This window comes from Oncorhynchus clarkii, chromosome 13 (assembly GCF_045791955.1).
Source record: "Oncorhynchus clarkii lewisi isolate Uvic-CL-2024 chromosome 13, UVic_Ocla_1.0, whole genome shotgun sequence".
In the NCBI taxonomy this organism is placed as follows: Eukaryota; Metazoa; Chordata; class Actinopteri; order Salmoniformes; family Salmonidae; genus Oncorhynchus; species Oncorhynchus clarkii.
In genome coordinates, this window is record NC_092159.1 from 42,864,158 (window position 1) to 43,152,515 (window position 288,358).

The 288,358-nt window shown below is 44.8% G+C and overlaps 9 protein-coding genes across 22 annotated transcripts in view; 5 read left to right on the forward strand and 4 right to left on the reverse strand.

The window, feature by feature from the left end:
- Window positions 1–19,813, forward strand: part of LOC139364775 (sphingosine 1-phosphate receptor 2-like) — a 41,096-nt gene extending 21,283 nt beyond the window's left edge. Inside the window, exons 1-3 of one of the 3 annotated variants that reach the window (XM_071101832.1) lie at window positions 3,462–3,566; window positions 16,227–18,879; window positions 18,943–19,813. In XM_071101832.1, coding sequence (XP_070957933.1) covers window positions 16,394–17,515 — 1,122 coding nt within the window. In that variant the 5' untranslated portion in view covers window positions 3,462–3,566; window positions 16,227–16,393 and the 3' untranslated portion in view covers window positions 17,516–18,879; window positions 18,943–19,813. Of the gene's footprint in view, window positions 1–3,461; window positions 3,567–15,074; window positions 15,264–16,226; window positions 18,880–18,942 lie in introns of those variants that run through there. The other 2 variants (XM_071101831.1, XM_071101830.1) reach the window with 2 other exon arrangements.
- An 8,146-nt stretch (window positions 19,814–27,959) lies between these two features.
- Window positions 27,960–41,671, forward strand: LOC139364773 (DNA (cytosine-5)-methyltransferase 1-like). Of its 2 annotated transcripts, XM_071101828.1 has the most exons (35): window positions 27,960–28,119; window positions 28,856–28,898; window positions 29,488–29,595; window positions 29,745–29,994; window positions 30,245–30,320; window positions 30,402–30,492; window positions 30,584–30,624; window positions 30,713–30,767; window positions 30,856–30,939; window positions 31,147–31,256; window positions 31,364–31,482; window positions 31,632–31,724; window positions 31,859–32,010; window positions 32,223–32,410; window positions 32,773–32,787; window positions 33,050–33,233; window positions 34,150–34,247; window positions 34,610–34,763; window positions 34,904–35,019; window positions 35,113–35,314; window positions 35,482–35,618; window positions 36,552–36,731; window positions 37,440–37,664; window positions 37,870–38,062; window positions 38,196–38,286; window positions 38,430–38,564; window positions 38,727–39,009; window positions 39,123–39,264; window positions 39,404–39,570; window positions 39,671–39,848; window positions 40,125–40,320; window positions 40,615–40,778; window positions 40,954–41,070; window positions 41,157–41,268; window positions 41,404–41,671. In XM_071101828.1, the coding sequence occupies exons 1-35, from the start codon at window positions 28,073–28,075 to the stop codon at window positions 41,439–41,441; spliced, it is 4,584 nt and encodes a 1,527-aa protein (XP_070957929.1). In that variant the 5' UTR covers window positions 27,960–28,072; the 3' UTR covers window positions 41,442–41,671. The 2 variants fall into 2 exon arrangements, with proteins under 2 accessions (XP_070957929.1, XP_070957930.1); XM_071101829.1 differs by lacking the exon at window positions 32,773–32,787.
- Window positions 41,672–41,936: 265 nt separating this feature from the next.
- On the reverse strand, window positions 41,937–45,802 carry LOC139364776 (eukaryotic translation initiation factor 3 subunit G). Its single transcript, XM_071101835.1, has 10 exons — window positions 45,733–45,802; window positions 45,600–45,646; window positions 45,149–45,237; window positions 44,956–45,015; window positions 43,420–43,524; window positions 43,046–43,238; window positions 42,836–42,955; window positions 42,378–42,514; window positions 42,140–42,246; window positions 41,937–42,028 (listed from the first exon to the last, which is right to left on the reverse strand). Exons 1-10 carry the CDS (start codon window positions 45,753–45,755, stop codon window positions 42,013–42,015), a joined length of 897 nt encoding a protein of 298 aa, XP_070957936.1. The 5' UTR covers window positions 45,756–45,802; the 3' UTR covers window positions 41,937–42,012.
- Window positions 45,803–51,552: 5,750 nt separating this feature from the next.
- Window positions 51,553–58,273, reverse strand: LOC139423563 (suppressor of SWI4 1 homolog). The gene is made up of 14 exons (XM_071175155.1): window positions 58,115–58,273; window positions 57,678–57,848; window positions 57,370–57,471; window positions 56,809–56,859; window positions 56,453–56,623; window positions 56,178–56,254; window positions 55,848–55,955; window positions 55,496–55,619; window positions 55,099–55,177; window positions 54,775–54,904; window positions 54,532–54,692; window positions 53,964–54,413; window positions 53,619–53,634; window positions 51,553–52,748 (listed from the first exon to the last, which is right to left on the reverse strand). The coding sequence occupies exons 1-14, from the start codon at window positions 58,127–58,129 to the stop codon at window positions 51,716–51,718; spliced, it is 2,688 nt and encodes an 895-aa protein (XP_071031256.1). The 5' UTR covers window positions 58,130–58,273; the 3' UTR covers window positions 51,553–51,715.
- A 9,355-nt stretch (window positions 58,274–67,628) lies between these two features.
- On the forward strand, window positions 67,629–73,168 carry LOC139423959 (angiopoietin-related protein 2-like). Its single transcript, XM_071175618.1, has 7 exons — window positions 67,629–67,898; window positions 68,664–69,145; window positions 69,345–69,485; window positions 69,633–69,852; window positions 71,195–71,388; window positions 71,760–72,030; window positions 72,153–73,168. The coding sequence occupies exons 2-7, from the start codon at window positions 68,684–68,686 to the stop codon at window positions 72,335–72,337; spliced, it is 1,473 nt and encodes a 490-aa protein (XP_071031719.1). The 5' UTR covers window positions 67,629–67,898; window positions 68,664–68,683; the 3' UTR covers window positions 72,338–73,168.
- A 393-nt stretch (window positions 73,169–73,561) lies between these two features.
- LOC139364777 (vascular cell adhesion protein 1-like) lies at window positions 73,562–79,660 on the forward strand. The gene is made up of 9 exons (XM_071101836.1): window positions 73,562–73,776; window positions 75,602–75,655; window positions 75,780–76,043; window positions 76,138–76,458; window positions 76,825–77,175; window positions 77,300–77,563; window positions 77,659–77,988; window positions 78,355–78,618; window positions 78,864–79,660. Exons 1-9 carry the CDS (start codon window positions 73,716–73,718, stop codon window positions 79,076–79,078), a joined length of 2,124 nt encoding a protein of 707 aa, XP_070957937.1. The 5' UTR covers window positions 73,562–73,715; the 3' UTR covers window positions 79,079–79,660.
- A 688-nt stretch (window positions 79,661–80,348) lies between these two features.
- LOC139364810 (cdc42-interacting protein 4 homolog) lies at window positions 80,349–102,985 on the forward strand. Of its 10 annotated transcripts, none has more exons than XM_071101917.1 (17): window positions 80,636–80,654; window positions 90,564–90,679; window positions 91,908–91,964; window positions 92,189–92,277; window positions 92,417–92,564; window positions 93,046–93,108; window positions 93,735–93,839; window positions 94,036–94,164; window positions 94,368–94,514; window positions 94,701–94,898; window positions 96,805–96,975; window positions 99,310–99,339; window positions 100,176–100,285; window positions 100,474–100,606; window positions 100,845–100,966; window positions 101,069–101,208; window positions 101,312–101,922. In XM_071101917.1, exons 3-17 carry the CDS (start codon window positions 91,959–91,961, stop codon window positions 101,461–101,463), a joined length of 1,743 nt encoding a protein of 580 aa, XP_070958018.1. In that variant the 5' UTR covers window positions 80,636–80,654; window positions 90,564–90,679; window positions 91,908–91,958; the 3' UTR covers window positions 101,464–101,922. The 10 variants fall into 10 exon arrangements, with proteins under 10 accessions (XP_070958022.1, XP_070958017.1, XP_070958023.1 ...); XM_071101918.1 differs by lacking the exon at window positions 80,636–80,654 and adding an exon at window positions 90,335–90,355; XM_071101914.1 differs by lacking the exon at window positions 92,189–92,277 and having other exon boundaries at window positions 80,410–80,654.
- A 37,225-nt stretch (window positions 102,986–140,210) lies between these two features.
- On the reverse strand, window positions 140,211–241,817 carry LOC139423960 (noelin-2-like). 2 transcript variants are annotated; one of them, XM_071175620.1, is made up of 6 exons: window positions 241,716–241,817; window positions 161,046–161,195; window positions 147,079–147,234; window positions 145,334–145,553; window positions 144,484–144,590; window positions 140,211–141,342 (listed from the first exon to the last, which is right to left on the reverse strand). In XM_071175620.1, exons 1-6 carry the CDS (start codon window positions 241,770–241,772, stop codon window positions 140,668–140,670), a joined length of 1,365 nt encoding a protein of 454 aa, XP_071031721.1. In that variant the 5' UTR covers window positions 241,773–241,817; the 3' UTR covers window positions 140,211–140,667. The 2 variants fall into 2 exon arrangements, with proteins under 2 accessions (XP_071031721.1, XP_071031720.1); XM_071175619.1 differs by lacking the exon at window positions 241,716–241,817 and adding an exon at window positions 179,878–180,021.
- Window positions 241,818–263,731: 21,914 nt separating this feature from the next.
- Window positions 263,732–288,358, reverse strand: part of LOC139364778 (collagen alpha-1(XI) chain-like) — a 78,193-nt gene continuing 53,566 nt past the window's right edge. Inside the window, exons 35-64 of the mRNA XM_071101837.1 lie at window positions 288,038–288,082; window positions 287,754–287,807; window positions 287,328–287,381; window positions 286,927–286,980; window positions 286,690–286,797; window positions 283,701–283,790; window positions 283,291–283,344; window positions 282,951–283,058; window positions 282,547–282,654; window positions 282,127–282,180; window positions 279,879–279,932; window positions 279,684–279,791; window positions 279,470–279,523; window positions 277,650–277,703; window positions 276,155–276,262; window positions 275,905–276,012; window positions 275,679–275,732; window positions 275,530–275,583; window positions 275,160–275,213; window positions 274,715–274,768; window positions 274,440–274,547; window positions 274,133–274,186; window positions 273,742–273,957; window positions 273,593–273,628; window positions 273,088–273,141; window positions 272,545–272,863; window positions 271,711–271,823; window positions 271,201–271,269; window positions 266,281–266,514; window positions 263,732–265,961 (exon numbers count right to left, since the gene is read on the reverse strand). Of these exons, the coding sequence (XP_070957938.1) occupies window positions 265,815–265,961; window positions 266,281–266,514; window positions 271,201–271,269; window positions 271,711–271,823; window positions 272,545–272,863; window positions 273,088–273,141; window positions 273,593–273,628; window positions 273,742–273,957; window positions 274,133–274,186; window positions 274,440–274,547; window positions 274,715–274,768; window positions 275,160–275,213; window positions 275,530–275,583; window positions 275,679–275,732; window positions 275,905–276,012; window positions 276,155–276,262; window positions 277,650–277,703; window positions 279,470–279,523; window positions 279,684–279,791; window positions 279,879–279,932; window positions 282,127–282,180; window positions 282,547–282,654; window positions 282,951–283,058; window positions 283,291–283,344; window positions 283,701–283,790; window positions 286,690–286,797; window positions 286,927–286,980; window positions 287,328–287,381; window positions 287,754–287,807; window positions 288,038–288,082 (2,781 nt within the window). The 3' untranslated portion in view covers window positions 263,732–265,814. The remainder of the gene's footprint in view (window positions 265,962–266,280; window positions 266,515–271,200; window positions 271,270–271,710; window positions 271,824–272,544; window positions 272,864–273,087; window positions 273,142–273,592; window positions 273,629–273,741; window positions 273,958–274,132; window positions 274,187–274,439; window positions 274,548–274,714; window positions 274,769–275,159; window positions 275,214–275,529; window positions 275,584–275,678; window positions 275,733–275,904; window positions 276,013–276,154; window positions 276,263–277,649; window positions 277,704–279,469; window positions 279,524–279,683; window positions 279,792–279,878; window positions 279,933–282,126; window positions 282,181–282,546; window positions 282,655–282,950; window positions 283,059–283,290; window positions 283,345–283,700; window positions 283,791–286,689; window positions 286,798–286,926; window positions 286,981–287,327; window positions 287,382–287,753; window positions 287,808–288,037; window positions 288,083–288,358) is intronic.

Here is a 288,358-nt window from a genome sequence, read left to right on the forward strand (position 1 = left end):
TGAACATTGCTTCTTGACCGAACTGTGCAGACAGAAATTAGACCCCCAAAAGAGGCTGTGCTCAAACTGTCATCTGCTGATGAGGGGAAGGTTAATCCCTAATTACAAGATTACCCGTCATTCAGTGTTTAAAAAAAAAATAATACAAAAATTACACTTCCTAAATAATCTGCCAGCTTCAGCAAGATTTTAACAAGCCTCCCAGAATGATGAAATCCCCACACCATACGACAAAGGGGGAGAGGAAGACACGTTCTGTCTTTTGAAGCTAAAAAAACATGTGTGCCTTTCCAGGGAAGTAGTCAGCATCTCTGCAAATGTAGAGTTCTGTAACAAAAAACAGAAGGGGGTGTCTAGTCACAGTATGTAACAAAATGTATTTCTGCATCAGTAGAAGTTATGCCTGTCTGACTCTGTACTACTATAGCTACACAGTGATAACGCATTCATGTAAATATTGATTCAATGATCATTACTGGACTAATATTTCACTACAACTAATCTAAACAATATGTCCCAGTGAAGAGCCAGAGGAATGTGAATATGTATGTCTGGGTCCTGGTTTGGCAAGTTTACACAAAGCAAGCAACAAAGAAATTTTTTCAGCATGTTTTTTTTTTCCATCTGTCTCCGAATGTGCATTAAGTTCCCCTGTGGAATTCCTCTTAAAGCTTAAAACTGAGATATTGCAGGCTTCCATCTCATATCTCTGGTCCGTCCGGCCTATCTACAATACAACTCAGAGTGACACAGAAACAGCCTCTCTTCCTCTCACCCCCCCCCCCCCCCCCCCTTCTCCCCTTTCTGTTTTTTCTTAATTTAGCTGCCTGCCGGTCATATGAACAGTGCAAGTCTCTCAACGACAGAGCCTCTTCTCTCTTGAGCCTGAGTTTCACTCCCCCACAATCAGTCAGCCCACGTTGTAGCCAGCTCCACAAGGCCCAGTGCTACTGAACTGTATGTCAAAGGTCAAATCACAGACAGACCAAGTGATTCACTCTCACTCTACTGTCCAAAGTCCAGAGACTGCTCGTGGAGATTTCACCATAGCCATTTCCTTTGTTTAGGAAATTGAACTCTAAACATTTGGGAATATCAGTGTCAAAGTGGTATGCATATAGATAAGATTATGCTGGTGTGTCTTTGCGAGTGGTGGTATTGTTCTTTTGGCGTTTTGTAGGTGTCTGTGTGTATCTCTGTCTGGTCCGCTAGCACACGTGTGTTGTTGTGTCGTTTCAGTTTTGCGTCTGTGTTTTTTTCTCTTGGTGTGGCTTTCAGCCCTGTCTGCATGGCTGAGGGGTTGTGGGTGTTATCAGCCTGCCTGTCAACACTGAGCCTATCTAGAGGAGAGAACACCAGACAGGAAGAAGGCCAGGGGAGGTTCACTGAAATCTCTCTCTCACTCACTCACTCACTCACAGATCATCACTGATACCAACAACCGACCTCATGACTGTTGCCCTGAAGACTTACCCTGGGTTAATGCAGCAGTTAGTGTTATTTCATTTACGCCTCACAATTGGGTTGTTAATGTTGTATGTATTTTCCATATAGAACCCCCCCCCCCCCCCCCCCCCCCCCCGAGATAAAAACCCTTCTGTTTGTGACTGCAGATGGAACTCAAAGACCGATCTATCTATACAGTGACCGCGGTTAGGGTTTAGGATGAGTCCTGCTCGTGTCTCTTCTGCTCTGTGTTATTTGGATACTCCATCTGTACATGCTCTACGGAGGATCATACTATCTGTTGATAAGCGACTGCTTGCTAGGGTTAGGTTTAGAATAAGGGCTAGCGTTAAAGCTAGGGTTAGGTTTAGAATAAGGGCTAGGGTTAAAGCTAGGGTTAGGTTTAGAATAAGGGCTAGGGTTAAAGCTAGGGTTAGGTTTAGAATAAGGGCTAGGGTTAAAGCTAGGGTTAGGTTTAGAATAAGGGCTAGCGTTAAAGCTAGGGTTAGGTTTAGAATAAGGGCTAGCGTTAAAGCTAGGGTTAGGTTTAGAATAAGGGCTAGGGTTAGGGTTAGAATAAGGGCTAGGGTTAGGTTTAGAATAAGGACTAGCGTTAAAGCTAGGGTTAGGGTTAGAATAAGGGCTCGGGTTAGGGTTAGAATAAGGGCTAGGGTTAGGGTTAGAATAAGGGCTAGGGTTAGGGTTAGAATAAGGGCTAGGGTTAGGGTTAGAATAAGGGCTAGGGTTAGGGTTAGAATAAGGGCTAGGGTTAGGGTTAGAATAAGGGCTAGGGTTAGGGTTAGAATAAGGGCTAGGGTTAGGGTTAGAATAAGGGCTAGGGTTAGGGTTAGTAGATAGTTGAAATGTTGCTGATTTGTCTGTAGAGCATCTAAAGATAGACTATCCAAATAGTGTTTCTGCCCCCTTTGCCACTGGTCCTGCTGGTTCTGTGAACTTGAATGCTCTGCCTCTGCTTCTGCCTTGCTCTGGGAACTGACTAAGGGTGATCAATGCTGCAGTGATGGCTGTGAAATCACTTCATGTCATGGATGGAGCCCTGGGGCTCAGGGATGTGGATAGAGAACAGAGACACACTGCTGCCACCTGCTATCAACAGCAAATTCAGTCCCACTAAATCCTGACTGTGAACCATCGGGTTCTTGATCACCTCCTTAACCAAGGCCCTTCTCTGCCCGGTTGCTCAGAAAGGTTCCAAACTTCTTCCTTTTAAGAATGATGGTGGCCACTGTGTTCTTGGGGACCTTCAATGCTGCATAAATGTTTTGGTACCCTTCCCCAGATCTGTGCCTCGACACAATCCTGTCTCGTAGCTCTACGGACAATTCCTTCGATCTCATGGCTTCTTGTTTTTTTCTCTGACATGCCTTTCCAAATCATGTCCAATCAATTGAATTTACCACAGGTGGACTCCAATCAAGTTGTAGAAACATCTCAAGGATGATCAATGGAAACAGGAAACACCTGAGCTCAATTTCGAGTCTCATAGCAAAGGGTCTGAATACTTATGCAAATCAGGTATTTCTGTTTTTGCTGAGAAATTGTGTTTATTTTGTCCATTTTAGAATAAAGCTGTAACGTGACAAAATGTGGAAAAAGTCAAGGAGTCTGAATACTTTCCAAAGGCACTGAATGTTGTACATCTGTTATCATGTATGTTTCAATACCCATTGCTTCTTGACTTTATACACTGCATTGTGTGTCACAGTCCTGCTGATGATTTAAATCTCTCTTCCTTCCTGCACTGACATCTTCAATGCTCCATCTCACTGCATTTGTGTTGATCCCTTCGAGACACTATGGCACTTGGCGTCAAGAGTGAGAACCTGTGGTCAGGGACCGGGGTGGGGGAGGAGGCGTTAAGGGGAGGGAGTGCAGAATGGAACAATCCTCCTGACAGCTAGCAGAGCTCTCAACGAGTATGCTCACAACACCATTAGACGGGCCAAAAATGGAACCCGACAAGGCATCCAATCACAGCAGAGAGCGGTCCTACTCAGCGTGGGACTATGATGGATAATGATAACCCATAACCCTCTGGCTGCTCGAAAAGTCTGAGAGAGATTAGCTAGGAGGAGGAGAGAGATTACTCTACCACAGAGGTAAGATTGCATCTGTCTGGTGCTTTGATGATAACACAACAGCTTTAATGTGATAGAGAGGTAGTGTGAAGTAGAGGTCATCTCAGATCTGGAAATGTAGATCCAAATCGAATTGGATTTGTGATATTCCCATCTGACATTTTTTGCAAAATCAATACCCCATCCGATTCGGATCCGAGGTGGACCAGGTATGACACAAAATATGTCAGAGAATCGGATCCAAATTGGGTCAGGTCTGTATCGGATGCAAATGGAGCCAAAAGATTAAAAGAATGCAGCTTTATTACTGCGCATGCCAGCAGAATGTCTTTGACTTCACAGGCAGGCAGTGAACATTAACACTCAGCGTCATTCTGACCATTTGATATTTCAATTGTTTAAATATTCCAGAATAAATAATGAATTTCTAAATGAATGCATTTATTATGTTAAAATATCTCATAAGAAACATCAGGACACCAAATGCAAATTATAATCAGTATAAAAAAGGAATTCCTTGATCCAGAAGCACGTAGACTGTAAATCCCCCAAAAATATGATAGTGTATTTTCTGACTGTAAGACAAGTTGCCTGCCCACCAGGCCCATCCAAACTAGACCTAAACTATATTAAAACTACGCCTATAATAATAATAATAATAATAATAATAATTATGAACGCAACACAGCAAGATGCATTTCGCAGCATGGGGATGGGTGTTTTCATTAACAAAGAAACAAGGAGTTTACCAAACAGCGCTTCTTCCATGTCATCCTCCAGAGGTCCATTCTGTGTTTTTAGTGTTTATTTTACATCTAGCCTACAGGAACATACACTCATGAAAATGTTATGTTCTTTCAAATATTTACATTTTGTATTCTGTTACGGAACACCTTCATAAACACAACCATATTACATTGGCACGAAGGGGGGTTCTATGGCTTTTCTAGTTAAATGTATTTATTAGACTGGTGGCTATTGGTACTCCTAGAGGCCCCGCTATTCTACTGTTAAATATGATATGGTCATTTTGACCATCATGGCGCTTTTAGGATGAGATGCTCAAAAGTTTTAGTCTTTTATGACATTTGTCTGCGAGTACTGCTAGAGTGTAAAATACACGTTTTGGAAGAGTCAGGTTTAAGGTTCATATTGAAATTATAAAACTGAAATGTTAATGTTTCACATGCATTTTCTGTTGTAGGCCTACATCTAAAATAATAGAGTTGTGGTCTACACTCTACAGCCTTGTATTTTCATAATTGACATCCCTAATTTAAAAATGTCGACACAAGAAGGGAATGGGTTTGTGGCAAAAACGCACTATAGGCGCATCCCCCTCTCCAGAATAAGTCCCCCTCTCCAGAATAAGTCCCCCTCTCCAGAATAAGTCCCCTTCTCCAGAATAAGCGCTCTGTTTCCCGTTAATTTGTGCGCATTCTTTGTTTCATTATGTGACTTGTTTTTTATGTTTTATATATTTAGCTTGAACATGCGTAGAAGTACCTGGCCTGTGCGCAAATGTAGGCCTATAAAAGTTACCATTTGGGAATGTCTGATAGTAGGCCATTTCTGATTGTCTTAACTCGCCACAACTTATGAGCTACGGAGCTTCTCAAAGTAGTTTTGTTCATCACCTCACACAGAAAGCCAACAGAGTGTTGTACATTCATTGGGAATGACCATAGTTCCTCACTATATTTGAATAATCTTTCCAACACTCTCCTTCTTGAGCTTAAGTAACCTCGGTGTGAAATAGCAACATATTGCTGATCCCAGTGGCGGATTTAGGTATAGGCAACATGGGCAGCCGCCGGGGCGGCACTTGGGTGGCCGCGCATAAAAATTAGGAATGGGGACATTTGCGTGATTGGTTTTCTTTTGCTCATTTGCAAGTCACGTCAAAGATATCATGTCACCGTGTGGGACTGTGGGTCAATTAACCTTGTTGGAGTGGGCGCCCTGATTCTAGTTTGTGAGCTAGGCAGGCTACTGCCTGGGTAGGTCTCCCACTCAGAAGTACGAGATTGGGAGGGAGGCAGGGGTAGGTTGACCTCAGGTCTCCCCACTGGAAGCCTGAGGTAGGGGGAGCAGGGGAATCTATCAAATAGCACACCTCTAACTTTGTACACTACTAATGAAATTAGTCAAATCAGTCACACTATGAAATGCTACCAAATAAACCACAATTCATTCATAGTACTGTGAATATATAGTTTCACAGACATATTGTTGCATTTTTTGTCTGGTTTGTGTGAAATGGTTCAGAATAATATAAAACCAGTCTGCACACCACCAAGGTGAACTGGTTTAGTCTTGAGTCGTGGTTGACAGTGTTGGGGGATGGGTGATGTATTGATGCTCGAGTGCCAAATCAACACACATGTTTCTATTTGTCTTTATTACTTATTTTTTATATTTGAGTCATATTTTTATATTTATATAGTTTTAAATGTTATTATTATTTATTTGGGTTGTTCCAAATGTTTTGCTGGGGGGGGGGGGCATAAAAGCTAGAACCGCCACTGGCTGATCCCATGAAATAGGCTACCTCCGTTGTGCAAATACAGCTGTGTCTATTCCAAGCTCATTGGTGAGGCCCAGTTGAAACAAGTTAGTCAACATGTGTCAGCATCCCTGTGGAACGCTTTCGACACCTTGTAGTCCATGACCCGACGAACTGAGGAAGTTCTGGGGACAAATGGGGGTGCAACTCAATATTGGTGTTCCTAATGTTTTGAACCCTCAGGGTACTGTATATGTATGTACGTCTCCGTGTGTCCATGTGACTGAGTACAGTTATACAAGACAATGTTGTGTCTGAGGAATCTCAAACACTGATGTCTAGGTTCACTGGTTTCCCCTGCAGCAGGAGAAAGTGGAGCTGGGTAGCTGTGAGTGCTGCAGTGACAGCAGGTGGGTAATGGAACAGCTATCTGGGAGGGGAGCAGCAGGCACACACAGACACACTGCTAATTGGGGCTTATCAGGTGTTGCTGGGAAAGGGAAAACCACCTGGGGCTTTTGTGAGAGCAGAGCAGGGAGCTATCAGTTGGTCACATGACCACAGTGCGAGGAGGGGGGTTTGTCTCAGTGTGGGGTTAGGAACCACATAATTTTGTCTATCAGCCGGCTCTCTGTCGAACCGTCTGGTTTTACAGCGCCTCAGAACGGGTCTCGAAACAACCACTGGTTTTATTTGGCTGATCTCTCAGTAATAATTGGCGGATCTCTCTGTCCATCATCATCATTTGGATAACCCTTAGAACCTCCCCTCTACATTGTGGACTTCAAAGTGTGAGCAACGCAGGTGAGTTTGGAAAATCTAAAAGTGCGCATCTTAGAAATAGTTTTCACATTTAAAATGTATGTGCCTGAACTCAGAATCACTTGGGCTGGTTAATGAGAGAGAACATTTATTTTTCTAAGTCCCATCTACTACAACCCCCTTTCAAGTCCCACGTTGTTGCACAGTGTTACCAGGCTCTATGTACCAGTCGAACCCAAGGTCCCAGAGGATAAGGTTTCAGAAGATCTTTACTATTCGGACTCGTGAATATTCAGCATGGTTCATTTGAATATCGTACTAAATACACATTGCGTGATAAACTTTGAGCAGCTTTGATTATTATCTGGTTGTTTTAGTTCTGATCATTTGTGGATGTAAAACAACTTTGGTGTTGGAGACAAACAAGATGGGCTACATGGTGACAATATAAACTCAGCAAAAAAAGAAATGTCCTCTCACTAGCAACTGCGTTTATTTTCAGCAAACAACGTGTAAATATTTGTATGTACATAAGATTCAACAACTGAGACATAAACTGAACAAGTTCCACAGACATGTGACTAACAGAAATGGAATAATGTGTCCCTGAACAAAGGGGGGGTCAAAATCAAAAGTAACAGTCAGTATCTGGTGTGGCCACCAGCTGCATTAAGTACTGCAGTGCATCTCCTCCTCATGGACTGCACCAGATTTGCCAGTTCTTGCTGTGAGATGTTACCCCACTCTTCCACCAAGGCACCTGAAAGTTCCCGGACATTTCAAGTGGGAATGGCCCTAGCCCTCACCCTCCAATCCAACAGGTCCCAGACGTGCTCAATGGGATTGAGATCCAGGCTCTTCGCTGGCCATGGCTGAACACATTCCTGTCTTGCAGGAAATCATGCACAGAACGAGCAGTATGGCTGATGGCATTGTCATGCTAGAGGGTCATGTCAGGTTGAGCCTGCAGGAAGGGTACCACATGAGGGAGGAGGATGACTTCCCTGTAACGCACAACGTTGAGATTGCCTGCAATGACAACAAGCTCAGTCCGATGATGCTGTGACACACCGCCCCAGACCATGACGGACCCTCCACCTCCAAATTGATCCCGCTCCAGAGTATAGGCCTCGGTGTAACGCTCATTCCTTCAACGATAAACGCGAATCCCACCATCACCCCTGGTTGGCAACTGACAAAAGTCAGTGAAGAGCACTTTTTTCCAGTCCTGTCTGGTCCAGTGACGGTGGGTTTGTGCCCATAGGCGACGTTGTTGCCGGTGATGTCTGGTGAGGACCTGCCTTACAACAGGCCTACAAGCCCTCAGTTCAGCCTCTCAGCCTATTGCGGACAGTCTGAGCACTGATGGAGGGATTGTGCGTTCCTAGTGTAACTCGGGCAGTTGTTGTTGCCATCCTGTACCTGTCCCGCAGGTGTGATGTTTGGATGTACCGATCCTGTGCAGTTGTTGTTACACTTGGTCTGCCACTGCGAGGACGATCAGCTGTCCATCTTGTCTCCCTGTAGCGCTGTCTTAGGCGTCTCACAGTACGGACATTGCAATTTATTGCCCTGGCCACATCTGCAGTCCTCATGCCTCCTTGCAGCATGCCTAAGGCACGTTCACACAGATGAGCAGGGACCCTGGGCATCTTTCTTTTGGTGTTTTTCAGAGTCAGTAGAAAGGCCTCTTTTAGTGTCAAGTTTTTGTAATTGTGGCCTTAATTGCCTAGCATCTGTAAGCTGTTAGTGTCTTAACGACCATTCAACAGGTGCATGTTCATTAATTGTTTATGGTTCATTGAATAATTCTCAAAATGGTGCCGTAATAATTTTTTGCGTTATTTGTAACTTATTTTGTAGATAATGTTTCTGCAACCGTATTTTACGGCAAAAAAAGAGCTTCTGGATACCAGGACAGCGACCACTCACCTCGGATTAGACTAAGAGCTTCTGGATATCAGGACAGCGACCACTCACCTCGGATTAGACTAAGAGCTTCTGGATATCAGGACAGCGACCACTCACCTCGGATTAGACTAAGAGCTTCTGGATATCAGGACAGCGACCACTCACCTCGGATTAGACTAAGAGCTTCTGGATATCAGGACAGCGACCACTCACCTCGGATTAGACTAAGAGCTTCTGGATATCAGGACAGCGACCACTCACCTCGGATTAGACTAAGAGCTTCTGGATATCAGGACAGCGACCACTCACCTCGGATTAGACTAAGAGCTTCTGGATATCAGGACAGCGACCACTCAACTCGGATAAGATAAAGAGCTTTGGGATATCAGGACAGCGACCATTCACCTCGGATTAGACAAAGAGCTTTGGGATATCAGGACAGCGATCACTCGCCTCGGATTAGACACATATTTTTTTCTACAACAAGCAGGACACACAGGACATTCTCCAAGCACCCGACGGGGCCGACATCCCCGTTATTTGTAAGAGAAAGCGATGCAGGTACAGAGGACAAAGAGCCGGATGCCTCATGAGGACCCGCAGAAGGTGAGTGGGAAAGCTGCCGTTACCGTCAATACTACTCGCCAACGTGCAATCATTGGACAATAAATTAGACGAGGTACGATCACGAATATCCTACCAACTGGACATCAAAAACTGTAATATCCTTTTTCACGGAATCGTGGCTGAAGGACGACATGGATATTCAGTTAGCAGGATATATACTGTACTGGCAAGATGGAACAGTACACTCCGGTAAGACGAGGCGGGGCAGTCTATGCATATTTGTAAACAGCTGGTGCACGAAATCTAAGGAAGTCTCTAGATTTTGCTCGCCTGAAGTAGAGTATATTGTGATAAATTGCAGGCCAGATTACTTGCCTAGAGAGTTTTCAGCTATACTTTTCGTGGCTGTTTATTTACCTCCACCGACAGATGATGGCACTAAGACCGCACTACAGTCAGCTGTATAAGGAAATAAGCAAACAGGAAACCACTCACCCAGATGCAGGGAAACTTAAATCAGTTCTACCAAATGTTAAATGTGTTAAATGTGCAACCAGAGGGTGAACACTTCTAGATCACCTGTACTCCACACATACAAAAATTCTAGATCACCTATACTTCACACACAAAGATGTGTACAAAGCTCACTCCCACCTTCCATTTGGTAAATCTGACAAACTCTATCCTCCTGATTCCTGCTTACAAGCAAAAAATTAAAGCAGGAAGCACCAGTGACTCAGTCTATAAAAAAGTGGTCAGATGAAGCAGATGCTAAACTACAGGGCTGTTTTGCTAGCACAGACTGGAACATGTTCCGGGACTCTTCCAATGGCATTGAGGAGTACACCACATCAGTCACTGGGTTTATCAATAAGTGCACCGAGGACGTCGTCCCCACAGTGACTGTATGTACATACCCCAACCAGAAGCCATGGATTACAGGCAACAGTCGCACTGAGCTAAAGGGTAGAGCTGCCGCTTTCAAGGTGCAGGACTCTAACCCGCAATCTTAGAAGTACTCCCGCTATGCCCTGCGACAAACCATCAAACAGGCAAAGTGTCAATACAGGGCTAAGATTGAATCATACTACACCTGTTCCGACGCTCGTCTTATGTGTCAGGGCTTACAAACTATTACAAACTACAAAGGGATGCACAGCCGCGAGCTGCCCAGTGACACGAGCCTACAAGACAAGCTAAGTCACATGCTCGCCTCGAGGCAAACAACACTGAGGCAGGCATGAGAGCATCAGCTGTTCCTGACGACTGTGTGATCACGCTCTCCGTAGCTGACGTAAGTAAGACCTTTAAACAGGTCAACACACACAAGGCTGCGCGGCCAGACGGATTACCAGGATGTGTACTCTGGGCATGTGCTGACCAACTGGCAGGTGTCTTCACTAACATTTTCAACATGTCCCTGATTGAGTCTGTAATACCAACATGTTTCAAGCAGACCACCATAGTCCCTGAGCCCAAGAACACAAAGGCAACCTGCCTAAATTACTACAGACCCTTAGCACTCACGTCCGTAGCCATGAAGTGCTTTGAAAGGCTGGTAATGGCTCACATTAACACCATTATCCTAGAAACCCTAGACCCACTCCAATTTGCAAACCGCCCAAACAGATCCACAGATGATGCAATCTCAATTGCACTCCACACTGCCCTTTCCCACCTGGACAAAAGGAACACATGTGAGAATGCTATTCATTGACTACAGCTCAGCGTTCAACACCATAGTGCCCTCAAAGCTCATCACTAAGCTAAGCATCCTGGGACTAAACACCTCCCTCTGCACCTGGATCCTGGACTTCCTGATGGGCCGTACCCAGGCGGTGAGGGTAGGTAGCAACACATCTGCCACGCTGATCCTCAACACTGGAGCTCCCCAGGTGTGCATGCTCAGTCCCCTCCTGTACTCCCTGTTCACCCATGACTGCATGGCCAGGCACGACTCCAACACCATCATTAAGTTTGCAGACGACACAACACAACAGCCTGATCACCAACAACGATGAGACAGCCTATAGGGAGGAGGTCAGAGACCTGGCCGGGTGGTGCCAAAATAACAACCTATCCCTCAACGTAACCAAGACTAAGGAGATGATTGTGGACTACAGGAAAATGAGGACCGACCATGCCCCCATTCTCATTGACGGGGCTGTAGTGGAGAAGGTGGAGAGCTTCAAGTTCCTTGGTGTCCACATCAACAACAAACTAGAATGGTCCAAACACACCAAGACAGTGGTGAAGAGGGCACGACAAAGCCTATTCCCTCTCAGGAAACTAAAAAGATTTGGTATGGGTCCTGAGATCCTCAAAAGGTCCTACAGCTGCACCGCATGGCAAGCGGTACCAGAATGCCAAGTCTAGGACAAAAAGGCTTCTCAACAGTTTTTACCCCCAAGCCATAAGACTCCTGAACAGGTAATCAAAGTAGCTACCCGGACTATTTGCATTTTGTGCCCCCCACCCCTCTTTTTAAGCTGCTGCTACTCTCTGTTTATCATATATGCAGAGTCACTTTAACTATACATTCATGTGCATACTACCTCAACTGGGCTGACCAACCAGTGCTCCTGCACATTGCCTATCTGCATTGTGTCCCATCCACCACCCGCCAACCCCTCTTTTACGCTACTGCTACTCTCTGTTCATCATATATGCATAGTCACTTAAACCATATCTATATGTACATACTACCTCAATCAGCCTGACTAACCGGTGTCTGTATGTAGCCTCGCTACTGTTATAGCTTCGCTACTGTTATAGGCTCACTAGTGTTATAGCTTCGCTACTGTATATAGCCTCACTGTCATTTTTCACTTTCTTTTTACTGTTGTTTTATTTCTTTACTTACCTATTGTTCACCTTCTTTGCACTATTGGTTAGAGCCTGTAAGTAAGCATTTCACTGTAAGGTCTACACCTGTTTTATTCGGCTCACGTGACAAATACACTTGGATTTGAAGCATGGGAAACAGTGTTTAAACCCTTTACAATGAAGACCTTTGAAGTTATTTGGATTTTTACGAATTATCTTTGAAAGACAGGGTCCTGAAAAAGGGCTGTTTCTTTTTTTGCTGAGTTTACATAGCTTTGATAATGACCCTATATCTAGGCTATGCAGCATGAGCATACACGTTTGGTGATTCGTCTTCGGCTCCTATCTTGATGTAAATGTGCTCCCTGAAGCGTTTTTGGATTTCCTGTCTCTCTGAATGACACCTGAGAAATGTATGTCTGGTGCTTGTCTTCCTGTCTCTCACTGCTGCCTTTTATCTCTTATTTCCTCTCACTCTTTCCATCCATCCATCCTTCCATCTCTCTCTCTCGCGCTCTCTCTCTCGTGCTCTCTCTCTCGTGCTCTCTCTCTCGTGCTCTCTCTCTCGCGCTCTCTCTCTCTCGCTCTCTCTCTTGCTCTCTCTCTCTCGCTCTCTCTCTTTCTCTCTCTTTCGCTCTCTCTCTCTCGCTCTTTCTCTCTCTCTTCTCTCGCTCTCTCTCTCGCTCTCTCTTTTTACACACTCACAATGGAGACACGATTATCCAGCCTGTACTGTTTGACCAAGGTTCCTGGTCCTGCAGTAGACCATTGAACACTAATGTGGGTTAGAGTAGGGCCTTCAGCCATGGAAATACAGAAGCCTCAGGCTTTAGCTTCTTGCACCAGAGTAAAACCTGGTAGTGGAGCCACATGAATCTCACATAGCACACAGACTTGTTCTCTCATTGGATCTAGGCCTACCTCTGTGTAATCTTTCATCTTAGTCACTCTCATCACACCCTGTTGTTGAGAGGGAGGGAAGGAAGGAATCGTGGCAGGTGTGTCTTGGTGCTGAGCATGTGTTTAACTGTTAGGGCTACAGCAGCAGGGATATGACAGTGATGTGTGATGTATGGGGGGTCAACACAGTGCACAGCTTTGTCTCGTGCCATATGATGTTCGGGACTACAGAGCAGTGGAGCAGGAAGTCTGCTGCTCGCTTGTCCTGTCTGTCAGCTAGTTGCCGTGGAGACGTCTGGGCCTGTGTGGCACAGGGCAGATCAAGGGATGAGACAACAGCACTGCAGGTAAACCAGCCCATCAGGTTTCACACGCTGTCAAATCCCCTGATCACGGAGATGTCACATGGCACGCCAAGGTCTCCACGGCGATGCACAGTCTGACGGGGACTTGAGCTGCTGTCTACGAGCCAAGTCGGAAAACAGTCTGGGAAACTCTCCTTAGAAATCTGAAGAGAACTAAGTGAAAGATGAGCTGAAAGGAAAGAAGAAGCTGCTTCCAAAACACCACATGTCCTCTTTGCTCTGTTCAATCTCAGCCGTTTTTATAGAGCTGGTTTATATTGACTCGTCCAATAACAACATCATTACCGTCTGCAGTAGTAATGTAACCTGATGTAATTACACTGGTGCGGCTGGCAGAGCCACTCAGCCTCAAGCCCTGATTTCTCTCTACTTATGGACACAGGAAACCGGGGGTACGGGCGGAGACCTGATGCTATGATTCCGATAAGGAAATAGGAATATATTAATTGAATTGAATCAACTGTATTGTTCCACAGAGGGGACATTGGATTTGACCCCAGCATAAAATGGGCATACATCAGCACACGTCCAGCGGCTAATACAGTTGCAGCAGCCCTATTGGGAGTAGTCTGACCGGGGTGGGAGTGACTCCAGCAGGGCTTGGTGTGGCTGTGTTATTCAGGCTGGAAGGCAGAAACAGCAGAGCATGCTGGTTATTATTGGTAGCCAAGAGCAGCTGTGTGTGTGTTCAACCTATGTGTGTGCGCGCAGCTGGACTCGTGTGCTGCTCTACTCCGCTCTCTGTGTCGAGTGTATGTACTCTTAGGTGTGTGTGCGTATGTGAAAGAGTGTATAGGGCTATGTTCAGTACATTTCATTCCTGTGAACGGTGCATGGACTGGCACATGACATTGAAAGCCTTCCATGACGGCTTATATGTGGGGGTCTGTGTGTGCTGGTATCAGTGTGTGTGTGTGTGTGTGTGTGCACGAGTGCATGAGGGTTTTGTGTGCGTCACAGCGACGTCTCAGATCCCTGCCTTTGTGTCCAGATGCCATTCCACATGGGCACGCAGCTCATTCCACTCTCCCCAGCCCCGCCCCTCTCTCCACCCTCACCGAGGTTTGTCACAGCCCAGTAAACAGGACGGCAGTTAGACTACCTAGCTAGCTACCTAAACAGCAGTAAAAGTGTTTAGATTAGGGAAATGAAGCAGGCAGCAGCAGCTCAGGCTGTAGAGAGGAGGCGTGCAGTGAACGCATCAGGATCCGGTTACTATGAGCTGTTCTCCAGAGGCATCTCGTTACCGTCGACGTATTTAAGAGCTCAGACTCTAATCAGCTTTCCAGAACCTCTTTACTCCTGGACAGCTTTTATTTTTGTTTTAACAGAGCCTCCTTTTGCTTTCAACACTGTTTTGACTTTTGACTACTGATTCCAAGCTTTCTTTGTGGACCAGTGTGTTATTTGCATGCATTTGTTTGAAAGTAATTTTTTAAACTGTACCATTCAAATGAACAAACGGCTTAATTTTAATTCATTATTGAATGTAAATGTTTAAGGGTAGAGTGGATCTGAAAACCAGTGACACACATCTGCTAATTAAAATGTTATGACCCAACTGTGGCTTTTTACAACTATCTTAACCAATGATCATGAGAATAGATTTTTTCTTTCACTTTAGATTGGTTAATAATATACTTCCCACAAGTCTGGAAAGTCCCCATCTTTCTGTTGTTTACTTACTGGTAGGGTTGTGAGATGCCCTCCAGTGTTTTGGGGGACATCACGTTGCGGCCTGCACCTGGCCCTAGTCTGGCTGATCCACGATCTATGCTGCTATGCTGGTGTTAGAGGGACTTCAATGGAGTTAAATGTTGCTCAGTCCGGACAACGATGGTGTGACGGAGCAGAGTGTTGACAGCAAGGTGCTTAGAAATGGTGAGCGGAATATCCTCGGTAGACGGACAGACCTAGCTGCTGTGTGTTCTAGCCTGACGGACCATTAGGTTCTGAGGCTACAGCCTACAGGTGATCTCTGTCTAGGCTACTGTTCTGGAAGAAAAATCTCTGTTTCCTATGTTTCCTCGTACTGATTTTCCTAGGAATTACAGTTCCAGATTGGTCAAAGAGTCTAACTCTTCATGATAGGTTATTATGATGACGTAAACCTTGCCCTTGAGTCTCTCAATGCTCAACACTAATACACTATCTCTCTACTGCCATTCCAATCCTGTTGCACAGACAAAAGCAGCAACTGTCTGCCTGTGTGGGTGCTTAGCTAGAGATGTAGCAAATGGACAAAGTACACAGTGTATTTGCAGCAGTTGCACATGTGGTCACACACAGTCCTTTCTGTGTAATGCTCAGGGGAGAGTTGTGCCTGAAGGCAGATGCCAGATCTGTCCAGATTGGATCTATTTTTGAACCCTAAGAAATGTCTGATCACCCCAGGTGCACATGCCAAAGCAGGCCCTATGGCAGTAAGAATCAGTCACACACACACACACACACACACAACTGCTGTGATTTGTGTCTTAAGCAAGTCTGGCCTTAATAAACTATTTCACTGTAACACAGACCAACTCATTACTTTGTCTCCCCTAGATGAGTCGACACTTGAATCAACCTTTTTCCCTCTTTTTAAAATATCTATTTAAAGGGACATTTCATTTTTTGTTTAATAAAATTAAAATTCTGCTTCATAGTCATCATCTCCAGCACAACCCCAACATCAACATATGTGGAAATTGTGCTTTTCTATGTTTTGTAGTAAAAAAAGTGTTTCCAATGATATCATCAACCAATTAGTAGGCAATGCCTACTCCTAATTGATTAAAATCACACAATGCACACTATATGCCCTGTTGGTAATCCTGACCATGTCTCTCTGATTCTCTGCAGGTGACCCAACCAAGCTTCCTGGGCCACTGAGACGTGATTCTGGGACGGGCACAGTCCCTCCCCTCAGCCTGCCTGCCCTGCGTCCTCCCCCTGTCTCCCAGACGTCTCCTCTTGAGAGAATGACCATCGGCCCAGACCAGCTCTACCGTCACCATACCACTGTGTGAATGACTCTTTGCCGAAAAGCCACCGTGCTCTGCCACCCCGTTGTTGCCATGAAGAGCAAGTATTCCCAGTACTACAACCGGACCCTGATCCATGCCTACTATGTGTTTGCCAAGGACATGACCTGGGAGGAGTTAGAGGAGCGCACCAACGGGAAGGCCCAGCTCAGCTCCCTCAACATCGTCTTCGTCATCATCTGCAGCATCATCATTCTGGAGAACTTGCTGCTGCTCATTGCCGTGTTCCGCAACAAGAAGTTCCACACCGCCATGTTCTTCTTCATCGGGAACCTAGCCTTCTCCGACCTGCTGGCCGGCTCTGCCTACATCGCCAACATCTTCCTATCAGGGCCAAGGACCTTTGAGTTGGTGCCGGTGCAGTGGTTCATCCGGGAGGGCACAGCCTTTATAGCGCTGGCCGCCTCCGTCTTCAGCCTGCTGGCCATCGCCATCGAGCGCTACATCGCCATCACCAAGGTCAGGGTTTACGGCTCTAACAGGACGTGTCGTATGTTCCTGCTGATCGGGACGTGCTGGGTCACCTCCATCCTCCTGGGGGGCCTGCCCATCATCGGCTGGAACTGCATCAACAACTTGCCTGAGTGCTCGGCCTTGCTGCCCCTCTATTCCAAGAAGTACATCCTGTTCGTGGTCACCATCTTCAGCATCATCCTGCTCTCTATCGGCATCCTTTACGTGCGCATCTACCTGATTGTGCGCTCCAGCCACCAGGAGGCCACCAACTCTCCGGCCTACGCCCTGCTGAAGACGGTCACCATCGTGCTGGGCGTCTTCATCGTGTGCTGGCTGCCCGCCTTCACCGTCCTTCTCCTGGACACCTCCTGCCGCAGGCTGGACTGCCCAGTCCTCTCCAAGGCAGACATCTTCTTCGGCATCGCCACGCTCAACTCGGCACTCAACCCGCTGATCTACACGCTACGCAGTAAGGACATGAGAAAAGAGTTCCTGCGTGTGCTGTGCTGCTGGGGGCTGCTGACCAGCGGGCGCCCCACTGACCGATGCCTGGTGCCCCTCAAGAGCTCCAGCTCTATGGAGCACTGTACCAACAAACACGAACACCAGACCACGCCCATCATGCAGGCAGAGTGCACCACCTGTGTCTGACTCGATGCTATAATCGCACAGTGTGTGTTTCTGAATGTGAAGGTGTGTGCGTGCATGTCTGTTAGACTGGGTGTGTGAGAGGGATAGTGTGTGTGATGGGGCTGTGTGCAGGTGAAGAGACTTAAAGAGGAAAGCACACCTGTGAACCCCCCCCCCCCCCCATCCCCACTCCAGACCTGCCACATAGAAGACCGTCTGTCTGTTTGTCTGGAGAGATGTCACAACATCGTTGACTCTCATTACAATCATACCTGTGTGAATTCACAATCAGCATTCAACCGATTCACCACAGGAGCGTGATTACACAATCATCCTCGAGTGAATTCACTATTATTCAATGAATTCACAATCATAGCTGAGCCTTTTTTTTTCTCTTCTTTTAACAATGTTTTTAAACATTTTCTTAGGGACTTTCACAGAGTGGAGTCACAATCTTTGTTGAGGGAGTCTTGATTATAACGATACCTGAATTCATGTTCTGCATGTCCGCTTGTTTTACATGTATGCGGACTCTCTTATGGAACGCCAAATCCACAGACACCATATGCATAATACATAATCGTGATGCTGAGTTGTTGGAGTGTTTTACTGCTCCCTGATAATGGTAAAGCTTTCACATATTGCACTTTGTAGACATGTAAGCGTTGTGTGATTGTTTATGGCTGTCGCCCTCTTGAAAGGTTAAACCACAGACGTTTCCCTGAGTGAATTATATATGTATCCATACATACAGTACTCATAGGCCATTGCTCATATAGAGAGACGTGAGGCACCCAGGCAGTGACTAGTCCTCACTCAGTACTGCACTCCATGCCGGCCAAAACCCTTACAAGTACCCCTCTAAACCAGGGCTATATATCCTCATATATTAACCTGCATAGATCCCTTTGATTAACTGCAAAAAACAAAAGTACTCTGCTTACGTATATTGCATGACATTCTAACTCCTTTGTAAGAACTAATGTGTATTGGTGTACTCCAGTAAGTTCAGCTTGTTCATTAACATTCTCTCTCTTTCTCTCTCTCTCAAATCTATCCCTCTCGCTTCTACTGTTGTCTTTTGTAACTAACGTTTCCTAAGAGGAAGGCCCAATCAGAAAACACATTTCCTGAAGTGAGTTGGCCCTGATAAATTTCACTCAATGACAGCTACCCAGCAGCCCATAACCAACAGGACTGTTGTCTTAACGATGTTATAGCAACGCAGTGGCAGAGTGTGCTTTCTGTTATTATTGGGCGTTGCTGCAGGGGAATGGGCCTGAATGTAAGTATGAAGTGTTTGGAGCGAGACCGCTCTATTTTTGACAGTATTATTGATCATTGACTTGTCATTGATGTGCAGAGAGTGGGATTAAACAGGGTAGGTCAATCTCACTGCGAAACAGGTCAATCTCACTGCGAAACAGGTCAATCTCACTGCGAAACAGGTCAATCTCACTGCGAAGTCTTAAAAGCAGACCACAACAAAATAACAGGAATATCACCCCCAAGCCAGTCCAGGTAGAATGGTTGAAAAATAGTACAGTGTCCTGTTCAACACAGGAAGACATGGGATTAGTCCAGAGTAGACACGTCTCATCTTCCCCAATCTCAATAATCCCTCTCCCCCTCCATAAACAAGAGAAGATCCCGTTTAAAGGGGAGCACGGGTCTCCATTCCCTTCACACGAGAGGTCGTCCTCTACTCTCTTAGATGCCTAAATAAACTCTACTTCCTCTAACGGCAGGAAGTCCTGTGTTTCATAAAGCGGTTCCTGTTGTTCATGAAGAATCTCATCTGCCTTTGTACAGACACACACTCACTCTCACTTGGCCACGCTTCTGGTCCTCATCATATTTCCATGCAGGTTTTTACAGCCTGCTAGTTAGACAGCGAGCCTGGAATCCAAACTAATATGCTCTGTTACACAATTGTTTCACTTCAAAATAAACTGAGCATATAAATTTAGATTCCAGGCTAGGTCAGACCAGTAGGAATAGTGAAAGCACTTTGGCAGATTCCATATTGCCTGCTCTCTCCTGGGTTTCTTCAAAGACAGCGCAAACATACCCATCACTTCATTCATGTGTTGCCTAACCCTGTATTATTTGTATAAATATATGAATGACTATGTATGTAAGTATGTACAGTATGTATGTATGTAAGAACCGTGTTCATGTATGGAATGTCTTGTGTGTCCAGTAGCACGATGCCTGTGTCAAAACGGTACAGCTTAAACACTAATAGTGGTACATATTATTATTATTTTTTAAATGCATTCCTTTTTATAAAATAAATGAAATATCTGAAGAATCCAATGCGTTTTGTGTGTGTGTTTTTAAACGAGTGAATGTGTGCACACAAAAGTTCATATTTGTGCATGTATTGTATGTAGAAAAACATGTCCTGATACGTTTCACTTTCCAGGCCTATTGCCATCTTTCAAAATCCCACATGGCTGCATGAGGGGTGTAATCGAAAACTGATATTTAATCCAAACATGCTCTAACAAAGTCTAAAAAAAATACTTGTTTCAACATGAAAAAGCTCTATTCAAATGTTGCCATTAAACTTTCTCCATTTAACCTTGGCCTTCACATCTAACAGCACGGTTTTAACTGCTTCCAGACTAACATGAGAAAGAGTTCTGTTGTGTGAAATGTTAGGGGTGACCATGTGGGGCGGGTGAGGTCAGGGAGGGAGAGAAAGAAATGGGGTGTGGCAGGCTTAGTTTTGAGTAATTGTCATTTAATAGAGAGTGGCTGTTTCTCTGGGAGCTCCAGGAAGATGGTAGACAGCCTTTTGAGGGAGAGGTTCCTGGCTGGCCTCGGGGGCAGACTCTGGGCCACAGCCCGGGAGAGGCTGACGGAGTGTGGCCTTGAAAGAGAGTCTGGTCTAGTTGCTGTCAGAAGTCCTGGATTCCTGGATGGGAACATTGGCTAAATCAACCCCAGGAGGCTGCGGTGCGGTCATGGCTAGAAGGGATCCAGCTTTTGTCAAATTAAAGTCTGACTTTTCGTAGCAGGTTAGAACTTACGCAGCAGGTTAGTATAATTAACGTAGCAGGTTATGATACTTTTAGGTTAAGGTTAGGAAAAGGGTTTGGTAAAATGCGAAAATTTACTTTTGAAGTTAATTTGACAAAAGCTGGATCCCTTTTAGACATGACCTTGCGCTGCTGGGAACGTGACCAAGAATTTCCAGCGCGCTCAGCAGGAAGATATGACAGAGTCCAGAAACCTGTAGGTGAAGAACACAAAAAGCATAAAGGGTTACGCTGTGCATTAAGCTCAACTGAAACAGCTGCATATGCTTAAAAAGACATGAACACACGGATGCCAGCCACACCCACAAACAGGCATCCACATTGGAAAAAACAAGACTGCACACTTGCGAGTTTAAAACATACAGGCACTTGGAGTCAGCTGCACATTCCTGTATAGATATATCACAAAAACACACACGCACACACACAAAGGAGCTCATATGCGCTCAGCCTCAAGAAATTCACTGCACATCAACCGTAATGAACTAGTGCCACCTTGTGGTGAAAGACTAATTTTACTTGTACATTTCACTTTAATTCACAGCACTAATTTGTCATATGTTGAGTATGTATTAATATAATTATTTTTTATTTTATTAATGGATAATTTATTTATACACATTCATTATTAACTTTAGTTTTCAGTTGCATAATGCAAATAATATAGATCTATATCTATCTATTCGTTCCATTTGTCCTACCCAAAATAAATATGAAGAGATGCTGACTTATGTTATGTGCTCAATGGCTCTGTGATGATTTTAATGATATTTTACTGCACACACCTGCAATTATTTAGGTTTGTTGCTATTGTGTACTGGTCGTTCCACTAAATGAGTCCCTTTTGCGTCCCTTTGATATTTTAAGTAGAAATTGTGCACCAATATTATATTTTAAAAGCCTGTTATATTAAACGAAGTATCATTTAATATAGAATACGTTTTTAATATCAACAAATACACTATGTACCAGAGGTGTGGACTCGAGTCACATGACTTGGACTCGAGTCAGACTCAAGTCACAAATATGATGACTTGCAACTCGACTTTGACACCAATGACTCGTGACTTAACTTGGACTTGAGCCTTATGACTCGACCTGACTTGATACCCTCCCCAAGCCCAAATATAAAAAATGATACTATTAAAAAAAGTGCGCAGCGCATCAACTCTTCATTTAACGGATTCCAGTGTGAATCGGACAGCAGCCAATCAAATTGTGTGTGGCAGTGCAGAGGAACGCCAGCGGGTGAATTCAGATGGAGCCCTTGGAATGATGATACCCAAAAGTATTATTTTCGGGTATAAAGACGACGCTGTATCAACAAAATACGGATTGCAATTTGCAAAACATGCGGGAAGAAAATTACAGACGGAGGTGCAACAATTTCCAACTTTGTTCGACATTTGTAGCTGCACAAAGAACGGTAAATCGTGGCTAATATATCCGACAGCTATCCATCACACGAGGTTGTGTGTTTATGAGTGTGTTTTTTGCCTGGAGCCTGTATTGTTATGTGCGCTCCTCACTACTTGCCTAGATTAGACTTGTTTATTGACTCGCCACCACGCTGTTTGGAGCTGGAAAAGTTCAAATGAGCACATTTGTGGCAGAGTGCTTCCTAGAATGGTTGTGTACTCTTCCTAACCTGCTGATTACGGCGAGTGCTTAAACTTGTGATTGTGTTAATGCTTCACACAAATCCCACCATCCCCCTCTCTGCTGTACTCCTCAGTTTTGAGCTTTCTCCATTGATAATGAAGAACGGCGGCTTATTTCATCTGCGGCACCGCATTCAGATATGAATTTCTATCTGGAATAGTGTATTCTAAAATAGTTGAAATTGTTTTTCCCCCACATCAATCTACACACAATACCCCATTATGACAAAGCAAAAACAGGTTAAGATTTTTTTGCTCATGAAAAAAAAAATACAAAACTGAAATATGACTTTTACATAAGTTTTCAGATCCTTTACTCGGTACTTTGTTGAAGCACCTTTGGCAGCGATTACAGAGTCTTCTTGGCACACCTGTATTTGGGAAGTTTCTCCCATTCTTCTCTGCAGATCCTCTCAAGCTCTGTCAGGTTGGATGGGGAGTGTCGCTCCAGGTCTCTTCAGAGATGTTCGATCGGGTTCAAGTCCGGGCTCTGGCTGGGTCACTCAAGGACATTCAGAGACTTGTCCCGAAGCCACTCTGCGTTGTCTTGGCTGTGTGCTTAGGGTGGTTGTCCTGTTGGGTTATCCTTCACCCCAGTCTGTAGTCCTGAGCTCTATGGAGCAGGTTTTCATCAAGGATTTCTCTGTACTTTGCGCTGTTCATCTTTCCCTCAATCCTGACTAGTCTCCCAGTCCCTAGTGCTGAACAAAATCCCTACAGCATAATGCTACCACCACCATGCTTCACCGTAGGGAGGGTGCCAGGGTTCCTCCAAATGTGACACTTGGTGTTCAGGCCCAATAGTTATATCTTGGTTTCATCAGACCAGAGGATCTGGTTTCTCATCGTCTGAGTCTTTAGATGCCTTTTGGCAAACTCCAAGCAGGATCTAATGTGCCTTTTACTGAGGAGTGGCTTCCATCTGGCCACTCTACCACAAAGGCCTGATTGGTGGAATGCTGCAGAGATGGTTGTCCTTCTGGAATTTTCTCCCATCTCCACAGAGGAACTCTAGAGCTCTGTCAGAGTGACCATCGGGTTCTTGGTCACCTCCCTGACCAAGGCCCTTCCCCCAATTGCTCAGTTTCCAGGCACCCAGCTCTAGGAAGAGTCTTGGTGGTTCCAAACTTCCATTTAAGAACAATGAAGGCCACTGTGTTCTTGGAGACCTTCAATGCTGCAGAAATGTTTTGGTACCATTCCCCAGAATGTGCTTCGACACAATCCTGTCTTGGAGTTCTACGGACAATTCCTTTGACTTCATGGCTTGGTTTTTGCTCTGAGATGCACTGTCAACTGTGGGACCTTATATAGAGAGGTGTGTTCCTTTCCAAATCATGTCCAATCAATTGAATTTACCACAGGTGGACTCCAATCAAGTTGTAGAAACATCTCAATGATGACCAATGGATCAGCATGCACCTAAACTCAATTTCGAGTCTCGTAGCAAATGGTCTGAATACTTATGTAAATCATGTTTTTTTATTTTATTTTTTAAAATAAATTTGCAAAAATGTCTAAACCTGTTTTCGCTTTGTCATTGTGGGGTAGTGTGTGTAGATTGATTTAGATTTTTTTTTTTTAATAATATATATATATATATATGTTATATACATTTTAGAATAAGGCTGTCTAAGGGTCTGAATACTTTCCGAATGCACTGTATTCAACTTCTCAGATGCATTCAGATTCAGTTTTCTAAATTCAGATTCAAAACCGGAGACATCATCCTAGGCCCTCAAACCAACAAGAGGCAAGGTACAACCAAGCCCACACACACACACCAGAACAACAGTGGAGCGCACCATAGGCCTGCTGAAAGGACGTTAGCTGTGCTTGTCTGGGACAAGAGGCACACTGCAATACAAATACCAATTTCATATGCCTATGAAATGACATATCTTCAAATGACATTACATGAATGTAATACAATGTGCAAATTCCTTTTTAGGTTTTCTACATTGTCAAGGCTTGCAGTGTGCTCCACAACATTGCAATCAAAAATGTAATTCCACTGAATGACCAACTGAGACCTGTTGAGCCCATGCCTGACAGGGAGTGTTTCCCACCACCCATAGCCCTAGCACTGAGGACCAGAGTCAATATCATACACCGGGTTTAGGTATCTGTTCTTCCAAATATTGTAATCAAATCGACAAGGAAAACACATTTACATTGCGCCAGAATTTGTCTCACATGCTTGACACAATCAACAAGTTCTTTCAATGATTGATTTCTATATCAGGCCGTTGCATACATCCTCCAGCTGCTGTTTGAGTCCAATAATTGATGTGTTGATCTCTTCTTGTTTCAGGACTGCATCACAGGCTGACTACATTGCTCGTGTAGCAAAATAAATTTAGAAATCTATATTATTCAATTATTGCACCCACACTGCTCGCGCGTGCCAATGAGTGTCTGCGTTGCCAAGGGCTAAAATAGAAGTCAGTTCTATTTGTGACGCAGATTGCGCTGCAAATCCTGCCTCTCCCATCTCCTCATTGGTTTATGGAAGCAGGTACCCCTGTGCCAACTCCTTATTGGTTATACCCACGTGGGGGACAGAAAGACGAACGAGGTCAGTGGCGATAATGCACCTAATTTATGAAAGTTGCCAATCACAATATAAAGTCAAGAGAAGAAAAAGGTTGGAAGGAGGAGATGACTAGAAACGATTCGATGGCCGTTTTATGTGTGGATTAATTGTCGGAGTAGAGGACCTTGTGCATTTCAGGTAAAATAACAACTCAATGTTTATATCCCAGGACAAATTAGCTAGCAATAGCAAGCTAGCTAAATAGGACAAATTAGCTAGCAACAGCAAGCTAGCTAAATAGCCATAAAGGTTTAAGGCTTTTTGTAATGTAATTGGTTGTTTGTTTTGATATTTTAACATGCGTTCGGCGTGGGGTGACAAAATACATTTATGCATGATGGCAACCGGTTTGGGTTCCATGTGAGACCTCTCCAATTATGCTGCCAATGTGCTGGTCCATAGCAGACATTGAAGAGTCACTCTGCCCTCCTGTTTTCCTTCTTCTTTGATTTCTCCATGTTGGCGAACAGAAATTAGTGACATTTCTTGCAGCTTTAAAGGGAAGGTTTGTGACCATAAATGGTCATTTAGGGTGTTTCTTTATGTAAATGAGACTTTACGTGCACTAGCTCAGTGTTTTAGAACGTGTCTGATTTATCAAGGCAAAATACTTACAGGTGTGTGTAAATCAAGCATACGAGCAATTGCTAAATACCAACCTTTTTGTACTTGCGAACTTTAAAAAAAATTGAAGCTTTTCTTCGCAACATCGATAAATGAGGGCCCTGGTACTTTAAGCGGTACTTGTTAACCAAGCAGGGTGCAGTCCTTTTGAACTTCCTGAATTTATCCATATAGAGTACCACAGTGTGAATCATAATACCCATTAAAAACCTAGTGGTCAAAATGGGAAAATGGTTCTTATCGTTTTCCACTGTTCATTTTCCCCATAGGGGATTTTAGAAACACTTAATAAAATATGGGCTACGTTTTGTGTAGGCTTACCCTGTTGTGACGTTCTGATTACTGTAAATCACCATAGGACAAGGTGACTTTTATCAATACATTTGCCTGTATTTAATCCCCCAAAATGAAATACTAATGAACTACAAATGCCATGATGATCTGGATGAGACTGCATAATCGAGGCAAAGCTAAGAATCTCTAGATTAACTACCATGTAGTAATGAATAAATTGGCAAAATGTCTTTAAATGGACAATTCTGCAAACTGTCTTGTGCAAGTTTTAAATTGATGTAATACCTGTTAGCAAAGGTGTCAGATAGAGATGATGTGCAGGAGCTTGCAGGGAATTGTAGTCTTTCATGATGTCTACTTTGATGCAAATTTTTGTAATCTGAGAGTAAATGGAGACTAATATGTTGATAAAAGTCACTTCTCCGAGAGAGATTTAAATGGCTTATCAAAACGTCACGCCAGGGTAAGCCTACACAAAACGTCACGCCAGGGTAAGCCTACACAAAACGTCACGCCAGGGTAAGCCTACACAAAACGTCACGCCAGGGTAAGCCTACACAAAACGTCACGCCAGGGTAAGCCTACACAAGACGTCACGCCAGGGTAAGCCTACACAAAACGTCACGCCAGGGTAAGCCTACACAAAACGTCACGCCAGGGTAAGCCTACACAAAACGTCACGCCAGGGTAAGCCTACACAAAACGTCACGCCAGGGTAAGCTTACACAAAACGTCACGCCAGGGTAAGCCTACACAAAACGTCACGCCAGGGTAAGCTTACACAAAACGTCACGCCAGGGTAAGCCTACACAAAACGTCACGCCAGAGTAAGCCTACACAAAACACAGTCCTTATTTTGAAGTGTTTCTAAAATCCCCTATGAAAAAAATGAATGGTGGAAAAACGATTGGAACCGTTTCCCTGTTTGACTGCTAGGTTTTATGGGTATTATGACACTTCCAAATGTGGGTCTCTATAGGCTTTAGCTAAGTGTGCTAACACAGTCTTTAATCTGTCCTCTACCTTTCCTGGCTGGCAAAGTAGCAGCGCTTGACTTGGGCAGGAGCGCACCAGAGCTGAGTACCAGCATTTCAAATGTTCTACTGCTTGAGCTCCTGTTACTTTAGAAAATATTAGCTCAAAAGTATTGTGAAGCTTCTGGACCTAAATATAAACCGAACCTGCACCCAAATTGAGTACTGGCACCTATTTCAGACCAAGTCGAGCACTGTAAAACACCAGGATGTTGTCTCCGGTTTTCAATCTGAATTTGAAATCTGAATGCATCTGAGAAGTTTAATATATGAATTTATATCAACTTTAAATTATAGTTTGCAAACCAGGTACACAGACAGTGAATGCAATATCTACAACATTGAAACTAAATATAAATATTTAATTGTAATATTCAATTGAATTTTAAAACTGAATGCAATATTAATTAAATTCAGTTTGAAATCATTAAATAAGTTAAATTTATGAATAAAATTTGTGCGTTACAAAATAAAATTATATTCAATTTCAAGATACAAATTAAAAAATATGGAATTCAAATACAATTTCTGTTGCCACTGAAATGACCCATAAATAAACAAACCACTCCCCCGCGTGCGTTTGCCAAGTTGCCCCATGTCCACCAGATGCATATGCGTTTTGAAAATATTGAACAGAACACACCACCACCTAGTGCGGCATCCCTAACGTAGCGTGCGTACTGCTCCTTTGACATTGAATGACTTCAATGTCAAAGAGTTTGCGGCATCTCGTGGACATGAGGCGTTAGTTGTACAGCAGGTCACCATAAGAAATACATTTATAAAGCCAGCTATGTCTCTGATAAGTAAAAAAATATATATATATCAACCATTATCACTATCAATCCGATTGCATTTGTGTCGTTCCTTGATTTCCCTCGAAAAATCATGTACTTTGTGGTGAACGAAGTTTTGTAGTATGCAAATCAATGGGGGTGTCAACAATTTAAAATATTCCATAGAGAGGTGAAAACATACTATGAAACAAACAGCCAATGCTAATGTATAATTTAATTAAACTATCAATGTAAAAGTTGTTCAAAACCTTAATCGATACATGTATTGATGAAATTTGATCCCATATTCTCCATGCGTTTCACCTATACATCAACGTAATGGTAAAGCCCAAAATGCCCGGGTTTCCGCGCGAAAAGACGGCCCCGCGCGCCTGAACTGCATATAGCTAGCCTATATCAGATGCCACACACATTGTTTTTCAGAGAGCTCTGATTTTACCACATAGTTTTAACGATTCTTTGTTGTCTTTTCTTGTTTTTATCTAAACGAGTTTTATATTTTAGTCTATCACGCTCACACTTGAAATGCCAGCCAATACCTCCTTGTTTCTGCCAGTGGATGTCAGGAAAAGGTAACGTTACAAGCTAGCTAGCGCAAATGTAATGTTGCAGTGCTGTCATGTTCGGCTAGCTAACTTGCAGCACACTGCGTTCAGTTCACCCTTTGTCCTGTCAAATAAGCACACATGCATGGCATGGGGTATTCTAATTCTCACCGCATCACACGATCCACCATTCCATGCACAATACTGCGAATTAATGTTGCCACGCTGAAACGGCTCTACTAACTGGATGGATGGATAGCTAGCTAGCTAGCATCTTCCACGGTTGTCCTATGCCATGTCTATTTAACTGTACCAAAGATGCGTTGTGCTTGGGAATAGATTTGGCGCCAAATAATACATTTTGGATCATGTCAGCTGTTGCCTCTCACTTCAATATTGAATACATGCATGTTTTTATTTCCTAGTTGGCTAACTAATGTTAACGTTCGCGTTAATTGTTAGCTTGCTAGCGATCATCGACTATTTGTGACATGTTAGCTAGCCGTTTTGAGTTGCTATCTACATTGTTATCATGCTGTAAACAGACATTAACTAGCTGGCTTCTTGTTCGATGCTTGGTACAGTAGCTAGGATAGGAATTCAAAATCATGTCAGGTTCACAATCAAGTGTCCAGCAAGATGTCGTTAACATTTAGCGTTGGCGACCTGTCAACAAGTTGTGCCATGCTAATATACTGGATTTGACTATGTTCATGTTTAGATCATTGTAGCGAGTGGGTAACACTCTGTTTTTTGTTTACAGGCTGGAGGTGTTGGAAAAAGATGAAGATGGGATCTCCGATGAGGTGAGTGACCTGGACTACCAAGTTGGACATTTTGGTTTCGAATGCTAAAGACTTATTGAAATAACAGAACGTAAAACGTTGACTAATGTCCAGAAAGCCGATCATTACTATCCCTTTGTGAAGTTGTATTAGTCGTATGTACAAGATACACATGGTATACATCGTCCAACGAAATGCTTACGGTACTTGCAGGTTCCTTCTCGACAATAAGAAATAATATAAGCAAAAGTAAATGGCTCAGACTAGAATTAACTTTTTAACATAAGTATAATACAAGAATGCACAATCTGCAGTCTAATATTTACACCTGTTTTTGGGGATTGGGGGGCAAGTGTTTACGTTGTGCATTATTTAATGTGTGGCATAAAATCGTGTGGATGAGTGCATATGTGTGTGGAGGGCTGCTTAGTGTTCAGCATTCTGATGGCTTGTAGCTACAAACTGTCTCTGAGCTTGTTGGTATAAGACCTCATGCTCGATTGTCTTCCTCACCGTAGGTGAGTGAACAGCTTGTGGCTAAGCACTTAAACTAACTTTGATGGGTAGCACCTTCCAAAGCATGTCTTAAACCAGTTTATTTAACTCATAGGACCGTGTCAAAGAAAAGGTCAAGTTGGTGCAGGACTTCCTGCATCCGGATGCCCAGGACCAGCTCAGCAGCCTGAAAGCCAAGATGAAGAGTTCAGAGATCTCAATGGTGAGTTGTGGCTGCATCCTGTCAATCTAATGAATCCACTCACTCTGGCCCATCTCTCACTCCATAGAAATAGTATCTTTGGGTTTGTCCAAAATGGCACCTTATTTCCTATATAGTGCTTTTGACCAGGGCCTACATGTTCCCCTCAGGATGGCTACCTCTCTAAGGTGAAGGCCCTTTTGGGACGTGAGCTGTGTGTGGAGAATGGCTCACACGGTGATGTTGTGGCGCAGAACTGCAAGAATGGCAAAACAAATGGCTCTGCAGCAAATGGTGACTCTCACAAGGAAGAGGATGAAGAAGTAATCATGGACACCAAAGAGGCTGATGCCATGAAGTCTCCTTCTGCCCCCAAAGGCAAGGGAGGACGGAAGAGCAAGTCAGACTCTGAGCCCAAGAGTGAGTAGGAGTGGCTGGGAACATCAATTTCTCCCTGGATTAATCTATACAGTATCCATTTTCTGTGATGTCTCATGCTCTGAAAGATTGGTTCTGATGTTCCATCTAATTGTTTTACCAAACAACTTGTAAAACCCAACACATCTTAGAGAACTTTACATTTTGGGAAATGACCAAGTGTTGAGGCACATGGATGCAATCGATTCCAAATCCTTAAATAATAAAACATTGTTTCTTTACTTTTGTCCAGAATCTCCTGGTTCCAGAGTCACAAGAAACTCTGTCTCCGGAAAACAACCCACCATCTTATCAATGTTCTCCAAAGTGTGAGTAGGAACTCGTCTATGTTTCCCTTAACTTTTCAAGGTCTTATGCATTATGCTCATGAATAAACTTTTCCCTTGCAGTCAGAAGCGCAAGTCTGACGAGGTGAACGGAGAGGTTACAAATAGAGAAGTGGAAGAGAAGGAGAAAGTAGACTGGGAAACAGAGGAAGAGGTGAGGATCTTATTGTGTGGCACCTGTCACTCAGACATGTGATTTACTCTTATTAATCAATGCACCTCCTAATCAGTTCTTTATGTTGTAGACACAAGAAGAGAAGCGTTTTAAAGTGGAGCCAGACAATAAGTAAGACCATTCACCTTTTAACCTCCCCCTTCAATTGGCCACACCCTTCCTCCAATTTGCATTGACTGTCTCCATCCTCTCTTCTCAGGCCAGTTGCAGAGGACGCCACTAGTGAGAAAATGAAGGCAGTGGCTGCAGCTAAGGTGAGGCTCATTCCTGTGCTCAAGCTGTTATATAATTTCGGAGGAGAGTTGCCATGTCAGTGTCACTGATGCTCATCTCCTGTTTCAGACTCCACCCCCTAAATGTCCAGACTGCAGGCAGTATCTGGATGACTCGGACCTCAAGTTATTTCAGGGAGATCCTGATAATGCGGTGAGAAACTCGAGGCTGTAATACTAAAGAAAATGGGATAAGGTGCCATTTTAACATGTCATTAGGGCCAACTGGATATTTGTTGAATGATGACTTGCACTAAATAGGATTTCATAGAGTAAAACAATATGGATTTATTCTAGTTATGGTTTCATTGATTGACTGGTTAAACAGTGACTTTTCTTGATTATGTTTGTATACTTACAGCTGGATGAGCCAGAAATGTTAACAGACGAGCGCCTCTCTCTGTTTGACTCCAACGAAGACGGCTTTGAGAACTACGAGGAACTACCCCAGCACAAGATTACCAACTTCTGGTGAGTGGTCCCTTCATGCTGTCCCTTTGCAAATGTATACCGCATCAGCCTTTTAGTGCATGTTTTTTGCTGTCACCTTGGTGAAGGTGAACTGTTCTTTGTTGCAGTGTTTATGACAAGCGTGGCCACCTGTGTCCATTTGACTCTGGGCTCATTGAGAAGAATGTTGAGCTGTACTTCAGCTGTGCAGTCAAGCCTATCTATGATGACAACCCCTGCATGGATGGTATGGCCCTGACCTTTTTCACACTAACAATGTTTATATATTTGTTTTCCTCCAACCATAGTTGATTTACAATCTTTACTAAACAATTGTATGTAAGATATACTTGAGTGGTGTACCTATGGCTAACTACAGTACTGCTATTTTTCTAGGTGGGGTTCCTGCCAAAAAGCTTGGTCCCATCAATGCCTGGTGGATCACTGGTTTTGATGGAGGAGAGAAAGCCTTAATTGGATTCACTACAGGTAATCTAATCAAGAGCTTCCTTTAGGTTTATTTAAGTGAATTGAACGTTAAAACATTAGCCTAATGCCTATACTCATGGTGTGTGTATATAGTGACTCAGACCTCTAACCCATGACATCTTCTCTATCTCCAGCCTTTGCTGACTACATCCTGATGGATCCCAGGGAGGAGTACGCCCCCATCTTCGCTGTGATGCAGGAGAAGATCTACATGAGCAAGATGGTGGTGGAGTTCCTGCAGAAGAACCCTGACGTCAGCTATGAGGACCTCCTCAACAAGATTGAGGTGAAATACTAAGATCGTTTGGTGTAGATGCTTGACTAGGATCGTGTTTATTAGTGCAAAATGTTCAGTGTTGCCACTACAGTTTATTATTGGATTTGTGCAGGTAGTTATTTTTCTGTTTGGTGTCTCATGAAAATGGCCCAAATCTTCACACATGGCAACATCAGCTTCAGCACTGACTTGACTCGCCAGCTCTCCTCTTTGCCCCGAAGACCACAGTGCCTCCTGCTGGGCTGAACTTCAACCGTTTCACAGAGGACACGCTGCTGCGCCACGCCCAGTTCGTGGTGGAGCAGGTGGAGAGCTACGACGAGGCCGGGGACTCTGACGAGCAGCCCATCATCGTCACCCCCTGCATGAGGGACCTGATCAAGCTGGCTGGGGTCACCCTGGGAAAGAGGTAATGATAGGACCTGGTATTGTCTGATGTTGCAACAGACTTGCCGTTTATAAGCACAACCCCCCTGTAGTGCTGTCTGCTTCTCACTAGGTTGTGTGGCTGGAAGAGAATCCTAACTCTCTTAGCATGAAGTTAAAATGGCAGACTGTCGGTCAATAGCTGGATTGAAGATGCACTTCAGTCTAATTGGCTGTGGTTTATTTTATGTTCAAACCGTAAAGTTAAAGGTCCAGCCACCAGAGCTGTGTATGTTCACATGCGGATTTGTGTTGGGGACAATAAGGAGGTTATGTTTGTCTCCCTGCTGTTTGTTCCCTCTGATCCCTGGTGTTTAACACTCCTCTTGACATTCCCTAATGCAGCATGCTGTTGTACTGGTAGGTATTCTACAGCCCTTCGGTCTGAAAATATCCTTGGCTTGTTTGGTGTGCATTGCAACAAATGTGTTGTCATAGAGCAATTTGGTGAACTGTATAGCTCATCTCAATTTGTGCTGTTTGCCATTAAAAAAAAACTGCATGCCTCTAAAAGCATGGCTGCTTTGGCTGTCGAGAGCTTGAACACAGCATTACTACATTTTATACTAATATTATAATAATTGATTGCATTGGGCCAACACCTGCTTCTTTGCCTTCATAGGAGAGCTGCTAGAAGACAGGCCATCCGCCATCCCACCAAGATTGAGAGGGACAGCAAAGGAGGGCCCACTAGAGCGACTACCACCAAGCTGGTCTACAAGATCTTTGACACTTTCTTCTCTGACCAGATTGATCAGAATGAGAAGGATGGCGGAATCAAACGCCAGCGCTGCGGTGTCTGTGAGGTAACTTACTAAGTGCTGATCTGAATGAGGTTGAGCCAAGACTTGGGGGAGCCTTATTTAATTGCACTTTGAATAAGTGCAAACCTTCTGCCAAGCAAACTAGTTAAACTCTTATGCAACTAATTGGTCTCCTGTTCATAATTGAAGCATTTATTTAACTAGGCAAGTCGGTTAAGAACAAATTATTATTTACAATGATGGCTTACCAAAAGGCCTCCTACGGGGGCTGGGATTAAAAATGAACAAAACACACATCACGACAAGACAACACAACATGGCAGCAACATATGGTAGCAGCACAAAACATGGTACAAACATTGGGCACAAAGGGCAAGAGGGTAGAGACAACAATACATCATACAAAGCAGCCACAACTGTCAGTAAGTGTCCATATTGTCATTGAATGAAGAGATTGAGATAAATGTCCAGTTTGAGTGTTTGTTGCAGCTCGTTCCAGTCACTAGCTGCAGCGAACTGAAAAGAGGAGCGACCCAGGGATATGTGTGCTTTGGGGACCTTTAACAGAATGTGACTGGCAGAACGGGTGTTGTATGTGGAGGATGAGGGCTGCAGTAGATATCTCTGATAGGGCGGAGTGAGGCTTTAGAGGGTTTTATAAATAAATATCGACCAGTGGGTCTTGCAACAGGTATACAGAGATGAGGAGTATAGAGTGCAGTGATGTGTCCTGTAAGGAGCATTGGCGGCAAATCTGATGGCCGAATGGTAACATCTAGCCGCTCAAGAGCACCCGTACCTGCCGAGCTGTAAGTTAAAACTCTGTATTCTAGCATGGGTAGGATGGTCATCTGAATCAGGGTTAGTTTGGAAGCTGGGGGTGAAAGAGGAGTGGCTATGATGTAGCTTTGGTATGCCCTAGTTTAAAACACTCATGTTCTCATTCCTCTGTCTACAGGTTTGCCTCGTTCCAGACTGTGGCAAGTGTTCAGCCTGCAAGGACATGATCAAGTTTGGGGGTAGTGGTCGCAGCAAGCAGGCTTGCCAGAAGAGGAGGTAAGTTGGCTGATCTTTAGTGCCCCTTAGTTGCCTAGATAAATGGTTCCTGCCATGGCGGTTTCTGAACATTCATAACATTTTGTTCCAGAACACTGTTCCTTCCCATGAACTCATTCTGGAAAAACACTAAACAGTTCTGATACTGTTAAAACAAACTCCTCTCTTAATTAAAAAAAAAAAAACTGCCACTAAGTGTGAACTGAGCCATGGGGTGGAACTGGGGATGGGGCTACACTAGCCAGCTAATTAACCTCTTCAGAGCCCTTTATTTCAAATTGGGAGCTTATGTTGTAGGTATGGTGGCTTGAACTCATTGGCTAATGTGATCTGCTCTCTTATCAATGTAATTGCCCCACCAGATGCCCCAACCTGGCAGTAAAGGAAGCTGAGGATGATGAGAACATAGAGGAGGAAGAGTTATTGCCTGTAAAGGCCCCTTCAAAGAAGGTGTCCAAGGCCAAGACTAAGAAGCAGAGCAATGGCAAGCTGACCTGGGTTGGAGACTCTATCAAAGTATGTACTCCTTCGTGTTGTAGGAAGTTCTTAACCTCAAACTGGTCAAAATATCCCTTAGTACACTAGACTTGTAATATCAAAAATGTGTATGTAATTTGACTGACTTGGGATAAAGGTTCTTTCCCTCCTATGTTCAGACTGAGGGGAAGAAGCAGTACTACATGAAGGCGCGTATGGACAATGAGGTGCTAGAGGTGGGAGACTGTGTTTCTGTCAGCTCTGATGACCCATCAATCCTGCTCTACCTGGCCAGGTAGGTTCTATAGCAGTTTAAGAATCTTGACTTGGCCTTTTCTATTGGTTTCTGAATGGCTCAGGGGTTGACTGTCTTGTCTTGGGTCTCCAGAATCACATCTCTGTGGGAGGATAACAATGGGAAGTGGTTCCATGCCCACTGGTTTTGCCGTGGTACAGATACTGTACTGGGGGAGTCCTCTGACCCTCTGGAGCTGTTCCTGGTTGAGGACTGTGAAGACATGCAGCTGAGCTACGTAGAGGGCAAGGTCAACGTCATGTACAAGGCCCCCTCAGACAACTGGTTCATGGAGGTAAGAATTCATTGGCTTTATTGCTCTTTAAGCGGGGTTGCCAGCCTGGTCCCAGATCTGTGCACGCTGTCTTTCCAACTCCTACGGTCCTTGTCATGCCAATTGTCTATACAGCTACTACTCCATGCACCTCATCACTGATGTATTTCGTACCACTGTGTTTCCAGGGTGGCATGGTAGAGGACATCAAGGTGATTGACGATGACAATGGGAAGAATTTCTTCTACCAGCTGTGGTATGAAGGAGACTGTGCCCGCTTTGAGACCCCGCCCACCTTCACACCCCAAGAGGACTGCAAGTTCAAGTGAGTCATAATTGACATTTAAAGTGCTGATAGGGCTGTCAAGTACTTACATTTGGAGCTCTGAAAATCTAGTACTGGAATACCTTAAAGCTGACATTTCCTCCGTGTGGTTCTTGAAAAGTAATTTTGAAATTAGGTTTTTAAATAAGCTCTTCTGCTCCAATGATTTAATTTCTGAGTAGTTTGATGTGGACTTTCATTTCTTTCCTGCAGTTTCAATTAACTGGTGTTTTAAAACCATATATGGTTATTATGACATCAAACGTTGTCTTGAACTTGGCTTGTCATACAAAGGGAAATGTTGTCTTGAACTTGGCTTGCCATACAAAGGAAAATGTTGTCTTGAACTTGGCTTGCCATACAAAGGGAAATGTTGTCTTGAACTTGGCTTGCCATACAAACAAAGGGACATGTTGTCTTGAACTTGGCTTGCCATACAAACAAAGGGACATGTTGTCTCGAACTTGGCTTGCCATACAAACAAAGGGACATGTTGTCTTGAACTTGGCTTGCCATACATACAAAGGGACATGTTGTCTCGAACTTGGCTTGCCATACAAACAAAGGGACATGTTGTCTCGAACTTGGCTTGCCATACAAACAAAGGGACATGTTGTCTTGAACTTGGCTTGCCATACAAACAAAGGGACATGTTGGGTGGTTTGTTTGTTTGAGAAACATGATACAAAACCCTACATCTCAAATGGCAAAATGTTGAATTCCAATGCATAGTGCCTTTGGAAAGGCTTGTCAAGTGGTAATGCTGTTTTTCTTCTATACTGCAATTCATTACAAATTGAGGTCTTCAAATTACAATTCAGTGCTTGAAAGTCCTTGAATTTGACTTTGCAATGTCTGAACCTTTTAAGTGTTTGACATTTGATAGGAGGATTAATAAGTTTGTCTTGGGTTACCGTGTCTCCTGTATTTCAGCTTCTGTGCCAGCTGTAGTAGGGCTGAGGAGAGGGAAGAACAGGAGACTCCTCGGGTGTTTGAACCCATAAAGGATGAGGACCATGACTCCAAGGCCTTATATGCTCTGGCCTGCCTGAAGGGAGAGCAGTTCAGAGTGGGAGACAGCTGCTACCTGCCCTCTGATGCATACAACTTCAGGTGAGTGGAACATCCAGGAATACTGATGCTTATACATGGCATTGTTGAATACTTGTTTCTGATTGGTATATTTGGTTTGCTAAACCAGCAAGTCTGTTTGTTTAGTCACCAAGGGAACTAATGTAGTGATCTCGTAAACTTGCTATCTACTTCAGTGGATGTTGAAAACATTTCTAGTGGCAAATTTATAGCATTGGTATAACAGGCATACATAACTCTGGACTCTGCATTCTCTGGACAATAATGCAACTTTGTGGCACTTTAGTTTGGCTCCGCTAGCACATCGTAGAACACCTTCCACGTTCATGATTTGCATAGGATGCAAAGCCCCTTGTTGATTCTCTTACATCAGTGATATTCAAAGTCGGAGTCACGGGGTAATTGTGGTGGGGTCGCGACAACACAAATTATTGTAACAAATTAAGAGTACAGGTTATTGTATGGGACAGTAGGCAAATGTTTTTGGGAAAGATCTGTTAAGGGATAAATCTTATGAATTGAAGATCATTTGATGTAAATCTAAATGTATTGAGTTTGTCGTTTAGATTTGGAGGGGTGGGTCCCTAGAGATTCTGGTGCAAAATTGGGGTCCCTGCTGAAAGATTCAATACCACAGGCAAATCCTAGTGTTGGCAAATTCAACATCAGCTTTTGAAAAACTTTTTTATATACACATCTCCCCTTACCATAAAATGTTCTTGTGCTCAGTGTGAAGGCAGCCAGTCCAGTGAAGCGTCCTCACAGGAAGGAGGATGTGGATGAGGAGTTGTACCCAGAGTACTACAGGAAGCATTCAGACTACATCAAGGGCTCCAACCTGGATGCCCCTGAGCCCTTCAGAGTGGGACGCATCAAGGAGATCTTCTGCCACAGACGCAGCAACGGGAAGGCTGACGTGTCTGAAGTCAAACTGCGCTTGTACAAATTCTACAGGTGAGCGCCCAAGTCAAATGTCATGGTAGAACTGCAAAGAAGGACCCCTTGGATCCATGTCAAATTTAGTGACTTTTGTACAATAAGAATTTTGGCCTAAAATGCATCTCTTCACTGTAAGGAGGTGAACTGGTGCCAATATATGCATGTCTATATAATTTTGTATTCTGTGGTTTTACTTTACTCTTAATGTTCACCCTCTCAGGCCTGAGAACACTCACAAGGGGGCGAAGGCAGGTTACCACACAGACATCAACCAGTTGTACTGGAGTGATGAGGAAGTGACAGTCAACATGTCGGAGGTGCTGGGCCGGTGTCGTGTGGAGTACGGGGAGGACCTGAATGAGACCGTTCAGGACTTCTCCTCAGGCGGACCTGACCGATTCTACTTCCTTGAGGTGAGGCTGGACTAGATGAGAAGCAATTGAGCAACTTTAACTTCCCATATTAATCTTGCATGCTAAGTAGCTGAGATGCTCATTTGCGGAAGTTTGCTCAAGATGGTAATATCGGTCTCCTTCTCACCCAAAGGCTTATAATGCCAAGTCGAAGAGCTTTGAGGACCCACCCAACCATGCCCGCTCTGCTGTGAACAAGGGCAAGGGGAAAGGGAAGGGCAAAGGTAACTACTCTCCTCTGGTACTTATTGCCAGTCAAATAGTTCTCTCCTTTTGAAATGTCCTCTTGCCTATTAGCGGTTTAGGCTTGTCATGAGGCTTCTCTGACTACTGTTGTAACTGTGGCTCCAAACCCCCTGCCCTCCAGGTAAAGGCAAAGGGAAGTCGTCTTCTGTTCAGGAGCCTCCAGACCAGGAGCCTCAAGACCCCAAGGTGCCCAAGCTTCGTACCCTGGACGTGTTCTCTGGCTGTGGTGGGCTCTCTGAAGGCTTCCACCAAGCTGGTTAGTAGTTTCTTTACTTCAACAGCTTGGGAAATGTCTAAGTTGTGTTTGTGACCACGAGGGAACTTTTTTAATATACAGGTAGAATTTGTTACAAGAGTAATGTTAAGTGTTTGTCAGGCCACATAGTGACTGCAATTTGTTGTTGCTCCTACCTGTCAGGTATTGCCGAGACTCTGTGGGCCATCGAGATGTGGGACCCAGCAGCCCAGGCCTTCAGACTGAACAACCCGGGCACCACAGTGTTTACAGAGGACTGCAATGTGCTGCTAAAGCTGGTGATGTCTGGAGAGAAGACCAACTCCCTGGGCCAGCGGCTGCCCCAGAAGGGAGATGTGGAGATGCTGTGTGGAGGCCCTCCCTGTCAAGGCTTCAGTGGCATGAACCGCTTCAACTCCAGAACCTACTCCAAATTCAAAAACTCTCTGGTGGTGTCTTATCTCAGGTCAGTTAAACATATGTAGGAGTATATTATTGATCTGGCCAAGTACAGAAGCTCCAGTCTAAGTGGTTGCTGTGTAGTTGTATAATTTTCCCCTAACGTGTATTCTCCTATAGTTACTGCGACTACTACAGACCCAAGTTCTTCCTGCTTGAGAACGTGAGGAACTTTGTCTCCTTCAAAAGCTCCATGGTCCTGAAACTGACTCTCCGCTGTCTTGTTCGCATGGGCTATCAGTGCACGTTCGGAGTCCTTCAGGTGAGTTAACTTAAGCTGACGTGTTTCTTTCTGATTGATGAATCCAATAGTCTGCAGTATTACGCAATGTTTTTAGTTATTGTTAAAGTCATTCATGGGATATGCTTAAGCTTGACCTCTGCTGTCCACTCCTCCCAAGGCTGGGCAGTACGGTGTAGCTCAGACGCGGCGCAGGGCCATCATCCTGGCGGCTGCGCCTGGGGAGAAGCTTCCTCGCTACCCAGAGCCCCTACATGTGTTCGCTCCCCGGGCATGCTCTCTCAACGTGGTGGTGGACGACAAGAAATATTTCAGCAACGTCACACGGTAACCAGCCACCAGTCAATGTAAAAGCGTGTGGTTGTATAGCTTGTGATGTGAAGGATGAGGGTTGTCTAGTTTTCTGATTTGTTCCTTCCTGTTTCAGAGGTAATGGCGGTGTGTACAGGACCATCACAGTCAGGGACACCATGTCTGACCTGCCAGAGATCCGCAACGGAGCGTCTGCTCTGGAGATCTCCTACAACGGAGAGCCCCAGTCCTGGTTCCAGAGGCAGATCAGAGGCACGCAGTACCAGCCCATCCTCAAAGACCACATCTGCAAGGTACAGCTGCTGCCTCATAGTTACAATCACCTGGTGGCTCAGCAGTAACTTGTTAGAACAGCCATAGGTGTGGCTCGGTCTTTTGAGTCTCTTGGATGCCTCAGTGCAGCTTAGTGAAAAGCTGTTTGGTTTTTACAGGAGCAAAGAGCACCACACCTGGGGAGCAGATTTTTTTGTGCCTGTTATGCTTGCGACATTGGTTAAATGAGAACTGTCACGAGGATGGGTGGACGATAGCTTTCCCTGAAACCAACTAAGTCCCTCTTTGGTTCCCAGGACTTGAGTGCCCTTGTAGCGGCCCGTATGAGGCACATCCCCCTAGCACCTGGCTCTGACTGGAGGGACCTGCCCAACATGGAGGTCCGGCTGAGGGACGGGACCTCATCCAAGAAGCTCCGCTACACCCACCCTGACAAGAAGAATGGCCGCAGCAGCTCTGGAGCACTGAGGGGCGTTTGTACTTGTTCAGGAGGTACACACTTTTGGATATTTAGGCCATACAAATGTTATTAAATGCTTAATGATTTCATCCGTTTCCATTTTAAATACAATAGCAACCTTCAACACCTAGCAACCTAATCAGTTTAGCCTCTTTGCTAAAATAGTGGGTGCTTGGGAGTGTTCATAACTCTGACAAATAGTCTTAACCTGTTCATTTTTATAGCACTTTTTCAGGTCAGATGGCCAATGTAATTTGGATGGCAAATCCAAGGGGTTGTTGTAATGCTGTCTGTAGACATGTTCTGATTGTCGTCCTGTCCTCTAGGGGTGCCCTGTGACCCTGCTGACAGGCAGTTCAACACTCTGATCCCCTGGTGTTTGCCCCACACGGGGAACCGCCACAACCATTGGGCTGGCCTCTACGGCAGGCTGGAGTGGGACGGCTTCTTCAGCACCACCGTTACCAACCCTGAGCCCATGGGCAAGCAGGTACAATCTAATACTGTACCAGCTCTAGCAAAATTGATGAATGGCTAGGACCATTTCACAGCCATGTACAGTGGTTGTAGTTTATAAATACTAGTCTACAGAAATGTATTGGTCTCCCTCCTGCAGAGCTGTAATGTTGGGTGCTTTGGGTACTAAATGTCCTGTCATGTTTTAGGGTCGTGTCCTGCATCCAGAGCAGCACAGAGTGGTCAGTGTGAGGGAGTGTGCGCGCTCTCAGGGCTTCCCTGATACCTACCGCTTCTTTGGAAATGTTCTAGACAAACACAGACAGGTACTGGACTTGGGTCTCTGTTCTCCATCAAGAATTCAATCCCCTCCTAGAAAATGCCTTGAGTGACTTTTTGTCCCCCCCCTCAGGTTGGCAATGCTGTTCCTCCACCACTCTCCAGAGCCATTGGACTAGAGATCAAGAAGTGTGTCTTAGAGCGGATCAAGGAAGAGAATGACAATACAAAAGAGAATGAGAAAGGTTAGGCCTGCTCAAAGTGCATCCTGTGGTGTTACTGCTATTTGGGCATTTTGATTAATTACTGATAGTGGCTTTAATGTGGATGGGAAGTGTGTCATCAGTATCCATACTATGAATGTAATTTTCCTCCCTCAGAGAATGGGAAGCAGGAGAAGATGGAGGTGTCGGACTAGTGCCCGGCCCTATTCCAATCCCCTTTCCACTGAGAATCAAATTCCCGGAGACTCTGAAGCCCACCAAGCCACAGGAGCTCCTCATATTTTTTAAATGAGCTGGCCAGTCTGCAGTACCATTCCATGTTTATGATTTTTAAATGTGATTTTAACCGTGTTTGGAAAGTGAATAAATTGTATGTAGTTTTTATATGTTGTAATATTTCAAATAAAGCTCTTATTAAATGGCAGTTCCTTGTAACATTGTCAAAGTTTTAAAACAGCAGAAAATCTGAATACATGCGACTTAAAATAATTAACTAGACTTACAGTATCTGATCAATTTAAGCATGTTGTGCCCCATTTACGCTGTGTTCATGACTAGGGAAACTTTAGTGGTTCCCCCCAGTCATGCTCATTTACAATATTATGATGGCAGTAATTACATCGAGCCTGACCTGCCCCCCAATTGAATTAATAGGTTACATGACGATTTACCTACAAAGTGATACACAGTCAGAATGATAAGTCTTTATTCAGAGCCACATCTTACTACATGAACAAAATCTGGCATTCCTCCTGAAATGTCATCTCAGTTGTTTGATGGTCTGCGAGGGGAGAAAATATGCAATTTAGTGAAGCATCTAGATTTTAAACAGCCACTGATTAGGCTTTCAATGCATACGAGTGCTCCATCTCCCATAAGTCTAAATACTCACTTGGCCCATTCCACATTGAGGATAAGATGATCGTATCCAAATCCTGACACTCCTGCGATGGCTCTGGCTGCATCCTCCCTGCGGTGGAAACTGATGAAGGCAAAGCCCTGAAGGACAATCAGAGGCCGTTAGAAGGCAAACAATTCCAACACGACGACCAGTAAATGCTCCCACAACTTTCAATTAATCTTTTTACCCTGCACAAGCAAGTTAATGGTTATCGTGAACTTCTACTCACCTTGGACTGGCCTGTGTTTTTGTCCTTTGCCAGGTAGATCCTGGAGATGGAGCCGAAAGGCCTGAAGAGCTCCTGCAGATCCGTCTCGCGTGTGTCTTCAGACAGGTTGGTCACACGGATGGTGGCGTTGTCATCAGCTGTGGAAGGATAGACACACTTGGTTACAGTTTAGGTTTGTGTTATCCCAGCCGTTTACCAAAATGCCTGGCTTTGTTGGAATTCCCCCAATGAAATGTTTTAAATCTCTGATTGGACTGCTCCATGCTGAACCTGGACCACGAGTGTAGTCCAGACATCAAGATACTTCTCAAACAACACTACGGTGTTGAGGTCTATAGACTCGTATGCCCCTTATTATCCGGGCTGCGTCGCTGTAAATAAGAATTTGTTCTTAACTGACTTACCTAAAACAGATATTTTTTTTATAGAAAACAGAGAAAGAGTCAAATCATACGTACATGCACCACGGCGATTGGGTTGCATGGACTCTCCTCGACGTGTGCTGCCGTCCCTCAGGCTGGGGGGCACATACTTCCCAGTTTTGCTCCCTGCAGCTGGTGCGGCAGGCTCAGGCTCGTCTGAAACAAAGTTTAAAATAAATATCCATCTGATGTCCATTTAACAAAAACGTTAACCACAATCATGACTGTGTACATTTACGACAATACCTCCTGCAGTCTTCGTCGGGTCTCCAGTGGACAGGCCCAGCTGCTCGGCCAGCTCCTTCTGCATGGGACCCAGAGTGTCCTTGTAGGGGCAGCGGGTGGTCCAATGGTCTCCTTTACAGATTCGACAGGACACTATCTTCTGTCCCTTCAGCTTGTTCATGGGGTCCTCTTCCACATCTTGGGCATTCAGGTCCTGAGAGAAGGATTCAGGTTATTACATATCACTGATTTATACCAGAACTAAAAAGGTGACAATGAACTAGGATCATATAAAAACAAATGAACTGGTGGATTGTTGCGACTGAAGAGGCAATTCCTTCCCAGGAGATCTCTGATGGCTCAAAGAGAACAATAGTAGGTCAGCTTCTCCTCACCTCTTTGCTAGAGATGAACACCATGAAGACATCATCACTGACTGTGGTATCAGCAACATTGGGACCTGGTGGGTCATACTCGGAGTTGCCAAACTTCTTCCAGTTCTGATTGGCGGGGATAGAAAAGCAATGTTAAATCAAAATACCTTCACATTTTAACCCCTTACACTCGTGGGAATTGGCCTATATGGATAGGGGTAAATTGAAATGTGAATAAGGATATGCATGATGACCATGGCAGCAACTGAAAGAACACTTTGGAGATGATGGGGAAATTATCAGACTAAAGGTGATGACAACAGTTCACCTGACACACGACTGAATCCAAACATTACACAGTTGATTTTATGTGCATTTTACATTTACTGTACTTTTTGACGCATTTGTTGATAACGAAATCTGAACATTTTCTGGATACATTCAGTAACAAAGAATGTGTGTGGAAAACTTGGGGTACGTGCAACAAAAGAACAAAAAAAATGACGAGGGTTTGAGTGAGGACTAACTGGTGTTTTCAAGTGGCCACACCTCTCTAAAGTGTGAACAGCCTTCCTCTGACAAGCCCAAAAAATTGCCAAGGGTTCCAGCCACCCTAGTCATAGCCTGTTCTCTCTGCTACCGCACGGCAAGCGTTACCGGAGCACCAAGTCTAGGTCAAAAAGTCTTCTTAACAGCTTCTACCCCCAAGCCATAAGACTCTTGAACAGTTAATCAAATGGCTACCTGGACTGTTTGCATTATCCCTACCCCACCCCAATGTTTAAGCTGCTGCTCTGTTTATTATACATGCATAGTCACTTTACCTACATGTACATATTACCTCGACTAACTGGTGCCCCCGTACAGTACCAGAACCCCCTGTATATAGCATCGCTACTGTTATTTTATTGTTGCTCCTTAATTATTTATTTTTTCCCCTTAAAACTGCACTGTTGGTTAAGGTCTTGTAAGTAAGCATTTCACTGTAAGGTCTACAGCTGTTGTATTTGGCACATGTGACAAATAAACTTTGATTTCTGTTCAGTATGGGGGGGTATAACCCCATGTCATCTTGTAACTGTACATCAAACATAGTGATCATAGATGTTGACAGTGTATATTACATGAGTCTTAGGATATGTGAAGTCCCCATTTGGACTAATGTGTGTTTGGCTTGCTTGTATGACATCAGTGGTATTTGTTATAATCCTTAACGTCTCATCTTTCAAAACACAGAGCCTCGTAATTTACAGCGTTTTCCTCACTCAGACAAAACAATTCTAAAGTGACCCAATTAGCAGGATTGATGGGAGCAACTTCTTGTCACATGCAGTGCTCAAGTTCAGAACAGCTGTCAGTCAAAACCATCAGGTGACCCTGAGCTCTGACGTCGTGCATAGCATGTTATTGTACAGCCACTGCCTCCAAATCTGCCATTTCTCACCCATATACAGGTACGAGTGTAAAAGGTTAATGTACAATCCTATCAAACTCAATACTGGGATGTTGTGCAACCAAAGGTTAAGATTGCGCTAAATTCCAAAAGAAAACACTGACCTTTCTCCTGGCAACAGCTTTGGAGGCCTTCCTAGTCTCAATCTTGAAGGTGCGAATAATCTATAACACAAATGACAAATGTTCATTTCTTGGTTAGTTACATCTGATTCAGACAATCAGGGGCAGTAGACTTTCTGGGAAGGAATCAAGAAACCCACTCTCCTATTTGGATGAGCATTATAACAAAAAGTACCTTGAACTTCTTTCCATCCTCATCGATCTTGTATTCCGTGATGGTTTTGATATTTCCTTTGACGGTTTCTTTTGGAGGGGGTAGGGTACCTGGTGGTGGGGATGACAACACACAAATGAGGCCCTGATAATTAACAATAATACCGATGCTGTCTGTTAGTGGATTGTTCGCTGCCTACCGCCAACTACAGCATGACGAGTAGACTTTGTTTTCCTGACAGACAAATGTTATTTAGCTACCAAGGTTACTTACTAGCTAGCCAACTAACTTTACAGGGGGGGGGGGGGGGTAGTCTTCTCCCTGACAAATTGCAAAAATTGTCTTACTGACTACGAAGTGTGACAGAGAAACTAACGACTATAATGGAAGTCAAAAATACACGTGGAAATCGCCCGGTTTAGCTAGCAAGTTAACGTCAATGCTAGCAAGCTAATGCTAGCCCGCTTCTTACCTTCGTCTCCCTCCTCTTCAACCTGATCGGCCCAACTGGGCTTGGAACTATAAAGAAAGATTAACACACAGTTTTTGAGAATTGAAACACATGTTATATACGATAATCATTATATATGTATTGAAGAACTCACTCGTCGTATTCAATCGACGGCATTCTGTCTATGCGCGCAGTGGCCAGAGAACAAGGAAAAATACACGAACGACACAAACTGAAAAACTTACCAAATAGGATAGCTAGAGCGCCACCAATGGGTATGGAGGCTACTTAATGCAACTTAAACGATAGGGCACAAAATCTTATTCGATGAGGTTTAAAGGCGGTTGGCAACCAATTAATGTTGAATTACCGCCACCTAGTAGACTGGAGTATAACTACCTTATTTGTTTGAATTTGTTTAGGCCTATCCCTCTTATAACTTCCGGCGCGGACAGAGATGGCCGCCTCGCTTCGCGTTCCATGTTTACATACCCTACATTACTCATCTCATATGTATATACTGTACTCTATACCATCTACTGCATGTTGCCTTTGCCGTTCGGCCATCGCTCATTCATATATTTTGATGTACATATTCTTATTAATTCCTTTACACTTGTGTGTATAAGGTAGTTGTTGTGAAATTGTTAGGTTAGATTACTTGTTAGATATTACTACATGGTCGGAACTAGAAGCACAAGCATTTCGCTACTCTCGCATTAACATCTGCTAACCATGTGTATGTGACCAATACAATTTGATTTTGATTTGAATTTGAAATCAACAAATACCCTACCATCTAAACCTACACTTCACAAAAAAAAAGTATATAATAATAATAAACAATATAAAAATAAACCACCACCCTGCTCCACTTTTTAAATATATTTAGTCCTACCAACAGCCTGAAAGGATGAGAAACAACCACTTAACATACTGTAACTCTTCTGACGTCAAGTCTCACACAACAAAATAAACCTCTCTGCAGTTGCCACCACAACCTCAGTTTTTTGCGATTTACATTACATCCCTGCAGTTCAGTTGATAACCATTGCTTTAATTGCTATAAATACAATCTTACTGAAACATATATCACTTGTTGGCCTATCCCTCTGTACTGGTACAGATCTACTACTTACGCCACTCCTCTCAGGATCCCCCCCCCTTGACCCATATTCCTTCACTGCCTCAGCACATAACTACTGTAACCCTGGAAACATCAACCTGCCTCTCTTGCACCAGACATTTCTGATCCCCAGCCCCATCGGCACCCCTACAATTAACACGACTTTCCCCAATGCTATACATTTCTTTGTCTAATGCCCCATTCTGCACACGTCTCACACCTAAGAACCTCCCTCCTACACACACTGGGGTCACATGCCCGTAAGCAGGGTTCATCAACTAGATCACGGGCCAATTTTTTTCTGGAGAGGAAGGTCGGGGGCCAGAACATAATTACAAATAATTTGTATATATATTTTTTTAATCCGTTATTTTACCAGGTAAGTTGACTGAGAACACGTTCTCATTTGCAGCAACGACCTGGGGAATAGTTACAGGAGGGGGATGAATGAGCCAATTGTAAACTGGGGATTATTAGGTGACAGTGATGGTTTGAGGGCCAGATTGGGAATTTAGCCAGGACACCGGGATTAACACCCCTACTCTTACGATAAGTGCCATGGGATCTTTTAATGACCTCAGAGAGTCAGGACACCCGTTTAACATCCCATCCGAAAGATGGCACTCTACACAGGGCAATCACTGCCCTGGCGCATTGGGATATTGAAAGAGTGCTTCCTACTGGCCCTCCAACACCACATCCAGCAGCATCTGGTCTTCCATCCAGGAACTGACTAGGACCAACCCTGCTTAGCTTCAGATGTAAGCCAGCAGTGGTATGCAGGGTACCATGCTGCTGGCAAAATCAACCGCAAGATAGGGGTGGTATACAGAAGATAGCCCTATTTGGTAAAAGACCAAGTCCATATTATGGCAAGAACAGCTAAAATAAGCAAAGAGAAACGACAGTCTGTCATTACTTTAATACATGAAGGTCAGTCAATCCGGGAAATGTCAAGAACCTTTAAACTGTCTTCAAGTGCATTTGCAAAAACCAGGCCATGGTGAAACTGGCTCTCATGATGACCACCACAGGAAAGGAAGACCCAGAGTTACATATGCTGCAGAGGATAAGTTCATTGGAGTTACCAGCCTCAGAAATTGCAGCCCAAATAAATGCTTCACAAAGTAACAGACATATCTCAACATCAACTGTTCAGAGGAGACTGCATGAATCAGGTCTCTATGGTCGAATTACTGCCAAGAAACCACTACTAAAGTACACCAATAAGAAGAAGAGACTTTCTTGGGCCAAGAAACACGAGCAGTGAACAAGACCGGTGGAAATCTGTCCTTTGGTCTGATGAGTCCAAATTGTAGATTTTTGGTTCCAACCGCTGTGTCTTTGAGAGACGCAGAGTAGGTGAACGGATGATCTCTGCATGTGTGGTTCCCACCGTGAAGCCTGGAGGAGGAGGTGTGATGGTGTGGGGTGTTTTGCTGGTGACACTGCCAGTGATTTATTTAGAATTCAAGGCACACTTAACCAGCATGGCTACCACAGCATTCTGCAGCGATACGCCAACCCATCTGGTATGCGCTTAGTGGGGACTATCATTTGTTTTTCAACAGGACAATGACCCCATAAAAAGCTATTTGTTTTCGTAGAAAAAAGGTTTGTAGAAAGCGATTTCCATAAATCGCTGGCAGCCTCTCATTCGGCCATGTTGATGCCTGCCTTACAAGGCTGCAGAAATTATAGTACGTAACCACCATCGCTTTCTAGGGGTACTACAAATCGCTTTCTACACGTGAGAACTTTTAGTCTTTTTCTTGTTGTCAAAACCCTGCCAAAAGTCAGGTAACCTTAGCGCTTCCAAATATGGAGTTGCAGGTTTGCCATATCTGTCAACGTTCTAATGCAATATATTGATTTACAAATACAAATCAAAAGGTGTTTGTTTGTGGATAATGAATTGCATTTGTGGAAAGGGATTTACATTTGTGGAAAGTGATTTACATTTGTGGAAAGGGATTTACATTTGTGAAAAGTGATTTACATTTGTGGATTGGTACTTATTTGTACAGATCATGATACACGAATACAAAATGCATGCTGTGTGTTCACAATACATTTGGCATGATATTGATCCCGTGCTGCTGAGTCAAGGAGACAGTGCAGCAAGCGTGCACATTGTGACAACTTTTTACCAGTTGTAGGTAGGCTATTTAATATGTTTTCCATAAAACATATTAATGCACTAGAACTGATATAATGGCGACAAAGCATCGGAAAATAACTTTATGTGCTCTAGAGCTCTTTAGATAAATTCGCCCAGAGCTGGATTAAAGTAAACTGCATTCAAATGTCAACTTTTCCTATGGATAACCGTATCAAGCGAAGGGTTTTACTCATGCTCAGTTCTAGAGCAGCCTAGAATGGTATAGAAATTAATAGCCTACTTGATGGCCAACATATGCAAATGTAACCTATCATTCTCCACATTTAATGTCAGTTTCATAGAAGACAGTTTCACCATAAATTCAATTTCAAATTTCCACTCGGGCAGCACTCTAGAGTCCAGACTCTATACCCTAGAGTCTCATAGAGTCCAGACTCTATACCCTAGAGTATCATAGAGTCCAGACTCTATACCTGCGCGGGTGGACATTTGAAATGGAAGTTATGAGGAAAAAGTCCACTATGAAACTGACATTAAATGTGGAGAATGATAGGTTACATTTGCATATGTTGGCCCTCAAGTAGGCTGTTCATTTCTATGCCATTCTAGGCTGCTGTGACCTACCATTTGACACAGTACAATAAATATTTTGAAATGCCGATATCACTGGACATCAGTGCAAATCAATTTGTGCCACATGTGTAGCCTACCTGGAGCTGGCAAATGTATTTAAGAAATATAACTGCGTTTTTTGTTGAAGCCTTGTGTTATTATGCAATTCTTAATGGCCATGTTTAGTTAATTAAATTGGAAGTTATCAATTGTGATCATGGTCACAGCTCTATCGCGTAGGTATCATTCTCCACATTTAATGTCAGTTTCATTGTGGACTTTTCCCTGAAATTAGATGTTGGCCTTTCAGGGGCCGTGGGCTACCTGCATCTAGCTCAGCAAACAATGGCAAAGTTGAATTGCAACTTTAAACCCAGATTTTAGTCAGTAGCCTATGTCTATTGAAATAACAAGTCAATCTTGCAAGTAGGCCATTTATAATAGTTTGTAGTCTTAACATCTGGCACATAAAGAAGGCACAATTCTCAGAAAATAGCCTAACATTAGTTTTTTGAAGTTCGTCCAAGTGTTTCTTGCACATATTGAGATCATCTGTCCAACTTTCATCACTCAAACTCTCCTGTCGGATATATCTATAGTTATGCACAAATGGGATTTTTTAAAGAAAATAAAGCCAGAGGGTGGTGTGGTATATGGCCAACATACCATGGCTAAGGGCTGTTCTATTGCACCACGCAATCCAGAGTGCTAGAAAACAGTCCCCGTGGTAATTAGAGCAGTACAAATAAATGTTTTGTCATACCCATGGTAAACGGTCTGATATATACAGTTGAAGTCGGAAGTTTACATACGCCTTAGCCAAATACATTTAAACTCAGTTTTTCACAATTCCTGACATTTAATCGTAGTAAAAATTCCCTGTTTTAGGTCAGTTAGGATCACCACTTTATTTTAAGAATGTGAAATGTCAGAATAATAGTAGAGAGAATGATTTGATTCAGCTTTTATTTCTTTCATCACATTCCCAGTGGGTCAGAAGTTCACATACACTCAATTAGTATTTGGTAGCATTGCCTTTAAATTGTTTAACTTGGGTCAAACGTTTCGGGTAGCCTTCCACAAGCTTCCCACAATAAGTTGGGTGAATTTTGGCCCATTCCTCCTGACAGAGCTGGTGTAACTGAGTCAGGTTTGTAGGCCTCCTTGCTCGCACACACTTTTTCAGTTCTGCCCACAACTTTTCTATAGGATTGAGGTCAGGGCTTTGTGATGGCCACTCCAATACCTTGACTTGTTGTCCTTAAGCCATTTTGCAACAACTTTGGAAGTATGCTTGGGGTCATTGTCCATAGACTGCTGCGCCAGTAGGAGCCAATCAGCATTCAGGGCTCGACCCACCCAGTTTACAATTATTAACTTTACTAACAAAATGTTTGATTGAAATGTAAACTGATATGACACATAAATGTCAAAATAACATGCAAAACGTATATATATATATATTTTTTTTTTACTAAACAGGTGGGGCTACTTGTCTGAATGACAGGTCGCTACTGCACCTACGATACTTCGCTCTGATTCACGTATATTTCTCCTCCTGTCTTTGATCCTGCATACAGCTCACTCTACCATTCTTATTTAACAAACCGTCTCCCTTTCCCCCGCCATTTTTAACCGATTCAAGCTCACTCTATTTATTCCTCTCTCTTAAGACCTCCTCTGTCTCACTTGTTCCCTCCTTATGATAATACTGCACTTCTCCTCACATACATCTTGTTCTTGCCCTCTCGAGGGATGACATTTATCCAGCTGTCACAATCTCCATACAACCAGCACGAACCCCTCGGGATGTAACGCTCAACAGTGCATCCCACTTCTAAAGCAGCTGCATCGTCTTGATGTTCCTCTTTATCAATAGCTACAGCGGCTCTTTTTCATTTCTAACTAGCGCGCTTTTCCATCCACCATCTCCTAGGGCACAACATGGCGGTTATATTAACTTTTTCTCCTGTGCTTTTGGTGTTCACGTTTTTATCCTGTTCTGTAAGCTCATCAGGTGAAAACTGTAAGCAATGTAGCTACATTTGAAATATATATTTTTTATGTTTTCAATTTCTATTATCCAATACTGTAATAATGAATATAGAAGAGGGCATAGTTTAGACTTTATGAAAGGAAACATGACCATCAGAACATTGGAAGGAAGTGCATATAGCTGCAGTTATTTACAGATAAGTCATCAACTGTGTGTAACACTTGCTTATCAGAAACACCATAAGTGCAAGCTTCCAAAGAGCAGAGAGAGCATCGTTTAATTCATGTATTATTCATTGCCATATCTGCTGAGCTCCTTCCACAGCAGGCCACTCTGATGTTATCAAACACAGCCATGTAGAGCAGTGGATGGATGCACATGTTCAGTGTAGCCAGTCCCTTGGACACTTGGTAGGCCTTGTACTCCCAGTTGCAGACCGAGCCAAGTTTGCGAACCTTCTGGTAGAAATAGTAGCACTGGAGGAGGTGATAAGGCACAAAGGAAATGGCATACAGCACAACCACTGCAAACACCATCAGGGCCACCTTCCGTTTCTCCAGGGAGGTTATATTCACATTCCTCCACACCACCCTCAACACTGCGCAGTATGATGCAAATGTGACCAGGAAGGGAATAAAACACCCAACCACAGACAGAAAGACTTTGTAAAACAAGTGAGAGTATGCAACTGCATCACTGTTGGGGCAATAGGAGTAGGATACACAACAGGTTTTGTTGCTTCCCTCTGGACATGTGGAGGCAAACTTCAACACAGGAGAGGAGATGGCTGTCACAAAGATCCAGATGGCGACACTAGCAGCCTTGGCTTTGGCGGGGTTCACATGGTTCCGGCTGAAGAAGGGATACACAATGGCCACATAGCGGTTCACACTGATACACATGATGAAGTAGATGCTAACATACAGGTTGCAGGTGAAGAGGAAGCGTTCTATCTTACAGACCGCCACCCCAAACAGCCAGTTCTTGTCCTGCATGTAGTAGACTATGAGCAGGGGCAGGGTGAGGACATAGAGCAGGTCACTGATGGCCAGGTTACAGGACAGCACCACACCAGTGTGCCAGCTGTTCCTCTCCCTGGTCGCCAAGAGTCTCAGGGCAAACAGGTTACCAACCAACGCCACGCAGAACTCAACACCGTACACTGAAGGCAATAAATGCACTTGGAACTTGTCACCATGACAAGAAGAGTTGTGATCCATCATGTTTGTTGTGTATTGATTTCTGTGGGAGATTAGAAAATAGGAGGGGAAAAGGCTGTGCAAACTGGCTCCCAAAAGTGGTATTTGTTCATCTCTGTGGAAGAAAAAGGATCAAGATATTCATTATATTCTGTTCTGAAGTGGAGAACCATTCTTTTACGCAGTTCATCCTGATCCCCTAAGAGGAACTTTGCATTGTGCCAGCCAATACATCAGTCACAACAGTTCATAACATCAATCAGTATCATTCTGTCGCAATACATGTAATAAATTGATAGTATTAGTAGTGGTTTAAGATACCTTCAGAGCTGTTGTCTTATCAGAAATATACATCTGTGGTCAACAATAAATAAAAACACACTGCAGTTCTCCATACTAATGTTGTGCAATGGATAGCAAATAATAATCTAAAGTACCATGGACCAAGGTGGTGTGAATCTTAAACCAACAGAATGTCTGTCCAAAACACCCCACGGAGCCATAAACATGTTAAATATATATTTTGTATCTTTAAGAAAATCCACAAGACCGTTTGATGTCTGTCTACTCAACAGACACAAAAACCCGAAGTATGCACCAGTACTCAAAAACAGGCAGGTCAATTATAAAAAGTCCACATTCACAAAATGTACACTTTACAGATATTTAAATGTATAACGGCAATGACCTCAGAATAAAGCCAGATTAGTACTTACTCATTGACAGATAAGGCTACAGTTCCTGGGGTAGATGTTCACAGAGACCAGTAGAACTTCCCATGATTGGTTCGTTACATGTAAAGATTTAAAGCAGTCACTTCCCTTTTTGACCTTCCGCCACCCTCACAAATCAACCCCTTCGTAGGCATTTTCAAGAAGTGTGACTAACACTGCATGCCCCTTGTTCTATTTGTAGCACAGTACCAAATGAAAATGTCACAACTCAAGTCGCATGCTCACCAGCCTCGGCTCCAGTTAACGCTCACACTTTGAGGTGAAAGCCTGTGGCAGAGACGACACGAGCCAGCCCCAAGAAAAAAAGGCTACACACAATTGAGCTGTACTTTGCATCCAGCAATTTATTTGCCAACGCTTATAACATTTATATAAACATGTTCACAAGGTACAAAATTACATCATTGCATTTTCATCCAGTCCTCCAGCTGACTTGTAGCAATAATGAAGTCCTATCATGAAGGAATACATTCCTGTTCATGTTGATCAGAAACTGCAGACCACAATAGTGAGTCAATACTGCCATCTGGTGTTCTACCAGGGTAGAGCGCTCAGCATGCATCAGTCCAGGCTTTCGAAGGGTTATGAAGCTCAGCTCTTCCCCTTTCTCTGTTTGAAGCCCCCCTTCGCCCCTCCCGGACCCTTCTTGAAACCACCAGGACGAGGTTTGCCCTTAAACTTAGAACCCCCATCACCCCCAAATTTCTTTCCCCGCTCAGACTTTCCTCCAAATCTTTTATCCCTATCACCAAATTTCTTCCCTCCAAACTGTTTGCCCCCATCCCCAAATTTCTTTCCTGCAAACCTCTTGCCCCCAGGTGACATCTTTCCAAAAGATTTGCCCCCATCCCCAAATTTCTTTCCCTCTTTCCTGTCCCTGTCACCCTCCATTCGGTCTCTGGGTTTCCCTCCTGGACCAGACCTATGAGGTGACTTGGAACCATATTTGTTTTTTCTGTCGTCACCAGAGAACGGTTTCCTCTTCTTGAAGGGTCCTCCTGAGGGCCTTTCAGGTCTTTGCCTCCTCTTGGCTGCAGGGAACATATCTAGATGGGGGAGGGAGAACAATATAGAATGTGCTTTTGTCGGTCAAAGTAGCACAAAAATATAGTACAACAAAACACAAACTATAGAGACTTGGTTCAGTACTGAAGGAGTACTTACCTTCATCTGGCTCCTCCCCTACAGCCTGTCTGTAGTACTCTGCCTCGTCGTCAGATTCAACAACCGGAGGCCTGTTATCCTGGTTACCAGGATCCTCCACTTCAGGGTCATGCTCTTCCTCCTCCTGGCGCTTCCTCTTGATGCCTGCCATGCTTCTTTTCCTGACATTACAGAAAAAAACATCACTGTTCCACTCCAACTCAGGTGGAATGAATAGCAGTTACAATGTGCTATAACGCTCACTTGTTCTCCTCCCGTAACGCTTTCTTTTGGGCAACATCCTGCTCTTGTTTTTTCTTCCGTTCCTGCTTTTCTTTCATCTGCGCCTCTTTTCGGACCAGGATCTCCTGAAGCTCTTCCTCAGTCTTGGCGACTATCAGAAAATACAGTGAGGGCCTGTATCAACATTTCACCATGACCAATCAACAGAAACAACCATTCTCGGTGGATGTGTCAGTAAGCGTTTACTTTTATGTTGTTGAAATATCACAGGTAATCATTGTTATCTTTTCATCATGTACATCCCATAGACATCTAAATCAACAGGAAACTGACAGGTGTACTTACTGACTGCATGGTAGAGTATGTTCCCCTCTCCCATTCCCTCCTCGATCTTCACCAGCTGCATGGTGATGCGTGGGCCAATCTGAAGAGAAAACAAACTGACGCTGTAGAAACCTACTAGAACTGTTTACAATGTCACATCAGTAGGATCGACTGCTGAAGGCACCATGGTGATAAATGTCAGGATGTGTCAGTAAGCGTTTACTTTTGTGAAATATCACAGGTAATCATAGATATCTTTTCATCATGTACATCCCACAAACAGAAAATGACAAGACAAGCTGATGCTATAAACCTAGTATTTATAGTCACTGCCAACACAGGAGTAGACAATTCTATTGAAATGCTGGTTACAATGTAATATTATTAAGATCAGCCACTAAGTCACCATGGTAATCACCTCAGTCAGTCTCACAGCGCTCTGTTGAGACGCCATGTTACCACGCCCGGAGTAGATCTGTGGCAGTTCCGTTATGTTGTGATCTCCATCTTGCTCTGCTTCACTTTCTGAAAGATTAGCACCCCTGAAAGAAAGTTAGCAGGGTAAGAGAACACATAACAGCTGGCCAAATCAGAATTACTTTGTAGGTCGCTCACGTCACAGCCAACAAAGACAAGGAAGTATCACCCAAATAACTTTATGATACAGCTCAAATTCATCAAAGCAATACCGAGAACCCAAACACATGCAGATCAAGTACAGCAGGAGATACTCTGCAGTCTGCTAGGACTACAACAACCAGGGCTCTTACTTCATCAGCAGCTCACTGATGTCCTCAAACTTGCTCATGTTGGGGAACTTTTCCTGCATCAGCTTCTTCACTCCTCTACTCATGCCCACAGGGACTACTTTCAGGCTGCTGCAGAGGGGGACAGGGAGAAGGACATGGTTGAGTGTGATCTAAACCATTTAGTCAGCTACAGGATCCTGCATGATGGGCGCATCAGTGCGTTTACTTTGAATATACATCACTAAACAGTCAATTCACAACGTGTCATCCTCTGAGCCCAAGCAGTCTTCCTATAGAGTAACCAAGCCACCTTGAATTAAAACGAGTGCACAAAACATATTGTATACGTACTAATGGCGAAATTCAATTTCTTGAGACACTGGATCGTAGTTCACCAAAACACATCTCTTTATGGCGTTGAGGGCTACCTACAAGAAGCAAACCTGTTAAAATGCATACTAACCCAATTCTCATCAATATAATAATAAAGGATAAAAGGATTGTGGTATATCAGAAAGCGTTTACTTTTGAGTGATCGTCACAGATAATCAGAAGACTATACTATCATCATATTTCACAAATCCTCAATCCAGCAAAAAATCCAGGTATTGCTGCCTTTGACATACCTTGTGCACATTGATGGAAGGGAACATGTTTTGGAACATGGTGGCCATAAGTTTGACATGCATGCCCTCCGAGCCAAAGTTATTGAGGACCAGCAGTGCATGATGTGTGAACTGCTGTTCATGCATTCTGTGCCTCTTCAGTGACGAGACCACATCTTTAATAAGGGAGTACTGAAAATGAGAAAGACCATATTCAGGAAAAGCAATTGAAGCCCAAAACCCTATATTTGCTTGTTTCTAGTATTGGGGCTCATCAGTGCGTTTACTTTGAACATATATCACCAAACAGTCACGTCAAAATCTGTCATCCTTTGAGCCCATTTCTCCCAGTAAGTCATTTGGGTTTGTGTACTCACTTTGGTCACCCGGAAATGGAGCATAGGGCCTTTGGGCAGCCGAGCAAGCCTCTGGAAGAAAGAAAAAAATCTCAAACAGTCACTCATTTACCATTAGGACCTGGTAAACAGCACAACTGTAGATATGGATGCATCAGTGATAAAACATCTTAATCATGAATTCAGATATTCTCATAACTCAATCATCTGCATCATCAATTGGATAACCAAGGAGGTGGCTGACGCAGCATATACTCCATTGATCAATAGTGATAAATCATAAAGATATTCCCTTTGAAAGGCCAAGGGTTTACAGAGCAGCTGTAAAAATAGGGACTGTGTCTACTGTTAAAGCCCCTCATAGTACAGTAAAGCAACATGAGTGTGTATTCATTACGCCGATTCTGTTGCAAAATAAATAGTTTACTCCAAACATTAAAAAATAAAAAGTACCTCTCAGACAAAAAAACAAGAGTTTCTACTGGACAAATTCAAGTATGTCCCTCCCAGTTTAGTTTGGTTCTTAAACAGTCAAACGGTTTCAGAGATTAATACACCCTTGGAGTTGGCAGACTTATTTACCATGTTGACACTACTGGGCGTCTTGGTGAAGATCATGAAGTGTGTCACTCCCAGTGGTCCAGCTACAGCCACAAAGTCCTTCAGCACATTCTTCTTCCTCACCTGTCAATCACACGCAGGCAAGCCATCAAATCCATTATGAGCACATGTATGTACAGGCTCAGAGCAGTGCAAGATCACAGAATTATGATTCGTTTCATAAATTCACAAAATATATTAAGTAACAACATCTGGATTGCAGTAACTTCACTCTGATTCAAGTCCGTTATAAATACTAGTTTAGCGTTTCATGACATGAACAAACGGACCTTAAGGGATTCTGCAGTGAAGGGCTCCATGACCCGCCGCATGTCCTCAACTAGCTGACCGACATTCTTGCCGACTTGGCCACGGTGAAACACGAAGGAGTGAGGGACCGCACCGAACACCTCTTCCGCCACATGGTTCGCACTCAAACGTGACTTCTTCTGGTTTTTGGTCTGAAATTGAATTAACACGTTAGTTTTGCTGGCCAAGATACTTTTCTACGTTACGAGCTAACGCCGGTACTGTAGCCGTTGTGGATGTAATCAGTTAAAAATATTTTAATCATTGTTCAGATATTCTCATAAAAACATCATTTTATCCACCTAGCTACACGTCCACATGCCGATGAGACGACCTCCAATATAATTACAATAATCTGAATCGTGTCAATAACTAGATACTATAGCTAACGTTAGCCAACAACTACTTAACCGCTTACCTTGGACTTCCCCATACTGGCAGTTTAAGTTTGACAAAATACTATTATAAAACGTCGTTGATGAACCTAGCTATGTAAAAATCGAGCATATTCTGCTATGCCTCTCCGTGTCCTCCATTTCAATCAGATACTGCTTTTCAACCACGTGGATCTCACTGCGCCGGCGCGGTGTCACATTGAAAAACGTTCGTCTTATTCAAATGCCCAACCAAACTTTTGTTCTCACCTTCCAGCATGTGTATTTGGCAACCAACCTGGTGTTGCTAGAGGAATTTAAAGAACATTTGCAATATGAAGTATAAAAGGTCAAACTTAATTTTAAGGGGTCCTTATTACAGTGTAATTACATGTAACAGGTGTCGTAGTTAATTGTAATAACTCAGTTACATTGTAATAACATGTAACTGGTGGTAATTGCAGTCTGTAATTACAGAGGTGTAACAACAAATGCTTGTACCATGTTTGTTACAAAAGGACAAGTTTCCACTAAATTGACCAATTTAGTGTTTAAATTCACCAATTTAGTGTTTAGTTTCTTCTCAGCTGCATCTGATTCAGTAATAACTGTCACAAGATTGTAATCTCTTGTGGACAGATACACTGGGTTTCCGAGATTACAACGGTTGGAGGCTCAATAGGCTCTAACTACCAACCTTTCAATCTGGATCAGGACGGTCAGAACTGGGAAGACTAGCAAAAACTAGAGCACGGGAATATGCTGGTAGGACTTGATGGGACAATACGAACTGGCAACAGACAAACAGAAAACACAGGTATAAATACACAGAAGATAATAAGGGACAAATGGGAGACACCTGGTAGGGGGTGGAAACAAGCACAAGATAGGTGAAACAGATCAGGGTGTGACAGCTATATATAAATCAACCTCACTGACTGGGGTCTACCATACGGGTGTCGTCCCAGATTATAATACAAAAATAATATATAATTAATGTTTACGCTACCCATTATGAAAACCCGAATCTCCTTGCCATTCAAGTAAGAAGATAAACCCACAAGTACACCACAGAATAACACAATCCAATTACTAGGTGTTAGACAGTATTTAGCTAGTTGAAATTAAGTGTATCTTTAGCAGGGGTGTAAAGTACTTATGTAAAAATACTTTCAAGTGCTACTACTGGAGGTATCTGTACTTTACTTTACTATTTATATTTTTATTACTTTTACTTTACTACATTCTTAAAGAAAATAATGTACTTTTTACTCCATACATTTTCCCTGACACCCAAAAGTACTCATTACATTTTGAATGCTTAGCAGGACAGGAAAATAGTCCAATTCACACACTTGTAAAGAGAACATCCCTGGCTATCCCTACTGCCTCTGATCAGGCGGACTTACTAAACACAAATGCTTCATTTGTAAAAAAAAGTCTGAGTGTTGGAATGTGTCCCTGGCTATCCGTACATAAAAAAAAACAAGACAATGGTGCCGTGTGGTTTGCTTAATATAAGGAATTTGAAATGATTTATACTTTTACTTTTACTTTTGATACTTAAGTATATTTAAAACCAAATACTTCTAGACTTTTACTCAAGTAGTATTTTACTGGCTGACTTTCACTTTTACTTGAGTCATTTCTATTAAGATATCTTTACTTTTACTCAAGTATAACAATTGGCTACTTTTTCCACCACTGATCTTGAGGGTTACTTACTTGTAATTAATGTGTACTTATATAGTACGTTACCCATCCTGACAACCTGGCCAAATTTTAAAGCTTCTGGAAGCACCATCCAAGTGAAAAAATGAACACACTAGTACTCCACAGAGTACATGTAATATCTGTATAAGTACAATGTAATTACTATGCGTTACACAGGATTTAGCCAGTTCAAATTAAGTGTATCTTAAGGTGTACTTACTTTTAATTATGGTGTACCTACAAAGTACGTTACCCATTCTGACAATCTAATCGTTACCCAAGTGGGACAATATACACACTAATACACAACAAAGTATAACTATATCTGTAATATCTGCATAAGTACAAGGTTGTTGCTATTTGTTACACAGGATTGAGCTTTTTAAAGTGATGTGTAACTTTATAGTTACCTATGAGCAATTTCGATATTACGTATTACTCATTACCAAGTGAAAATACCTACAAACAAAAGATGAGCTTCTACTTTGGTCAACTTTATTGCAACATGTAAAATAAACTTACATTTCTTACAAAATAATAAGGATTTCTATTGTTAGATTCATAATTTGATTAATTATATTAAACAAAGATATAGGCCTACTCAATAACGTAAAAATAACTATTCTAGTGGTGACTCAAATCACATTTTATTGGACGCATACACATACACTATACACTACCATTCAAAGTTTGGGGTCACTTAAAAATGTCCTTGATTTTGAAAGAAAAGCATTGTCCATTACAATAACATCAAATTTATCAGAAATACAGTGTAGACATTGTTAATGTTGTAAATGACTACTGTAGCTGGAAATTGAAGATTTTTTAATGGAATATCTACATAGGTGTACAGAGGCCCATTATCAGTAACCATCACTCCTGTGTTCCAATGGTACGTTGTGTTAGCTTCATTAAATAGTACCCGCAAAACACCAGTCTCAACGTCAACAGTGAAGAGGCAACTCCAGGATACTGGCCTTCTAGGCAGAGTTGCAAAGAAAAAGCCATATCTCAGACTGGCCAATAAAAATAAAAGATTGAGATGGGTAAAAGAACACAGACACTGGACAGAGGAACTCTGCCTAGAAGGCCAGCATCCTGGAGTCGCCTCTTCACTGTTGACGTTGAGACTGGTGTTTTGCGGGTACTATTTAATGAAGTTGCCAGTTGAGGACTTGTGAGGCGTCTGTTTCTCAAACTAGACACTCTAATGTACTTGTCCTCTTGCTCAGTTGTGCACTGGGGTCTCACACTCCTCTTTCTATTCTGGTTAAGGCCAGTTTGCCCTGTTCTGTAAAGGGAGTGATACACAGCGTTGTACGAGATTTTCTGTTTCTTGACAATTTCATGCATGGAATAGCCTTCATTTCTCAGAACAATAATAGACTGACGAGTTTCAGAAGAAAGTTCTTTGTTTCTGGCCATTTTTAGCCTGTAATCGAACCCACGAATGCTGATGCACCAGATACTCAACAAGTCTAACATGTGGAGACCATTCGTTCACCTACTCTGCGTCTCACAAAGACACGGCGGTTGAAACCAAACATTTCCAATTTGGACTCATCAGACCAAAGGACAGATTTCCCCCGGTCTAATGTCCATTGTTCGTGTTTCTTGGCCAAAGCAAGTCTCTTCTTATTATTGGTGTTTTTTAGTAGTGGTTTCTTTGCAGCAATTCGACCATGAAGACCTAATTCACACAGTCTCCTCTGAACAGTTGATGTTGAGATGTGTCTGTTACTTGAAATCTGTGAAGCATTTATTTGGGCTGCAATTTCTGAGGCTGGTAACTCTAATGAACTTATCCTCTGCAGCAGAGGTAACTCTGGGTCTTCCTTTCCTATGGCGGTCTTCATGAGAGCCATTTTCTTGATGATCTTCTTGGCCTTCCTGTGACACCGGGTACTGTAGATATCCTGGAGGGCAGGCAGTGTGCCCCCGGTGATGCGTTGGGCATACTGCACCACCTTCTGGTGACTGGAGAGCCCTGTGGTTGCGGACGGTGGAGTTGCCATACCAGGCGGTGATATAGCCCGACAGGATGCTCTCAATGGTTCATCTGTAAAAGTTTGTGAGGGTCTTAGGGGCCAAGACACATATATTCAGCCTCCTGAGGTTGAAGATGTGCTGTTGCACCTTCTTCGCCACACTGTCTGTGTGGGTGGACCATTTCAGATTGTCAGTGATGTGTACACCGAGGAACTTGAAGCTTTTCACCTTCTCCACTGCGTCCCCGTCGATGTGGATGGGGGTGTGCTCACTCTGCTGTCTCCTGAAGTCCACGATCAGCTCCTTCATTTTGTTGACATTGTGGGAGAGGTCATTTTCCTGGCACCAATCTTCCAGGGCCCTAACCTCCTCCATGTAGGCTGTCTCGTCGTTGTTGGTAATCAGGCCTACTACTGTTGTGTAGTCTGCAAACTTGATGATTGAGTTGGAGACGTGCAGGAAGGAGCTGACTCAGATTTTTCACTAGAAAATGTATGCCAAACAGAAAACATTGATTACAAGTTTAACAAACCATACAACTCTGACAACTTTGAACAATTTCTTTGAACAAATATCTGCTCTGAATGAAGATTCAAAGATGTCTGCAGAAAGAATGGGAGGTCAGGAAAAACAAACAGCACATCCTCATTTAAGTAGTCTTTACCAAGTCATGTATGTTTCTTGGGGCAGGAGGTAGAGTGTGGCTTCAGCGATGGCATTCAATAGTGAGTCCGATAGTGAAAGTGATGTAGATACTAATGGGTATGCCTATCCAAGATTGAGGATGATGGATGAAGATGTCGCGTTTGTAATTTTCATCATAGGTACACTTCAACTATGACAGACAAAATGAGAAAAAAAATCCAGATAATCACATTGTAGGATTTTTAATTAATTTATTTGCAAGTTATGGTGGAAAATAAGTATTTGGTCACCTACAAACAAGCAACATTTCTGGCTCTCACAGACCTGTAACTTCTTCTTTAAGAGGCTCCTCTGTCCTCCACTCGTTACCTGTATTAATGGCACCTGTTTGAACTTGTTATCAGTACAAAAGACACCTGTCCACAACCTCAAACAGTCACACTCCAAACTCCACTATGGCCAAGACCAAAGAGCTGTCAAACAAAATTGTAGACCTGCACCAGGCTGGGAAGACTGAATCTGCAATAGGTAAGCAGCTTGGTTTGAAGAAATCAACTGTGGGAGCAATTATTAGGAAATGGAAGACATACAAGACCACTGATAATCTCCCTCGATCTGGGGCTCCACGCAAGATCTCACCCCGTGGGGTCAAAATGATCACAAGAACGGTGAGCAAAAATCCCAGAACCACACAGGGGGACCTAGTGAATGACCTGCAGAGAGCTGGGACCAAAGTAACAAAGCCTACCATCAGCAAGGGCATTGAAGATGAAACGTGGCTGGGTCTTTCAACATGACAATGATCCCAAACACACCGCCCGGGCAACGAAGGAGTGGCTTCGTAAGAAGCATTTCAAGGTCCTGGAGTGGCCAGTCTCCAGATCTCAATCCCATAGAAAATCTTTGGAGGGAGTTGAAAGTCCGTGTTGCCCAGCAACAGCCCCAAAACATCACGGCTCTAGAGGAGATCTGCATGGAGGAATGGGCCAAAATACCAGCAACAGTGTGTGAAAACCTTGTGAAGACTTACAGAAAATGTTTGACCTCTGTCATTGCCAACAAAGGGTATATAACAAAGTATTGAGATAAACTTTTGTTATTGACCAAATACTTATTTTCCACCATAATTTGCAAATAAATTCATAAAAAATCCTACAATGTGATTTTCTGGATTTTTTTTCTCATTTTGTCTGTCATAGTTGAAGTGTACCTATGATGAAAATTGCAGGCCTCTCATATTTTTAAGTGGGAGAACTTGCACAATTGGTGGCTGACTAAATACTTTTTTGCCCCACTGTAAATGAATAGAGGATATATCACCATAAAGGTAGAAATATTACTTTTCCTTTGTCACGTTCTGACCTTTATTTCCTTTGTTTTGTATTTATTTAGTATGGTCAGGGCGTGAGTTGGGTGGGCAGTCTATGTTTGTTTTTCTAGGTTTTGGGTATTTCTATGTTTCGGCCTAGTATGGTTCTCAATCAGAGGCAGGTGTCAGTAGTTGTCTCTGATTGAGAATCATACTTAGGTAGCCTGGGTTTCACTGTGTGTTTGTGGGTGATTGTTCCTGTCTCTGTGTTTGAACCAGATAGGGCTGTTTAGGTTTTCGCACATTTATTGTTTTATTAGTTATTTCATGTATAGTGTCTTTATGAATTAAAGAACATGAATAACCACCATGCTGCTTTTTGGTCCACCTCTACTTCACCACAAGAAGACCGTTACAGAATCACCCACCACAACAGGACCAAGCGGCGTGGTAACAGGCAACAGCAGCGAAAAGAGGAATGGACATGGGAGAATGAGTTGGATGGTAAAGGACCCTGGGCACAGCCTGGAGAATATCCCCGCCCCAAAGAAGAGCTGGAGGCGGCGAAGGCGGAGAGGCACTGGTATGAGGAGGCAGCACGGCAGCGTGGATGGAAGCCCGAGAGTCAGCCCCAAAAATTTATTGGGGGGAGGCACACAGGAAGTGTGGTGAAGCCAGGTAGGAGACCTGCGCCAACTTCCTGTGCTTACCGGGGGGCTGGAGAGACCGGGCAGGCACCGTGTTATGCTGTGAAGCGCACGGTGTCCCCAGTGCGGGTGCATAGCCCGGTGCGGTATATTCCAGCTCCGCCTATCGGCCGGGCTAGAGTGGGCATCGAGCCAAGTGCCATGAAGCCGGCTCTACGCATCTGGTCTCCAGTGCGTCTCCTTGGGCCGGCTTACATGGCACCAGCCTTGCGCACGGTGTCCCCTGTTCGCCTGCATAGCCCAGTGCGGGCTATTCCACCTCGCCACACTGGCAGGGCGACCGGGACCATTCAACCGGGTAAGGTTGGGCAGGCTCGGTGCTCAAGAGCTCCAGTGCGCCTGCACGGTCCGGTCTATCCGTCACCACCTCCACGCACCAGCCCTCCAGTGGCAGCCCCCCGCACCAGGCTGTCTCTCCGGCTCATCCTTACAGAGGCTCCCGCCTCTCCAGCGCTGCCGGAGCCTTCCTCCTCTCCAGCGCAGCCGGAGTCTCCCGCCTGTTCGGCGCTACCAGAGCTCCCGCCCCTCAGTCCAGAGGCGCCAGAGCTACTCAGTCCAGCGCTGCCAGAGCCTTCCTCTCCAGCGTTGCCGGAGCTTCCCGTCTGCCCAGCGTTGCCGGAGCTTCCCGTCTGCCCAGCGCCATCTGAGCCACCCGTCTGCCCAGTGCCGCCTGAGCCACCCGTCTGCCCAGTGCCGCCTGAGCCACCCGTCTGCCCAGTGCCGCCTGAGCCACCCGTCTGCCCAGTGCCGCCTGAGCCACCCGTCTGCCCAGTGCCGCCTGAGCCACCCGTCTGCCCAGTGCCGCCTGAGCCACCCGTCTGCCCAGCGCCGCCTGAGCCACCCGTCTGCCCAGCGCCGCCTGAGCCACCCGTCTGCCCAGCGCCGCCTGAGCCACCCGTCTGCCCAGTGCCGCCAGTGCCGCCAGTCAGCCAGGGGCCGCCGGTGCCGCCAGTCAGCCAGGGGCCGCCGGTGCCGCCAGTCAGCCAGCGGCCGCCGGTGCCGCCAGTCAGCCAGGGGCCGCCGGTGCCGCCAGTCAGCCAGGGGCCGCCGGTGCCGCCAGTCAGCCAGGGGCCGCCGGTGCCGCCAGTCAGCCAGGGGCCGCTGGTGCCGCCAGTCAGCCCAGAGGCGCCAGAGCCCCTAGTCAGCCCAGAGGCGCCAGAGCCCCTAGTCAGCCCAGAGGCGCCAGAGCCCCTAGTCAGCCCAGAGGCGCCAGAGCCCCTAGTCAGCCCAGAGGCGCCAGAGCCCCTAGTCAGCCCAGAGGCGCCAGAGCCCCTAGTCAGCCCAGAGGCGCCAGAGCCCCTAGTCAGCCCAGAGGCGCCAGAGCCCCTAGTCAGCCCAGAGGCGCCAGAGCCCCTAGTCAGCCCAGAGGCGCCAGAGCCCCTAGTCAGCCCAGAGGCGCCAGAGCCCCTAGTCAGCCCAGAGGCACCAGAGCCCCTCTGTCCCGAGCAGCCGCCCCTCTGTCCCGAGCAGCTGCACCTCTGTCCCGAGCTGCCCCTCTGTCCAGTGGGGTCATTGAGAGTGGTTGCCATGGTTAGAGAGCCACGGAGGCGGACAATGAGGCGGACTAAGACAATAGTGAAGTGGGGTCCGCGTCCCGCGCCAGAGCCGCCACCGCGGACAGACGCCCACCCAGACCCTCCCCTATAGGTCAAGGTTTTGCGGCCGGAGTCCGCACCTTTGGGGGGTGTACTGTCACGTTCTGACCTTTATTTCCCTTGTTTTGTATTTATTTAGTATGGTCAGGGTGTGAGTTGGGTGGGCAGTCTGTTTGTTCTTCTAGGTTTTGGGTATTTCTATGTTTCGGCCTAGTATGGTTCTCAATCAGAGGCAGGTGTCAGTAGTTGTCTCTGATTGAGAATCATACTTAGGTAGCCTGGGTTTCACTGTGTGTTTGTGGGTGATTGTTCCTGTCTCTGTGTTTGCACCAGATAGGGCTGTTTAGGTTTTCGCACATTTATTGTTTTATTAGTTATTTCATGTATAGTGTCTTTATGAATTAAAGAACATGAATAACCACCACGCTGCTTTTTGGTCCGCCTCTACTTCACAACAAGAGAACCGTTACATCCTTATTTTCCAGATTTGGGTATTCTACACACGGGCGTTTGCCGTGCGGTAGCAGAGAGATCAGTCTGTGGCTTGGGTGGCTGATTTTTTTACCATTTCTTGGGCCTTCCTCTGACACCGCCTGGTATAGTTTTAATCACTTAATAATTCATAAACAAACTTGATCTCAGTAAAAACACTGTAACTAATTGGTAGGTCTACCTTTACTTGTTACTTCTGTGACCTTTCATTATCCTCCCTCCTCAGGAGTGAGAGAAATTAGAGGTTTTTGGTAACGGAATTACAAGGCAGAAGGAATGTAATCTAAACGACAAAATATAAGTGTTGATATTCGTTGGCAGAGGTCTTTACATTATTGTTGTTTTGATGTATTTCTAAAACATTTTAATACTTTTTCTTGTAGATGATTTCTAAGACCCATTTTCCATCTGTTTGACCAGAAATGAAAACCTTTGCTTATTCCACATTTTTCGGATGAATATGGTTGGAAAATGCATATATGCCTTCATTTGTAAAACCATAGACTCTTAACTTTCATTTGACACCACGTTTGACATGCTCCTGTAGACTTCACATGTTGCGCTCATGGGTCCTTTTCAGATGAAATGCCGTCTGTACCGTATCTACTAGCACACAGCAGTTGAAAGAGACTATCCAGGATGACTGACAGAATTGTTCCTCGTCATAACGGTGGATATTCACCTTCATCTGCATCTTATCCATATTATTACCCTCAATGTATTGTTTTTATGTTTGGCATGGTTCAATAAATTATATTGATTACTCATAGGCTACCTTTTCAAGCTGAACTACAGTAAACAGATGGACCGCCTGGGAGTAGGCCTCTGTGAGAGAACAGCAGGCTGAAGGGAGGCAACGGGCCGAGACAGAGAGAGGGCTCCTGCCTCCTGCACTGAGGGCCAGAGGCAGCTGAGTTGAGAGGATGGGAGGGGAGAGAGAGGGGGGGGGTGTCATTAGGGTAGTTTGTAATTATGTCTCTCTTTGTTTAGAGGGCCTGTGACAGGGATGAAGTGAGGGGGAGGTCTTGCTGCTGAAAAGATGTTGTGTATCAGTGGTGTGTGTAGTTCTCTTTCTCCCTTGAGTCTTTCTTACTGTAGCTCAGTCTCTCTGGTCTGCCTGAGACACACTAGGAAAAAGGGTCGCCGGGCTGCATGCTACAGCCACAGCAGTGGACTTTCTCATTGGGAGGCAATTCTGAGGCAGTAGACCATTCTGAGGCAATGCTAAGGAAAGGTCCAATAGTCCTGACATCTGGATTCTAGATGCGGATGCTTTAAAGAAGTCCATTCTGAACCCATTGGAGCTCAGGATTCTGGGATACACACAGGAACACAGCTGAGTTTGCCAACTGACTCTATACCTCTGAACAGGACTGAGGTAAGTCATGCTCCCTCACTTTGAAAGTTACAAAGATAGGATCCCCTTTCCGATTTAATAACAACAGTGCTGCTATTATAATGATAGATGATCAATGGTTCATGTTTGGCGATATGGTACAGGGCTTCTGACACTACCATTTGGCAATCATGTGATGTATTATTTTTCTTTGGTATTCCAGTTTACTTACAGACACTTGTTGGTACCAATAATGTGTTTCACTGAGGTTGAGGAGTAGTGACCCCTGCAAATATAGTGTGTTGTGTCAATGTTGAGGTGATAATGGTGTTTACGGTGTTGACAATGGTGGTAGCCAGAGTTGACCCTGGAAGGATTGTGTTGATCAATGGGATGGAAGTGTGAGTTGACTCTGTCTGAGTTTTGTCGACCATTGTCACCCCAGTTCTGACTTGCTAATAAATTCCAGCCAGGCAGACAGTGTTAAGGGTGTTAACTTTCACCTTCCAGGGGAACATCTGGTGGGCTGTCAATGCTTGAGAGACAGTCTGAGCTGCATCTTAGATATTGTGGTAGCACTTTTACATGCTCTGCTTTCCACTGAAAATGCCTGGATGGAATTTTGCATCTGTGTGGCCACTGTCTGACTGTGATGTACTTGTTGGTGTACAATTATAGTTGTTTGAAATGGGGAAAAGCTATTTTTGCTGAATGAATACATCTCTACATGTTCTAGATATAGAGTTTTCATGTTTTATTGGGGAAATCTGCTAATGAATCTCTATCACTGCTTATTTCCATGGACAGAAGAGCAGTTGAACAGGTAGATGGAGAAGCAGCTGACTATTGGCCTGTCTCTGTTGCTGGGGCTCCTCCTAGTCATGCCTGAGGTGGGGGGGCGGAAGGAAGAGTCCCAAAAGCGCCTTTCCCGCTCCTCAGAGCTAAAAGCAGGCCGCTGCTCCTACACATTCATTGTTCCCCAGCAAAAACTGAAGGGGGCGCTGTGCGTGAGCACCGAGTCCACCACCGGCGCCGCCAACCACTCAGAGGTAACGGCTCTGCGGGGGGAGTTGAACCGTCAGCAGGAACAGCTGGAGAAGCTGAGAGGCCAGCTGGAGCAGGAGGGGGCCCTGGTTACGGAGGTACGGGCGCTACGGAAAGAGAGCGGCAGCATGAACTCCCGCATCGCCCAGCTCTATGCCCAGCTGCTGCACGAGGTTATGTACAAGAAGGACCAGGTGGTCAAACAGAGGCGGGTCGAGAACCTACTGCTCAACGCCACCGCACAGGTAATCAGACAGAGAGCATTGTGGGAACAGCCGTGTTCATAAGGAGGGAAGTTAGAATCATATAACTGTATACTTGCTCCTACTACTGCTCTTTACCGTCTTAGTTTCCTTTACCTATTGATGACAGGCATGTAGCACCTTGATACATCCCTGATTGGCCCGTTGTCTGTTGCTCGGTCATGGTGGGCCAACATCCCAGATGCTGCAGATCTCCACTAGTTACAGGGAGCTGGAGAAGAAGTATGGAGCCCTCACCTCCATGATGAGCAACCAGAGTCAGCTCATCGCCCGGCTGGAGAAGCTGTGCCAGGCCACCAAGAACACTACCCCACCTCCACAGGTAGGGGGAGCTCTGTATTTATCAAACCACTGGCATTGTTCTCAAGCACTGACCCTGACCCATGCAGCTAAAGTGGTACCATAACATACTACAGTACCCACAATGCTCTGTACAAAATGCTTTATATATTTATGTTGTATTGGACAGATGACCTCTGAACCCCTGAGTATCCAGTCCAGTGGGCCCCTGAATGACAGCTCAGAGTCCAAGGAGATGGCTAATGATGTTCAGAGAGACCAGGGCGCCCCTCCACTACAGCCACAGGAGGAGAGAGAACCCCTGCAGGGGACAAAGGTGCTCCCCACCACCATGGCCGACACCCCTACCGACGCCCCCTTCATAAGCTTCCCTGTCACTAAGAGCCCAGGTAAATCACTGCACCCTCAGAGCTTACAACTGCCAACGGCGCTTTCAGCTTAACCAACACTGTCTATGTAGGAATGAAAGTCTGTCTTTGTAAGACCGTGTGAAAGAGTAACACTGTGTATCTTCCCCGGGCAGCGTTATCACACATTATAACACCTTGTTTCTATTTCAGTCAATACATCGCATATCTCATTGGTTCCTGCTTTGTTTCGATATTGTTTTTCACTGACACGTCTGACAACAATCAGAACATTAAGCTGTTTTCTTTTGGCCCTTCAAATGCTTCATTGTTTGCTGTTCAGACCTTGAGTTTGTGTTTTGAAACAGTGTCAGTATTTTGCCAGTGTTATTTACACTCCAGAAGACACTGTGCAGAAGCTCGGGGAGTCACTGACCCGCTGATAGGACTTTATCTCTCTGGGAATGCCTAAACAATGTCTAATAACTGCCAGCTGTTCTCATCAGAGTAGAGAAGGGGCTTTGTTAATGAGTAACACACACACAAGGTTTGACTTTGATATAACATTTGCAAATTCATCAATAATATTTGTTATAAATAACAATCAAATGGGCCAAAATATAATCCTCGATTTTAGGAAATAAACCATAAAAAGTAGCTAATCCAGAATTTGGCACCAATAATCAGATTTGTCAGCACCTCCTCTTTAGAAAGAGCGATTAGGATAAATTCCAAATTAAAATATATTTGAATCTAAAAAAAATCTAATTTACCAGCAGTACACACACACACACACACACACACACACACACACACACACACACACACACATCAAGCCACCCTAACAAACACACACCCTAATCACAACCCTCTTTAGGACACTGCTATGTAACCTTGAATTACAAGGCGATACCCCCATACAATGCACGGTGTGCGCACAACTGGAATTTGTAAGATTACAAGGCAGAGCATTCAGATGGGTGACACCACCTTGTATGGACAGGCTTTCCGTGTCCGTTCCTGTGGTGTACGCTTATCTCTCCCAGTGTGACATAAGACATACAACATGTGTGGTGAAAGAATGTCTTCGGGCAGTAAAGAGATAAGCTGAAGCAAAGCGAGAAAACATGTATCTGTGACCCTGTTGGCTCTAAAACAAACACAATTCCAGACCACTCTCCCCATTACATGTCTCACTCACTCCCTCATTTCCAGCAGTTGGTTGAGCCTGCCTAGTGGCAGGTGGGCGGAGTTTGGACTTCCATTAGTTCCATTGCACCAGACAGGCTCAATCGAGCACAATTATGACTATTTGAACCCAGGTATGTTCCGAAATCCTAACTGCCTTTGTGAGCCACATACCTACACCATCTCTGTCCCTCAGGACCCTGGAGGGACTGCCAGCATGTGCTGGACTCGGGCGAGACCACCAATGGGATCTACCTGCTGCGTCCACAGAGCGCCAACCGGCTTCTGCAGGCCTGGTGTGAACAGACCAAGGCCCAGGGAGGCTGGACCGTCATCCAGAGGAGACAGGACGGTTCAGTCAACTTCTTCAGGACCTGGGAGCAGTACAAGGTGCTCTCACCTCCAGTGTGCAGTGAGCCACTAAAAGTGAAGCGCTCAAGAGCTTGTTATGACATCAGCCAGTGTGCTATTACCATTGCAATACAAAACACACAGTGAGTGTGTGCACTGCAGACCCATAATCCTTTCCCCTCCTCCATTTGCCTTTCATTTCAGCTGATTATATGTGATGAAACATGAGCTGTATAGTTACTGTAATTGACAACCATCACAGTGGGCTATAAAACCAGAAAAACAGCTGGTATTAGAGCTCAGAGACTCAAGAGTATCCTTCAGTTGAGGACGGTTAAACACCACAGAAGTCATGAAAACTATTGCTACAGTGAACATAACCCTAAACTATCTGTCGTACTCCACCACAGCAAGGCTTTGGGAACCTGGATGGAGAGTACTGGCTGGGTCTGGAGCACCTCTACTGGCTGACCAAGCAGGCCCACTACAAGCTTCGGGTGGCCATGGAGGACTGGCAGGGCCGCCAGGTGTTTGCAGAGTACGACAGCTTCCGCCTGGAGCCTGAGAGCGACTGGTACCGTCTGAGGCTGGGGGAATACCAAGGCAACGCCGGAGACTCAATGTCCTGGCACAATGACAAAGCCTTTACAACTCTGGACAAGGATAAGGATGCTTATTCAGGTGAATCCTCTCTCACTCTCTACTACCCTCTCTCTTTTAATTTCTGCCTCTTTTCATGGCTGCCTGTTTGAACACCCAGGTTTGGCTTGATGAGTTGGTTTCTCTCTCCATTTCCTCATTAGGGAACTGTGCCCACTTCCAGAAGGGGGGCTGGTGGTACCACATGTGTGCCCACTCCAACTTAAACGGCGTGTGGTATCGAGGGGGTCACTACCGCAGCCGCTACCAGGACGGGGTTTACTGGGCAGAGTTCCACGGGGGCTCCTACTCCCTCAAAACAGTCACCATGATGATCAAACCCACCTAACCCTCTCCCCATTGGTGGCACCTTAATTGGGGAGGACGGGTTCATGGTAATGGCTGGAGTGGAATAGTTTCAAATACATCAAACATGGTTTCCTTGTGTTTGATGCCATTCCATTCACTCTGTTCCAGCCATTATTATGAGCCGTCCTCCCCTCAGCAGCCTCCTGTGTTAAACACACATGTCCATCAGGCATCAGGGTAATGTTATGGTTCCGTCATGGATAAGGAAGGTTGTTAATGAAGTTCTTATATGTTAAACAGGTATGTTAATAAGACAGCGTAAGACTGACATGCCAACACAACATGTGGAATTGTATTCTAACTGCAATGTATTTATTTAATAAAAAATTGCAAAACAATGTTTGAACATTACTTTTTGATATTATCTATCTATCCTCTCACACACATACACACACATGCACACACATACACACACCACAAGGTGAGTTAGGAGTCCGTTTATTTTGCTTATGAGAACTGACTTTGTGGTTTGATGCAGTGGTGTAAAGTACTTAAAGTAAAAATACTTTAAAGTATGACGTAAGTCGATTTATGGGGAATCTGACTTTTACTTTATTACATTCTTGAAGAAAATAATGTACTTTTTACTCCATACGTTTTCCCTGACACCCAAAAGTAATTGTTACATTTTGAATGCTTACCAGGACAGGAAAATGGTCTAATTCACACACATAAAGAGAAAATCCCTGGTCATCTCTACTGCATCTGATCTGGAGGACTCACTAAACACAAATGCTTTGTTTGTAAATGATGTCTGAGTGTTGGAGTGTGACCCTGGCTATCTGTAAATTTAAATAAAAAACAAGACAATGGTGCCGTGTGGTTTGCTTAATATAAGGAATTTGAAATGATTTATACTTTTACTTTTGATACTTAAATATATTTGAGCAATTCCATTTACTTTTGATACTTAAGTTTATTTAAAACCAAATACTTTTTTACTTATACTCAAGTAGGACTTTACTGGGTGACTTTCACTTGAGTCATTTTCTATAAGGGTGCCTTTAAATTTTCTACAAGGGTACCTTTACATTTTCTACAAGGGTACCTTTACTTTTACTCAAGTATGACAGTTGGGTACTTTTTCAACCACGATGTCATGTTTCCGTTTTAGCAGTTTCCTCTTTGCTCAGCATCAGGGCAGGGTTTGAATTTCCTCTTCGAAACACTTGCTTCACACAGTAAGCTCTCTGCCTGAGATACAGTAACTGGCATTATCACAGTGTAAAGACCGAGCCTGGACCAACGGGTGGACCATCAGTCAGGGCATCCTCTCTTAGGGCATCCTCTCTTACGACATCCCCCATCCCCCTCACCTTGCTCAGCATCACCCCCACCTTGCTCAGCAGAGAACTACCATGATCTCACTCCAGAGGATGTTGGGCCTCCTCATGCTCATGCTCATGCTGTTACATGGAGGTGAGTGTTTAATCTGTTCCATACTTATCTATTAATATCTATTGTTGTGATATCTGTGTGGATTATGTTTATGTTGACCGTAGTTATTATCTACTCTGGTGATATAGTAACTGTTTGCTGTCTCCCAGGGTGGTACTTAAACACGTGCTCACCTCCCACTAACCGAACTTGAACGGAAGTTGATTGTTGATAAAGGAAATTAGTTTTAACCCCACAATGGTCAATTTGAAGACTAACATTTGAGAGCAATTAAACTCAAGAAATTAAGTATTTCATGAGCAATAAAAAAATGAATATTGATATGTAGCAATAACGCAATAAGGTAACAGTCATCAGTAGACAGGGCCCTGAGTTTTTCCTGGTCAGGTCACATGGATAGGAACAACTCATGACCCTAATTAAAGAATACAATTATATAATAACATAAAATCACAAGAAATACACTTACACTCACTCAGGTAAAACACAGACACTGTTGACGTCATTGAGTGATATGACATTGTCTAAACGGGTGTGGTGGGTGTGAATGTCCATGCTGTGCAACATTGAGAGCAATGTAAATGACTTCTGAAAACCACTGATGGTGGGTGAGGTTCATTGTTGTTAGTATGGTAGTTTGTCTTGTATGTGCTAACCTATGGATGCTCCATATTTGACAGATCCACCATTGTCAAAAATAAGAATCCTTTGACCTTCATTTTGGAACACATAGGGATGGACTATGTGCTTTTCAGTGCCCTTTTAAGCAATTGTTGTTCCATGATATACTGTGTATCGTGGGTATTTTATTAGGATCCCCATTTAGCTGCTGCTTTTGCAAAAGACATGACATTATACAGAACATTAATAGACAAGAACAGCTCAAGGACAGAACTACATGTCTTCGGGATCAGTGTCCCGTCCACGGGATGGTTGAGCTAACGTAGGCTAATGCCATTAGCATGAGGTTGTAAGAAACAAGAACATTTCCCAGGACATAGACATATCTGATATTGGCAGAAAGCTTTCTTGTTGATCTAACTGCACTGTCCAATTTACAGTAGCTATTACAGTGAAAGAATACCATGCTATTGTTTGAGGAGAGTGCACAATTTTGAACATGAAAAGTTATTAATAAACAAATTAGGCACATTTGGGCATTCTTGAGACAACATTTTGAACAGAAATGCAATGCTTCATTGGTTCAGTCTAAAACTTTGCACATCACTGCTGCCATCTAGTGGCCAATCTAAATTGCACCTGGGCTGGAATAATACATTATGGCCTTTCTCTTGCATTTCAAAGATAATGGTACAAAAACAATACAAAATAACAGTTTTTTTTATTGTATAAGCTTTTACCATCTATTGTGTTATATTCTCCTACATTCCTTTCCCATTAGCACAAACTTCAAAGTGTTTCCTTTCAAATGGTACCAATAATATGCATATCCTTGCTTCAGGGCCTGAGCTACAGGCAGTTAGACTTGGGCATGTCATTTTAGACATTAATTGAAAAAAAGGGCACACACAGCCTACATATCAATACATATACACACAAACTATCTAGGTCAAATAGGGGGGAGGCATTGTGCAGTGAGATGTACTCTGTCTGTTTTTTGAAACCAGGTTTGCTGTTTATTTCAGTAATATGAGAAGGAACGGAGTTCCATGAAATAATGGCTCTATATAATACTGTACGCTTTCTTGAATTTGTTCTGGATTTGGGGACTGTGCTTGCACAATAGGAAATAACATCTGAATATTTTGGGCAAGGCGATTCCCCTTTCAACACATTTTAGAAGAGCTGAGATCATCAACAACATTACGTAATATTTTCCTCACAGCACCCTTAACTCCAGGAACTATGACCACCCTTCCAGGAACAGCCAAGCCAAAAGGTATTTTACAGCTCATCTCTGTGCTCACATTATTTAATTCACCTTCACTTATCTCACAAGGCAGAACAGTTTATATTTGATGTGGATTTCACATTGATGTCTTCATTCTTGTATGTTTTTACAGTAGTTACCTTTCCTCTTGAGCTCAACCCTCCCAGAGTGGTGGTGAGATATGGAGACTCAGTCTCAGTCAACTGCAGCACATCATCCACAGACCATAAGGGAATGGGCTGGGAGGCCACATTCGGAGGTAAAAGTTTAGAAGAACATGTCAACCTTGTCACCTGGACTGTGGATAACCTTAATGATTGGACAATAGAACCCAAATGCCACATCAATCTCATTGACGGCAAACAACTCTCAATAGTACTTCCAGTCATTCTCTACAGTGAGTATTTTCCTCCTTGTGAATGTGAAAGGTATGTTTCTATTTAACTGTATATCAGCATTGAGGGTTTTTACATTGTTGACCTCGTCTACAGAGACTCCAGACAGCGTCTCCATCTCTGTTCTGAGCCACTCTGGTCCCATGGTGGAGTACCAGCTGCAGTGTGACATTCAGAACATCGCTCCTCTACAGAACCTGGTTGTGAAGTGGTACAAAGGGAATGAACTCTTAGATAATGTAACTTACAGTAACGTCAGTAAGAGACCAGAGGATGTGTCAGCTACTCTGATGATCAGCCCCAGTAGAGATGATGATGGAGATCAGTATAGATGTAGAGCAGAACTGGACCTGGGACCAGAGGGACCACAACCCCATCCTACAGTGACATCAGAACCTCTCAACATTACTGTGCACTGTGAGTTGGCTATTAATCTTGATCTTTTTCATGATCATAAATCAAAAACATGGACAAGCCTCTCACAAGCTTGTTATTGACGTCTTGTGTAAGTCATGTTTCTATCCTTCAAGTATGTTATTATTGGACTATTTTACAAACGTTTAACTAATTCTAGCGACACATGCTATCAGCTTTACGCTGTTCTAACCAATCTTAAAGGTAGAATAGGCCTAATAGTGATTGAGACAGGTTTTACATAATTGTTACCAACCTTTTAAGTTACTGTATTTTAATCTCAACTGAATTGCATGGCAACCCATCTGACATCCCATAAGTTGCATCATTTTGAGTGGTCTACTCTAAAAGCACCTCCTTTCTTCTTAGACGCTCCTGAGTTCCTTCCAGAAAATGACATAGTGGAGGTGAGTGCAGGCAGTGACGTGTCTCTGGACTGCAGTGCTGAGGGGAACCCTCCTCCTGAGCTGAGGTGGACCAACAACACTGCAGAGGGAAATGCCATTGAGACCACTGTGGGGCGCCTGCGTACTCTCAATATCTCCAGAGTAACAGCTAATGCAACTTACAACTGCACAGTCACAAATAGCCTGGGCTCCATCACCAAGCAGATACATGTCTTAGTAGATGTACCTCCACAACAACACCCAACGATGTTCTCCACAGCACCCTCAACTCCAGAAACTATGACCACCCTTCCAGGAACAGCCAAGCCAAAATGTATTTTCCAGCTCATCTCTGTGCTCACATTATTTAATTCACCTTCACTTATCTCACAAGGCAGAACAGTTTATATTTGATGTGGATTTCACATTGATGTCTTCATTCTTGTATGTTTTTACAGTAGTTACCTTTCCTCTTGAGCTCAACCCTCCCAGAGTGGTGGTGAGATATGGAGACTCAGTCTCAGTCAACTGCAGCACATCATCCACAGACCATGATGGGATGGGCTGGGAGGCCACATTCGGAGGTAAAAGTTTAGAAGAACATGTCAACCTTGTCACCTGGACTGTGGATAACCTTACTGATTGGACAATAGAACCCAAATGCTACATCAATCTCATTGACGGTGAACAACCCTCAAAAGTACTTCCAGTCATTCTCTACAGTGAGTATTTTCCTCCTTGTGAATGTGAAAGGTATGTTTCTATTTAACTGTATATTAGCATTGAGGGTTTTTTACATTGTTGACCTCGTCTACAGAGACTCCAGACAGCGTCTCCATCTCTGTTCTGAGCCACTCTGGTCCCATGGTGGAGGGGACACAGTACCAGCTGCAGTGTGACATTCAGAACATCGCTCCTCTACAGAACCTGGTTGTGAAGTGGTACAAAGGGAATGAACCCTTAGATAATGTAACTTACAGTAGCGTCAGTAAGAGACCAGAGGATGTGTCAGCTACTCTGATGATCAGCCCCAGTAGAGATGATGATGGAGATCAGTATAGATGTAGAGCAGAACTGGACCTGGGACCAGAGGGACCACAACCCCATCCTACAGTGACATCAGAACCTCTCAACATTACTGTGCACTGTGAGTTGGCTATTAATCTTGATCTTTTTCATGATCATAAATCAAAAACATGGACAAGCCTCTCACAAGCTTGTTATTGACGTCTTGTTTAAGTCATGTTTCTATCCTTCAAGTATGTTATTATTGGACTGTTTTACAAACGTTTAACTAATTCTAGCGACACATGCTATCAGCTTTACGCTGTTCTAACCAATCTTAAAGGTAGAATAGGCCTAATAGTGATTGAGACAGGTTTTACATAATTGTTACCAACCTTTTAAGTTACTGTATTTTAATCTCAACTGAATTGCATGGCAACCCATCTGACATCCCATAAGTTGCATCGTTTTGAGTGGTCTACTCTAAAAGCACCTCCTTTCTTCTTAGACGCTCCTAAGTTCCTTCTAGGGAATGACACAGTGGAGGTGAGTGCAGGCAGTGATGTGTCTCTGAACTGCAGTGCTGAGGGGAACCCTCCTCCTGAGATGAAGTGGAACTACACCGCTGCACGCAATGTGAAGTTGTCCACTGAGGGGCGCCAGAGGACTGTTAGAATCACCACAGCTACGTCTACCAACGCTGGGATCTACATCTGCACTGCCACGAATATAGTTGGGACGGCCACCAGAACAACAACAGTAACTCTGAAAGGTATTATAACTGACCGACTGAGGGTCATGTTATGGTAGAAACGTAGCTAACCCTGATGTAGTGATTCATGTTGTCATAAGACATACTTCATATTCTTTCAGTAAGATGAATCGCATTCAATTCCACAGAGCTGAATTGCGAAACACAAATCCTAGATCACGAGCTAGCCTGAATCAATTTATAAACAGAATTGGTCTGAATCATGTCTAAACTCTCCTGTTCTTCTTCTATTTCCTCCCCTTCAGGTGGCTCCTCGAGTATAATTTATATAATTTGGGTGATTGTATTTGTTTCCCTGGTCATTGTCCTGGTAGTCCTGATAGTCTTCTGTATGATGAAGAAAAGACAAGGACATTATGATTTCATACCAGTCAACCAGCCAAACAACGTTCCAATGATGCCAATGTCTACAACAGGGGAAGGCAACCATGATCCAGAGGGGTATCCTACGAAGGTTTGAGGAGTTACCTCAGTAAATTAGTTAAACTCTGAGTTCAACTCGGGATAGCCAGTCATAGGAAAGTGTCTCACCCTTTAGCCAGGTACATTTCAGAACTAATCTGCTCCTGGGCAGGCTAACTCCAGTCCAGTAGAGGTTACTGAGGGGAGGACGGTCCATAATAATGGCTGGAACGGAGCGTGGATACCATTCCACTGATTGCGCTCCAGCCATTACCACGAGCCCGCCTTCTCACGATTAAGGTGCCAACAATCTCCTGTGAACTCCACTTACTGAAGTGACTGAGCCACGAATTGAAGACCAATTAAATATGAATCCCTCCCGCTTGTAAAGATTGCGTCATCATCTACTGCATTTGAGGAAGACAATCTTTTATTCATGAAATGTTTTTTTTGTGTGTAGATGTTTTTTTTTTTTGGGGGGGGGGGGGGGGGGGGGGGGGGGGGTTCAAATATATCACATTCCAAATTTTGTAATGACAGAATGCATTTTAAACTTCACGCACAGTAACACTTTTGTACAACATTAAAATGATTTGGTCTACATGCAACACTGGGATTTAATAAATAAAATCCTTAAAAATACATTTAATCCACATTATTGAACAATTCATTCTGAATGAAAAACTAAATATAATTTATTTCAAACAACAATGAGACTGCGTGATCTGCAAAAGTATTTAAAATGTAAGATTAGGGTGACGATTCAATCGGAGTAATGTATTTTACTTGACTTTGAATGTGACTTTGAGTAACAAATCTATGTGAGTTTACTGTTAATATACTTGTATAGGATTTGGAGTCAATGTCAACTATGTGTAGTCTAGACTAGGGCCGCAACTTTGGTTCAAGTAGTGGGGGGACATAATATTATTATTTGTTTTAAAATATCCAGTCCGATAAACACTCCAAACAACCTATGCAACCGCTCGGAGACATCCGCGTGGTCTTAACTCTAACTATGAGCTTTTTTAGTGTGACTAGCGTTTTTTAAATGCTTTTGTAGATTTTTGCCTGTTCAAGTGTCTTGCATCTGACAACATACAAAGGAATTGAATAAGAATGTTCATATTTCTATATCAATAGTTAATTGTATTGCTTGCTGAAGTCTAATTACAATAGAATCTGAACATTCATTTTCCTTTATAAAAACTATTTTCAAATATGTTTTTAAAAGTGACTTGTGTATGCCCATAAATAAACAAGATTCACTGATTATGACATGCCACTGCCAGTCTGTCGCCAGTGAACATTTTATTGAAGGAAAATACATTAGGGAACTGTCCCTTTAAGAATTAGGATTTGGGAGTGACGCGGATATGAAAGCTAGTTTATCCCTCTTTCCTTTGCAACGAATATTGTTTAGATGAACTAGATTAGTTAGCTAAATTATAGGGAGAAATGATTCTCACTGTTTAGAAACGGAAAGGATACAGAAGGGGTATTTGAGCGTCCTCGGAATTCATCTCCCAGGTGTGAGGCGTCCTCCAAATTGGGATAACTTTGAGGAAGTTCTTTGTATTCAGGGATCCGCTGATAAGAAGACGTTAAACATGGACTGGGGAACGGATCTCTGGGTGAGTATGCGAGCAGTCTGGGATCTGCCAAGGGCTTTAGCTCTCGTGAAGTTTTGCAAAGTATTGTTTTTGCCACTTTTAATGTGATGTAGCATGTATGTTCTTCTACGACTATGAGCATACCAAGAGACTGGGTTTGATGGAGGTAGTCAAACTATGCTGAGATTTCTTTCTCTCTCAGAACATCTGTCCCAGCCACACTCAACTGGACCCAGAACAGGGTCAAAATTGACCGCGTGTCCCAAGTGTACATTTTTTGGAACTCATTTGGGCCTCGTCCTCTGGTAACATATAAACATACATACGATATTGTACAATTGCAGGAAATACGCTTTAAAATACATCTTGGAGCGGAGATTTGCGTTTGAATTTCATTGCCCCCTGGCACAACCCCTAGATGGGACCCTGGAGGTCTTCACTCAAGAAAATGTTACTGTTTTAAAACAAATTTCCTGCAATTCTATGTATTTTGACATGACGTAGGCCTATGACCGGGGTGGAAAAAAACAACAAATTAAACCACAGGTTAGATGTATTTAGGATGCTTTGAACATGAAATGAACACTCAATTTGACGACTTTGTTACATTATCCCCAAAAAATCTCAAAGTATCTTTGTTGTTGTGGTTTGACACTTTCAGACAGGAATGAAATGGAGATAGGGACACAGGCAAATGTTAGAAACAGTGGGAAGGTTGGAAGCAGGGATTTGATCCCTGTTCTCAGGTGGAAAGTTGTATGCAACACATGCCGTGGAGTGTCACCAGTACACCAAGGCTCTGCACAGGAATATTTAATATTAGTGGGTAACTCTCTTTAAATAGGGCTGGAAGAAAATCCTGCTTGCTCTCCAGGAGAGTTGGCCACACCTGATCTATGTTTCTCAAGTGCCGGGTGTTTTGAAAATGTTCTTGTTATAACAACATTTTATTTAAATCACCCAAACTTGATGAAAAATCGAATACATATCAATATTCAGGTGGTTTGTGCCTACTCAGGAGATAGATTGGAGGTAAGGCCCTGGAATAGACTAGCGTCTTATCCAGGGGGTGTACTTTACATCAAGCTGCCTCACGCTACAGAAACAAGAGTTGGGCTCCTGCCCTGTGAGCCGTTCCGACTCGTGCCAGACTACCTACTTACTTGCTTACTATATAGTTGAAGATCCTTGCTGTCGTGTTACTCTACCATCGCTGCCTAGCTTGTGCACAATACTAAAATATTTGATTCCTGGAGCATTTAATATCAATGCTTATTTGTATAATTTATTCAAAACTGTTCATGAATGGCAGCAAAGACACAAGTAGCCATATCAGACTTCAAATGTGTGATTAACACTGGCAAAATCGGGAAGAAGTGGAATAATAAAATGTGTGGGGAATACCTGTAGTTTTCTTGCCGACAAGCATGTTATTACCCTATATTTTAGCCCATTGTTAAGAATGAGAATTGTTCCACAGATCAGACTAAAGTAAATACATAATAAAATCTCCTGAAGACAAGATGACATAAATCTGCCCCTACACCCTTAACCAAACAATTGTTCTATTCATTGCCCCCCCCCCTCTAGAATCAAACATACAGTTTTCGGGTTCACAATCTGTTTGCCAAAATGATTGATCACCAAACGAGGGGACTAATGCAAGTGTGGATGAAATCGACTTTAGTACATGCTGTCTAAAGGCTGCATTCTATCAAGCTGATTCCTACTCCAATATGTGATAGATGCTGTTTGAACACTAATGCACATGTTTTGGGAATTTCCTGTGGCGTCCCAGTTCTGGTCACATGTTTTAAATTGCCTTACTAAAGTTATGGGTTTCCCTGTGAACAAAGATCCACCTTTTAGTTATTTTTTTATGATGACTCTGCATTTGTACTGCAACTGGTTCAGAAAATGAATCATTTATGTGGGGTTGACATCAGCAAAAAAAGGTTATCCTTAGTGCTTGGATTACCCCTACAATCCTCTCACCTCAAAAATGTTCTATATTTTGTTTGTATAGAGTGATCAGTGGCCGTGATAAATAAAGCTTGGGCAAACCCAGTTGAGGCATGGGATGTATTATGCAAAACTCTATCAGATATCAACAACTCTTGACCGAGCAATGGACCTACATGTTAAGGGCCAATGTGTGAGAGTAGGCAGCTCTGAGTCTGCTTTAAGTTAGCTATAAAACCCCCTAGAGTTGATGTCCGCGCCCTGCGGAACTCCAATTAGCATAATAATACAAATCTGTCAATTCAAGCAAGAGATCAGTTTTTTAAATAATTGGATGCGTCTCAATCCACCGCATCCGTTGATGTTGCAGTTCTGCATCTGCGGTGGAAGGTGGCAGAACTAGAGCAGGGTTTGTCACACCATGAGACATCCCTCGAAAAGCTGTCTTCTTACAAAATCGTATGTAGCATCGGAACGGTTTGGCCTACGAACTATTATGACTCCTCCATGGAAAGATTGCTCTCACGAACACCATGGGATGCGCTTGAAGTTGGTACAGCCGATCTGCCAACTTCTGTCTGTAGCGTCCAAACAGGCTGGGCTACACTAATATGACCCCTCTGTGGAAAGGTTAGACTCACAAGCATGTACATGTCAGGTTGTTTTTGCTCAATGATTCCCACGGGCCTCACAAGACTCATCTGAAGGTCCCCCGGCACCAGTTGAAAAAATGTATGGAAGCAGATACTCAAAGTATTCAGACCCCTTCCCTTTTTTCACATTTTGTTACATTACAGCCTTATTCTAAAATGGATTAAATGCATTTTTTCTCATCAATCTACACACAATACCCCATAATGACAAAGCAAAAACAGTTTTTACTTTTTTTATTTTTTAACTTTTATTTTTTACCTTAAGTATTCAGACCCTTTGCTATGAGACTCGAAATTGAGCTCAGGTGCATCCTGTTTCCATTGATCATCCTTGAGATGTTTCTACAAGTTGGAGTCCACCTGTGGTAAATTAAATTGATTGGACATAATTTGGAAAGGCACACACCTGTCTATTTAAGTTCCCACAGTTGACCTAGAGCTCCGAGACATGATTGTGTCGAGGCACAGATCTGGGGAAGGGTACCAACACATTTCTGCAGCATTGAAGGTCCCCAAGAACACGGTGGCCTCCATCATTCTTAAATGGAAGAAGTTTAGAACCAAAAACAAAAATATATAAACACATACGGAACAAAAATATATAAACGCATACGGAACAAAAATATATAAACGCATACGGAACAAAAATATATAAACGCATACGGAACAAAAATATATAAACGCATACGGAACAAAAATATATAAACGCATACGGAACAAAAATATATAAACGCATACGGAACAAAAATATATAAACGCATACGGAACAAAAATATATAAACCCATACGGAACAAAAATATATAAACGCATACGGAACAAAAATATATAAACGCATACGGAACAAAAATATATAAACACAACGTGCGTGCACCTTAACTAAGGTAGGGGCATGGATCAGAAAACCAGGCAGTATCTAGTGTGACCATTTAAAAAAAAAAAAAAAAAAAAGTAAGTAAGCTTTATTTAAATAGGCAATGTGCCTCATGCAGCGTGACATATCTCCGTCGCATAGAGTTGTCAGGCTGCTGATTGTGGCCTGTGGAATGTTGTCCCACTCCTCTTCAATGGTTGTGCGAAGTTGCTTGATACTCCCCTGTAGTAATTTTGTGGCCTTATATTGTCCCCAGCACAAGGTGCACCTGTGTAATGATCATGCTGTTTAATCAGCTTCTTGATATGCCACACCTGTCAGGTGGATGGATTTATTTTGGCAAATGAGAAAAGCTGACTTACAGGGATGTAAACACATTTGTGTACAACAAGAATTAAGCTGTTAAAATATGAATATCATACTGTGCAATTCCCTGGTGCATTTAGTGCTCAAATCTCTGACAGCTGAACCGTGAGGTGGACAATTGTTTTAGGAAAGTAGCCTCAAAATAGTCTAAAGTTTTGCATATGCTACACATCGAAACACAAGGAATAGTGTTTTTGTAATTTGTTTAAGGGTGGTTTTAAGGACTCGTAAATGTGGCTAATTTGGCAAATATCCCTCATTTATTGATGCTGTTGGCTGCGCCAGGTTGGATCTGAATGCATATGGATGTCCATAAAATTTCTCAAATGTCTGGTCAATAAAAATGTTCCCTGTTGTCCGGCGCCAGATTGTCCTAAAGGAAACTCTGAAATGACTATTATTTTTGAATTTTCACATGAAAATCTGTTGCCAATTGGATGGGTCCATATCATTTTTTTGACACCTTGAGTTGGACCAGCATGTCACTCTCTGAACAGATACAAATGTGACGCTGTTTACACAGGCAGTCCAATTCTGATATTTTTCACTAATTTGTCCTTTGCCCAATCAGATCAGTGTGTTTTGCCCATAAATGTAAGTGTGTAATTGCTGCACGCAATTTGTGACGTTCCTGCACGTGGGCATTCCTGAATCTGCATATAAGCCCCCCCTCCATAAATGGACAAAAGAGCAGAATTGTCTGTCTGTGTAAACGCAGCCATTGTAGCAGGTACATAAGTTGTAGCACGATTCGTAACTCAAATCAAAGTGCTCTCATTGGGGACCCTGAAGAACAAAGCAGCTGGTGTCTTGTCTCTCAGATCATTATGCTATTAGCTAGCTAGCCAAGTTGAAGTCAAGCTTTTTCTTGAGAAATTAAACATTATGACCCAGATGGTTGTGCACAAACTGCCAGACATTCAGAATGTCTAGGGCCTAGGCCTTTGATGTTTTGAGCTTGAGTGAATTTAAGTGACATTCCTTGCCCCAAGACTAGTTTTGTCCTAAGGAAGGATCCACTTTTGGGAGGGCCATGCCCGCAACAAGTTGTCACACAGTTGGGCGCTACTTGATTCCCAGAAATAGGACACTATTGCCTCCTGCTGCCCACCGTGCGCATGGATGGAGCACACAGTCTCACACACACAGTTGACATATTGAATGATATCAGTTACATGATGGCACATTTACTCCAGATCCTTCAATGTTTTCAACAGTGCACTGTACTGAGCATGCCAGTGGTCACCAACCCAACTCTAGTCCTGGAGAGAGGGTTTGCCAACCAGGCTAATTACTGACCACCAATACCTTTTATTGAGGAGTTTAAAATAGCCTGGGAAAACACTGTAGTGAACACTTGCTTTCCAGGACCAGGATTGGTGCCCACTAGAGTACCGTGTGACAACAAGCAATAGCTCACTTTTTAACATAGATGGCTGGATGGATCTTTGCTCTCGCTCATCGATCTCACATGGTTTTAATGAGTATAATAAGTAGATTTCAACCTCTGTTCACGGCCACCGGTTGTCATGGATTCCCCAGCCAATGTGCACAAGAGTGAGTTACAGTGGTAGCTGGTAGGCGACACAATGGACAAGACAAACAGAGAAACAAGCAGTCTTTTCACTAGAAAATCAGGCCGAGAACACACTGCCCCTCAATGTTGCTACACGGTTTATCTGAGAGCTAGGCTATGGCTACTCCACCACCCACCCAGTGATCTGACCTCCTACACACACACCCCCCCGTATAGTGAATATGTAAATGGTGTGTTACAGAGAGAAGGGTGGGACGGTAGGTTCTGACCTCATTACCCATGTTCCCCCCCTGGGCCTCTCTATTCCTCATGTCCTCTTTCCATCCTCAGTGCTGTGCTGCATGGAGCACCAGCAACCTAATTAGGTTTGACCTCGTTTAATGAACTCAAAACATCTCATCTATCCATGCTCTTGTATGTATTTATTTATTTATTTGCCACATCTGTTTCCCTTTTTAACCCAAGAGACATTTCTTCAAACCTCTACTTTTCTCTGAAAACATGCAAACTCAAACAGGTGTTATTAGCTGGTAGTTTACTGTACCTTCTCCTATCAGGTGTTATTAGCTGGTAGTTTACTGTACCTTTTCATATCAGGTGTTATTAGCTGGTAGTTTACTGTACCTTCTATCAGGTGTTATTAGCTGGTAGTTTACTGTACCTTCTATCAGGTGTTATTAGCTGGTAGTTTACTGTACCTTCTATCAGGTGTTATTAGCTGGTAATTTAGAGAATGACTTCAATTTGCACACACATCTAACCATTTATGTTTGTATTTATGTGTGAGGGAGACTATTGGAAAACAGTCATTCGACATTCGTTCTTTCTCTCGCCACAATGTCCACACTGCCTAATTGGTTGTGATTGTGTTTGGCCAGTAACGTTCGTGGCCAACTGTGCTGCCTGCTCTGTGGCATCTGTCCCCTGCTTTCCTTGCCGTTAATCCAGCAGTTATTTTAGGCACCTAGTGTTCAGTGTGTAAGATCAGTGTATGGGCATTAGCCCTGGCTGCTAGTGTGACTGAGTGAGGACAGGCTCTGTGTGTGTGTGTGTGTGTTCCACACAGAGCCTGTAAAGAAATGTAGCATGGCAGACGGTCCCTTTATAATGTTCATGAAAGATAGTGACTAAGGTAGGAAACCCTCTCTGTGGTCATGGAGTAGGATCAGTGGTGTGAAGTTCTTAAGTAAAAAGACTTGAAAGTACTACTTAAGTCATTTTTGGAGGTATCTGTACTTTACTATTTCTATTTTTGACCACTTTTACTTCACTCCATTCCTAAAGGAAATATGTACTTTTTACTCCATACATTTTCCCTGACACCCAAAAGTACTAAAAAAATCAATGGTCTAATTCACACATTTATCAAGAGAACATTCCTGGTCATCCCTACTGCCTCTGATCAGGCGGACTCACTAAACACATGCTTGGTTTGTAAATGATGTCTGAGTGTTGGAGTGTGCCCCTGGCTATCCGTATATAATAATTTAAAAAAACGAAAATGGTGCCACCTGGTTTGCTTTATATAAGGGATTTGACATTTAATTTTTTACTTTTACTTTTGATACTTAAGTATATGTTAAACCAATTTACTTTTGGACTTTTACTCAAGTAGTATTTTACTGGGTGACTTTCACTTAAGTCATTTTCTATTAAAGTATCTTTTACTTTTACTCAAGTATGACAATTGGGAACTTTTTCCACCACTGAGCAGGATGACTTCCCATGCCTAGGGTGATGCCTTCCCAAGTTCATCTGTCTGGAGTTGGGGGGTGGAGGTAGAAGACTGCTGGGTTGAGGCAGGGCCAACATGGATGGATGGGCCTACAGTCATTGGAATATTACGGTTCTTTGATGTGTCCGTGTGTCCTAAATTCTATCATGAAGCCAACAGTATGCTCATGAAAAACCCAACTGAATGTCCTAGCTTACTGAAACTTTAAATTGGAACCAATTTCTAAACAAAATTGTCTTATGGAGAGGGCAAACAAGGTTATGTTTGTGTGGTGGAAGACATTCACCCCGGCCAGTAGGCCGAATGGTTGTTTCACAACCATCAGCTTGGTTTATTTACAACTTAACCTCAGACAGGAGGACTCTGTTAAACTGAAATGAAAACCAACCAGTTTGTGTGTTCTCTCCGCGTCTCTTGGTGGTGTTTCGGGTGAACACAAAAAGAGCACACTGTGTGCTGTGGTCCTCATTTTCCTGCCCCCGAAACATTTGATCAGACTTCTCAAAATGTAGTCCTCTGTGTTCTACACATGCACACATACAGCAACTCGCTCGCAATGTCTCATACAAGCCCGCATGTTCACGTGCTCTTCTCAAATCAAAGGCCTTAGGTGTTATTTCTTCACTCTCTTTTTCGTGTGCTCTTTGAAGGGGTAGGATGGGTCAAGAACATGGCCCAACATGACAGGAATCTCTTCCCATTAAATGGCCCTCCTCCATACTGTAACTACAGTTCCTTGATATCATCCTCACTCTCTCTAACAGGCTTGTCTGTGCTTGAAGTGGCCATAAAGCACCCAGCCAAAAAAGGAACTAAAGAGACTAGAAGAGTCCTCACTGCATATCAAAGTGTGGGAATTTCTGTTCATGATACGTGTGGTAGCAAGTCTATTTTGTTTTTCTTGTGTGAGTTGACGATACGTTTGCTTATGAAGTGTAGGGAAATCAAATAACGATTTCCTCTTCGGAGGACAAAAAATAAACGTTGTTTTTACAGCTTTTTATTTTTTTGTACATTTATATACACAGTTTACATGCATGGCACTTCTTTATTTTCTTCACAGTAGTTACACAGCAAGAATATACACCGATGAACACAAAATATTAACTCAACATGCAACAATTTCAAAGATTTGATGGAGTTACAGTTCATGTAAGGAAGTCAGTCAACTGAAATAAATTCATTAGGCTCTAATCTATGGATTTCACATGACTGGGCGGGGCTACAGTCATGGGTGGGCCTGGGAAGGCATCAAATCAAACTTCATTTGTCACATGCGCCGAATACAACAGGTGTAGTAGACATTACCGTGAAATGCTTACTTACAAGCCTGTAACTAACAGTGCAGTTCAAGAAGAGTTAAGAGAATATGTATTTTAAATAGTCAGGTGGCCATTTTGATCACCCACTGGGGAGCCAGGCCCAGCCAATCAGAATGAGTATTTTCAAACAAAAGGGTTTTATTACAGACAGAAATACTCCTCAGCACCCCCTCCTCACCACCCATTGGACGATCCTGCAGGTGAAGAAGCTGGATGTGGAGGTCCTGGGCTGGTGTGGTTACACGTGGTCTGCTGTTGTGAGGCCGGTTGGACGTACTGCTAAATCCTCTAACATGATGTTGTAGGCAGCTAATGGTAGAGAAATGAACATTAAATTATCTGGCAACAGCTCTGGTGGACATTCCTACAGTCAGCACGCTAATTGCACGCTCCCTCAACTTGATTTCAACTGTGTTGTGATATTTCACATAGATTCTGAACCTTCCTAATCCCATAGTATCTACAGATTGTAAGTTAAAGATTAATATTTTTATTGAAACTATTATATTGTTGATTGATTGACTATGGCTTTCCAAATCTCCCAACAGTCCTATTTGTAGGGTTAATTTGAGGTAAATGTTGTGATTTTTCAGCCATTCCTGAACCTGTGACCAGAAACAAGCTACATAGGGGCAATACCAGAATAAATGATCTAATGATACTGTCTCTTCGCAGCAAAATCTGCAGAGCTGAGATGGCTGTATGCCCTATAAACATAACATTCTGTTGGTGGCAAGAATTTTATACAACATTTTTTTTATTGAAAAACTCTTCAAGTTGTTTTGTATCAGTTCATAAACCATGTGCCATAGAATCAGTACATCAAATCTCTTCTATTTTACAATCTGTATGGCAGCGCTGTCAACATTTTGGTCCTCCAATGAAACTGGTATTTTTTTCAATTTATGATGATTTCTTTTAGGCAATTTTGGCCTTTAAAGGGTAGACGAACAAGTTCCCTACCTTCGCTCCCTTCCACTTGCCTCCTCCAATTTGGCAGTTTTGCGGTAATCAGTTGGTTATTTAGTGTTCTATGCAATTCATATGTGGGATGTTTCTACGGAGTCCATGTACCACAGGAAGAGTGGGGCGCTTCCTATTTCCTGTCGGTAGAAGGTCGTCCTCCTCCCTGTGGCCTCTCGCTCTCTCTCTGGCCCTGTTCCAACTTTCTCTCCCCCTCTCTTTAGCAACAGAACGCAGCATGATTTAGCACCTCAAGGCTGGGGGTCAATGGCTGTGTATATGTGGAGAATTCTTGGAAGGCATAACATTTGGGTAGATATGGTGACTTGAGATTCAGTATCAACAGTCTGTAAACTAAATGTTGCCTCGGACTGATTTAATATCCAGCATTTCCTTAGATGACGTCACTCACCCAATGGAACGCGCCCTGTCATTCTTATCGAATGGTGACGAGCTTTTCATGCATCTCGTGTGTATCGTCCGTAATATCTCTTTCTCTTTTCATGTTCCTTCTCCCCAGGACCAATATGACATCATCGACAAGCACACGCAATCCGGGCTGGAACTGGTAGAGAAGTATGTCAAGTTTGTGAAGGAGAGGACGGAGATAGAGCAGAACTATGCCAAGCAGCTGAGGTAGGCCTCCTTCTTCATGGTTCCTCAGGCCTCATTCCTGCCTGTGTGCCCACAGCAGTTGATGTTTGTGCTCAAAAGCTGTTTTATGAAATGTATGTGGTGTCTTATGACTAGTTTGGGGCAGAGTTGAACTTGTCTCCCCCCTGTTGGCATTGCCCCAGCCCAGACAGTCCCAGAAACACTGCCCTCATTCTCAAGCTTGAGCCTGCATTACTGCCTCCCCTTTTCTCTGTTCCTCACTCTCACTCCACATGTGTCTGTCAGTATCTGCTGCTGTGCTCTGGTGGAGAGGAGAGGAAGTGGGAGCAGACTGGCACATGACGGACAGGATGTGGTCAGAGGGAGCTCTAATGAAAGAAGGAAGAATAGGAGAAGTGGCTGTGTTTTAACATGGATGTTATTCTTGACTGTAGTTTTGCATTGGCTTTCCCTTAAAGGGGCAGTGCAGTCAGAAACATGATATCCTTTGTTTTTTTAATATATATCTCCACACGTAGGTTGGAATCATACAGTGAAATTGTGACAATTATGATAATGCACTTTTAGTGTAAGAGCTGCCTGAATTTTCAGCTTGTTTGGCTGGGTGGGTTTTTTAGACCTAGATGATAATAGAAGATCAATAACTGCTAGCTTTCAGGTTACACATCCTTCCCATTAGGCTCCTCTCTGACCACTCCCAGACAGACCACTCCCAGACAGACCACTCCCAGACAGACCACTCCCAGACAGACCACTCCCAGACAGACCACTCCCAGACAGACCACTCCCAGACAGACCACTCCCAGACAGACCACTCCCAGACTGACCACTCCCAGTCTTAGTAGAATTCTTGCTTGAGCTTTTTTTGTTTCTTTTTGACCATTTGAATTCAAAACAATTTACAGTAAGGTAATTAATTGTTACCTAGAAATGATTTTGACATTGAGATAAAAATGGAAAGATCAACTGTGCCAGTGGACCGGGGCAGTCTTGCCTACAAGAAGCAAATATTTGTGTGTGTTGTTTCTTAGAGGTGTGGATTGATTTTAAATTGAAATCATTTCTATTAAATGCAAACTGTAACCAATTTAGGTTAGTAGAACGTCTTCATTGAGATTTGAATAGACACCCTAATTTGATGCCATGTGTTTTCCTATCATTTAGGATAATTAAGTTAGAACATGTCAAAAGCACAGATGCAATCTTCCAGACTACTTACCATATCTTCCCCCTCTCCTAATATTGACAGAAATCTAACAAAGAAATACAATCCTAAACGAGGCTGTAAAGAGGAACAGGAATGCAGGTGGGCTTTTGTGTGTGTGAATGAATGTGTGTGTGAATGAATGTGTGTGTGCATAAAATAAATGTGCTGTATTTGTACCTGCCCAGGCCAGCTGTGATCTTCAACATGACTTTCAGTTCCTAATCAGACATAGAGAAGGAAAACAAAGCTTGACTAAAATAATACACCAACAATACATGACGTAATTTCAATGACGTGTTTTCAAACTGCTTTCCTGTCTATAGTACTGTAGTTGGAGAGGCTATGCCAGCACCTGCAGAGCAATGCAAATGACTGCTACTATACCCCCTGAGAGGGAAACGGGAATAAGGAAGTAATGGACCTATCATTACCTGGCTAACCCAGCTATTTAAGCAACAGTGTATGTAACTTCCTGTCAACGCCCAAATCCATTACAGATCTCATCTCTTCTCTACCCCCCCCCCCCCCCCCCCCCCCCCCCTCTCCCATAGGTTCTCAAACCACCAGTCCTTCCTGGACATCCTGAATGAGATGAACGACTACGCAGGACAGAGGGAGCTGATTGCTGAGAACATGATGATGAACATCTGCATCGAAATCACCAAGTACCTGCAGGAGCTCAAGATGGAGCGCAAGACGGTGAGAGAGAGAGAGATCCACACTGAGAGGGAAGGATGGAAGAGTTAAAAACTCTATTATAGTGAGGGCGAGTGAAGATGGGTGGGATCTAGGGAAAAGGAGGGAGAGTATGAAGGAGACAGGAAGGACCATCAGATATTTGTAGGTTCCTCTGTTATGGCACGACGGTAGCCTTGATTGGGTTGTCTCGTAGGGGATGGTCACTGTCGTGTTGTCATCCGCTGAAAGGAGAGGAATGCCTTGGCCCAACCCCAATGGAATATAGAACACACACAAACATTAAAAGTCTCCCAGTAGACATGACCCACAGACAGACAGACTGCTATTTGTTTACCATCTGTTTTGTTCAGTGGTTTTTGGTGGCTGTTGTTTATTCTGTACCCAATGCCAATGGCCCTGTCTAAGTAGGGAACGTCATGTCATCATCCTAGGGTTCTTGGTGTCTCATGTGACCTCTCTCTCTCTGTTTGTCTGTTTGCAGCATCTGTCGGAGGCCAAGAAAGCCCAGCAGAGTTTGGAGAGCACCTATAAGCAGCTCGACAGTGTACGTTTGTTTACATGTCAGGCCGTCTGCCAATAACTCCTCTCTTCCAAAGGGATAATCTACGTTGTCGGTAGAATACTAATGTATACATCCTCTCTATACAGTAGGCCTGTACTTTGCTTGTCAGTGAACAACTGTTTATTCTTTCTGTTCAGTCAAAGGCCAATGTTTTTGTCCAGTCACTGTCCTCCATTGTCTATAGTGGTGAAAGCTGTCAAATGTTTCTGAATGCTCTCTCATATTGTCTGCTTTTTGTCTGCTGTAAGTGGGGTCATTGTTACATCGGTGAAAGGGACGTTTGTTCACTAGTTGTGAGTGCATGCATGTGTGTGGTGACTCAGGTGACCAGTATTTGTAATATACAGTAAAATGAGACGAGGAGCTCTTTTTAAAAGCAGGGGTAGGGAACCAAAATGAGACCAGAAACCATCAGCACTGCTCATCACTGTATGGGTCAGCACCACTTCAGTAAAGTCAGGTGCAAGTGTTTACTACCCTTGGGTGAAGCGGAGGTCTCGCTTGTACACAATAGTAGTCTATTCTCTTCCATTCAAAAAATGCCCACTGAGCACAGTGTTGGGTTAGCTAAGATCAACATGGTGTGTTTCTGTCTCTCTGTGTTTCAGAGTAAGAAACGTTTTGAGAGGGAGTGGCGGGAAGCAGACAAAGCTGCTCAGTATGCCGAGAAAACGGACCAGGACATCAACGCCACAAAGGCCGACGTCGAGAAGGTAGGAGGACACCAACGCTGAATAAAAAGAACACCGGTTTTCATTTTCCGTTGCAGAACGTTTTCCTACGGTGTGCCCTACTGAACACATTCCAGCTGTCCTACTTGTCCTGTTTCCCCTTAGACAGTGGAATGTGAGCCACCATACCGGCCTGTGTGTGTGAGACCTGTGTGTTTGTTTTGTTACCGGTGTCCAGGCCAAACAGCAGGCCAACATGAGGACACGCATAGCGGAGGAGTGTAAGAACGACTACGCAGCCCAGCTGCAGAAATACAACAAGGAGCAGAGCCAGTTCTACTTCAGCGACATGCCTCTCATCTTCAACGTAAGGCAGAGCCTCTCACTCATCCATCCTGACCTTAACCTAGCTTTCCTTCCTTCTGCTGGAGCTATTTTAAATGCTAACGTTGGGTTCAACAGACACTGAAAACACAGCTGACCTTTTTGAGATGGTTACTCTGTAATCAGGCACCAAGACATGGCAGATCTGATTGAGTGACGTCATGTATGTGCCTCCTTGCCCTATAGAAACTCCAGGATATGGATGAGAGGCGGGTGAGGAAGCTGGCGCAGGGCTACGTCTTGTTCTCAGACACGGAGAGGCACGTGATGCCCATTATCGGGAAGTGTCTGGAGGGCGTCACCAAAGCGGGCACTAATGTCAACGAGAGGAATGTGAGTCGGCCGTACTGTACTGCATGTATACAGAACAAACCCAGACGTAACGTACGTAGATGCATGTGGTCCAATGAAGTTTGACAGAATTTTGAGGGAAATGGGTATGAAACACAAATGCTTTGAAACGTTTCGGTATTGTTGGTCTGTGTTTCACTGTCATAATGTAACCTACTGTCCCTGCAGGACTCCATAGCTCTTATAGAGCAGTACAAGTCAGGCTTTGAGCGTCCTGGGGACCTGGACTTTGAGGACTACAGTCAGGGCATCAACCGTGCCTCCTCAGACAGCAGCCTGGGCACCCTCGGTACACCCAAAGGCCCCCTGGAGCTGCTGGGCAAGAACAGGAGCAAACCGTTCTGGCTGTTCAGCAAGAAGAGTAAGGTAGGCTGCTAGTACCACGCCTCCTCGCAGACACAATGTTTACACTCCCTGGTACAGCCCACTCCCATGACTCAGTTCTGACTAGCTGAGTGACTTTCTGAGTTAGGAAGAGACATTATTATCCTAATCTACAATTCATGCCCAAATCAGGTTATTTCCCTCCTATGAAAGAGTGGATTTCTTAGTGTTTGACATGATCAGTGCTCCAAGGTGCAGGTAGATCAACCGTGAAGCAGTGTGTGTCAGTGTTGAGGCAGAGGGGTTGAATCAGGGAGACAGAGTCTGGGAACGTCCCTCTGGGGACCACCTCTATCACTATGGTCCTGAAGCTGTGGTCTCACACACAATCTTTCCTGTTCCCAGAGCTCTGCATGTACATACTGCATGGCTCCTCTCTCTCTCTCTCTCACACACACACACACACACACACACACACACACACACACACACACACACACACACACACACCTTTCTAGAACTGGTATGTGCATGGCTGTGTCCCTGGCCTGTCTGGGAATAAGCCCCCTCTGACTTTCTGTAGCGTGTGACTGACTGTGGTTTCCAATAGGTCAACTCTACTAGCAGGCAACGTTTTGCAGAGCTTGTTCTTTCATCAGCACAGACGGGCACAAACGCATTGAATTTTCCGCTACAAACACACTGCTATTATACTGTATTATACTGGCCCTGACTATAACATTAGCAGTCAAACCACCACAATGACACCTTTGGGAAATGCCAACCATCAGGGATGATACTGGGACAGGGAGGGATGACTAGTTCCAGGTGAACTCATTTTTTCTGTGTTCTCTCTACACCGTCATTGGAGATCATGGATGGCGTTGGACCCCTAGAGGCCGCCTAGATCTAGAATATATCGGATGTCCCTTAAACAGGCCTCCTGAGCCAGTCTGAAATTACTGAAAATAAACTAGACAGGAATGTTGAGAGTACAGCAACCCAACACCGAGCTAACCTACATCATGGCCGGCCTCTATCCCCTGCTGCATCTCTCTCTCCTCCCTCCAGTCTCTTCCAGCACTTTCCTCCTGCTGCATGTCTGATTGGCTTACCCTGCTGACTGCTGTCCAATCCTGTTCCACTAATGCACCCTACCTCCCGTCCTGTCTGTGTGGTGCACCGCTCTGTTGTCACCGCTCCTGCTCTCCCCAAAGTGGTGGATCAGTAATGATCAGAGTTAACTTTCATATTGGCCTGTAAGAAAGAGCTTTGGATGTCATTTGTAAAAAGTCTCCCAACTGCACACAACACAACAACAACACTGACTCAATCAGCTCCTAGTTAAAGTGTTTTTTAGTCCAGGACTACTGTAGGTCTAGGCTGATCTGTGACTGAGAAACCAGCCTGTAGAGATGACTATATTCTCCCTCTCTGCTCCTCACTTGGTCATGTGGTTACACCATCATGCCAACGTTCAGTAGTTCCCACTAGCTTAGAGACCTGCCATGTCTTATTACAAGCACGTATACCAGGCCCAGACCTATAGGGTGTCCTTTCTACAATGTTCAGTCTACCTGTGTATCTGTGTCCAGATTAAGGTTAACCAATGGAACCTCCCATTGGTCTGCTCCAATCTGTCAACCTTGTTCCTCATGTAGGCTCACTCTACTCTACCCTTCATCGTGGCTTGTGTTTTGTTGGTGTTGGGGCTGTGGTGCTGTACTGGTGTTTCATTGCTGGTGTTGTGGCGCTATGTGAATGATCCGGTGGCTGTGGGCTTCTGCAGGAGTAACTGCTGCAGTGTCGTCTTCCTCTGTGTGGTGTGCTTAAGGTGTTGATGGTGTCTCTCTCTCTTTCCCTTGTCATCTGTTTTTGTCCTCCCCTCCCTCCCTCTCTCCCTCCATGCCACCCCCTCCCTGGGTGTCTGTGCTTCACCCCTCCCCAGCTCTCTCCCTCCCCCTCCTCACTCACCCCCTTGTCCACGCCGCCCGCCCCCTCGCCCGCTAACGGAACCCCCTCCCCCAAGTTCGGCCGGGACCCATTGTCGTACTGTTTGAAGGAGATCAATAAGACAGTCAAACCCAGAATATCCTCCTTCCGGACCCTCGGGCGAATGGTGAGTCATCAGGGTCAGGGGCCACAACGTCTCCTCACAAAGGCCTCCTGTTTGGTGGATCAACCTGTTCTGTCTTATTGTTCCATGAAATGACTGAATACGTTCAATCAAAACGGACTAACTTAATGAGCAAAATGTTTCAGGTTTCAGGTGTTGACCTTTCAGAGTGGAAAGACCGAATCTTTGAAGGTGTCATACACTGAATATACCAAACATTAAAAACACCTTCCTAATGTTGAGTTGCACCCCCCCCCGGGCGTCCCCTTTTTTTAAAGCCCTCAGAATAACCTCAATTTGTCAGGGCATAGACCTTATAAGGTGTTTAAAGCGTTCCACAGGGATGCTGGCCCATGTTGACTTCCCACAGTTGTGTTAAGTTGGCTGGATGTCCCTTGGGTGGTGGACCATTCTTGATACACACAGGAAACTGTTGACTGTGAAAAACCCAGCAGTGTTGTAGTTCTTGACACAAACCAGTGTGCCTGGCACCTACTACCATACCCTGTTCAAAGGCACTTCAATCTGTTGTCTTTCCCAGTCGCCCTCTGAATGGCACACATACACAATCCATGTCACAAAGCTTAATCATCTTTCTTTAACCCTTAGAGCAGGTTTCCTTCATGTGTTTTATACTCTGAATACACATTGCATTCAAACGTATTCAGACCCCTTGACTTTTCCCACATTTTGCTATGTTACAGCCTTTATTCTCAAATTAATTACGTTGTTTTGTTTTTTCCCTCATCAATCTACACCCAAATATGAAATTTACATAAGTATTCAGACCCTTTACTCAGTACTTTGTTGAAGCACCTTTGGCAGCGATTACAGCCTCAGGTCTTCTTGGATATGACGCTGAAAGCTTGGCACACCTGTATTTAGGGAATTTCTCCCATTCTTCTCTGAAGATTCTCTCAAGCTCTTTCAGGTTGGATGGGGAGCGTCACTGCACATCTATTTTCAGGTCTCTCCAGAGATGTTCAAGTCCGGGCTCTGGCTGGGCCACTCAAGGACTTGTCCTGAAGCTACTCCTGCATTGTCTTGGCTGTGTGCTTAGGGTCTTTGTCCTGTTGGAAGGTGAACCTTCACCCCAGTCTGAGGTGCTGAGCGCTCTGGAGCAGGTTTTCATCAAGGATCTCTCTGTAATTTGCTCCATTCATCTTTCCCTCAATCCTGACTAGTCTCCCAGTCCCTGCCACTGAAAAACATCCCCACAGCATGATGCTGCCACCACCAAGCTTCACTGTAGGGATGGTGCCAGATATCCTCCAGACGTGACGCTTTGCATTCAGGCCAAAGAGTTTAAATCTTGTTCTCATCAAACCAGATAATCTGGTTTCTCATGGTCTGAGAGTCCTTTAGGTGCCTTTTGCAAACTGCAAGCGGGCTGTTATGTGCCTTCTACTGAGGAGTGGCTTCCATCAGGCCATTCTACCTTAAAGGCCTGATTGGTGCAGTGCTGCAGAGATGGTTCTCCTTCGGGAAGGTTCTCCCATCTCCACAGAGGAACTCCCGAGCTCTGTCAGTAACAGTCTGGTTCTTGGGCACTGACCAAGGCCCTTCTCCCCCGATTGCTCAGTTTGGCCGGGTGGCCAGCTCTAGGAAGAGTGGTGGTGGTTCTAAACGTCTTCCATTTAAGAACGATGGAGACCACTGTGTTCTTAGGGACCTTCAATGTACACTGTCAACTGTAGGACCTGTATATAGACAGGTGTGTGCCTTTCCAAATCATGTCAAATCAATAGAATTTACCACAGGTGGACTCTAATTAAGTTGTAGAATCATCTCAAGGATGATCAATGGAAACAGGATGCACCTGATCTTAATTTCGAGTCTCGTAGCAAAGGATCTGAATACTTATGTAAACAGATTTAGACATTTGCAAAAATGTCTAAATCTGTTTTTGCTTTGTCATTATGGAGTATTGTGTGTAGATTGATGAGAAATGTTTTATTTAATACATTTTAGAGTGAAGCTGATAACAACAAACAGTTGATGGGTCTGAATACTTTCCGAATGCACTTTGTATATATATTTAAGCAACAAGGCACCTCAGTGTTTGTGGTATATGGCCAATATACCACGGCTAAGGGCGTGACACAACACGGAGTGCCTGGATACAGCCCTTAGCCGTGGTACACGAGGTGCCTTATTGCTATTATAAACTGGTTACCAATGTAATTAGAGCAGTACAAAAACATTTTTTTTCATACCCGTGCTATACAGTCTGATATACCACGGCTTTCAGCCAATCAACCTTCAGGGCTCGAACCACCCAGTTCTCACTCACACACACACACACACGTGTTGTCTGTCTGTTTCTCTCTCCCTCAGAGGCTCACTCCAGAGAGGATCATAGTAATGGTAATACTAGAGTGGTGTGTCTGTGGGGTGTTAAAGGGTGTCTCAGCTTCTCACATTGACGGGGAATCTCACACATGACCACCTCTCCATCCGTACAATTGAACAAGCATCTTGGTCTCAAGCGTCACACTAAAGTCTGCTTGTTTACCTTCTCAAATCAATGCTGGATTGTTCACGCTCTAGTTTAGCTGCTAGCACATGAACTGGAACACAGCCAGATTCAAATTCAACATTGGATGCAAAGCAGAGGGCTGAAAACATGGCCTGTCTGTCTGTCCGTTTGGAGTTAGAGTTGAAGAGGTGGCCACCTGGTGGATTAGGGGTGTAACAACACTTAACTCAAGTCACTACACAATGGGGCAACATGATCTAATTTATATAATTTGACCGATTTTTATATTGGCTTCAGTTTACCTCCATTGTTTTACTGGTCTGTCACTATGATAAACTCCTTCCTTTAAACGTTCACCACAAAACCCAATGGAAGATTTCTTAAAACAGGTTCTTATTTTTGGTTGGTGTGCTGCCAATGGGATGGTATTGGGAATGATTATATGGGTGACAATGGTGGTGGTCTTGGGTTCAGCTCACTGTAAAAAAACGAAGCATATCTGTTTGTTCACTCTAAAGCAAAAACAATGTCATTACTAGAGGTTAAAAATGTTTTCTTGTCGTCAACCGTTTCCCTTGGGCTGAACCCTAACCACAGACCGGCATTTCCTCTAGAGGTGGTTGTGGGTGGCGGGGTGTGTTCCTCTCCTACCACGTGCCATGGTGATGAAGAATGTGTGCGTGTGTGTGCTAAAGTGGCTGTTCCGCCCTGTGCGTTTTCTCAGCCCACGGTGACAGAGGACTTTGGCCATCTCCCCCCCGAGCAGCGCAGGAAGAGGTTACAACAGAAACTAGATGACATTGGCAAGGAGTTGCAGAAAGAAGTGGACCAGAGGTGTGTGGGGGAGTTTTGACTGACTGCTTTGACAACCATCTCTGTGACTACTGACAACTTCTCCCAACATAGTATTCCTGTGTGTGTGTTATTTACCAATTACTGCACTTCACAGGGGATCAATCCACCTCTCATCTCCTCTCTTTCCCTCTCTGTCTGTCTCTGTGTGTGTTGCTCGGTCTCTCCAGTGAGGCCCTGGAGAAGATGAAGGATGTGTATGAGAAGAACGCCCAGATGGGAGACCCTGCCAGTCTGTCTCCCCAGATCAACCAGACAGCCCAGAACATGGAGAGACTGAGAGGAGAGCTCAACAAGTATGAGGTAATGGACTCCCCTCTACTGGCCACAGTCATGTACTGCATGCAATGTTCCCATATGCAAGCTAGAATACATATTGTTTGTTACCTCTTCACATAATTCTTTGTAAACACAGATCTCGTGTTTTTCTTAATTTAATATACTAACCCTTCCCTCTCTTTGACTTGGTCTCACTCACAATCTGTCACGAGCACAATCTATAGGAAACAATGGTATATTTCCTCTGTGCTTTGTTTCGCAGTCATGGTTGACAGAGGCAGGAAAGCGAGGGGACTCGATGCTTAGGAGAGATACGTTACCAGAGGATGCGTTGAGCTACAGGTCTCACTCCAACAACAACGGCAGCACTCACGAACCATACAGGTTAGAAACCAGACGCCGAGGCTTCACTCATGGCTGTCAGTGAATGTACTGTAGTCATATAACAATATTTATTATTTAGCATATGTGTGTTTCTCCCTCCAGCCCTGACGGAACCCACTCTGAAGAAGGCACCCCAGATCCCTCTCAGGCCATCTATGCCGAGTTTGACGACGACTTTGAGGAGGAGGAGGAGGAGCTTGTCGCTCCCATCGGCCAATGCACAGCCATGTACAACTTCCCAGGTAGGTGTGGATGGGTCACAATGACACCAATGTACTCAACACTATTGTGGCATAACACACTTGTACATGGCGATAGTGTAACATGCTGTCATGTCCCTGCTAGGTGCCAGCGAGGGGACCATCACCATGCAGGAGGGGGAGGTGTTGTCTGTAGTGGAGGAGGATAAAGGTGACGGCTGGACCAGGGTCCGCAGGGCCAACGGGAACGAGGGCTACATCCCAACATCCTACGTCAGCATCAGCCTCAGCCAGTGACCCGACACCCATCCCACCCGCACAAGGCCTGAGGGAACGGCCAGTCATCACTGATGATGATTCCAAAATACTGTGGCAGCTCTCTCATGGGACCAATCAGAAAGAGGGAAAAAAGGCACTGTGGGCGGAACCATCTGGGTGTCCATAAGGAGACTACTAGGGCCAATCGAGTCGCTTTGATTTCCTCACTGAGATGCGCACCCATGATTTCTTTCCCCTGCTGGCCAGAGAAGATGCAGTCAATTGTGCTTTTGGTTCCTTCTGGCTTGCACTTCTGTACCAGGTCACTATACTTACCACAAGCCACACATTTTCATCGTAGTTCTCCTTGATATTATCACAGTGCGTTTGTGGTTGTGGTTTAGTAGTGGATATCATAGCAGGACTGATGATATAGATTAGAATGCAGCACTAACCAACATGTCCATATGCCCTCACCTCACTGTGGGAAGGCTTCTCCTTCTCCTTTGACATTAGGGTAAGGATGAATCGTTTTGAAACAGAGGTACTACCTGAACTTGTCCAATGAGAACACAGTGCTACAGTGTGCCCTACTGAACAGGAGCCGGGATTAAGAGGAAGTTTCCCTGACACATTAGTAAGCATAACCTGCTCTGTCTCACTCCCATGCAGCCAGAATGTAAACGGATCACATTCTTGCTCTTCGTATTTGCGCACGGCGTTTTGGACAAAGAACATTTTCTCAGATAAAGGAAGTGTCTCAACACAGATCTCTGGGCACTGCATTTCAGTAGGAAAGCCCTGTTGACACAGCCCCACTATTCAGATCAGATATACTCACCAGTTAGCGTGACTTCATTTTCTTGTGCTCTGCGGTATAAATAGATTAGCCACCCACAAGGCCAAAGACTGCCAGTAAAGGCCCCTTAGAGGGACATGCACATACTGATGGCAATAAAGAAATGTTTCAGACAATCACAGCCGTATCTTCACTACAGCTCAGATTCAAGCCATTGACATAAATGGCCAATACGAGAGCTCTTTTATAGCTCTCGATTCTGAATGGTAAATAATGAATTGTTTGTATTGAGAATATAATTTATTAAGTATGTGTAGGTTGCTACATTTAAAAGAGTTCAAGTTTAAGGCATGTTTTGGTTGATATCATAGGAGTTAACTCTCATTTGTACTTTTCCCTGCAAACACGGTGGACTGTCTGTATCCAGAGGCGAGATGGATACCAATAAATTGTTGCAGACAGAATATGTGCAACGTTAAGACTATCGTATTTATGTTATAAAATCATTTATTTTTAGCTATCACTACACCACTATTGTCTTCTTAGCTTTTTAACCTGATGAATAAAGATGTGTACCTTGGTCAGGTGAATGTGTCCATTTTGTCTGGGGTTTAATAGGCGCTGCTGTTTTGAGCCACGCAGGAATATTCCTAACGTAAAAACTCACTCGCACGTCCAGGTGCCTTTTCTGGTTAAAAGCATTGTACCTAACATCTAAATCTTCTGTTTTTTAAGGCTAATAAATGTAACACACATTTCAAAGTTCAAGTGGTTGTATCATTTATTCATGTTCTTTTTATTGTGAATATTTGTCTTGCATAGAGCCATCCGTTGTATTATTATTATTATTATTATTATTAAGAGAGCAAGTTCTTCCCCAAGAAATAAGATGCATTTGAATGAGATGAGAAAATGCCTAGAAATATCAGGAGCATGAACATACTCTTAAAGGAAAGGCTGTTGGAGTCTCCTTAGGGGTTCTTCAAATTGAAACTGTGGGGGGACCCCGATAAGTTATTCGAAGAACCCCTTTTAATGGATCCTCAAATATACCCCCCCCCCCCCCCCCCTCCTGTTATTGATCATATGCATAACAATATTTTAGTTATCAGTGTCTATAATTATTTTAGTGGCAAAGCAGAATAAAACAATATTTCCAATGACAAACCACTGTTCCCTGGTAGGTTAACTGCCTTGTTCAGGGGCAGAACGACAGATGTTTACCTTGTCAGCTCGGGGATTCAATCTAGCAACCTTTCAGTTACTGGCCCAACGCTCTAACCACTAGGCTACCTGCCGCCCCAAATGGTTAATGTGTTGATGTATCCATAGCCAGAATGATTTTTCAGTGCATGGTGATTTAACAGGTTTCCTGTTATATTCATCAGAGGTGGAGGGACGGTCTGTGAATCCCAAAAATAGTAATTATACAGATGATTAACAAAACATGCACATGACCAGTATTCATACCTTGGTTTTTCTGGTAAATGTGAATTTAAAACAACTTGTGTTAGTGGTTTTCATACACATACCATGTCTATAATGTTGAGGCCTATGGGGTATTCTTTAAAGAAGTAAGGGAGGAGGATGCTAAATGTGATCTGCATACCAATACCAATTGACAACTTTGTATGCCTCATCTGTATTCCCGCAGACACAAAAGTGAGCAGTTCAGTCATCTGCACCCAATACAGCCAGCCTTCAACATATTCTTACAGCCCACATATTCTTACCTCTTTGTTGATTGATTTCCATTGAATTGTCCATCTTCTGTTTTAGAAAGATTTTCACAAATATAAAAAGACAGATGGTATCATCATAAAACAGTATCAATTTCGATCATACAGGGGACAAACCTTACCTTAAACGGAGTAGATCTTTACATTGTTCAGTTAAGTGACTTCCCTTGCTGTCTCAAATTAAAATCCAAATCTTTCTGTTGGGCAGTTAGGTTCCTGCAAGAACCCCCAACAACTAAGGAGGTTCCTCACAGAACCCAACCTCCCACAGGGTTCTTTGAAGAAACTTTTAGGGGCAATTTTCAGAACCCTAAGGGTCTTCAAAGGACTTTGAAGAACCCTTGTTGAACCCCTCGTTTTTAGAGTGTATAGCAGAGTCACAGCAGATGGCACTATTGCTGCAGTGTATAATTTCTTGTGATCTGATATCCAAACAGCCTTGTCCTCTATCCTGCTCTCTCTGAGCAGGGTATTCAAACAATGTATTAAGCCGTCCTAAACCTGTTTATTATTATGTACACCAATAATTTGCATGCATCATTAACACCTATTCACTTGAAAACATACCAACTACACGCATGTCCTACTAATCACGGTGCTCTTGCTCTCATTCCGAACATTGGCCTCTGCTTGATCAAAACGAGGACTTTTTTTTTAGTGATCTAAAAGTCCTTCAACAACTGATTGATCTTTTGAATAATAATGATGCTCTGTATGGGGGGCCCTCACAGAGGAAATTATACCTTTCCTTTCTAGCACCTAATTGGCTTGCTGCTGTGCTCAAGGCCAAGTGACCACAGGGCAGCATTGACCGGTCAGTTGATTGAGCTTGGTCATTTGTATGCACTAGTCTTACTCTCAGGAACGATAAAGGTCAGATGGTCCATAAAACTGCCTGTCTTCACATTGGGGTTGCCCGGGTAACAGGATCAGCCTCTCCTGTAAAGAAGCCATCCTCACCGCGACTGATAAACGGTCCGATGGTTCCTCTGTTGTCATTACTGATGCGTTAACGATGACGTTGTCCTCTCTGTTGAGCTGGGAGGCTGAATCGCTCCACTAGGTTGGAAAGTTTGGGCTATGCTCAGAATTCTTTGGGATGGTTTAAGTTTATTTTCTTTGTTCAAACTAGGCACTGGAAGATGTAGACTGTGGCTTTAAGAAACCAAGCAGATAGGCTTTACGGTGTAGGCTTCCTCCAATCAGAAAGGAACATCCGGTTGTTTGCCCTCTGAATGTCAAGGGATAGCCTAATATTTAAAAACTGCTGTGGTTTAAAATATTTCCCTGCATGCAGCAGTGGTTGACAGAGATCAGGGTGCTCGACATGGGCAGAGTGCCAACCTGTAGTCTGTGTTCTCATGTGGCCTAAGCCTATTGCACCAATGCATCTGGATAAACAGTCAACAAAATACACTGCTCAAAAAAATAAAGGGAACACTTTAACAACACAATGTAACTCCAAGTCAATCACACTTCTGTGAAATCAAACTGTCCACTTAGGAAGCAGCACTGATTGACAATACATTTCACATGCTGTTGTGCAAACGGAATGGACAACAGGTGGAAATTATAGGCAATTAGCAAGACACCCCCAATAAAGGAGTGGTTCTGCAGGTGGTGACCACAGACCACTTCTCAGTTCCTATGCTTCCTGGCTGATGTTTTGGTCACTTTTGAATGCTGGCGGTGCTTTCACTCTAGTGGTAGCATGAGACGGCATTTCTTTGGGGGGTCGCACAGCCCTCCATGTGCTCGCCAGAGGTAGCCTGACTGCCATTAGGTACCGAGATGAGATCCTCAGACCCCTTGTGAGACCATATGCTGGTGCGGTTGGCCCTGGGTTCCTCCTAATGCAGGACAATGCTAGACCTCATGTGGCTGGAGTGTGTCAGCAGTTCCTGCAAGAGGAAGGCATTGATGCTATGGACTGGCCCGCCCGTTCCCCAGACCTGTATCTAATTGAGCACATCTGGGACATCATGTCTCGCTCCATCCACCAACGCCACGTTGCACCACAGACTGTCCAGGAGTTGGCGGATGCTTTAGTCTAGGTCTGGGAGGAGATCCCTCAGGAGACCATCCGCCACCTCATCAGGAGCATGCCCAGGCGTTGTAGGGAGGTCATACAGGCACGTGGAGGCCACACACACTACTGAGCCTCATTTTGACTTGTTTTAAGGACATTAGATCAAAGTTGGATCAGCCTGTAGTGTGGTTTTCCACTTTAATTTTGAGTGTGAATCCAAATCCAGACCTCCATGGGTTGATAAATTTGATTTCCATTGATCATTTTTGTGTGATTTTGTTGTCAGCACATTCAACTATGTAAAGAAAAAAGTATTTAATAAGAATATTTCATTCAGATCTAGGATGTGTTATTTTAGTGTTCCCTTTATTTTTTTGAGCAGTGTACTATCGATCTTATTTCACTGTACTGCTCTTTCTGTGAAAAGGTGCTAACGATACATCTACTCAGGACTTTATTCATCAATCAATAAGGTGGGAGAGCAGGAAAAGCTCCTGCGCTTAAAACAAACTGAACGATCCCTTCTTCCTCTAAAAATAAGATGTTCAAAGACTAAATGACAGGAATAGATGGTGGATTCCTCAACAGGCATGTGAGACGGATGGAACAAGAGATGTGGTGGCAAGGCAGAGGAAAAGTAAACAGGAGAGACACGACCAGAGATAGCTGGAGATCTACTAGGTAATGTATGATAGGCGATCTGCTTGCATAAGGGATTTGTATCGATGTGTGTGCATTTGTTGTACTTGGGCTCAATGTCAACACTGATGTTCATGCTCTCAGATATCCATGTGAGCATTAAGTGTAGATGTTTGCTCTATTTAGTTTCATGTTAGGATGTAGATTGAAAAGTCAGAGAAAATGAACAAAACAGGCTTCACGTACGAGGAAACCCTAGGTACATGTGCTTGGTCACTATGTTTGTCACTCTGAGCCACCGGCCCAAGCTCCCGACCGCCAGGCCACCAGCCCTCCAAGAGCTGCCCCTCAACCCCCCCCCCCCCCCCCCCTCCTCCCAATACAATAATTCCATTCCCCGCCATGTCCCCCAATGCACCAACAAAACAAACAAAAGAGAAAAACAGAGAAACAGAAAACCACAACAAAAAAACTAAAATGCATCCAGGACAACACAAATCATAACAGCAAGGCCAACTGAATATGTTTGAGTGCATGTATGGCACCATTTACATGTGTGTATGTGTGCGTGTCCGTCTATGTGCACGTGTGTGTATATGCATGTCTGCGGACACTTGCGCGGCATCAGCCTCAGGCGAACAGGCATTAGCTGTAACAACACTGCCCTTCAGGGTCATTCCAACATGCTTTATTTTGTCAATATTTTTAGACTTTTTGTTGTTGTTGACTTTTATCTTTGACCGTCATGCTATCCTCTGCCCAGCAACTCCATTCCCACTTGTCTCCAATTCCACATCTAACCCTCAGCTTCGCTCAGCCCATCCCACCTATCTCAGCTAGCCAACCTTCTTTGGGTTTCTACGCACTATATAATCCTTTCAACTATGCTGTGATGTTTAACATACAATTTCAGTCTATCTAATCAAATATGAAGATAAATAATTTTACTAAGAGTATTAGTACATTAGTAATTGACTGACCAGGTCTCTTCAAATCTCCCAACAATACTATTTCTAGGGTACATTTTAGATGAATGTTATGCATTTTCAGCCATTCCTGAACCTGAGACCAGAAACAGGCTACCTGAGGGCAATACCAAAATAAATGGTCTATTGATTCTGTATCCTCACAATAAAATCTGCAGAGCTGCGATGATTGTATGTCACCGATATTCAACATTTTGTTGGTGACAAGAATACAATAATTTTAGCGGAAAAGCACAAAATCTTGAATCTTGCTTCGTTTTATATATCGACTCATACACCCCTGTGCCATGGAATCAGTACAGCAAAAATCTCTTCCCAACTATTTTGCAATCTGTATGGCACAGCTCTCAACATCCTGGTCCTCAGATTAAACTGGTATACTTTCCTATTTCTGCTATTTTATTCCTCTGTCAGCTTTGATCCTTTATATTGGGCAGACAGACCAGTTCCCTACCTCCTCCCACTGCCACCTGCCTCCTCCATTTAGGGGGTAATGCTGTAATCAATTGGTTGTAATCTTGGATTGAGCAACACTTCTCATACTCCATGAAAGACATAACTCTACCATTCCAATTTACAATATCATTGAAAAACAAAATACCCTTTTCCATAAATACAGGTATTTTATCAACCAGCACATTTGAGTTCAGCCATAATATTTGTTCTATCTTTTCAGGGGAATGAAATTGAAATTGTAGCCAGCTCTGCAATGCTTGTTTGAATGAATCGAAAAAGAGACATGGCCATCTGCACAAAGGTAAAAAGGCCATTTTTAAACAACGGATGAGCTTTTCTTAGTAACCTACATGAGAACCATTTCGGGTTCAAGTAAAACATTTGTATAAGTGAAGCTTTTAGAGAGAGGTTTAGTGCTTTTATATTTAATAACCTCAGCCCACCCAGTTCACATTCATTATATAGATAGGGAGTGTTTGTGTCAGGGCGGATCATGGAGCATCACCCGCAGGAGCTTTTGAATTCTGAGGTAAAGAGTACAACCTCAACTCCCAACTGAGATGTCCTGTGGTTTTGTCGGTAGCTGTTAAATATCCGAGTATCCATTGAACAACCGATAACTGATGATTATTGATTATGATTATTGATTATTGATCAGCTACTGGAGATGTAGAGCTACATGGGAGCATACAGATATGTAGATATGAGTAACAAGCTGATCCTCTGTAACTCTCTCCAGTAGAAGTCTGTCTCCGTCAGCCACCATCAGCCTGTTGCTATCACACTCGCTCTTTATTCCTGCATGTTCCAACAAAACAAGATATGATGTCTGTGTCGAGCACAGTACTGGTGGTTAAATATTCAACAACCAGGTCCACCATCAGTTACATTTCCCTGGAGAAAGAGGCACTGGAGGAAATAGGGAAAAGTTTCAGGTTTCTGGTATAGCTGTGTGTGTGGGGTTGGAACTTTAGTCAGTGGATTCTCAATCACAGAAACGATGTACTGTACTGTACTGTACGATTTGATTTCCAGAACACCAGACAATTCTGAGAATGCTATGCTGGAACTGTAAACAAACAAACAAACATCAAACTTTACTCTGCTTATAATAGTTCACATCTTTATGCTCTGGGCCAGCCCTTTCCTCAAACGAATGCATATCCAATCTCTCGTTATGCAATAATTCTGAAAGCAGCTGCTAGGCCTCTGAAAGAAAACCGAGAACAGCAGAACTAAAAAGTGGGGGATGGAGGGAGAGAAGGTAAATTAGAGATAGCATTCAGTTAATCTTTCCCTCTTGCCTGATCTGTGTTGTCTGCTCTGTGTTGTCTGCCCTATTGTCTGCCTGGTTGTCTGTCTGCCAGCCTGGTTGTCTGCCTGCCTGCTCTCTGGTTGTCTGCCTGCTCTCTGGTTGTCTGCCTGCCTGCTCTCTGGTTGTCTGCCTGCTCTCTGGTTGTCTGCCTGCCTGCTCTCTGGTTGTCTGCCTGCTCTCTGGTTGTCTGCCTGCCCTCTGGTTGTCTGCCTGCTCTCTGGTTGTTTGCCTGCTCTCTGGTTGTCTGCCTGCTCTCTGGTTGTCTGCCTGTCCTCTGGTTGTCTGCCTGCCTGCTCTCTGGTTGCCTGCCTGCCTGCTCTCTGGTTGTCTGCCTGCCTGCTCTCTGGTTGCCTGCCTGCTCTCTGGTTGTCTGCCTGCCTGCTCTCTGGTTGTCTGCCTGCCTGCTCTCTGGTTGTCTGCCTGCTCTCTGGTTGTCTGCCTGCCTGCTCTCTGGTTGTCTGCCTGCCTGCTCTCTGGTTGTCTGCCTGCTCTCTGGTTGTCTGCCTGCCCTCTGGTTGTCTGCCTGCTCTCTGGTTGTTTGCCTGCTCTCTGGTTGTCTGCCTGCTCTCTGGTTGTCAAATCAAATCAAATCAAATCAAATTTATTTATATAGCCCTTCGTACATCAGCTGATATCTCAAAGTGCTGATATCTCAAAGTCTGCCTGTCCTCTGGTTGTCTGCCTGCCTGCTCTCTGGTTGCCTGCCTGCCTGCTCTCTGGTTGTCTGCCTGCCTGCTCTCTGGTTGTCTGCCTGCCTGCTCTCTGGTTGTCTGCCTGCCTGCTCTCTGGTTGCCTGCCTGCTCTCTGGTTGTCTGCCTGCCTGCTCTCTGGTTGTCTGCCTGCCTGCTCTCTGGTTGTCTGCCTGCCCTCTGGTTGTCTGCCTGCTCTCTGGTTGTCTGCCTGCCTGCTCTCTGGTTGTCTGCCTGCCCTCTGGTTGTCTGCCTGCCCTCTGGTTGTCTGCCTGCTCTCTGGTTGTCTGCCTGCCTGCTCTCTGGTTGCCTGCCTGCCTGCTCTCTGGTTGTCTGTCTGCCTGCCTGGTTGTCTGCCTTTCCTGGTTGTCTGCCTGCCTGCTTCCTGGTTGTCTGCCTGCCTGCTCTCTGGTTGTCTGTCTGCCTTTCCTGGTTGTCTGCCTGCCTGCTTCCTGGTTGTCTGCCTGCCTGCTCTCTGGTTGTCTGCCTGCCTGCTCTCTGGTTGTCTGCCTGCCTGCTTCCTGGTTGTCTGCCTGCCTGCTCTCTGGTTGTCTGCCTGCCTGCTCTCTGGTTGTCTGCCTGCCTGCTCTCTGGTTGTCTGCCTACCTGCTCTCTGGTTGCCTGCCTGCCTCCTCTCTGGTTGTCTGCCTGCCCTCTGGTTGTCTGCCTGCCTGCCCTCTGGTTGTCTGCCTGCCCTCTGGTTGCCTGCCTGCCTGCTCTCTGGTTGTCTGCCTGCCTGCTCTCTGGTTGCCTGCCTGCCTCCTCTCTGGTTGTCTGCCTGCCCTCTGGTTGTCTGCCTGCCTGCCCTCTGGTTGTCTGCCTGTCCTCTGGTTGTCTGCCTGCCTGCTCTCTGGTTGTCTGCCTGCCTGCTCTCTGGTTGTCTGCCTGCCTGCTCTGCCTGCCGAGGGGGATGAATGGGATTCCTTAAATAGCTCTGATTAATTAGAGGTTTTAATTGCAAGTGTGCCTGTAGCAGCAGCAGTACCAGAAGCAGCTGGACTCATACTCCATACAGTAAGTACTGTTTATATGTTCCCTCTCACTCCACTACCGTTGACGTGCTGAAGTGGTGTAACCCACAATACACACCCACACAGCAGCTTTGTTTTTTTGCCCCCATTCCCCATATCTTGCTCTTTCTATCCTGTTGCGTCAGCGCCCTCCTTTTTGTTCTTATCATCACTGTAGTGTGCACTGTCTCAGGTCTCTCTCTTCTTTGCATCAGTCAGTTGGCTCCACCCGTTTTCACTCACTGCATTGATCACAGAACCCCATTTTATACAGTTTGAGAGAATACCTCCAACCGTGGTGGAGTTTGACAGTGTAAATACTTGGTATTCATTTAATCCAAAAGAAGCAGTGTTCTGTATGTATGTGTTTATCACCTTAGTGGAAGCTGCCTGGCAGGTTGGTACTAGTAGTTGTGACATTACCTGGTCTTTCCCACCCTATCCTCTCTGTGCTGTTTGGGTATGCAGGGGAGCCCGTGGTGATTGATGAGTGGGCCGGGGAAGCGGAAATCTATCCCCTGGCTGCGGGGCGGGACCTGTGATGGATGGCCCCTCAGAGCTATGCTCTGGGTTGGACCGATGGGCCACGGGCCTGAGAGAGAGAGACCACTGTTGCCTGCCTGCCTGAGGGAGGGAGGGAGGGAGGGAGGGAGGGAGGGAGGGAGGGAGGGAGGGAGGGAGGGAGGGAGGGAGGGAGGGATGTGGAGGAAAAGGCCACAAGCAGTCCATAATATCGGCACTTCTCACCAAGCTGAGATTTCATCGGTGCTGTTATGAATGCAGCAGAGCAAACACCAGCTGTAGGGAGTCCTTACTAAGGATCTTTTATCACCATGAATGTACAAAAGTATGACTTTGCTTAGAAGGTATCTCTATACTGCTTATGAATACTTCATAAATCCTTTATACGTTATTGTTTGCAGGGATATCAGGCAGACCATGCTGACTTTTACTTAGCTTCGGTTAATAACGACTTGACTGAACAGAACTGTAGCAGCAGAAACAGGTCAGTTAGTTAGACAGTAGTTCTGCCCAGTCAGCCACACTCTGAAAGGGCAGGTGAATGACTTTCTCACCACCAGTCGCATCCATCATATGCTTCAAATCATTACGGATAAAACTTCAGCACGGTGTCCTTTTGTATATGCTGTATGGCTGACAGGGGTGGTTTGTAAGTGTGGTTCTACAACCAGGGAGGAAGCATGTTCAATGATGTCAGATAGATTGGCTGTCAGAGAATGTGTCCTCATCTTTCCTGACTGTTTGCATTCTCCCTGCAGTATACACATATACTGGGGGGGGGGGGGGATCTATGAGCTTTTCTCAGTGAATGCGTGACACCTTGAATGTCAACATCAGCCGGAACATTGCTTTGTGTGGGAGAGACAGAATCCAGACTGTCACACACACAGACATTAATGTGTTGGTAGAACCACCTCTGATTCCTCCTCTCGGAAGCCCCGGGCTGAACGTCTCACTGTAGCGAATAAGCTGAAAATCAATCACAGTGATGCACAGAGTGTGGGTAGAACCTGACAGAAAATTAATATAATCTGTGTTTTTATTATCTCAAGAGAAACACTCCCTAGGCTCTGAGACGAGTTTGGTGGGAGGTACTGTATTAGTCCTGACAGTTCCAGCTCTGTGTACATAAACACCTCGCTCTTGTTGGAGTCGTACTGTCTGTTAGTGCTGACGTCGCCTCGGATAAACACATTATAGATGCTTCCACAGTGACCTGCTGCACTATTTATGAAGTCCCAGGGGATCTCCTGACTCCCTCCTCAATGCAGCAAAGAATATGCTAACGAATGTCTGATGGGATGAACTTTGCGACATTACATCCTGCTATTCAAATAGATTCATAAATACGTCTTGGTACCGCGGTTAACCACGGCCACGTTGTTTGTTCCTTTTACAGTTACAAGAATCAGCTCTTTATGAAGAGGCTCCTGTAATTTGTATTCGAATACAAAACACCCATGTCCTCACATGAACACACACACACACACACACACACACACACACATTGCTTCTCATCCGCAATATGTCAGTGGTTGTATGTCAGTCGATTTTGACTCGCCTGCCATCCAATATTGTGTGCTGCGGTGGGCCAACGTTGTGATACATTTGGATGCTGACATTTAACCTGGTAGGGAGACGCGGCAGCAACCTTCATCCTGGCTGGGTCTGTTCCTTTTCACCAGCTCTATCCTCAGCAGTCATGGATAGGGCAGAAAGGGAATGAAGGGGCCATTGACCCAGGAGGGAGGAAGAGAGTGGGAGAGGGAGTGGATTTTAAGTGAGAGGTGCCAGGAGGACCACTGCTTTCAGACAGAAAGATCAATCATCAGAAAGTGACTTAATTCTTGGCTGCAGAAGTCCCAGGGAGAGGGAGAGAGCAGAGATAAGTTGGAGAACTCTAATCCAGCAAACCTTATCTGCGGTCAGTGCTCTTCAAGCTTCAGCACAAAACTCTCCCTGCTCCCCCTACTCTCCCTGCTCCCCCTACTCTCCCTGCTCTCCCTACTCTCTCCTGGTTTTTGCCAAGATTTTAGCCATCACATAGAATAGGTGCATCTGGCTGATCTCTCTAAGCTTGAATGAACATATGTTTCAGCTTCTCCAGAACTGTGATAAATGTACATTTTTTTAGCAATGTGTTTGGACTTGCCATCCAGGCACACGGACAAGAAGTTACAGAGAACAGAATCCACATCAGCATATTTACTAAAGTATGTGGACACCTGCTCGCTGAACATCTGAGTTCCAAAATCATGGGCACTAATATGGAGTTGGTCCCCCGTTTGCTGCTATAACAGCCTCCACTCTTCTGGGAAGGCTTTCCACCAGAGGTTGGAACATTGCTGCGGGGACTTGCTTCCATTCAGCAACAAGAGCATTAGTGAGGTCGGGCACTGATGTTTGGTGATTAGGCCTGGCTTGCAGTCGGCCTTCCAATTCATCCCAAAGGTGTTCGATGGGGTTGAGGTCAGGGCTCTGTGCAGGCCAGTCAAGTTCTTCCACACAGGAAATGGCCTTCCCCAAACATTTGCCACAAAGTTGGAAGCACAGTCTAGAATGTCATTGCATGCTGTAGTGTTAAGATGTCCCTTCAATTGAACTAAAGGACCTAGCCTGAACCATGAAAAACATCTCCACACCATTATTCCTCCTCCACCAAACTTTACAGTTGGCACTATGCATTGAGGCTGGTAGCGTTCTCCTGGCATCCATCAAACCCAGATTCGTCCGTCTGACTGCCAGATGATGAAACGTGATTCATCACTCCAGAGAACGCGTTTCCACTGCTCCAGAGTCCAATGGCAGCGAGCATTACACCCCCCCCCCCAGCCGATGCTTGGCTTTGCATATTGTGATTTTAGGCTTGTGTGCGGCTGCTCGGCCATGGAAACTCATTAAATGAAGATCCCGACAAAAAGTTATTGTGCTGACGTTGCTTCTAGAGGCAGTTTAGAACTCGGTAGTGACTGTTGCAACCGAGGAGCTACACGCTTCAGCACTCGGAGATCCCATTCTGTGAGCTTGTGTTGTCTACCATTTTGCGGCTGAGCCGTTGTTTCTCCTCTACCTTTTCCACTTCACAGTAACAGCACTTACAGTTGACCGGGGCAGCTCTAGCAGGGCAGAAATTTGATGGATTGACTTGTTGGAAAGGTGGCATCCCATGACAGTGCCACGTTGAAAGTCACTGAGCTTATCAGTATGGGCCATTCTGCTGCCAATGTTTGTCTATGGAGATTGCATGGCTGTGTGCTAGATTTTATACACTTTTCAGCAACGGTTGTGGCTGAAATAGCCAAATTCACTCATTTGAATGGGTTTCCACATACTTTTGAATGTATAGTGTAAATTGAGGAGCTGATGTTTTTTGAGAAGGTAAATGTGTTATTTTCTGACATCAAGTTCAGTTGAACGAGAAAGCAGAGAGTGAGATTTGGGGGAGAGATGAGAGATGGGGTGACTGAAAAAGAGAACGATAGATCAAGAGGGCCTAAGAGAATGTGTGTTTGGACAGGATATAGGGGAGAGTACTGTTTCTGCTCATTTGCCCCCAGGCAGGATGATTTCCCTCGTGAAAGGCCATCAAAGAAAACTCTATGAAGAAGAAATCACATCAGGAATTCACTTTTGGAGGACCTGAATCTGTGTTTTTCTAACCCCAGGCAGGGTAGCGAAGAGCCTGCACGCCCGCGTCTCTGGAGGATCAGGCTATACGGTCTGTTTTCCCATGCGGCTCTATCTCATCAAATCTCACGTTTGACATCTCTCTGCTCTTTTCCTGGTGCATAATTGTGATTATATGCTGTGTAGAATGTAGATGTCATGTGATTTACCAGTTGGCCTCTTGTTAGAGGAGCTACGTAACTGGTTTAAGCTCTTGATTGTTTGTGTTTAAAACTGACCTCTGTACCGTGACAATTTAACGCGGAGCTGCTGAAAATACTAATTGGCCACGCACTTAGGCAGCGTATACACAGGCAGCCCAATTCTAATCTGTTTTTCACTAATTGGTATTTTGACCAATCCCATCAGATCTTTTCACATCAGATCTTTGTCAGAACTGATCTGACTGATCAAAAGACCAATTAGGGAAAAAAGTATCAGAATTAGGCTGCCTGTGTAAACGCCTCTATTGGCTACTCTACGCTCTCTCCTCTAGTCATACAGTAACCTCTGTTCCAATGGCCCACATACCTGCATGCACGCAAACCACCCAGGGGCTAGAGGACCCATTACTGTTCTGTTGAAGAAAACATGTGAACCAGCTTAGCATAAATTAGTGCACAGACTGCCATCCATCATTGAAGTCCCCAAGCAGCCTGTCATACATACATGGCATCATTTTATTATCACTGGGGCGGGGAAAAGAACTTTTTAGTTATGGTTCCATCAAAGGTTGCAGAAGCGGTGACATACAATATCTTCTGCAGATGTAGATGATGTTGTCTAGCTGCCGGTTGTTCCCTGAGATGGAGCGAGAGGGCAGAGGTTTCTGCTGCTAGCTAGTTTGATGAGACAGGCCAGCTCTCGCCTGGGCAGCGCGTTTGTCTGGCAGCGATGGCGAGGGGAGTAGAGCAGTCTGGGTAGAATGGCGGGTGAGTGGACGTGTGATGTGGCTCTGTGTGTGAGTGTGTGAGTGCATGCATGCGTGTCAGGAGGGATGGAGGGATGGAGGGATGCCCAGACCTAAGTTGTTTCTGGGAAAAGGGACTGCATGGGGGAGTGAGTGCCACAGTTGTTCAAAACGTCTCGGCAATTTTTTTTTTTTTTTAAATGAACATAAAGTGATCATATGAGATAAACTGCTTGGCAAGCTGGACTGTGAAAAGCATCAAACTCACTATTATTTTGAGAGGACAGCAGGTGTGTGCTGTGATCTGCCTTGTAGCACTGCGGACAGACCAACAGTATATCTGGACACTTTCACTGTATGTAGGAAATTAGACCTTGGTCAACTCAGTGTTTATGCTTCTGACTACATGTACTTCTGTACATGCCAGTCAATTCATGTACTTTTTCGGCACCAATTGTTTATCAACCAATCAAATCCCTCATGTTTTCGAGTTAAGCACATTCATATATGTCACCCAATCAGAGAAGGTCTAGTACTTCAGTTAGCGATGCACTGTAATGAAGTGGCTTCTAATTACGCCTCATTTCAGGACAGCTCTCTCCATGTTAGTTCAGAGCAGAGTGAGGTACTTTGTGTCCTGGCTAAGGGTCCTCTCAGTAGGCCCACTAAGCACTTCAATTTCCCTCGAATTCTGCAGCCTCTTTGTCCGAGGATAAACACCAACGCTGTGAAATATCCACTGAATGCACTGGGCTTTATGTAACTCGCACTCGTTGGATGGAAAGACCCATTCTGACTCGACAAAAAATAATGTTTTCAAGGAGGGAGAGCGGATATTAGGACTAGATCAGGGCTGCTGAAAGATGAGTAAAGGACCCATGGCGTTCTACAGTACAACGAGTGGATTGAGCTTTGTGTGTTTGGTGGGGGGGGGTTGAGTGAGAGGATGTTTGTTTGGACTGGAGGAGGGAGATGTGTGAGTCAGTTGCATTTGGGGCTCGGAGCTGCTGAATGAAGTATGTGCCTGGGTATGAATAATTATCCTCACTGTTCTGCGTCAACAAGCTGACACACTTTCATCTCTGCGTTCCCGAGGTTCAGAAAATAGATCTGGGTGTTGTTCTAAACAGCAGACAGGATCCGCAACTGTACAACCATGAGACTTGATAAGGAACGGAGTTGTTGTCAGTGTTACCGGGGTCTTTATTCATGTTACAGGCATTGGCAGTACCTGGTGGTTTATGGGAATACTGGCCCCACATGAAACAGTACATGAGAGGATAAAGCCTTGGTTTGTCAAGATACTGTAACTGCAAAACACAATATCTCCTATGCTGTTTGATCGTTATGAAGGCATAGTCTCTGTCCTCTATAGTTTCCGAACAATTTAATTGATTCAAGACATTTCTATGCTTATTGCAGTTCGCATTGTTGTGTGAGATTCCGTGTAGTGTTTATGGGACGTAGCTGCCAGAGAAAAGGGAATGTGTCTGAGTCTTGCTGTAGTGTATTAGCTCTACTGTGTTTATTTGTCTGGGGCTCTTGATGAAAAGCCATGTCGCTCTCCATTCTCACTGTGTTCAATTTTCAGTTATTACGCAGAAATTAAACATGGCTGTCACTTTACCTTGCCAATGAGCTCCATCATGTTGGTGGGGGGAGAGAGAGGCTGGGGAGGGAGAAGAGATATGTAGACCCACGTGATCAAACACTTTGCATCTGTCTCCTGCTGTGAATGATTCTCCCCTACACAACCCCTTGTTCCCTCAGTTCCTCTGTCTCCAAACTCTCCTATTCGTTATTTTCATGTTCCCCACCATCTAATAAAGTAATCAACCCAGGCCTTCACCAAGACGGAAAAAAACAAAATACCCCAAAGCCTTCCTGCCCGAAAGAGGAAGAGTTTGGAACTCATCAAAGATTTACCGACTGTGACTTTTTATATTTATTTCTGCCCGCCTCTGTTTTGCATATGAGTTTGTTTTCCTCCTCCGCTCCCATGCTGATAGATCCCCTCCCAGCCAATTCTGCTTTCCACAGTGATGTGGCTGCTATTGCCTCTGCTCAGACTACGCACAGCCTAATGCTCAGTTTTGTATGAGGGGTGCTGAGTCCCCTAAGCCTCGGGGCTAGGACTGCAGTCTGGCAGAGAGGGCTACCTGAAATGACATTATTGTTTCATTATTAAGCACATCTGGAAACAGTTCTACATGAATTAAGCAAATACCTGCTGCAGTAAACCTGATGACTACATTAATGACCAAATGCCACAATCCAAATGAAAGTTGAATATTTCCTCGTCATGCTTTGAACTTTTCAGCAATAGTATTAATAATTGGAATGTTTCATCCGAGTCCTTTAAAACATGAATGATTCATCTCATATTCAGCATTCCATTGTTTCTGATCAAATTCCCTAGAACTTATGCCCACCTTCCACTACACTTCCAGGACCCAGGCGCGCGCACATTCTCACACACACACTCTCTCGCACACTCTCACACTCTCACACACACACACACACTCTCACACATTCTCACACACACACTCTCTCGCACACTCTCACACTCTCACACACACACACACTCTCACACATTCTCACACACACACACACACACACACACATATACACACACACACACACACACACACACACACAGGTCTCCTACAGACCCACTGTATATGTTATTTCTGCTGCTGAGAGGTCAGGAAGTTATTAGCAAGTTCATGAATGTGGCCGTCCTTCTCATTTCCTACCTATTATTGTTCCATTACCCTGTATTGTGTGGATACATGTAATTACACATTTATTCTCAATAGTAAAAAGTACAATTATATAATAGCAGTATTTATTTGAAGGCAGCTTACAGCCAAGACTGTGTGAGGCTTTTAGTCCAGTTGTCCTTGATGGTCTGGCTTTAACTGTTATGTTCTGCTTCCATTCTGTCTGTGTTCTCAGTGTTCTGGTCTTGAGTCAGTGAATCATGAAGACTGTGTCTACCCACTGCCTATCTAACTACTCCCTTCTCCCTACCTCCTCCACTGTTCCTGTGTCTCTGAATATACAGCAAGGTCTGTGCCCCTTGTAACCATACTGCCTAGGAACTGCACTGGGTGTCCTAAAGACACTGATATGGAGCAGCAGCTGAAGAGCAATGAATGAGGAGGTAGACCAGAGGTGAGGGACCTCTTGATGTGTGATGGAGAATCCCAAACCACCCCCTCGCCCCTACCAACTCGCTCAGAGGGCTCTCCGCGTTGTCACAGGTTACCGACAAAACTCTGAGGGTGACTTCCAGAGAGTGGCGAGGAGATCAATGAACCCATCAACTTTGGAACACACTCTTGACTTGAATGAAGCAAGCATGAAATTCAAATGAACAAATCCCCCCAATATATAAACCTCAGTTAGAGTTAAACCTTTACTTTGAAGGTATTTGTGTCAAGTCTCAAAATCAGACATAAACTAACGCACGTGGAATATAATCAGGCACGCCTCTCAATTTAAAAAAAATGTACTTGAACATACTCCGAACATATCGCAGTGCATGTCAGGATAGTACTTCGCTCTTGTGTGTGTGTGTGTGTGTGTGTGTGTGTGTGTGTGTGTGTGTGTGTGTGTGTGTGTGTGTTTTGACTGGGCTGGGCCTCTTCACCACTAGCTCTTAGTGTCTGGACACTCACTACAAATCCTCTTTTCTGCAGACAAAGCACAATGCCATGGAGGGAGAAATTAGTTTTAGGTTAAGGGTTTGTCCCATTCAACAGATTACATGACTCTCCATCTTAAATGACTTTAGCCGACGCTCTTATCTGGGCTTACTCACAGCTTTCACACACTAGCAGTTTCTGAATTTCAGGCATGGAGTTATCATTGTAGATGAATACAGAACTAGTATTTTGTTTGTGTCAAAGTGGGACCAATCTGCATACCCAATTCGGCCACTTTATATCCATACAACCTCTCCTCTATCTCTCTTTATTCCTTTTGGCTATGTGGGAACAAACCTCCTTTCCTACGCTTCCACTCCCACTAACCTGTCAGTACATCTCAGCACAGGAGCCTCTCCGTTGAAATCAGCGCTCCCCTTTGTAAAATGGAACATTCAAATCAATTATTCCTCTTTTGCTGCCAATTCTGCTTCACTTTTAGCTGAAGTACTTCCCCACTGTTGAAAAGGCTCCAAAATATATCCAATTTGCATGTTTATCTCAAACAGACATTTCGGTCTTTTCACCCGACACAAACCCTTTCTCCAAGGTCATCAGTCACTCCTACACTTTAAGTCTCCTCCCTGTCCTTCTCCTGCTAGTAGGGCTCTCGATACTGGAGTCCCCATTTTCACAATAAATGGCTTTTGTCGTCTTTCCCCAGCGCTGGCCCTCTAAATTATTACAGTTGTTATACCGTGTGAGTTGGGCGCTTTGGATGGAGACCTATTTACTGCAGAGAGGAATATGTGATAGATAACACAAGGACACAAACACAAAGAAAACGCAGAACTGCCAACCTGAGAGGACTTAATTTGGACTGTAAATGCTGGTTGTCACGGCACTACTTTCTGCATCACAACCGACAATGTTTTGCTTTGGGTTTGTACACATTCAAAATAATCCTTGAAATAACAAATGGCTGTGAGAAGTCCAAGCAGAAATTCAATCACCAGAGGGGTGGAGGGGCGCCAGGCATTTCTAGGGTGTAATTGGGCTCCTGTTCTTTACATGAGTCAGCAATTTACTGTGTACTCAAAGTTAACGATTTACTGCAATCGCTCTCTCTCTCTCTCTCTCTCTCTCTCTCTCTCTCTCTCTCTCTCTCTCTCTCTCTCTCTCTCTCATAAACACACAGCATCGTTATGTACCTCTTGACAATGCACATTTACAATATTGTATGCACTGAATACATTCCTAATATTGTGTTGCACCTCATCTTGATACACACGGGAAACTATTGAGCGTGAAAAACCCAACAGTGTTGCAGTTCTTGACAAACTACCACCAAGTAGATTTAACAAGTAACATCAATAAGGGATCATAGCTTTCACCTGGATTCACCTAGTCAGTCTAAGTCATGGAAAGAGCAGGTGTTCCTAATGTTTTGTACTGTCAGTGTATGACTCATGCACTCAGAGGAAATAGAGACTCTCCCTCTCTCTCTCTTTCTCTCTCTATCCTTCTCTCTTTCTCTATCTCTCTCTCTCACTCTCACTCTCTCTCTCTCTCTCTCTCTCTCTCATTCTTTCTCTCTCCCTCCCTCTCCCTCTCTCTTTCTCTCTCTCTCTCTCCCTCTTTCTCTCTCTGTCTCTCATTTACTTTCAACTTACACCTACTAGCCATATATTAATATATTGTCCACATCTAAGTGCACTCTCCTGTTGCAAACTGTCTTAGGTGTGAACTAAGCTTGGTCCTAGTCTAGCAGCATATAAAAATGGAATTAATCAATAGGTGCCTTACCGGCGCATCTCTGTTTCCACCAAAGTAAACCGTTTGAGAATAATTGAATGAGTGCCTCTCTGACTGAGACAAATTACTCTCTTTTGTGACTGATTGGACTTGTTGCTGCTGCTGCGCTCTTACCCTCCTATCTCTTTCTCTCTCAACTCTCTTTCTCTCTCTCTCTCCTTCTCTCTCTCTCTCTCTCTCTCTCTCTCTCTCTCTCTCTCTCTCTCTCTCTCTCTCGCCTCTCGCTACAGCTACTCGTATTGCCTTCCTTGCTCTCCCTCTGTCCGCCCCAAATGTTAATTCAAATTAGGTGCGTTGGCACTCACAACGAACAGCGTGCTGTTGTCAAATTATTTAAAGAGATTTAGAAACACAAACTTTAGATGAGAAGAGAGGCGAGATGGAAAATTGATGTTTGCTCTTGCTTTGCTGTCCTATTGGCCAAGCACTTACCCCATTCAAACTCCCATAAAGACTCGCTTTGCATTGGCACATTACTATTTCCCTATTCCCTTTCTCCATCCCCACTGCTGACATTAGCACAAGTCACATCAGTTGCAGTGAGCCGGCCCAGCGTCCCGGTACTGACCGAAACATGAATATGGGCCAGTGGATGGTTGTTTCAAAACTGAACAATAAGGTATCATCACCTCTAAGGAGCGATCAGGTAGTCTTTGGCTACTATTCTGCCTCAATATCTCTATCTACCAAAACCAGGTCTGGAGAGGTGTATTCTCTGGTAGGGTCTGTCGGTATCCCTATTCTCCTCGGTGCCTGTGGTGAAGCGCCCCAACTCAATGAAATATCCTGATGAAATATCCCATTTCCATTCAATTCAATTGTGTTCCTATAAAGAATGGAACAAACCGGAATAATTAGAAAGCTCTTATCTATAATTTATAAGCAGATTCAATTAGAATCACCTGCCTGCATACGAGGAGGCATGGGCTGCTAGCTGGCTGGCTGGGGGAAGCTGCTCACAGGAGCACAAATACAAATGGCATCATCCATAACTGGTGCTACTATGATTTATAATCATGTGTGTGGAAGTAGAGAGAAATATGCTCTGTACTGTAGCTGGGGATACGGCTGTAGGTTCTTTTCCATAATGTCTCAGGTAGATACACTTGCTGGCTTCTCTAAGTGAAGAGGTAGGAGAAAGATATATGGCCCAACAACATTTCCTAACATTCCCATCTTCATTTGGTGTTGACCGTTGCTGGTGGACGGTAATGGAATGTGGACTACTATTGTGTGTGTACCAGTCTCCTCATATCAGCTAACCACAAAGGAAATGAAACCAGGATAGGGCCCTTGTGCTGTCCTGCATGTTGTTCTATATTGTCCCCTACAGGAACAGTGAGTTCTATCGTGCCGACATCCAGAAGCCCATATTGTGTCTTTTATTCTCCATGAAGGCAGCCCGTACGCCCGTGTTTTAGATGTATTTCTATATGTTGGTGTGTGGCGGCTGATGTGCGTGGAGGGAACAGGCCTGCTGGGAGGTTAATTAGCTTCCTGCGTCCCGGGAGGCACTCTGCAATCTGGCATACCTGTCATCCATTACTGCATTACTAGAGACCGGCGCCGCTCAGGGCATTTGTGTGTGTGTGTGGATGTATATATTAAATACAAATAAATAATCACTGTGTATCATGTTGCCATAGTTCTGATGATACTACAGTAATGTAGTTGTTCCTTCCATACCAGTGAGTGTGTGTCTGACTAGTAAACCAGCCCGTTGGGGTGCTGTACAGCAGGTACCAACAGGTCTCAGACCTGCTCAGTGCTGGACTCTATGTAAATGACTACAGTAAGCAGATGTAAGTGGCTGCTCATGTTTAAATCACAGCGTTGCCCCTCTGAACTCCCTCAGGGGCAGAAGCTGAGTCTGACACATTATTTAATTCTCCCCTTTGGTCCAGAACGACCCTGTGCTGTGACCCAGACCTGCCTAACCTTTTAGCACCAACTTCACACACAGCAGACTCATTGGTCAGGAGATGATGAAAAAATACTTCCTATTGGGACCGGTACACCTCAGCCAAAGCACCGGGACACCTCAGCCAAAGCACCAGGACACCTCAGCCAAAGCACCGGGACACCTCAGCCAAAGCACCAGGACACCTCAGCCAAAGCACCAGGACACCTCAGCCAAAGCACCAGGACACCTCAGCCAAAGCACCGGGACACCTCAGCCACAGCACCAGGACACCTCAGCCAAAGCACCAGGACACCTCAGCCAAAGCACCAGGACACCTCAGCCAAAGCACCAGGACACCTCAGCCAAAGCACCGGGACACCTCAGCCAAAGCACCAGGACACCTCAGCCAAAGCACCGGGACACCTCAGCCACAGCACCAGGACACCTCAGCCAAGGCACCAGGACACCTTCCCATTGTCATTTCTACTGTTGTCCTACACTTCACACAGCTCACACCTCCATGGCAGTGTTGGAATAATATCACCTTCAGATTCCTACAAATGGGTATAGTTGGAGTCTCGGTATGAGCTGAATCAGGGGGAAGTGGTACTCGCTAAGCAAGCAGTGTGACGTCCTTTACACATGGACAAACACAAACAAAATCATATGGACACACCCTAATTCAAACCATAGCATGATGACCGAAGTAACATGTGAGACATACTTAGCCCAGTAAGGTCTGTAAATCATATTTCATGCACGGTCTGTACACACACTAAACACACACACATGTCTGTAGTTTTTGTCAGTTGTAGTCAGTTCAGTATTTCAGTGAAGCAGAGGGTTGTGACAGAGTAAAAAGCTGCTATTAATGTCTACAGTACTGTAGGAACTCAGACTCTGTCTCTGTGAAGACCCCAGAGTATAAAACCCGCTGTCAGACCCCGTGTTGCCCTCCTCCTCCCTCCTTACTCCCTTCTTCCTCCTCTATCTCTATCTCCTGCTAGGCAAGGAGGATCGCTAATTCGTCCTCTCCCTCTCTCTCTCCTTCTCTCTCTCTTTCTCTCCCCCTCTCTCCCTTCACCTGTCAACCAGGCTGACAGAGGTTTGTGGTTCTTCCTCTGAGCAGTGACCCTTACTGGGTTACAGCAGCACTGACAACACGGGAGAAAACTCTACAGGCTAGGGAGGGGGAGTTTGATGGAGGAAGATGGAGGGCGGGATGGATGGTAGTTGGAGGGAGGAAGATGGTGGGATGCAGTAGGAGGAAGGGATGGAGAGGAAGAGGGGGAAGGAGAGGAGGACGTAGGTTGAAGTGAGGCAAGGGAGAAAAACCTGTGCAGAATGTTTGCTTTCTCATGGCTGAGTTGTTGTTGCTGCCTGGGTAATAAACCTCTAGAGGATCTATCTGAGTGACATTGTTAGAGTCTGGCTGCCTCCCTCTCCCTCTCCCTCTCCCTCTCCCACTCTCTTCCTTCCTTCTCTCTCTCTCTCTCCTTCCTTCCTTCCTTCCTTCCTTCCTTCCTTCCTTCCTTCCTGCTCTCTCCCTATTTCCTTCCCACTATCCCCCCTCTCTCTCTGTCTCTCTCTCTCTCTTCCTTCCTTCCTTCCTTCCTTCCTGCTCTCTCCCTATTTCCTTCCCCCTATCCCCCCTCTCTCTCTGTCTCTCTCTCTCTCTCTCTTCCTTCCTTCCTTCCTGCTCTCTCCCTATTTCCTTCCCCCTATCCCCCCTCTCTCTCCCTCCTTCTCTTTCTCCCTCTCTCAATCCTACACAAGGCACACACTCCATGCAACCAAGTACACACAGTTCTGTATAAATTCCCTCCTGTCTGACCTACGCACACACACATGGACACACACTGAGTGACGTGGTGTGAACTCTGTGAGTAAGAGCGAGGGGATGACAGTTGAGAAATATAATAAAGAATTACCTCTAACCCCTCTGCCGGAGCCTGCCATCCTATCAGTGATCCATGCTACATCTCCATAGTAACCACAGGCCTCATGTGTCCTCCAACTCCCCAGCTGGCTTTTTGTTGGGTCAACTTCACTGATAACAATGTGTGTGTGTGTGTGTCTGTGTGTGTTTGAGAAAGATGTTTATGATAACATATGCTTGCCATTTGCTTGAGTAGTATCGATGTTGTCCTGCCCCAGCGGTCCAACTGTTGAATAGAAGGAAATTAGTGAATGAAAAGAGTGATTTCCTAAAGAGCTGTGGTTCTTTCACTGTGAGTCCATCTCTTCTCTTTCTCTACCTCTATAAACCCTGCAATCATTTCATCAACCTCTCTTCTCTTCCGCAGGGCCGCTCATCATTACCTTTCTTCCCTCTTTTCAACACTCGCTCGTTTCTTTACCCATCCCTCCCAGCCCCTCCTCCACTTTCCCAGTCCTACATTCACTCCATCCAAACACACTTTCATTTGGGCTTCTTCATTGGCTTGCATGGCTCGTCTGCGTGGGCTGCCAAAACTCTCAAAGTATTGATTATGCAACAAGCACACAAACCGCTGTATCCACCTGATTCATTAATCAACCAAATGACTGCACCAATGTTCATGTTGTATTAGCATTCCATTTGCAACATCAATAAAACCTGGCGTGATTATTATGGGCAGTACAGTTTGATAGCAGTTGTAGAAGTAGTTATGTGGATTGTACATTGATTTTCTCCTCTTTGTCGAGTCTGAACCACAGAGGCAGAGAAACAGGCAGAGAAACAGGCAGAGAAACAGGCAGAGGAACAGGTAGAGAAACGGGTAGAGAAACAGGCAGAGAAACAGGCAGAGAAACAGGCAGAGAAACAGACAGAGAAACAGACAGAGAAACAGACAGCGAAACAGGCAGAGAAACAAACAGACAAACAGGCAGAGAAACAGACAGAGAAACAGGCTGCGAAACAGACAGACAAACAGGCAGAGAAACAGACAGAGAAGCAGGCAAGGAAACAGGCAGAGAAACAGGCAGAGAAACAGGCAGAGAAACAGACAGAGAAACAGGCAGAGAAACAGGCAGAGAAACAGACAGAGAAACAGACAGAGAAATACACTTGTTCTGTTCTAAATGGATGTGGTGCTCTCTCCCCTTACTCTCCCACTCTCTCTCTCTCTCTGTCTCTCTCTCTCTCTCTCTCTCGCACTCTCTCTCTCTCTCTCTCTCTCTCTCTCTCTCTCTCTCTCTCTCTCTCTCTCTCTCTCTCTCTCTCTCTCTCTCTCTGTCTCTCTTTCGCTCTCTCTCTGTCTCTCTTTCGCTCTCTCTCTCTCTCTCTCTCTCTCTCTCTCTCTCTCTCCCTCTCCCTCTCTCTCTTTCGCTCTCTCTCTCTCTCTTTCGCTCTCTCTCTCTCTCTCTGTCTCTCTCTCTTTCGCTCTCTCTCGCTGAGTTGCTCAGCCACTAAATGATCAGAAAGCTTTCAACTATGTCATTGTTTTCCTTCCATTTTCTCAAAGGAATTGTGATGTACTGTAATGTCTGCAAAAAAGTTTGTATAAACTGGTTTATATTTAGTTTAAGTTTATTAGAATCTAGAAATCACAGCTTTGCAGGATCCAATGCATCATGTTCCAACTGTCAGGATCTGACCCGTCATCACTGCTCTGTTTTTCATTCCAGGCCTTGATAATGGGCAGGTCACAAGTTGAAAGATCAGCACACTACTGCCACTGCTACAGACGGCCTAATCAAAGTCTAGCTGTAAGAACCGACGCTGGAGATGAGAAGCAGATACGGAGAGTTGAACATTTAATGTAGCACAGACAGGGAACAGGACAGGAACAGCGTCAGAACCGGGGAACACAAACCGGGGACCACATAAGACAATTAATACAGAAGTGGGGAGCAGAGTTATAGGGGAGGTAATAACACAGGGATTGAGTCCAGGTGAGTGCAATGAATCGCTGATGCGCGGAACGAGGGAAGCAGGAGTGCGTAATGATGGTGTCAGGAGTGCGTAATGCAGGGCACCCTGGCAGCATGGCACACTCGAGCGCCCGGGAGGTGAGAGTGGAAGCAGGCGTGACACTAGCAGCAACTCTACATTAACAACTTTTAGAGAGAGCGAGAAAAAAAGAGAAGGACAGAGAGATAGAGGGGGAGGCGGAGAGAGAAATTGTGTGTACAGTAAAAGAGAAAGTGAGCAAGAGGCTTGAATTTCATGTGACCTTATGCCTGCATTAAAAATTTAACCAGAGCCGTTAAAATAACAAGGAAATGCTTGGCTGTGTTTGCTGCAAGTAGGCCAGGACTATAAATCTTTCATTTTGTTCCTGGAGGACCGGTAACCACAGGGGTCCTGCTCTCCTATCATTGCCATCTCTCTCTCTCTCTCTCTCTCTCTCTCTCTCTCTCTCTCTCAGACATGGAGTGCTTCAGACTCGTTCTCCCAGAGTCCTCTCCTCTGACAGTCTGTGGCGTAACATTATTTGAACCTCAGTGTGAGTCTGTGTTTACTGCTGCTATTCCTCTGAAAGTCACATTCAAACCAATCAGACTGAATAATGAATGGGACTGGGAGCCACTGTGTGTATTCCTCTCTTCACAGAGCTCCTGTCCCTGCACTGTTAGTTTGTTAGTCTTAGTGTTCACGATTTGCTGAATCTGTTTGTGAAAGGATTCTCTGATGTTGCCAGACCCACCCCCCCCCCCCCTGCTCTCTCTTGAGGTGAGGCAGCAGTTTAATCAGTGGTTACAATCGCAGAAACAGGAAATTAAGATTTTCCAGCCCATTGCAGATCCTCTCTCTCCCCTTCTCCCCCATGCCCCCTCTCCCATCCCCACTCCCCCTCCTCTCTCCCCCTCCTCTCTCCCACTCCCCCACTCCCCCTCCTCTCTTCTCTTCTCCTCCCCTCCCCCACTCTCCCTCCTCTCCCCTCTTCCCCTGGTGAGATAAAGGGCCTAGAGCAGTTAGCTGATATATGAAATGCTCAGATTGCAGAACTGGGATGTGTCCTTGAGGAAATGGAGTTGATCAGTGGTACGTCTCAATGCATTGACCTCCTCCACCTCCTCCGGCCCTGGCTACTTATCAACCTGCACCCAGGCCGCCAGGCTAACTGCCCCTGTACACGCTGATATGTGGGCTGGAAGAGGAGAAGAGGGGAAAGTTCATGCCTTCGAGAATTGAAATAGAAAGTTTGAATTTAGATGAAGGTTATAACAGTAGGGAGAGAAATGCATGGTGAGGTAGATGACAACCATGGACATTCTTCTTCCTCTCTTCACTGCTCTTAGATTGTATGCTGCACTATGTTCCCCTCTTCTCCACTCTCCTCTCTTTTTGGTATTCCTCCCCAGCCTCCTCCTCTCTCCCACTTACCAACCACTGCATAGAGCCAGTCCCCCTCTCCACCTGCTGTCTCTGCAGATGTTCTATCCCTCTCTCTCTCCCTCCATTTCTCCTTGCTCACCCTCTTTTTGTAGTCTTCCATTTTCTCTCTGTTTTCCCCTTTCCTCCGCATGTCCTCTTAGTGTCTTTGTTTCTCTGCGGTCTCTGGTGGAGGGTTGTAAACACAAAGCACATAATGCTCCATGTGGCCCCATGTTTTCATAGTTATTGCTCTAACGATTGCTAACCGGTTTCCTGATGTCCCACACTCTAGTCTTTTGCCCAAGGTCACCCCAGACACAAATAAAGGACGAGGAGAAACCAACTGCAAAGCCTTTTACACACACAACCCAGGGGGACCCGTCCGTCACCTCATCCCACCTGCACTGACAGACTGAAGGACGGACTGACTGGCCCCTGTTTGTTGGTTCGACCTCAGCCTGTCAGCCATTTGGTTGACAGTGTGTGAGAATGTGTGAGACAGTGTGTGTGTGTGAGAATGTGTGAGAGTGTGTGTGTGTGTGAGAGAGAGAATGTGTGAGAGAGTGTGTGTGAGAATGTGTGAGAGAGTGTGTGTGTGTGTAAGAATGTGTGAGAGTGTGTGAGAGAGAGAGAGTGTGTGTGTGTGTGTGTGTGTGTGTGTGTGTGTGTGTGTGTGTGTGTGTGAGAGTGTGTGTGTGTGAGAGAGTGTGTGTGTGTGTGTGAGAGAATGTGAGAGTGTGTGTGTGAGAATGTGTGAGAGTGTGTGTGTGAGAATGTGTGAGAGAGTGTGCGTGTGTGAGAATGTGCGAGAATGTGTGAGAGAGTGTGTGTGTGTGTGTGTGAGAGAATGTGTGAGAATGTGTGAGAGAGAGTGTGTGTGAGAATGTGCGAGAGTGTGTGTGTGTGAGAATGTGCGAGAGAGTGTGTGTGTGTGTGCGAGAGTGTGTGTGAGAATGTGTGAGAGAGTGTGTGTGTGTGAGAATGTGCGAGAGAGTGTGTGTGAGAGAGAGTGTGTGTGTGTGTGTGTGTGAGAATATGTGAGAGAGTGTGTGTGTGTGTGTGTGTGTGTGTGAGAATGTGCGAGAGTGTGTGTGTGTGTGTGTGAGAATGTGTGAGAGAGTGTGTGTGTGTGTGAGAATGTGCGAGAGTGTGTGTGTGTGTGTGAGAATGTGCGAGAGTGTGTGTGTGTGTGTGAGAATGTGCGAGTGTGTGTGTGTGTGTGTGAGAATGTGTGAGAGAGTGTTTGTGTGTGTGAGAATGTGCGAGAGAGATGCAGAAGGAGAGGGAGAGAATAGAAAGAACCTCAATCTGTCATTTGTAATGACAGTTTATTTGATGTAATTGAGTTAAAGGGCTGCTACTGCTTGGAACCAGCTTTATCCACGTGCACCTGCATGCAGACATTGAGTAGAGGGAGGGGTGTGATTGCTTCTGTGTGTGTGCGACGGCCTGTATTCTGTCGATGGCACTGCAGTTCATTTTGCTAACCTGTGAGTGCAGCGTTTAGTCCCACCTGCTTCTTGGTGATCGCACCGTGATGTCAGCTTCACAACACGTCTCTGTCACTGCAGCCACTTGATCATCCATCCCATCCCTGTGGACACGGGACAGTGGCCAGAGCAAAGTGATGGAAAGTGGGTTGTTGTTAGGGAGGGAACAGGGGAGCGAGGTGGGGAACAGGGGAGCGAGGTGGGGAACAGGGGAGCGAGGTGGGGAACAGGGGAGCGAGGTGGGGAACAGGGGAGCGAGGTGGGGAACAGGGGAGCGTGGTGGGGAACAGGGGAGCGAGGTGGGGAACAGGGGAGCGAGGTGGGAGCGAGGTGGGGAACAGGGGAGCGAGGTGGGGAACAGGGGAGCGAGGTGGGGAACAGGGGAGCGAGGTGGGGAACAGGGGAGCGAGTTGGGAAACAGGGGAGCGAGGTGGGGAACAGGGGAGCGGGGCCAGCATCGACGGAGAGGTGGGGAACAGGGGAGCGGGGCCAGCATCGACAGAGAGGTGGGGAACAGGGGAGCGGGGCCAGCATCGACAGAGAGGTGGGGAACAGGGGAGCGGGGCCAGCATCGACAGAGAGGTGGGGAACAGGGGAGCGGGGCCAGCAGGGCAAGGGAGGTCCTGTGTGGCTGGGAGCATCCTGTCGTGTCCCTGGGTGGTTGGGGTGATGGACGGCCCAGCCCGGTGGTGGCAAGGTGGGACGGGTGGTGGTGCCAGCGCTGTGCAGCAGTTTACGGCCCCCGTCTGTCTCCCTCTGTCTCCTTCGCTGACAGGGACCCTGCCGTGATGAATGTAAAATTGATAAAGGTTCATTGATATGCGTCGACTGGAGGAAAACCTATCGACTACCTCAGCAGACTCTCTCCCTTCCACCCTCCACTTGTTTGGGGGAAATGTATTTAATTACAGGATCAGTAAAGCGGCCCAGCCCCAATTTGCATATTAATGAGGCATTGTGCGTGCCTCCTGCAATGTTTATGGGGAGTAAAGTGGAAGGAGCAGTGTTTTAAATGATCTTTACTTTGTGTATCTGTGGAGGGTGGCAGGGGTGGGGCTCTGTAGTGCCAGGGAGAGGAATCACCATTTTTCAGGAAACACTGTGGACAAATTTAGATAACCTAAGTATATTAATTAGATGGATAAGTCCCTTGCCAACCTGGACAGTTTGTGTGGGAGTTCCTGCTCATTTACACACACTGAATACAAATAATACGCACAGATATCCAAATCCAACATATAGGTTTTCTTTCTCAGAATGAGACATTTCATAAATCAATATCTAAACCGTTATTAGCTGTCAAGGATGAATGTGTTTTTATGTATGGCTGTACGTTAAATTCCTTTTGTGAATGCATGGATATAATGAAGATTTGTGTAGCGTTTAAAATGGAATCCATATTCTATTGTATGGGCATGAATTATACAACAACTCTGTGTGAGGAGGGAATTCACTAACCCAAAGACCGCTGAACATATTACTGTGTGTGTGTGTGTGTGTGTGTGCGTGTGTGTGTGTGTGTGTGTGTGTGTGTGTGAGAGAGAGACGGAGAGAGCCGGAGAGAGCCGGCAGGCAGGCGTGTCCTTGGAAGCTTGGCCCTGTGGACCTTGGCCCTGTTGCTGCAATTAGTTCCATGTTTTAGTCACATACTTTATATATACAAAAGTATGTGGACACCCCTTCAAATTAGTGTATTCGGCTATATCAGCCACACCTGTTGCTGATAGGTGTATAAAATCTAGCACATATACATGCAATCTCCATAGACAAACATTGACAGTAGAATGGCCTTACTGTATAGCTAAGAGACTTTCAACGTGGCAGCGTCATAGGATGCCAACTTTCCATCAAGTCAATTTGTCAAATTTCTGCGCTGCTAGAGTTGCCTACCTGCCCCAATGCATAGTGCCAACTGTAAAGTTTGGTGGAGGAGGAAAATTGGTCTGGGGCTGTTTTTCATGGTTCGGGCTAGGCCCTTTAGCTCCAGTGAATGGAAATCTTAACGCTACAGTACAATGACATTCTAGACGACTCTGTGCTTCCAACTTTTTGGCAACAGTTTGGGGAAGGACCTTTCCTGTTTCAGCATGACAATGCCCCCGTACAAAAGCGAGGTCCATACAGAAATGGTTTGTCGAGATCGGTGTGGAAGAACTTCACTGGCCTGCACAGAGCCATGACCCATTGAACACCTTTGGGATGAATTGGAACACCGACTGCAAGCCAGGCCTAATCGCCCAACATCAGTGCCCATCCTCACTAATGCTCTTGTGGCTGAATGGAAGCAAGTCCTCACAGCAATGTTCCATCATCTAGTGGAAAGGCTTCCCAGAAGAGTGGAAGATGTTTTAGCTGTTTTATCCCATTTTAATGCACATGATTTTGGAATAAGATGTTTGACAAGCAGGTGTCCACATACTTTTGTTAAGGTAGTGTAGCTTTGTGATGTCTAAAGTGGGCCTTGGCCTGCTCCCCTCTGCACCAATACCCCTGTTGTCCTATGACAGGCAGCCTGCTTCTTTCTCATTTTTCAGTCATGGAATGAGGCTAGAGGAGGAGGCGGAAGGGAGAAGCAGAAGGAAATAGATTGTCTCTCTCTCTCTTCTGAGATGCTTCCCCTGCCTCCTCTTCTCTTGTTATAACAGAGTGGGGGAACAGCCCCTCATCTAACTGACAGTAACTACAGCAGAAAAAGGCTTCTGATCCCTCCCGTCTCCTCACCTCAGCCCAGATTTCCCTCCTCTCTCTCTCTCTCTCTCTCCCCTGGAGCACTTCCTCCTCCCTCTCGCACCTCAAGGTTCTGTTAAAGAGCATCTGATGAGAGTTAGAGCTCGTTATTGCTCCGTCAGCGCTGTTGCGCTTCAAGTTCTCTCAGTATGTATTTATTTCAGTATTGTATATGTACATTTCAATCCACACACCAACACCACGCGCCACAAAACGAATAGACAGTTTGTTCTTGAAGAATGAATTCACTCTGTTCCTGCCTGGTGACGCATTATCTGAGAGGAAATGAGAAAGGGGGAGAAAGTGTGGGAGCGAGGACGGAGGAAGAGGGAGAGAGAGAGAAGAGACAGGAGGGAGGGTTTTAACATTGAAGCCCATGTATTCCTTCTGTTCCCAAATGAATGGCTGTTGATGTGAGAAGAGGCTGAGACAGAGACAATAGAACTGAGACTGAACTGCAGGATCGTGAGCGTTCCATTCAGTTGAGATCCTAATGGCACTGTGAATGTTTTAGTAAACACATGTAATGGTCATTGAGCTGACAGATGGAGGTGGTGTATACCTCCGTTAACACTAATGCTGCTGTTCTCCAGGCTACTCAGCGACTTTTATAGACCCACCTCTATATCATGTTCTAGTCTGGAGGACGTGACACGAGACAAGGCCATGATCCCTGTAACAGGAACACACATCAACAAGCACTGACACTAACAGCCTGCTCATCACAATATCAGCCCTGATTTACACCTGTGACACGGGCAGTGACGTAGTGGAGGAGAAACAGTGACGTAGTGGAGGAGAAACAGTGACGTAGTGGAAGAGAAACAGTGACGTAGTGGAGGAGAAACAATGATGTAGTGGAAGAGAAGCAGTGACGTAGTGGAGGAGAAACAGTGACGTAGTGGAGGAGAAACAGTGACGTAGTGGAGGAGAAACAGTGACGTAGTGGAGGAGAAACAGAAACGTAGTGGAGGAGAAACAGTGACGTAGTGGAGGAGAAACAATGACGTAGTGGAAGAGAAACAATGATGTAGTGGAAGAGAAACAGTGACGTAGTGGAGGAGAAACAGTGACGTAGTGGAGGAGAAACAGTGACGTAGTGGAGGAGAAACAGAAACGTAGTGGAGGAGAAACAGTGACGTAGTGGAGGAAAAACAATGACGTAGTGGAGGAGAAACAATGATGTAGTGGAAGAGAAACAGTGACGTAGTGGAGGAGAAGCAGTGACGTAGTGGAGGAGAAACAGTGACGTAGTGGAGGAGAAACAGTGACGTAGTGGAGGAGAAACAGTGACGTAGTGGAGGAGAAACAGTGACGTAGTGGAGGAGAAACAGTAACGTAGTGGAGGAGAAACAGTGACGTAGTGGAGGAGAAACAGTGACGTAGTGGAGGAGAAACAGTGACCTAGTGGAGGAGAAACAGTGACGTAGTGGAGGACAAACAGTGACGTAGTGGAGGAGAAACAGTGACGTAGTGGAGGAGAAACAGTGACGTAGTGGAGGAGAAACAGTGACGTAGTGGAGGAGAAACAGTGACGTAGTGGAGGAGAAACAGTAACGTAGTGGAGGAGAAACAGTGACGTAGTGGAGGAGAAACAGTGACGTAGTGGAGGAGAAACAGTGACGTAGTGGAGGAGAAACAGTGACGTAGTGGAGGAGAAACAGTGACACACGTCACGTAAATGCTGTGTTAATACACAGACTTTTGATATTGTGAATGAAAAGCATTTACACACCTTTCTTTATCAGCACACTGCAGGACACCAAACCTAGAAATAAGTTCTAGTGGGGATTTTATATGGCACTTCCCGAACTGCTGTACCACATTAACCCTATCCCTACCCTAGCTTCATGTCCACACCCCGGTTCAGCCCTAACTCTAACCCTATTCCTACCCTAGCTTCATGTCCACACCCCGGTTCAGCCCTAACTGTAACCCTATCCCTACCCTAGCTTCATGTCCACACCCCGGTTCAGCCCTAACTCTAACCCTATCCCTACCCTAGCTTCATGTCCACACCCCGGTTCATCCCTAACTCTAACCCTATCCCTACCCTAGCTTCATGTCCACACCCCGGTTCAGCCCTAACTCTAACCCTATCCCTACCCTAGCTTCATGTCCACACCCCGGTTCAGCCCTAACTCTAACCTTCACATTTATATTGTGCCATCTGTTATGCTTCCGTGATACAGACTGATAGAGCCCTTCATCCTTTTCGTGTCTTGAGGCAGGTCAGGCCACATCTCCTTTTTCTACCCTAACCCTAACATTACCCCTGACCCCCAGCTGCTTCCTTCCCCGGTGCGGCCACGCTCTCTGCCCTGTCCACTGACCTACAGCAGCGTAAATACAGAGGGAGATTGGGGGAGCAGGAGTCCACGTGGCCCCACCCCCATCAGCTACATTTCATGTCAAATCTTCACTGTCTCAATGAAGTGTGCCATGTCAGAACATCACAGGTGTAAAACCAAACAATCCATGGCTGTGCCCCAGAATACTGCTACAGCTTTACTGTCCTTCACAGATCCTAATTAGACTATAGAGCTGGGAGGATCGATGGCTGCTCCAAAACGCTATTAAACACACCAGTTAAAGGAGAGGGTCTCTCAGGAGACATCTTTCATTTCCATCTCTTCCTCTCTCTCTTCTGTACCTCCACCTCCACATCCCTCACCCCTTCAGGGAGAGAGTGTCCATCCAGAGTGATGAAGATACTGTAGGACAATCTGAAGAGAAGGAATATGGCTGCAGTGCAACTGTGTGTTGTGTTTATGTGTACCTCCCTCCTGCTGCCTGCCGTCAGTTCAGTATAGCAGGGAGGATAGAACTGATGGTTTAATTGGCCGGATATAAAGCAGCTGTCAGAGCTTGCATACCGCACTGTAAGTCTTAGTTTAACAGCAGGGCATCTTTGCTGCTTCAGCCCCGACTGCAGACGAACGACACGGCAGCTTTATATGTATAATATACTTTTTCTTATTCTGCCCCTCCAGGAGACAGATGCATGATTCATTTTACTAGGCAAGTCCCCATGGTGGTGGGATGGGAACGGGCTCTCACAACTCTCAGGGACCCGAGTGGATGGGACTGTTTCTCTCTCTGTCTTCTCCCCATTCAGCTCAGCCCCTCTCCTTTCTATCACACTGTCTCCCACTATTATATGAGTCAATCAGAGCGAGTGCATGCAGAGCAGAGCAGAGTAGACATGCATGCTTATAGGCAGCTAGGCTAAGCTCTGAGTGAATGAACTCTTACTATGCCACTCCATAGTTCAAACTTCTCTTCCTGGATTGCATTAACGCTAGGATCCAATCAATCACAGGTAGTGGATTTTTCAGGATATCACTTTGAGAAGTGTGAAGTGTTTGATTTGCACAGCAGCATGTCCTGGATAGAGGGAGTTGACACTTGTAGAGATTGTCAGTCTGGTTGTGTGCTCTGGATCACTTTAATGAGTTGAACGCTACGGACTGGCGGTCTCTAAATCAAGCCTCCATCTCCCTCCATCCAGGACATGTTGCTATGCAGATCAAACACATTTCTGGAAAGTCACTATCTGCAATTGACTGAATCCTTGCCTGAGGCTTCCAATAGGCAGAGCCATGTTATGGACCAAAATCCTCTAATTGAAGCAGAAGTTTGTTGAAATAAAGCCTGAAAACAGTGAAATTATATATATTAGAATTTTCTTTGGGTGGATATGATTGTTTAGGAGGATGTAAGATAGAAATGATAATTTTAAGGTTTTGGAAATACATGTGTCACAGGACGCTGTTGAGGGGAGGACGGGCTCATAATATCGTCTGGAATGGAGTAAATGGAATGGTATCAAACACATGGAAGGTTTGATTACCATTCCATTACTCCGTTCCAGCCATTACTATGAGCCCGTCCTCCCCAATTAAGGTTCCACCAACCTCCTGTGGTGTGTGTTAATATACAGTTGAAGCCGGAAGTTTACATACACCTTAGCCAAATCAGTTGTTCACAATTCCTGACACTTAATCCTAGTAAAAATTCCCTGTCTTAGGTCAGTTAGGATCACCACTTTATTTTAAGAATGTGACATGTCAGAATAATAGCAGAGAGAATGATTTATTTCAGCTTTTATTTCTTTCATCACATTCCCAGTGGGTCATAAGTTTACATACACTCAATTAGTATTTGGTAGCATTGCCTTTAAATTGTTTAACTTGGGTCAAACATGTTGGGTAGCCTTCCACAAGCTTCCCACAATACGTTGGGTGAATTTTGGTCCATTCCTCCTGACAGAGCTGGTGTAACTGAGTCAGGTTTGTAGGCCTCCATGCTCGCACACGCTTTTCCGTTCTGACCACAAATTTTCTATAGGATTGAGGTCAGGACTTTGTGATGACCACTCCAATACCTTGACTTTGTTGTCCTTAAGCCATTTTGCCACAACTTTGGAAGTATGCTTGGGGTAATTATCCTATTGGTAGACACATTTGCGACCAAGCTTTAACTTCCTGACTGATGTCTTGAGATGTTGCTTCAATATATCCACATAATGTTCCTTCCTCATGATGCCATATATTTTGTGAAGAGCACCAGTCCCCTCCTGCAGCAAAGCATCCCTACAACATGATACTGCCACCTCCATGCTTCACGGTTGGGATGGTGTTCTTCGGCTTGCAAACCTCCCCCTTTTTCCTCCAAACATAACGATGGTCATTATGGCCAAACACTTCTATTTTTGTTTCATCAGACCAGAGGACATTTCTCAAAAAGTACGATCTTTGTCCCCATGTGCAGTTGCAAACCGTAGTCTGGATTTTTTATGGCGGTTTTGGAGCAGTGGCTTCTTCCTAGCTGAGCGGCCTTTCAGGTTATGTCGATACAGGATACAGATACTTTTGTACCTGTTTCCTCCAGCATCTTCACAAGGTCCTTTGCTGTTATTCTGGGATTGATTTGCACTTTTCACAGCAAAGTACGTTAATCTCTAGAGACAGAATGCGTCTCCTTCCTGAGCAGGTATGACGGCTGCGTGGTCCCATGGTGTTTATACTTGCATACTATTGTTTGTACAGATGAACGTGGTACCTTCAGGCATTTGGAAATTGCTCCAAAGGATGAAGCAGACTTGTGGAGGTCTACAATATTTTTCTGAGGTCTTGGCTGATTTCTTTTGATTTTCCCATGATGTCAAGCAAAGAGGCACTGAGTTTGAAGGTAGGTCTTGAAATACATCCACAGGTACACCTCCAATTGACTCAAATGATGTCAATTAGCCTATCAGAAGTTTGTAAAGCCATGACATCATTTTCTGGAATTTTCCAAGCTGTTTTAACCTTTCTAGGGAGTTTTTCCTAGCCACCGTGCTTCTACACCTGCATTGCTTGCTGTTTGGGGTTTTAAGCTGGGTTTCTGTACAGCACTTTGAGATATTAGCTGATGTACAAAGGGCTATATAAATACATTTGATTTGATTTTGATTTGATTTAAAGGCACAGTCAACTTAGTGTATGTAAACGTCTGACCCACTGGAATTGTGATACAGTGAATTATAATTGTTGGAAAAATGACTTGTGTCATGCACAAAGTAGATGTTCTAACCGACTTGCCAAAACTATAGTTTGTTAACAAGAAATTTGTGGAGTGGTTGAAAAACTAGTTTTAATGACTCCAACCTAAGTGTATGTACATTTCACTTCAACTGTAGCTCTACAGTGTGTGTATGCATATTTAAAATGGGCAACTGTTAAGATCCCAAAATCATTTCACGCGCGATTATTTCCTCCGTTTCATCACAGCTGTACGTGTCCTTCCTCTCCGCTCAACTCAAATGGATGAACAATTGGACCTTCATGAAACACAGCCTCTCTTAGTGGACTGTCCGTCAGGGGGTGCATCCAAAATGGCACCCTATTGCCTATAAAGTCTATTACTTTGGACCAGAGCTCTATGGGGTGCACTTTTATAGGGAACAGTGTGCCATTTCAAGCGCAGCTGGGAGTAACCATACCGTAATAAAAGCGTTTTTCTTGTTTTACATGAGACCAATACTCTGTGGGAGATACAGCCTGTGTTATCCTCCATGCTGAATTAGATTGATTTGTGTCTCCGCGAAGTCTCAAAGAAAAGCTATTGAGACAGGTCCTTTGTGTTTTGAGTTCATCGTCTGAGTTTTCGTATTGTCCTGCGTTCCCACACATCCTTCTGCTAGTGAAATGTCAGCCTTGCTCTTGTCTGTGAACTCATCAGGGTCCTGGACTGCATGAAGGCTGACCAATAGAAAGGTCACCTACCAGAGAATCAGATCACCATGGTAACCCAGGGCTTTCCCTCACCACCTCATCCTCCAGTTTTTTTTCTCCTGGGTCTCTTCTAAAAAGAGATCTGATTTCATCTCAACCTGTATAAATGAATAAAATGAAAATAAAATTGTCTCTATCCAAACTCCTCTGCCTTTCAGAGATAAACCTGAAATGCCAAGGGGGATTTTAGAATATTTTGTTGGGAGTTTTGATTTTATGTGTCATTGAATGAACTGGAACACAGTGAAAAGGTCACTGTTTATGCAGGTGGTGTCATACTGAGTGTGTCTGTCTGTCCATTGTAGTGCAGCGGGGGCTGGAGAAGAGCTATGCACTTTTAAAGAGATGGAGAGAGCCAAACGCAAACAGCAACAGTTGGTGTCAGTGTTGCCTGGGACCTCAGTTCTCTGCCTCAATGCTAATGTTGTCACATTTATCTTTACAATTTTCATATCTCTCTCTCGCTCTCACACTCTCCAATCCCTTCACATCTCTTTCCTTTTCATCCACACTGTTTATGACCACTCTTGTTCTTTCACAGAGTGATCACCTTGGAAACAACAACATTGTGGCTGTATTCAAACTTTTAGATCTTCAGGTAGTGAGAGCTCAAGATGGACATGGTATTTTGAGTGTTGTTTCTTCTGTCCCGTTAGGATGATTACTGAAGGAAATGGAGCTTTCATAATGAAAATAAATTTTAAAAATGAGCTATTTCAGCTCTCAAAGAGAGTACTGGTGGACGTACTCTACCCAAGAGGCAGGAGCCACAATAAAGGACAACGTTTTAAATGGTAAAGGTTGATATTTATTTCTCATCACAAATAAAAAGAACCATGCTTACTCATCACAGAAAAGGAAATCAGAAAGTCTGTATATATTTACTGACCTTGCTGTCGGAGTGTATTTTTTCTGAATGAATAACAGCAGTCTATGAAGAAGATTGAAATGCTTTAAAAAAGTCCAAGCCTCCTTCCATCCATCTGCCTGCCCCCCCCCCCCTCCATAACAGCATTATAGTTCTGTTGTGTGTTCGGTCTGACTCTGCCTCTGGGTTAGCCTGGTCCCAGATCTGTGCTATCTTTCCAACACATATGGTCAATGTCACACTAGGAGTTGTCAAGACAGCACAACAGACCCGAGACCAGGCTAGCTCGAGGTGTCTCTGGAGGCTTGTGAACGGAGGACGGCTCATAGCAATGACTGGAATGGAATCAATGGAATGCTTGTTTGATATCGTTCCATTCATTCCATTCCGTCCATTACAATAGGCCCGTCCTCCGATGTAAAGTGACACCAGCCACCCCTGGTGTCTCTAGTCCCCAGCGGTCTTAACGACCTGGAACAGAGTGACGTTGTAGAGCACCTGGTGTCCGTTGTTCCAGGTGTATAGCACCCTCTCCCTGGGGTTATAGTCCATCATGGAGATGTGGGAGTACTGGTTATGGAAGGGGATGTCTGTGTACTCGTAGCTAGAGGAGTTGGTGTAGTAGGCGAAGTAGATCTTAGCCCCGGCCAGGTGGGAGTTGGTGACGTACAGCGTGCTACAGATCATGAAAGACTCTCCAGCGCTGCGCTTGGGGAACCCTGTGTCCCACGTCTGCAGCACCTCCAGGCTCTGCGGCTCCAGGCGGCTGATGACGATGTTGCCGGCGTTGGGGATGGTGGTGTAGACGGCCCACAGGCCGTTCTCGTCTGCCATCAGGTCGATGTCTGAGGAGCCTCCCCAGGAGTAGGGGAAGGTGTTGTTGTAGCCGGCCCCACTGAGACTGCGCTGCACCAGAACACTGCGGGACCTGAAGTGGTACTTGATGATGATGTTGCTCTGGTACTTGTTGTAGTACAGGGAGCCGTTGTAGACCACGTGGCCGGTCCCCGCCCAGGGGTGGGGCAGCAGGTGCTGAACGAAGTTCTGGCCTTTCATGAAGTCGTTTAGGGTGCGGTACTCCAGGACACGACGACCTTTAAAGTAGCCATCCATGGACCACACCTAGAGAGACAGAGAGGGTGAAAACATAGTGATAACATTGTGCTCCATTACATCAGAGGTGTCTGATCTTCAGGCATGGAGTGTCAGTGTGGTCTTTCTTCCTGGATAACCTGCCTACGGCGGTGCCCTGAGCAAAGTGTGTGTGTGTTCATACGAGCGAGCGTAGGAGTGTGCATTTGAGTGTGTTTGTGTGGTGTACGTGCAGTGCGTACAGTGCTATTGATCTCCTGTGTGTGTGTGCGTGCGTGTGTGTGTGTGTGGACATGTTTAACTATTCAGAAGTCCCCACAAACAAAAATTTGACCAACCGGGGACATTTCTTTAGTCCCCACAAGGTCAAATTCTATTTCTAGGGGGTTTAGGGTTAAGATTAGAATTAGTGTTAGGGTTAGAATTACGTTAAGGTTTAGGGTTAGGAGCTAGGGTTAGTTTTAGGGTTAGGGTTAGGAGCTAGGGTTAGGAGCTAGGGTTAGGGTTAGGAGCTAGGGTTAGTTTTAGGGTTAGGGTTAGGAGCTAGGGTTAGTTTTGGGGTTAGGGTTAGGAGCTAGGGTTAGTTTTAGGGTTAGGGTTAGGGTTAGGGTTAGGAACTAGGGTTAGTTTTCTGGTTAGGGTTAGGAGCTAGGGTTAATTTTAGGGTCAGGGTTAGGAGCTAGGGTTAGTTTTAGGGTTAGGGTTAGGGTTAGGAGCTAGGGTTAGTTTTAGGGTTAGGGTTAGGAGCTAGGGTTAGTTTTAGGGTTAGGAGCTAGGGTTAGGTTTAGGGTTAAGGTTAGGTTTTTGGGTTAAAGTTAGGGTTAGGAGATAGGGTTAGTTTTATGGTTAGGGTTAGGAGCTAGGGTTAGTTTTAGGGTTAGGGTTAGGAGGTAGGGTTAGTTTTAGGGTTAGGGTTAGGAGCTAGCTAGGGTTAGGTTTAGGGTTAGGGTTAAGGTTAGTTTTTTGGGTTACGGTAAAGGTTAGGAGATAGGGTTAGGATTAGGGTTAGGGTTAAGGTTAGGTTTTTGGGTTAAGATTAGGGTTAGGAGCTAGGGTTAGGTTTAGGGTTAATGTTAAGGTTAAGTTTTTGGGTTAAGGTTAGGGTTAGAAATAAGGTTAGGGTTAGGGATGGGTAAGAATACAGTTAGGGTTAGGGTTAGTGGTTAGGGAAAAGAGGATTTTGAATGGGACTGAATTGTGTGTTCCCACAAGGTTAGCTGTACACTGTGTGTGTGTGGGAGTGAAGAAGTTGTTTGTATTCTCTGCTCTGCAGTCAGCCCAGCCAACCACACTGCTCTCTGCTCTCTGCCCTTTTCCAGTCCACACTTACAGAAAATCAATCATTTTAGCGTCTCTTTCTGTCTTTTCTCTCTCTACTGAGAATGACTGGATCAGGACATTGACAGATCAGCCCCCTTTATGACCCAATCTCCACTCATCCCCTGGTCTCTCCACTATTAATTGATTCAATTAAACCACAGTCAGCTCACATATGTACTTTTTGCTCTTAATGTATCAGGCAAGGATTTAGGTCCTAACTACTTGCTTTCAGGCTGATCCCCGGAGGGAGGGAGGGAGGGAGGGAGGACAGGAGCCGGGGTGGTTTTGGAATAGCAGCTGAATTATGGAGGAGGGAAGATTATGGAGCATTAAGTATTATTTCCCGTTTTCACTGTTAAACGAGTCCCTAGAGCATGGAGGGGCTTTGCTTGAGCCCTAGTTGGGACACGCACAGGCAGACAGGCATGTCTGAGAGAGAGGTTTTTTGTCATGTAGCATTTGGGAGGCAGTATGAAGCAAATGACATTTCACTCTCAGGAGCCAATGACATTTCCGCTCCCAAATGTGATCACAGTGATGGATATGGGCGTTAATGTGATACTCCTTGGATGTACAGTATATGGGCTATAGGATCAGTGACTGATGTGAATTCTAACGTGATGTCAGTGAGCAACGTGATCATTAAACACAGTAGTCTGCATGGGGGAGACGATGACCTACAACACAACATTCCATCTATTTAGTCTGGGACATGAAGACAGTGTTTAGATGACAAAGGCCATCTTCGTTTTTCCCCCAGGGAACAAAACATCTGTCCTCTCCTCCCCTCATCTCTCTCTTACCTCATTTCTTCTATCCCCCATTCCTCTCCCCCTCCACACATCCCCTCCCCTCTCTTCCTCCTCCCTCCGCTTCCACCTTTTCTTCCTCTCCTCTTCCCTTCTACCACCTCCTCTCCTCTCCTCTCCTCTCCTCTCCTCTCCTCTCCTCTCCCCTTCTACCACTCCCTGTCCTCCCTCTCCTCTTCCCCTGTCCTCCTCTCCTATCCTCTCCTTTCCTCTCCACTCTACACCAGAGGGTCTTGTTAACGTGCGACCACATGTCATCTCCAATTAGGAAAACCCATTACTATATCATCTGTGTCCAGGCTCTCAGCCTTGTCTCAGTCTCTGCTGCTCGGCTGGCAGTCACACTGCTGGTAATTACCCAGGTGATTGGAGAAACTTCTGCTTAAACAACTCGTTCATTTCTTCACCCATGACAGAATGATTAATCAGCAGGCGTACTGTGGCTGTGACGGGGTAGGACGAGAGGGAGGGAGGGAGGGAGGGGGAGAGAGAGAGAGAGGAGGGAGGGCTGCCATCCATCAGTGACTCAGCTCTCAGTGACTCTCAGGAGTCTGACAGACTGTAGGCAAAATAGTCTGTCACCAAAGTAGCATTACAGCATACAAACCCCCTGTGAGGGTCCTGTGGAACTGTAGTCTAAGCCATGTGATACACTCTGTTTTGGGGGTCAGGAGTCAGTGTGTGTGTGTGTGTGTGTGTGTGTGTGGTTTGGTGTTTACTATCCTTCTGGTGACCAGAAGACCTCACAAGGATAGTAAAACAAGGACAATTCTGAGTGGGGACATTTTGCCGGTCCCCACAAGGAAAAGGGCTTTTTTAGGTTTAAGGCTTAGGGTTACAATTAGGGTTATAATTAGGGTTAGGGTTAGGTTTAGTTTTAGGGGTTAATGTAAGGGTTAAGGTTAGGTTAAGGGTTGGGGTTAGGTTTAGGTTTAGGGGTTAGAGTAAATAGGATTTTGAATGGGAATCAATGTTTTGGTCCCCACAAGGGTAGTGAATCCAACGTGTGTGTTTGTGCATGGTGTTCATGAGGAAAACTTACCCGGTTGTCTGAACTAGGGATCATGGTGTCAGTCATCCAGGAGCCGAATCTTGACCCTGACGCACGGATGGTGATGGGGTTACTGACGCCGGTCAACTTCCCACAGCCTGCAACACACACACACGCACACGCGCACACACACACACACACACACACACACACACACACACACAGAGAGAACATCGTGAAATATTAAACAGCTAAAGGCAACATTTCAGCTGCAATCCCCTTTTCTGTTAAATCATCAGTTTATATATGCAGGATTTTGTAAAATCATCAATTTATCTCCACATATTACATGAGAATGATACTTTATCTGGGCATCTCTAGGCCATTACTGGATCATTTATCCAGCTTAATACTAGTACTGAACATGAACATCACTAGAATGTTGACCATTAATCGCCTGCGTCTCAGCTACTGTAGCTACATTTCACATTGCTCTTGGTGATCGTACTCTGGTGGAAAGGTGGCAACCTATGACCTTTATAATAGTGCTTTCAGAGAGCACTGCTTGACTATTCATTGAGAAAAACAGTACGTCCTTTATTCTAAATCCAACAGCATCTCAGGTTGTGAACAAATACGTTTAGCCTGAACATATTCCAAATGATCTGTATTAGGTTTTTCTTACATTGCCTCGTCAATGTGAATAGCCCTCACAGTATTATGTACACGAAGACTACCTCCAACCAGTCATGGTAGAGTAGTCCATGACAAGCCAGGAGACATTCAATGCTGTTGGGATGTCAGCATCTTTCTATCAGTATAATGTCATCCTGGATCTTTACCTTTATGGATATTTATGGATCTCCACAGATACCAAACCCCCCCCTTCCACTCTCCTCACCCAGTTTCTGCATGCAGGAGTGGAGTCTGGTCTCCAGCAGCAGGACCCTGTGTCTGAGCTCCTCGTAGTCGTAGGCTCCCATCTCCTCCTGGATGGCCATGAGCACCAGCGACAGGTTCCTCACCTCCTCCCTCACCCGGCTGATCTGACGGGCGTCAGTCTTGTACTGCTCCAACACCGGCAGTAGGGGGAGCAGCTGGGTCACCTTGTCCTTCAACTCCTGCGGGTTGGATGGAGAGAGGGAGAGAGGGGTGACAAAGAGGAAAATTAGATTAGCAAAACAGTAGGAAGAGGATTGAGAGAGAGGAGCCACACTCATAGCAAACAGAAGGGCAGATTTGTGTGCGTGCTGGTGCTGACTGCATTCCAATGTCAGAACTATTTACCGTTCTCATGACGAATCCCCAAATGTGTTTTCATACACATTGTTGATCCTGGACTCTATTGTTTCATTCTCCAATGCATTCTTCCTCATCCGGGGACCTACGCCATCTATCCTATCCTAGCCTCAGCTCCACATCCATGACTGATCTGCTGTCAGGGAGGTGGTGGGGCTGATTTCTCATAGGCCAGTGGTGTATTGATGAAGGGGGCAGCAGGAGAGGAGAGGTAGCCTGCTATGGTGCGTGGATGCAGTCCTGTGCTGTGAGGCTGTTAGGAGCAGCAGGCACATCAATAAACCTAGTCCACCACAGGGGGGGCTGTTTTCTCCTTGTTAAGGTTTATCGTAAATCTGGTGATGGAGCAGCTCTCAGCCCCACAGCGCCACATTATAAATCTCATTTTCCCCCGTTCGAGGCGCGAAAATTCCCTCTCGTTAATCTCCCGTGCCCTGCCATCGGCGACGTTGAGCCCCACACATTCATCAGGCTGTCTCACAGAAAGTCAAATGCAGCTTTTAGACTTACGCAGTTTGTTCTGGACCCATTGGATTGTGAACGAGTATTTATTCACACTTGGAAAGCTATTGGAATTTGCATGACTTGGCATATGCTAGTGATATTAAGATGTGTTGATGAATGGGGGGGGGGGGGGGATTTTGTAAACATTGCAGTGATGTTAATAGTAAAACGTGTTGAGAGAGAAACACCGACAGGGACCTTCCCCAGGCTCATCCCTGTTGCCGTGCAGAGTCCCAGCAGTAAATCAGACTTTATGCATTAGGCATTTATCAAAGCATCTTTTAATCAAACCATTTTATGGTCCATCTAATATCCGCAGGGTGTAAGAAACGCGTGAGAAGGACCAGCTGACAGCAAGACAGAAACGCTGTCTGATAATGGAGCCTGAGATTCCGCTTGTTGGAAGATAAGGATTAGATAAATGTGAATATATATGGCTGTTAACTAAGAGAGAGAGAGAGAGAGAGAGAGAGAGAGAGAGAGAGAGAGAGAGAGAGAGAGAGAGAGAGAGAGAGAAACACTTGCGCTTGGTAGTGGGGTTTTAATAATGTAGGTACATTTGATTGTGCTCAAATTGCCTCCTGTACATGACTCAATTACACTGAAATAGCAGATGAAGATAAGCTATGTGATTGTTAGTGTGTCATTATGTGTTGTGATGTAGAGGGAGCTGTAGTAAGTATAGGTTACAAAGCCTGTGCTAAGAGTCCAGGATGTTCCTATAGAAAGTTCTTATCAGAAAGTTCACATACACAGTTTAGAAATATGCTTTATGTAGAAACCTGTGTGATTGTTTTTCAGTACAGATGAATAGGACACATGCACGCATGTCATGTGCGTTACCTGTAAGCTCTTGGGGTTGAGGCTTCGGGGGTTGTCTGAGGCAGTCTTCAGCTTGACGTCTACAGCCTTCATCAGGCTCTCTGTGTTCTTCACATACTGAAGGTCCCTGTTGGTCCGCAGGTCCAGCAACTCCATGGACTGGGTGATGTTCTGGACCTGTCAGTCAAACACACACATGCTGTTAGACGCACAGACGCACAGACAGACAGATAGATAGATACAGAAGCCCCGTTTATACCTGGTTCTAACTTGAGTCCTTTGTCCTGATCTTGTCCACATTCCCGATTGTGCCCACATTTTTTGACAGGTGTAGACACTCAAAAGACACAGATCATCCTGCCCAACTCCAGAGGTAGTCAGACACACATTGTGTCTGGATATCTTACTAGCGTAGACCGATCTGTACAAAGAAACCATTTAAATCATAATTATTCCTCCCTCTCAAATCATTGAGAGGTGGCACCATTGACTGACTACATCAATATGTGTCTTACAATAAATAAATATTATTTTGAAGGAATAGCTGTGAAATCATTTGCATAAATGAAGGGACCAGGAACTCTTGTGACAATGCAGACGGATAACAGACACATTATTATACCATGTGTAGACACATTTCTGGACATGTGGGCACAATCAGTATGTAGACAAGATCCGGACGGACCCATGTCAGCACCATATATTAACGGGGCTAGAGTCAGACCTACCCGGAATCAGACACACAGACTCACAGACAGACACACGCAGTCAGACACACACTAAATGACATGTTTATTCAGTGGCTTGTGTTTCCCTTTTTATTACAATGAGTGTGCTGTGCCGTACTCCCAACAGCACTTTGCCTTCACGTCCTCTTATCTGAAGTTAGTTGTGTCTTCCTCCTCCCACCACCAGCTGTCCATCCCACCCACTGAGACATCCTCCCACTGGATCCACCCACTCACTACACACTCTGCTACTGTTCTATTCCACCCACACACTACACCCACTCTCCCACACACATACTGGCCAGGGTTCAACTGGCCAAACCTTATGTACTGTAACTAATTAACAGAATGAAATATTCATTTGTGTATTCATTTATGTACATGCATTATTATGGAGTTTGTAGTTCATTCAATTTGTGTATTAAAGTATGTACTGTACATGAATTACACTATATATACAAAAGTATGATAGGTGGATTTGGTTATTTCAGCCACACCTGAGCACAGAGCCATGCAATCTCCATAGACAAACATTGACAGTGGAATTGCCTTACTGAAGAGCTCAGTGACTTTCAACATGGCACCGTCATAGGATGCCACCTTTCCAACAAGCAAGTTCGTCAAATTTCTGTCCTGCTAGAGCCATTCAACTGTAATTGGGCCAGCAGCACAGCCAATCCCCCATTGCCCTGTGTAGGGTGCCGTCTTTCGGGTGGGACGTTAAATGGGTGTCCTGACTCCTGACTCTCTGAGGTCATTGAAGATCCCATGGCACGTATCATAATAGTAGGGGTGTTAACCCTGGTGTCCTGGCTAAATGCGCAATTTGGCTCTCAAACCAGTCACCTAATAATCCCCAGTTTAGAATTGGTTCATTCATCTCTCTCCCCTGTAACTATTCCCCAGGTCGTTGCTGTAAATGAGAATGTGTTCTCAGGCAACTTACCTGGTAAAATAACAGATAAATGAAAGTGCTGTTATTGTGAAGTGAAATGTCTAGGAGCACAAAATCATCTGTCCTTGTTTGCAACACTCCCTACAGAGTTCCAAACTGCCTCTGGGAGCAACATCAGCACAAGAACTGTTCGTCAGGGGGCTTCATGAAACGGGTTTACATGGCCGAGAAGCCCCACACAAGACTAAGATCACCTGTTCTCTGGAGTGATGCTTCGCCATCTGGTAGTCCGACGGACAGATCTGGGTTTGGCGAATGCTACCTTCCCCAATGCATACCGCCAAATTTAAAGTTTGGTGGAGGAGGAATAGTGATCTGGGGTTTTATTTCATGGTAGCTAGGCCCCTTAGTTCCAGTGAAGGGAAATCTTAATGCTAGAACATACAATGACATTCTAGAATCTAGACGATTTTATGCTTCCAACTTTGTGGCAACAGTTTGGGGAAGACCCTTTCCTGTTTCAGCATGACAATTTCCCCATGCATAAAGCGAGGTCCATAAAGAAATGGTTTGTTGAGATCGGTGTGGAAGAACTTGACTGGCCTGCACAGAGCCCTGACCTCAACCCCCTCGAACACCTTTGGGATGAAATGGTATACCGACTGCGAGCCAGGCCTAATCGCCCAACATCAGTGCCCGACCTCACTAATGCTCTTGTGGTTGAACGGAAGCAAGTCCCTGCAACAATGTCCAACATCCATTGAAAGCCTTCCCAGGATAGTGGAGGCTGTTATAGCAGCAAAGGGGAGACCAAATCCATATTAATGCCCATGATTTTGGAATGAGATATTCAATGAACAGGTGTTCACATAGTTTTGGTCATGTAGTATGTATTATGAAGCCTCCGGTTGTGTGTGACTGTGTAGACACACTGTGTCCTGGCAGGTGTGACAGACAGGTAGCTCCATCCCCAGAGAGGCTGTGGGGTAACACTAACATTAGCTAACGCTAACCACAGACTGCTAGCTAGTTCCATATTCCTTCTCCTGGCTGGTTTAGATACATGTTCTAGTCCAATCTGCTTCTGCTGTCTGGCGGTCCAGCACAATGAGTCATGCTGCTCCATATCTCATCCTTATCACACTGAGGGAGGTGTGCATTTTTATGCTGTTTAAATGTCTGTCTGTTTAAATGTTAGTCTGTTTAAATGTTAGTCTGTTTAAATGTCCGTCTGTTTAAATATTAGTCTGTCTTTCTGTCTGTCTGCCTTTCTGTCTGTCTGTTTAAATGTCTGTTTAAATATCAGTCTGTTTAAATGTTAGTCTGTCTGTCTGTCCATTATTATTTTAGGCAGGGCTAAAGAAACACTATGATATGAAGAAAATGTATTTCAGAAGAACTGAAAATGAGTTGGCCTACTGTATGTTATCTTGCTGTGCGTCCATGACATAGACTGTAGCCATGACATAGACTGTAGCGATGACATAGACTGTAGGCTAGTTCATTTAGCAGACAAGATATGTTAATACAGTTGAAGTCGGAAGTTTACACCTTAGCCAAACACATTTAAACTGAGTTTTTCACAATTCCTGACATTTAAACCTTGTAAAAATTCCCTGTCTTAGGTCAGTTAGGATCTCCACTTTATTTTAAGATTGTGAAATGTCAGAATAATAGTAGAGAGAATTATATATTTCAGCTTTTATTTCTTTCATCACATTCCCAGTGGGTCAGAAGTTTACATACACTCAATTAGTATTTGGTAGCATTGCCTTTAAATTGTTTAACTTCGGTCAAACATTTCGGGTAGCCTTCCACAAGCTTCCCACAATACGTTGGGTGAATTTTGGTCCATTCCTCCTGACAGAGCTGGTGTAACTGAATGGGATTTGTAGGCCTCCTTGCTCGCACACGCTTTTTCAGTTCTGCCCACAAATTTTCTATAGGATTTAGGTCAGGGCTTTGTGATGGACACTCCAATACCTTGACTTTGTTGTCCTTAAGCCATTTTGCCACAACATTGGAAGTATGCTTGGGGTCATTGTCCATTTGGAAGACCCATTTGAGACCAAGCTTTAACTTCCAAGCTTTAACTTGTCTTGAGATGTTGCTTCAATATATCCACATAATGTTCCTTCGTCATGATGCCATCTATTTTGTGAAGTGCACCAGTCCCTCCTGCAGCAAAGCACCCCCACAACATGATACTGCCACCCCCGTGCTTCACGATTGGAATGGCGTTCTTCAGCTTGCAAGCCTCCCCTTTTTTCCTCCAAACATAACAATGGTCATTATGGCCAAACACTTCTATTTTTGTTTCATCAGACCAGAGGACATTTCTCAAAAAGTACGATCTTTGTTCCCATGTGCAGTTGCAAACCGTAGTCTGGCTTTTTTATGGCGGTTTTGGAGCAGTGGCTTCTTCATGGCTGAGTGGCCTTTCAGGTTATGTCAATATAGGACTCGTTATATAGGACTGTGGATATAGAAACGTTTGTACATGTTTCCTCCAGCAACTCCACAAGGTCCTTTGCTGTTGTTCTGGGATTGATTTGCACTTTTCGCACCAAAGTACTATAATCTCTAGGAGACAGGAACGCGCCTAGGAACGAATCTCTACGAACGCGTCTCCTTCCTGAGCGGTATGATGGCTGCGTGGTCCCATGGTGTTTATACTTGCGTACTATTGTTTGTACAGATGAACGTGGTACCTTCAGGCGTTTGGAAATTGCTCCCAAGGATGAACCAGACATTTGTGGAGGTCTACAATGTTTTTTCTGTGGTCGGCTGATTTATTTTGGTTTTCCCATAATGTCAAGCAAAGAGGCACTGAGTTTGAAGGTAGGCCTTTAAATACATCCAGAGGTACACCTCCAATTGACTCAAATGATGTCAATTGGCCTATCAGAAGCTTCTAAAGCCATGACATATTTTCTGGAATTTTCCAAGCTGTTCCAAACTAGTTTTAATGACTCCAACCTAAGTGTATGTAAACTTCCGACTTCAACTGTAAGTCCCATGTCATTATTTTATATTATCTGATATTATAGTATAAATAATATAATTGAACTTAGCTGAATACAATAAAGGATATCCAGTGGGCATATGAAGTGGCTATCTTGAGCGTAAAAATTATAATTTGCTACAGTAGACATATGCTAGATTTAGAGTTATTTGGCAACTTTAGCTGTGAATGATACAAACCTTAGAATGTCTTAAATCAAAACAAATATGGGCTGCATGATGCGACAACAGGCTATTGATGATTTGAGAAGTTGCAAAAAGAACTTGAGCTTTGTTCTTTGCCTCAGGCTGCACGCGCTGTTCTCTCATCTAGTGATCATAATTTCACCCTCCTCTTGTTAGTGGCAACCATCACAACTCTGCTTTCACAAAGGATTGCATATAGAAGGAATGAAGGAGCGAGAGGAGGAGATGGAAATGCACTGTGGTGAGATATTCTCTAGCTAAAGGTAATGTGTCAGCCTATTCATTATGAACATATAAAAAAGGCCCTATTACTATGCTATAACTCTGGAAGCACCCTGCACAATCAATTAACCAATAGCATTGCCTAGGCCTATACGTTCTCTCCTAGATTAATGGATAGACATTTTGGAGCGTAGCATAAGGTAACCAGACCATCCAGTATGCATAATACTACAGTCCAAACTCAAAGACGATTACTAGAATTTGGAGAATTTTGGAGTATTGGCTATGTATTGCACAATCGTTAATTTAATTATGTTCATATGTAGGCCTATGGTATTCACAAGCTCTAATAGTATGGGCGTTTTGAATGAATCAACACCTTAGAAAGTCCATTTTGATGGGTTCGGCTTTGAAACAACATCCATAACGAGCACAACGAGCACTCAGTTTCAACCTGCTGTTGAACTTCTTTCTTCAAATTGATCATGAGTTTTAAAAGCATGGGACTGTTTTGAATATAAGTGTTTGATGTAACTTTTGAATGCATTTGAGAGGGACAACAGAGTCCTGAGTACCAGGCCATTAGGACCTGATGATCAAGTTAGTGAGTTGGGTACATGCATGTCCAGAGTGCATAAGAGGAAATTACTCAACAGTCAGATGGAATTATTATTATAATTATTATTATTGTATTTCAATTAACAAGGCACACCTGTTAATTGGAATGCATTCCAGGTGACTACCTCATAAAGCTGCTTGGGAGAATGCCAAAAGTGTACAAAGCTGTCATCAAGGCAAAGGGAGTCATCACGGCAAAGAATATATACTGTAAATCAAAAATATATTTTGATTGAACACTTTTTTTGGTTACTACATGATTACATATGTGTTATTTCATAGTTTTGATGTCTTATTCTAGACTGTAGAAAATAGTAAAACTATAGAAAAACCCTGGAATGAGAAGGTGTGTCCAAACTTTTGAATGGTACTGTACATACTATATACATTTTATGGACACAGTATATTATACAATAGTTACTTTTGTTTGTTTTTACTCCCATCCTTCAGCTACCCTCAACCCCTCCCATCTATCTCTAAAGACTATCCAGTCCCATCCTTCAGCTCTCCTCAACCCCTCTCATCTATCTCTAAAGACTATCCAGTCCCAGCTTACCCTCAACCCCTCCCATCTATCTCTAAAGACCATCCAGTCCCATCCTTCAGCTCTCCTCAACCACTCCCATCTATCTCTAAAGACTATCCAGTCCCAGCCTACCCTCAACCCCTCCCATCTATCTCTAAAGACTATCCAGTCCCATCCTTCAGCTCTCCTCAACCACTCCCATCTATCTCTAAAGACTATCCAGTCCCATCCTTCAGCTCTCCTCAACCCCTCCCATCTATCTCTAAAGACTATCCAGTCCCAGCCTACCCTCAACCACTCCAATCTATCTCTAAAGACTATCCAGTCCTATCCTTCAGCTCTCCTCAACCCATCCCATCTATCTCTAAAGACTATCCAGTCCCATCCTTCAGCTACCCTCAACCCCTCCCATCTATCTCTAAAGACTATCCAGTCCCATCCTTCAGCTACCCTCAACCCCTCCCATCTATCTCTAAAGACTATCCAGTCCCATCCTTCAGCTCTCCTCAACCCCTCCCATCTATCTCTAAAGACTATCCAGTCCCATCCTTCAGCTCTCCTCAACCCATCCCATATATCTCTAAAGACTATCCAGTTTTGATTTCTATTTGCAATACATTTTTCAACTGTTCTGTCACAAGGATTTTTACTGTGTTTGTGACTCATGACTGCCGGTGTGGCGGAAATATGGCCACCGCAACAGCCCTAACCATGACCATGGGTATGGAATTTGTACAACTTTACAAATGATGCTAGATATTGTGGCATTTTATTGTGGTATTTTACCATCTCTGGATAGAATTGAACTTTGTACGGTACATTGTTAGCATATCCTTGGCTGTCTGAGGTGAAGATCAGGTCTAGTGCGTTTTAAAAGAGGATGTGATATTGGATGACAGAGTGGCTCCATTCAGCCCACCTCCTCCTCCTCTGCTAGGCTCTATGGTATGCTGGGCGGGCGGCTCAGAGACAGAACCCCAGGTGTCCTCAATAGTCTGGCCTTTATTAGATAGGAGCGGTAGTCCTTCACAGCTGCTGTCTTACAAGCGCACACACACCATGCCCCCACACACGTTTGTGCATTCATCAAAAAAGTGTGTGTGTGTGTGGGGGCACAAATGTGTGTGTGTGTGTGTGTGTGTGTGTGTGTCAGTCAAAAACCTGAGCGGAGGAGACACACAGCGTGAGAGGAAGGGGAAAAGATGGCTATCAGTGTGAATGAGATCAGAGAATTCAGGTGTCTCATTGATCCACTGAGGCTTCCACAGCCCATTCAGCATCTCAATTTACCTCAGCTCTCCTCTTCTCTCAGCACCCTATCAATGTCGACCTTCCTATCTCTCTCTCTCTCTCCCTCTATCTTTTTCTCACCAATGGACTTCCCTCACCAGCCCTAACTCAATACTGCCTCCTGCCAGGCTCCAGTGGTCTAGTACGTAGAGCTGGAGATGTGTCTATGAGAAGTCTCACTCAGCAAGCCAAATTATTAGCCACAATACAACCACTGGAGGTGGAGAGATGGAGTCAGACTGACGCGCTCTCAGCATCTATTTGTCGATCGATGCAACTGCAGAACAACAGAGTCAACAACCACCTCTCTCTCTCTCTCTCTCCCTCTCTCTCTCTCTCTCTCTCTCTCTCTCTCTCTCTCTCTCTCTCTCTCTCTCTCTCTCTCTCTCTCTCTCTCTCTCTCTCTCTCTCTCTCTCTCTCTCTCTCTCTCTCTCTCTCTCTCTCTCTCTCTCTCTCTCTCTCTCTCTCTCTCAAAATTCAATTCAATTCAAGGGGCTTTATTGGCATGGGAAACATGTGTTAACATTGCCAAAGCAAGTAAGGTGAAATAACCAATAACAATTAACAGTAAACATTACACATACAAAAGTTTCAAAACAATAAAGACATTACAAATGTCATATTATATATATATACAGTGTTGTAACAATGTACAAATGGTTAAAGTACACAAGGAAAATAAATAAGCAGAAATTAGTGTAGAGAGATGCTGTAGAGAGTGTATGAGTGTAGAAAGATGGTGTAGAGAGTGTATGAGTGTGGAGAGATGGTGTAGAGAGTGTATGAGTGTGGAGAGATGGTGTAGAGAGTGTATGAGTGTGGAGAGATGGTGTAGTGAGTGTATGAGTGTGAAGAGATGGTGTAGAGAGTGTATGAGTGTGGAGAGATGGTGTAGAGAGTGTATGAGTGTGGAGAGATGGTGTAGAGAGTGTATTAGTGTAGAGAGATGCTGTAGAGAGTATATGAGTGTAGAGAGATGCTGTAGAGAGTGTATGAGTGTAGAGAGATGGTTAGAGAGTGTATGAGTGTAGAGAGATGCTGTAGAGAGTATGAGTGTAGAGAATGTGGGGAGATGGTGTAGAGAGTGTAGAGAGATGGTGTAGAGAGTGTATGAGTGTAGAGACTGTAGAGAGAGAGTGTAGAGAGTGTATGAGTGTAGAGACTGTAGAGAGATGGTGTAGAGAGTGTATGAGTGTAGAGAGATGGTGTAGAGAGTGTAGAGAGTGTAGAGAGATGGTGTAGAGAGTGTAGAGAGATGGTGTAGAGAGTGTAGAGAGATGGTGTAGAGAGTGTAGAGAGTGTAGAGAGATGGTGTAGAGAGTGTATGAGTGTGGAGAGATGGTGTAGAGAGTGTATGAGTGTGGAGAGATGGTGTAGAGAGTTCATGAGTGTGGAGAGATGGTCTAGTGAGTGTATGAGTGTGGAGAGATGGTGTAGAGAGTGTATGCGTGTGGAGAGATGGTGTAGAGAGTGTATTAGTGTAGAGAGATGCTTTAGAGAGTATATGAGTGTAGAGAGATGCTGTAGAGAGTGTATGAGTGTATAGAGATGGTTAGAGAGTGTATGAGTGTAGAGAGATGCTGTAGAGAGTATGAGTGTAGAGAATGTGGGGAGATGGTGTAGAGAGTGTAGAGAGATGGTGTAGAGAGTGTATGAGTGTAGAGAGATGGTGTAGAGAGTGTAGAGAGTGTAGAGAGATGGTGTAGAGACTGTAGAGAGTGTAGAGAGATGGTGTAGAGAGTGTAGAGAGATGGTGTAGAGAGTGTAGAGAGTGTAGAGAGATGGTGTAGAGAGTGTATGAGTGTGGAGAGATGGTGTAGAGAGTGTATGAGTGTGGAGAGATGGTGTAGAGCAGGGGTGTCAAAGTCAAATGGACGGAGGGCCAAATAAAAAAATCAGCTACAAGACGAGGGCCGGACTGTTCGAATGTTCATTGAAAAATTTTTAAATGACGCATATAGTCTAGTGAACCTAATTGAACCTACTGAAAACCTAACAAATATATTACAATATGATCAGATAAATAAAGCAATATTTTCTTATGGCTCTGTCAGTAATCTTTAATTTTCAACAGACACAAAAGACAAATTTCCTTTATATAAATATCCCCATAACATGAACATTAAATGAAAGAAACCGGTATTCAAGGCACCATCAGTAGACTATATTTTCTATTTTAGCAAAAGTGGGCTAAATTTACTTCAAAGAAAAAACAATAATAGCAATTTTCTATCATCCACTCAACTGAAATATTTTTAAAATATAATTGGATTGAAATACAAAAAAATAAAGTGCAAAAATCTATTAATCAAAAACAACACTTTGTTTAAGGAGAAGTAACATGCAGTGAAAACAAATATTAAATTTTAACTTTTAAACTTGAACTGAGTAAAAACTCTAAATATGTGATTGCACAGTAATGTTCACTTGTTTGAGGTTGAGGGTGATACTTGGTGGTGTCCCATCTTTTCCACAAGTTCATCAATGTTCGGGGTAAGGCTCTGAGCTGAAGAAATCCTCAGAATTGAGTGGAGGTGTTCAGCAGTAAGTCGACTTCTGTGTGATGTTTTGTTCAGGTTCATCAAAGAAAACAGTTGTTCACACAGGTATGTGCTGCCAAACATAGACAACGTTTGAGCAGCCTGGATGCGCAGCTGGGGCATTGTGCCGGGGAGGAAACGGGCAAACTCCGCAGCACCCACTGCCGCATATTTTTCCCTCAGTGCATCATTGCATTGGAGGTCAATCAACTCCATTTGGAGGTTTGGTGGTGAGCTTTCCACGTCAACAGCAAATGGGTTACCGAGCAGTTCCAACCTGCTTTTTTGTGCTTCAAAGTCAGCAAATCGGCGTCGAAAGTCAGTGGTAAGCATACCTATTTTATCAGCCAACTGTGTGCTCGGGAACGCACTGGTAGAGAGCTTCTCTTTCATGGTCTGGCAGCTGGGAAAGTGGCTCAAATTTTCTTTCCGCATCTGCGTCTCCCACAGAGTCAGTTTGGTTTTAAATGCCTTCACTGTACTGTACATATCAGAGATGACACGATCCCGACCCTGCAGCTGCAAGTTTATTGCATTCAGATGACTCGTAATGTCACACAGAAAAGCCATTTCACACAGAAACATTTCGTCTCGGAGTTGTGTTGTGTCTTTCCCTTTGCTGTCCAAGAATAGACAAATCTCCTCACGAAGCTCGAAACATCTTTGAAGCACCTTTCCCTGGCTTAGCCATCGCACCTCTGTGTGATAAGGCAAATCACCATGCTCCGTTTCTAACTCCGTCAGAAATGCCTTGAACTGGCGGTGATTCAAACCTTTGGCTCTGATAAAGTTAACTGTGCGCGTGATGATGCTCATTACATGCTCCATTTTCAAGGCTTTACCGCACAACGCTTCCTGGTGTATGATACAATGATAAGCTGTCAGCTCACCTGTCGCGTTTTCCTCTTGCATCTTTTCCCGTATCTTCGCCACCAGTCCGCTCCTGTGTCCACACATCGCAGGTGCTCCGTCGGTTGTCAAACCCACGAGTTTTTCCCAAGGCAGCTCCATCTCATTTACACATCTTGACACCTCTTCATACAAATCATGCCCCGTAGTTGTGCCATGCATAGGACGTAAAGCCAAAAACTCCTCTGTCACGCTTAGGCTGGAGTCCACTCCGCGGATGAAAATTGACAACTGGGCAATGTCAGAAATGTCGGTGCTCTCATCCACAGCCAAGGAATATGCAATAAAATCTTTTCCCTTTTTCACAAGCTGCTCTTTTAGATTGATGGACAACTGGTCTACTCTCTCGGCAATGGTGTTTCTGCTCAGACTCACATTTAAAAAGAGTTGCCTTTTTTCTGGGCAAACTTCGTCACAAACTTTAATCATGCAGTTTTTGATGAAATCCCCCTCCGTAAATGGTAAATGATTTAGCGATCTCTTCTGCCAAAATAAAACTGGCCTTGACAGCAGCCTGGCCTTGTGATTTGGCTTTTTTGAACAGAGCCTGTCGAGATTTGAGGCCTCGTTTTAATTCCTCTGCCTTTTGTAGCCTTTGTTCCATGTCCATATTCTTGTTTTTGTCCGCGTGTTTCGTTTCATAATGTCGTCTCAGATTATACTCTTTCAGTACCGCCACACTTTCTCCACACAGAAGACACACAGGTTTTCCAGCTACCTTCGTGAACATATACTCCGACTCCCACCTTGTTTGAAACCCCCGGTTCTCAGTATCCACCTTCCGTTTTGCCATTTTTGATGGGTATCTGAAAGTTAATTTTACTGTGATGCTGACGACTGCTGTGCCAATAAATATTGAAATGAAGCAGCCTACTGCTCGGTGCGTCACCTTTGCATTGTGGGAAATGTAGTATTGGTGCGTGTAAAAGATCTGCGGGCTGCCGGCTTGCTGCGGGCCGGTTCTAATAATAAATCAAGATCATCCCAGGGGCCGTAAAAAACCTTCTTGCGGGCCGGATGTGGCCCGCGGGCCTTGACTCTGACATATGTGGTGTAGAGAGTTCATGAGTGTGGAGAGATGGTCTAGTGAGTGTATGAGTGTGGAGAGATGGTGTAGAGAGTGTATGAGTGTGGAGAGGTTGTGTAGAGAGTGTATGAGTGTGGAGAGATGGTGTAGAGAGTGTATGAGTGTGGAGAGATGGTGTAGAGAGTGTAGAGAGTGTAGCGAGATGGTGTAGAGAGTGTAGAGAGTGTAGAGAGATGGTGTAGAGAGTATATGAGTGTAGAGAGATGCTGTAGAGAGTGTATGAGTGTAGAGAGATGGTTAGAGAGTGTATGAGTGTAGAGAGATGCTGTAGAGAGTGTATGAGTGTGGAGAGATGGTGTAGAGAGTGTATGAGTGTGGAGAGATGGTCTAGTGAGTGTATGAGTGTGGAGAGATGGTGTAGAGAGTGTATGAGTGTGGAGAGGTTGTGTAGAGAGTGTATGAGTGTGGAGAGATGGTGTAGAGAGTGTATGAGTGTGGAGAGATGGTGTAGAGAGTGTATGAGTGTAGAGAGATGGTGTAGTGAGTGTATGAGTGTCGAGAGATTGTGTAGTGAGTGTATGAGTGTGGAGAGCTGGTGTAGTGAGTGTATGAGTGTAGAGAGATGGTGTAGAGAGTGTAGAGAGTGTAGAGAGATGGTGTAAAGAATGTATGAGTGTGGAGAGATGGTGTAGAGAGTGTATGAGTGTGGAGAGATGGTGTAGAGAGTGTATGAGTGTGGAGAGATGGTGTAGAGAGTGTATGAGTGTGGAGAGATGGTCTAGTGAGTGTATGAGTGTGGAGAGATGGTGTAGAGAGTGTATGAGTGTGGAGAGGTTGTGTAGAGAGTGTATGAGTGTGGAGAGATGGTGTAGAGAGTGTATGAGTGTGGAGAGATGGTGTAGAGAGTGTAGAGAGTGTAGCGAGATGGTGTAGAGAGTGTAGAGAGTGTAGAGAGATGGTGTAGAGAGTGTAGAGAGATGGTGTAGAGAGTGTAGAGAGTGTAGAGAGATGGTGTAAAGAGTGTATGAGTGTGGAGAGATGGTGTAGAGAGTGTATGAGTGTGGAGAAATGGTGTAGAGAGTGTATGAGTGTGGAGAGATGGTGTAGTGAGTGTATGAGTGTGGAGAGATGGTGTAGTGAGTGTATGAGTGTCGAGAGATTGTGTAGTGAGTGTATGAGTGTGGAGAGCTGGTGTAGTGAGTGTATGAGTGTAGAGAGATGGTGTAGAGAGTGTATGAGTGTGGAGAGATGGTGTAGAGAGTGTATGAGTGTGGAGAGATGGTGTAGAGAGTGTATGAGTGTGGAGAGATGGTGTAGAGAGTGTATGAGTGTGGAGAGATGTTGTAGTGAGTGTATGAGTGTGGAGAGATGGTGTAGTGAGTGTATGAATGTGGAGAGATGGTGTAGAGAGTGCATGAGTGTGGAGAGATGGTGTAGTGAGTGTATGAGTGTGGAGAGCTGGTGTAGAGAGTGTATGTGTGTGGAGAGATGGTGTAGAGAGTGTATGAGTGTGGAGAGATGGTGTGTTTGACTGCTTATTTAAACTGACATTGTGTGTGAACAGTTTGAGTGCAGCTGCAGCAGTCGGCTGGCTGCTCCATTTACTGATCTGGTTCATATTCTTTTTCTTCACTGCTTTTTTCTTGACTTTGTTTTTCAGCCTAATGGATCCAATTGGAACAACACTACAAGGCGAAGGCTCAATGAATCCAATCTTCATGGGTACCTTTTTCTCTCTCATGCTACTGCAATCGTTTTGACTAACAAACTAAGTATTATGACACACACTGTTTGCATGCATGACTGATCAAACCTCAGCGGGATAGAGTGAGTGTGACTGTCATAGTGGGACTGTCATAGTGACTGTCATAATGTGACTGTTCATCTCTAAGAGTCTAATTGGTTTACAACAGAAAGAGCCAGGGTGTGGATTCGTTTCTATGCCTGCGTCGTGTGTGTGCGTGCGTGTGTGATTGTACCAGACGTGGGTAACAAAATGTGTGAGTTGTTGACGGCTGTTACCTTCTCCATGAGCTGGCGGAGCTGCCGACTGCGTGGGTCTCGGTTACACATGTTCTGGGCCGGGGCCACCACTGTACAGATACACTTCCCATCTGCATCCTGAGCTGAACTGTAGATCTGCCAGCCCTCCTCTGGGCTAGGATAGAGAGCCTGCACGGAGACACAGAGAGAGAGGGGTGAGTTAGTGATAGAAAGAGCGAGGGGGAGAGAGAGAGTGGGGGAGAGAGAGAGGGGGAGAGGGGGAGAGGGGGAGAGAGGGAGGGGTAGATAGAGGGGGTCGGATGAAAGCGACATAGAAAGAGGAGATGGAGTCGGGGAGAGAGGGAGGGGTAGGGAGGGAGAATGGAATAGAGACAGATGCCGTAAAGAAAGGTAAGAAGGAGAAAGAGACGAGAGGATGTAGAGAGAGAACAAGATAATGGGGGGGAAGAGAGAGCGGGGCTTACAAAGTAGAGAAAGGGAGGTAGGGATCAAAGGGCTGTGTGAGAGGAGAGGATCTAATAAGTTTGGACACAGAGAGGAAATGGAACTGTATTGGGATCGATAGCGCTGCTCTTTACCAGAGCACCATTGAGGGGCTGAGAGGATGGATGTCTCTCTTAATAATCCAATCAGGAGAAGTAGTGTACACACACACACACACACACATTGACATACTGTACAGAAACACACACCCATATTGACATACTGTACAGAAACACACACACACACGCCTGTAAAAGACACGTACACACAGGCAAACATGGCTTTAGTACAACACACACACATATGGACACAAACCCCTCACACAGAATACAAAGTCAATTGTAATGAGAGAGAGAAGAGTAATGCAATTAAGGACACAAGCCCATCGAAAGTGGAGAGAAAGACGATCAGATTAGAATGGCTTGGGGGACAGACAGGAGGACTGTGTGTTTGGAGTATAAAGTAGCAGCCACCCTGGGAGCCAATGTTCTCTCTTTCTCTCTCTCTCTCTCTCTCTCTCTCTCTGTCTCTCTCTCTCTCTTTCTCTCTCTCTCTCTGTGAATGTTAATGCATGCTGCCAAAGCTCACATCTAATGCACGTGGTAAACGTTAAACAAGATTCAGTACATTAACTCTAAATGATGACAGAAACATGATTGCAAACAGCAACAAGCAACATGACTTCTGATAAGTATTGTTACACATTCATTTTTCAAGGTGCTTTGGGTGTCAATGTTATTCAAACAGGCAGTCATGTCTTTATGTCACAGTGGCCTGTCTAGCCGGTTACTGTGAGCAATATTCCTGTCTGTGCTCTTTATCATTCCACCTTTACATCGTCAAGTTGCACAGAGTTTCCTCCAGCTCAATCTCTCTATTCTCTAGTCTGAGGCTAATCTCTCTCTCTCTCCGTCTCTCTCGCTCTCTCCCTACCTCTCTCCGTCTCTCTCCCCCCCTCTCTCCTTTCCCGTTCCCTTCTCTCTGTCGGCTGCCTAAATGAGAATTAGGGTGGAGTATGTGTGTGTCTGATCAGTCTGAGACACAGAGAGGAGAAGAGAGGGTTCTGGGGCATGACAGAGCGTGGCAGGTCTTAACTGGCTCCTCAATCTCAGACACATTTACTGGTTCAATCTCAGAACCATTAATCTGATTCTCTTCTTCATGCATGATCCTGTTTTATCTTCAAACACACTACTTACACTAGAAAAACACACTACTTACACTACATGAACAAGAGTATGTGGGCACCTGCTCGCTGAACATCTTGTTCCAAAATCATGGGCATTAATATGGAGTTGGTCCCCTGTTTGCTGCAATAATATCCTGCACACTTCTGGGAAGGCTTTCCACTAGATGTTGTAACATTGCTGCGGGAACTTGCTTCCATTCAGCCACAAAAGCAGTAGTGAGGTCGAGCACGGATGTTGGGCAATTTGGCCTGGTTCGCAGTCGCTGTTTCAGTTCCTCCCAAAGGTGTTTGATGGGGTTGAGGTCAGGGCTCTGTGCAGAGAAGTCAAATTCTTCCACACTGATCTTAACAAAAAATGTCTTTATGGAGCTCACTTTGAGCACAGCGGAATTGTCATGCTGAAACAGGAAAGAGCCTTCCCAAACTGTTGCCACAAAGTTGGAAGCACAGAATCGTCTAGATTATCATTTCCATTCACTGGAACTTAGGGGCCTAGGCCGAACCATGAAAAACAGCCACAGACCATTAAACCTCATCCACCAAACTTTACAGTTGGCACTATGTATTAGGGCAGGTAGCGTTCTCCTGGCATTTGCCAAACCCAGATTAGTCCGATGGACTGCCAGATGGTGAAGTGTTATTCATCACTCCAGAGAACGTGTTTACACTGCTCCAGACTACAATGGCGGCAAGCTTTAAACCACTTCAGCCGACGCTTGGTATTGCACATGGTGATCTTGGGCTTGTGTCCGGCTGCTTGGCCATGGAAATTTCATGAAGCTCCCGAATGTACAGTTATTGTGCTGATGTTGCTTCCAGAGGCAGTTTGGAACTCAGTAGTGAGTGTTGAAACTGAGGACAGACGATTTTTACCCACTTCAGCACTCGGCAGTCCAGTTCTGTGAGCTTGTGTGGCCTGCCACTTCGCAGCTGAGCCGTTGTTGCTCCTAGACTTTTCAACTTCACAATAGCAGCACTTGACCGGGGCAGCGCTAGCAGAGCAGAATCTTGACAAACTGACTTGTTGGAAAGGTGGCATCCTATGAAGGTGCCACATTGAAAGTCACTGAGCTCTTCAGTAAGGCCATTCCCCTGCCAATGTTTGAATATGGAGATTGCATGGCGGTGTGCTTGATTTCAAACACCTGTCAGCAACGGGTGTGGCTGAAATAGCCGAATCCACTAATTTGAAGGGGTGTCCACATACTAACTACACCGGCCACTAGAGTGCATCTTCCATCATGCGCATGTTGATTTTGTCCATCCACACCAGACGCGATCATCACACACAGGTTAAAATGTTGTGGAATAATCAGAATTTGTTGGTGACATATGTAAGATGTTTCATATTCATCATATGTTTATAAGTTACTTCTCATCAGAATGGTATTTTTGTATAATACTGTGGCAGGGTTGCAGTATCTGTTCTATGTCAAGACTAAGTTGCATGGGCCGCAGAGAGGGGAGAGGTCAAAGTATCATCATGTGTAAACATATCTTTTGCTCCACTGTGTGTGTGCCAGTTCACTCCCTAGTTTTCCCATCGGAGATGGCAGTGTCTGGAATCATTCTATCCTCTCCGTGAGCTTGTCCAGGATTGGTTGTATTTAGAGTTGGTTGTATCTAAATTACAATTTGATATATGCCTGTTGATATGGAGGATTGGTTTATGGTTCTGGGGTTTGAGTAAGGAGACAAAGCTGAACGATTTATTATGTCTATGCTGTCTTATCCTGTGTGTGTGTCTTTACTATAAAGGACCTCATTTGAAATGTGGAAGGGGCTCTCAGAGAATTCATGGTTAGACACTGAATTTCCTGGGAGTCACCGGATTGTGATAGAGCTGATATAATTAAAGATGGACTTTGATAACTGGCTCTGACTTGTGTGTGTGGTTCGCTCCCATGATTTGGTGGATAGAGGAAATTTCCACGACAAACAACTATATTCATATGGGGGCGTGTCAAACACACATGAAACATTCATGGACATTTAGATATCTTGCTGTTGCTAACAAATTTGTCCTGGGAGATTGTTATTTCACCTGAATTGCATTTGTTCCTTTTTTTTGCAGGATCTTTGCAGGATCTTTGCAGGATCTTTGCAGGATCTTTGCAGGATTTTGACCCGCAAGTCTTACAAAATCACGTTTCTTTACTCTGACTATTAACACTAGAAAAGCTGGTCATCTAGCAATCCCGTTCTGAGCCAATGCATTCTAACAGTTTAATAAATACATTTCATTTATGCTATTGCAACAAAAATGATCCAAATTATGCTCTTGGAGTTTTTTGTTAGTTATCTATGATTAATATCTCCTCGTTCATCATTCAAATACCCAGGTGTGGGGTTGGATGCTCCTGAACACCAATGAGTAGAATGGAGAGGCTGGACATTAAGTGTCTCAATTAGAACCAACCATCCAGTTTAGCACTTGGCTACACAGACATTACGCACCTTCCCGGCCTGAGTGGTGTGGCTGAAATGACTGAATAACATGCAGGTGGACATTTATTTTGCAAGGCTTGCGCACGCAACGTGGCCGGTGTGGTTTGCATGTATCTGATCCGTTCCTAATTTTCAGTATTCCTCTGCCTAAATGTCAGATCAATTATAGTGCTGGGAATTGCCCGGGAACTCACAAAACGATACTATCACGATACTTAGGCGCCGATACGATATACATGTGTATTGTGATTCTCACAATTCTGTATGTATTGCAATTTGATACTGTGATTTCATTGTGTTTCAATGTTCCAAACATATAGCTCACCATATGTCTTCTGCAGAGGGACAAGAGGGAGCCATGAGAAAACGACTTGTGATCAGTCGTGGAAATAAAAGTGCAGTAAACAAATTGATGATGGAGAAATACTGGAGTTTGGTGCAGGTACAGCCAATAAAAAAATGATATTGTGATATTGTCAAAAGGCCACAATACAATATATTGTCTGAATAAATATCCCGATATGAAACTGTATCTGTTTCCCCCCCCATCACTAGCATTAACACTACAAAGCAATGTTTCCCTCACTAAAAATGTATTTAAAGTAGGCCAATACTAACAAGCAAATATCTCGATATGAAACTGCATCCGTTTTTTCCCCCCCGTCACTAGTTATTAACACTACAAAGCAATATGCAAAACATTATGCGCAGTAATATTACACACAGCACATGATGCAGCCTACCATACATGCTCCAGCTGTATATAATCAGCCTAATGATCATGAAACGAATATGCAAAACATCTGGGGCAGCAACACATGTACAACACATGCTCCACCGTTGCCCTCATATCCTCTTATCTTCACATCTTCACCCATACGGTGACTGTGTTCTCCAGCCAATTCACTGGTGCTGAGAAGGTTCGTGCAGAGAGAGACATCACCTGTTCATTAATGTTTCATAACACTGACTTTTAAATGAAGAGCTTATTAAAATCAGACCCAATTTCATTACCACCCACCTATTACTTCTGGAAGTAATTTCCCTCATCTCCCCGTAATGGCAGAGGAGGGAGTAGGTGATTGCAGGGGGAGCAGAGGAGAGGAGGAGGAAACTGGGGGTAGAGGTGCAGCTGCGCTAATTTGTCTCGCAGCTTCAGGAGCGCAGATACTGTCGATATACGTGTATAAACACACACGTGCGCACACACACACACACACACACACACACACACACACACACACACACACACACACACACACACACACACACACACACACACACACACACACACACACACACACACACACACACACACACACACACACACACACAGGAGCTGCAGATCTATATCCATGTAAACATCAGCCCCCATAAGCAGCAGTAGTGGTGTGTAGGAGTCTGATCTAAGTGAATTGACATTTTGTTACACAACACCCACTCATTTATGTAAATATGATTGTTATTAAATTCCCTCTCCCGGGACGAGAACAGGCACATTTACAATGGTTCATCTAGCATCTGTACACACAGTACACACTCACACCATGCATGCATGCTCCCAGCCTCTCATTAGCATTTTAACAGCAATCTCCTGAGCATCAAGGGAACAGCTATAAGCTTCAAATGCCAAGCTTGAATAGTATCTGACTGACTGAGACAGACAGAGAGTTGAATGGAGAACTGTGTATGTAGTACAACATGTATGTTAACTTAGGCTTTAGGATAAAATACCTCTGAAACTACTGAACGTTCAGCAAGGTTTGTAGAGGCAGCAAAGCAAGTCCTGACTATAATCTTATTCTGCCACAGTCGACACAGTCACAGACAGATCCAGAAGGGTGTTTGAGGAGAGGAGAGAGGTGCTGCTGGTGTCCCAGAAATGGCTCCATTAGGAGCTGCAGATGACATAGAATATGTAAAGCGTCAGATTTGGGGATGTCACAGTCAATGCTTCCATGCGAAAGCCCATTAAGGAGATGACAACGGTAATAAAAACAACGGGGGATTACAAATCAAATGGAGCTTAGTTTGTCAAATGAAAATTACAATGCTCTTAAGACGTCTGACCTGCCCCCTCCACATGAATCATCACTAGGATCTCTCCTCTCTCCCCGGGCGTATCTATCATACCTGGGCTCAAATAGTATTTGTTTTCTATTGAATGCTTGATTGGTGCTTGATTAAGCTCGTCTGGCATAATGGAACCAATGGAGGAAATCCCAAAGTGCAAATCCCACCCATCTGGCACTCCAGACAGGCTCAATTAAATACTCTAAGTTTTTGAAAGGTAACCAATACTATTTGAACCCGGGTCTGCCACACCACCACAGCACACCATCTTCTCCCCACCAGCCATCCTGCCCTGCTAGATTGACAGAGAGATACTTAGACAGAGAGTGAAGGAAGTAGAGAGAGACATGCGGTTAAAGAAAGGCTGACAGAGAAAATAGGAAAGGCTGACAGAGAAAATAGGAAAAGGGTCTCATTTCAGTGAGAGGGAAGCAATTTCCTCTAGCTGCTGAGCCGGTGGCTTGTCTCTGTCTCTATCTCTGTCTCTATCTCTGCACAGTCAGAAGAGTGAGTGACACATTCAGTACCATACCTGCTGGAGGCGGGGAAGAGGAGTGGAGAGATGAGGAAATGAGAGATGAGGAGAGGTGAGGTGAGGAGAGGAGAGATGAGGAGAGGTGAGATTAGGAGAGGAGAGATGAGATTAGGAGAGGACAGATGAGGAGAGGAGAGGTGAGATTAGGAGAGGTGAGGGGAGGTGAAATGAGGAGAGGTGAGGTGAGGAGAGAACTGGTGAGATGAGGAGAGGTGAGATGAGGAGAGATGAGGAGAGGTGAAATGACGAGAGGAGAGATGAGGAGAGGTGAAATTAGGAGAGGAGAGATGAGGAGAGGAGAGTTGAGATGAGGACAGGTGCGATGAGGAGAGATGAGGAGAGGAGAGGTGAGATGAGATGAGGGGAGAAAGCTGAATTCTTTGTGGCCATCACTGAGCTCACTCATCATTGAACTATGGGTGATTGTGTTTCTTTCTAACCTCTAAACATTGTCCTAAAGAGAAACAGTTAGCTGAGTTTAGATTGAGATTGAACGCTAGGAGCTGAGTGGATAAACAGATGAGTGATAAATGCTCAGACAAGTGATCAATGGTCAGGTGAATGACGAATCGGGAGATAGGTAATCAATAGCCAAATAAGTAACCAATGATCAATCTTTGATCACAAACTGACCAATGACCATAAAGACACACACCCACACCTGTGGGTGATATCACAGTGTCTCTATCGTGGTGACCCAATCTCCTGCAGTACCACCACCCTGCCACTGGCATCTCTACCTCCTCTACTATATCTCAACAGCTATCCACCGCCTCACCCATCAGCTCACAGCCAGCCTCATTACAAGTAGAGCCCCAACTAACTAACTACCGTGGGGATTAACCAATTAGGTGTTCGCGGCTGGGCTACGCTGCAGGCTCACGCCTGCAGGATTGACTTCCTCCAGTGTTTCATTAGGCCGACCCTGGAGCAGAGCAGAGCTGAGCGGAGCGCTGTAAAGCTGGGATAAATTAGATTATAAATCTACAGCTCCCCACTTTATGAGCGTGACGGGAAGTCTATTACAACTTTCATAAGCAGAGAGAGAGAGAGGGGGGGGAGAGAGATTGGGTCTGAGAGAGGAAGATGAAGAAGAGAGAACGAGTCAGAGAGGGAGTTGAAGGACAGATGAAAGAGAGAATAGGGGTCTCCAAGCCTGGAGTACAGTATTTGAGGGAAAGTGAGCAGTGAGTGTGTCTCTCTGCAACGTGATGTAGCCTGCTTGGTGTTTCCGTCTTTAGCCGCTGCCTGCCCAGCGATGCCCACAGCCAGGCAGGGAACATCTGTCTCTATCTGCTGGGTTAAAAGATCACCTGAACCTCTCCCTCATTACCGGCCTGCCATGATGAGCTAGTGTGTGTACACACACACACACACACACACACACACACACACACACACACACACACACACACACACACACACACACACACACACACACACACACTCCTACCTCAAATGAGCAGTAGTCCCACAACCTTTGAATGCACGCAGGCCAGCTGCTGGTCTTAAATATAACTCAATGAAGAATCACACAATCACAGCAACACAGCAGCAGCAGGGCCCCTGGTCTCCCCATGCAGTCCAGAGTAAAACGGATTACCACAATCAGCACAGCATGGCTACTGGTCAATAATATGACTCATAAACTCATCACTCTCTTCTCCCCCTCCTCCCCCCGGTCCCTCTTTAAAAGGTCCCTATTGCTTCTACTCTCTATACGTACAGTATGTGCCTCTTGTGCCGATCTCCCTCCCTCCCTCTCTCTCTCTTGCTCTTGCTCTTGCTCCTGTCACATATTGCTCTTCTCAGTGGAAGGGCCTGAAGTGCTATTAAGGCACGTGGCTTTGCTCCTGTCTATAAAATGGTGTCGGAGTGTAACTTGCCCTGCCCTTTCTTACCCTGACCAGCCTGGCACCAGGCCCTGGCACCAGGCCCTGGCACACCCATACAAAATTCCTAGTGAGGAACATGGGCCAACTTTACATCCTGTGTTAGTGAACTAACTCCTTATGAAATGAACATCCGCAACCATTGGTAAAATAAGGACAGGAAGAGAATACAATGAATAAAAACAATGCTCTCTTCACAGAGCAGCTCAAACTGGCTCTAACCAGAATAGAAAGAAGAGTGGGAGGCCCCAGTGCACAACTGAGCAAGAGGACAAGTACATTAGAGTGTCTAGTTTGAAAAATAGACGCCTCACAAGTCCTCAACTGGCAGCTTCAATAAATAGCACCCGCAAAACACCAGTCTCATCGTCAACAGTGAAGAGGCGACTCCGGGATGCTGGCGTTCTAGGCAGAGTTCCTCTGTCCAGTGTCTGTGTTCTTTTGCCCATCTTAATCTTTTATTTTTATTGGCAAGTCTGAGATATGGCTTTTTTTTCCAACTCTGCCTAGAAGGCCAGCATCTCGGAGTCGCCTCTTCACTGTTTACGCTGAGACTTGTGTTTTGCGGGTATTATTTAATGAAGATGACAGTTGAGGACTTGTGAGGTGTTTTTCAGCAAGACAGATCTTCCAAACGTGGGAGAGTGGTAATCTTTACCAAGGATCACCTTCAGTGCTCGGTTGTCTCCACCAAGTCTGTCCCCAAATAATTTGATTTGCTGGTTTTAAGCATTAAACTTTCAAATAGCTCTTTGTTGACTGTTGCTGGGCATTATCGTCCACCATCAGCGCCGGCCTGTACTCTCTCCTGGCCCCTTACACTAAGTCTGAATTTGTCCTGCTAGGTGACCTAAACTGGGACATGCTTAAACCACCTGACCAAGTCCTAAAGCTTTCTCAGATTATTACCAATCCCACAAGGTATGACTCCAAACACACAGAAAAGGCTACTCTCCTTGATGTTATCTGTAATGACCCTAGTTATCACTGTTTTACAGCCTGTGTTCGTAATGGCTGCTCAGTGAAATGACCTGTTCTGATTTGTCATAGATGCTTGCTAAAAAACTTGAATGAGCAAGCTTTCCTTCATGAACTGGCCTCTATAAAATGGTATAGAATCAGCTTGATCAATCTGGTTTCCGAGCCGGTCACGGGTGCACCTCAGCCACTTTTCTCTGTATATATCAATGATGTTGCTCTTGCTGCGGGCGATTCCCTGATCCACCTCTACGCAGACGACACCATTCTATATACTTCCGGCCCGTCCTTGGACACTGTGCTATCTAACCTCCAAACGAGCTTCAATGCCATACAACACTCCTTCCGTGGCCTCTAACTGCTCTTAAACGCTAGTAAAACCAAATGCATGCTTTTCAACCGTTCGCTGCCTGCACCCGCACGCCTGACCAGCATCACCACCCTGGATGGTTTTGACCTTGAATATGTGGACATCTATAAGTACCTAGGTGTCTGGCTAGACTGTAAACTCTCCTTCCAGACTCATATCAAACATCTCCAATCGAAAATCAAATCAAGAATCGGCTTTCTATTCCGCAACAAAGCCTCCTTCACTCACGCCGCCAAACTTACCCTAGTAAAACTGACTATCCTACCGATCCTCGACTTTGGCGATGTCATCTACAAAATTGCTTCCAACACTCTACTCAGCAAACTGGATGCAGTTTATCACAGTGCCATCCGTTTTGTCACTAAAGCACCTTATACCACCCACCACTGCAACTTGTATGCTCTAGTTGGCTGGCCCTCGCTACATATTCGTCGCCAGACCCACTGGCTCCAGGTCATCTACAAGTCCATGCTAGGTAAAGCTCCGCCTTATCTCAGTTCACTGGTCACGATGGCAACACCCATCCGTAGCACGCGCTCCAGCAGGTGTATCTCACTGATCATCCCTAAAGCCAACACTTCATTCGGACGCCTTTCGTTCCAGTTCTCTGCTGCCTGTGACTGGAACGAATTGCAAAAATCGCTGAAGTTGGAGACTTTTATCTCCCTCACCAACTTCAAACATCTGCTATCTGAGCAGTTAACCGATCGCTGCAGCTGTACATAGTCTATCGGTAAATAGCCCACCCATTTTTACCTACCTCATCCCCATACTGTTTTTATTTATTTACTTTTCTGCTCTTTTGCACACCAATATCTCTACCTGTACATGACCATCTGATCATTTATCACTCCAGTGTTATTAATCTGCAAAATTGTAATTATTCGCCTACCTCCTCATGCCTTTTGCACACAATGTGTATAGACTCCCCTTTTTTTCTACTGTGTTATTGACTTGTTAATTGTTTACTTACTCCATGTGTAACTCTGTGTTGTCTGTTCACACTGCTATGCTTTATCTTGGCCAGGTCGCAGTTGCAAATGAGAACTTGTTCTCAACTAGCCTACCTGGTTAAATAAAGGTGAAATTAAAATAAAAAATAAAAAAATCCCCTCTGCCGAAGACTCTTGGACCTTCTTTTTTGATATTTTCAGTGGTATTGTTAACAAACAAGCCCCCCATAAAGAAAATGAGAATTAAAAAGAGCACCTGGTTCAACCGTGATTTTGCAGAGTTACTCCCCCTCAAGTATTGCATTTGGCGAAAGGCTCAGCACACGCATACTCAGGCTGACTGGCTCTCGTTCAGGCATATGAGAAATAAGTGCACACAGGCTATCCGGAAGGCCAAAGTTGGTTACTTTAAAGAGCAATTCCCTCTCTGTGGGTCTAACCCCAAGAAGTTCTGGAAAATGGTTAAAGACCTGGAGAATAAACTCTCCTCCTCACAGCTGCCCATGTCCATTAATGTTGATGATGTGATTGCTGACAAGAAGCAGATGGCTGAGCTCTTTAATCACCACTTCATTAAGTCAGGATTCCTTTTTGACTCAGATATGCCTCCTTGCCCGTCCAACATTTCCTCATCTCCCACCCCTTCTAATGCGACTATCCCCAATGCTTATCCCTATTTTTCCCCAGCCCAGCTACAAAGTTTCTCCCTGCAGGCAGTAACTGACTCCGAGGTGCTAAATGAGCTCCTTAAACTTGACTCTGAAAAAACATCTGGTTCAAATGGTTTAGACCCTTTCTTCTTTAAGGTTGCTGCCCCTATCATCGCCAAGCCGATCTCTCCTTTCTGGGAAGGTTCCCATTGCTTGGATGGTAGCCACGGTTCGTCCTTTATTGAAAAGAGGAGATCAAGCTGATCCTAACTGTTATGGGCATATTTCTATTTTACCCTGTTTATCAAAAGTGTTGGAAAAACTTGTCGATAATCAACTGACTGGCTTTCTTGATCTCTATAGTATTCTCTCGGGTATGCAATGTGGTGCTGCTATTTTTATTGACTTGGCCAAAGCTTTTGATACAGTAGACCATTCCATTCTTGTAGGCCGGCAAAGGAGTATTGAAGTCTCCAAGGGGTCTTTGGCCTGGTTTGTTAATTACCTATCTCAAAGAGTGCAGTGTATAAAGCCAGAAAATCTGCTGTCTCAGCCACTGCCTGTCACCAAGGGAGTACCCCAAGGCTCGATCCTAGGCCCCAAGCTCTTCTCAATTTACATCAACAACATAGCTCAGGCAGTAGGAAGCTCTCTAATCAATTTATATGAAGATGATACAGTCTTATACTTAGCTGGCCCCTCCCTGGATGTTGTGTTAAATGCTCTACAACAAAGCTTTCTTAGTGTCCAACAAGCTTTCTCTACCCTAAACCTTGTTCTGAACACCTCCAAAACAAATGTAATGTGGTTTGGTAAGAAGAATGCACCTCTCCCCACAGGTGTGATTACTACCTCTGAGGGATTAGAGCTTGAGGTAATCACCTCATACAAGTACTTGGGAGTATGGCTAGACAGTGCACTGTCCTTCTCTCAGCTCATATCAAAGCTGCAGGCTAAAGTTAAATCTAGACTTGGTTTCCTCTATCGTAATCGCTCCTCTTTCACCCCAGCTGCCAAACTAACCCTGATTGAGAAGATCATCCTACCTATGCTAGATTATGGAGACATAATTTATAGATCATTTATAGATCGGCAGGTAAGGGCGCTCTCGAGCGGCTAGATGTTCTTTACCATTCGGCCATCAGATTTGCCACCAATGCTCCTCACTGCACTCTATAGTACTCTGTAAACTGGTCCTCTCTGTATACCCGTCTCAAGACCCACTGGTTGATGCTTATTAATAAAACCCTCTCAGGCCTCAATCCCCCCTATTTGAGATATCTACTACACCCCTCATCCTCCACATACAACACCCGTTCTGCCAGTCACACTCTGTTAAAGGTCCCTAAAGCCCACATCCCTGGGTCGCTCCTCTTTTCAGTTCACTGCAGCTAGCGACTGGAACAAGCTGCAACAAACACTCAAACTGGACAGTTTTATCTGTCTCTTCATTCAAAGACTCAATCATGGACACTCTTACTGACAGGTGTGGCTGCTTTGTGTGATGTATTGTTGTCTCTAGCTTCTTGCCTTTTGGGCCGTTGTCTGTGCCAAATAATGTTTGTACCATGTTTTGTGCTGCTACCATGTTGTGTTGCTACCATGTTGTTGTTATATTGTGCTGCTACCATGTTGTGTTGTCATGTGTTGCTGTCTTAGGTCTCTCTTTATGTAGTGTTGTGTTGTCTCTCTTGTCATGATGTGTCTTTTGTCCTATATTTATATTGTATATATATATTTTTTTTAAATCCCAGCCCCTGTCCCCGCAGGAGGCCTTTTGGTAGACCATCATTGTAAATAAGAATTTATTCTTAACTGATTTAAATAAATAAAACAATGAAATAAATAAAAGTAATGATGGACTGTCGTTTCTCTTTACTTATTTGAACTGTTCTTGCCATAATATGGACTTGGTATTTTACCAAATAGGGCTGTCATCTGTACCCCTACCTTGTGACAACACAACTGATTGGCTCAAGCGCATTAAGAAGGAAAGAAATTCCACAATTTAACAAGGCACACCTGTTAATTGAAATGCATTCCAGGTGCCAACCTCATGAAGCTGGTTGAGAATGTAAGGGAAGAATTTCCACAACAAGAGAATGTGCAAAGGTGTCATCAAAGGGTGGCTACTTTGAAGAATCTCTGATTCGTTTAACACTTTTTTGGTTACTACATGATTCCATATGTGTTACTTCATAGTTTTGATGTCTTCACTATGATTCTACAATGTAGAAAATAGTAAAAAATCAAGAAAAAGCCTTGAATGAGTAGGTGTGTCCAAACTTTTCACTAGAACACTGTTTATATATTTACACTGAGTGTACAAAACATTAGGATCAAGCTCTTTCCATGATATACTGGAGACTGACCAGGTGCATCCAGGCAAAAGATATCATCCTATATTGATGTTACTTGTTAAATCCACTTCAATCAGTGTAGACGAAGGGGAGGAGACCGGTTAAAACAAGGATTTTTAACCCTTGAGACAATCGAGACATGGGCTGTGTATGTGTGCCATTCAGAGGGCGAATTGGGCAAGACAAATGTTTTCAGTGCCTTTGAACGGGATATGGTAGTAGCTGCCAGGCACACTGGTTTGAGTGTGGCAAGAACTGCAACGCTGCTGGGTATTTCACGGCCAACAGTTTCCTGTGTGTATCAAGAATGGTCCATCACCCAAAGGACATCCAGCCAACGTAACACAACCGTAGGATGCATTGGAGTCAAAATGGGCCAGCATCCCTGTGGAACGTAGAGTCCATGCCCTGGCAAATTGAGGCTGTTCTGAGGGCAAAAGGGTGTGCAACTAAATATTAGGAAGGTGTTCCTCATGTTTTGTACATTCAGTGTATACAGTTGAAGTTTACGTACACCTTAGCCAAATACATTTAAACTCAGTTTTTCATAATTCCTGACATTTAATCAGTGTAAAATATCAGAATAATTTTTAGAGAGAAAGATTTATTTACACTTTTATTTCTTTCATCACATTCCCAGTGGGTCAGAAGTTTACATACACTCAATTAGTATGTGGTAGAATTGCCTTTAACTTGTTTAACTTGGGTCAAACGTTTCAGGTAGCCTTCCACAAGCTTCACAAGGTCCTTTGCTGTTGTTCTGGGATTGATTTGCACTTTTCGCACCCAAGTACGTTAGTCTCTAGGAGACAGAACGCGTCTCCTTCCTGAGCGGTATGACAGCTGCGTGATCCCATGGTGTTTATACTTGCGTACTATTGTTTGTACAGATGAACGTGGTACCTTCAGGCATTGGGAAATTGCTCCCAAGAATGAACCAGACTTGTGGAGGTCTACAATGTTTTTACAATGAGGTCTTGGCTGATTTATTTTGATTTTCCCATGATGTCAAGCAAAGAGGCACTTAGTTTGAAGGAAGGCCTTTAAATACATCCACAGGTACACCTCCAATTGACTCAAATTATGTCAATTAGCCTATCAGAAGCTTCTAAAGCCATGACATCATTTTCTGGAATTTTCCAAGCTGTTTAAAGGCACAGTCACCTTAGTGTATGTAAACTTCTGACCCACTGGAATTGTGATACAGTGAATTGTAAGTTAAATAATCTGTCTGTAAACAATTGTTGGAAAATTGACTTGTGTCATGAACAAAGTAGATGTCCTAACCAACTTGCCAAAACAATAGTTTATTAACAAGAAATTTGTGGAGTGGTTGAAAAACGAGTTTTAATGACACCAACCTAAGTGTATGTAAACTTCCGACTTCAACTGTATGTGTGTGTGTTTGCAGTCAGGATGATTGGTGAATGTGTCCAGTAGAGCATCTCCACAAGTGATCTATCTATCTGATGTATATCTATAACTTCTAACTCCATGCTATATCATACCTCATAAATATTCATCATAGAGATCTAAATATTCATTCATACAGAGGATCTAAGAGCTTCAAATAACAAGAGAAGAGGTTCTACCATCAAACATAAAATAACTACGTATGAATATGGATAAAAGACCACAGAGCGACTTTAATCTGAGTTGGCCCTTTCATCTGCCGTCATAAATCAATCATGGAGTCAGATGTATTAGATTGGTCTTGGGACGTGCTAAAGTTTACAGTCATGGACACCATGCAGCCAGACTAGCGTAGAGACCCCAATCTGAGTGGCAGGCTTCTCTCTCTTTGTGTGGGACCATTGTTTGTTCCTCTAGCTCTTTTGATATTTCCCTTCTTCAGCCTTCTGCATGGCTTTATTATTAATACAAGAGATCAAAGGGACAACAGCACTGTGTGGAGTGTGTGTCTGACAGACTGCCCACACACACTTGTTTCTTGTTTGATAGTGTAATAGAGTTCTGCCATACCGTCTGGTCTCAAGGTTGTGTCTTGTTTTATTGGATTATTCACGGTTTGGTTTTGCACTACCCAGGCTAACCATACCCAGGCTAACCATACCCAGGCTAACCATACCCAGGCTAACCATACCCATGCTAACCATACCCATGCTAACCATACCCAGGCTAACCATACCCAGGCTAACCATACCCAGGCTAACCATACCCAGGCTAACCATACCCAGGCTAACCATACCCAGGCTAACCATACCCATGCTAACCATACCCAGGCTAACCATACCCATGCTAACCATACCCATGCTAACCATACCCAGGCTAGCCATGTTTGGACACTGATCATGGGGACACTAGGGTGAGGAGCAGTACATGGCCTTCGGGACACTGATCATGGGGACACTAGGGTGAGGAGCAGTTGGGACTTTAATATATGAAAATGTTGTTGATGGAAGCCTTCGATGTTGCTTTGAGAGTGATGAAAAATAAGGAGCAACACAAATTGGCTCTTTGTTGAACCAGAACATGTGAAATGGTAAAAGAGAAATAGTCCTCCTCTCTGATGACTCCATCACCACAACATCAAGTCCAGATTCACCACATCAACCATGGAAGCAGAACTGATGTCAATGCCCCTCCTGAAGTAGCTCTTCCAGACCATGGCTCTGTTTCAATAGCCACACTACTATCAATACTAATATACCATCTACTTCAAATGATGTCATGTACTGGCCATGAATTCTAAGTGGGATGCTGGTATGGACATTGGGACCACAGGAGGTTGGTGGCACCTTAATTGGGTAGGATGGGCTTGAGGTAATGGCTGGAGTGGAATTAGTGGAATGCTATCAAATACATCAAACATGGTTTCCTTGTGTTTGATGCCATTCCTTTTGCTCCGTTCTAGCCATTATTATAAGCCGTCCTCCAATCAGCAGCCAGGTCCTGCAGTCCATGTCCACTGGAGAAGAAGTCCACTTAGACCACACCCACCCAGGCAGGAAGTAGAACCACTCCTGTACTACTCATTCAGGGACACTATGGGAATGTCATCCTTCCTAGTTCCTCAAAAGATAAAGCTCTGAGAAACACACAGATCAGACACAAGCTATTTTGATATTGAACTGGAAGAGAAATACCTGTCTTGAGCTGCGCTTGTAGAATAGATAAATACATCTCAGGGAATGTTTAGCTAGACCTCTCTCTACAAGGTCAACACCTTCATAGAGCTCAGCCTCAACCGTGAAAACATCAACAATGTTTCCTCCAGTGAGCCGTTGAGACAGTTATTACAGCTGGGTGCCTCAGTGCAATAAAGTGGTATTTGTTGGTGCAGCAGGCTTTTATGATATGACTGGACTGATTGAGGATAGGGCTCTGTGATAGAGGAAAGATTGGGAAGATAGAGTCATAATTCTCTGGACAGATGGACCCCAGTTCCTGAGACCATAGGGAGAAATGACCAATAAATACACACCTGTAAGTGCGCGTGCACACACGCACACACACACACACACACACACACACACACACTAAGGAAGGCAGGCAATGAGGCAGGCATGCGCGCACACAAACACACACACACACGGACAGAGCTGGACACACACAGATGGACAGAGCTGGACACACACAGATGGACAGAGCTGGACACACACAGATGGACAGTGCTGGACACACACACACGGATAGAGCTGAACACACACAGATGGACAGTGCTGGACACACACATTTCATCAGGGCTGGGCGTTTAATAAGGGAGCAGATGCCATGAAAATAGACTCAGGAAAGAACCAAAGGCTATCACTCGCTACTAATGATCCTGAACATGACAGATTCATTCCTCTGCTTGACACTTCTCAACACCTCTCATCTCATCCATATGGAGCACCCATATGCACAGTCACACCACACATGCATCACAGTGTACACAGGTGTACATCCACAACAAGCTACACAAACCTTCACATCTCAATCTTTTAACACGCTCCTCACATGAGACCCAACATAATGTACCTTTCAAGGAGATAACAAAATGAAGGTCCCTGGCTTGGATTCTGAACGCATACACCTTTACAGAGTCGGTGGATTTTGACACCGGGGACGAAGGAAAGAGAGATGGGGGAACGAGATACGCATCCAACTGGAATAGGGTGTGTAGGAGCTGGAGCCCAAATCTCCCCCCATCATCATCATCTTCATCATCACCTCAGAGTTGGCATATCATCAGTTACACCATCCAGCTCTCTGACATATCAGTCAACATCCTCATCCCTCACTACAGCAGCAGTATCCCAGCTCTGATCACCCACAGCACACAGAGGATTTACCAGCAGGGCAGTTCTCCCCTGATTCTCCATCTCCTCCCAGCAATCAACACAGCAAAATCATTCTGGATCAGTTCCCTGGGAGCATCACTCACACAAGACCCTGAACATCATTCCCACTTCGTCTGACTCCCAGCAGCATCGCTCTCACATGCACCGCTTTCATCCTCTATCATTTCTCTTAGCGCCGCCCCCGTGAGACTCTCCGGTACCCAACCCCACTTCAACCACCCTACCGCTCTGAGACCCTTCTCCCAGTCTCCAACTTATCCACCCAGCAGACAGACCCTCTCCGATACCCACCCCCCAACCCCACTTCAACCACCCTATCGCTCTGAGACTCCTCTCCCGGTCTCCACCCCCACCAACCCCACTTCAACCACCCTACCGCTTTGAGACCCTTCTCCCGGTCTCCAACTCATCCACCCAGCAGACAGACCCTCTCCGATACCCACCCCCCAACCCCACTTCAACCACCCTATCGCTCTGAGAGCCCTTTCCCGGTCTCCACCCCCACCAACCCTACTTCAACCACCCTACCGCTCTGAGACCCCTCTCCCGGTCTCCAACTCATCCACCCAGCAGACAGGTAGAAAGGATGGGAAAAGAGCCGTCTACTGTACGCACGCTGACGATCCTCTCGGAGGTGCCCCCTCGGGAGACGGTGGTCCCGTTGAGTCCCACCAGAGAGGGCAGTGTCTGGGACATCCAGTTGGTCACCATGGCCATGGTGCTGAGCACCGCCCCGATCTTCAGCAGCGGCACGCTCATTTCGCCTGTCCCCCCACCTCCACACCGCTCCTCGCTCCTCAGCCCCTACCACCCCTCTGCCCTGCACTCTTCCACCCCACTCTGCCTGCACCGGGACCAGTTAGTCAGCCAGGCAGGAGCAGAGAACCAGGAGGACAGGCAGTTAGCCAAAGACACAGCCCCAGCACGGTGGCTCTCTCCTCAGCCCAGGGAAAAAACTAGAGCAGCTCTGAAAACCACAGACCCAGGCTTAGTCAATCAGTCAGCTAGAGCTAGAACCAGAGAGCGGGGCAGAGGAGGACAGGAGCTCACATCCAGCAGCAGCATCACACTGGGTCTATCCGTTTGAGAGCAACTGCCTGCCAGAGCCTCTCTCTCCCTCACTCGCTCTCTCTCAAGATGCAGAGCTGCGCATTGGCTGCCTCCCTCTCTCATCCCCTCCCTGGCTGCCTCCCTCTCTCTCGTCCCCTACCTGGCTGCCTCCTTCTCTCTCTCTCCTCCCTGGCTGCCTCCCTCTCTCTCTCTCCTCCCTGGCTGCCTCCCTCTCTCTCGTTCCCTACCTGGCTGCCTCCCTCTATCTTTCTCCTCCCTGGCTGCCTCCCTCTCTCTCTCTCTCCTCCATGGCTGCCTCCCTCTCTCTCGTCCCCTCCCTGGCTGCCTCCCTCTCTCTCGTTCCCTCCCTGGCTGCCTCCCTCTCTTTCGTCCTCTCCCTGGCTGCCTCCCTCTCTCTCGTCCCCTCCCTGGCTGCCTCCCTCTCTACTCCCTGGCTGTCAGCCTCTCCTCCCTTACTCCAGCCTTTCTTTACATGCTTACATCCCTCCTTTATTTTCAGTCTCTCCCTCTCTTTCACGCCTTCTGTCGCAGTTCTCTCCTGACTCTTTAGTGTGTTCATTGAAAAGCACACAGTCACAGAGAGAGACGATGAGACTGTGAGGGAGGCTGCAAGGGTATGTAGATGAGTTGCAGACAAGACAGGACAGGACATTCAGTGTTCAACACCATGACTGTGTTGGGTTCCACTACTCTGTCCAACTCACAGCTAGCCTGCAGCCTGTTCAGAAAAATCACCTCATACACACATACACACTCTACTCAGATGGACTGGAGGAGGAGGAGGAGGAGGAAGATGCAATCAGGGTGGGTCTTAATGAGGAATATGAGGGAGAGGAAGAAGAGGGAGAGGAGGAGAAGGAGCAGGCTGCATGGTGAGGGTATAATGAGGAAGAGGAGGAGTGAGTAGGCAGGCTGTGTGGGATGGGTATTAATGAGGATGAGGAACGAGGTGTTCCAGCCCACAGCTCCTCCTCTCCTCTCCTCTTCTCCTGAAAGCCCATCAGTTACCCTGCTTCCTGACTCCTCCTTAATCACCCTGTAATATGCACACTCAACCGCTACAGCCCCGCTGGCCACCACACACACACACACACACACACACACACACACACACACACACACACACACACACACACACACACACACACACACACACACACACACACACACACACACACACACACACAGCTATCTTTTAACTCAAGCTGAATGAACCCCCTCTCTCAAAGTACTGGCCATGCGAAGAGCTTTCAGTGTGGACCTAACTAACTAAACGAGTTGATGAAATAGAAAGTTAATCAATAATAGGAAGGTAATTATAGAAGTGGACAAAATTGGAAGCCTAATGGATCTGACTGTGAAATGAAGTGGGAATTAATAGGCTTTTCATGGAGCAAAATGGCTGCCATGTCGTGCATCACCCAGGTGGATGCTACAGAGTGGGGGTGGTGGAGTGAGTATGTGCAAAGCAGTTGATTATCATCGTTGTCATCAGGTGGTGGTTGTTATCATCATTACTTTCTCTTGTTCTTGTGAAAGTGTTTCTTGAACCAGGCAATAGTGTCATGTTTCAGACCTTCTGCTTACTCTGCCCATAGAAGATGGTGTCAGTTTACCCTGTAGGGATAAAATGACCCTCTAAAACAGCAGCCACTCATAATGATGACAGACTGCCTGGGTGTGACAGTATGCCCATGTCATCCCCTCTCCTCTTTGTGTATGGTGACTGATTGATCTTGTCAGACAAGCCTCTCCTACCCAGATACCGACACTGGGCAGGGGCTGGGGAGATGGTGAGTGATATGGGGCTTTCTGTGTAGGGCCATGGGTTGACATGTTATGAGAGGAGACAGCTTGCTGAGCTCTATCCAAGACATGTCAGGCCTCCTCAGCTCACCTGCTGGCTCTCTCTCTCTTCCACTCTGCCTCTCCAGCCTATTGCAGTGACAAGGCTTCCCTCAAGTGGTCAGTAGGAGCATTACAGCTGTTCAGCTCACATCCATTCGCTTGAGGCCAATCAGCCTTTGGCAATTACTGCCTCGCCGGCGTTTACCCGATGGTGGTGACACACGATTGTCACAGTTTAGTATCATGATGGCATGTCAAGGAATAATTTAGTCATACATCCTCTCTTTACAATCATCTGTTGTAATGGTTCTGTTTTTCTATGCTTTCCCTTCTAGGCTGTCGTATGATGCATTTATACATGTAGCTAGACTATTCACAGATCACACACACACACAAACACACACACACACACACACACATCCCTGCAGGATCCTTGCCTTACCCTGGATATGAAAGAGTAAAAGATCACAGCAAAGCAGACAGAAATACCCCTAGTCTAGTTGAACTTGAGTACGAGTGGACTCTGAATTGCCAGGGACCTCACAAAACGATATTGTCCTGATACGGTGGCAGGTAGCCTAGATGTTAGAGTGTTGGGCCAGTAACCCAACGGTCGCTAGTTCAAATCCCTGAGCCGACGAGGTAAAACATCTGTTGATGTGACTAACGTAAGCACCCATTAAATTATTATTACTTAGGTGCCGACACGATATGCATGTGATTCGATATTGTGCTTTGATGTCACAAAAATATTGCTCACCATGTGCAGACAGTGGCGGTAGATGCCATTTATGATGAGGGAGGACTTTATTTCAATGTTTTTATGAGCGTGGCCTTATTTCTATTACAGCATATTGGATAACTGTCATTCATACTTCACCCTGCTCAATGTAACATGGATAGGCTTAGGCTACTACATGTAGGCGCACAGGTCCAGAGAAATCAGAGTAATGAAGGTGACAGACAGTGACACATTCAATACCGCCATGCACACTCTTGCCTGCATCTAGCTGATCTAGGTTGTAAAAATGAGTCCAACAGTTGCAGACGAGAGTTTCTATTGGACATATTCAGGTATGTTTATCCCCGTTTCGTTCCGTTTTGTTTCTGTTTAAGAAAGGCTTTTCAACAGAATCGGCAGAATGAATACACCCCTGATCACATGAAAACACAGAATTAACAGCCACATATAAACCGCATGATCCCTTAGCTCGATGTAGCCTATATATACTCTGAACAAAAATATAAAATGCAACATGCAACAATATCAAAGATTTTACTGAGTTACAGTTCATACATTGAAATCAGTCAATTTAAATAAATTCATTAGGCCCTAATCTATGGATTTCACATGACTGAGAATACAGATATGCATCTGTTGGTCACACATACCTTTAAAAAAAAAGGTAGGGGCGTGGATCAGAAAACCAGTCAGTATCTGGTGTGACCACCTTGTCCCTCATGCCGTTTGGTTACCTGTTCAGGATTCTTATGGCCTGGGGGTAAAATCTGTTGAGAAGCCTTTTTGTCTTAGACTTGGCACTCCGGAACCGCTTGCCATGCGGTAGTAGAGAGAACAGTCTATGACTGGGGTGGCTGGGGTCTTTGACAGTTTTTAGGGCCTTCCTCTGACACCGCCTGGTGTAGAGGTCCTGGATGGCAGGCAGCTTAGCCCCAGTGATGTACTGGGCCGTACGCACTACCCTCTGAAGTGCCTTGCGGTCGGAGGCAGAGCAATTGCCGTACCAGGTAGTGATGCAACCGGTCAGGATGCTCTCGATGTTGCAGCTGTAGAATCTTTTGAGGATCTCAGGACCCATGTCAAATCTTTTTAGTGTCCTGAGGGGGAATAGGCTTTGTCGCGCCCTCTTCACGACTGTCTTGGTGTGTTTGGACCATTCTAGTATGTTGTTGATGGGGACACCAAGGAACTTGAAGCTCTCAACCTGTCCCACTACAGCCCCGTCGATGAGAATGGGAGCGTGCTCGGTCCTACCCTCACCACCTCACCACCACCTACCCTCCCCACCTAGGGGCGGCCCGTCAGGAAGTCCAGGATCCAGTTACAGAGGGAGGTGTTTAGTCCCAGGTTCCTTAGCTTAGTGATGAGCTTTGAGGGTACTATGGTGTTGAACGCTGAGCTGTAGTCAATGAATAGCATTCTCACATAGGTTTTCCTTTTGTCCAAGTGGGAAAGGGCAGTGTGGAGTGCTATAGAGATTGCATCATCTGTGGATCTGTTTGCTGTTTGCTGTTTGCTGTATGCAAATTGGATTGGGTCTAGTGTTTCTGGGATAATGGTGTTGATGTGAGCCATTACCAGCATTTCAAAGCACTTCATGGCTACAGACGTGAGTGCTACGGGTCTGTAGTCATTTAGGCAGGTTTCCTTTATGTTCTTGGGCACAGGGACTATGGTGGTCTGCTTGAAACATGTTGGTATTACAGACTCAATCAGGGACATGTTAAAAATGTCAGTGAAGACATCTGCCAGTTGGTCAGCACATGCCTGGAGCACCCGTCCTGTTAAACCGTCTGGCCCTGCAGCCTTGTGTACGTTGACCTGTTTAAAGGTCTTACTCATGTCGGCTACGGAGAGCGTGATTACACAGTCGTCCGGAAGAGCTGATGCTCTCATGCATGCCTCAGTGTTGCTTTCCTCGAAGCGAGCATAGAAGTGATTTAGCTCGTCTGGTAGGCTCGTGTCACTGGGCAGCTCATGGCTGTGCTTCCCTTTGTAGTCTGTAATAGTTTGCAAGCTCTGCCACATCCGAAGAGCGTCGGAGCCGGTGTAGTATGATTCAATCTTAGCCCTGTATTGACGCTTTGCCTGTTTGATGGTTCGTCGCAGGGCATAGCGGGATTTGTTGTAAGTTTCCGGGTTAGAGTCCCGCACCTTGAAAGCGGCAGCTCTATCCTTTAGCTCAGTGCGAATGTTGCCTGTAATCCATGGCTTCTGGTTGGGGTATGTACGTATAGTCACTGTGAGGGCAACGTCCTCAATGTACTTATTGATAAAGCCAGTGACTCATGTGGTGTATTCCTCAATGTCATCTGAAGAGTCCCGGAACATGTTCCAGTCTGTGATAGCAAAACAGTCCTGTAGTTTAGCATCTGCTTCATCTGACCACTTTTTTTATAGACCGAGTCACTGGTGCTTCCTGATAAAATTTTTGCTTGTAAGCAGGAATCAGGAGGATAGAGTTGTGGTCAGATTTACCAAATGGAGGGGAGGGAGAGCTTTGTACGTGACTGTGTGTGAAGTATAGGTGATCTAGAATTGTTTTCCCTTTGGTTGCACATTTAACATGTTGATAGAGATTTGGTAGAACTGATTTAAGTTTCCCTGCATTAAAGTCTCCGGCCACTAGGAGCGCCGCCACTGGGTGAGTGCGGTCTTCGTGCCAGCATCTGTTTGTGGAGGCGAGTAGTGTGTCCTGCAATTTATCACAATATACTCTACTTCAGGCGAGCAAAATCTAGAAACTTCCTTAGATTTCGTGCACCAGCTGTTGTTTACAAATATGCACAGACCGCCCAACCCTCGTCTTACCGGAGTGTGCTGTTCTATCCTGCAGGTGCAGAGTATATCCCGCTAGCTGAATATCCATGTCGTCATTCAGCCACGATTCCGTGAAACATAGGATATTACAGTTTTTAATGTCCTGTTGGTAGGATATTCGTGATCGTACCTTGTATAATTTATTGTCCAATGATTGTACGTTGGCGAGTAATATTGACGGTAACGGCAGCTTTCCTACTCGTCTTCTGCGGGTCCTGAAGAGGCATCTGGCTCTTCGTCCTCTGTACCTGCATCGCTTCCTCTTGCGAACAACTCTGCCGGGTGTTTGGAGAATATCATGTGAGTCTTGCTTGTTGTTGAAAAAATCTTCTTCTAATCCGAGGTGAGTGATCTCTGTTGTCACGCCCTGGTCATAGAGAGGCTTTTATTCTCTATTTTGGTTAGGCCAGGGTGTGACTAGGGTGGGCATTCTAGGTTCTTTATTTCTTTGTTTTCTATTTCTTTGTTTTTGGCCGAGTGTGGTTCCCAATCAGAGGCAGCTGTCTATCGTTGTCTCTGATTGGGAATCATACTTAGGCAGCATTTTTCCCACCTGTGTTTTGTGTGTAGTTAGTTTCTGTTTAGTGTCAGCACCTGACAGAAGTTTTTTTTCCCCTTTCACTTTGTTATTTTGTTCGAGTGTTTTTTGAGTAATAAAATATCATGAACACTTACCACGCTGCGCTTTGGTCCGATCCTCATTTCAACAAGGGCCGGGACAGCTGTCCTGATATCCAGCAGCTCTTTTCTGCCATAAGATACGGTTGCAGAAACAATATGTACAAAATAAGTTACAAATAACGCGAAAACACCCCACATAATAGCACAATTGGTTAGGCGCCCGTAAAACTGCTGCCATTTCTTCTTCTTGCTGGATATTGGCGGGAAATGGAACAGGCTGCCGTACACGTCATTCCACAGCATTCCCAAACATGCTCAATGGGTGACATGTCTGTTGAGTATGCAGGTCATGGAAAAACTGGCGCATGTTTCATCTTCCAGGAATTGTGTACAGCTCCTTCCAACATGGGGCCGTGCATAATCCTGCTGAAACTTGAGGTGATGGCAGCGAATGAATGGCACGACAATGGGCCTCAGGATCTCGCCAAGGTATATCTGTGCATTCAAATCAATAAAATGCAATTGTGTCCGTTGTCCGTAGCTTATGCCTGCCCACACCGTAACCCCAACACCACCATGGCACTCTGTTCACAACGTTGACATCAGCAAACCACTCGCCCACACGCTGTCTGCCTTCTGGCCGTATAGTTGAAACCCAGGATGAATCTGTGTAGAGCACACTTTTCCAGCATGCCAGCTGCCATTGAAGGTGAGCATTTGCCCACGGAAGTCGGTTACAACGCTGAACTCCAGTCAGGTCAACACCCTGGTGAGGACGACGAGCATACGTTTCTGACAGTTTGTGCAGAAATTCTTTGGTTGTGGAAATGCACAGTTTCATCAGCTGTCCGGGTGACTGATCTCAGACAATCCCACAGGTGAAGAAGCCGGATGTGGAGGTCCTGGGCTGGACTGGTTACATGTGGTCTAAGGTTGTGAGGCCAGTTGGACGTACTGCCAAATTCCATAAAACAATGTTGGAGGCGGCTTGTGGTAGAGAAATGAACCTTCAATTATCTGGCAACAGCTCTGGTGGACATTCCTGCAGTCAGCAGGACAATTATACTCACACTCAAAACTTAAGACATCGATGGTATTGTGTTGTTTGGCAAAACTACACATTTGAGAGTGCATTTGGATTATCTTGGCAAAGGAGAAATTCTCACTAACAGGGATGTAAACAAGTTTGCGCATAACATTTGAGAGAAATAAGCTTTTGGTGCTTGTCTAAAATTTTGGGGATCTTTTATTTCAGCTCATGAAACATGGGACCAACACTTTACATGTTGCATTTATATTTTTGTTCAGTATAATTCCTTCTCTCCTCCTCTCACCTTTTCCCTTCGCTTGTGGACTTCAGTGCACAATACAACAGTTGTCTGTGGACAGGCGAAAAAAACCTTTACAAGCCAAACGTTCCTACCATAACCGCTACACACAGCCTACATCATTGTCACCATATTAATGTCATAGTCAACATAGCTACTGGAACTAACTAGTTAGTAAACCCGCTACAATCATACAGTACAGTGTACAGCAAGCAGTTTAGCAGTTAAACTTGGGGGTCCCGGTGGCAACTCTTAGAAGAGTTCCATTGTTGGAAAGCCATAGCCAGCTAGCTAACATAGCATCCCCTTGTTTGACCCGGGTGTTTGAGTAGGCTAAACTAGTATTCGCTAGCTAAGTCAGTGAAAGTAAAAAACATATACTAAAAAATAAGTCTCTCTCTTTTGCTTCTCCTTAATTTTAGAAGAAATTAATTTGTTAAATTGTTCAACTATTGTCTTTCTCTCTCTTTGGGTGAACTACACACCACATGTTATGGACTGCACTGCTACCTAGCTGTAGCTTATGCTTTCAGTACTAGATGAATTCTCTGATCCTTTGATTGGGTGGACAACATATCAGTTCATGCTGCAAGAGTTCTGATACGTTGAAGGATGTCCTCCGGAAGTTGTCATAATTACTGTGTAAGTCTATGGAAAGGGATGAGAACCATGAGCATCCTAGGTTTCCTATTGAAGTCAATGTACCCAGAGGAGGACAGAAGCTAGCCGTCCTCCGGCTAAACCATGGTGCTACCCTACAAAGCGCTGCTGAGGCTACTGTAGACCTTCATTACTAAACAGTTTGTTTTAATAAATTATTTGGTGAATATATTTAATACATTTTTATCAAAAAAGTTAGAGAGAGAGGAGAGAGGAGAGAGCATGATAAAATTAGTTTTGATCAATAATGGAAATAAAAGTGCTGAAAGCATGTTGGCTCACTATTTTTGGGGTTATGTATTGTGTGTAATACAGCATGTTTAAGCAACACATCATACATGTGTTAGCGTCAATGGCCACCGGGTGGCAGCAGAGGTTTAAAGAGATGATGTAAATAAAGTGACGGATGTATCACCACTGACAACCATACAGTATCTCACCTTGTGATACTAGTACATGTTTCTACAGAACTGATCTATCAAATCTCTACTGATCTCTAGTTTGTAAAACAGATACGCAAGATGAACTAGAGACAGTATTGGAGAAAGCAAGATTTACTGGGAACACAATAACATCTGCCATATCTACTAGAGGAGAATCTATGCATTTCAGTAAACCCACTGTCAGACTAAAGTTGGCACTTTTATGATCCGACAAGCTTTAAGCAAATATTGTCTCCCGTCTGGACTACTGCAACTCGCTGTTGGCTGGGCTGCCCGCTTGTGCCATCAAACCCCTGCGACTTATATAGAACGACACAGCCCACCTGGTGTTCAGCCTTCCCAAGTTCTCCCATGTCATCCCACTCCTCCACACACTCCACTGGATTCCAGTCAAAGCTCGCATCCTCTACAAGACCATGGTGCTTACCTACGGAGCAGCAAGAGGAACCGCCCCTCCCTACCTTCAGGCTATGCTACACCCCAACCCGAGTACCCTGATTCTGCCACCTCTGGTCTCTTGGGCAGTTCCCGCTCCGCCCAGTTCAAGCTCTTCTCTGTCCTGGCACCCTAATGGTGGAACCAGCTTCCTCCTGAGAGTCCCTGCCCACCTCCCAAAAACATAAAACATTTGAAACCCTACCTCTTCAAAGGGCATCTTAAAATAATCCCCCCAGTGCCTTTTGTAAAATAACACTTGCACCCGACAGCCCATCCCACCCATCTCTACTGATAGCTACTTGATTGAGTACAAATGTACTATGATTGTGCTTGGTTGTCCCACCAAGCTATCTTAACATGAATGTATCTTAACATGAATGTATCTTAACATGAATGCACTGTCAGTGGCTCTGGATAAAAAAAGTATTCTAAATGTAACGTAAAGCCAATCTGACATTTTACCTCCTTTTACCTTTCTCTCCAATTCTCTACTCTCCATTTCTCTCCTCTCCTCCCGTTCTCTCCATTTCTCTACTCTCCTCATTTTCTCTCTATTTCTCTACTCTCCTCCATTTCTTTACTCTCCTTCTCTCGATCTCTCTTCTTTCTTTCTCTATATTTTTCCCAGACTTTATCTTTCTCTACTGACCTTTCGCTCTCTCCTTCTCTCTCTCGTTCCCTCCCCCCCTTGCCTGGCTACCCAAACTTCTTGCTAGGCCAAACGCCACCACCACTGACAATTTCTAGAACGCAAACACATTTTAACCGTTCTGATTGGTCCCATAAACCGGTGGATTGGGTCAGAGCCAGAACACACGTGGGTAAAGCGACGTTTGGAAAATGTGTCATTGGCTTTGATACTCTGGTAAGAGATGATCCTGATTTTGACGTCAGCACAAACGGCTTCAACCATGGCAGTCTCAGACTGAATTACAGTATGTAGCAAACACAGAGCAGAGGAATAATTATATTTGAGTCATCAGGCAATCTCCCCTCTCGCTCCCTCCCTCTCTCCCTCCCTGTCTCTCTCTGCCCTGTGGCAATGGTGAAATGGCATCACATCCCTGTATTTGGCTTGTGTCCTGTAGGCCTCTCATTCCTTCTATTTCTGTCCAGAGCTCTTAAACTCTCATTAATGATATTAGCCATATTCTCTCACATCTACATCCTCCAATACATGTCTGCATACATACTTAATGTACATACCACGACAGCCAACTCATGTCTTTTGATGTCTTCCCACATGCAACAAGACTAAATAGGGTGATACACATCTAATGAAAAATTACATTGTAGTCGTTGCCCATGGCGATTTTCTATAAAGGGCATTTTTAATCAGTTCCTACTGTGAGAATGCCCACCAACAACAGAAATGGTGGTCTCTGTGTATCGCCCATGGAGGGCAGCAAAGCACTGCTGAGCCCCGAGCTATAAACTTTCTGAGACAACAACACTCACTACTGCCTCGCTGCGGTTTAGACTGCCGACAACTGCATCAATCACACGTATTGACTAGTTACACATGCACCATAAACACAGCTTCTGTCCAGCTCCACTCTCTGTCAGTCATAGCTTGAATATCACCTCACACTTCTTCTGTTGAAACAAACTCAATCCAAGCAACAGTACTAGAGACCAATGCTTTGTCCAAAATGGTATCCTATTCCCTATGGGCCCTGATCAAAAGTAATGCAAATGTGGCCATTTGGCCACATAACAAGACTCATTACCCCAGCTAGGAGCTACAGTATATCTAGGAGCTAGGCACTACAGTATAGCTAGGCGCTACAGTATATCTAGGAGCTAGGAGCTACAGTATAACTAGGAGCTACAGTATAACTAGGCGCTACAGTATAGCTAGGCGCTACAGCAGGGGTGTCAAACTCAAATACCCAGTGGGCCAAAATGTAAAACCTGAACAAAGTCACGGGCCAACATTGAACAAATTAACCTTTTAATATGGACCCAAACAAGTTTTGCTTTAACATTGAATATGGAACAAGCATCGCTTATTACCATACAATGTATAATTTAATAGTGGAGACATGCAAAATCGAATTTCAAATGAAAAAACACATCAATGGCATTCATTTATTAAATAAATACAATTTAAATAAAAATTGTATGCCTCTTTTCTATTTGCAGCCTTCTGATTTAAATACCAAAATAAACTTTTTCCACTGGCTAATAATTTTACAAATAAAATGATAATAAATCAATCAACCATTCAAGCCCATGCCTTGTAGCAAGAAAAAGTGCATAAAGAAAACGTTAATTATTGCACACTGGTCTAATCTGATGTGCCCAAGCCAGATACCTGGCATCTCTTCTTGGATGCTAGTTCATCAATGTCTGGGCTCAAGCTCTGAGCTGAAGAAATCCTCAGTATCGAGCGAAGATGTTCATCAGTCAGACGTCTCCTGTGAGTTGTTTTGGTCATCTTCATCGAGGAGAAAAGTTGCTCGCATAGATAAGTGCTGCCGAACATGGAGAGCATCTGAGCAGCTTGGGTGCGGAGCTGAGGCATTGTGTCAGGGATGAACCGTGGAAACTGTGCGGCGCCCACAGCATCATACTTTGACTTCAGCGTGTCGTTGCACTGGAGTTCAATCAGCTCCATTTGGATGTTGGTTGGTGCATTTTCCACATCAACTGCGAAGGGATTACTAAGCAGTTCAAACTTGCATTTCTGGGCATCGAAGTCGGCAAATCGCCGGCTAAACTCAGCGGAGTTTTTCAGCAAACTGTGCGCATGGGAACACGGCGGTAGAGATCTGCGCTTTTATGGATTGGCAGCAGGGAAAATGGCAAGGGTTTCCTTGCAGCATCTGATTCTCCCACAGGCACAGTTTATTTATTTATTTATTTATTTATTTTTTAAACTCTGTTTATTAAGTTTTGAACATACACACACACAGACAAGACAAAGCAATATAAATAATACACTCAACTAGAAATAAAAATACAAATAAAAAAAAATTTAAGAAAAAGAAAAAAAAAAAAAAAAGCTTTTAAAAAGCTTTAAAGAAACCATACTTTAGACAAGTTAAACACACCAGGCAGAAGGCTACAGAGGTTAAAGGGCAATCTATAGTACAGGGACAGAGCAAACACCTCACCATTGTTCCTGTAAGCAGTCAAGGGATAAGGGTGGAGAAATGCAACCACTCACAGAGAGTCATGGCCACAGACCGACCATCCACTGGACAAAAAAAAAGTTTACAATGCTTTAAAATAAAAAATTATTATTCATGTAGGCGTGAACAAAATGTAAAAATAACTGGGAAAAACAAGCTCACACTTCAGTCTCTGCCTGGGCAAGATGAACAAGGCATCTGCGGACCACAATCAATAAGCACATGGACCTTAATACCCCCCCAGCAAAAACACAGAGAGAAGCTCCTCCAACCCTTAAGTCACAGACTTATTTTAGTATTAATTGGGATGCCATCAGAGGATGGACTGTTTAAAGTAAGACCAGAATGGAGCCCAAGCCTCATCAAACAGTTTGGGGTTCCCACGTGAATTGAATTTAATTTTTTCTAGTTTCAGAGAGCACAACACATCCCTCACCCAATATTTATACGATGGGGGAGCTGCCATCTTCCAGTTCTGTAGTATTAGCCGTCTAGCTAAAAGAGTTGTATAAGCAACAGTGTCCGACTGGATTCTTGATAGGGGGGTACCCATGGGCAGTACTCCAAAAAGGGCTGTAAGGGGAGACGGATCTATAACAGTGTCATATATATCAGAGAAACATTTAAATATTAATTCCCAGAAACCTGACAGTTTATGACAGCCCCAAAACATATGCAACAGTGTGGCTGGTTCCACCTTACATCTGACACAGGTAGGATCAAAATCAGAGAATATTCTTCCAAGTTTGGCCCCCGACCAGTGGATACGGTGAACCACCTTGAATTGAATGAGGCTGTGTCTAGTGCTAAAAGAGGACGAGTGTACCCTGCGCAGCACAGATTCCCAGGCGTCTTCCCCAAGTTCCTCCCCCAAATACTTTTCCCATCGAGTCTTTAAAGGCACCAGAGAAGGGTTCTGTAGGTCATGAATGATTGCATATACATCTGAAATTGCGCCTCTAGGAAGCTTGTTCAGCTCCAAGATGCTCTCTATAGCAGTATTCGCAGGCCTATTGGGAAATCCAGGTGTGTTAGCCCTGACAAAGTTTCTAGTCTGGAGATAGCGGAAAAAGTGGGATTGGGGGAGATTGAACTTTTCCTGCAGCTGAGAAAAAGAGGCAAATGTATCATCAAAGAATAATTGGGCTAGCGAGGAAAGGCCTAGTGAGTGCCAAATGCCAAAAGCCCCATCATTCAAAGATGGAGGAAATAAAATGTTCTGATTGATTGGGCCTGATAGAGAAAAGCCTCGGAGGCTAAAGGCTAAACGGAACTGATTCCAAATTTTAAGAGACTGCTTTACAATTGGGTTGGCACACCTTTTGCCTAGGGACACTGGGAGAGATGAGCACAGCACAGAGGAAAGTGCTGCAGGTTTACACGATTCAGACTCCATCTGGGCCCAGAGTGGTCTAGGGCCAGTAGGATCAGTCTGCAGCCAGTACAGAACGGCTCTGAAATTTGCAGCCCAGTAGTATGTCTGAAAATTTGGTAAAGCTAAACCCCCCAATGACCTAGGCTTCTGTAAATGTTTTCTACCAATCCGTGGTACCTTGCCATTCCAAATAAAATGCATGAATGTTTGATCCAGTGAAATAAAAAAAGATTTTGGAATAAAAATGGGTAAACATTGAAATAAATATAAAAATTTGGGCAACACATTCATTTTAATGACATTAATCCTTCCGATAAGAGAAAGGGGTAGCGAATTCCAAAAAGTAAAAGATTGTTTCAATCTGTCTGCTAGAGCAACAAAGTTTTCCTGAAACAAATTAGAATATTTCCTTGTCACTTTTACTCCCAAGTAAGTGAATTGATCCCGGACAATCCTAAACTGAGAACTTGTGAAAGAGCACTTTAAAGCAGCCTTGTTTACCGGAAAGAGCTCACTCTTGCCTAGATTCAGCTTGTACCCTGAGATTGATCCAAACTTTTTAAGAACAGATAGGGCACGTGGCAATGAGGTATCGGGGTTGGAGATAAACAAAAGGAGGTCGTCAGCATATAGCGAGACTTTCTGCTCTAAAACCCGCCCTGATTATGCCTTGAATGGCATCATTAGAGCGTAGTGCAATGGCGAGAGGCTCGATTGCCAAAGCAAACAACAAGGGGGAGAGTGGGCAACCCTGTCTGGATCCGCGGTGCAAGGGAAAATAGTCAGAGGACAAGTTATTGGTCCGTACCGAAGCCATGGGGGAAAAATAAAGAATCTTTATCCACGCAATGAATTTGGGGCCAAAGCCAAATCTATAAAGGGCAGCTGTTAGGTAATCCCACTCAACGCGGTCAAACGCTTTTTCGGCATCAAGTGAGACCACCACCTCCGGGTCCTCCGACGCTGGGGAGTACAGTATATTCATAAGGCGCCTAATATTGAAAAATAAATGCCTATTTCTCACAAAGCCAGTCTGGTCAGAGTGTATTACTTGGTGCAGCAAGCCTTCCATACGGATGGCTAAAAGCTTAGCTAGGATTTTGTAATCACAGTTTAAAAGCGAGATTGGGCGATAGGATCCACATTCCAGGGGGTCTTTGTTTTTCTTTAGTAGTAATGAAATTGAAGCCTGATAAAGACTAGGCGGCAGCTTTGAAGTATTGAGGCACTCTGCAAATAGTCGGGACAAGAATGGGCAAAGCAGACCAGAAAACGTCCTGTAAAATTCGGTTGGAAAATTGTCCGGACCCGGTGATTTACCACTTTTCATTGCGGACACTGCTGTTGCAATCTCCTCAAGCGTAAATTCTTCTTCTAGACAGTCATGGGAGTCTGTATCAATTGAAGGCATATTCAAGCCATTAAAGAAGGAGTCAATCAGCGAAGGGTCTTGAGGGGATTCAGAGGTGTATAGCGCAGAGTAAAATTGTTTAAATTGATCATTGATCTCTTTATGTATAACTGTGGTGGCACCAGACGGGGTCCTTATTTGTGGGATTAAACGTGAGGCCTCGGATTTACGGATCTGATGTGCAAGGAGTTTACTGGCCTTGTCGCCTTGTTCATAGACTTTGTATCGAGCTCGCAAGAGTAACTGTTCAGCTTGCCTGGTAGAAAGCTCATCAAATTTAGATTGGAGTAGTTGGCGCTCTTTATGCAGATCAGAGGAAGGATCCGTAGCATACCTCTCATCCAATGTGGCTATGGACTCGCTCAGGTCCCGAAGTCGCTGGGAGCGAACTCTGTTTTGGTTGGCTGTATAAGAAATAATTTGGCCACGTAGGTATGCTTTGAGAGACTCCCATATGGTAGAGCAGGACATACCTGGTGTTGAATTAGTTTCTAGGAATAAGGTAATTTCAGAAGAAATGAAATTAACAAACTCCTTATCTGAGAGTAAAATGGGGTTGAGACGCCATTGATAACACCTAGGAGGTCGCTGGGGAAACTCTAGTTCAAGCACTAATGGTGAATGGTCAGAGATAACAATACTCTCGTAAGTACACTGCCGAAGGTTAGGCAGAAGTTTTTTGTCCAAAAAGAAGTAATCAATCCGGGAGTATGTTTGATGAACATGAGAATAAAAGGAATACTGTCTATCTGTAGGATGTAGGAAACGCCAGGCCTCAAACATAGCATATTTCTGAAGAAAGGATTGAATAAGTAGGGCACATTTAGATGGGCCTGTATTTGTTTGTGAGGACTTGTCAAGAACTGGGGACATTTTACAGTTGAAATCCCCCCCTAAAATCAACAAATGAGAATCTAAATTGGGAATAGCAGACAGAAAGGAAGAAATGAAACTTGTGTCATCCCAATTGGGAGCATAAACACTAGCCAAAACAAGAGGGGTAGAAAACAGTTCACCGGTTACTATGACGTATCGTCCCTTAGGATCAGCAATAACCTCAGAAGCTACAAAGGGAGTAGCCTTATCAACCAGAATAGCAGCACCTCTTGATTTACTATGAAAGTTTGAGTGGAACACTTGACCAACCCAGTCCTTACGCATCCTAAAATGCTCACCAGTCCTCAAGTGAGTCTCTTGTAGAAATGCAATATTTGCATTCAAACCCTTTAAGTGTGTCAACACCCTCTTACGCTTCACCGGGTTGTTAACCCCTTTGGTATTCCAAGAAATGTACTTGATCGTATTATTTCGGCCCCTCTGGGCATTCCCGTTATTCAACCCTGTCATCAGAGCATAGAATGGAAAAGCAATGAGCGCCCAAAACCCCCAGAATAACTTGTCTCAGAGTAATAATGTACGGTGGTAAATGTTTGGAAAAAGTACAGAAAAAAAAACAGAAAAAAAAACTAAAAAGACAGAATGACAACATTAGAACTGAACAATTCAACCTGCCCCCCCACCCCCTCCCCCCATCCCAGACAATACCTCCCCAAACGAGGTACAAGCCTAAATAGAACATGTTCTCTTCGCACAGTATGTCTGTGAGAGTGCGGTCTTAAACCTAAACCCACAGTCCCGCTCTTTAAAGTCGCGTTTTGTTAGTGGATCAAGCAGCAAAAAGAAAGATTTGTATGTATTTTTTTCAAATAAAAAAAAGGCGAATCCCCTGTGCAAACGGAATGACAAAAGCACCACTTGTAGATGTATATAATTGTATTCCCCGTCTTATAACAGGCATTGAGAGAAAATAAATAAAATGTATAAAGGCTCTCAGCCAAAAATCTAATTTGAAGTAAGGAAATCGTAGTAAGACAATCAAAAATAATAGTAATTATAATAGTAGTCTAATTGAAGCTGAGACAGCTTACAACCAATCCCAAAAAACTACGTCTGCGCAACGTTGAACGTTTGCTGGGCTTAAATGACGCTCAAAACTTTTAAAATTAAAGTGAGGCCCCAGAAACCGTGTAGCCTCGGGAGACATTTGCTGTTTACTGGGTCAATGCAAACGGATGCAGTAAACAAATAACCAAAAATATTTTGAGTCACTGAGACAATATGTAAACAAACTAAATAGGTGAGCGAGATAAGGCACGCACCCTAGATGATCAAAACATTAGATCACATCAAATAAGCCTGAATAGTTTCACCAACTATACAAGACTAGCCTGTTATATCTGAACATAATTGTACCACAAGTGGGGTACTTACTATCCACAGTTCGCAAGCAACAGTTGCTAAACTGTGAGCATATTCAAGACTTCTTGATATGACGTTGAATGTGAGCCATAGCCTCCTCCGGAGATTCAAACGTGTGGTCTTTACCCTCCTGATATATCCATAAACGGGCCGGGAACCGCAGTCCATACTTCACACTTGGATGGTCCCGAAGTACTCGTTTGGCCTGTCCGAAAGCTGCGCGCTGCCTGGAAACAGTGGGGGAGTAGTCCTGGTATATGGAAAAGCTCTGTCCTTGAAAGCTCAGAGTGGTATTGCGGGCTCGTCGGAGGATCTCCATCTTCTCATGAAAAAAGTGCACTCGAAGAATTATGTCACGGGGCCTCTCCCCATCCCGGGGCTTTGGGCGCAGCGACCGGTGGGCTCGATCAATCAGGGGCTTTTCATCTAAGGCAAGAACATCCTTCAGCAGCCCTGAAACGAAATCCGTGGCGCGATGCATTTCCACGGACTCTGGGACTGATACAAGCCTCAGATTATTACGGCGAGAGAATCCCTCTAAACTCACACAGCTCTCCCTCACCTTTTTCAAATCCGCAGCTAGGCGTTTAACTTCAGCCTCTAGGGATGTAGTTAAGTCGGAGACATTAGTAGCGGAGGCCTCCAGTGCTGCAATCGTTGTAGTGTGTGACGCAGTTGTTGTTTTGAGTGATGTAATTGCCGGCACAGTCTCGTTCCGCAGGATGGTTAAATCTGCTTTTAAAGTATCAGAAACCTCCTGTATTCTGGCCTCAATCGTAGCAACCACCTGTGTTTTCATTTCAACTATCTCAGAGCGTAGTAGTTTGATGGCCTCGAGAATGTTCATTTCAGCGCCGCCAGTCCAAGCCGTGCCCCCGGGTAAAGTGTGCGTCCCCGGGCCCTCAGACTCAGGAGAGGGCGGTGATGAGAGCGGGTCTTGTAGGCCGGGTTTTCTCAGAGTCATGTTCTTGGCCTTATGTTTGGTCGACAGTGGCGGTGATTTAGACATTTGGCTCTTATAAAGTTAACTACCTGTGTTACTGTGGTCATAACATGTTCCATCTTTAGGGCTTTGGCACACAGTGCTTCCTGATGTATGATGCAGTGGTAAACAGTTAGCTCACCTGCACAGTTCTCTTCCCGCATCTTCTCCCGAACCATGCCCACCAGTCCACTCTTTTTACCGCACATCGCTGGCCTTTCCTGTGGTTGTGCCATGCATTGATTTGAATCCTAATAGCTCCTCCGTAACACACAGATTTGAGTCCACTCCACGGATGAAGACTGACAGCTGAGCAGTATCAGATGCGTCGCAGCTCTCATCCACAGCGAGGGAGAACGCAACAAAATCTTTTCCCTTTTCCATCAGCTGGTCATACAGATTGGTGGCAAGATCACATGTGCGATCAGCTACTGTGTTCCTGCTCAGGCTCACGTTTGAAAATGCTTGTTTTTTCTCTGGGCATACGAGGTCACAAACCTTCATCATGCACTTTTTCATGAACTCTCCCTCATTAAAGGGCCGGGCTGATTTTGCGATCTCTGCTGCCACTATATAACTAGCCTTTACAGCAGCCTCGCTTTGTGATGTGGCTTTTTTAAACATATTCTGTTGTGAAACCAAACTTCTTTTCATCTCCTCTACTTTCTGGCTCCTTTGAGTCATGTCCAGGTCCTTGTATTTGTCATGGTGTTTCGTTTCATAGTGTCGTCTAATGTTATACTCCTTACTTACAGCCACGTTGACTCCACAAACAAGACAAACAGGTTTGTCTTTTACATATGTAAACAGATATTCTGCCTCCCACTTGTCCAGGAAGCTCCTGTTTTCTGCCTTTCTTTTCGCCATTTTTGGGAAGGGTTAGCTCGCTGACAGTTGTAGCGTCTATGTTGCTATGACTACTGTCACAGAGGAGAGAGCGTTTCTGGGTCCTGTCCTGATTGGCGCGCGAAAACAGCAGAGCATTATGGGATTCGTAGTATTAGTGGTGAATGCGCTGTATAATACCGGCGGGCCAGCTCTAGTAGTAATTTGGTATTGTCTCGCGGGCCAAATATAATTACCCCGCGGGCCAAATTTGGCCCACGGGCCAGAGTTTGACACCCATGCGCTACAGTATAGCTAGGAGCTACAGTATAGCTAGGAGCTACAGTATAGCTAGGAGCTACTGAATATCTAGGAGCTACAGTATAGCTAGGAGCTACAATATAGCTAAGAGCTACAGTATAGCTAAGAGCTACAGTATATCTAGAAACTACAGTATATCTAGGCGCTACAGTATATCTAGGAGCTACAGTATAGCTAAGAGCTACAGTATATCTAGGAGCTACAGTATAGCTAAGAGCTACAGTATAGGAAGGAGCTACAGTATCGCTTAGAGCTACAGTATATCTAGGCGCACAGTATAGGAAGGAGCTACAGTATCGCTAGGTGCTACAGTATAGCTAGGAGCTACAGTATATCTAGGAGCTACAGTATAGGTAAGAGCTACAGTATAGCTAAGAGCTACAGTATATCTAGGAGCTACAATATAGCTAAGAGCTACAGTATAGCTAAGAGCTACAGTATATCTAGGCACTACAGTATAGCTAAGAGCTACAGTATAGCTAAGAGCTACAATATCGCTAAGTGCTACAGCATATCTAGGAGCTACAGTAAAGCTAAGAGCTACAGTATATCTAGGAGCTACAGTATAGCTAAGAGCTACAGTAGAGCTAAGAGCTACGTGCTACAGTATATCTAGGAGCCACAGTATAGGAAGGAGTAGCTCCTAGTTATACTGTAGCTCCTAGCTCCTAGGTATAGCAAGGAGCTACAGTACAGTATAGCTAGGAGCTAACAGTATAGCAAGGAGCTACAGTATAGCAAGGAGCCACAGTATAGCAAGGAGCTACAGAGCTACATTATAGCTAGGAGCTACAGTATAGCAAGGAGCTACAGTATAGCAAGGAGCTAGTCCTACTAGTCATTAATTTGATCACAGCCATGGAGGCCTACTTGCCTTCCTAGGAAATCACGATCAACATCAGTCCCAACTAAGCATGATCTCATTTCCATAGCAACGGTTTCAAACGGCATAAATATAGCCAAAGTTCAGAGAGGATGGCATGCTTGGTGAGTTTTTAAGACAGAGTGGATAGTGAACTATCCCTATGGGGTTAATTAACAACCATGGCATTTAAAACCACACAGGGACCACAAGGGGACCATGCTTACATGCATCATGCATTGACCCCTGCAACCACATCATATTGAACTCATTCAATAATGCAAGCAGCAAAATGTCACCACAAAGGAAGTGCAGTCATGTCACACGCAGACCGCAAAGCATCAACTGATATATGACAAGACATTGAATGCATGTATATATGTACAGCCTGCCTCAGCAATTTCTCAGCGGCATCAGAGGCAGGGTAAAAGACGAGGGAGGACTGGAAAGATTCTATGGATATGCCTAGTTTGGAATGACCATGTATGTGTGCGTATGCGTGTGTAAAGGACGTCATGCTTGCTTTGCAAGTACCACTTCCTCCTGATTCAGCCCATACCTGGCGAGAGCTTGGGACCTCTGCCTTGCTAGCACACGTGACCGCCCTCCTGAAAGGTTCTCTTAAAGATTTTATGGATATGCCTAGTTTGGAATGTGAATGTGTCTGCGTTTCCATGTGTGTGTCCGTGTGTGTGTCCGTGTGCGCGTGTGTGTCCATGTGCGCGTGTGTGTGTGTGTGTGTGTGTGTGTGTGTGTGTGTGTGTGTGTGCACACTAGAGGAGGCTGGTTGGAGGAGCTATAGGAGAATGGCTCATTGTAATGTCTGGAATGGATTAAATGGAACAGTCAGATGTGGTTCCCATATATGTTTGATGTGCGTGATACCGTTCCATTTAGTCCATTCCAGCCATTAAAATGAGCCCGTCCTCCTATAGATCATCCCACCAGCCTCCTCTGATGCACATGCATGAGTGTCTGTGCCTCTCCATTGAGCTATGAAGTATGTATCCTGTAGTCATTGTTGCCACAGTGGCGTGTGAAGGAGAGAGCTGGCCAATACAAGCATACATCACCACAATAGTCTCTGTATCTGTATATAGGCCTACTGCAGACAGAGTAGACTGAGGTGGGTTGTGGGAGAGTCATCAGTAAACGTGTCTGAATTGTGTTATTGACTATGACAGATTTGTATTGCTGTCTGTTGATGACTGCTCCTACTGACCCATGTGGGGTAGGATTCACATGATAGGCTCATAACTCCATGGTTACTATTAGTGGGAGTTTTCAGTGGGTTATCAGGGAAATCATGTCACTCACGTGTCATGAACTCATGTGTCAGACCCTGCATCAGCCAGTGAAAAGCTATGACGTAAGCCATGAAAAGAGATGCAATCATGGCAATGCAATCAGCCGCCATGTATCCTGCTACAGTGGCACTGCCCGTCATCCTGTATAAGCTACCTACTTATGCCCCATGCCCGTTGGAGCAGGCTCAATGCAACCACTTACTGTAGCAGCTAATGTCCCTGCCTGCATGTATCCATCCCACACACAATTACCAGGATCACCTCCCTATTCACTGCACCTCCATGACCCAATTACCATCCAGCCATCAGCCTGGGACACGGAACCACAGAACACTCGCTGTGGCGCATCAGAACAGGGAGAAAAGCCAGTGGCACGTGCTGACCTTTCCCTGCATCCAGCTAATCAAACACTTACTCTGTGGCGTTCGGTCGGGGGGGGATATTCTAGTAAATGTAGTAATTACTGGCAGCGAATTGGGAGTCTTAAGCCTGAGTGACTGAAAGGTAGCTGAGTCTGAAAAGAAAAGCTGATAATTGAGGCTGCCCCCCCATGGCCTCTCACTCTGCCTCATCAAAAACGCCCTTCACTCCCGCTCACCGCTTGTGGCGCTGGCGTTGTCACTGCTATCTCTCAAAATAATTGTCTTTCCCATTCAAAGCCCCAACGATAGATCACTCCTTTCCTCTTTCAGGAGAGGCCCAGCTTGCTTCTCTAGTCCAAATGGTGTGACATTTTTAGACAATCCACGATCTGAAGTGCATCGTCTCCCGCCCGGCTAATGTTTATGGGCCTACAGTACTCTCTCGATACTCTCAACCCACCTGTGTTGTTACAGAGAGGACTCTTCAAAGTATCTGTTCATTATTGTTGTGAAATCGTGGATATCGTAGAGTGTCACACCCTGATCTGTTTCACCTATCTAATCTCCACCCCCCTCCAGGTGTCGCCCATCTTCCTCATTATCCCCAGTGTATTAATACCTGTGTTCTCTGTTTGTCTGTTGCCAGTTCGTTTTGTCTGTCAAGCCTACCAGCGGTTTTCCCCTTGCTCCTGTCTTTTTCTATAGTTTCTATAGTTTTCCCGATTTTTACCATTCTGCCTGCCCTGAGTCTGCCTGCCGCTCTGTACCTTGTCACACCGCCCTGGATTATTGACCGCTGCCTGCCCTGTCCCTGAGACTGCCTGCTGTTCTGGACCTTTTGACTCTGATCTGGATTATTGACCGCTGCCTGCCCTGACCCTGAGACTGCCTGCCGTTCGGTACCTTTTGACTTTGATCTGGATTATTGACCGCTGCCTGCCCTGACCCTGAGACTGCCTGCTGTTCTGGACCTTTTGACTCTGATCTGGATTATTGACCGCTGCCTGCCCTGACCCTGAGACTGCCTGCCGTTCTGGACCTTTTGCATCCGATCTGGATTACTGACCTCTGCCTGCCCTTGACCTGTTGTATTGCCTGCCCCTGTTCTAGTAATAAACTCTTGTTACTTCGACACTGTCTGCAACTGGGTCTTCCCTAAAACGTTATAATAGAGGGTGATTGTACTGTAATGACTAGAAGCTTTCTTTCAGCAACCTTTGCATATACAAAATTTAATATAAAAGCCTGGGGATTATTTTAAAAGCCTAACACCGTGCCAGTCTCCATCTCCTCAGACAGCTGATGGGCCAACGGTTTCCTGTCTGTCTGTAGTACCTCATTCCCTCTCCACCTGAGTCAATGTTCACACATGTCAACCAAGAGCAAAGTGAAGGTATTGAAGTGATTAGCTAATCACTATGGGGCATTACACAGAGAAGGCAAATAAAAGAGAAAGACAGGGAAGGAGAGTGCAAGTATGGGTATCTGCAATCCAATATGGCAACCGGAGTATGGGTGTGTCGAAAGGAGTGGGTGTATGGGAAAGCTAATTGGGCAGATTTGTTGCCACTCAAGACCGTTTTGCGTGGCTGATTGGGCTGCACTACAAGTCAATAGTACGCCGGCGGGAGCTACGTGGCAATTGTTTTCTCTCACATGATTTTATTTCAAGTAGGATAGCAACCTACACAAGAAATAACTAATATTGATAACCCTCTAGATGTCACCTATTACTCAATAATCTAGATGTCACCTACTACTCAATAGTTATGTTACTATGGGCTATGTACTGTAGTTCTGTTACTATGGGCTATGTAGTTCTGTTACTATGGGCCATGTACTGTAGTTCTGTGACTATGGGCTATGTAGTTCTGTTACTATGGGCTATGTACTGTAGTTATGTCACTATGGGCTATGTACTGTAGTTATGTCACTATGGGCTATGTTGTTCTGTGACTATGGGCTATGTACTGTAGTTCTGTAATATACTGTATGGGCTTTGTAGTTCTGTGACTATATGCTATGTACTGTAGTTCTGTGACTATGTGCTATATACTGTAGTACTGTGACTATATGCTATGTACTGTAGTTCTGTGACTATGTGCTATATACTGTAGTACTGTGACTATATGCTATGTACTGTAGTTCTGTAATATAGTGTATGGGCTATGTAGTTCAGTGACTATGGGCTATGTACTGTAGTTCTGTGACTATGTGCTATATACTGTAGTTCTGTGACTATGTGCTATATACTGTAGTTCTGTGACTATGTGCTATATACTGTAGTTCTGTGACTATGTGATATATACTGTAGTTCTGTGACTATGGGAAATGTACTGTAGTTCTGTGACTATGTGCTATGTACTGTAGTTCTGTGACTATGTGCTATGTACTGTAGTTCTGTGACTATGTGATATATACTGTAGTTCTGTGACTATGGGCTATGTACTGTAGTTCTGTGACTATGTGCTATGTACTGTAGTTCTGTGACTATATGCTATATACTGTAGTTCTGTGACTATGTGCTATATACTGTAGTTCTGTGACTATGGGCTATATACTGTAGTTCTGTGACTATGTGCTATATACTGTAGTTCTGTGACTTTGTGCTATATACTGTAGTTCTGTGACTATGTGCTATATACTGTAGTTCTGTGACTTTGTGCTATATACTGTAGTTCTGTGACTATGTGCTATATACTGTAGTTCTGTGACTTTGTGCTATATACTGTAGTTCTGTGACTATGTGCTATATACTGTAGTTCTGTGACTATGTGCTATGTACTGTAGTTCTGTGACTATGTGCTATATACTGTAGTTCTGTGACTATGTGCTATATACTGTAGTTCTGTGACTTTGTGCTATATACTGTAGTTCTGTGACTATGTGCTATGTACTGTAGTTCTGTGACTATGTGCTATATACTGTAGTTCTGTGACTTTGTGCTATATACTGTAGTTCTGTGACTATGTGCTATATACTGTAGTTCTGTGACTATGTGCTATGTACTGTAGTTCTGTGACTATGTGCTATATACTGTAGTTCTGTGACTTTGTGCTATATACTGTAGTTCTGTGACTATGTGCTATATACTGTAGTTCTGTGACTTTGTGCTATATACTGTAGTTCTGTGACTATGTGCTATGTACTGTAGTTCTGTGACTATGTGCTATATACTGTAGTTCTGTGACTATGTGCTATGTACTGTAGTTCTGTGACTATGTGCTATATACTGTAGTTCTGTGACTTTGTGCTATATACTGTAGTTCTGTGACTATGTGCTATATACTGTAGTTCTGTGACTATGTGCTATATACTGTAGTTCTGTGACTATGTGCTATGTACTGTAGTTCTGTGACTATGTGCTATGTACTGTAGTTCTGTGACTATGTGCTATATACTGTAGTTCTGTGACTATGTGCTATGTACTGTAGTTCTGTGACTATGTGCTATGTACTGTAGTTCTGTGACTATGTGCTATATACTGTAGTTCTGTGACTATGTGCTATGTACTGTAGTTCTGTGACTATGTGCTATGTACTGTAGTTCTGTGACTATGTGCTATATTGGGGGTAAAAAAAAAAAAAAATCACCAGGAATTCAGCAAAAAATGTGTTTGGTTTAGGAAATCTGTTCCCAAGTATTCCTACAAATAAAAAAAGACTTGATCGTGTCTCAATGTAATCAAGATATGAAATGAATGTTATTTTCAAATACCATCACTCTTTGGGCTTCGTTGTGGTCAATTTGCAGTGTACAAATGATTAAATATGTTCTGGCTCCACGACCATCCATTCGGACAAAAAAATCGGCCTACAGATTATTCTAGTTGCCTGGGCTACTTGGTCCTGGTACTATGGGCTATGTAGTTCTTTGACTATAGGCTATGTACAGTGAGCTCCAAAAGTATTGGGACAGTGTCACATTTTATTGTTGTTTTGGCTCTGTACTCCAGCACTTTGGATTTTAAACGATACAATGACTGAGGTTAAAGTGCAGACTGTCAGCTTTCATTGGAGGGTTTTTTTCCTCCATATCGGGTGAAATTACAGCACTTCTTGTACTGTACATAGTCCCCCATTTTAGGCGACCCAAAGTATTGGAACAAATTCCCTTATGTGTATTAAAGTAGTAAAAAGTATTTGGTCCCATATTCATAGAACTGTCACGTTCTGACCTTAGTTCCTTTGTTTTAGTGTTCTGAGTTTTAATTAAACATCATCATGAACACTTACCACGCTGCGCATTGGTCCTCCTCTCTTTCTCCCGACGACATCCGTTACAAGAACGCAATGACTACATCAAACTTGTAACTACAAATTTGTTGGATGCATTTTCTGTTTGTTTTGGTTGTGTTTCAGATTATTTTGTGCCCAATATAAATGCATGGTAAATAATGTATTGTGTCATTTTGGAGTCACTTTTATTTTCTTCACATTTATTTATAACGCCCTATGGGACTCCCAATCATGGCCGGTTGTGATACAGCCTGGAATTGAACCAGGGTCTGTAGTGATGCCTCTAGCACTGAGATGCAGTGCTTAGACCGCTGCACCAATCGGGAGCCCCCAGTGTGGTGAAGAATAAAATATACACTTGTACATTGATGTGAACGCTACCATGATTATGGATAATCCTGAATGAATCGTGAATAATGATGAGGGAGAAATTTACAGATGCACAAATATCATACCCCCAAGACATGCTAACCTCTCACCATTACAATAACAGGGGAGGTTAGCATTTTGGGGGTACTATGATATTTGTGCGTCTGTAACTTTCTCACTCATCATTATTCACGATTCATTCAGGATTATCCAAAATACCCTCACATTAAAGCTGAGTCTCCACTCAAACCTCATAGTCATTGTATCATTTCAAATCCAAAGTGCTGGAGTACAGAGCCACAACAACCACAATTTGTCACTGTCCCATTACTTTTGGAGCTCACTGCAGTTCTGTGACTCTGGGCTATGTAGTTCTGTGACTCTGGGCTATGTAGTTCTGTGACTAAGGGCTATGTAGTTATGTGACTATGGGCTATGTAGTTCTGTGACTAAGGGCTATGTAGTTCTGTGACTAAGGGCTATGTAGTTCTGTGACTAAGGGCTATGTAGTTCTGTGACTAAGAGCTATGTAGTTCTGTGACTAAGGGCTATGTAGTTCTGTGACTAAGAGCTATGTAGTTCTGTGACTAAGGGCTATGTAGTTCTTTGACTAAGGGCTATGTAGTTCTGTGACTAAGGGCTATGCAGTTCTGTGACTAAGGGCTATGTAGTTCTGTGACTAAGGGCTATGTAGTTCTGTGACTAAGGGCTATGTGTCACGTTCTGACCTTTATTTCCTTTGTTTTGTATTTAGTTAGTATGGTCAGGGCGTGAGATGGGTGGGTAGTCTATGTTTGTTTTTCTATGTTTTGGGGCATTTCTATGTTTCGGCCTAGTATGGTTCTCAATCAGAGGCCACCAGTGCGCTTCCCCAGTCCGGAACGTCCTCTGCCTGCTCCCCGCACTCGTCCTGAAGTGCGAGTCACCAGTCCGGTGCCCCCTGTACCGGCTCCATGCACTAGGCCTCGGGTGCCCATTCACAGTCAGGTACGTCCTGTGCCTGCTCCCCGCACTCGCCCTGAAGTGCGTGTCACCAGTCCGGTGCCACCTGTACCGGCTCCATGCACTAGGCCTCCAGTGCCCATTCACAGTCAGGTACATCCTGTGCCTGCTCCCCGCACTCGCCCTGAAGTGCGTGTCACCAGACCGGTGCCCCCTGTACCGTCTCCATGCACTAGGCCTCCAGTGCGCATTCATAGTCCAGAGCTTCCGGCGACGGTCCCCAGTCCAGAGCTTCCAGCGACGGTCCCCAGTCCAGAGCTTCCGGCGACGGTCCCCAGTCCAGAGCTTCCGGCGACGGTCCCCAGTCCAGAGCTTCCGGCGACGGTCCCAGTCCAGAGCTTCCGGCGACGGTCCCCAGTCCAGAGCTTCCGGCGACGGTCCCCAGTCCAGAGCTTCCAGCGACAGTCCCCAGTCCAGAGCTTCCGGCGACAGTCCCCAGTCCAGAGCTTCCGGTTACGGTCACCGGTCCAGAGCTTCTGGCGACGGTCCACAACCTCCTGCGACGGTCCACGGTCCGGAACCTCCTGCGAAGGGCCACGGTCCGGAACCTCCTGCGAAGGGCCACGGTCCGGAACCTCCAGCGAGGGTCAACGGTCCGGAGCTTCCAGGCAAGGCGTCCAGTCCAGCTCCAAGGCCGGAGTCTTCCTCTGCGCCGGGGCCCAGTCCAGGCACAGTGTCCAGTCCCGCTCCCTGGCAGGAGCCTCCCTCTGCGCCGGTGCCCAGTCTAGGCACGGTGTCCAGTCCCGCTCCATGGTAAGAGCCTCCCTCTGCCCCGGTGCCCTGTCCAGGCACGGCGTCCAGTCCCGCTCCAAGGCTGGTGCCCTCCTCTGCGCCGGTGCCCAGTCCAAGCACGGCGTTCAGTCCCGCTCCAAGGCCGGAGCCTTCCTCTGCGCCGGTTCCCAGTTCAGGCACGGCAGCCATTCCAGCTCCAAAGCCGGAGCCTTCCTCTGCGCCGGTTCCCAGTCCAGGCATGGCGTTCACCCCTGCTCCATGGCCGGAGTCCTCCTTTGCGCCGGTGCCCAGTCCAGGCACGGCGTCCAACCGAGCTCCATGGCCGGAGTCCTCCTTTGTGCCGATGCCCAGTCCAGGCACGGCGTTCAGCCCGACGCGATGGCAGGATCCGGGGTCTGGGCGGGAGCTACAACCTACACCGGAGCCGCCACCGACACTAATCACCCCCCCTACCCTCCCCATTTTTCTATGTTGGTGTTTTGTATGATTCCCAATTAGAGGCAGCTGGTAATCATAGTCTCTAATTGGGGACCATAAGTAGCTATTTTTCCCACCTGTGTTTGTGGGATATTGTTTTGTGTTTGTGCATGTGTACCACTTAGTCACGTTTCATTGTGCGCTTATTGATTTATTGTTTTTGCTTTAAGTTTCACTTTTGAAATAAATATGTGGAACTCAACATCCGCTGTACCTTGGTCCCATTCTTACGACAACCATGACATATATTTGATATTATTGTAATGCAGAGAAGGGTGTCATCAAGGTTTGCATTGCTGTTTTGTATTGTTGGGAGGAAATATCCACCAGCTTGTTGACTTTTCATACATATTATTTATAATAATTATATGAAATATCCTTTACAATGTAATCTCTCCCCCATCCTTAGGGGTTGAAACTATTCTCTAATTGGTTCCTTCCTGCTTCATTGTAACCTCTGGCCGTCATGCTATACACTCAACAGTGATGCGACCCAGGAGGTGAAAACACTGCTGAGATGTCTTAGGGAGAGAAAATAGAGTGAATATTTATGTTAACGATTAGTATAGGAAGCATCTCCTTAAGGGACAAATCATTGTCCATTCCCGGCTCATGTATGAATGGAATATTCATTTGGAAGATGGTCTTTTCCGATTTCTCATGTCTTCAAGGCTCCTGCACAAATATCCTCATTAAGGACTGTTGTTTTCCTTCGTGACAGGATAACAGACACACATATTGTAACTACAGAACATGCCTATAAACATTACACGCACACACACACACTTGCAAAGAGGGAAAGGAACATGGGCAGCAGGTAGCCTAGTGGTTAAGAGTATTGGGCCTGTAACAACTCCCCCTGAGCAGACTTAAGTGAAAGATCTGCCGATGTGCCCTTGAGCAAGGCAGTTAGCCCTAATTGCTCCAGGGTTGCTGTCAATAATGGCTGTGACCCCACTCTCAGGGGGAGTTGGATATGCTAAAAACTAATTTCCTATTCACATGTGTATAATACACACTTGTACATGTCTGAAATAGGACAAAAGGAAGCACACACCTAATTATTATATCGTTATTACAGGTAGTGTAAATATAATGGAATGCTTAATTCTGACAAAATTGAATTTTTTTCAATGTCCACAACCTACTGTATGTAGTACATAATACTTCAGTCATACATCAGCTCAACCTATTAGCTATACTGTAGTATGTATCATTGAAAGGACAACTTGTGTCCTCTACCACTGTTTGATGATTCAAACAGATCCCGTTGTGTAAATGATAGAGTGCACAGTTAGAGCCCAACCCCCCGTAGCCCCCGCTGTGGCTCCTGCTAGAGTCCCCGCTGTAGCTCCCCACTTTAGCCCCCTACTCCTCACACATGGCCAGCTCCCATTTCTACAGCTGAAAACTCATTTGATCCTGTTGGTGTGCTTGTTTTTCTCTGTGTGTTTGTGTGATAACTGAATGGCTCAATGACTCCACTCTGTTTCCATAAGTATAGTATTGCTGGCCCCAAACACAGCGGCTGTGAAGAGACTACCATGAGTCTATCCAGGAAACTACAGTAAGACTGCTGTACAGTGTACTGCATATGAACCTGACTGGTGTGTGGTTCTAGGCCAGGCTATTCACCCAGCAGCCTTCCCAAGCCCCTCCACAAGCCCCTCCACAGGCTAAAAAGAGTCAAGACGCTATTACCCGGAAAAACAAATACATTAGACAGTTAGGGGATGTGTTGGGGCTGCTCTGCTCCACATTACAATAATAAACGCTAATTAAATGTAACAGCTTCCCTGAACACTAATGACCTGCAGCCGGAACACAACCACAGAGGCAGAGCTAGGAGACGGAACGCTCACTAGTATTCCTTAGTTAGAGCTACAGTATATAGCCCTCACAGAACCACATAGCCCTTAGTCACAGAACTACATAGTGTCACGGTCGTCCTCCTCTTCATCTGAAGAGGAGAGGCGAAAAGGATCAGAGGACCAATATGCGGCGTGGTAAGTGTCCATGGTAAATCTTTAATAAAGAAAGACTAACAAAAACAATAAACCAAATTCGACCATGAAGCTAAGGTTGCGGGGCTGCCACAGGAACCACCAAGGAGACCTTCAGGAGGCTTGGGGTTAAGAGGAGGCACCTGAAGGACCGGGCTGTGGGGGAGCACTGGAGCTCTGGTGCGCAACCTTGGCACCACTTCCCCAGGCTGGATAACCACTCTAGCCCGGACCCTCCAGAGTGCAGGCACAGGTTGAACCGGGCTGTGGGTAAGCACGGGAGATCTAGTGCTTACTACACGCACCTCTCCCTTAGGCTCCATTCCCACATTCGCCCGGCACGAACGGAGCGCAGGCAGAGGTCGCACTGCACCCTCCCAGCGCCCCGGAGACACAGCACGCAGAGCTGGCGCAGGATACCCTGGACCAAAACTGCGTACCGGCGACCAGACCCGCTGAGCAGGCACCATACGCCCTGGCTCGATGCCCGCGCTCGCATGACACTCTCGGGGGGCTGGCCTATAGCGCACCGGGCTATGGACACGTACTGGCGACACCGTGCGCTTAACACGGTGCCTGACCAGTAACGCGCTGCTTATAATAAGCACGAGGAGTGAGCGCAGGTCTGCTACCTGGCTTAGCTCCACCCCTCGTGTGCCCCCCCCCAAATGTTTTTGGGGCTGCCTCTCGTACCTGTCGCACTGCCGTGCTGCCTTCGCCAACCTCATTCTCCTGTAACCTTCCTTGCACTGCTCCATCGAATCCCAGGCGGGCTCCGGCACTCTTCCTGGGTCGATCGCCCATCTGTCTATCTCCTCCCAAGTTGTGTAGTCCTGTGAAGCTGGCCGCTGTTGTTGTTGCTGCCGTCGCTGCCTTTTACCACGCCGCTTGGTCCTTGGTGGGTGGGTGATTCTGTCACGGTCATCCTCCTCTTCATCTGAAGAGGAGAGGCGAAAAGGATCAGAGGACCAATAGCGGCGTGGTAAGTGTCCATGGTAAATCTTTAATAAAGAAAGACTGAACACTATACAAAAGAGTAACAAAAACAATAAACCAAATTCGACCGTGAAGCTACAAAATGAGACCTGTGCTGACACAAGCCACTAACATAGACAATCACCCACAAACAAACAGTGCAACCCAGGCTACCTAAGTATGATTCTCAATGGATTCTCCTCGGCCTGGTGCGAGGAGCCGGCACAGGTGACACCGGACTGGTGACACGCACTTCAGGGTGAGTGCGAGAAGTAGGCACGAGGAGGAGATACAGGACGTACCGGACTGGGGAGGCGCACTGGAGACCAGAAGGGTGGAGCCAGCCCAAGTTGCACCAGACTGCTAACCAGATCCCCTGGTTGGATGTTGAGCAGAACACAATTGCATCTCTCTCATCTCTCTCTCCTAACTTCCCCAATGCCTCCCTGACCGTCTCTGGCACTTCAGGGCGAGCGCAGGAAGCAGGCACAGGACGTATCGGGCTGGGGACACGCACTTCAGGGAGAGTGCGAGGAGGAGACACAGGACGTACCGGACTGGGGAGGTTCACTGGAGGCCAGATGCGTGGAGCCGGCCCAGGTTTCACCAGACTGATGACACGCTCCTCCAAATGCCTGCGTTGCCGTATACTCCTAGTCAACTCCATTCTCCGGTATCCCTCCTCACACTGTTCCATCAACTCCCAGGCGGGCTCTGGTACTCTCCTTTGGTTGACCGACCACCTCTCTATCTCCTCCCAGATGTTCTCTGGATCTTCACCTTGCTCAGCCACCAGCTCCATGTGCCTCCCCCAAAAAAAGATTGGGGTCTCTGTGGCCGCGGTCCCCGGCGTCGTCGCCGTCCTTCTTGCGTCCTCTGTGACTCCTGCCAAGGAAGGGTCTCCTGTCCGCTGCTTGGTCCTTGGTTGGTGGGATATTCTGTCACGGTTGTCGTAAGAACGGGACCAAGGCGCAGCGGATGTTGAGTTCCACATATTTATTTCAAAAGTGAAACTTAAAGCAAAAACAATAAATCAATAAACAAACAACGAAACTGTTATGGGATTTTTATGAATAATGACTAAATTATGTATACATTTAACTTAGAACTATAACTAAACTGAATACTACTATGTTACTGTATGAATGTATGAATCTTATTCTAATCATAATACTGAATATAATGTGTGTAGTTTTAGTCAAGAATTAGAACAAGGACTTTCTGTTCCTTGTTAGAAAGGAATGGAGCTATCGTCAGACCAGCTGGAATACCGTGTTCCTTAAAGGACATTCTGTCCCTACCCAGAGAGGGGAAAGACCTTGGGCTTGTAGTAGATTGTTTAACAGGTGGCAGACAATGTGGGAAGGCTTGTGAACTATATTGCCATTGTATCTGAGAGGAGGAGAGACATTTATGACGAAATGTGAGGTATATAAACCAATGTACATGGTATTATGACCACAGCTCTCGGGAATAAACGCTAAATGATTAATTTTGAGACTGATCTTTGTCTATTATATGCAAATAAGAACCTTACAAATGATTAAAAACAGACAAAGTGTTTTGCTTTGTTACAATTGAATTGGTTAATCAACATATAGGAATTAAATTCCTCTAACAGAAACGTGACTAAGTGGTGCACATGCACAAACACAAAACGATATCCCACAAACACAGGTGGGAAAAATAGCTACTTAAATATGATCTCCAATTAGAGACAACGATTACCAGCTGCCTCTAATTGGGAATCATACAAAACACCAACATAGAAATATTAAACTAGAACACCCCCTAGTCACACCCTGACCCACTACACCATATAGAAACAAGGGCTCTCTATGGTCAGGGCGTGACAATATAGATATACTGTATCTTGTAGATATTGATGTGATACAACTTGGATACCATTCTGCATCATTTCTGATTGGTGAACAATTCAGGTTAGGATTAACGGTTTGTGTACATTGTACAATCTACTTTATGTCAAGTGCATTGAAATGTCTCAATTTTAAAGACTGATATTTCTGATACTTAGACAACGTACCAAAGCCCCCCAGCATATCTGATATAGAGCTAACTCTCCATCATTACAACACCAGGCACACAGAGAGGTGCAGTCCCCACTAGCTGGGTCTCTCTAGTCATTTTTAATAGAGCCCGGTCTCACTATGATCACAGATATCAGGCTGGCTGCAAATATCGATCGCCAACAAACCAAGTAGAAAATGTGTCTGACAAGGGAGAAGCACTCCTCTCCCTCAGCTATGTCTCTTCCAGTCCACCTCTAACTAAGGAGTGAGAGAGAGACAGGACAGAGGGAGGAACCGAGAGAGAGCCAGAGGGAGACAGAGGGAGAGACCGAGAGAGACCGAGACCAGCAGCCTAGGGCAATGTGGCTTAAAGGGACCTTTCCTGAATATTTGTTCATTCAATTGGCAGTAAGTGACTTTTACATGCTGACCAGACTGCACACGTGCGTGCGTCTGCCTTCGCGTGCATGTTGATTTTGTCCACACCGGACGCGATCAGGTTGAAATATCAAAATTAACTCTGAACCATCTATATTAATTTGGGGACAGGTCGAAAGTATTAAACATTCATGGCAATTGAGCTAGCTAGCTTGCTGTTGCTAGCTAATTTGTCCTATTTAGCTAGCTTGCTGTTGCTAGCTAATTTCACCTGGGATATAAACATTGGGTTGTTATTTTACCTGAAGTGCACAAGGTCCTCTACTCCGACAATTCATCCACAGATAAAAGGGTAAACTGAGTTTGTTTCAAGTAATCTCTCCTCCTTCAGGCGTCTTATTCTTCTTTTGACTTTATATGATGGTTGGCAACCAACTTTACAGCATTACTACAACCGACTTCTACATCTGCATTGCTTTCTGTTTGGGGTTTTAGGCTGGGTTTCTGTATAGCAGTGCTTTATAAATATATTTGATTGAATTTGATTGACTGGAGTGTGGACCTCAGTTCACCCACACTGCTCGTGTGCGTCAGCGAGCGTCTGCGTAGCCAGGCGCTAAAATACAACTTGGTTCTATTTGTTACCCTCAACCACCCTTGCAAGTCCTGCCTCTCCCATCTCCTTATTGGTTTTTAGGAGCATATGCCCACGTGGGTGATTAAAAGATGATCTGAGGTCCACACTCCAGTCGGTTGTGGTAATGCGCCTTAAAGTTGGTTGCCAACCGTCATATAAAGTTCAAAGAAGAAGAAGAAGCCTTAAGGAAAGAGAAGAGATTACTAGAAACGAACTCGGTTGACAGTTTATCTGTGGATTAATTGTCAGTGTAGAGGACCGTGTGCATTTCAGGTAAAATAACAACCCAATGTTTATATCACAGGTCAAATTAGCTAGCAACAGTAAGCTAGCTAGCTAAATTGACGTAATACTTTACGACCTGTCGCCAAATTAATATAATTGCTTCAGAGTTTGTTTTGATATTTCGACCTGCGTGTCCTGATTGCGTCTGTACAAAAATCAACATGCGCGCACGCGCACGGGTGGTCTGGTCAGCATGTTAGCCTCTATGTCTCCAGCTTAAATACAGGTGAGGGTTATTGCTCCAGGTCCCATTGTATCCTAAACTGTAACTCATCATTATTAGCTGGTGACTGTAGTATCAAGGATCTGTCATGGTCCATGTGACAGACCATGCTGTAATGGGTAGACTAGCTACACCTCTCTCTCATAGCAGATGATGTGTTGGCAGGCATGTTATGTCCTTAATCCAATTAGCCAATTCCACATTATTCCTCTCCTCATGCACAGTTGCATACCGCTCATGAGGCTAGTTCACACTCTCCACACACACATACGAGAGAAGAAGAGAGGGGGCTGTAATTATATCGAAAGCACCGGATGGATCAGTGTGTGAAGCAATCAGTGAAAAAGTCAAGAGTTCTCTTCCCCTCTCTCCCATCTCTACATCTTTCCCACTTCCTCCTCTCTGCACGGTGTTTCCTACACTAGCGTGCATCTTGCCCAGGTATACAGTATGTTGGCAGATTCACACGCCATTGTTTGGCCATACTTGTGGCCATATTGATTTAACACTAGAGGCCTAATTACAACCAATCTGTCAGGAGAGGAGTGTGAGCTAGGCGGCAGGCAGACAGTCAGGGGAATGAGGGGAATGGAATGAGAGTGATGGAGCGATGGGGGGGGGGTAATTATTCCTTTCTTTGTCATTAGAGGATGGAGAATATAATAACCCTGCAGGCAGAGCACCAGGCAGTTTACATATCTCCCTCTCTCCCTCCCTCCCTCCGTCTATCTTCCTCACTCTCTTTCCACCCCACCCTCTCCCTCCCCAATTTCCTTCTCTGCCTCTCCTTCTGCTCTCCGTTGCTCCCTGTCTCTCAGTAGTAGTCCACTGGGCATTGATTCAAACCCACTGCACATCCGCCCACTGTGTACTCGAACTCTGCCTCATCCTGCCTGCCTGCACACCACCACTGATCATTGCTATTCATACCACAACATGCCTCTCATTGTGTTGGTTCCTGTGTGAGTGAGTGAGTGAGTGAGTGTCAAATCAAATCAAATTTGATTTGTCACATACACATGGTTAGCAGATGTTAATGCGAGTGTAGCGAAATGCTTGTGCTTCTAGTTCCGACAATGCAGTAATAACCAACGAGTAATCTAACTAACAATTCCAAAACTACTACCTTATACACACAAGTGTAAAGGGATAACGAATATGTACATAAAGATATATGAATGAGTGATGGTACAGAACGGCATAGGCAAGATGCAGTAGATGGTATCGAGTACAGTATATACATATGAGATGAGTATATAAACAAAGTGGCATAGTTTAAAGTGGCTAGTGATACATGTTATACATAAAGATGCAGTAGATGATATAGAGTACAGTATATGTAGACATATGAGATGAGTAATGTAGGGTATGTAAACATTATATTAAGTAGCATTGTTTAAAGTGGCTAGTGATATATTTTACATCAATTCCCATTTTTAAAGTGGCTGGAGTTGAGTCAGTGTGTTGGCAGCAGCCACTCAATGTTAGTGGTGGCTGTTTAACAGTCTGATGGCCTTGAGATAGAAGCTGTTTTTCAGTCTCTCGGTCCCAGCTTTGATGCACCTGTACTGACCTCACCTTCTGGATGATTGCGGGGTGAACAGGCAGTGGCTCGGGTGGTTGTTGTCCTTGATGATCTTTATGGCCTTCCTGTGACATCGGGTGGTGTAGGTGTCCTGGAGGGCAGGTAGCTTGCCCCCGGTGATGCGTTGTGCAGACCTCACTACCCTCTGGAGAGCCTTACGGTTGTGGGCGGAGCAGTTGCCGTACCAGGCGGTGATACAGCCCGACAGGATGCTCTCGATTGTGCATCTGTAGAAGTTTGTGAGTGCTTTTGGTGACAAGCCGAATTTCTTCAGCCTCCTGAGGTTCTTTCTTCACGATGCTGTCTGTGTGGGTGGACCAATTCAGTTTGTCTGTGATGTGTACGCCGAGGAACTTAAAACTTACTACCCTCTCCACTACTGTTCCATCGATGTGGATAGGGGGGTGTTCCCTCTGCTGTTTCCTGAAGTCCACAATCATCTCCTTAGTTTTGTTGACGTTGAGTGTGAGGTTATTTTCCTGACACCACGCTCCGAGGGCCCTCCCCTCCTCCCTGTAGGCCTTCTCGTCGTTGTTGGTAATCAAGCCTACCACTGTTGTGTCGTCCGCAAACTTGATGATTGAGTTGGAGGCGTGCGTGGCCACGCAGTCGTGGGTGAACAGGGAGTACAGGAGAGGGCTCAGAACGCACTCTTGTGGGGCCCCAGTGTTGAGGATCAGCGGGGTGGAGATGTTGTTACCTACCCTCACCACCTGGGGGCGGCCCGTCAGGAAGTCCATTACCCAGTTGCACAGGGCGGGGTCGAGACCCAGGGTCTCGAGCTTGATGACGAGTTTGGAGGGTACTATGGTGTTAAATGCTGAGCTGTAGTCGATGAACAGCATTCTCACATAGGTATTGCTCTTGTCCAGATGGGTCAGGGCAGTGTGCAGTGTGGTTGAGATTGCATCGTCTGTGGACCTATTTGGGCGGTAAGCAAATCGGAGTGGGTCTAGGGTGTCAGGTAGGGTGGAGGTGATATGGTCCTTGACTAGTCTCTCAAAGCACTTCATGATGACGGAAGTGAGTGCTACGGGGCGGTAGTCGTTTAGCTCAGTTACTTTAGCTTTCTTGGGAACAGGAACAATGGTGGCCCTCTTGAAGCACGTGGGAACAGCAGACTGGGATAGGGATTGAGTCAGAGTGAGAGAGAGTGTGTGTGTGTGTGTCTAAAATAAAATAAATGCCCAGAATGTGAGGTATTATCTCTTGGTTAGTGAAGCAAATATGCCCTCAGTGGAGCAGGTTAAGTGTTTCTTCCTGGAGGTTTGCTGGGCCTCAAGGACTATGGAAATGTCAATAGGGAACTGAGTTGAGGTTTTAGAGGGGCGGGTTAAACTCGGGGCCAAACAGTAGGGGTGCTTGGGTAAAATCCCCTGAGAAACCAAGCTGGGGAAAAAAAGCCATATAACAACCGATGTGTTGTGATAATTGTGATGTTTGCTCTATAACATGTTAGTTAGTTCATAAGCCTTGCCACTGTGATATATAGGCCTAAAGGCTGAGACAATAAGAAGACACAGTGGCAGAAGAAATTCAACCACACCTTTGTTTCATCACAAAACCGGAGAGCAACATCTGTCCGATAAAGTCCACAAAGCATATTGCATGAAACAAACAGTTACCTGACCTACAGCATGGTCAAGCAAGTTCATGTTTGTAACATTTTTGGACTGCTAAACAACTATTGATTTAGAACCACAGACAGTTATCGCAAGTCGCAAAGAAAACAGGAGCTGCCTCCACTATTCCAGCACCATATCAACTTCAACATCATCAAATCACCTCTGCTTAGTCTAATACAGTAACAACTAAAAGATACCAAAACCTATTTAGTCCAATCAATAGAAGCTAAATATGATGTGGCTGTCCATGGTACTGATTTCTGTCTCTGTCTGTCTGTGTGTGTGTGTGTGTGTGTGTGTGTGTGTGTGTGTGTGTGTGTGTGTGTGTGTGTGTGTGTGTGTGTGTGTGTGTGTGTGTGTGTGTGTGCAATTAGACAGAACATGTTATCTCACCCTACTTGTAGAGAAACACCAATGCTTGCTCGCAAGCCCAGCTTCCTTTCATGGGAAAGCTAGTTAACATTAGCTAGCCAGCTAGTTAACATTAGCCTACGACGTTTAATGTAGCGAAATGTTGTACTTCCATCCTCTCAGACAAGGGGCCCAATGTGTGAATGAATGATTGGATCAGAATTGCCGTCACAATCATTGTCCAGTACGTAGAATTAAGTAAAACCCCAAGTCCAAATCCCTATTTCCATCCATGGGTAATTTAGTCATTTAGGAAAGGGATGATTTTAGCTAGCTAGCTAGCCACCAGAGGACAACGAGACAATGAGTGTTCTGTCAATGACGTTTGACTTCTGATGTGATGTGATTGGTGTGAAGCAAAATCCACACAGGCTTTTTTTTGGTGTGCCAGGACCAGTCACAGCTGAGCTCTCTCAGTTTATCTGATTGGCTATTATTATTTATTTTTTTATTATCAAGGGAGGCCAAATGCTCCCTGGCTCCCCTTGCAATCAATGCTATGGGCGGCAACAATGTCATACTCTTTTTGACCAGACAGCATCAGCTAGATGGGCTACACATACTGAGACAGAGGGGCGCTGTTTCACTCGCTGTGATACTTTCTCCGGTGAGATACATTCAGCTCCTTGTGAATTGAGGGCCATTTATGGAACAGAGAGACGAAAGAAAAGTAATTGTCTATGTTTTTTTTTAAAGTCTTACACGGAACCCAAACCGGCAGCGCGCGTGCGTCATCGTGCATAAATGTATTTTGTCCCCTTACACCAAACGCGATCACAACACGCAGGTTAAAATATCAAAACAAACTCTGAATCAATGACATTAATTTGGGGACATTTCGAAAAGCATCTAATATGTATGGCAATTTAGCTAGTTAGCTAGCAAGTGCAAGCTAATTTGTCCTATTTAGCTAACTTGCTGATGCTAGCTAATTTGTACTGGGATATAAACATTGAGTTGTTATTTTACCTGAAATGCACAAGGACCTTTACTCCGACAATGAATCCACACATAAAACGGCCAACCGAATCGTTTCTAGACATCTCTCCTCCTTCCAGGCCTTTTCATCTTTGAATTTATATGGTAATTGCATCTACACTTTCATAGTATTGCCAAGACAACCGGCAAAGCAGTTCATCTTTCAATCCCCCACGTGGGTATAACCAATGAGGAGATGGCACGTGCTTCTATAAACCAATGAGGAGATGGGAGAGGCAGGACTTGTAACACGATCTGCATCAGAAATAGGAATTATTATTATTTTTATTATTATTTTGAATAACATGGATTTCTTATTTTGCAACGCTCGTGCACTCGACGTGTCCGGTCTGGTCAGCATGTTAGTAATTGTTTGGGGGAAGCCTGGCTTCCTTCGGCATCCATGAAAACACACCACTGGGGACAACATTTCCATGGTACATCTTTTGTTCATATTTGCAGTCCCTAGTTGTAAGGTATGATGAATGTCTAGTACAGTATTTGTTTTGGTCCAACGTCCAGCTTTTGTCCACACACCACAGTGCAGATAAATAGTTCTCACTTCATCATTACAAGTCTGCTGTCGCTGCTGCATTCTCTGTTATGGTATGCATGGCCAGTGACCGCTACATGGGAATATCTGTGTTTTATCATGTTGAGGAAGTCCCAAAGAGTTGAAATCAGAGAGAATAGGCTAGTGTGTTTACGCTGCTGGCTACATCTTGTTATCTCTATGCCTATATCAAACATATGCTTTGACTGTATAGCTACTAGCTACCACTTTACCTTCCCCACCATGGGCCTACAGAGAGGAGAAGAGAAGAGCCTGAAGGAGCTGCTTGATATGCGCCGTCAGGCTACAGATCAGGCGCTAACTCCCCTGACTAGCGACTTTCAGGCCCCGGCTCCGTCAGGGAGGCTCCCCTCATCAATGACCCTACTGAGTGGCTGTGACAGAGCGCCCGCTGCTGAAACACATTGATAAAAAGGCTCCTCTCGCCACCCGCCCGCCTCCGCAGCGCCACACAGCACTCGCCGGTCATCCACAAGATGAAAGCTCTCCGACCGTTATCTTTCAGCAGGAGGGGAAGCACTGTCACACTCACAATGGAAGGTGAAGAAGACAGAAATCCCAGGGAAGAAAGGTAGAAGTACTATGAGAGGGAGGGATGGAGGGACAGAGAGAGAAAGAAAAGGAGAGGCAGTAGCATTCACGGGGGGTTTCAGTTTAGATTTCCTCCTTGTGTCTGGATGTACCGTTTTGATTTCTTTTGATTCCCGAGTCAGACAGCACTAGAGAACTCATCCTCAGCTGACTGGTGGCCATTGTACCGGTTGCAAATTGCCTGATATCAAGCCGCTTCTCTCTGACATTCTGACATGGAACCTGTGTACTGTGAATGTGTGCCCATTGTGGAAAACTGTACTGTATGAGCTGTCTGGAATGTAATGTGTGTCTACTATCCCTTCCAATGATGACATCTTTTCACTTTAAAATGGAACGTTGTCTTGTGATTGGGTATGTGAGAGCACTCTGATGTGTGTCTTGTGATAAAAGAGGAGGGTTTTTGTAGGAGAGCACTGCAGTGCAGTCAGGTACACACAGCAGCAGCCCAATCTGCTCCGTCTCCAAGTGAGTATGAAAGCTTTGTATCACAGAGAGAAGCTGTGGGCTTTAGGCGCAACTGCCATATTTATATTCCAATCTTCTTCACAGAAACCCACATCGCCAAGCTCATAAAAGATTCATTGAGCAGGGGGAAAGCAAGGTCATACAGAAAACTGGTCAGGAGGTGCTTACTGCTTACCGCAACATTAAAAAAAGGCTGTGTGATTCCCATGGCTGTAGTTACTACGGTTACTCCTCACGTTGCCCTTTTCACGGTCGTCAGCCTGTCCTACGATGCTGACCGCACACCTCCACGCCCTGACTGTCTGTCTGTCCATCAGCTGTCACTCTCACCCCAACACAGGTATAAGTAGCCTAGCGGTTAGAGCGTTGGGCCAGTAACTGAAAGGCACTTAACCCTAATTTCCTCCAGGAGCTCTGTACTATGCTGACCATGTAAAATGGCACCTATCTAGCGTACGTGACAGTACAACATCTTGTTATTACGCCGCACGCCTCTCAAACGTTTGTTAATATTCATCTATTCATGTTAAATCCTCTCTGCGTCTCCAGAGAAACACTGATCTATTTGTGTATTAGCAGTAGCTAGCAGAGGACACAGTGTGTATGGCGTGTAGCCGAGGCCCAGCCCAGCTCTGGAAGGGTGTTGTCAGAGGGATGTCACATTGGGTTAGAGTCATCCTCCACAGACCTCTGAGAGCAGTGCAGCCTGCAGCGCAGAGGGAGAGACTATCTGGTAAGGCTGATAATCATCCCACCAGCACCAGCCAGCCTGACCTGCCTGGTCAGCTAAGCTGAGGGGAGACATGAGCATATGAATAAAGATACTACACAACCTCAACCTCCCCTCTGTAAGCCGATGTTCAATCAATATAATTGGGGTGGGAAAAATTATTTGCTTACACTGACTAGAATCATTATGTTACTGCACCTGGAAAAAACAAACCAATGACAGGTAATATACAGTATGATGGAATGATGATGACAGTCCTCTTTAGGTGTTGCTGTTGTGTCGACACCAACCATACAGGACTGGCCAGAATTACTTCTAGAGTTTACCATTTGTTATTTGAATGTGGTCCAAGAAGCAAGGTTGTCTGTAAAAAGGATTGCCTGCTATAAACATGTCTGTGTAAAATGCACAAAATAATGTAAAATAAAAGGACCACCAAAGATCACTGTACATATATTTTTAAGTGTAATATGCAGTATGTGTTGTAATATGCAGTATGTGTTGTAATATGCAGTATGTGCTGCAATACACAGTATGTGTTGTAATATACAGTATGTGCTGTAATACACAGTATGTGTTGTAATAAATAGTATGTGCTGTAAGAGACAGTGTGTTGTAATATACAGCATGTGTTGTAATACACCATATGTGTTGTAATATGCAGTATGTGTTGTAATATGCAGTATGTGTTGTAATATGCAGTATGTTCTGTAATACACAGTATGTGTTGTAATATACAGCATGTGTTGTAATACAAAATATGTGTTGTAATATACAGCATGTGTTGTAATATACAGCATGTGTTGTAATATACAGCATGTGTTGTAATATACAGCATGTGTTGTAATATACAGCATGTGTTGTAATATACAGCATGTGTTGTAATACAAAATATGTGTTGTAATATACAGCATGTGTTGTAATATACAGCATGTAATGTAATACAAAATATGTGTTGTAATATACAGTACTTGCTGTAAGAGACCGTATGTGTTGTAATAAACAGTACGTGCTGTTAAAGACAGTATATACTGTAATATACAGTATGTGTTGTAATATATAGTACGTGCTGTAAGAGACAGTATGTGCTGTAAGAGACAGTATGTGCTGTAAGAGACAGTACGTGTTGTAAGATACAGTACGTGCTGTAAGAGACAGTACGTGCTGTAAGAGACAGTACGTGCTGTAATATACAGTATGTGTTGTAAGATACAGTATGTGTTGTAAGATACAGTACGTGCTGTAAGAGACAGTACGTGTTGTAAGATACAGTATGTGCTGTAAGAGACAGTACGTGCTGTAAGAGACAGTACGTGCTGTAAGAGACAGTACGTGCTGTAAGAGACAGTACGTGCTGTAAGAGACAGTACGTGTTGTAATATACAGTATGTGCTGTAAGAGACAGTACGTGTTGTAAGAGACAGTACGTGTTGTAAGAGACAGTACGTGCTGTAAGAGACAGTACGTGCTGTAATATACAGTACGTGCTGTAAGAGACAGTACGTGCTGTAAGAGACAGTACGTGTTGTAAGAGACAGTATGTGTTGTAAGAGACAGTATGTGCTGTAAGAGACAGTATGTGCTGTAAGAGACAGTATGTGCTGTAAGAGACAGTATGTGCTGTAAGAGACAGTACGTGCTGTAAGAGACAGTACGTGCTGTAAGAGACAGTACGTGCTGTAAGATACAGTACGTGCTGTAAGATACAGTACGTGCTGTAAGAGACAGTACGTGCTGTAAGAGACAGTACATGCTGTAAGAGACAGTATGCGTTGTAAGAGACAGTATGTGTTGTAAGAGACAGTATGTGCTGTAAGAGACAGTATGTGCTGTAAGAGACAGTACGTGTTTTAAGAGACAGTACGTGCTGTAAGAGACAGTACGTGCTGTAAGAGACAGTACGTGCTGTAAGAAACAGTACGTGCTGTAAGAGACAGTGCGTGTTGTAAGAGGCAGTATGTGTTGTAAGAGACAGTATGTGCTGTAAGAGACAGTATGCGTTGTAAGAGACAGTATGTGTTGTAAGAGACAGTATGTGCTGTAAGAGACAGTATGTGCTGTAAGAGACAGTACGTGTTTTAAGAGACAGTACGTGCTGTAAGAGACAGTACGTGCTGTAAGAGTGGGTACGTGCTGTAAGACACAGTACGTGCTGTAAGAGACAGTATGTGTTGTAAGAGACAGTATGTGTTGTAAGAGACAGTATGTGCTGTAAGAGAAAGTATGTGCTGTAAGAGACAGTATGTGCTGTAAGAGACAGTACGTGTTGTAAGAAACAGTACGTGTTGTAAGAGACAGTACGTGTTGTAAGAGACAGTACGTGCTGTAAGAGACAGTACGTGCTGTAAGAGACAGTACGTGCTGTAATATACAGTACGTGCTGTAAGAGACAGTACGTGCTGTAAGAGACAGTACGTGCTGTAAGAGACAGTACGTGCTGTAAGAGACAGTACGTGTTGTAAGAGACAGTACGTGTTGTAAGAGACAGTATGTGTTGTAAGAGACAGTACGTGCTGTAAGAGACAGTATGTGCTGTAAGATACAGTACGTGCTGTAAGAGACAGTATGTGCTGTAAGAGACAGTATGTGCTGTAAGAGACAGTACGTGCTGTAAGAGACAGTACGTGCTGTAAGAGACAGGACGTGCTGTAAGATACAGTATGTGCTGTAAGAGACAGTATGTGCTGTAAGAGAACGTATGTGTTGTAAGAGACAGTATGTGCTGTAAGAGACAGCTCTGGTTTTCATGTTTTGCATGTAGACCCCTTCTGAAGCTAAACTCCCAATAAGGATCACCCTGGGGAGACGGTCAGAGACACACAGTAAAGCCATTGGTCAGTGGTTCACTCAGGAGCCAGCAGTGGGCCTCTGAGCTGCACTGTCATGGCGGTAACCGAACAACCAAAAGGTCAGTGAGAGCTCAGAAACTCCCAGGGGGAGTCTGTAGAATGACCAGACAGCCGGTAACTCAGGATATACTGGGGACCAGACCTGGGTTTTAAATGTGTATACTTTGCCAGATGGGTGGAGTTTGCACTTTTAAGACTACTTAATTTGCTCAATTGTGGCCAGGTAAGTTCAATCAAGCATAACTGAAAAATTATATTAAACTCAGAGCTGCTGTAGACCCGATAGATACGGATCTAGAATACTGAGTGTGACAGTCAGTTTAGGACACATTCTCTCCAGGTAGTTACATTTGCATGTTGGTCACTTAGCAGACACTCTTATTCAGAGCGACTTACAGTAGTGAGTGCATACATTTTCATATTCGTTTTGGTACCGGTCCCCTGTGGGATTTGAAGCCACAACCCTGGCATTTCAAGCACTATGCTCTATCAACTGAGCCACACTGGACCACCAGTTAGAAAGGCAGAAACATTGTGGGACAACCCCGTCTCGGAGCGCCATACAGGGACAGTGTATCAGCGTGAAGGACGAGGAGGCTCATGACCACATGCACACTCCACCCAGCATTCCATCAGTTCTGGTGGTCCGTTACAGCCAAGACCTGTGCTGCCCATCCCTCACCTGTTTAACCACTGCCTCACAGCAAAATCCCACCCCTTCCTGTACCCAGGACCACACTAATATCACTGCCCTTCCTGTACCCAGGACCACACTAATATCACTGCCCTTCCTGTACCTCAGCCCAGCATCACACTAATATCACTGCCCTTCCTGTACCTCAGCCCCCCGTCACACTAATATCCCTGCCCTTCCTGTACCTCAGCCCCCCGTCACACTAATATCACTGCCCTTCCTGTACCTCAGCCCCCCCGTCACACTAATATCACTGCCCTTCCTGTACCTCAGCCCCCCGTCACACTAATATCCCTGCCCTTCCTGTACCTCAGCCCCCCGTCACACTAATATCACTGCCCTTCCTGTACCTCAGCCCCCCGTCACACTAATATCACTCCCCTTCCTGTACCTCAGCCCCCCGTCACACTAATATCACTGCCCTTCCTGTACCTCAGCCCCCCGTCACACTAATATCACTACCCTTCCTGTACCTCAGCCCAGCGTCACACTGATATCATTCCCCTTTCTGTACCTCAGCCCAGCATCACATTGATATCACTCCCCTTCCTGTATCTCAGTCCAGCATCACACTGATATCACTGCACTTACTGTACCTCAGCCCAGCATCACACTGATATCACTGCCCTTCCTGTACCTCAGCCCAGCATCACATTGATATCACTCCCCTTCCTGTACCTCAGTCCAGCATCACATTGATATCACTCCTCTTCCTGTACCTCAGTGTCACACTAATATCACTGCCCTTCCTGTACCTCAGCCCAGTGTCACACTGATATCACTCCCCTTCATGTACCTTAGCGTCACACTAATATCACTGCCCTTCCTGTACCTCAGCCCAGTGTCACACGGATATCACTCCCCTTCCTGTACCTTAGCGTCACACTAATATCACTGCCCTTCCTGTACCTCAGCCCAGTGTCACACTGATATCACTCCCCTTCCTGTACCTTAGCGTCACACTAATATCACTGCCCTTCCTGTACCTCAGCCCAGCGTCACACTGATATCACACCCTGGTCAGCAGTGTCCATTCCGTCTACTGACCTACTTTGTAGAAGAGGTGCACCCACAGACACACAAGTGAACACACATACACAAGCGTGCACGCGCGCACACAAGCACACACACTCCTCTCAGGGTGGATAAGAAGACATGAAAGAGCCTGAGACATTAGGAGGAATGGAGGAGCAGCCAGCACAACACCTCCTTCTCCTCCCACCCCTCCTTGAACAGACTCTCCTTGTGACATAACCTCCATACGCTACAACAATTCTGACACACACAATACAGTCTCATTAGCTGGCGCTGCTTCAAGCTCTACAGTAATCAGCTATGACACTAAAGCACACACTATTCAATCTCCTCAAGCAGCCATGAATCAAACACAATGCTAGCTCATTATCCGCCACAGACTGTGAAGCGGTATACTTCCATATATGACTCTAAATGGAGAGAGCACGTGAATGTGGTGGCGGGCGTGAGACTAATCAATCTATTACTGCCTGTTTGTTCGCCCACATGCTGCTCAACATGATTGTTTCTGTCTGTCACCCACCACAACATTATAATTAGGTGTACGTACCACTGCACAGGACAAGAGGCACCAATCAGTAAGTATGTGTGTTAGCTGTATACTATATGTCTCTCTAATTATCTGTGTGTATGTGCCTACTAGGGATTTCATTCCACTCCATCCACTTCCATTGGCACAGCCCATACAGAGGGGGATGGAGGATGGAGAGAGGATTCAGTGTGGGTCCAGTGTCAGTGTCCGGGGTGTCGTCTCCTCCAGGTTGAGGAGCCATGATGCAGGCCGAGCCTTGTGCGTGTCCTCTCCTCTCCCTGGGAGATTTACACCCCTCTCTCCCGCAGCTTTTCATTTGTCTAATTCCCTGTGTGGCTGGCTGGGAGGTTTAGGCTGCTGCTAGGCAGAGCACGTACTGTCCATCCGCCCTGCGCGGCCTGCCTACCAGCGTCCTTGGGTCCCCAGAGCAATGCAAGGAGGACTCTTTCTCTTACTTCAATGCCCCTTCCCTCTCTCTCGCACCCCCTCTCTATTTTAATGCCGTCCAACTCCTCCCTCTGTCACTTCCACCTCAATTTATAGGAATTTTAACAGCCCAGGTTCACTGATTGTAAACCATTTCATTGCTGAGGAAAGTTAAAAGGAGTGGTATTATAAGGTTTATGTGTCCGTGTTGTTTTGGTAAGATGATTGTGTAGTCGCCTCCTGGCCGGGTGACAAGGACAGGAATTTAGCCTGTGAGTGGTTCAATCACAGCAGTCTCCGCAGAGCACGGGGAGGGGTTTAAATGGTCGTCATGCTGCTTCCACTCATTGGACGAGCACCAAAAAAGGAGATTTCCCGGCACGGGGTCCCACTACCAGGTCAGCTGGGAGCTGATCGGGATTGGACGACAGCCATGCCAGCTGTTTGTCCTGCTGCCCTATGATTGGGCCAAGTTCTGTCCTGCGTGTCCTCTCAATGTCTGTGTTGGAGCAATTTAACACCAAAAGATTGTCCTGTACAGCTATGATTGGCTCTGTGTGAGTTTTGTCTCTGCTCAAAATGCCAGGGTAATAGAAAACTCTGAATGTGACTCTGCAGACAAAGGCTGCACACAGACAATTGCACTAAATCACCATTGCTTTTCTACTCTGCTTTTCCACTCCTTTGCAGCGTAATCTGCATTTCAATTCAATTGAAATTGGCTTCTTAAATATAATAACTCAACTTATTTGTGAAGTAAAGTGAGACATACTGTACATTTCTGTGAACTGCTATCTTCACTCTAATGTGTAACTAACTATTTACAATCAAATGACTCCAACTGTGGGTATAGTTTCTGTTGCAAACATTATTTCCATCTCAAACAAGGAGGAGCATTTTAAATAGTCCCAAACAGCCAGTTTATTTCAGCCAATTGTTTATCAGCCTCCCTGGTGCAAGGGGATAGAACAAATTACGGATGGAAATAAAGCTTTTGAATTATTTACAGAAGTTTTGTCTTCCTCTTTGAGAATGACAGCCAATTAGGCGATCTCGCCCACTGAGCTCGGCGTTTGAACAGGGAAAAACACCAAAGCAAGTGGTAACTTCCATCACTCACAGCCTCCAAGGCCAGACTGTTTCAAACAGTAAGTACACCCCACTGTCTGCACCAGTCTTTCCTATGGGAACACTGCACTGCACTCATGCTCTCATATCAGTAAGTAAGCAGTGTTGTGTTCACAGGTTGTTTCAAGTACATGTAAAATGTCCTGCCCTCAGCAGACAGCCACTGATTAAACAAAAATAATTATAGAAACACAAAGCTCTACTTCCCAAGCCCCTGTTTAGTTCAAAGTAATGTAATAATTAGACTTGATTGTGGTGTCGACGACTCTGATCTGGATTTTAGATCTGCAAAGACTTGCTAAGTGCTTACTGTGTTTTTGATAACGTTTCAAATGAAACATTTTAATGAAGGAACATACACTGAGCTGAGTATACCAAACATTAGGAACACTTTCCAAATATTGAGTTGCACTCAGAACAGCCTCAATTCGTCAGGGCATGGACTCGAGGTGTCGGAAGCTTTCCACAGGGATGCTGGCCCATGTTGACTCCAATGTTTCCCACAGTTGTGTCAAGTTGGCTGGATGTCCTTTGGGTGGTGGACCATTCTTGATACACACGGGAAACTGTTGACTGTGAAAAACCCAGCAGCATTGCAGTTCTTGTCACACTCAAACCAGTGCGCCTGGTACCTACTACCATTCCCTGTTCTAAGGCACTTTTGTCTTGCCCATTCACTCTCTGAATGGCACACATACACAATCCATGTCTCAATTGTCTCGAGGATTAAAAAATCCTTATTTAACCCGTCTCCTCCCCTTCATCTACACTGACTTAAGTGGATTTAACAAGTGACAACAACAAGGGATCGATGTTTTGTACTCAGTGTATTTTTTGGCTTTCTGTTGTCGTACATTTCCATGCAATCATATTTCTCACATAGACCTCACCCCAATGTCAGCAGCACACTCAGTCCACCAATCAAGCCCCTAATTGTTTCAATTGGATAAGTGTCATGAACTGGCTGAAAACCTGCATTACATCTAGGAAAATACATTATCCTTACACCTGCATAACCTCTAGGAACAAAAATCATATTTAAACCTGCATTAACTCTAGCATTAACTCTAGCATTAACTCTAGCATTAACTCTAGCATTAACTCTAGCATTAACTCTAGCATTAACTCTCAGCTTTTTTCCATCTACGTAACATTGCAAAAATCAGAAACTTTCTGATAGGAGGCAGCATTTTCACTTTTGGATAAATAGCGTGCCCAATTTCAACTTCCTGCTACTCATGCCAAGAATATAAGATATGCATATTGTTATTATTATTATTATAGATTTGGATAGACAACACTCTGAAGTTTCCAAAACTGTTTGAATCATGTCTGTGAGTATAACAGAACTTATGTAGCAGGCAAAACCCCGAGGACTAACCATTCAGAATGATTTATTTTTGAGGTCGCTGTCTTGTTCAATGAGTTCTCATGGGGAAACGATATTTCTTAGGCACTTGTGTGCCATTCCTAACGCTTCCACTGGATGTTACCAGTCTTTGTAATTTGGTTGAGGTTATTCCTTTGTGCAATGAAGAAGTACGGCCATCCTGGAAAAGGGTAACACTGTTGAGAGTTGGCCAAGACTTGAAAAGTAGCGTTAGTTTCCTCTCGTCCTCTATTGAAAACAGATAGACCCGTCTTCAATTTGATTGATTATTAACGTTCAAAAATACCGAAAGTTGTATTACAAAAGTATTTTTAAATGTTTTGGCAAAGTTTACAGGGAACTTTTGAGATATTTTGTAGTGACTTTGCGCAAATCGGAAGCTGTTTTTTTCTGGATCAAACGCGCCAAATAAATGGACATTTTGGATATATGGACGGAATTAATCGAACAAAAGGACCATTTGTGATGTTTATGGGACATATTGGAGTGCCAACAAAAGAAGCTCGTCAAAGGTAAGGCATGTTTTATATTTTATTTCTGCGTTTTGTGTAGCGCCTGCAGGGTTGAAATATGCTACTCTTTGTTTACTGCTGTGCTATCATCAGATAATAGCTTCTTATGCTTTCGCCGAAAAGCCCTTTTGAAATCTGACATGTTGGCTGGATTCACAACGAGTGTAGCTTTAATTTGCTATCTTACATGTGTGATTTATTGAAAGTTAGAATTTTATAGTATTTTATTTGAATCTGGCGCTCTGCATTTTGCGTCCCCCTATCCCAGAGAGGCTAGAATCCTGACTAGAACCAAAATAATTGATCATATTACTCCAGTGCTAGCCTCCCTACACTTGCTTCCTGTTAAGGCAAGGGCTGATTTCAAGGTTTTACTGCTAACCTACAAAGCATTACATGGGCTTGCTCCTACCTATCTTTCTGATTTGGTCCTGCCGTACATACCTACATGTACGCTACGGTCACAAGACGCAGGCCTCCTAATTGTCCCTAGAATTTCTAAGCAAACAGCTGGAGGCAGAGCTTTCTCCTATAGAGCTCCATTTTTTATGGAATGGTCTGCCTACCCATGTGAGAGATGCAGACTCGGTCTCAACCTTTAAGTCTTTACTGAAGACTCATCTCTTCAGTGGGTCATATGATTGAGTGTAGTCTGGCCCAGGAGTGTGAAGGTGAACGGAAAGGCTCTGGAGCAACGAACCGCCTTTGCTGGCTCTGCCTGGCCGGTTCCCCTCTTTCCACTGGGATTCTCTGCCTCTAACCCTATCACAGGGGCTGAGTCACTGGCTTACTGGTGCTCTTTCATGCCGTCGCTAGGATCGTTGCGTCACTTGAGTGGGTTGAGTCACTGACGTGATCTTCCTGTCTGGGTTGGCGCCCCCCTTTGGGTTGTGCCGTGGCGGAGATCTTTGTGGGCTATACTCGGCCTTGTCTCAGGATGGTAAGTTGGTGGTTGAAGAGATCCCTCTAGTGGTGTGGGGGTTGTGCTTTGGCAAAGTGGGTGGGGTTATATCCTTCCTGTTTGGCCCTGTCCAGGGGTATCATTGGATGGGGCCACAGTGTCTCCTGACCCCTCCTGGCTCAGCCTCCAGTATTTATGCTGCAGTAGTTTGTGTCGGGGGCTAGGGTCAGTTTGTTATATCTTGAGTACTTCTCCTGTTTTATCCGTTGTCCTGTGTGAATTTAAGTATGCTCTCTTTAATTCTCTCTTTCTCTCGGAGGACCTGAGCCCTAGGACCAAGCCTCAGGACTACAGGGCCCCCTTGAACTTTGCGACCTTTTGCCACATTTCAGGCTTCAAACATAAAGATATAAAACTGTATTTTTTTGTGAAGAATCAACAACAAGTGGGACACAATCATGAAGTGGAACGACATTTATTGGATATTTCAAACTTTTTTAACAAATCAAAAACTGAAAAATTGGGCGTGCAAAATTATTCAGCCCCTTTACTTTCAGTGCAGCAAACTCTCTCCAGAAGTTCAGTGAGGATCTCTGAATGATCCAATGTTGACCTAAATGACTAATGATGATAAATACAATCCACCTGTGTGTAATCAAGTCTCTGTATAAATGCACCTGCACTGTGATAGTCTCAGAGGTCCGTTAAAAGCGCAGAGAGCATCATGAAGAACAAGGAACACACCAGGCAGGTCTGAGATACTGTTGTGAAGAAGTTTAAAGCCGGATTTGGATACAAAAAGATTTTCCAAGCTTTAAACATCCCAAGGAGCACTGTGCAAGCGATAATATTGAAATGGAAGGAGTATCAGACCACTGCAAATCTACCAAAACCTGGCTGTCCCTCTAAACTTTCAGCTCATACAAGGAGAAGACTGATCAGAGATGCAGCCAAGAGGCCCATGATCACTCTGGATGAACTGCAGAGATCTACAGCTGAGGTGGGAGACTCTGTCCATAGGACAACAATCAGTCGTATATTGCACAAATCTGGCCTTTATGGAAGAGTGGCAAGAAGAAAGCCATTTCTTAAAGATATCCATAAAAAGTGTTGTTTAAAGTTTGCCACAAGCCACCTGGGAGACACACCAAACATGTGGAAGAAGGTGCTCTGGTCAGATGAAACCAAAATTGAACTTTTTGGCAACAATGCAAAACGTTATGTTTGGCGTAAAAGCAACACAGCTCATCACCCTGAACACACCATCCCCACTGTCAAACATGGTGGTGGCAGCATCATGGTTTGGGCCTGCTTTTCTTCAGCAGGGACAGGGAAGATGGTTAAAATTGATGGGAAGATGGATGGAGCCAAATACAGGACCATTCTGGAAGAAAACCTGATGGAGTCTGCAAAAGACCTGAGACTGGGACGGAGATTTGTCTTCCAACAAGACAATGATCCAAAACATAAAGCAAAATCTACAATGGAATGGTTCAAAAATGAACATATCCAGGTGTTAGAATGGCCAAGTCAAAGTCCAGACCTGAATCCAATCGAGAATCTGTGGAAAGAACTGAAAACTGCTGTTCACAAATGCTCTCCTTCCAACCTCACTGAGCTCGAGCTGTTTTGCAAGGAGGAATGGGAAAAAATGTCAGTCTCTCGATGTGCAAAACTGATAGAGACATACCCCAAGCGACTTACAGCTGTAATCACAGCAAAAGGTGGCGCTACAAAGTATTAACTTAAGGGGGCTGAATAATTTTGCACGCCCAATTTTTCAGTTTTTGATTTGTTAAAAAAGTTTGAAATATCCAATAAATGACGTTCCACTTCATGATTGTGTCCCACTTGTTGTTGACTCTTCACAAAAAAATACAGTTTTATATCTTTATGTTTGAAGCCTGAAATGTGGCAAAAGGTCGCAAAGTTCAAGGGGGCCGAATACTTTCGCAAGGCACTGTACCTGGCATGATGACTCCTTGCTGTCCCCAGTGCTGCTGCTCCAGTTTCAACTGTTCTGCCTGCGGCTATGGAATCCTGACCTGTTCAACGGACGTGCTACCTGTCCCAGACCTGCTGATTTCAACTCTCTAGAGAGTTGTAGGAATGGTAGAGATACTCTTAATGATCGGCTATGAAAAGCCAACTGACATTTATTCCTGAGGTGCTGACTTGCTGGACCCTCGACAACTACTGTGATTATTATTATTTGACCATGCTGGTCATTTATGAACATTTGAACATCTTGGCCATGTTCTGTTATAATTTCCACCCGGCACAGCCAGAAGAGGACTGGCCACCCCTCATAGCCTGGTTCCTCTCTAGGTTTTGGCCTTTCTAGGGAGTTTTTCCTAGCCACCGTGCTTCTACACCTGCATTGCTTGCTGTTTGGGGTTTTAGGCTGGGTTTCTGTACAGCACTTAGAGATATCAGCTGATGTACGAAGGGCTATATAAATACATTTGATTTGATTTGATTTACTGAAATTATCTTGAAAACCTGACTCTAGCCTCTGAAATTATCCCTAAACCTGCATTAACTCAAGCTACTGAAATGATCCCTAAACCTGCATTACCTCTAGCTACTGAAATTATCCCTAGACCTGCATTAACTCTAGCTAATGAAATTATCCCTAAACCTGCATTACCTCTAGAAACAGAAGTGATCCTTAAACCTGCATTGCCTCTAGAAACATATGATTATTATACCAACATTACCTTTAGGTACAGAAACTATGCTAAAACTCATTGCCTCTAGCTACTGAAATGATCCCTAAACCTGCATTTACCTATAGCTATCGAAATAATTCATAAACCTGCATTACCTATACATAAATCATGGCTGCTGCCTTAAAGCTGCAATATGTCACTTTTTGGAAGACCTGACCAAATTCACATGGATCTATAAATCATATTTCTGTCATTCTCATTGAAAGCCAGTATAAATAGTGATATATAAGTTCTAGGCACTCTATTTCTATGCTTCCCGTTCTTAAGTTTAGTTTTACTTTACATTTTGTACATAAGTTTCAAACAGTTGAATACACAATATTTTTGTTTTAATTCAACTATATTTCCCAACAGTTTAGATGGTACAATGATTCTCTATACTATCCATTGCTTGTTTTATTACTTAAACTGAAATTAGCCAAACAACTCGAATTTTAGCAACCAGGAAATGGCAGAGTGATTTATGCCACTTTTCAACCTCATATTTGTCACGTCTACTCCTGCTCCTCCCCTTCGGTGTCCGCTGGTGTACTAACCACCAGTCCTGGGAACCATCATCACGCGCACCTGCGCTTCATTAGGCACACATAGACTCCATTACCTCCCCTTAATCTGGCACTCCCTTAGGTTCTTTCCCTAGGTAGTGTGGTTTTGTTCATGTCAAGACGCTACGCCTACGTTGGATCATTCCATGTTTCTTGTTAAATTAAACTTACCACCTGCTTCTTGACTCCCAGCATCCACGTTACAATATTCACTATCTCCAGCACCTACATTTCTACGTGTGTGTTTCTAATGTCTGTGGATAAAAAGACAAGGTCACAAAAACATGCTTCTCTGTGACTTCACAGGGTCCGATTAAAAGTGTTTTTATTTTTTATTATACGAGTTTCTAGCCAGAGGGATGGTACTGTATGTTCTTGCGCCCCACGTCACCACGAATCTCCTATTGTTTGAAAATCACTTTTTTTAATGATGTTATCGAATAGAACTTTAAATATTTTTGTACAAAACGCTCTGTTTTCACATACAGTGGGGCAAAAAAGTATTTAGTCAGCCACCAATTGTGCAAGTTCTCCCACGTAAAAAGATGAGAGGCCTGTAATTTGCATCATAGGTACACTTCAACTATGACAGACAAAATGAGGGAAAAAAAATCAGAAAATCACATTGTAGGATTTTTATGGAATTTATTTGCAAATTATGGTGGAAAATAAGTATTTGGTCAATAACAAAAGTTTATCTCAATACTTTGTTATATACCCTTTGTTGGCAATGACAGAGGTCAAACGTCAAACGATATTTAGCAAATCAAAGAACCATACAAATTAGAACAAAGTATTTACATAATATTAAATATAATTGAGAAAATATTCCCATTATTATATAAATTGATATTTTTACATGGAAACATGTCACAATCCTGACCCACGTCCACCATTATCCATATCCGGCCACACACTTGAGTTGGTGTCCAGCGCCAAAGAGCCTGGTGTGACATTCCAAGCTAACCTACAATAAGGACAACATTTAAAAATAATAATAATAATAATAATAAACCTAAAACGGGACAAACACTTCTCCACATCTCCACCAAAGGCTTTTCATGATGAACCATCTTTGCCACTTCAATGGCCTTCTGAGGCCTTCTGACAGTATAGACCTGCTTTGTCCATTCAGTGCTCCAGTACGCCGCTCCAGTATGGCACCCAGGTCTCACAGCCCACCAACACAACCAACTGGAGAACATCCAATGACATGCAACCAAAATCATCATGGGCCCCACCTACACCTCCTATGACTCTGGATTAAATGACCTGTCCTTGCAGTCCCGCCACAACCACCTTTCCAGATCCTTTGCCTAGAAGCTTGCAAAATTCCAGGATTACAACAAATGGCTGCCTCAGACAAAAGGCCATGTCAGTGGCAGATCTACCCGATCCAGTCACAAACTGAACCGTCCCCCTACTCTGCCTGACAGGTACTACAACAGCCCTATGGCTTACTTTGTGAGACTGCTTAATGCTGCTTAAGGTGAGGCACCACATGTTGAAATGAAATGTTTCCATCAACTGATACACTACCATTCAAAAGTTTGGGGTCACTTAGAAATGTCCTTGTTTTTGAAAGAAAAATATTTTTTGTCCATTAAAATAACATCAAATTGATCAGAAATACAGTGTAGACATTGTTAATGTTGTAAATGACTATTGTAGCTGGAAACGGCTGATTTGTTATGGAATATCTACATAGGCTCGCAGAGGCCCATTGTCAGCAACCATCACTCCTGTGTTCCAATGGCACGTTGTGTTAGCTTTCCAAGTTTATAATTTTAAAAGGCTAATTGATAATTAGAAAACCCTTTTGCAATTATGTTAGCACAGCTGAAAACTGTTGTGTTGATTAAAGAATCAATAAAACTGGCTTTCTTTAGAATAGTTGAGTATCTGGAGCATCAGCATTTGTGGGCTCGATTACAGGCTCAAAATGGACAGAAACAAAGAACTTTCTTCTGAAACGTGTCAGTCTATTCTTGTTCTGAGAAATGAAGGCTATACAATGTGAGAAATTGGCAAGAAACTGACGATCTCGTACAACGCTGTGTACTACTCCCTTCACAGAATAGCGCAAACTGGCTCTAACCAGAATATAAGGAGTGGGAGGCCCCAGTGCACAACTGAGCAAAAGGACAAGTACATTAGAGTGTCTAGTTTGAGAAACAAACATTAAATAGTACCCACAAAACACTAGTCTCAACGTCAACAGTGAAGAGGCGACTCCGGGATGCTGGCCTTCTAGGCAGAGTTGCAAAGAAAAAGCCATATCTCAGACTGGCCAATAAAAATAAAATATTAAGATGGGAAAAAGAACACAGACACTGGACAGAGGAACTCTGCCTAGAAGGCCAGCATCCCGGAGTCGCCTCGTCACTGTTGACGTTGAGACTAGTGTTTTGCGGATACTATTTAATGAAGCTGCCAGTTGAGGACTTGTGACACTCTAAAGTACTTGTCCTCTTGCTCAGTTGTGCACTGGGGCCTCCCACTCCTCTTTCTATTCTTGTTAGAGCCTTTTGAAAGGTAGTGTACATTTTGAGATTTAAAATGGACATCACACATAATTTAAAAGCCCATTTCATAGAGAACGTTCTAAACTTTTTTACATGTAGTAACTTACTTTGAAGAGATCATGATTAGTTCTAAATAGGTGTTCGGTGATTGGTAGACTAAATTCCTTGTACTTCTCTTGAACTACCATTTCCTGAAAGTCAGACTCTTCCCACACGCTAAGTAATTTATCTCAGCCTTAGTTAATCTCAGCTTTAGACGCACCTGCATTCACCAAATGTTGTGTGGTTATACTGATATATATTCCCCAGACTTGTACAGAGGGAATTGTTCATATGTTGTCAAATATAGATTTTAGATAACATTTTCTTCTTTCTTTTTCACCAAAAATGCTTTTTACCCACATGGTTTAGTAATTTACAAATAGAAAGAATTTAAAAAGTGTATATATCCACAATCTGCTCAATGTCCAGTCCTGGAAATATGAACAGATCTAATTAGACATTGCCTCAGTTTGCATATTTAATACAATATTTCAGAAACGTTGTAACACACAAACAAATGTAGGTTGGTGTTTTTATTTAAATGGTAGAAGTTCATTGTGATATGAATAAGGGAAAACATGACCCTATTAGGGTGTGGTGCCTTAACTGTGATATTGTGTACTGCATCTCACATGTGTTGTTTGATTTACTTACGTAGACCTATGTATGCTGGAATTCAGCTTTTAGCTGCAAATGTGTCCAATTTAAAATAAACCTTAAATATATATGTATTGTGCTGTCATTTTCAATTATATTTCATTGCTGTGAAATCTTCTTTAAACAGCATAATTACCATCCATTTTATCTACTGAAATACACATGTATTCTCTGCTCAGCCCACAAGTATAATTCAAAGATTATCATGCATAAATATGAACTGCTACACAGACGCACATTTGCAAAGTGCATGCATGGGGTCAGTCGTCTTGTGATGCAACATACCCCATAACAACGGCGTACATACAGAGGTGGCGCCAAGGTCGAGCAGGTGTCCGTCTGTATCACTGGCTGTCAGGACTCCTGGGGTATTGTGGGTACTTAACAAACACATGCCAGCGAGTGCATGTCTCATTAAAGCATAGTGCATATTTAATGTAGGGCCCGTGCCCAGACTGTGTGTGGAGAAGATGTGTACATATGAGTGAGATATCCAAACTCCTGCAGTGTAGAGAGAAGTCCTATCAGTCGGAAGATACGGCCAGAAGAGTTAATAAATTATTTATGTCTGCAGAGCTAGGCTATGTTAGGGAAATGGGTGGCGCCATATTTTTTTCCCTCTGTAGGGTTGATAAATATTTAATGTAAACACTTACAACAAATTGTCCCCCAAGGCCAATTATGAGCCATTGGAGGCGGGGAAACAGTTCCACTGATAGAGAGATGATTGTATCTCTTGAGAGTAAGTCTGGGACACACACATCGTCAGGTCCTTATGCCCCAATTTTGTGGTATCCAATTGTTAGTAGCTACTATCTTGTCTCATCGCTACAACTCCCGTACGGGCTCGGGAGAGACGAAGGTTGAAAGTCATGCGTCCTCCGATACACAAGCCAACCAAGCCGCACTGCTTCTTAACACAGCGCGCATCCAACCCGGAAGCCAGCCGCACCAATGTGTCGGAGGAAACACCGTGCACCTGGCAACCTTGGTTAGCGCGCACAGGAGTTGCTGGTGCGCAATGAGACATGGATATCCCTAACAGCCAAACCCTCCCTAACCCGGACGACGCTATGCCAATTGTGCGTCGCCCCACGGGCTTCCCGGTCGCGGCCAGTTACGACAGAACCTGGGCGCAAACCCAGAGTCTCTGGTGGCACAGCTGGCGCTGCAGTACAGCGCCCTTAACCACTGCGCCTCCCGGGAGGCTAGGTCCTTATGCCTTATGGTTGGGTGCTCACCTGCCTACTGTCTCCTGCCCTGTGACTCCAATGAGCGTCAGCGCTAGACAGACAAAACAGACGGCTAAATAAGTCTCTCCGCAGGTGGTTTCATATGATAAGCAAACCAGGGTTTTCCCAAGTACTGGGGGGCATAACATAGCAAAATATTTTTCCAAAGGAAATTAGGACAGGTCCAGGTAGTAGTCTCTCAGTCTCTTTCTAAACGTTTTGTCACTAGTGAACAGGACCGAGTTCTCCATCAGTAGGTCACACACACACAGACAGACAGACATACAGACAGACAGACAGAGAGTGAGAGAGAGAGAGCACGAGGACAGAGATGAAGTCTTGTGTTACACTGAGATACCACTGGCTGTGCTCTGCACATTCATTCCTGTCACTGACAGCACCACCTGCTCCTCTCAGTAGGGTCTCATTGTCACCGCCACCGTTTGAAAGGAGCATGGCCTCAGGACAGGTAGCATCGTATCCATTTCTGGGAAAAGGTCAGCTCAAGTCTCAACGCAGCACGTAGACATGGCAGTAAACATGGCACACTTCAGTAGTAGACAACATACTAATTCTGTAGAGCAGGATGTTCTCTCAGTGCTACTGTGTATTAGAAATGAACTACAGCAGACATTTTAATTTCATGGTTTGCACACAGTCAGAATACTGTATAAATCTGCAGCTATTGATCAATATGGTTAACACAGTCATATCATTCTCAGAACATTCTTGGGGGTTCAAAAGATATTTGATCAATCCTGCACAAACATGAGTGATTGTCAGGATACTCCCAGGGGGCATATCTATTCAGCAAAACGATGCACATAACATTCTACACTTGGGGGTCAGGCCTGGCATGCCAGAGAATATTATTTCAACTGTAGGTCCATCCCAAGATGTATTATTGACCATTAATGTGTTACCCGGTGATTGTGAGAAGAAAACAAAGGGTTTGGAAACTGTTACACAGTACAACTGGGATACTTGGGAAATCCCAACTAAAACCCGGGATCCTTGGGAAGTCCCAACTATTAGTGTTAGGTAGGGGTTATCATTAAGATTAAGGGTTAAGGGTTGGGGTTAAGGGTTTAGGGTCAACCCGAGGATTACCGAATAGCTCTAACCCTGTTCTTAGGCAAAGGCACTCTGAAGCGCTGTCCATGGTGCTGAAACAGGCCACATAGACTTCAACGTCAAAAAAAAAACGTAACTGTTTTTTTTAAATGAGCTACAGTATCAGTTAGAGCAGACATCTTTTTGAAATGTCCACCTTTTTAAATATTTGACTTTTGAATTAAGCATGTAAACATGTTCTAGAACTTATTTTGTCTGACAGCTGAAGACGCAATAACAAATTATTCACGTCTCTTGGACTTTCAAATGTTTTCTGGGTCAGATAATTTACCTTCCTTCACTTCAATTTACAACTGTCACGTCAGAGTTCATCGTTTCATTGAAAGGCCTGTGCTTAGTGCTTCTCTGGTCCAACGTAGGCGCAAATACATGACTCCGGGACATAGGCCTACAGATATGTACACTCACCAGGGAACATGGGTTAGCGTTTGAAGGGGCATTAGAAAAGCACTCATTACAATCCTCTTACTAACACTGAACCTGACACGTGTGTCCACACATTCGCAAATCACACTTGGATTGTGCAGAAGCTCGCTCGAGCGTGATGTACAGTGCCGGCATAATATAGACTTCTGTTCCTCAGAGAAGCCCCAGAGCCTTTCTGTCGCTTCCTCTCTCAACTTTCTCTCTGTCCTGCCCCTCTGAATCCAAGCTGCTGTATTCCAGGCCAGACGGCCGCAGATGTGAGATTTGACTAGCCTACACATTTTCCTTAGGACTGGGGAATAATAATAATAATACAGATTAATCATCTAAAATCATATTTGGAGTCATTGTGTGGCACGTTCGCACTAACACATTTGTGTATTTCACACTCATTCCACTAAACATGATTTTCTTCACACTTGCTCAAGTATTGATTTTAAGCACATTGGCATATGTCTAATAGACACAAGCAAGTCCTCGAATATGTATTCTGTACCCCCAATGGGCGGCATTTATACAACGTTAACAAATAAAGAGCACTTTAAATATGAGATGTACGCGTGTTCTTACCTCACAGGGCATGGCAGCTAACATCACTAGTAGGAACATGGCACTGAAGAGATGCATTCTTGCCGAAATGACAGCGTTCCAGCCGACAGAAGCTCCTCTGTTGCTCTTCCCCTCTTGCCTGTGTCCTTTTGGGGCGGTTTCTTCAGCTCGAGAGGGATTCTGTCAATGCTCTGTCGAGTGTACACGACGAACCTCGTCACCAGCCAGTCTGTGCGCTGGGTTAATTCCACACACGGACGCAGAGTAGCCCTCTAGCTTGGTAGGCTACAATGATCAGCGATGTGCGGTTTGGACTTGCGCCTCCTCCTTATGACCAACACAGATCAGTGGACCGCAGATTTTTGCCAGTGAACGCTGAATCAAATCCAAAATATTTCACGCACGATATGTTTGTTAGAAAAGGGCAATGCCTTTAACCTGTAAATGAACACGGGCCTCAATGGTATAGTAGCTAATGACAGGGGCAGAAAGTCGCAGAGGTTGGAAGGTGACTTCTGTGCTTGCAAGGTGACGACGCTAAGAGCAGCACATCGATGCGTTGGCAACTGATTCAAAGAAGTACCACTCTGCTGCAGCCCAGCTCGCCCGTGCGTGCATGTGTGCGTGAGAGAGAGAAAGTGTGCGGGAGAGAGAGAGAGAGAGGGAGAGGGAGAGGGAGAGGGAGAGGGGGCTTCATTGACTAGACTGTGTTGTTTGCTACTCTGTATGGATTTTCAGTAGAATGACAGATACACGGAACGCGAGAGAGGGGTGACATTTAACGGAAGGCATTGTCATAATCGACTTCCTTGTTATCTGCACACCAACGCTGATTGGGGCTGATATGGCGTTGTGTAAGAGCCGGATGGTGATTGTGAAAACCACATAATGCCATCAATTTAGCTCTCATCCGCTTCTAATTCGTAAATTAAGGTGCCAATGTAATTCGAATGGATTTCCCAGAATTGGGGTTTAGAGAAATAAGCATGCAAATATTTTAATTATGTTGCTAATCGTGTGTGTGTGTGTGTGTGTGTGTGTGTGTGTGTGTGTGTGTGTGTGTGTGTGTGTGTGTGTGTGTGTGTGTGTGTGTGTGTGCGCTTCGGATTCTCCTAGTTTTTGACAGCCAGAGCTAGTGGCCTCTGGCCATCCTGAACACGGTATGAATAATAGAACCCGCTCCGCTCTTCCTCCTCAGTAATAGCGCTCAACTTCACTTTTGAATTTCACCGCTTTCCAAAGTTACATCCAACAACAAGCCACTTCACGTCCTTGCCTATAATTACCTATGAATGGCTCAAGTGTTACTTAACTACATATGATAGGGCTGGAACCTTGGCAGTCTACTGCACTTGGCACATGCTGTATCCTCTTCACTAACCCCAATTGTTTATGATACATCAGTATCAACACATGACATGGTGTGTGGAACATTATACCTATCATTATGAGTGCCATGTACAGGGTACAGTAGGTTACTGTATAGGGTAAAACCAGTGTAAGACATCCCTCCTATAGCAAAGTGGAGAGTTGGAGTTCCGGCCTCCTCAGAGCTGCTGTTGCCCTCAGATGCACAGTGCACACCCCTCCATTTACCCAGCAGGAGCACACAGAGGCATGGAAAGAGCTTGTGGTTGAGAGAGAGAGAGAGAGAGAGAGAGAGAAAGAAAGAAAGGGAGAGAGAGTGTGATCGAGAGAGAGAGTGTACAGTAGAACAGAGCATTAAAGACCACAAGGAAGCTCTGTCATTGTTACTGCGTCTCTTTGTCATTACCCAATTAACCATGCATCCAAGTAACAGTACCATCAGGGTACGGTACAGTTCTCCTTCCAGCCTGACCCTGGATACATACAGTATGGCATGTGGTTGTGAATAATAGCTTAGGCTCCTTCCTGCCTGAAAGGGAGAGTCAAAGTGACGTTGAGTCATTGAGTGCGGTCATAGTGGCAGCAGCAAAGTGGCTAATGGCAATGCTGAGGAAATATACTGTATTAACACATTCATCTAAGGCTCTCTTCTCTCTCTCCACATCTCTCCATCTCTCCACTCACTCCCCTGTCACCATCCACAGTCCTGGGGGCTGGAGGATATTTCTGAGGGAGGTGAAGACAATACATGACCCATTTGTCAAGGAGGCAGCATGTTTCTGTTTTATCTCCAAGCCAGACCAGGCAAGGCAAGAGAAAAGAGAAGGGAAAAAACAGTTACCGGAAGTCCTCTCAGGCATAGAGCTGGTCGGTCAGCCTGTGTCTCTCCACCTCTTTTTCCATCCCTCTCTCTCTCCCTCTCATGCTCTGCTGCACTCTGTGAAGTAGATACGGAGCTGAAATGGGCATTTTCTCCTTCTCTCCCTCTGGCCAGAAGGTTCATGCTCTTTGAATTTGTCTAAAATGACTAACCCATAGCATCACCCTCTGATGTTCATTTTGAATCATGGTTATTTTGTCAATGTTGTCTGTGAACATGTTTATGAGTGTGTGTGTGTGTGTGTGTGTGTGTGTGTGTGTGTGTGTGTGTGTGTGTGTGTGTGTGTGTGTGTGTGTGTGTGTGCCTGTGTATAATGATAGGTCTCAACAACCATGGGTCTCAAGCATTAAAACTCAGCAGTCCAGGTGGGCCTATTTGTACTGAACCAGCGCTGCCAACCATATCATTATATAGATTTAACATTTTTAGGAGTTGATAATCTGTAAATGATGGGAAAGTGAGGAGAATTTAAAATCTCTTATGAGGATAAGAAGGATGACCGGAAGCAGGATAATTAAGGGTTAGGGACTGTACTATAAGCTGGAAAGGAGGTGAAGAAACTAGAGAATTGAGTCAGTAAGGGAGAGGTCTATAGATCTCCAGAGAGAGAGACTGTCACACTCGTCGTAATGATGAGACCAAGGCGCAGCGTGAGTAGAGTTACACATAATTTTAATAAAACAAAACTCACTGAACATAAACAACAACCAAACGAAGCTACTGATGTGCACTCAGGCAACTAAAGGTAGACAAGATCCTACACCAGAAAGTGGGAAAAAGGGCTGCCTAAATATGATCCCCAATCAGAGACAACAATAAACAGCTGTCTCTGATTGGGAACCATATCAGGCCAACATAGAAATACACAACATAGAATGCCCACCCCAAATCACACCCCGACCTCACCAAATAGAGAAATAAAATGGCTCTCTAAGGTCAGGGCGTGACAGAGACAGAGCGAGAGAGAGATTGAGAGAGAGCAGAGCAGAGCACAAGGACAGACATGAAAATGGGATTTATTTGTGCTTTCCCGTGTCAGAGAGAGAATTCAGGAATTGACTGAATGGAAAACTGAACTGATCCCAACCCTGAATCCGTCTGTCTGTCCTTTGATATTAAATCACTATTGTGATGTGGCTACTGTGGAGTCATTACGCAATGGGAGCTAGAGAACCATATGCCTGCTAAGAGTTTCCACAGTGTTCCATCAACGTTATTAAGTTTTCCAATGGGTATGAAGAGGATCAAGATAATCTGATGGAGAACTCAAATCTTTGGCATGGATTTTCTGTCATCCTGCTGCCAACAGGATGCAACATAACATGGCCTCATGATGCCAGCCACACACACACGCACAGACACACACCTTCTGAAGGAAAATAGTTCACTGTTACATTATTGATATTCAAAACCTCCCTTCTACTATTTTCCCTTAAGTTCAAATTGTTTCCTTACAGACCTAGTAATTGTTTTCTTGAGGCCATATTCTTCAGCTCCAGTTGTGTCCTTTACTTCAAGGTTAAACTCACCCAGCAGTGTAAAGAGCTGAACAAGGTCATGCTATCTATGGCTGTACCTCTCCAGGCATTCTAGGGTGCCTACTACACAGCCATTGAAAAATGGGCGTATTTATTTATTTGATTTGATATTGTATTTATTTTCCTCACCGCTCGTATCTCAGATGAAATATCGAGTACTGCCATATCAGCCCTGTTGTTCCATTATAATATTCACATACAGAGTATGATATATTAACTTGAATGCACCTGAAATGAGTCCATAAGTCTCTCCAAAATCTTCTGGGGCAGGAGGTTATAGAGTGCTTGGTTGCCATAGCGATGGCGGTCTGCAAGGGGCAGGAAGGGAAAGGTGTGAAAGCCGGATTGCTCATTGGCCGGCTGAAGAGAGTATTAAACATGGTGTTTCACACCTTCCCCTCGGCTGTTTGTCATGCACTACCTGCACGTTAACACAGAAACCGGGGTAAGGACACGCCAGGTTCACATGGAGGTGTTATACAGTGGTGCTGTAATGCTTTGTCTCGGAGTCCAGCCCAGACCAGTCAAGACAGAATTCTGGTCAGAGCAAAGCTGCTGTGGATCAAAACCAAATGTTGTCCTCTACCATCTACCTCCCAGACACATGGAGAAATGAGGAGAGACACAGACTGCCAAACAGTCCATCATCTCAAGTTCAAACATCCCAGACACACACACACACACACACACACACACACACACACACACACACACACACGCACACACACACACACACACACACACACACACACACACACATATACACACACACACACACACACACATATATACACACACACACACACAAATTCTTGCAGAATATGCAGAGCTGGGAGATGCTACCTGTGTTGTGCTCTGTAGCCTGTGTTTGTGTTTAATTGGATGAAAAGATGATGCATAATGCAGGAAGAGAGAAACATGTATGAACCACAGTCCATGTCGCCCACGGCAACAGAAACCAGCAGCTAATTGTTGTTGGCATTTTTCTCCCCTGTTTTTCCCTGCTCCATTGAAACAGCAGTAGCCTCACGGTTTGTCATGTATCTGAAGCTTTTTCCTCTCCCAGCTCAGAGCAGAGTTCCTGCGCATGACAGTGTGTTTCTCAACCAGCGCATGCATGCATACCCTTGTGTGTGTGTGTGTGTGTGTGTGTGTGTGTGTGTGTGTGTGTGTGTGTGTGTGTGTAGGATAAGGGTTAAGGAGCTGGTCCATATAATGTATGTCACCTACACACACAGCCTATACATAGGTATGAACATGAACCATTGACGCGAGGTCACATAAGTGGCCTTGGAAGGGCAAGGTGAAGGAGTGAGTCTTACATTGTCTGCTACTATATAGAGCACACAGTACCAAGAACACTGAGTTCCTGCTTCTAACATACACTCTCTCAGTGCTCCGCCTCTCAGTGCTCTGCCTCTCAGTGCTCCGCCTCTCAGTGCTCTGCCTCTCAGTGCTCTGTCTCTCAGTGCTCTTTCTCTCAGTGCTCCGCCTCTCAGTGCTCCGTCTCTCAGTGCTCCGCCTCTCAGTGCTCTGTCTCTCAGTGCTCTTTCTCTCAGTGCTCCGTCTCTCAGTGCTCCGTCTCTCAGTGCTCCGTCTCTCAGTGCTCCGTCTCTCAGTGCTCCATCTCTTAGGATTCTCCCTCTCTCAGTGATCCGTCTCTCAGTGCTCCGTCTCTCAGTGCTCCGTCTCTCAGTGCTCCATCTCTCAGTGCTCCGTCTCTCAGTGCTCCATCTCTCAGTGCTCCGTCTCTCAGGATTCTCCGTCTCTCAGGATTCTCCGTCTCTCAGTGTTCCGTTTCTCAGTGCTCCGTCTCTCAGTGCTCCGTCTCTCAGTGCTCCGTCTCTCAGTGCTCCGTCTCTCAGTGCTCCATCTCTCAGGATTCTCCCTCTCTCAGTGCTCCGTCTCTCAGTGCTCCGTCTCTCAGTGCTCCGTCTCTCAGTGCTCCGTCTCTCAGTGCTCCATCTCTCAGGATTCTCCCTCTCTCAGTGCTCCGTCTCTCAGTGCTCCGTCTCTCAGTGCTCCGTCTCTCAGTGCTCCGTCTCTCAGTGCTCCGTCTCTCAGTGCTCCATCTCTCAGGATTCTCCCTTTCTCAGTGCTCCGTCTCTCAGTGCTCCATCTCTCAGGATTCTCCCTCTCTCAGTGCTCCATCTCTCAGTGCTCCGTCTATCAGTGCTCCATCTCTCAGGATTCTCCGTCTCTCAGTGCTCCGTCTCTCAGTGCTCCGTCTCTCAGTGCTCCGTCTCTCAGTGCTCTGTCTCTCAGTGCTCCATCTATCAGGATTCTCCCTCTCTCAGTGCTCCGTCTCTCAGTGCTCCGTCTCTCAGTGCTCCATCTCTCAGTGCTCCATCTCTCAGGATTCTCCCTCTCTCAGTGCTCCGTCTCTCAGTGCTCAGTCTCTCAGTGCTCCGTCTCTCAGTGCTCCGTCTCTCAGTGCTCCGTCTCTCAGTGCTCCGTCTCTCAGTGCTCCATCTCTCAGGATTCTCCCTCTCTCAGTGCTCCGTCTCCGTCTCTCAGTGCTCCGTCTCTCAGTGCTCCGTCTCTCAGTGCTCCGTCTCTCAGTGCTCCGTCTCTCAGTGCTCCATCTCTCAGGATTCTCCCTCTCTCAGCCATTTGGACTGAAACCCTCTAGCAGCAGCTGTCTTTCAGGTTGGTTCCTCCCAGCACGTCTCCTCTTCTCATTCTCTCATTCTACACTGCAGTTCCGTGCACCGTGCCGGTTACATTGCAGGGGTTCTATGGAGTGAGCAAGAGAGGGGAGGGGAGGGAGTAGAGAGAGGGAGTGACAGACGGAGGATAAGGAATGTTTTTTACATAATGAAGCAGATAGAAGCGATTACAGCAGCTTAGCTGCGGAGCAGTGAACTGCTGCACATTCAGCCTCATTATGAAGTTAAATACTCCAAACTGTCACTGACGGCTTACTTACGCTCCTCCCGGAACAATCGATTTACAGCTTTACATCCACCATCCACAAACCTGCTCCTAAACACACAGACATGACTGAATAAGAAGAGAACACAGTAATTACAGTAACAAAATGTCCCTCCTCTCCAGCCCTGGAGCTAAAACGCTGGTGATTACAGTAACAAAATCCCTCCTCTCCAGCCCTGGAGCTAAAACGTTGGTGATTACAGTAACAAAATGTGCCTCCCCTGTTGGAAGCCAGGAGAAGAACACTGGCCGTACAACTGAGAGTGACCCAGTCTTACAGTGTCTTTAACCTCTCCCTGCAGCCCCTCGTGGGTGTGTGCCCTCTGTGGGTCTCCCATCTCTGCCCTGGCCTCTGAAGTGTTGTCCCAGTCTGCAGGTGCTCCAGAACCTGCCTGGCTGGCTGTCTGGCTATCTGGCTGGCTGTCTGCCTCCACACAGGGAGCAGCTAGACCACAGAGTGTGGAGTGTGGACTCAGCACTTCTCTGGAGCTGTCTGAGGCCACGCACCAGGGCTTTTATTCTTCAGCCTACTTTTGCATTATTGAATCAGGGCCCTTCTCCAAACCTGCGACTGGACAGCCCTGGCCCAGAGGCTACATGCAGATTTGATGAATCAAAAATATTACAATGCAACCGTGTGGAGAGGAGAGGGTGCAGCAAGGGACATTATCGTGATTGGAACAGATACAATGGAGCTGCTTCACTCGCTTCCTTATCTGCCTTTACACACTTCTTTCTTAATTATGTTCACACACACACACATTATATGGACCAGCTCCTTAACCCTTATCCCACACACACACACACACACACACACACACACACACACACACACACACACACACACACACACACACACACACACACACACACACACACACACACACACACACCAAAATTAAGTGAGTGCTTATAATTGTCCTATTTCACACATGTAAAAGTGTGAATTATACACATGAAATGAAAATGTGTTTTTTGCATATCCCAACTCCCCCTGAGACAGAGAGTGGGGTCGTGGCCAGGGTCAGCCATTATCACCGGCGACCATGATATGGACCAGCTCCTTAACCTTATCCTACACACACACACACACACACACACACACACACACACACACACACACACACACACACACACACACACACACACACACACACACACACACACACACACACACACACACACACACACACACACACACACACACACACACACACACACACACACACAACCTCCCTCCCTCCCCTTAAGGCCTTCATTAGATAAAAGGAGATCTGCTCTTTCCAGAGCTACAGTGCAATTATTCAGTGTAGTCAGGCATGTCTCTGTGTGACAAAGCAAATTGCTTTTTCAGCTTGCTGTTCCTGATACAGATACGGCTTTCAGAATCGAAGAGGAAGACCCGCGCCAGTGCTCCTAACGCCGCAAGAGATGCCAGCAGCCCTCATTTAGCCCCCGTGTGTGTGCTCAACTGTTTGTTGAGTGATGGTGGCCATGCATGTGTGCCTGTGAATGTGGATTGGCAGGCAAATGTGTGTTTGTGTGTGCATTTGTATTCTGTATGGTGTGAATGTTGATGTGCTACAGTACATTGTGGCTTGTGATTCTCCATCTGAGGGCACACAGTACAGCACTTGTTTAAGCACATTATCACTGTATACAAGGATGTGTAGACACCAAACATAACGGGTTAGTGACAGGATAAGACAGGCTTAATTCAGAAATAATAGTCACGTTCAAGAAAAGATGCAATATGTAGGTCGGATGGTTTAGACTGGTGGAAGATCTGTTTCTACTTCAACCAACTCCTCCCCATTCAACATGTATTGCGTCAATCATTTATTTCTCAGTTCCAAATGATTCGCCTCTGAAGGTCTGGAACCACAACCAGCCTAGTGTAGCTCAGGCGAGCCATCTCCAAAGCCAACAGATAAACAGAAAGATAAAAACTCTCTGGGGCTCATGTCTTAAAGGGTTCAGACCAGAGATGTCTAGGGCCTGAAGGAAGGAGCCAGTGTTTTTACCAGGGGAGGTGTGTCAGGTGCATTGTGGTTAGGAGGACTGCATGGGCTCTTTCTCATGGCTGGCAGATGATTATCCTTCCCTTCATGTCAGGGTGACTGAGAGAGCTGTTCATGGCCACTGACTCAGTATTTATCCTATCTTCCTGCTCCGTACACTCAGAGACCAATCAATACACTGGGACCAAGAGAGACAGGGGGACGAGAGAGGGGAAGAGCGAGAGAGAGAGAGAGAGAGAGGGGGGGGGAGACGGAGGAGAAATCATCTATGGCGACTGAGCAGAGCAGAGAGGACAGAGAGGAACATGGGATTTATTTGTGCTCTCCTGTCAGGCTGCGTCGGCCACACACGGCACGGGGGAGAGTAATGGACATGCTATGGTAATGGAAAGGAAGGCTGGGGAATCTGAAGGGTTTAAATGGACCACATGGAGGACTTTTGTAAATGATTTTTGGTTTTGTAAGGCATTGATTTAGTCATATGGATTAGTCAGTGATAATGTTTATTTGTTGATGATTGGTTTTCAGCTAAAATTATGGTCTGTGAAAGAGCAGGAAATGTTTACCATTTGGGATTGCACGTGGGTTTTCTAAATTCACATTTATTTTCTATGTTTGAAATGTCTTAGGGACTTTCCAGTCATGCATTTACACGAATGGTTGTTTGCAATATGGGTTATATGGGTTGGGTTCTTTAAAAAGCAGAGCCATACAGGATTGATGTATGAATTATTCTGGCCATGAGTGAGTTCCTTGAGTGAGTTGTTGATTTGGAGCGGCAAGCCCACCAGGCAGAGGATCTGGGGAGGCCTGGAGCACTGGGACAGACCAGCAGCACAGGAATCGCCTGGGAACACCGTCGCCATGGAGACCTGTTGTTGTCATGCCGACACGCTTGATAGAATGCAGCGAGAGAGAAAGAAAGAACGAGAGAGAGAGAGAGGGAGGGAGAGAGAGAGAGAGAGCGAAAAAGGGAGATTCAGTCAGAAAACTTTTTTCCATTGTTTACTCAATGGAGTGCCTGCGGGTTCAAGTCCCATTTGAAATCCGGTTGCCTCTTCTCTCCATCCCATCTTCCACAGAGACAGATAGTGGAGGGGTCAGGAGAAGTGCCACTGCTCACGCATTGGGCCGTATAAGGATGAAAGTGGTAGAACGACTGAGTGAAATCCTGTGTGCGACGAGGGAGGTGGAGGTCCGGGTTGACATTGGAGCTAGGACTAGCTGTGCGTGTGTAGAGGATGTGTGGGAGAGTAAGAGGGGAGAGAGAGAGACAGACATAGAGGGAGACACAGAGAGAGAGATTGAGAAACAGAAGGAGAGATATGGGAAATAGGAAAAGATAGGGGGAGAGAGGGGGGCAGATAGAAAATAGAAAGAGAGAAAAAGGTAGATAGAGAAAAAAGAGAGCGATTGAGTGTTGTCCTGGCCTGTGGAAGGCAGTGACCACTTTAATTATCCTCTATTTTCTTCAAACATGCCGGAGCCTTTGTGAGTCTGTCTCCTGGGACACACCTCCCTCCTCATTTCCTCTGGGATTCAATTCCACTTCATCCCTCTCTGTCTTTTACATATAAAACACTTTCTTCAATTATTCCTCTGATGTTCGTATCTGTATTATTTGACTGCCGGGCCTATTCAGAGTGACTGCTCATCTCGCCCCAGCTCTGTGTGACTAGAATCAATCCCAGCCTCATTGCAGGAGAGCCACTTTCTCTCTCCCTCTTTCTTTCACTGTATGTGTTCTCATGTGAGTGTATATGTGTGTGTGTGTGTGTGTGTGTGTGTGTGTGTGTGTGTGTGTGTGTGTGTGTGTGTGTGTGTGTGTGTGTGTGTGTGTTTGGAGAAGATGTGCGATATGGAGATCTGGTGATTCACAGTGTGTGCCGCACGTTACTGTATCTGTTAATGGTCATGAGTATGTGTGTTTGTGAGTGTTTGTAGGAGGCAGACGTCAAGGCAGAGCATGCTGTGTAGTAATGAAGGCATGCCTGTCCCTGGTTCTGCTCTCCCCTGGGTGGGAGAGGGACAGACACTTTATTGGAGATCAAATGGGCCTTTAATTACGTGGTGGATGCCTCTGCTTCTACATCGATTACAACCGAAAGGTGCATTCCATCAGAGTCTGTTAACCAGAGAAGAGACACTACTCTCTGAAGGCATGGTCCCCTAAGCAGCCAGCTCACTAACTTGGTATTCTTAGCAGGGGAATGTGGAATGGTTTCCAGGCATAACCTTACCTATTGCAATGAGAGTTTTATTAAGAATTTACAGCTGGCATGATAGGCCATTCCATATTCAATGAGGGGCCTGCCCTGGTGGTGGTGGTGGTGGTGGTGGGGGGGGGGGGGGGTGTACGGTTCTACCCAGGTATGGTTCTACCCAGGATGTGGAGCAGGCACAGGGGACAGAGATGAAGGGACTATGGACAGGTGTGTGTGTCTGTGTGCTCCTTCAGTCTGCTAGCTGACAGTCTTGCGGTTAATGAGCAGCTGTTGAACATCACTATTCATGAGACCTGTCTCCTCTCCTCACCTCTCCTCTCTCACAGGGCCAGCCAGCACCTGAAATCCCCAGTTCCTCATTAACTCTCCAGCATCTCACCAAGCAGCACAGACACTACGGACGGCAACCAGAAAACACACCCAACACACCCTTCAGCCAAGTACTTTCTCAACACCCCAGTAGGCCAGATCCAACCACCAGGAAACAGGTTGTAGTTTATTCAGCTAGCAGAGCCATCAGTGATTCCACATGAACATCCTCACAGCACTTTCATCATTTCCATCGTGTTGAAGGAACAGACACATGGGAGTAGAGGGTGTCTGATGTCCCTGTGGGATTAATGGACCACTGTTTTTGACGGTGTGTGTGCGCTACCTTTTCATATGTATGTATATATATTTTTTGAATATGTGTATGTATAGTGTGTCTGTGTATAATGTCTTTACTGCTACTATGTGCATACATGAAGTGTATGTGAAACAATGGTCTGTCACGACTTCCGCCGAAGTCTGTTCCTCTCCTTGTTTGGGCGGTGTTCAGCGGTCGACGTCACCGGTCTTCCAGCCATCGCCGATCCACCTTTCATTTTCCATTTGTTTTGTCTTGTTTTCCCACACACCTGGTTTACATTTCCCTCATTACTTGTCGTGTATTTAACCCTCTGTTCCCCCCATGTCTGTGTGTGGAATTGTTTGTTGTAAGTGCTTGTGCACATTTTGACTGGTGCGCGATGGGTTTTTTACCCATATTTTGTTATTCTGGATACTGCTGGTTTTGATAATTAAACTGCGCCGGTTATTACCCTGTTCTGCTCTCCTGCGTCCGACTTCCCTGCCACCAGCTAAGCACCCCTTACATGGTCTGAGTAATAAGACGAGAGTTAGTGGTGCAGAGTGTATTCCTGCAGCAGATTCAGATAAACTACACCTCTCTATTTCTTAGGTTGGAGCTGAATTATTGAAAAGCAACCGTGGGAAACCATTGAACACATCAATTCACAACTGCAGGCCTACACTTACAGCCACAGAGTAAACCAGTCCCTATCTAGTACACAAACAAACCAGATATACAATACATACGGGACACTGGAGTTTTTCTATTTATCAGAATAAACATTTTGATTAAACCACTGCGGCACTTACTGCGCCGTTCAAATGACAAACAGCCCAGTGCTGTCGGACTGACAGCATTCATTATCACCTTCAGCTCCCTGCTATCTCTAGCTATGTATTTCATCTATAGCAGTAAAACACCAGCCAGGCTCTCAGCAGCCCAGTGTCTTTTAACCCAGCTCCATACCTACTGACAGGAGGCTAGGGTTGCGTCCCAAATAGCACCCTATTCCCTATTTAGTGTACTATTTTTGACCCGGGCTCTCATCAAAGGTAGTGCACTTCAAAGGGCATAGGGTGACATTTTGTACTCAGCCTAGGTGAGGCTCATAGCAGTCAGACAGAGAGAAAGAGAGTCCTGTTCTGCTCACACAAAGGTTCTGCTTCCTCTGCAGTTCACATCTAGTCAGCAGCGAGGCCAGCTAAGATTTATGAAATGTGTCCAGGGCGTTCATGAAATGCTGCCATGTTGGATTCATCCTGACAGAATAACAACCATGTCAGCATTTGTAGAGCAGCCGATACTACGGGACAGGATTCATTGATCATCCTGAGAGAGAGTTGGGAGAGAAGGAGGGGAAGGAGAGAGGGAGGAGAGGGGGAGAGAGAGAGGGGGATGGAAAGAGAAGGGTGAAGAATGAAGAGAGGGGGTAGAGGAGAGAGAGAGAGGTATGAAGGAGGATCCTACTACATTCCGTTCCACAGAGGGAAGGAGTCATGCAGCCTCATATACTGTAGGAGCCGAATGGAAAGGATTACTTCCCCTGACTAAACACTCAAGTGGACTACGACCCCACTATACACTCATCATTATAACATTCAATCTGCCCTTCTCTCCCTTCTCTGCCGCCAATGATTTATGTGCAAATCATATTTATTGAACAGTGGAGTCCTTCATGGACAATGGAGTCGCTCTAACACACACACCCCCTCTCACACACCAATCCCCCGTGACCCATTCTGACAATTTGTTCCAGCTCCTGATACGAGTGTGGTTTGTTCATTACAATGTATTAATATGTTTCTCCTTTATGAACAGGCTGTGTCCACACTTAAATTGGCCCGAGTGATTCTCCCATCACTCTCCCTGGTTAGTAATAATATGAGTCTGCTGATTACCTCGGCTGTGCGTGGAGGGAGCGAAGAGCTGCTGGGACGACTGACGCTGTCCTACGCACTGAGGACTAAACTAAGTGAGAATGACACAGTGGAGATGGGAGTTGAATCAGGAGACAGGGGGGCATGAGGGGAGCGGTGGAAGGGTGTGATGCAGCAAGGAGGACAAAGGGCGGGAGGGGGTTGGGGGGGATAGTGGAGGGATCCAAGGCTGTGTCTGGTATCTCTTCTGTCTCCCAGATAATCATCTGACACTCTTTCAGACAGCCACAGGACCCGGGCCTCTCTCTCCCTGCTACTCACCGCTCTGCAGACACCTCCGCCTAGGGAATAATTATATTTCCCTCCCTATCCTCCCACCTTCCCTCCCTTCAATTCTTTACTAATGTTAGCTTTGTCGATAACCACTTTTGATGGGAAAAGAGAATCTGCAGAAATAATCTCCCCTCTTCCGAAGACAAAGAATCTGTGGAAGGGTGTCGACAGGAGGAGAAACGCTCACATGCACACTAATGAGTGCACGTTTGTTCACTCAGTCACATGCATACATACACACACACACACACGTGTTGGAAACATACATTTACATTTTAACAGACTCTCTTATCCAGAGCGACTGACAGTTATTGCATTCATCTTAAGATAGCTAGGGGGGGGGGGGGGGGGGGCAAGAGACCAGAGGTGGCAGAACGGAGGTATGGGGTGGGGTGTAGGGTTTGAGCAAAGCCTGAAGATAGGGAGGGGCAGTTCCTCTTGCTGCTCCATAGGCAAGTACCATGGTCTTGTAGAGGATGCGAGTGTGTGGAGGATTGGGGTGACATGGGAGAACTTGGGAAGGCTGAACACCAGGTGGGCTGCAGCATTCTGGATAAATTGCAGGGGTTTGATGGTACAACCGGGGAGCTCAACTGACAGCGAGTTGCAGTAGTCCAGATGGGAGAGGACAAGTGCCTGGATTAGGACCTGCACAACTTCCTGTGTGAGGTAGGGTCATACTCTATGGATGTTGTAGATCATTAACCTGCAGGAGCGAGTCACTGCTTTGATATTTGCAGAAAATCGATAGGGTGTTGTCCAGGGTCACGCCAATGTGGTTTGCACTCTGGGAGGGGGACACTGGAGTTGTCAACCATGATGGCGAGGTCATAGAGCGGGCAGGCCTTCCCCAGGAGGAAGAGCAGCTCCATCTTGTTGAGGTTGAGCTTGAGGTGGTGGGCTGACGTCCAAGTTGAGATATCTGCCAGGCACACAGAGATGCGTGTCACCACCTGAGTGTCAGAAGGGGGAAAGGAGAAAAGTAGTCAAGTGTCATCCGCATAGCAATGATAGGAGAGATCATGTGAGGATATGACAGAGCCAATGGTACAGAGAGAAGAAGAGAGGGCCTAGAACCGAGCCCTAGGGGACACCAGCAGTGAGAGTACGTGGTGCAGACACAGTGATAGCATGGAATTCAAATGAGATGTACAGGTGAGTGAGGGAGAAGAGAAAATCTCCACTTAGGAGAAATGAGCGACGACCAGGTGCTCTCGGACTATGAGAAAACACGTACTCAGATCAAGAGAGAACCGCTGGAAAAGCAGTGTTCTCTGGGGTGATCCATGTCTCTCCATCAGGACCAAAAAGTATACAGACTGAAGGGCAGCATAGGCTGAGATGAACTCGGTGATCTTGGCCACAGATTGACAGTTCCAAATACCGCTGGAGACCAGGACTTCCACATGGGTTGTGCGCGCAGGGTTCACTAAATTATAAGGGTTGCAACCAAGGGGTGGTGAGTGTCTAAAGCCTATAATTTTATTTTCAATAAATTAAAAAGTCTACAGGGAGAGGAGCGAACAGGTATACAAAACACACACATAGTTGCCAAATTAGATCATATGAAAATAACTATTGTAAGATATTCAAGTCAGAGACTGTTGTGGAGCCTTCCACTCATTCCTTCCGTAAATAACTCCACAGAGCAACTCAGCAGAATCATCTTAGTTTTGACCACGAGACCGCCGCCGACACGACCACCATTTACAGCTGCCACTGAGAAAACAGGGGAGACTGAAGTACAAACACTAATTGCTAATTGCCTAGGAGAGGAGAAACCACTCCCCCTCCAATACAGCCACTGATTACAAAAACAACAACAATCACAAATTGCACTGCCCCTTAATCCTGATCGATGTGTCAACAATGAGCTGGAAGTTATGAGCAGTCAGCAGTTCACACACCAAGTAGGATACTGGGAAGACAGGCAGCACTTAAAGTTGATGGCCCTAGCTAGCAAAAAGACAGTACTAGACAACAGATAAAGACAACATTTATAATTATCACTCCTGGAGATATCAGGAGTCATCTAGATATAGACATACAGCTTGCTTATAAATATACAGGACGAGTCATACATGAGTAAATATGTATCACAAAACCTAGTGCTTTCACAAGAAACCAATCAATCTACGTATTCACACAACGCTGATGTGGCTAAATAATGTTTCCAGTTATGGATTGTGACACAACAGAAAGATGTAGTGGCATCGGTAGAGCTGTTACAGCCAGGAGTCTACGGGAGATGTAGATATCGCTCCACTCTCTCATGAATCTAAACGCCTGTTTAATATGTTCATCTCTCACACTGACTTGGTGACATGTTCAGCCCAGTTACAATCAGCGTCACTGAGACGCATAGGAGAGGAAACCTGGGGGCTGGGAAAGAGAGGAGAGAGAGAGAGAGAGGAAAGAGCGGGAGAAAGAAAGATGGTTAAAAGGAAGTGAGGGAGGAAGAGAAGTCGAGCTCCAGCTACAGAGTTCTGAGACTAGTGAGAGATGGAGAGAGAATGAAAGAGATGAATGAAAGAATATCTTGTTACAGTAGCACTGAAATAAATTCTCCGTGTGCTATAGGGACTGGAGAATTCGTCAGATCGTAGGACAGATCACAGGACAGCAAAGCGAGCCCAGAGATCAGAGGGTATCAGACAGAAATACTCCTACACAGATACAGAAGATAAAAGAGATACAGTACAGGAGATACTATTGTCGCGGTATTTATTTGAGAGGGGTAAATATAAAGATTTTGTTCGGGCGCCAGGCAGGTATTAACCATGCCGAAAGGAAAAGAGTAGAATAGAGAGAGTACCACTACCAGACTCACACACATCAGCAGAATAGACTGCCTAGAGTGTAGCCTGTTTACCAGATAGCCAGTGTAGAGAAAAGAGAATACACAACCTATAAAAACCCACATCACAGCACAGGGGTAACCCCACCAAGAATACCTCATACAATAATAATAAATGGCAGAGCAATTGAACAGCAACTTCATACAAGAAAGAACCCAGTCAACAGAGGATTTGCAATCATACGTATTATCTTCCAGTGGAGGAGTGCAGAGTGTTTGAATGTGGGGGGTGTTCATAGTGGAGGAGTGCAGAGGCTATGAATGTGGGGGTGTTCATAGTGGAGGAGTGCAGAGGCTATGAATGTGGGGGGTGTTCATAGTGGAGGAGTGCAGAGGGTATGAATGTGGGGGGTGTTTATAGACACAAAGGCCTTAAAAATGTCCACAATCTTCTCGGCCACGTGTCATTAGTACACCCCACCTCAATACAGTTCAAATAACAATACACAACTTACAAGCAACCTCACTTTTAACTAAAATGTCCACCCAAATACTTCTGGCAGGGCAATAATAGTCCAGCTCTAATGAACTTCAATGGGAAGTGCATTTGAAAAATAGAAAGTCTGGTTGCAGGGTAAAGCACTGGAACAATAGCGGGAAGAGAAAGAGAGAAAGAGAACAAGAGAGATCTTAGCTGTGGTCTTCAGGCATGCCGGTGTACCGTCTGACCGTTCGATGGTTTGTTGGTTTGTATGTCAAAGCGTCGCAACAATGTTGCTACTAATCCATGCGATCCATAACCGGCGCGGTCCCACACGATAACAACCACGACCTAGAACTGTCACACCGATGATTGAGCTAAATACCTTATAAACTACACACGCTGAAAATAAACCAAACTTCTGCAGCATAGCACACAATAAAACTGTCGCGCCAACCAAGAGCTCCTCCCCAAAGAGCTGAAAAATATGTCTTTATTTCCTCCTTCCTTACTGCTGATGCTCTCTTAAAGTGGCAGCGCACGGTGAAGGCTTCGTGCAGGATTTCTCCACACTATCTTACTATCTTCTCTGCTCAAAAAAGCAACATGGACAATGGGTTAGGGAGAATAGAGGACCTCAGAGACACAAAGACCAAACGGCAGCACCAGATTCAACAGCATAGTATTTCATTCTACCCATATCCTACAGCATAGCGATTCATTCTACCCAGATCCTACAGCATAGCGATTCATTCTACCCAGATCCTACAGCATAGCGATTCATTCTACCCAGATCCTACAGCATAGTGATTCATTCTACCCGGATCCTACAGCATAGCGATTCATTCTACCCATATCCTACAGCATAGTGATTCATTCTACCCATATCCTACAGCATAGCGATTCATTCTACCCAGATCTTACAGCATAGCGATTCATTCTACACAGATCCTACAGCATAGTGATTCATTCTACCCGGATCCTACAGCATAGCAATTCATTCTACCCATATCCTACAGCATAGTGATTCATTCTACCCCTATCTTACAGCATAGCGATTCATTCTACCCAGATCTACAGCATAGCGATTCATTCTACCCAGATCTTACAGCATAGCGATTCATTCTACACAGATCCTACAGCATAGCGATTCATTCTACCCAGATCCTACAGCATAGCGATTCATTCTACCCAGATCTTACAGCATAGCGATTCATTCTTCCCAGATCCTACAGCATAGCGATTCATTCTACCCAGATCCTACAGCATAGCGATTCATTCTACCCAGATCTTACAGCATAGCGATTCATTCTACACAGATCCTACAGCATAGCGATTACATTCTACCCAGATCCTACAGCATAGCGATTCATTCTACCCAGATCTTACAGCATAGCGATTCATTCTTCTACCAGATCCTACAGCATAGCTACCCATATCCTACAGATTCATTCTACCCAGATCCTACAGCATAGCGATTCATTCTACCCAGATCTTACAGCATAGCGATTCATTCTACCCAGATCCTACAGCATAGCGATTCATTCTACCCAGATCCTACAGCATAGCGATTCATTCTACCCAGATCCTACAGCATAGCGAGATCTTACAGCATAGCGATTCATTCTTCCCAGATCCTACAGCATAGCGATTCATTCTACCCAGATCCTACAGCATAGTGATTCATTCTACCCAGATCTTACAGCATAGCGATTCATTCTACCCAGATCCTACAGCATAGCGATTCATTCTACCCAGATCCTACAGCATAGTGATTCATTCTACCCAGATCCTACAGCATAGCGATTCATTCTTCCCATCCTCATTCTACCCATTACAGCATAGTGATTCATTCTACCCATATCCTACAGCATAGCGATTCATTCTACCCAGATCTTACAGCATAGCGATTCATTCTACACAGATCCTACAGCATAGTGATTCATTCTACCCAGATCCTACAGCATAGCGATTCATTCTACCCAGATCCTACAGCATAGCGATTCATTCTACCCAGATCTTACAGCATAGCGATTCATTCTTCCCACAGCATAGCGATTCATTCTACCCAGATCCCATAGATCCTACAGCATAGTGATTCATTCTACCCATATCCTACAGCATAGCGATTCATTCTACCCAGATCTTACAGCATAGCGATTCATTCTACACAGATCCTACAGCATAGTGATTCATTCTACCCGGATCCTACAGCATAGCAATTCATTCTACCCATATCCTACAGCATAGTGATTCATTCTACCCATATCCTACAGCATAGCGATTCATTCTACCTTACAGCATAGCGATTCATTCTACACAGATCCTACAGCATAGCGATTAATTCTACCCAGATCCTACAGCATAGCGATTCATTCTACCCAGATCTTACAGCATAGCGATTCATTCTACACAGATCCTACAGCATAGCGATTCATTCTACCCAGATCCTACAGCATAGCGATTCATTCTACCCAGATCTTACAGCATAGCGATTCATTCTTCCCAGATCCTACAGCATAGCGATTCATTCTACCCAGATCCTACAGCATAGCGATTCATTCTACCCAGATCTTACAGCATAGCGATTCATTCTTCCCAGATCCTACAGCATAGTGATTCATTCTACCCAGATCTTACAGCACAGCGATTAATTCTACCCAGATCCTACAGCATAGTGATTCATTCTACCCAGAACTTACAGCATAGTGATTCATTCTACCCAGATCCTACAGCATAGCGATTCATTCTACCCAGATCCTACAGCATAGTGATTCATTCTACCCAGATCTTACAGCATAGTGATTAATTCTACCCAGATCCTACAGCATAGTGATTCATTCTACCCAGATTCTACAGCATAGTGATTAATTCTACACAGATTCTACAGCATAGTGATTCATTCTACCCAGATCCTACAGCATAGTTATTCGTTCTACCCAGATCTTACAGCATAGTGATTCATTCTACCCAGATCCTACAGCATAGTGATTCATTCTACCCGGATCCTACAGCATAGCGATTCATTCTACCCATATCCTACAGCATAGTGATTCATTCTACCCATATCCTACAGCATAGCGATTCATTCTACCCAGATCTTACAGCATAGCGATTCATTCTACACAGATCCTACAGCATAGTGATTCATTCTACCCGGATCCTACAGCATAGCAATTCATTCTACCCATATCCTACAGCATAGTGATTCATTCTACCCATATCCTACAGCATAGCGATTCATTCTACCCAGATCTTACAGCATAGCGATTCATTCTACACAGATCCTACAGCATAGCGATTAATTCTACCCAGATCCTACAGCATAGCGATTCATTCTACCCAGATCTTACAGCATAGCGATTCATTCTACACAGATCCTACAGCATAGCGATTCATTCTACCCAGATCCTACAGCATAGCGATTCATTCTACCCAGATCTTACAGCATAGCGATTCATTCTTCCCAGATCCTACAGCATAGTGATTCATTCTACCCAGATCTTACAGCACAGCGATTCATTCTACCCAGATCCTACAGCATAGTGATTCATTCTACCCAGAACTTACAGCATAGTGATTCATTCTACCCAGATCCTACAGCATAGCGATTCATTCTACCCAGATCCTACAGCATAGTGATTCATTCTACCCAGATCTTACAGCATAGTGATTAATTCTACCCAGATCCTACAGCATAGTGATTCATTATACCCAGATTCTACAGCATAGTGATTAATTCTACCCAGATTCTACAGCATAGTGATTCATTCTACCCAGATCCTACAGCATAGTTATTCGTTCTACCCAGATCTTACAGCATAGTGATTCATTCTACCCAGATCTTACAGCATAGTGTGTGCTTTGCTGAAGAGAGAAAAATGCATATTAGCCTATCGACGGTCATGATGCACTTTGCTTGATCATTATTCTGAGGATGCAGCTAGGTCTGACCTTTCCCAGCCAGGAGCTTACACTGTGGTTAAAATACAATTGAGTTGAAGAGAGCAGAAAGGAGAGAAATGTACTGTAACCTTTATTCTGCATTGACGTTAACCTTGAGGACTAGTCCCCGTAGGGGACTGGTGGACTTGGCCAAGGGTTATGTGATAGAAAGTGTGTGTGTGTGTGTGAGAGAGAAAGAGAGAGAGAGACAGCATGTATTATGTCTGAATAAAAGTGAGAGAGGAGAGCCAGCATGAAGAAGATTTGACAGTGTGTTTTTGTCACATAACCAGCCAACCAGACAGTGTTATAGCAAGAGCCAACAATACAGCAGTGTCTGTTCTGTGTATCTTAATTCCTGCCCTCTCTCTCTCTCCCTCTCGCTCTCTCTCCCTCTCCCTCTCCCTCTCCCTCTCCCTCTCCCTCTCTCTCTCTCTCTCTCTCTCTCTCTCTCTCTCTCTCTCTCTCTCTCTCTCTCTCTCTCTCTCTCTCTCTCCCTCTCTCACACACACACACACACACACACACACACACACACACACACACACACACACACACACACACACACACACACACACACACACACACACACACACACACACACACACACACACACACACACACACACACACACTGGACAGTTCTGGGAAAATCTCAATGGCTCTGTTCCTTATCCAGAACTGTTTTATTACCCCCCCCCCCCCCCCCCCCCTCCCACCCAGGCTAGCGTCTCTCCTCTGTTTCCCTCTGGAGGAATGAAACACCACCTAATTGAAATAAATGAACTGGGAATCCAATCAGAGTTGATTACATCTGCTGTGGTGGGATGTTGATTGCAGGCTCATTGAGTGAATGTTGCAGAACTAGGCGGTAATGAAGAGAATTGTTTGTCTATTACACTGAGTGGTGAGAGGCCGATACAAACATCTCTCTCTCTCTCTCTCTCTCTCTCTCTCTCTCTCTCTCTCTCTCTCTCTCTCTCTCTCTCTCTCTCTCTCTCTCTCTCTCTCAGATACAGCCTAGTCTTTTTTAAATAGTTTTTTAATTCGCTCATCACGTTTCACAAACCCATTGTCATTCAGGCAACAGATTGTTATTCATACTCAAGTCCTTAGAATAACTGTACAGTATATAAAATGAGTAGAACAGATACTATACACAGGGTGTGGCAGGACAGGGTGGGGAATTTTACTGGAATTGTTTAAATACTAAAAGACAGTGTGAGGAGTACGCTGATAAACTGCCAGTAGTGTTTATGTATACAGGCTGGGAGACCAGCCTGCAGGTTGTTGGAGAGATGTTGTAGAGATGTAAAGGCACTACGTTGTAACAACGGCTGTCTTGGGAGTTTTAACGCTTAAAGCGAAAACATGGAACTTACCCCTAACCTACCTCTGGTACTGTAACCTGACTACCATACAGCAGGTTAGAGTGTGTGTACTGTAGTGTCAAGACCTACAGTACGATATGATACTCCCTGGCTCAGAGAGCATTCCTTTCCTATCATGCACGGCTTTTGGAGCGCCAATAACTTGCACCCTTCCTCTCTCCTCCTGCCTCAAGACACACAACAACACAAACGTAGTTGACACAAAACAAAAACATTTTCTTTAGCACCAAACAAAATACATCATAAAAATGAATTCACATATAAAACAAATAAACAAATACATGACTGAGGTGGAGAACAGGACAGTGGATGATAATAATGGTACTTTTTAAAAGATGCTTGAAAACAACGACATGTGAAATGCTCCTTGATGTAACAGACAAACGGAGGACTGGAGAAAACACTGTTAATATCCTCTTCAAGAACAACATGCTCTGAAACTCATTCTCGGGCTGAAACAGCTCCAGCTCAACCATTAAGGCCTGGAATACAGAGTGCTTGTTTTCCGTAACAAAATGGACGCCAAACTGACACAAATAGGAAATGAAAACATGGAAGGCCGGAAAGTCATATTATCACCAGGCATGCAGAGTAAACCAGTACAACAAGGAAAGCAACCTTCTCCATTCAAGTAACCATTGGGCTCAATAGACTACTAGTAACATGGTATTGCGTGCACTTCTCACTTCTCATTCAGTGAGTGATCTGCAGTTGAAGGGTAAGCACTGAGCAAAGCTATCATTTCTATTATACAGTATGTTCAACCTTCTAATTAACACAGGGAATGTTGACAGATGAAATAGACTAGTATGGAATTGACATGCTACCGATGTAGGATCTTAATTTGATCACCCTGTTCCAATGCAGGAAATGTAAAACTTGTGGTGTATTTGTAATTTTTACTTTGACATTTCAGACTTGATTTTCCCTTATAAAAAATGTATCAACCCCAACAAAAATGTCCATTCATTATAATCCACATAATAATTCACATTTCCTGTTGCTGCAGGATTGTTTTCCTGCTGTAGCGAACTGTCTCAAATTAAGATCCTACAACCGTAGATACTGCGGTACACCACCAGTTAACAAGAACTAATGTCCTTATACTGCAATATGATATTATCCTACTGCAATCCAGGCATGCTAATGAGTATGCCAGATAGTGTCTCCTGCTAATTCCACTCCGCTCTCATTACAATCCCTCAGGTAGCAACTCGTCTCATCTGCATCCCAGGCCTGACAAAGACAGTGCCACTCAACTGACCCATACCACAGATGACAGGCTAACCCCATGCCTCAACATGGGAGGGATCTGCCTGTCTTTTTAAATTGGTTGTTGTCAAGTGGAACAAGAGACTACTTCTAGCGAATCTAATTACAGCACACTCAAAAGGTGAGCGATGAAAATAATGGCGATAAAGAAAAACCACTACACATTAAATAGATCTAATTGGATGAACTCCCTTTGATAAATGTGCTTTGTTCCTCCTTGCCTCTGCTCCTCTACTCGCCATTGGTTGTTATTGTCGCGGAAACAAGGAAACCTCGTGTCCCATTGGCTGTTTGAGAGTCATATAACATATGCCAGAAACCCACCACATATACGGACATATAATAATAAATATTGCGTGTGGAAACAACAGTGAAGTCCAGTTTCTTTCATTGGTAAGTTGTTGTGTAGGTCAGTTCCGGTCATTCCTTAGATGGTCGATACAACGTTAACCGTTGTAACATACTGGTCCAACGTGGAAGCCAAACTTTTGGTTGCTGCTTCCAAAGTCTGAGGGGGCCACGTCTATGACTGGCAGCAGCTCTGCTCTGGGGGAGTCGATCTCCAGGACTGTCCGCTCCTGTCCCTTACGGAACTACACCAGAGACAAAGAAAAAGACAACAGAGTTGAGGATACACTGTGCCTGCTAACTTGCTAACTTTCATTCTAACTTCGATCCTATCTATACCATCCTCAGATATCATATGATGAACTGATTGTGACCAACTGCATGGCCTTATTGAATCAAACAGCAGCTGACAAAACATTAGTAAAAATATTAGCATTGGTCAAAACATTAGGATTGGTCAAAACATTAGCATTGGTCAAAACATTAGCATTGGTCAAAACATTAGCACCAATTACATTAATTCAATCATTCATTCATTTTCCTTTGTCTCTGCATGGCACCTACCTGGCATCCGTCGTGTGTTGCCTGGATGAAGGGGCTCTTGGCCTGGCTCATCTCCTCGTCGTTGCTTCCCCGGAAGCGTATGGCGTGCTGGTGGCTGCGGGTGGCGCTGTCGAACCAGCCGGCAGAGTTCTGGCAGGAGTAGGTGAAGGTCTGTCTGGCCGTGGCACTCAGCAGTTTCAGGAAGGTCAGCTGGACCACGTGGACCGGGTTCCCATCAGAGTCACTGTACTGTAGCTGGACCAGAGACACACAACATATCAGAGTCATTGTACTGGAACTGGACCAGAGACACACAACATATCAGAGTCACTGTACTGTAGCTGGACCAGAGACACACAACATATCAGAGTCACTGTACTGTAACTGGACCAGAGACACACAACGTATCAGAGTCATTGTACTGGAACTGCACCAGAGACACACAACGTATCAGAGTCACTGTACTGGAACTGGACCAGAGACACACAACATATCAGAGTCATTGTACTGGAACTGGACCAGAGACACACAACATATCAGAGTCACTGTACTGGAACTGGACCAGAGACACACAACATATCAGAGTAATTGTACTGGAACTGGACCAGAGACACACAGTACATCAGAGTCATTGTACTGGAACTGGACCAGAGACACACAACATATCAGAGTCATTGTACTGGAACAGGACCAGAGACACACAACATATCAGAGTCACTGTACTGGAACTGGACCAGAGACACACAACATATCAGAGTCGTTGTACTGGAACTGGACCAGAGACACACAACATATCAGAGACATTGTACTGGAACTGGACCAGAGACACACAACATATCAGAGTCGTTGTACTGGAACTGGACCAGAGACACACAACATATCAGAGTCGTTGTACTGGAACTGGACCAGAGACACACAACATATCAGAGACATTGTACTGGAACTGGACCAGGACACACAACATATCAGAGACATTGTACACACAACATATCAGAGTCACTGTACTGGAACTGGACCAGAGACACACAACATATCAGAGTCGTTGTACTGGAACTGGACCAGAGACACACAACAAAACAGATACAATGTACTGGAACTGGACCACAGACACACAACATATCAGGAACTGGAACTGGACCAGAGACACACAACATATCAGAGACATTGTACTGGAACTGAGACCAGAGACACACAACATATCAGAGACATTGTACTGGAACTGGACCAGAGACACACAACATATCAGAGTACTGGAACAGGACCAGAGACACACAACATTGTACTGGAACTGGACCAGAGACACACAACATATCAGAGACATTGTACTGGAACTGGACCAGAGACACACAACATATCAGAGTCGTTGTACTGGAACTGGACCAGAGACACACAACATATCAGAGTCGTTGTACTGGAACTGGACCAGAGACACACAACATATCAGAGACATTGTACTGGAACTGGACCAGAGACACACAACATATCAGAGACATTGTACTGGAACAGGACCAGAGACACACAACATATCAGAGTCACTGTACTAGAACAGGACCAGAGACACACAACATATCAGAGTCGTTGTACTGGAACTGGACCAGAGACACACAACATATCAGAGACATTGTACTGGAACTGGACCAGAGACACACAACATATCAGAGACATTGTACTGGAACTGGACCAGAGACACACAACATATCAGAGACATTGTACTGGAACAGGACCAGAGACACACAACATATCAGAGTCATTGTACTGGAACTGGACCAGAGACACACAACATATCAGAGTCACTGTACTGGATCTGGACCAGAGACACACAACATATCAGAGTCATTGTACTGGAACTGGACCATAGACACAACATATCAGAGTCATTGCACTGGAACTGGACCAGAGACACACAACATATCAGAGTCATTGTACTGGAACTGGACCAGAGACACACAACATATCAGAGTCATTGTACTGGAACTGGACCAGAGACACACAGTACATCAGAGTCATTGTACTGGAACTGGACCAGAGACACACAACATATCAGAGTCATTGTACTGGAACTGGACCATAGACACAACATATCAGAGTCATTGCACTGGAACTGGACCAGAGACACACAACATATCAGAGTCATTGCACTGGAACTGGACCAGAGACACACAGTACATCAGAGACATTATCAGAGTAATTGAATGAGAACTAGACCAGATATGAACCACATATTAATATAGACCACTTGAAGCAACAAGGCTCCCATCAGAGTCACTGCATGAGAACTGGACCAGGGGAAAGAAACAACTCTCAATGACCATGTCAGTCACATATCGAATGTCCAGAAACAAATAGCAGTGCCAATGCATTGGTAGTAGAGCATCTGGTAAAGCACTATATACAGTTGAAGTCGGAAGTTTAGATACACTTAGGTTGGAGTCATTATAACTCGTTTTTCAACCACACCACAAATTTCTTGTTAACAAACTATAATTTTGGCAAGTCGGTTAGGACATCTACTTTGTGCATGACACAAGTAATTTTTCCAACAATTGTTTACAGACAGATTATTTCACTTAAAATCCACTGTATCACAATTCCAGTGGGCCAGAAGTTTACATACACTAAGTTGACTGTGCCTTTAAACAGCATGAACATTTCCAGAAAATTATGTCATGGCTTTAGAAGCTTCTGATAGGCTAATCAGAAGCTTCTAAAGCCATGACATAATTGGAGGTGTACCTGTGGATGTATTTCAAGGCCTACCTTCAAACTCAGTGCCTCTTTGCTTGACATCGTGGGAAAATCAAAAGAAATCAGCCAAGACCTCAGATTAAAAATTGTAGACCTCCACAAGTCTGATTCATCATTGGGAGCAATTTACCAATCCACGAAGGTACCACGTTCATCTGTACAAACAATAGTGCGCAAGTACAAACACCATGGGACCACGCAGCCGTCATACCGCTCAGGAAGGAGACACATTCTGTCTCCTAGAGATGAACGTACTTTGATGTGAAAAGTGCAAATCAATCCCAGAACAACAGCAAAGGACCTTGTGAAGATGCTGGAGGAAACAGGTACAAACGTATCTATTATCCACAGTAAAACGAGTCCTATATCGACATAACTTCAAAGGCGGCTCAGCAAGGAAGAAGCCACTGCTCTAAAACCGCCATAAAGAAGCTACGGTTGGCAACTGCACATGGGGACAAAGATCGTACTTTTTGAAAAAATGTCCTCTGGTCTGATGAAACAAAAATATAACTGTTTGGTCAAAATTACCATCGTTATGTTTGGAGGAAAAAGGGGGAAGCTTGCAAGCCGAAGAACACCATGCGAACTGTGAAGCACGGGGGTGGCAGCATCACGTTGTGGGGGTGCTGTGCTGCAGGAGAGACTGGTGCACTTCACAAAATAGATGGCATCATGAGGCAGGAAAATGATGTGTATATATTGAAGCAACATCTCAAGACATCAGTCAGGAAGTTAAAGCTTGGTAACAAATGGGTCTTCCAAATGGACAATGACCTCAAGCATACTTCCAATGTTGTGGTAAAATGGCTTAAGGACAACAAAGTCAAAGTATTGGAGTGGCCATCACAAAGCCCTGACCTCAATCCTATAGAAAATTTGTGGGCAGAACTGAAAAAGTGTGTGCGAGCAAGGAGGCCTGTAAACCTGACTCAGCTACACCAGCTCTGTCAGGAGGAATGGACCAAAATTCACCCAATTTATTGTGGGAAGCTTGTGGAAGGCTAACCAAAATGTTTGACCCAAGTTAAACAATTTAAAGGCAATGCTACCAAATACTAATTGAGTGTATGTAAACTTCTGACCCACTGGGAATGTGATGAAAGAAATAAAAGCTTAAATAAATCATTCTCTCTACTATTATTGTGACATTTCACATTCTTAAAATAAAGTGGTGATCTTAACTGACCTAAGACAGAGATTTTTACAAGGATTACATGTCAGGAATTGTGAAAAACTGAGTTTAAATGTATTTGGCTAAGGTGTATGTAAACTTCTGACTTCAACCATACATCCAATCTGAAATGGCTAGGGCCAGGAGTTTTGCCATGACCAAATAACCTGGGCAGGAAAACCAGGCTGACAGAGTTAATGCTGGCACAAAACCAAGCTGACAGAGTTAAATCTGGCACAAAACCAAGCTGACAGAGTTAATGCTGGTTACAGAGCACTATATCCATCCTGGTGAACAGAGGAAGGAAGGCTAGGACCAATTCTATTACCATGAACCTTTTTCTCTCTCTTAGAAATCTCAACCCGTATTTCATTAATAATGTAAGAGGAGAGGAGGGGACAAAGGTCACAGTAATTCAGCTAGAGTCAGAATAAGAGAGTCGGGGAGAAAAAGAGAGTTAGTGAGAGAGGAAGAAAGAAAGAGAGAGAGAGAGAGAGAGAGAGAGAGAGAGAGAGAGAGAGAGAGAGAGAGAGAGAGAGAGAGAGAGAGAGAGAAAAAAAGACACAATGGCGTGGGTGTGAAAGAGTCAGTGAAAGGTATTGGACTGGGAGAGAAGTGATTATCTTTCTGTGTTAAGAGATGTCTGGTCAGTTGCACATGAAAGACCAGTGCTCAAAGCTCTGAATGCTCTTCAATGAGAGCTCACTGCTGCCAGAGGCTCTGAATGCACTTCAATGAGAGCCCACTGCTGCCAGAGGCTCTGCATGCTCTTCAATGAGAGCCCCCAGAGGCTCTGCGTGACTCACTCACTACTGCAGGCAGAAGACACAGATATCATACATGGGCACATACATCAACACTCTATTGGACAGTGGGTTCAATCACGCACATGCTCACACACATGCACATCTACTCGATTATACACATGATTATTATTCAAATGCACTCCCTTTAAATGAATATAATCTACCTGGTGTTTGGAAACATTTACATGAACGGCAGCAGTTGAAAGTGGTCAGTACCTGTTTGCCTTTCCTGTATTGGCTGAACCAGCTCCCTGGTTTCTCTTTGTTCCAGGCTGCTAGCTTCACCTGTTCACAGGAATAGAGAAGGAAACAAGGAGTCTCTATAACACAGGCTTCTGAGGATGTGCAGATCTGGTATCTTAATTTGATCACTCTGTTGTTGCGGAGAATGTTCCTGCACAGCGGGAAATATCAATTGTAGTGTATTAAAGGTTTTAAAAGGCTTCTAAGGTTTGTGATTTCCACTTTAAAATTGATTTGACATTAAGAAAAATGTAACAGAAAATGTATCAACGCCTAAAAAATGTATTCGAATTATAATCCACATAATAATTCACATATCCTGTTGCTGCAGGATTATTTTCCTGCTGTGATAAATAGAGTCAAATCAAGATAGTGCATCTGTAAGACACCAGTTGATCTGAGGCCAGTGAATATGTACTGTACACTACTACAACGTTCTAGTTAGGTTGATGAGAGCAGACATCAAGGTAGTTTGAGACTCACAGTTTCAATCCTCTTGTCAGGGTAGAGACAGGTGTCTCCCTCAGCGGTGAAGTTACAGAAGACCTTGATGGAGTCCCTGTGACATCCCTGGTTGGGGTCGATCCAGTAGTCACCTGGGACAGGTACGGAGACAGAGACAGCGGTGTCATTTCAATACGGGACAGCAGATCAGGCAAGAGAAAGGGGAAGACATGAAATCGTAGAGTATGTCTGATGTAACAGGTAATTATCCTGGCTTATTGGAGGATTTGGTGGCTTATTGACTCAATCAAACACAGTGCCTATAGACAGTCTACTCCTCCTTTGGGTTTCTTCACATTCATTTGTGTTACAAAGTGGGTTCTAATGGATTTATTGTCATTTTTTGTCTACGATCTACACAAAATACTCTGTAATGTCAAAGTGGAAGAACAATTATTGATATATATTTTTTAAAGAATAATGAAATAGTAACCACTAATATACCTTGATTAGATAAATATTCACCCCTCAGAATCAATACATGTTATAAACACATTTGGCAGCGATTACAGTGGTTAGCCTTATTGGGTCTTATCAAGTCTCAGAAAAGCTTTATACACACCTGGATTGTGCAATATTTGCCCATTATTATTTTCAAACTGCTTCAAGCTCTGTCAACTCTGTTGGGGGTCATGGCTAGAAAGCAATTTTCAAGTGTTGCCATAGATTTTTAGATTTTTGGTCTTTTTGGTAAGCAAAAGTTCAAGGGGGTGTAGATTTTCTATAGGCACCGTACATGTTCAATATGAGTGCCAATGCAGGGTGCTGAGGGGAGATCTGTGTGATACAAGGGTGATGAGGTGATGTGCTGACCGTCTCTGTAGCCGTGCTGGATCATCATGAGCTCCTTGCAGGTGCGGGCGGGGCTCTCAAAGGTCCCCAGGGGCTTCCTCATCAGCTCCACCTCTGTCTTCATGGAGGTGAGGGAGGCAAACACCTCCTCCATGCCCTCTGCCTCCTCCAGCATGGGCTGGTCTGCCTGCAGGAACACCTCCTGCTCCAATTCCATCTTCATCTCTGCCTCCTCGTAGGGAGCTGAGCCTCCTTGCACCATCCTAGAGTGCCTCTTCCTCTTCCTCCGGCCCTCGTGGTCTCTGATAGGCAGCGGCTGGACCATGGTGGCAGGCGGACCCTGGAGGGAAGGAACACAAGTGGAAGATAGAAGACAAGAAACAACAGTGACTGGGAGAGGCAGAAAAAAAGAGAACGATGGGGGGAAGGAGAGGCGTGGAGGTGTGTGTGGTTGAACAACAACAGGCGATGAGACGGAACAGAGGGGACGGAGAGAAACAGAAAGAGAAAGGTGGGGTGGATGAGAAGTGTGGAGGTGGGGAGGTGGGTGTGTGGAGGACTTACAGGGGGTCCGGGGGATCCGGCGGGGCCAGTGTCTCCTTGTAGTCCGATGGCGCCCTGAAGAAAAGAGTGGAACAAAATCCTGCATCAATCCTCCGGTCACCTGGAGCGATTCTCACACTAGTTTGCCAAATCCCTCTTTGATCCTGGCAGATATGGTTCTAGGGTTTATAGGATTATCCAGCTCTGTACATCAGCAGTCTGTGGCCAAAGCCCCATCTCTCTACATGACACACTATGGTACTTTTCACAACATCACACCACACCACTATATCCTATTAAAATACACTGTACCCACGGGATCAACACATCACTGTATGGGCTCACTTTTAAGGCCAAAATACATTTAAAAAGCACAATGTAGAAAATTAGGCTGAGCGATGGGACATTTGGCAAGGCGAGATAGCGGCTTGTCTGGCAGCATACGCTCCTGCCAGCTGCTAGCTATAGGCTGGTGTGTAAGGAGAGGAATGACAATGTGGAGCTACAGTAAGATGACTGGACTCACCAGGTCTCCTTTGGATCCTCTCTCACCAACTGCACCCTAACAGGGGAGGAGAGGTCATTTTGAAATAGGAAAAGACATATCAGAGTAAAGCAAAGCCAACTATGAAGAGTTGAGTGGGGTGGGGGCAGGAAGGAGGAGGGGGCACTTACAGAAAGTCCCGGGGGTCCTGGGGGGCCGGTGGGGCCAGGGAGGCCACCCTTACCCCCGTCTCCTTTGGTTCCTTGTGGGCCCTGATTTCCGGGCAGGCCTCTGTCTCCCTTCTCTCCCAGCTCTCCTGGAGGTCCGATCAGACCGATCAGACCACCGTGACCTTTATCTCCCTTCCTGCCCAGGTCTCCTTTCAAACCTGGCAGTCCTGGGGGTCCCTGGGAACAACACAGGATCACATTTACTACATGGTTACACATGGGTGAAAAAATATAATGGACATATCACTGGAATTGACCCTATCAAGGCTACCTACCATATGTTATGTGGAAGAGAGGCAATAACAGCACAGTAGGTTGACATATGAACATGTTATATGCATGGGGATCTTACCATGGGTCCAGGGGGTCCCGTCTGGCCTGGGGGGCCGTTTAACCCTTGCTCACCCTGCAAATGAAAACACAAATAGGGGTTAATCAATTAGTGAAGGGATCCAGCATTGACTGGGGTTGCTCAATGTCCCCAAGCCTTGTTGCTGGTTGTACTGAAATGCACCATGCATGTTGATAGTAAACCAATGACAGATTATACTAAACTAATTAGGGAGACATGATGAGAGGAGCAGCAGAGCCACAGGCTACAGTAGAGGGAGATATCTGTTTGAGTTAGAGTAAAGAGAGGAGAGGAGAGGGGGACTCACCCCAGGGCCTGGGATCCCTCGGAGGCCCTCCGGGCCAGGCATCCCTGGATGTCCCTGGGGCCCCACTGGCCCTTTCTTCCCCACCAGACCCTCAACCCCATTGGTCCCCTAAAGGAAGGAGAGAGAGGAACAGAATGACATGGTGGTGAGGAAAACAAAATGGAGTAAAACTGATATGTGTGGTGTACAATGTAGTGGCATTTTTTGGGGGGGATATATTTTCTTCATATTTCATGAATGAGTTGAGTGTTGTTGAGTGTTCCACACATCCTTACCTTTGCTCCCTTCATTCCTTGTTTCCCTTCTTTTCCAGCAGCTCCCAAGTGGCCCTGGTGAGAGAGAGAGAGAGAGAGAGAGAGAGAGAGAGAGAGAGAGAGAGAGAGAGGTGGGGGAACATGAGGACAGAGTTTCAGCTGCTGGGGACAATACCCGAGTGCTTAAAAGCCTTACACTGCTTTTGTTCTTCTAAAACAGATAGAGGTCAATAAAATCCCTGAAGATATCCGAGTCTGTAGAAATATACAACAATAAAGGCATGCACACAAGCCCCACAATCTCTCTCTCTCTCTCTCTCTCTCTCTCTCTCTCTCTCTCTCTCTCTCTCTCTCTCTCTCTCTCTCTCTCTCTCTCTCTCTCTCTCTCTCTCTCTCTCTCTCTCTCTCTCTCTCTCTCTCTCTCTCTCTCTCTCTCTCACACACACACACACACATCTACACTCACCCTTCTCCCGGGGGGCCCGGAAGGGCCCGGTTCTCCAGAGGCTCCTGGGGGTCCCTGAGGACAGCAGAACAAAGGGTCAGAGTTGAAACACACAACAACCACACACAGTCTCAAAGACAACAACCACACACAGTCTAAAAGGCAACAACCACACACAGTCTAAAAGACACAGGGAAGAAAGAACAGCATATCCATGAAATAAACAAGCCTCTCTGTATGTGACAAAGTACAAAGGCAATACCATATCTTTGGTATGCACACACTTTATGTATGTGATACTGTTGAATGAGCTCAGAGAACATACACCGTTACACATGTTTATGCTGTTCGTATGAATTCCTGTGTGATGTAAATGCTGTACTGTACTTACGGCTTTCCCAGGATCACCGTTGTCTCCCTTTGCTCCCGGTCCACCGTCAACTCCCTGTTCCAACCAGAAACACACATTTAGAGGAGGAACAGAAGAATCAGTCATATACTGCCTGTTGTATTACTTGGTTCTACGGGTGCTGTACTCACATTGATCCCTGCTTCTCCAGGGGGTCCAGAATCTCCTGGGAACCCAAGGGGCCCCTACAGAGGACCGGGAGTGGTCAGTTACCAATGACTGTTAGATACAGCAGCATTGCTTGAGATTAATCTAATGCATTGGTCTGCCAACCACTCAAGAACCAGTTGGTAGAGGATGAGTGGCCTAAATGACGAGTGACTAGCAGATGAGTGGCCTACATAGAGATCTACTCACAGGGTTTCCTTTGGGTCCGTCCTCCCCTGGCGTGCCTCTGACTCCTGCAGGTCCTGCTGCTCCGGAGGGGCCAGAGTCACCCTTCTCCCCCAACTCCCCTTTACCACCCTGGGGACACCATACAATCATACAGTTAGTGGTTGAGACAGAGAGAGAGAGAGAGGGAGAGAGGGAGAGGGAGAGAGAGAGAGAGAGAGAGGGAGGGAGAGGGAGAGGCAGTGAAGAAGAGGATGAGAGAAAGATGACTTACAGCGGCACCAGTGTCTCCAACTGGTCCCGGGTCCCCAGCCTCTCCATCCTCCCCCTTCTCTCCAACAATCCCAGGCTGGCCCACTCCACCAGGCTGGCCAGCAGTGCCCTGTTACAACACAACAGAACCACTCGAACCAACACAATGACAGGAGGAGTGAAATAATAAATATTTCATCTACAGCTTTCTTGTGATGAGGTTGTTTTGTTTGTCTGTTGTTCTCTGTCAGGGTGCTGAGACAACAGCTGCACCATCATCACTAGGAGAAAATATTGACTGTTGTCTGTGTGTGTGAGTTTCCTCTGTTGATGCGATCTGAGTAACAGAGTGTGGAGTCAGTCTCTCTGCGTCGGTGTGTGTCAATGTGGAAGTGTGTGCTGGCTGTCTCGAGAGAAAAACAGTGAAAGCATCTCTCTCTTTGGTAGAGTGCACAAATTGGAGCGTGTGAGTGAGTGGAATACTATCCTGCCTGCAGTGCAAGCCAGCTCTTCTATTTCCCACAAAGACTCAAAGCTTCTCTTTATCCATTTCTCTCTCACAACATCACCTGCATCAATCCATTTATGGATCGCTCCATCTCTACACCCTTCTATTTCCATGGCACCATATGAATCAGACCTGGGTTCAAATGGTATTCAACATCTTTCAAATAGTGCCTGATTGAGCTTGGATAGTCCCAAAAGTACAAACCCCGCCCATCTAGCACTCCAGACAAATGCTCAAATAAAGTATGTGGTCTATCAAATGAAAGTTGTACCCAGGTCTGATGTGACGATCTGAATCCGTACCACTGAATCCATACAAGCATTTCACTACAACCACAATAACATCTGCTAAATATGTCTGTGACCAATACAATTTGATTTGATTTGATTTTTGACTATGTGTGTGTGTGTGTGTGTGTGTGTGTGTGTGTGTGTGTGTGTGTGTGTGTGTGTGTGTGCGTGTGTGTGTGGAGTGACTTCTTTCCGTCCCTCTCTCGTGAATAATTGATTGGTGTGAGATGTTGAGAGGTTGGCCATTAGTAGAGGTAAATATAACTTCCTCCCAGGGATGATTGTCTAATACTCCTTAATGATTTATAGAGGTAAATATAACTTCCTCCCAGGGATGATTGTCTAATACTCCTTAATGATTTATAGAGGTAAATATAACTTCCTCCCAGGGATGATTGTCTAATACTCCTTAATGATTTATAGAGCGGTAAATATAACTCCCACTGAGGGATTCATTCTAATACCACTTAATAATTCACAGCTCCAAACCGGCAGAGGGTCTGGGAGAGGGAGAGGGGCAGAGGGTAGAGGAGTGTGTGTGCCGTGTGTGAAGTAACAACCCTATTGGTCGGTGTGTTCTGATAGTCGGTAGTGTAGATTTGAGTAGGAGTGAGAGCTGCGCAAAATAGTATACCGTCTTGCAACATAAACCAATCCAAATACTGCAGCAAACCCAGTGCATAGAAATGTGGTCAGATAAGGCCAGAAATATACTGTACCTCTCCACCAATGGACCCCTGGGGGCCTCTGGGGCCATGTTGTCCTGGAGGGCCCTGAGGAGAAAATAAATCATTAGCCATTGGCTTGAGACAGCACATACATGCATAAGCACACGCAGACACAAACACACACACACCTCTATCCCAAAGGAAGTAGACTGTGTGACCCACCAGGCAGCTCCTCCCTGGGTACTGTGACTGTGCATGCTAGTCATTCAGGGAGGGCCTGGTGGCTGAGGGCCTGGTGGCTGAGGGCCTGGTGCAACATATCCCCAGAACAGAACCAGCCTCTATGATCATTACCTCACTGACATGATGAAGACACCACGAGGACAAGCCATTACCCTCAATGACACACAGAAAGGTTCTCTCTCTTTCCCTTTCTCCCTCCCTCTCACTCTCTCCCTAACTCTCTGTCTCTATCTCCCTCTCTCTCTTCCAGCCTTTCACCCCCTCTCTCTGTACAGTATCTCCCTCTCTTTCTCTCCCTTCATCTCTCTCTCCCTTCATCTCTCTATCCCCTCCTTCTCTCTCTCTCTCTCTCTCTCTCTCTCTCTCTCTAAGAGGAACCTCTAGTTCTCTCCAAGAACACATGATCAGGCTACAGGGGAAATGAGAGCACTCACTGACACTCAGTCAGTGTGATGGGATTCCACCCCTCTGTGCACCTCTACATGGACAACAAGCTATCCATCTTAACTGCACTGACTGCTCCCTTCCAGTCCAGAGTTAATGGTTAGCTGTGCTTCAAAACACTGAAATCCCAATACAGTGAGAGTCTGTACACACAGCACTAAGACAGACAGACATACTCCAGACACTACTACATCCACTACAGTAAGCACATATCCTATAATCCTGCTACTGGGGAGCTACGCGGGCATTAGAAGCTGCAATCCTGTGAACCACAGCATTCACATGGATGAGGCTTTCCCAGTGAGATCTCTTTCCTCCTTGCCCTCTCTCTCTCACATCCCTCTCTCTCTATCCCCCCATATATTTTGTTCCCTCTCATCCTCTCCTTCTCTCCCTTTTTGTTCCCTCTTTTGTTTTTTTGTTCCGTTTTTGACGCTTCCTTCCCCTCTCCCTAATCAGGCTGAGTGTGCTGTGGCGCTGGCTGTGTGTGTAGAATCTTGTTTAGCATGTGTTCACGGTCTGTGGCGTTCTGAAATGACTGTCACAATAGAAGGAAGATGCTCATTAGACAGGCCCGGCTCAGGCTAATCTGATTAGCAGCTGTCACGCTGCCGTCTTCTCTCTCTCTCTCTCTCTCTCTCTCTCTCTCTCTCTCTCTCTCTCTCTCTCTCTCTCTCTCTCTCTCTCTCTCTCTCTCTCTCCATCCCTATCCCTCGCTCTCTCTCTCTCTCTCTCTCTCTCTCTCTCCATCCCTATCCCTCTCTCTCTCTCTCTCTCTCTCTCTCTCTCTCTCTCTCTCTCTCTCTCTCTCTCTCTCTCTCTCCATCCCTATCCCTCGCTTTCTTTCTCCCTCCTTCACTCCACTGACTCTTCGACTTTTCTCCCTTTCACTCTCTCTCTCTCTTCAGAGGGACTCCTTGTTACATTTAGACACAAAGCCCTAGTCCTCTCTGGGTGTGTAGCTGGACGTGTCATGGCTGTTACGCTCCAGTCACTCTACATGGAGCCAGACTCTAGACACTGCCTCCAAGCAGGGTTGTACTTTAGTTAGGCTTTATACCACAATGACGATGAGAGACATACTTAAGGAATGATCTTTGGTGGGAGAGTCCAGTGAGGCTGCCAGGTCAACAATAGGATATAGGGAAATTATGTAATCGTCCAATGGTATGTACAGTACTCACCATCGTGCCCACGTGTCCACTGTCTCCCTTCTCTCCTGGGAGTCCTGGCATGCCCTGTAAAGACAGAGAATGGTTAGAGGCGCAGTAGTAGGGATACTGCAATGCTATCAGCTATGAGCTGTTGATGAGAGATGGTACAGTCCACCTGTCAGCTATATGCTGGAGTAGAGAGATGGATGGTACAGTCCAACAGAGGGGTGTCTCGTCTCCTCACCTGTAGTCCAGTGGGTCCTGTGGCCCCCTTGTGGCCTCTCGCTCCCTCGTCTCCCTTCGGCCCGTACATCCCCTGCTGGCCCCTCAGCCCCGGCTCCCCGTCCACACCCTGAAACACACACAGAGGTCAGTGCTGTACACACATACAGTACACACAAACACACACAATAAAGACAGATACATTGAATAGACGTACCGGTAACCCCGGATGGCCGACAGGTCCCTGGATTCCAATAGGTCCTGAAGGGCCCTGGAGAAAAGACCGAGAAACAGAGATGCTGTTGAAAGTATACTGCATATCAATCATACACTGCAGGAAAACACTGCTGTGTCGGGAGCTCAAAAAACACAACTACTGTGAAATTGCAGCTGTTGATGGTAGCTGTTTGTGATTGCTTGGCTTCTGAAAGTGTTAGACAGTATTTTGAATAGTTTGATAGAGCTGCCAGGGCTAGGATAAGATAAAGTACATGAAGATGCACAGTGCATGCTAACTAGACCATGAAGAAAGGCTTATAATGCCTAAAGCTGAGTATAACAGCTCACATACAGTAATATACTGTACAGTTAATTATAACTGCACATAATTATCTCAACGCTCAATTATAAACCCGTTCTCATTTATTGAGTCATTCATTTGAATTATCCTAGTGATAGCAGCTGATGACGGGGAGGATACTGGCCGGTGCTTAATACTGTGATTGGTGATTTCATATCCTGTCAGGTGTGTAATACTGTGACCGGTGATGTCATATCCTGTCAGGTGTGTAATAAGTTGACTGGTGATGTCATATCCTGTCAGGTGTGTAATACTGTGACCGGTAATGTCATATCCTGTCAGGTGTGTATGCCGCATTCAAAACAACTGTGAACTGGGAACTGGGAAACCTCTGATTTCAGTGCGTTCTGGGAAAAACTAGCTCTGGCCGGGAGAAATCATTTTGAACGTCCATGTCGGATTTCCAAGTTGGAAACTTTCCGACCTGAAGATTACTGACATCACGATTTGACTTCGTTATTTTTCTAGTGATGTCATATCCTGTCAGGTGTGTAGAACTGTGGCTGGTGATGTCATATCCTGCTAGGTATGTAGTACCAGAGCAGAAGAGGCGAAGTGCCCGAAATCCATCCGCATGAGTTAAGGTCTTTTTGTATGGGAGTGTCGAATTATGTGAGGCTTATTTGATCGAATAGAAGTTTCGTAATGTTTAGGCTGTTACAAATGTACTGATATAAGTGGATGCATTTGGCATTTCGGCAAATTTGAGAAAAACAACTTAGTTGTGGCTGTTGTTCACACTCGTATCTGCCCTCTCATTGGCTAGAATGGTCCCACCTGATCTCACCTTCCTTCAATCATTGAGGACGTATTGTTAGAGTGGTCACCTGGCTATATTGTTAAGATTGGTTAGTACTGTGGCTGGTGATGTCATATCCTGTCAGGTGTGTAGTACTATGGCTTGCGATGTCATATCCTGCCAGGTGAGTAGTACCAGAGATACTGGACATAAAGACGAGATGCTTGTGTCTCCGCTCTAACAATGGGATTCGTTGTCCACAGAGCGGAACGGCTGGCTGTCAAGCTCCCGCCTATTCCTCTCTTTGGATTGGTGGATACATCTTGTTAATTAAATACTTGTTTGAAACTGAGGTTTGGGATGTGGAACTGGAGACAAGTAGGAGTGGAGTTGCTTGGCGGGGGATAGAATGATGGTCAAAGATAAAAGTCAAAAATAAAGCTAGTTCGTCCCCATTTTGACTTTGTGGGAGATCTGCCGACGTGCCCTAGGGGTCCTGGTTGATCCTGTGGGTCACTCTAGACGGGAGACTTAGATGACTGAATGTAATAGGTTAGATGACTGAATGTAATGTAAATGTTGAGCGGCTTCACTGCAGGTAGATTTTATGTTATAATATTCAAAAAATAATAATATATACAAATAATAATAATAATAATACTTGTTTGAATATTAGATGAGGAGTGTTGACATCAGCCACCTGTATTCAACGGAGAGTAAGATCATAGTTTCATGAATGTGAACAGTCTGTTCTCGAATTTCAACAGGGACAACTCTGATAAAGGGTTTTTTCTCAAAGTTGCCGGGATGTCACATGCGTCACACTTATAACAGCACACTCATTACAACCGAAGCATTATAAAACTTCTATTAGATCAAATAAGCCTCACGTATCAAAATAGCAATTTATGTTAATCTTGACTAAATTCAAAACTTTCATTGCCCCCCACACAAAAACTCTTCACCTACATAGTAATTAAGGATTTGCTTAACATGGGCAGATTTGGGCCAGAGATAGGATCTTCCCCTCCCTCTCTCTGGTAGTACTGTGTCTGGTGATGTCATATCCTGTCAGGTGTATAATTCTGTGGCTTGTGAGGCTAAAAGACAGTGTTGTGGTTGATATCTCGCCAGATGAAGACTCACAGATTCTCCTTTGTCTCCTTTACTGCCTTTCTGGCCTGGTCCTCCTGTCTCGCCCTGTAGACAACACACGCACGCACACGCACGCACACGCACACGCACGCACACGCACACGCACACGCACACACACACACACACACACACACACACACACACACACACACACACACACACACACACACACACACACGTTGCAGAGATAAAGAAACACACCCAGTAACGCATACACCTCACCCCCACACAACATCAAGGCCACTAGGTGAGTGGACTCCATGGCCAATAAGGACAATAGATCAATTGACTAGCAATAGAAAACCCCAGCAGTGCTTCAGGCCTTGAGGGCCAGGAGTTGGATTCTCCTAAGTTGTCCCTCTACAGTGGCATGGTACCTACTGTGCTGTACCTGTGTACAGGTGTAAGTACCTTGTCTCCATCCTCTCCTGGAGGCCCAGCAGGGCCAGCAGCCCCAGGCAGCCCCACAGGCCCCTGCGCCCCGTCCTGTCCAGCCGGCCCGATGGGCCCCTTCTCTCCCTTGGGAACAGATGGATGAGGAAACACCGTTAGTGTAACCACAGCCATTATTCTAGTCTCATATTGCACAATGACATATTGATTAATAGATAACGCAGAGAGAGTGGGACATGCAGACACACACACACACGCGCGCCCGTGCGTAAACACTGATTATGACACATACAGTACAGAGGAACCCACACATGCTGTATATTTCTCAGTAGTGAGTAGTGATGTTCGTCTGTCCATTTAGAAATTGACACTGGCGTTGCATAAGAAAAAAAACGAATAAGGAAATGATCAAAGGTTCTTACTGGCTCGCCCTTTTCTCCCATTGGTCCTCCAGGGCCGACCCCACCAGAGCGTCCAGGCTGACCAATAGCACCAGCCGCTCCAGAAGGCCCTTTCTCCCCAGTGGCTCCCTGGGTAACGACAAGACAGGGGGAACAGAGAGGTAAGAGGACAACGTCACATGATTCACTCTTTCATTTAGTACACTGGTTATGATCTCCATGGTAGCAGCCTCCCACTCTACAGGTCCTTGTTGGCTATAGACCACATACGGAACAGGATTGGGGATGGAGGTGGAGATTAGGGGGGTAGCATGGGGAAAATGGGAATTAAACAATTGCTACATGATGAAATCCAATTTACCCCTGCTCCTGACAGACCGGTGGGTCCTTCTCCTCCTTTCAGTCCAGCAATGCCCTAGAGAGAGGCAAGCGCACAGAGATGAACCAATCAGAGCCTTCATCACAGGAACTCCAACCAATCAGTTTCCATCCCACTGTCAGAGTATACAGTTATCAGATGGTCCACCATCAGTTAATTCAAGTAAAGGACTTAGGGTCAGTTTCCCAGACCCAGATGAAGCCCACTCTTGGACTAAAAAGCAGCATGGTCAATGGAGAATCTCTATAAAAAGCCAGGAAACTGGCCTTCAGTGATTTTCACAGAAAACCCTGGGCGCTATACAATACAGTAGTACTTTACATCAGTGCAGAATGTAATATGTCAGTAAGGTGAAGGTCGGGAGATGTGAGGTGGGTGTGTTAGCTCGTTACCATGGCTCCAGGGCTGCCCCTGCTCCCTCTGAAGCCTCGGAGCCCAGCGGGGCCACTCTTTCCTGGAGCTCCAGACGGACCCGGGTCTCCCTGGAAACCAGAACAGACAGACAGACAGACAGACAGACAGACAGACAGACAGACAGACAGACAGACAGACAGACAGACAGACAGATATGGAGGATTAGGTCTGAGTCTACCAGTGAGCTGACAACAGGACTCTTTTTATTTTTCTACATTTTTTAAGGGGTGGATCAGCTTAATATTGCGGACAGATTGCTGCTTCCATCAATGTAATTGTCTGCATCATTTCCAAACCCCCATATCTTTGGGGTAAATATATCCATAACCATACATACCCATATATATAAACACACTATCGTTCAAAAGCTTGAGGTCAAACATTTTTTTCCATTGAAATAACATCAAATTGATTAGAAATACAGTGTAGACATTGTTAATGTTGTAAATGACTATTGTAGCTGGAAACGGCAGATTTTGTTTAATAGAATATCTACATAGGTGTACAGAGGCCCATTATCAGAAACCATCACTCCTGTGTTCCAATGGCATGTTGTGTTAGCTAATCCAAGTTTTTAATTTTAAAAGGCTAATTGATCATTAGAAAACCCTTTTGCAATTATGTTAGCACAGCTGAAAAATGTTGTCCTGATTAAAAAAGCTATAAAACTGGCCTTCTTTAGACTAGTTGATTATCTGGAGCATCGTCATTTGTGGGTTCAATTACAGGCTAAAAATGGTACACCTATGTAGATATTCCATTAGAAATCTGCCCTTTCCAGCTACAATATTCATTTACAACATTAATAACTTCTTATGGCTGGGGGCAGTATTGGGTAGCTTGGATGAATAAGGTGCCCAGAGGTGCCCAGAGTAAACTACCTGCTCCTCAGTCCCAGTTGCTAATATATGCATATTATTAGTATATTTGGATAGAAAACAAAAAGTTTCCAAAACTGTTTGAATGATGTCTGTGAGTAAAACAGAACTCATATAGCAGGCAAAAACCTGAGAAAAAATCCAACCAGGAAGTGGGAAATCTGAGGTTGGTCGATTTTCAACTCAGCCCCTATCAAAGATACAGTGGGATATTGGTCATGTTGCACTTCCTAAGGCTTCCACTAGATGTCAACCGTCTTTAGAAACTTGTTTGAGGCTTCTACTGTGAAGTGGGGCCGAATGAGAGAGGATTGAGTCAGAGGTCTGCCAGCAGTCACTGCGCTGGTCACACGCATTTCACATGAGAGTTATCTCCCGTTCCTTTGCTTTTCTGAAGACAAAAGAATTCTCCGGTTGGAAAATTCTTGAAGATTTATGTTAAAAACATCCTAAAGATTGATTCCATACATTGTTTGACAAGTTTCTACGGTCTGTAACGGAACTTTTTGACATTTCGTCTGCAACTAGTGAACGCGCTTCGTGAGTTTTGATTTGTTTACCAAACGGACATTATCGAACAAATCAAACATTTATTGTGGAACTGGGATTCCTGGGAGTGCATTCTGATGAAGATCATCAAAGGTAAGTGAATATTTATAATGTTATTTCTGACTTCTGTTGACTCCAACATGGCGGATATATGTATTTGTTCTCTGAGCACCGTTCTCAGATTATAGCATGTTTCACTTTTTCCGTAAAGCTTTTTTGAAATCTGACACAGCAGTTGCATTAAGGAGAAGTATATATTTAATTCCATGTATAACACTTGTATTTTCATCAACATTTATGATGAGTATTACTGTCAATTGATGTGGCTCTCTGCAAAATTACCGGAAGTTTTTGGAACTACTGACCATAACGCGTCCAATGTATACTGAGATTTTTGATATAAATATTAACTTTAATAAACAAAACATTGTATAACATGAAGTCCTATGAGTGTCATCTGATGAAGATCATCAAAGGTTAGTGATGAATTTTATCTCTATTTGGGCTTTTTGTGACTCCTCGCTTTGGCTGGAAAAATGGTTGTGTTTTTCTGTGAATAGGTGCTGACCTAACATAATCGTTTGTGGTGCTTTCACTGTACAGCCTATTTGAAATTGGACACTGTGTTGGGATTAACAACAAGATTACATTTTAAATGGTATAAGATACTTGTATGTTTGAGGAATTTTAATTATGAGATTTCTGTTGTTTTGAATTTGGCGCCCTGCACTTTCACTGGCTGTTGTCATATCGATCCCGTTAACGGGATTTCAGCCCTAAGAAGTTTTAACAATGTCTACACTGTATTTCTGATCAATTTGATGTTATTTTATTGGGCAAATTTTTTTTGCTTTTCTTTCAAAAACAAGAACATTTCTAAGTGACCCCAAACTTTTGAACGGTAGTGTATATATACATAAACATTCATATATATTCAAATATACACATACATATATGAATACATACATATACACACTTTTTTTTAGAATATACCTTTATTATTCACCCCTCCCCTGATTGGAGTAAACAAATAAACAATAACACTTTGGATTCTACTGCCGGCTTATACATACTATACACATTTTACAGACACAATCTATTTTACAATTTCTTTACATTTTTATTTTATTTTACAATTTTACAATGTTTTTAGTCCTTCCTCTATTTCTGAAGTCCATCCAGTTTGATTTCTATTTGTAACTGTGCTATTTCACCGCAGGCCTCTTATGAGGTGATAAATCACAGAGTACAGTGCAACAGTCACATCACCTGAGAGGAACATCCATATTTTATGAGCGGTAATGTACGGAGCACAGTGAGGTATGGAAAGAGGAATTTTTTCTCCTCTTTATCAGTTTGGAAATTTGTGGGAAGGATAAATCCCTTGAGGTGAGGTGACCTATCTCGTTTCTGAGAGGGTCCTGGAGGAGACATGTATGATCTTCTATAGATTGCTTTTATGATGATAATAATGATAGTGTTGAAGATGATGATGGTGGCGGTGAAGATGATTCACTGAAGATGAACACGACGGACTCACCTTGGATCCCTCCTTGCCTGCTGCTCCGGGTAAACCCATCTCTCCAGGGGGTCCTGGTGACCCAGGGTGTCCTCTGTCACCGTTAGGTCCAGTCTCACCAGATTTACCCTAACGACAACCCCGGAGACAAAACAAGACAGGAGTTATCATTACCCCACAGCTCTCATTTATACGTTTGATTTTCATTGTCACAAACAAACTACAAATGTAGTTCTAATCACTTATTGGATAACTCACCTGTGGTCCGATCACACCCGTTGGCCCATGTGGACCAGTCTTGCCTTGGAAGCCCTGAGAGAGGAGAGATGACAAGTGAGAAAACAGCAAGTGAAGCTGTGACCCAAAGCTAAGAGCTGAGAGAGAAAGAGCCAGCCTGACAGACAGAGAGAGAAAGAAAGAGAGAAAGAGAAAGAGAGAGAGAGTTGTTTATGGATAGGATTAGTAGCCTTCAATATGTAGCCCACTCTAGCACTTCAGTAATTCAGCATCCAAGCCACAGCTTTTGTCTTGCCTGTTGTTGTAGTGTTATTAGGGGTCTTGATGAGTGTTGTAATCTATGTCCATATTTGTACAAAGGCAAAAAAGTAACTAACAACCACATAATTCCTGGGTCATCATAGAATCCCAGTTTAACTCACTGGCTCCCCTCGCTGTCCTGGATGACCTGGTAGTCCGTCTTTTCCTACTGGTCCCTGAAAAATAATATTGCACTTTTGATTAGCATAGACACACATGCACACTAGATAGAGATAAAAAGTACAGACAAACACAACATAAGGCTGGAATGAAAAACAGAAACATGTTAAACAATGCAGTGGCTCCCGACTGGCTCCTGTCACTACAGACCCTGGTTAGTTTCCAGGCTGTATAACAACCGGCTGTGATTGGGAGTCCCATAGGGCGGCGCACAATTGGCCCAGCGTCGTCCAGGTTAGGGATTGGCCGGGGTAGGCCGCCATTGTAAATAAGAATTTGTTCTGACTTGCCAAGTTAAATAAAGGTTAAATAAAAAAATGTCAATAAAATAAATAAAAGCTGATTGTCATTTGACACATCACACTTACATTAGGTCCCTTAGGTCCTGCCTCACCGTTCCTTCCCTGTGGTCCTTGGGGTCCCTGTACGATCAACCAGACAACACAAAGACTCAATCCAGTTGACTATCTTTACCAGTAGGTATCATACACTGTTATGTATCTGTGAAGCATTATGATGCTTTTTCCTAGCAGGGTGTATCGTTGTAATATTATCATCCTATGCTAGCTATTATTAGATATGCTATTATTAGCTGTGTTATATTATAGCTCAACTCTGGGGTTGTGAGGTTGTGTGTCAGACTGAAGCTTACCTGGTCTCCAGTGGATCCTGGTGGGCCTTCGTGTCCAGAGGTGCCCTGATTGGCGGAACATGTAGAAGGTGGAGGATTGGGATAGAGAGAAACACAGTTATTGAGCCTGTTGGTCTATTCATTCATTTTATTAAAATATTTTTTTTTACCATTGTTAATCATTTCATTGGTGGTCTTTTGAAAGGACTCCTGAAATAACTGATTTCAGTTTCAAACATGTAGCTGCAGAGTATTGTAAGTATTATCTCTTTGCACCAGATGGCATGGCATGCTGTGCTGAACAGTAACACTTACAACAGCGCCTGTTCCTTCTCTCGTTGC

Bases quoted from the DNA above. Each gene is read 5' to 3' on its own strand.
- LOC139364776 (XM_071101835.1), bottom strand. From the start codon at position 45,755: ATGCCGTCGATTGAATACGACGA. The intron at 45,016-45,148 runs GTACTTTTTGTT...TTTGTGTTATAG, and splicing joins AGGATGGAAAGAAGTTCAAG to ATTATTCGCACCTTCAAGAT. The intron at 42,247-42,377 runs GTGAGTAGAAGT...ATTGTCCTTCAG, and splicing joins AAAACACAGGCCAGTCCAAG to GGCTTTGCCTTCATCAGTTT.
- LOC139364773 (XM_071101828.1), top strand. From the start codon at position 28,073: ATGCCAGCCAATACCTCCTTGTTTCTGCCAGTGGATGTCAGGAAAAG. The intron at 34,764-34,903 runs GTATGTACTCCT...TCCTATGTTCAG, and splicing joins GGGTTGGAGACTCTATCAAA to ACTGAGGGGAAGAAGCAGTA. The intron at 40,321-40,614 runs GTACACACTTTT...CCTGTCCTCTAG, and splicing joins CGTTTGTACTTGTTCAGGAG to GGGTGCCCTGTGACCCTGCT.
- LOC139364777 (XM_071101836.1), top strand. From the start codon at position 73,716: ATGATCTCACTCCAGAGGATGTTGGGCCTCCTCATGCTCATGCTCATG. The intron at 76,044-76,137 runs GTGAGTATTTTC...CCTCGTCTACAG, and splicing joins ACTTCCAGTCATTCTCTACA to AGACTCCAGACAGCGTCTCC. The intron at 78,619-78,863 runs GTATTATAACTG...CCTCCCCTTCAG, and splicing joins AACAACAGTAACTCTGAAAG to GTGGCTCCTCGAGTATAATT.
- LOC139423563 (XM_071175155.1), bottom strand. The intron at 56,255-56,452 runs GTATGTCAAAGG...TGCTTCTTGTAG, and splicing joins CTTCCATCAATGTGCACAAG to GTAGCCCTCAACGCCATAAA. The intron at 55,956-56,177 runs GTACGTATACAA...CCCCCTCTGCAG, and splicing joins GAAATTGAATTTCGCCATTA to CAGCCTGAAAGTAGTCCCTG.
- LOC139364810 (XM_071101913.1), top strand. From the start codon at position 90,311: ATGGCTGTGTATATGTGGAGAATTCTTGGAAGGCATAACATTTGG. The intron at 96,976-99,309 runs GTGAGTCATCAG...TCTCTCCCTCAG, and splicing joins TCCGGACCCTCGGGCGAATG to AGGCTCACTCCAGAGAGGAT. The intron at 100,967-101,068 runs GTTAGAAACCAG...TTCTCCCTCCAG, and splicing joins AGCACTCACGAACCATACAG to CCCTGACGGAACCCACTCTG.
- LOC139423960 (XM_071175619.1), bottom strand. From the start codon at position 180,021: ATGAGCGTGCCGCTGCTGAAGATCGGGGCGGTGCTCAGCACCATGGCC. The intron at 145,554-147,078 runs GTAACGCACATG...TCCAACCCGCAG, and splicing joins TCAACCCCAAGAGCTTACAG to GAGTTGAAGGACAAGGTGAC. The intron at 141,343-144,483 runs GTAAGTTTTCCT...CTGTCTCTCTAG, and splicing joins TCCCTAGTTCAGACAACCGG to GTGTGGTCCATGGATGGCTA.
- LOC139423959 (XM_071175618.1), top strand. From the start codon at position 68,684: ATGGAGAAGCAGCTGACTATTGGCCTGTCTCTGTTGCTGGGGCTCCTC. The intron at 69,486-69,632 runs GTAGGGGGAGCT...TGTATTGGACAG, and splicing joins ACACTACCCCACCTCCACAG to ATGACCTCTGAACCCCTGAG. The intron at 72,031-72,152 runs GTGAATCCTCTC...TTTCCTCATTAG, and splicing joins GGATAAGGATGCTTATTCAG to GGAACTGTGCCCACTTCCAG.